Source organism: Calypte anna, chromosome 1 (genome assembly GCF_003957555.1).
Source record: "Calypte anna isolate BGI_N300 chromosome 1, bCalAnn1_v1.p, whole genome shotgun sequence".
NCBI classification, from domain to species: Eukaryota; Metazoa; Chordata; class Aves; order Apodiformes; family Trochilidae; genus Calypte; species Calypte anna.
In genome coordinates, this window is record NC_044244.1 from 128,812,486 (window position 1) to 129,100,843 (window position 288,358).

A 288,358-nucleotide genomic window follows, 5' to 3' on the forward strand; every position below is an offset into this window, starting at 1 on the left:
TTAGAGAAGCATTCTTATTATCTGCTATGGCTGTAAACAGATTAAGTTTTAGATGATCTTTGGCCCTTCTAATTTTCTTTATGCATATCCTAAGGACATCTTGCAGTCCCCTTGAGTTGCATGCCACTTCTTCCCCAAGTCATAATTTTTCTATTTTTCTCCTGAGTCTCAGCCAAATCTCCTTGTTTAGACTGGCCAGTCTTCTTCCCCACCAGCTCATCTTTCAACACATAGTTACGGCCTGCTACTGCACTTAATACCATTTTTATCTTAATTGCTAGATCTAGGAGTCGTATGTAATTATATGGGGGCTTTTATAGGTTCTGTTGAACATCTAATTTACTTCAGGTTAAGTATATAGTAGAATGCAGAAATATACCACCTTCTGATGTACCTAGGTCTTTGTAACCTTTCCTCAAGTATCTATCTTAAGAGGCAAGTAAACAGGTGCTAATTGTTGGGGGGTTTTTGCTTTTTTTTTTTGTATAATATTACTCTCAAACTGTTTGTATTATTGTAAAAGTGATCTGTACATGTGGAATAGAGACAAGCTAGATTTTTTTGTTCTGTAATAATATTACAGACACGCACCCTGTCTGTGGGTTAGTGGTAGGCATGGGAATACAGATTTTACCCTCAAGATCATAGAATCATAGAGAGTTAGGGGCTGGAAGGAACCTCAAAAGATCATTGAGTCCAACCCCCCTTCCAGAGCAGGGTCACCTATAGCAGGTCACACAGGAACACATCCAGGTGGGATTTGAATATCTCCAGGTAAGGAGACTCCACAGACTCCCTGGGCAGCTTGTGCCAGTGCCCTGTCACTCTCACACTGACAAAATTCTTCCTTATATTTATATGGAACTTCCAATGCTCCAGTTTATAACCATTACCCCTTGTCCTGTTGCTAGTCACCCCTAAGAAAAGCTTGACTCCATCCTCCTGGCACTTGACCTTTATATATTTATAAACATTAATGCAGTCATCACCCATTCTCCTCCAAGCTGAGCAGACACCCAGCTCCCTGAGCCTTTCTCCATAAGGGAGATGTTCCACTCCCTTCACCATCTTGGTTGCTCTGCACTGGCCTTGTTCAAGCAGCTCCCTGTCCTTCTGGAACTGAGGGGCCCAGAACTGGACACAATATTCCAGCTGTGGCCTCACCAGGGCAGAGTAGAGGGGCAGGAGAACTTTTCTCAACCTACTAACCACCCCCCTTTCCCTTCTAATGAACCCAAAGATAAAAAGAAAGGGCAATGGAGATGCCTAAATGTAGATAGCTAGGGCCATTTTAGATGTTATCCAAGACAAGCCTAGATCTGGTGGGCAAGACATGGGACTGTCAGGATCCAGGTCAGGATCTGGCAGATAGCCCAGAGCATCTTAACCATTGCTGTATAAGTAGACCCCTGAATTCACCTCTTGATGAATTTTTGCTTGTGGTTTAGAGACAGCAATCTTCTTGTTTCATCTCAATAGTGAGAGCTGAAGGTGATTTGAAAAAAAATATGTATACATTATATTTCTACTTCCTATCTCCTGAGCCTTTGACAGAAGCTAGTTGTAAACAGGCATAAATAAATTTTAAATATTCCAGTTGGCAACACCTGACACTCAGATAGTTGTATCCTTTTAAACAATCTCCATCGGGCTATCATTTGAAAGGGATGTTTACCATGGCCTGATAAAAACTTTGATTTATTAATTGCTCTAAACAAGATTTACAAGGAAATTGGATATCATTAAGAAGCAGGTGTTTTTACCATGTCTGACCTAAATCATAATGGCTTCAGAGTGCTAATGATCATTTTTGCTTGTCTTAAGCATATTGCTTGTGAATGACTTCATCAGGTGAAATTGCTTTAAAATAGACACTGGTGATAACAAGCTGCAAGTTGTTAGGATGTTTGCTGAGCACAAAACCATAGAAGGAGTTTAATATAATTTCTGAATTATAATAAATAAACAAATAAAGGAGATAAAGCTATACAACACACAATTTACTTTTTCAGTATGTATTTTATAGGGACAAAATACATTAGTAGTAGGCATGAGACTACCTTTGAATATCAGGCTACTTTATAGTCCAATGCCTGGAAAAATTAATATCTGATAATCTCATCTGACATCCCAGATACTGACACACCTATGGTAGTCATGGAACACTCGCCACATTTCACCAGCACCAAATTCTATGCCTTTACTTTAAAAGTGCAAATGCAGTGTGGGTCATTTTAGAAATTACTGCAATTATTCCATGAATAATTCCATGTACCTCAATAGACAGTAAAAATCCCATAAAAATGTACAAGGTGGTTTGAAACATGATTATTAAATGTGACATTCATTGTGAAGGAATATTTGCAAGTACATTTCAACAGTCTTGAAAATACCTTCTCATATCAAATTTTGTTATTCTCCATTTAACACAGTTTAGATTTCACCCCATCCTTTTAAAATCAGTATTAGAGGCCATGGAACAAAAAATTGAACAAAAACAATCAGTATCCTGAGCATGCAGTTTATCTGTTTTAACGTGAGCTTTAGTTCTTTCTATTCTATTTCTTCCACAAGGTTGTCTGAACTCCTTCTCTATATTTAGTGTGTATACTACCAGACAGATACTCTCAAATTACAAAAAATCTGTAGAAACTGTAATTTTCTAAACATTGAGTCACTGCTGCTCTTATGAGAGTGGTGGAACTGGAGACCACCAGAGGATTTCAGTACAGAAAATGGATGTCCCTGGAGAGATACCCTTCTGCAGCATTATTATTTCTTCATTTAATTCTGAATTTTTGAATGTAAATGCAGTTATACACAAAGCATAGCATGTTCTTGAATTAAGACTTTGAGGCCATAACATGCCCATAAATTACTGTGTTCATATATTATAAATGCTGTGTTCATATATTATAGATTTTATATTCATACTGCTGTGTGGGTTAAGTCTGTAGCTTCCCTTTCAACTGCAAATTTTTCAGGATTTCCTCTATAAGCCAGAATCTAAATTAAATTAAACCAAAACAGTTTCTTTAATTTAAACTGTTCTTTATTCTATTATCTAATCAAAATAAATGCACGTTCATGTTGCGATGCTACTGGCAAAAATTTTGCCAGGAAAATTTATGGATCCCTCTGTTATCTATAACAGGTCAGAACCTCATGTCACTGCTATCACTAACATGCTTTCCATTAATTCCTGCTGAAAACCTGTGCCAGAAACAAAATTAGATGTTACTCATCTAGAATAATATGCTCAAAATTCAAGTTAATTGATTTTATATTTATACCCACAAATCATAGTAGTTTACAATAACTGAATTAATAGTTTTATTTTTCCAACCTTGGCCTAATGAAAGTCTAAATGGTATTATGCTACATGCTGCTTGAGCAGACCTACCTAATATTGCTGTTAGTTCAATAGATGAGTGAAGATTCCCATAGACACCTCCAGGCTAAATCCAAAACTCTTTAAAAATCGGAAGAAATCTTCATCTTGACTCCAAAATGGGTTAGCTGATACATTGTCTAAAGGATTTAAAAATTCATGATCAGCTAAACACCACTGTCTAAACCTCTTAGTTATATTTTTATAATATATTTTTCACCACCTTACCCTCAACCACAGATTTACATGATTATGATTTCTCTCTCTCCTGAGGTATGTCGCTCATTGTTTACTAGTATTGTCATTTCTTAATAAACACAAAATAATACTTTCAAACAGTTTTGGGTTTTTTTCATACCTATGTCCCTTCTGACAATATGTGTGTCATAAAAGTCAAAAGGAAAGGTGTTCAGCCAACAGTCACATCCAAACTCACCTCTGTAGACAGAGCCACTGTCTACATTTCTATTTATAGTAGCTGGTAGGAGGCAGCGCTTCATACTCACTGCTTACCCTATCTTTTTGGCAAGGCCCCTTTTATTGTTCAGCTGTGGAAATTTCAATGTAATTTCCTAAAGAACATTCTGGCTTTGTGAAGCCTTATTTATGTTACAAGGAGATCATACATTGTTAGCCTAAGATCAAAAATACACTTTGATCTTTTTTTTTTTTTATTGTTCAGAACTATATACGGCCAGTGATTTAATCTAAAATAGTGTATCACTGAAGAAATTTTTTAAGCAATTGCATTTTAAATGTGCGTGGTTTTAGATTCCATATTATATAATTCCATATTATTTCCCATACTACTGAAAAATAATAATTCATATTCTGAATATGTTCTAAACGATGGGAAATACGAATATTATTATGTCAGGGTAGGCCGATTTACACATGCTAATTTTGTTACTATTGTTAGAAATATTTTCAGAAGTAAAAGAAGCAATTGATGATCTTTAGTGACAAAACATTTTCAGTATAAAAGGTAGAAATACCTGTTTGGACAAACTTCCATGAAGGAGAGTGTAAAACCCTCTATACAACACATCAATTGTTACCAGCCAACGCAGTCACTGATGTATTGGTCTCTTATTCACATGCTCTTGAGGCAAAGCATCAGAAAGTTTTCAGACAAACTGGGCAGAGTGTAAAGTAATCTGTTTCAATAATAGATATTTTGACTATCTGTAAATTCTTATACTCTACCAGTCCTGTATCATTCACAAAAATACGTGCTAGCAATTAATGAAATTATTTTGTCTATCTGCTGTGGGATACCAATGCAGAATGACATGAGCAATGTAATTACATGACAGTGAATATAATTCTGTTTTGCTGAAGTTTTTCTAAAGAGGCATTCAGTTATTAGACCATGCAGGTAATAACAGTGTATTTTTGTTAAAAATGGGGTTATGATTGTGACTGCTCTGCAACAGGTAGTCTTTCTCCTATGTTAGGGATTATTTTTCTGCTCAGGGATTTTCGCTGACAAATGTAATGCAGGGGACAGTTTTTACAAAGACAGTATGTCAATGTAATAAAATAGTTTTATATTAGTAGATTTGTAAGGAAAAATGTTCTTAAGGATGAAAAATAGTCTGTCTTAAATTAAATTGGCATTTGAACAAAGTATTATTAAGAAACAGGCCACGAACATACACATTATTTTGTGTATGCTGTGTTTTAAACACAAATAGTATACTAAATTGAACAGAATAAGTAGCACACCAAGTATTAGTGTATGACTTTATGTGAGCAAAATCATCACCTTAGTCATACAGTGCAAACCTAAGTATTGTATAGTTCAACTAAATAAATTCATCATTTATCAAAAGCTGCTTATTACCAGAGAAAATCACTTTCCAAAGATCCAAATCTTGGGATTTCTAGATAGAGAAGATGTATTTTCTATCTGAAAAGAATGAAATGGTTTCTTAAGTCAAAACCAAAAATAAAATCAGAGCTCAGATATTCAATTCCTTAATGAAAGGAAGTAACAAAATATTGTCATCTGTCTTCAGTCTGTCTTCTCATGATGTGTACAGGGCACCCAGAGAGACACAGATCAGAGTGCCTTGCTTTCTAAACCCCTTAGAAAGGATCTCAGGTGAAGCTGAATCCAACCTTATAGTGTCAGACTTGGCCTTCCCAGGGAGAGTGACTGAAATGTTAAGGTCTGAGGGAATGCTTGACTGTCAGATACCCCTTGATTGGGTTAAGGTGAAATGACACTCAAGGTCTGTATTTGAACATAAGATTTAATTAGAATTATGGAAGGAATAACTCATAAAAGCTGTTACTTTGATTATTATACATGTTCAGGTTGTATAATAATAAAGGCTGATCATTTTGATCACAAAATTCAAAATACATGTATGTTCAAGAAGTGCAACCTGGAAAAAAGTTGTGGTAGCACTGATCAATTCATGATTTTAGGAAAGAGAAAGCAAGAGAATAGGAGAAGAAAAGTAAGAGAGATATATAACAAAAAATCACCAGTCCTGGATCTATTATTGGGCCAGCCAGTGGGGAAGGGTTGGTGTCGATGAAATTCCCAAACCCCACCAATACAGCCCCTCATTTTATAGGTTTGTTTCACTTAGTAAGCATGGTTGAGATATATCAGATTGAATATCTGGAGCAGACCTCTGCTCACTTCCTCCTCAGTCCTTGTCTCTATCATTACCTCCATACGCAGACTGTAGGCCATAGGCAAACCCTTATCAGTGTCTCCATCCTCTCCAGAAGTCCCTTTGGAATACTAAAAAGTGTCTGTTCAAGGGCTTGCAATGGTCCCTGAGGATCAGTTCCATGACTTATGATTGTCTTATTATATTTAATATATTTTTTCTTTTTTTTTCTTTTTCTTATCTGTATATCATGACAATTTAGTATCACTATAGACTGTTTTTTTTCATTGCTGAAGGTACATTAATTGACAGCTTACTGTTTCTGTCACAATCAAGGTGTAAATGTAAAAAGCACTTAGTTGTAGGGCTGTTTGTTTGGTTTTGATTTTTTAATTTACTGGGCAGGATTTTTTCTTTTACTGGGTCATGGGGTATTAAGAATACTGCGAAGAACTTTCATTTCAGGGATGCAAGACTGTCAGGTAAAAGAGTATTCAGTATCTTTTTGATCAAAAGCCAGATTTCTGTCTCCTGAGCCAACTTTTCCATCTGCCTGCACCTGGAATTAATTCAGAATCCTTTGTTTATGAAAGCACAAGCTGTTGCTATTGGAAGGGTAGCATTGTCACATATGAATGATTACCACTTCAGTGAAGATTCAAGTGGGAGGAAATGGTGGACTGGAATTGCAAAATTTCTTTACATTATCATTTTTTTTTTTAAATAAATTAAAATAAATCTTGATAAGCTGTGGATGTAGAAGAGTAAATGATACAGGACAATATAAAGGCTGCATGTAAGATTTTCCTTCTCATGAGGAAATAACTAAAAATTGGAAAGGCACTAGCAGTGAAGCAATACATTCCTTCTAATATCATTGTAAACAGTGATATTCAAACTTTTACAGTATTATGTTAAATACAATTTCATGAATACTTTGCAAACAGGGATTTACCTCTTGGATGCATATCAAAATTAGGTTTGGATTTTCAGAGTGAAGAAGTTAGATTAATATCTTGTGTACAACAGACAGCATTGGATTGCTTTTGATATCATGTTCCTGACATTTACAACACTTAAATCTCAGTGTCTCTACCTATAGATTTGATTACCTCATAGGCATTTACCTGTATTCAGATCTTTTTTTCAAAATGCCTTGATTTTCACACCTTTTGTGAAGACTGCAAAATCTATAACTTGGCTCCATAAGAAGGAAGGCTGACTGAATACAGTGGGGGAGTTTCAGAAAGGCTGGAGGCACTTTCTTTTTTGTTTATCACATATGTTCAGAAATCTTGAAGGGTCTTTTAAAGATTCTTCTGTAACTTAGCATTAGACAGCAACATTTTTTACATAGACACAATTGCTTTAATCTAACTGCCTATTTGCCACAACTTTAACTTATTACATCCCAGTTCTGTGACAGTCCTTGAAGCTGCCTCCATCCTGTTTGCCATATGACTCATTCTCAACCAGCTTAGGCTCAGAGAGTTATGAAAAACAGGAGACAGAGATGCTTTATGAATAATGTTATTTTTGGGGCTTCATGGTGTTACCTATGGCACTTTAAAAATGCTTGCTTTTTTTAAAAGGGCCTTCTGTGCTTAGACCCAGAGAGCATTTGATGGTTTCAGTAGCTCCTAATATCAGTTCTCTGCAATACATTAGGAAGTTATTACCCTCCAAGGAATATCTTATGAAAAGTACTGGCAAGGAATTAGAGCAAAAAATAGGTCCTGGTAAGACTCTGAAATAAGGAGCTTCAGCTCTGACAACAGTATACTCACGAAGGCCAGAAAGAGAGCAGGTTAGAAAATGCAAGCAACATCATTCAGTTTTGCAAAGGGACTCTAGGTTAAACAGCTCTCTGGCCTTAATAAAAAAACAGAGATAAAGTTCCTCTGACTGGATTGCAGTTGACTAAATGTCTAGGGTGGAAGCTCAACCCTACTGGGACATCAGAAATTGTAGGTGGGGTCCTCCAAATTGTGCCTATCCTTATCTACAAGTGATCATTGCATTTTATTCACCTTAGCTATCTGCCTTACAGAGGAATGATTTTTCTGTGGGAGATTCCTTTTCCTTGTCTACACATGGAGGGAGCTTACATCAGTAGCTCATTCTAAAGAGTTCGCAGATGAAGTTGAGCTAAATCAAGCAGGTAAAGCAGTTCCTTGTTTTCCAGTGTCCTTATTTTTGCCCCCTTCCCAATGTAAGTATAGAGATTATCACAGAATCACAGAATCAGCCAGGTTGGAAAGTACTTCTGACATCATCAAGTCCAACCCTTGATCCACTACTGCTGTGGTTCCCAGACCATAGCACTGAGTGCCACATCAGTCTCTTCTTAAAGACCTCCAGGGATGGAGAATCCACCACCTCCCTGGGTAGCCCATTCCTGTGCCTGATCACTCTCTCTGTAAAGAGTTTCTTCCTAATATCCAACCTAAACCTCCCCTGACAGAGCTTAAGACATGCCCTCTTGTCTTACTGATGGCTTCCTGGGAGAACAGACCGACCCCCCCCCCCTGGCTACCCCCTCCTTTCAGGGAGTTGTAGAGAGTGATGAGGTCTCCCCTGAGCCTCCTCCTCTCCAGGCTGAACACCCCCAGCTCCCTCAGCCATTCCAAGCAAATAATTTGTGGGCATTTGAACATTAAAAAACATGTTAATTCATTAACAAGTAATTTAATTTATATATATTTCTCTCAAATATGTATTGAAAATATTTTAAATAACATTTTGTTGAAAGGTAGTTCAAATATAATTATAATAGAAAAATGAGTTTGAAATATTTCAAACTTAATTAAATTAAATCATTTATATGTAACTAGATTGAATGTTTAAAATGGTTTTTTTTGGTCCTCATTTGGTGAGAACACTTTTGAGAACTATCCTTTAGTTTAGTCTTTATCCTTTATTCCTCTAAATGTTTGTGTTTATTTAGTATTTTACAGGCTATTATTTATTTATTATTTTATTCTTACTCCTGAAAGACTGGACTTGTAACTTAAGCAGAATAAGTGTCAATACATAACTGTTTCCCCAAAACAGAAGGAATATAAAATTTATAGTTAATACGGTGTTTACATGTATTTGGTGGAGACAGCTGTTTTCCCCCATATTCCTCAAATAAGATAGTTTTATTTGCTTATTTTATTTTGAAATAACAAACTTTATGCTTCCTTTTTCCTGTGTTGGTAGGTGATATTTCAACATTTCTATACCCCATGTTTCATCGTTCCCATGTCTTATTGCATCCCTCCAACTCAGTGGAAATGGTGTTGACTCTAATATGACTAAGGAAACTCTTCACTGTCCATCATGATGTACAATCCATTATGATTCTTTAGGAAATAAATTATGATGATTAAAAAATCAGAAATGAGACATGTTTACAAGTTTGTCCATCTTGAAAGATTCAGAAAATCGCTAAAGCACTTTGTGTTCTAGAATTCTTCATCATTTGCTTGGTTTGGATGCTTAGTTGGTTGCTTTTGGGGGCTGTTCTTTTGTTTTCTTGTTGTTTTGGTTTTTGGTTTTTTTTTGACAAAAGTGAACACTTAACCACTTGCATTTTAGATAATTACTGACAATGTGAGTGGACAGCTTTAAGAGCTTTGTATACCAAAAAAATTCAAACATTGGCTGTAAATATAAATAAATAAGCTCTTTTGGTCCGATTCCCATGGGTTGGAAATGACAGTATTCCTGTTCAAGATGTGGAGCTACTTGCTGTACACAACATGGTTGTAACTACATTATTGTGTCTATCAAGACATACATACTAAAGGGCAAGTGGCACTATATAGAATATCTGCAATTTTTATTCATGTAGAGTAGGACTAAATTTTAGACATGTTTTAAATAAGAATGTTGGTTTTAAACATTTTTCTCATGAAGTATGAAAATTTTCTGTGTCAGTTCTTTATTGCTTTCAGGGATTTAACCGAACTGGAACTGAAAAAAATTATCTGAAAGATGTTTTCTGTGTTCTGTTCTTTATTTTTTAGGTTATTTCTTGATTAAAGCCAGCTTGTGTATACTTTTTATATTATTAAACATTTTTGCTTATGAAAAAAAGGGATAAAATTAATTTTAAAATATTTTTCAAAGTGTCTACTTTCCAGATTACTGAACCATGTGCTGATATTTCTTTTTGGTTTACCAGCATAATTTTTAGTTGCATGAGATTTTATAACTCCACATAAATTACTGATGTTCATGCAGTGTAAACAGCAGATGGGTGAAACAATTAAGAGGCAAAACAAAAGAACTGAAGGATGGAACAGAAAAAAGTTTCTTTTCATAAGCCAAACGTGCATACAGACACACACACACACAGATGTTTTAACGAAACACATTTACCTACTTAATATTATTATCACTCAAGGATTCAAGTGAATTAAAATCAGTATGGATTGGAAGTACAGATTTCTGAGAGTATAAATACACAAATAATGAATAAAATTTCTTTTTGATTCTCTAAGAATATGGATCCAGCTGTCTTAATTTGCACAAATAGTAAATCTCTGGGCATAAATAAGCGTTCTGAAAATAAGCGAACAAATATTATAAAAAACTGAAACAAGGTAGTGTAAAAATAACTGGGAACCTGGGAAACTGAAAAGGAACAATTTGAGAAATATGCTAAGAAATGAGATTAGTAGAATTCTTAATTCATGCTTTATACAGCATACTACCTAATGGAATATCAGTTATATTTATTCTCTCCTTTTGGGGAAAAGAACAAAATCAATTTCTATGCTAAGAAAAAGAAACTATGAAAAAAAAAATGAGTCACATAATTTTTAATAACCAAACTTAATGAGCATAGTCTCAGCTCACTTTTTGACCTTGGAGAATGAATAACCAAAGATTCTTATATTTAACACTGGTGTATTACTTAATTTTATTATATTCTTCAGTAGGATCTAGCACAGGTACTTTCTGTTTATATCTCACCACAAAAAGCCTCCTCTTCCCTCTTATGTGACCATCCAGGTGGTACTACTGGATGTTTTCCTCTCCAGAAGATAAGGGAAAAGACGCTGACAGTGACAACTGGATATTTTCATTCAAATTCTTAGCAATTATTTTTTTCCAGCCAGTCAAACTGACTGCCAGCTCCAGTGGTGTGGAACAGAAGCAGATTTACATGTGGAAGTAAGCTGGAAGGCATTAGGACCTTCTCAGTGGTCTCTGGGAGTATTAGTATTTAAAGTAGTATTTCAAATTTTATTTTGCTGGCCAGGGATAATCTTAGGGTGATGCAGCTACAATGGCAGACACCACTCAGTCACATAGTGTATATTCTTTTTCTTTCAGCAAGGTGAGTAATAAAAGTAAAATAAAATAAAAAAAAGACAGAGAGATTTTGGTTCAAAGGTTGCTGTTCTACCACATCTACCATATACTCAATACAAACAAAAATGCACACACTTCCACCTTTTGAGGTCCCCAGCCCTTCAATGTAGATCAGATGGGCAACACAATCCCAAGGGAAGAATATTGACTTTCAATGACTTGATGTGCCAAGTCCCAGATGATGCCCAGCCCTGGTGTGCAGCAGCTACATTGCAGGCTCCACACCTTGTTCCTCTCTGAAAGGATGCTCCTCATGAAGAGCTGTTGCATTCACTCTCTGCTGCCTCCTGAGGTGGTGAATATAAACCACTCAAGGCTTCATTAGCCCCATCACTCCAGGCTAATCTTTTTTAGTTTTTACTGTTTCTAAAGCTAATAAGAAGTTGTTACTGGCATTGTTATTACCTTCTGTCCTCCAAATATGTTTCAAATATGGCAAATTGCTAAGAATTAATCTGTACTTCTTTATTCCCTGCAAGTGCCTAGATCACTTTTGGGTAACTCCATTATCTATATTTTATTTGTTTTTCCCAGAAGTTCCTGTTTTACCTGTAAGAGAGTTTTTAAAAATTATTTTAAACTATACACACGATAAATGCATCTGTTTTCTTAACTAAGTGTTGTCACACACTAACATACGTCAGTGACACAGTATTAGTAACAGGTGTCATTAGCAACAGTGTTTTTTTTAAATGATGTAGAAGCCATTGGAGGAAAGCCTTCTATGAAATAACAACTAGAATTTTGTGTAAATATCTCTAAATAAACACATATTTAGTTACACCTTTTTAGTGTAGGTACTAGAATTTAGATGTGAGAGTAGTACATCTTATTAAAGCAATATCTGATCCAAGGACTGCCAAATGTAACAGATTTTTAAAAAACAGCATTTTTTTAAAAAAAAGACAGATACATTAACATATATGTTTAGACAGCTCATCGGAAGGAAATAAATGAGATAAAAATAGATATACCTTTATGTTTACAAGACTAAATAAATTTAAAGTAATGAGCATATGCAAACAGCAACATGTGTACTCATGTGTCTGTCTACAGTTAGAGACTGTAAGACAATGAAATAACACCTGAAGCAGCTATAAATGGACTATCTTAGATCTCAGTTTCTTAGTATAAATAAAGCAGGATGGGTGTCAGCACAGGACACTTGGCTCTTTTTTGTTTAAGAATTATGTGGTACTGAGCCTGTGTTCTGTACAGAACCAAATTCATTGAATAGCTCAGTGTTCATTCATCTAGGATACTAGTGAAGAAATAAAAAAAAGAAAAAAAAAAGGGTGAAAAAATCAAAATATAAACTTCTTCCAATCATTAAATCATCTACATTTCAGGCATGTAGTTCTGTGTGGAATATGGTAGATGTGTACAAGAACACAGAGACAGAGCCATATATATTAATTCTACTTCAATTACATTTGAGGCTAAGTTACAATTAATGCAATCATGCTTTCAGTAATCCTTTTCAGAAAGATTCTGACAGGGTGCAATTTACATGCACTTACATTTATTGCCATGAAAGACAAGAAGATGCAATTTGTGCTTGTCCACAACGTCTTAAATGCATCATTTTTTTCCCTCATCTGTTTTGTTTTTTTTTTTTTAAATTTAAATATATATATCTAATTTATTGTGGAGCTAGTGGAGCAGTCAGTTTCTTTCCCCTTTGCCTGGAGGGAATTTGCAACCTCTATCTAATCAAATGGTGTGTGCACACATTTTGAACTGTAGGCAAAATTGAGCTCATTGGCCTCATTTCAAATACGTGAAGATAGAGCAGAGATGATGAAGGAAGTCATTAGCTGTCCTGGTTTGTAAACTGCCTGTTACTTATGTATGTAAATATGCATTGTAGAACATGAAATGAGGCTTTTAATTGTTTTTTGTTAGCTTTTAATTATTTTTTCAATTTCATTCAGCCAGTGCAAGTCAATATGCACAAAAAAAGTAAATTGGTTGTGGGAAAAACACTTTTTAACTGTGAAATTTCATACTGAAAAGCTCTCCCTAGGATTCAGCTTTTAATAGAGGAAACAGCTATGATTTATGTACAAATATTTTGGCAATTGGAATGCTAATAGATGCATTACAAAGGTAAGAAATGAAAATTTATTGGGCTTTTTACTACTCATTTTCTATCATTTAATGCAAAACCATCATTTGTGAAAATAGAATAAAATTAAGTATGTTTCCAAAATACTTTCAAAAAATTGGACTGCATTTAAGGTAAGAATTTAGCAATAAATAGAGGATAAATCCAATTAAAGCCATAAAAATCTAGAAATCAATTGTAGTCCTTTATAATAAAAAGAATTTCTGCCAGTTTGCAAGGTGTTCTCTAAAATGCATATCCTGAGCATACTAAAGAGTATATTTTATTCACATATTCACATAGTGCTCACATTGTCAAGTTCTATTGTTGGATTAAGTGCTACCTAAATATCAAGGGGCTTTGTGGGCTCCTTAGTGTTACATTGATTTTGTCTCTACTACAGTTTTTTTTCTGTTTATGTCAATATGAATTGCAGAAGGCCTTACTTCAGAAAACAAAATATCCCAAGAGTTGCCCATTGGAGAGAATTCTCCCTTTGAACTGTTATAAATGAGCAAAATCATATTAGGACAGTAGCATGTACAGCAGCAGAAAATCTTGTTCGATCATTTCCTTGCTCTTCCCCCTAAGGGGTAAAGTAAATTATAAAGAACATTGGTATAAAAAGATGTTTTAGAAATTTTAGGAATACAGTTAACAACAATCAAATGTAATTTTAAATAGCAGATGCTGTATATCTCATTACATCATAATTATAACCCATTTTTCTTTTAAAAGTTAAATGTTTAATATAATTGAACTTAATAATTATTTATATGCTAATTATAATTTTGTATGACATACAGGCTTTATAGGTTATATAGAGAGAAGAGAGTTTGCCAAGGGCTGCACTTTGCTTTTTGTTTTTCTTTTTCTTTGTGGTTTGTTTTCTTGTTGTTTAAATGATGACTTTTCACACTTCTACTGTTCAGATTCTCTCCCCATCCCACTGGGCTGATACTGAGAAAGCACCCATGTGGTGCCTAGCTGCTGATTTGGCTTAAACCACAAGACCTACAAGGAACTTTTAAATTAAAGCATTATCAGAAGAAAGTGATGAAATAAATTTTGGAATTTTTAAAAAAAGAAAACTCCTTCCCTCAGGCAAAAAAATTGTAGTAATCAGCATATGAATTTCCTGCTACCATTTGTGTTAGATTATGGTTTCCTTGAGACACATTGTTTGAAAGATTGCATATCTCTCATATCAAAACCTTTTTTACAGTAATTTACCTCCAGTTTGCTGACTCAAATGCATCCCAAGATGATACTGATTAGGAACTGCAACCATCTGACACCTTTTCAACATCACATGTGAAACAAGGTAAGACTAATCATCAATATCTCTGTCAATGGATCACATTCTCTTTACATTCTGATACACATCATGAACTGAAAAAATGTTCACCTTGCCTTCCTTATTGAAATTTTTAGGATTTTCAATCTGATTTTTACATGGAAGGACAACAGCCTACCTCATCCTAGAGCTTAGAATTCTCCTTCAATGAAAAAAACCTGAAAGCTGAATAAGAAAATGTCAATTAGTATGGAATAATTTTGGTTCAGTACAATTTGGAGGTTTATGATTAAAAGTACTTTTTGATTCCCCAGACCTTCTAAAGAAATGCCAATTATGAAGAATTAATGCTTGGTTTCATGCAGAAAATAAATTCATTTTTACATTTCTATTAGAATATTGTATTTCTCAAATTGATAGCACATTTTCATGCCATTACACTTCTCCATTTGTCTATATAACAACTTTTTGCACATGCTAAGAGGCAGATATCATTATATAACATGGTATAAGTACCATAAGGTCTTCACTGTAGAGAGGATGGATACAATTACATGGCTAAATACACAGACATTATAGTTACTTCATTCAACTGTTTTGTTCCAAGGCTGACCACATACACACACACGTAAGTTATATTGTCAAACATTTTTCCCCATCTGTTCTAAACATCTATTTTTAGGCAAATGCACTGAACCCTCAGCATCTGAATCCAAATATGATTAGTGGAGATTTCAACCAGTAGAGTTGAAGGAAATTAGAGAGGAATGCTGGCCAGTGGTTTGAGCCAGCACAGGTGCCATCCACAAGCCATCTGTTGTGATAGGTGCAAGGGAGGGTGAGTTTTGCAATGTTGTGATGGCATGTGCAGTGGGTAGCACTCATCTGCAATGGGACTTCTGTGTATGAGAGTAAGTCTTATTGTTAATTATGGTCTTCTTTAGTATTATTATTTTATAAATTTTAATAATAAGATAGAATTTTATTTACGCAAAGGCTCATTAATTTTTTAACATAGGTTTACCATTCTATATCTATACTAGCTGGAATTATCACAAACATTGTGATAAAATTAAAGCTGCAATGTATGGGTAGAAGGTGTTAATGGACTTCAGAGCCACAAATGAACCCTTATGTTCCAGTGTCATGGCTGCTTCTGTGACAAACTGGTGGGGTGCAAGGTTATCCCTGCAGTAGGGTTTGCCTCACTTTGTGGTCTCTTAAATGTTTCATAGTTTTTAACTATGTAGAGATTTTGACACACAAATCATAGAATCATAGAATCAAAGAATTGGCTGGGTTGGAAGGGACCTCAGAGATCATCGAGTCCAACCCTTGAACCACCGTTGCGGTTGCTAGACTATGACACTGAGTGCCACATCCAGTCTCTTTTTAAATATCTCCAGGGACAGAGAATCCACCACTTCACTGGGCAGCCCATTCCAATGCCTGATCACCCTCTCCATAAAGAAATTCTTTCTAATATCTAACCTAAACTTCCCCTGGCACAACTTAAGACCATGCCCTCTTGTCTTGTTGAAAGTCATCTGGGAAAAGAGACCAACCCCCACCTGGCTACCCCCTCCTTTCAGGTAGCTGTAGAGAGCGATGAGGTCTCCCCTGAGCCTCCTCTTCTTTAGGCTGAACAACCCCAGCTCCCTCAGCCTCTCCTCATAGGGTCTGTACTCGAGTCAGCTTTTCAGATGAATCCCTAACATTAACTCAGGACAGTGAGGATTTTGTTTAAAAAAAAAAAAATCAAACAAAACAACAAAACAACATAAGCATCTAGCATGACTTGGGATTCTACAAGATATCTGGAATATCCTGTGGGCCTCATAGGTATGATGCAGGACTTCAAGGTGACTTGCACAACTACAGAATGGCAGCTGAAGAAGCAGTAGGAGTTTCACAGATTCATAGAAATGTTGGTTTAAAGAGACCTCTGGAGGTCATCAAGCCCAACAGTGACCATAAAGCTCAGCTATTGCCTAAACTTGATCAGACAAGGCTTCTCTGGATACTCTATCATAGTAATTTTTTTCCACTTTCATGTCGAGTTTGAACCTCTTAAGACAGTTTGTCACTGCTATCTCTCTCATTGTGTCTGGAAGACAGCACTTTCTCATGCAGGAAGGACTCAACAGTCACCTGAAGCCATTGCTCATCCTTCATGCTATGAGCTCCATACTGAATCCTAACTTCTTTTCCACACCTTTACCATGCTAGCCTCATCTAAGGGCAGTGGATAATAAATCTTCCCTTTGCAGGTGCTCTGTTAAGATCCTTCCAAATTTCTGTTCATCAATTCTCATGAAATGAACACACATACCTTCCTGCACTTTATTTCATCTAGCTCCTGGAATACTATCAAATCCAGCCTCTCACACCTCAGGTTACATTGTCTAACTGGCCTCTTTTTGTCCATCCTAACCATAGACATTCAATAAGTGTAAAATAAATAAAAAGCCAAATCTGGCTTTTGGGCAGTCTGCACCTGCCTTCTGTAAGTTTCCTTGCAAGTCATGGGTCCCTTGCCTTCCTACTGATTTTTCATACTCTATTCACTTCCCTTGGGAATGCTAGATATTTTGAGTCATAGTAGCCATGTGACTAGCAGCAGGCCAGAGCCACAGATCTCCCTACACAGGCTGTAATGAAGGCTGACTTGCATACTTCATGGATGCACATTTATGTAAGATAGGTGTGTAGCCACACATCTTTATGAACTGAATTCTGTCTTAAATGCAACCATCATACACATGAGAAGTGTTTGCCTTTTTAGACATAGAACTTGGCATGATTAAAAAATATGTAGATTTTTACTTCAGCAGTTTTTAATTTTAAAATGACATTTGCTAATTTATATGACAAAAATAGTTTTGTTTTATAGATTTTTTCTTTTAAGTTTCCTATTTCTTTAGGAAAAAGAAAAAAGATTTTTTTCAGGAAAACAACACCATGCAGTTTTGTAGTTTTAATTCTGGCCATATCATCTAATATCCATGTCCATCTATCTTCCTAGGACTGAAGACAGTTTTGTCTTCTAGCAGTTGGTAGTATATCTTCTTTCTAAGCTATATTGTCTTCAAATGCCTGAAAAGAAGAAATAACAAATTAACAAAGCAGTAATGCTTAAAATAGCCATAAACAGACAATTATGAGTGATAATGAAGATAAATAAGTCCCTTTCTTATAAGTAGTTGTTGAATTTGCTCAACAAAGAAGTAAACCTATAGAGGAAGACAGTTACAGTTCTCCAGACCGCTGTCCTTACAGTCTGTTCACATCCATGAGCATTTTAAACAGTTAATTTGCAAATGATTTCTGCAATGATTCTTTAAAGCTTCAGTGAGAAAAGAAGAATACTGGTATTCTTGTTTTGTGAGGGAGAGCTGGTTCTATCTACTGATAATGTTTATTGAGAAATTTATTTTTTAAAGTATTGGGCTAGAGCACGTGATGTCCTTACACTATGAATCAATGTCTTTGGTCATTTCTGGACAGATGTTTGCAGTTTTTTATATATGTCTTTGTCTAATTAAAAGCCATTATTGTTAATTTATTTATATGGAACTGGACACACCCTCCAGAACTGACTAATTGCTTTTTTGTACTTATTCCCCTTGGAACAATGAGTGTATTCAGTGTACAAGATTCGTGTACTTGTGACTATATCTCCTGTCTCCCAACTTGTTTTACTGCAACAAGGTAAAAAATCCCTTTTGCTATATTGGGTTCAGTTTTCATGCTTGAGGGATTTGGCTTCTCCAACAGAAGCTATATGTCTTTGACCTTCTTCAGGTGGAAGAGTCAGATGTTTTGCCCTTGAGAATGATTTTCAGTATAACAAAAGCTTTTTATACTAGCTGGCAACAGAAGTAGACCTTTAGCAGAAAGCACTCAAACCGTATATTAGTTGATGCAAAGGCAAGAAGGAAAACTACCACAATGAGCACACAATAAACAAAGATTCAGGTGCCATGGCTGAGTTTTTTGAATAGAAGAATGATAATGAAAATAGTTTTCAAAATTATATATAATATGAGAAATAAAAATAGAATAAAAAGACATTCTCAAATCAACACCAGAGAAATACACTCAGTAAAGAAAAATGTAGAGGCAGTAGAAAAGAGAATTTCCTGTACAAAAATACTGAAAACAATACATTTGAAAAACACAGTTTGAAAAATAGATGCATTCCAAGTCAAACATGTTTACTTACAAATAAGTGAAAAGATGGCTCATTTCTTCTAATTTCAAAGCAATTTACAATTAATCTTACAAAAAGAAGTACTTAGAGGGCCAAGGGAACTACAGATTAGATATTTTCGCTGTTTACTAATTAGCATTTTCTATATAAATGGAAGTTTGATGAACAAAAAGGACAGAATACCTTATTAAATATTCAACCTTTATAACCTCTTAGTTACAGATGTTTTTGAATGCAGTCCCTGGCTCATATCTAATCTGTAAGAGGCAGACCATATGACATTGGTTTCTTTTTTCTTTTCTGCCTTTACATTCAGTTGAGTCCCTGATGAAAAACTAATGAAGAAAAATGGGTATTCAAAGGAAAGAAGTTCACTAAAGTAGCTGACAAATGAAAACAAAATACTATTAACACCAGCAATGATTGGAAAAACCTCATGAGAAATGAGTTATGCTCATCCTTAGAGATAAGTGATAACAGTAATAAAGTGCCTTACTAAAGTAGATTAGAAACAGTGTGAATATATTCCACATAAGATTACAAATAATGAAAATGAGCAGCATTGTTATCTATGATAAGAGTATTCAAAAATATTAGGGGAATGCTTGTTTTGATAGAGAATTTGATTCCAAGAAAACCATGATTGCTATTTACTTTTTAACTTCTTTAAAGACGAGCAAATAATTGAACTGATAGTGTCAAAATGGATGACTGAAAGCATTGATCCTACAGAGGTGTCTTTCCAGTGTCCTAGGTGATGTCAGTGAGTTTTAGGATTGTGTTAGAACAGAAATGAGGTCTCTATATTGGGATTCAGCATAATTTATATTAAGTCTGTGCTGCTACTCTAGTCTTCCCGGTGATTCTTATTTCTTAGCATAAAATTATTTTCCTAAGATGATTTTCATGTTTCTACAGTTAAGTTCTATGTCACTCTGTTAGAGTTTTTTTCTTACTTCTGGTTTGTTTCTTTTGTGGGTTCATTTTTTGCTTTATTTTGGTTTGGAGTTTCTTTTTAGTCTGGTTTTATGTTTTTAAAATACTTTTAATGCAGTTGGTTATATCAGTACAATAATTGTTGTACAAGGTGAACTTATAATGCCTTTTTCATTATTGTATTTGACAGTAGGCTATAGCTTCTTTCATTAAATTGCTGTAGTTCTGGTATTGCAAAGAAATGACAGTGGTGAAACATGTACAGAAAAAACCCACTTCATTCACTTGAATGAAGATTGAAATGCTTAGATAATAGGTAGCTAAACTTCAGGATTATTACAAAAGGGAAACGAAAAGTCCCAGTTCTGATCCTTGAGGGACTCCACTAGAAACAGGCTTCCAATGAGACTTCATCCCACTGAATACCTCATCCTTCTCCGTATTCCACTTGAGCAAGTCTTCTGTTTCCTTCTGAAGAGGGTCACATTTTCCCTATGGGCAGGTTTCACAGTTTTGCTTTTCAATTTTTGCTTCTTCTCAGTGTCCTATCTGGAATACAGTGACATTTTATGAGAAACTATGCCAACATGGATGGAAACACCAGGCTGTATGGAGCTGAAAGGAAGGGGATGCTGACATCTTGTTGCTGTTACCTTCTCACAAAGTTATACTTTTCTGTGAAGGAGAAAGTGAAGTCCAATAATTAATTTCACTCTGTCTCTGCTCCAAGATCATATATACACTACATAATTAGAGCTCATAAATTTTCCTGTATTTTGATAAAGATATACACCTCTAATTGGGAACAATACCTGTCACTGAGATTTTGCTAGCACAGCATTACAGTGTTCAACTTCTGCCTGAACCCTGCAAAATACAAGGTGACAAAATGTTTCAGAGATGTAAAAACATCCCAGACAGTTGTGAATTCTCTAAGATGAACCATACATCATTCTATCTGTGCTTTTGTATAACCTTTTTGATTAAAGGAAAATATCCTAGCATTCAAAGATCATCTTCTTTTTGCAGCTAAAATACAATACTTTGGATGATTTGTCACAATAACAACAGAAGCTAGGTACAGTTATTTTCTTTTGTTGTTGTTGTTTATGTTTTCTGACATTCTAAATGTCATGTCAAGAATAAATAACTGCTGACAAGATTTGCACATAGAATTACTGATGCACCACACGCCCCTCAGACAGTGACAAAGCATACACAGTTATCTCTGCTTAGGAGCATTTTTAGCATATGGAGTAAGATAAGTTTTTGTGTAAAAATTAATTTATGCTGGTATCAATGAATTAAATATCTTATTTGTTTAGTTATTTCAAGGAAGGAAAAATATATATTGTCATGCTCTTTCAATCTGCTGACCTGCTATGCTCCATCATAAGGTGGTTTCTTTAAATGTATACTAAAAGTAGTAAATCACAGCCTTAATGGGACTTATACATTAATAAACACAAAATTCCACATAGTGGAAATCAGAGAGTGTGTGCACGTGTTTTCCTTTGCCCATTCTGTTAGCCTCCATCTGAGACTGGGAGGACATTCTCTCATTTCCCTTTAAGAAAAATCCTTTGTTCCAAAATTCAAAATTGTTAGTAGTAATGTGAAAAATAAGCATCTCCGTTTTCTTGGAGGCTGGTGTTCATGACAGGCACAGTCAGTATGATCTTGGTGAAATTAAAATCTTCTGGTTTTTCAAATATATTCTAATTGACTACAAACTATCCACTGTTTCACCAGAGAAACTGATTTACAGTAAAATTACTTAAATTGACTAAGTAATGCTAATATTCTTTTGGGTTCCAGTCTATTTGGGATGGAAATTAAATTCATGTAAATAATACCAGAAAAGAAATTAAGAAATTAAGAATAAAGAAATTAATAAATTCTATATCAAAAATTCAACAGTAAGAAGAAAACATCACTCTTTTGTTATTTCAGGTGCATTCGTGTGGGTGTAGCTTCCAAAGCACTAATTCTCTTCCTGAGATCAGCCTGGCTGCTAGTTCAGATAGTTCACAGAAGCTATTCCTCCCTCTAATTTGTGACTGGTAGAAGAAGAAGCCCTTTTCAAACATCAGCACACAGAAATTTAAACACTTCATATCTTTGACTGTTCCTCAGTCTCTATACACACTATCTACCCGATATTACTATTAGCTTAGATGATGTTAGGTAAACAAGCCCAGGGAAGCATTACTAAAAACACATTAAGTAGGAGTCTGGGTATTTGAGGCACTCCTTCCCTCATGATAATTTTTCTTTATCCTTTGCATATTTGACTGTTCGGTAGGAAATTAAGGAGGATGGTGGTGAGAGAGAAAGATTTTTGATAATTCACAGAGGCTTATCAGGGATGGTGAAAGAAGATTTTGCAGGAAAATGTATTTGAGAAATTTTGGAAGACTGAACAGTGGAAATGAGTATGTTATCTGGGTCTATGAGAAAAAAACTTGCTATAAATGAAGTAAAACCAATGTTCCCTGCGCTTACTTTATCCTTGGAGCTGGTGATGGAGTGGCTGTCTTGAGCACCTGGCATCCATCTGGGGTCAACACCACATTATTGTTAGTTAGTCTTTACTTTTGAAATATTTTTGAATGTTTTCCAGATTTATGGGAATTACAGGATGTTCTAAAGTGTTGTTACCACTAGAATCAGTATTAGAATCTTCCTGCTTCTGGTTAGAAATTATCTTACTTGTATCCATTATTATCTCTCCACCCCTAGCCCTGTTAAAAAATGCTGAATCCAGGAGTGCTGTTAACAGTAGCATCCTTCTTTCTTTCCTAGTGGATATGTAGGTTACTGCTACTGTTACTGCACTTGCTGGCATGTATGCTGTACCTATCTTGAATTTTTCTGCCATTTGTTGTTTTTTCCTTCTGTTAATATTTATTTTTCTTTTACTTCTCTCATGATTTAATTCATTCCTGAGATACATGCTGATTCATTTATAAGCTCCCTCACCAATCACATATATGGAAATTTCAGTGATTTTTTTCAAATACAAATCTTTTTTTTGACATTTTATTCTTGACTCTTATTTTTTTCCTTGATTATTCACATTTTTATTTTATATATATTTCAGTATCACTATTAATATGAAGCATTCATAAACATGAACAGCTTTTCATAATTACTGATTTTTTCTTGGCTTCTTTACTTGGCACTTTACTCAAATATTGCTGAATGAAACACACATTCCAAGTTAAAATTACATTTAAAAAGATAAAATCTGAATATTTAACTTTTTTCTTCATAACTCAGAAGTTAGGGCTATAAATATAAATTTTTATTTTATAACATCTGTCAGCGTTTGAATGTCAGAATAACTGATTGCAATTCAGGTCATATTTGCTAAATTGATACTTTTAGATTTACTTTAATGGAAGCATTCAGACACTTCAGGATACTTAACTTATTGAAAGGTGTAGGAAGAGCGTTACTCCTTTTAATAATTACCCTTTATTCTGTTTTGGATTTTATCAAGGAGATTATTTAGAGTGGAAGATGGAGAAGGTCTTAACTTTAAAAGTCCAAAACCTCTTTTTTTTTCAACAACATTAATTCACCATTAACCTATTTCCTGGTCACTTCAATGGGACACTGAATCATAGAATCATAGAATTGACTGCGTTGGAAGGGAACTCTGAGATCATCAAGTCCAACCCTTGATCCACTACCGCTGTGGTTCCCAGACCATGGCACTGAGTGCCACATCCAGTCTCTTTTTAAATATCTCCAGGGACGGAGAATCCACTACTTCCCTGGGCAGCCCATTCCAATGCTTGATCACTCTCTCGGTAAAGAAATTCTTTCTAATATCCAACCTAAACTTCCCCTGGCACAGCTTAAGACCATGCCCTCTTGTCTTGTTGAAAGTCATCTGGCAAAAGAGACCAACCCCTGCCTGGCTACCCCCTCCTTTCAGGTAGCTGTAGAGAGCGATGAGGTCTCCCCTGAGCCTCCTCTTCTTTAGGCTGAACAACCCCAGCTTTCTCAGCCTCTCCTCATAGGGTCTGTACTCGAGTCCCTTCACCAGCCTGGTTGCCCTCCTTTGGACCTGCTCCAGGACCTCGATATCCTTCCTGTACTGAGGGACCCAGAACTGGGCACAGTACTTGAGGTGTGGCCTCACCAGCGCTGAGTACAGGGGCAGAATCACTTCCTTGGACCTGCTGGCAATGCTGTTCCTGACACAGGCCAGAATGCGAACCCAAACTGATCTGTGGGGTACATATTCCCAGTTGTCATTTACATTCAGAATATATTGCCAAAGCCTGAATGTGTGGTTAAGGATTATTTAGAATTTTCTAGACATTATAGAAACTAAATCTATTGGAATAAAAGAAGTTAGCACAGGCCAATAGGGCAGTGAAAAGTACTTTTTAATCATATTGTCCTATTAAGAAGCACAGACAACCAGAAATCTCTCTTTACTGTAGGCAATAAAATAATGTTTAAGTTGATTAAATATTAGAGTGCTATATACGTACTTTAGTTTAGGTTGTAACCTATATAGAAGACATTGATATAGTATTTATCATTTTACATTATTTTACTTATAAATTATTTTGTTTTTCAAATGTACACTGAAATGTTTTAAAAAGTCTCTAGATAATTGCAACCCACTGCCTGCTAAAAGTAATTTAGCACTTTCTTAAACTGATTTAATTTGTTAAAAAGCATGGTCCAACCCACAATTATTTTTAATATATTTTCTTATAATTTACAATTAAAAAGCTCTTAATTTAAGTCTTATCTGATCTTAAAAAAAAATAAATGCTAATAATCAAATCCTCTTGTCAATGCATCTATGATTTATGCAAGCAGAATAACTCCAGTTAAGTATTAACTGAGGTTTTTTTAGCATGCTAAAAATATCATGGGTCCTCTTGAAGTCAGTTTTCCAAGTACCTTACCTCTTATAAAGGGAAGATTACTCTGTTACTTCTTATATGATAAAATTAAATTCAATTTACTTGAGGAGGAGATTCTCTTTGTTATTCTAGAGAACACAGAAAATATAAAATAAATATTTTATACCTGTAAATAGAATCTAACCTCTTGTAGCATTTAAAATGTGTCCTGTAAAAAATAACAAGGTGTTCATTATGCATTTCAAACAACCCATTGAAACTTTCTCAGTATAAGTGAGGGAGATATACATAGTAAATTCCTTAGAAAGATGTTATTAGAGAAACTTTCAAATATTGTTTTTCTTTCATGACTTACTGCATTATCATTATACTTACTGAAGAAAGCAAATAAAGAAAAGGAAGTATGAAGTAGAATATTAAAAAATTAAAACCTCATAATTGAAAATATTTTCTTTCTGTAAAAATTTTCAACTGTAAAATTTCTAATTCATTGAATTCTGAATTTTTCATTAGAAGTAATCTGATTTGAATAGAACTATATAAATGTAAATGGAATAGTTATATTCAGAATAAATTGACCCTCCCTTGACAACGCATAATTTGCTAACTATATAGAAACTTTCAGGATGTCACAGGATCAGTTGATTTGGCTCAGAAGCAGTACAGAGCAGTTATTAAGGAATTATTAGGTGCAGATTCCATAAGCTAGCTCAGTAACCTCAGCAAATGTGGAAAGTAATATCACCTTGAAGACTCATGTTCATTAAGATTCTTTCAAAAGTAACTATGTAATTTTGAATACAACATAATAATCGTGTATTTTTAAACAGGATAGAAATACCTTTAAGTCTTTGAGTAGTTCATGAAATCACTGCCTACTTGCATTGAAGTTAAATTTTGTGTCACATCAGGAGAGGTGAACCATGAAACCTACTTTTTTTCTTCCAAGATTTCAGATGAAAGATTGGAATCTTCTTGATTTTTGATGGGTTTTTGTTTGCATTTACAATATCATTATAAATGTAGTAGAGACAGTCAGAAAATTTATGTTAGTGCATTGATTGTTATTTCTTTGATGGACAAGGTAAAGAAGAAAGTTGTATTTCTTATTCAAAGCAACCTTTACCTTGTTTTCACTTGTAAAATTTAGAACCTAGGAATTTTTAAAAAATCTCTTCTATAGTGTCGACTTCTGTTTTAACAGAGTAGAAAAATCATTCATAGTATCTCAGGTTCTCCTTATTAGACAATAACCTACAAGAGCTCATAACTATTTGCCTGTTAATGGGTTTCCAATTACTGCAGGGACTCAATCTCTAATTACAAGAGAGCAAGACCTATAGAAAGTAGAGCAGCAGGAAGAAAGTAAAGGTTTTTTCCATTTTCCATGACTAAGAACATGGCTATTTTGCCTTTACTTTCATTCAATTTTTATTTCTATTGTACCTTTAGTACCCAGTAACTCAAGGAAGAATTTATATAACATTAAACTTAAACATAAATAGAATACTAATCTAATGCATTCATATACTTGCAGGCAGGGTACCAAAAATGAAATGTTGAGAAAAAATACATAACAAAATATAAAAAGAATGAAAATTCAAGGTAATTTATGGAATGCTTGTGAAATTTTAAATGTTGGGCATTTTCTATTGCTAAGAACATAAGGGTTATCCATCTAAAAATCTGTTCCAAAATCTTAACTAAAAATTAACTCTAGGTAATTTGAGGGTCATTGATTTTAGCACAGAGTACAACCCTGGTTTTTCCCCCTTATTTTTTGAAGAAAAAAAAAACCCAAAACTGTATTTTTGAGTCTCATTTTCTGCAGCATCTGTCATACATATATTTGAAATTAATTTCCTTACAGAATTCAAATAATTCAAATAGAACTTTCATAGTTCACATAGGAAATATTAGTCAATGTGGGCTGGGAGACATAACGCTAATATCCTTGGTATGCAAAATATGGTTATTTATGTTGCTGTTTATGTAACAACAACATATGCTTGTTCCTACAAAAAGAAGTCTGTTTTAGAACAGCTGAATTTTTCCAAGACACTTTGTTTATGGCTGTGTGAATGTTTACATGGAGGTCATCATGATCACCATCCCATGATACCAAGAATTAGAACTATATATATTACTTTGATTTGTCTGTTGTAGATTTATCTCACTTCCTTTACTGTGTGAAGTTATGAAAAGCAGTGCTTGTTATTTTGTTGCCAATACACCACTATTGACAAAAGGAGCAGCACTTTATATGTAGGAACAAGAATACACTGTAAGGCTAATTAAATTTTTTACAGTTGAGCACATACACATTTTTTATTAATGAAGCTTCAGTAATATTCATTATCCAAATTATGTAAATACTGGGGTGTTTAGATGAATAAAGACATTACTGAACAACTTCAGTGCTGTAAGGATTCACAAAGAAGTGGTAAGAATTCTACGTGGATAAGTATTTATTCTCAAGATCCAAGATGTCATGAAATGAGGGCTGACTACCAGTTAGCCACAGTTAGCTACATGAGGATTTTCCCTGACTAAGGAATAGCTTTAGTAGTCCTTTCTTACAGTGTAAAGAAGTTATTCCTGCTATTGTAAAGTGTTATAGTAAGGGAGAGAAAATTTTATTATTGGTTTTATCTAAAAAATGACCAAACTGTACTCTTACGCATTTGTGAACAGTAGCAATATAAGGATACTTGAATCTAAAATGGACAGTTGGTTTGGGATGCAACAGATTTAATTTTAATCTCAGTAGCTTGTATGGTGCTACATTTTGTATGTTAGACCAAAGCAGTACTGGTAATAGGGATGTTTTAGCTGCTGATGAGCGTCACTTGCACCATGTCAAATCCTTTTCTGATTCTCAAACCACCCCACCAGAGGGGAGACTGGGGGTGCACCAGGAGTTGAGAGGGAGCTGAGGGAAGAAGGAGGAAAAGATGTCCAGAATTATGGCATTTGCCTTCCTAAGTCACCATTACATGTCACAGAGCCCAGATTTCCTGGAGGTGGCTGAACATCTGCCTGCTGATGGGTAGTAGTGAATGAGTTCTTTGTTCTGCTTTGCTTATTCACGTGGCTTTTGCTTTACCTATTAAAGCATCTTTATCTCAACCCTTGAGTTTTCTCACATTTACTCTTCTGATTCTCTCTCCATCCCACTAGGTTGGAGTGAGTGAGTAACTGGGTGGGGACTGGTTGCCAGCTTGCATTAAGCCATGACACTGACCATGTGGGCTTTGAGAAAGATACTGTTACACCAAGTGATGAGGAAGTGCTAACAAAGTATGACATGAAAGTTAATTTCGAGCAGCCAACGAAACTATGAGGTACCAGGTTTAGACCAAGTGAAAACAAACCAAATCCTTTTCTCAAAGGCAAATTCCTTGATCTTTTTGAGAACTATATTATAAAGAGAAATATAAAGTGTTAGCTGCTGAATGTAATGACATTCTTACTGGTTCAGAAAGCTCTAACTAGGACAAAACTGTTATATATGAGCTTGGCCTCATTTTAATCTCTGACAGTCAGATCCTGGCAAGCAGCCTCCCAAAAAAGCCCTTTGACTGAATTTTTGAAACTTCTGGTCAGTGACATAAATATCTACGTTCTGCATTTAAACACTTTTCCTCTGGGAAAATGGAAGAATGATATTTCTTTCAAATATATATGAAGTATGTGAAGGAAAACCCTGACTCTGGAAGTATGAGTTGCAGATTGACTATTTAATTTTGCCTTAAAATTAGCCGTGACATTAGACAGAGATTATAAACCAAAGAGACCTCATCCTGAAGAAAGAGATTATGCAGATGGAAAAGAGTCAGAAGTGAACAGGTCCCTAAACTCCCAGTGCAGGGGAAGAGTGGGAGTGGGGAGCAGTTTATACCTTCTTGCATTTTATAGGTTTGCATGTGTTATCTGGTGTGTGTTCAAACTCATTCACTTTTTTCCTCTAATCATTTACACTGAGATCTGAATATAGAAGTTGCACATGAGAACTTATCTGCTGTTCATAGAAAAATTTTTCCTTACTGTTGCAAACCGCAATAATTATCCTTAAATGTGAGACAATGTAGAGGTGCATTTTCTTAACTAGCACTTAGAGCAAGGCAAAATATCCCTTAGATATATAGTAATAAAAGTAATTTTTTTCTTTATCGAGTATTCCTGCAGCAGTGACACATCGGCACAAGTCCCAGTCTTTCTTCTGTTTTGGCTTGAGCAAAAACATTGAGGTCAGACTAAAAATCATTCATAAAGAATTTAATAATAGTAGCCATAACAATAAAAGCAACAACAACAACAATAATAGTAATAATAATAATAGTAATAATAATAATAATACTTTCCTCTTAAAACAAAACAATGCACTCTATAAAAAACATTACTTATGGATCACATAGTGTTGATACTGGTCAGGTTATTACTGTTCTTGATGCGATAGATTTGTGAAAATTTTGTCAGAAACATCTGTACAGGATCAACTGTGCAGTCTAAATACTGAAATGCAGAATCTTTTTGTTTGAAAAACATACAAATCTGCAGACAATTGCTGTGAACACTTCATTTTGTTTAAAAACTGTAATCTCATTCCTTCTCTGAACATTCACACCTCTCTCCATTCTTCTCTTACTAATAATATGAATATATTAAGATGACTGTAATGTTGGTGGCTTTTTTAAAGACAGAATATCAAAATAGGCAGTTCATCTACCTTCTTTGAAAAATGGTGGCTGATTGTCTTCAAATTCTTCTTCATTTTTTTCTTCCTCATGGATTATCAGTAACACAGAGTGACACCCTTTATGAACATTCATTTCTAATGGGCTAAGTCCCCGAATCTTCACAAAAGACAAATGAGGCATTTTCTTTATTTAGTTCATTGCTCGCAGTTGGGCTCTAACAGACTGTAACATATTCCTTTGTTTCTTCTTTTCTTTGCTTTAATTCATTTTTACAGAAGGTTAAGCCAAATGAAAAAAATAATTAAAAAATATAAATAAGTCCAAAGCTATATTCCTACTTTTACACAAAATCTATCCTATTACATCATCCTGATTAAAGTCTTGCTGGGTAACTCATAACTCATTTGCACCACACTGTACTGGATACTGTCTTGCTTATATTAATGGCCTACAGCTTCACCATCTCCCTTTATGAGCTTCTCGCCCTCTAAAAACACTCCTTTCACAGCTAGCTGGCATTGCTCTCACTGGAATCTATAAAAAAAATACTTTTCCAATTGCATCATTTATCTACTGTTGTAAATTTACACAGTGCTTTCAAGGGAGACATAATCTTCCATCTTCGTTTCTTATAGGCAAGGGTTTGGTCTGCACTTATAAGATTTTACTTCTGTAACTCTGTTGGCTAGTGTAATTTTTTCAGCCATTACAGCTGCAGTAATAAAAATTCTTCTATGGTAACATTTATCCTAGTAAAACTATACTTGAAACAGAATTTGTCTAAACACACAGATTCAAACCCTTGGATGCCTAACTGTTATCAAAATGAATGAACTAGTTATCCCAATACTTTAAAGGGCAGGACTTATGTACCAATACATTTGCACTGGCTAGTCCTAAACGTTAGGGAATTTTTGAAGGCTGGAAAGATGTAAGAAAAAGCATCTTGAACCTGAAATCTAAGATCATGAAAGCCAAGTAGGAGAAGAAGATGTGAACTCACATATAAAATAGCTATAGAAAACTCGCTTTCAGTCTTGTATGATTTATTGCCATCTCCTTTTCCAACATAGAGTTTCTGCACTGAAAGTTAGTCTCCAAAGTCTATTTTGTCCCCAACTTCAATTTGCCCACTACACTTCAAATGCTTTAGCAATATTGCTGTTTACTGAACTGGAGTTGCCTCATTCAGGAAACTAAATGTTCAGTCACTGACATTTCCCCTTCATAGCCCTGTCCCTAACATACATGCCAAAATGTAGCAAAATTGTGCTGAACCTCCACATTGGAAAAGCAGCATTTAACAATTTGACCTTTTACACTTATAGCTGTGATTATTAGTCATTTATTTGCATCTCTACTGTTTGACATGTTCATATTACTCCCTTTTCTATCATCTTTTAAAGATAGATCACTGCTGTTGTGGGGACTGCTGAAAACAAGTGCAGGTAAAGTTGGTGAGGGGAGCACTAATTGCACTTTTTTTTCTGTGTGTGTTTTACTACACATTCCTAATCATGGATATGTAAATTGCTCTGTAAATTGCCTATATCCCAACTCCCAGAGCTCTGTAGGATTTGATCATGAACATGGCACCTTTGCCAGCCCTGTGACAGCCATTGCAGGGATAAAACTACATTGCAGAAGACGACATTTGTGACAATTTAGCTTCTTCTTTAAAACAGAAGAAAATTGGACAGGACATGATTATGGCTTAGGAAAATATATTCTTCCCTCAGAAATTCTCCAATCATAAATATGAAAGATTAAAATCTAAGATAACTATATTATATAGCACATTATATTATTATTATTATTATTATTATCTCATGCTACTCCTCTAGCTACTTCATACAAAATATAAGAAGAGCAACACTAAATTATTTCCAGCAATTAGATAAGAACAAATAGTTATTAGCTATTCTCTGTTATATGATATTTTGTCATATACCAAAGTGTAGCATTATTCATAATATGTATATTTGATATCCTGAATCATTTTTTTCGCTCCTCTGAGAAAAGAAGTGTAGTTGACATATTTGAAATTTAAAAGCTTTTTTTCAGCAAAGATGTCATTTTGTATGTGGACATGCTCTAGGAAGCATATTGTGTCCTTCTCAAAACAGTTTTAAACAGCAGCTGAGACTGGCTTGTAGAAAGAATGGGCAGACTGTTCACAGGGTAAAATACACTTGGCATATATAATCCTTTCTTTTTACTTGTAAATCACCTCTGAGCAGCGTTTGATTTTTTTCCATATTCAGAATTGCTCAACTATATCTTGGCTCACTGACTGCTCTCATAAAATCTTTGACTATAGTTGTCTTTTAGATAAGGTTTATGATGTAATATCTACCCGGATAAGATGGCATTGTTTCTTTTCCTTCAGTGGACAGCCATAGACAATTTGAAAAACAAAACAAAACAGAAAAATGCTTCATCGGAATAAGGAAGAAGAGATCTAGATTCACCAGAATCATGGAATCACAGAGCCATAGTATGACTGAGGTTGGGAGGGACCACAGCAGCTCATCTGGTCCAACCCCTTGCTCCCACAGGACCACCTAGAGCCATTTGCCAAATTACAAAGTGTTAAAAAATGAAAGTGTTACCTTTTTAGCTAATAGTCTATGTTGAAATTTCTTTCTTTCCCTTAGTAATAATTACTTGAAGTAGGGTTCTCTGAATCAAAATACTGACAAATTTACCGTATTTTATTATTATATTCTTAGATTATTTTTTCCTTTATACTTGTTAATTCATTTTTTCTGAAACAAAACTATATTTTAGTGGAAAGGACAAATGTTTTTCTTTAAATGTTATAAGTGTTTCAATATAAAACGTCTACTTACAAGATTTCCATCATGATTTAAACTAAAGCTGATGAGGGTGGGGAACCTTAATCCACCCCACTTTTACCAATTTGATTCAAGTGCCAAGTGCTGGCAATAGATTTCTGGAGCCTGGATAAGAATCATGAGTCAGCAGGGGAGTATCTGAAGTGCAGCACAAAGGATTACCAGTCAGAGCTTCATTGTGGGCCCAGCTCAAATGACTCTATACAAACACATGTAGCATGGAGAAGAAGAAAGAAGAGTTAGAGATCTGTGCTTGCCTGCAGGCCTGTGGTTTTATTGAAATCACAGAGACATGTTGGGATGGCTCCTACGACTGTCAGAGTGGTTCCTCAGAATGTTTATCAATATGGTGATAGGCACTTTATATATATAAATAAATAAAAATAGAATTAATAAAAAATAAAAATAATAAAAATAATAAAAAATAAAAATATAAAATTAAAAATAAATATAAATAATATAGATATCCTATGACTGCAGTGTTTGAATGGAAACACACTGGCTCTTCAGGAAGGAGAGGCAGGGGAGGAGAAGGGGGGTCTTCATCAGTACAAGGTCCCAACTTGTATCTGTTTCTTAGTCACAGAAGGTTTTAATTTTTTATCTTTCATGAGTAAACTCACTCCCAGTTCCTTCTTCTCCATGTTTAATGTAGATGCAGTAGATGCATAAGTGACATGAGATCATTCTTTTTTCAGGTCTCCAAAATAAAATAAACCATAGGTAGAAAAGCATTTAGGAAAAAAAAAAACCAACCAAAAATAAAAACAACAAACCAAACAAAAAAACACAAACCCCCACCAACCTGCAAACATAAAAAAACCCAAAACCAGACCCTGAAGCATTCTTAGTTGTTTCAATGTTATTCTTTTCCAAGCCCCCCCCCCAAAAATGTGTACTTATAGTAATATATATATGTAATATAAGTAATATATATAAAGTAAATATATAAAATTATATATATAAAGTAAATATAAATAATATATATATGTTCTTTTTACTACTGGTGAAGTCTTATTCCAGTTAATAAATGAGAAATAAGTTATCAGTATCCCATATTCTCTTAGGTCCTGCCCACATTGCTCAGTACAGATCCAGAGCAAGCTGGCAGAGGAAAAAGAAGAGTGATGGGTATGGAAGCAGTTGACATGCAAAGCAAGTAGCTAGAGGTAAGCCAGGCAGCTAATCAAACATGTTTAAAGCCTGTATTTTATCTGATTGAGTCAACATTCATAGAAAAGAGTTTGGCAGGTGAAAATTAGGGAGAATAGCTAGCTGTCCAAAGAAAATTGCTTTTTCAATTCTCTGTAAATTGTTGTGCTCTAGAACAGTATTAGAAGCAAACATTCAAGGTGAATATAAAAGAGGTTTCAGGTTTTATAAAGAGCAAAAAAGTGAGTAGAAAAAAAGAGTCTTCGTACACCACTATTGTATACTACTGAATACCAGATATCTCATGAAAACCAGTTCAGGAATAAGATATATAATATACACTGATTATATCAATTGTTCAGGTCTAAGAAATGTAATTTATAGGTGCTTTCTTTAAAATAATTTTCTTGTTGTATTTACTATATGGCTAGTTGTAACCTTATTTACACAGTCCATGTATTTAAGTATTCATTGTCAGCCTTTACAGCACAAAGGTGTTTCCATAAAGTTTGTAAGGTAATATATACCTGACAACATTATTATACGTTGTCTTCAGCTGCATAAATCAGCAAGGATTCAGTAAGAAAATGGAGCTCTAAGAGTCTATATCAGCTGTCACTCTGAAGTAATGATGTACTGAGTCTGGGAATACTCTTCGAGCAAGGGTTTGAGACATGTTTTTCTTCCCATTCCTTCAATGCTCCTCTCTTCCATGCTCTTTTTTGCTATTTTATTTTGGGTTTTTTGTTTTGATTTGTTTTGTTTTGTTTCGTTTTTTTGTGGTTTGTTTTTGTGTTATTTATTTTGTGTTGTTTTGGTTTGGTTTATTTTATTTATTTTATTTTATTTTTATTATTTTTAATTTTGTTATTGTATTTCTAAAATTCTTATTTTATTATTCTATTATTCTAAATATTCTAATTGAGGACAATGAAATTTTAAAGCATCAATTGTATCTGCTGAATCTTCACAACTCCATGGGACCTGATGGAATTCATCCCACAATACTGATGGGGCCAATGGATGTCATGGCAGCACCCATCTCAATCACTTAACACAAAGGTCTTGGGAGTCATGGGAGATCTTTGCTAACTGGAAGTTAACCAGTGCTATTCCAGTTCACAAAAAGGGCTTGAGGGAAGACCTAGGGAACTACAGACCTGTTAGTCTAAACTGAGCTCCTGGAAAAATTATGGGAAGTCCTGTTTAATTATTTTTGTCCATCTCTGACACTTCATGCATTGAAAGCTACATATTTGGTAAGCATCGTAATGTCATTTAAATTTTTTATTTAAGTAACTGACATATCAAAATATAGCTGTTATCTGTACATAGCCACCCCATCCTTGTGCATTCCTATAAAAACGTGATTAAAAACAGAGGCCAAATTTATTGCTACTGTAGTTTAATAAGTTTGTACAATAGTGATTGCCTGCTAAAGCACTCAGAGAAATATCACCCCTGCTGCATCCCTGCTTAGATGCACCAGGATGAGATTCAGCACCATTCATTCCTTCGCACTGGGTACACTCTGAACACAGAGTTATAAAACCCTGGTATGTGGCATAAGGGTTGAAGTGTTCCTTCACCAAAATCACTTAGGGATTTCTAGCCTGTAATGAAATCCCTACCTAGCAATCTGTCAGAAAAGGGACCTCCAGAAAAAAAACCAAGAAAGAGCTTTTATTTTTTCTTTTCAGTGTCAAAATCTGAAGCCAGAGACAAGAGTAATCAGAATAGTTCATTTACACAGTACACCATTTGAATACTACATTTGCCTAAGCAGCTGCTCTACAGAAGGGAAATTTCTGAGTTTTAAGTTTTTCTTTTTTTCTCCTTTTTTTTTTTTCTCTTCTTATTGGAGAGAAGTGGTTGCGCTCACACTGAATAGCAAGTAAAGGTCAGTAGAGCGATACAGATTTCTGGTTTTCAACACATTTGGCTGCAACAAAGGGCCAAGACAAAAAAATAGTCCTCTGGCTCATGTTTCAGCTCTGCTTTTCCCAATATTACACAGGATTTTCTCTCTTGGACTCCATTAAAAGGTCATTTCTGGAACACATTGCTCCTTTGCACACATGCCAGAGAAAAGAGCTCTTTAAGACTGGATTTTCAAGCAGCTCTACCTGTTTTGATTTGAATCCAAATTTTAAAAATAATTTAATCTCTAACTATTTTCTCCCACGTTCACTTTAGGGATTTTCTGAGGTTTGATTTGATTTGCATTGGCATTTTCTGTTGGTTTGTTGGTTTTGATAGTTTGATGTTGACTACACCCTACACATTAACATACACAAACCTCCTACATGTTTTTCTTTTTTTTATCTCTGCATGTTGACTCTCCTTCTATGTTTTTACTCTCTCTGTTTTCAACAATAAGACATTTTTTTCTTTGTGTTTCTTTACCTGCCTTTTTTCCTATTCCAGTATCCCATATTTTTTGCCAATATACAAAAAGCACATGTCCACATACACAAAACAGATCAAGGATCTTACTGCAGTACTTGACTGAATATCAGTTAATTGGAAAGGCTTTTCATCTGGAGTATAGTGTTAGACAAATAAAAATAATAATAAATATATGTACTTCATTACTTCCAGAAAACTCAGTGCAGGTAAGTATACATACTAGTGTCCCTCATCCTTTTATACCTCAAAGCCAAAAATTGTCAAAGGATTTTACTTCACATATAGTCCAGAAATATTTAGTGAGTAATCCTGCAAATGCCTTTATTGAGGGATAGTGAATGATGTCTAAGATCTTGTCTTGGATGTCTCTGTCAAAAGACTCAGAGTTTATCCTGTGTCTGCTTGCAAAGCAGCATTATACTCAAGATAAAAGGTGTAGAAGTGCAATTAGTGAGGTGAATGACACCTTGTACTAGCCATATGGAAGGGTGAATTCATCCTACCAGAAAACATCAAATGGAAAGAAAAAATGGTAATTAAAGGCCATGATGAAACTATTCAGCCTCACCAAGAGTTAAGATTTTTTTCTTATTATGTTTTTAAAACCTTGCCTTTATTGTATGTTAACAGAGAAATAAGAGATCAGCACCTAAACTATTAAACACAGAATTACAGAATTGTTTATTTTTCTCTGATATTCTAAGAATTCAAGGAATGCTTACTCAGGTTTTACAGGAGGTCTAGATGATTAGACAATTAGATGATTTAGATAATTAGCAATTAAGGCAGTGAATTCCTGAACTCAGGAAAGTTTTGGTTTATTATTGTGATATATTGAGGGTTTCTAGAACTGAAACAGATGGTGCAATATAAAAGTACATGTATACTTAATGCTATCATTAAGATTAAAATTAACACTAAGGTCCAGGCTCTTCATTGTGTTATCATTTTGTCCAGACAATACTGAATAGTTTTATGATAGTTTTAAGATGAAATACTGGGATATTTTTAGGTTTGTCTTATTCTTAATTTTGTTGATTGTACCTCAAAATAGATCTCTGACATAAATAAGATTTCAAAGTTTCCATACCCTCCAGAATGACCTTTAGTAAGCCCAGATATATTTCACCGGTTAGGACACAGAAGTTGAAAAATGTTTTATTAATATTACCATTAAAGTCCCCATAGAAGAGCCTGAGGCTTCCACAAGCCTCATTTTCATCTTGAGCTTTCCCACCTCTCACTTGCTACATTGAAAACATCCTCAAAGTCATTGTCCTTCTGAATCTATTGAGTGTGGGAAGTAAAAAAACCAACAAAACCAAACCAAAACAAAAAACCCAAACCGAACCAAACAAAAAAAACACCAAAATAAACCAACTCACAGCATGTTACTTTCACAACTTTGAGTTCTGCATTTGTAGATGCTTAAATTCAAACTCGTAAGCTCCATTGCAATTATCAATCAGGACACTCAAACCTTGGTGACCTGCTCAGCATGGTAGCACAGCTCCAAGACAAAGTGATGGAGCTCAGGGAAGAGGTGAGCAGGCTAAGAAACATCAGGGAGAGTAAGAAGGAAATTGATTACCTTCTTCAAATGATCTCCCCTAAGTTGGAGCAGGAAATAACTCTCAGGGGAATAGAGGATCCCATATCCTCTCATAAGCAAGCCCCTGAGCCCTCACACAGTAACCCACAGGGGGAGGGTCAATGGGAACAAGCCAGTGCTCGACGAAAAAGAAAATGGAACATGTGTGTTTCCCTAACAAGTACACCACCTGTAGTGCCCTTGCAGGAAGACTTCTTGTTATCCTTAATGGAAGCAGCAAGATTGAGTTCAAATCATGCCTTCATCTCTGTAATTTTCTTTCTACATGACCTAACTATATTCCTAAACTCTTCCTGAGTAGCCAGCCTTTTTTTCCATAATCTGTCACCTCTTTTTAACCCGAATTTCCTTCAGTATCTCCCTGTTCAGCCAGACCAGTCATCTTCCCCTCCAGCTTGCCTTTCAGCTCACAGGGACACTCTGCTCCTGTGCATTCAGGACTTGCTCCTTGAAGTACGCCCATCCCTCCTGGACCCCTTTGTTTTCAAGGGCTGTTTCCCAGGGTATACTCTGAATCAGTCTTTTAAAAAAGCCAAAATCTGCCCTCCAGAAGCCCAGCATAGAGATTTTATTGCTGGTCCTCCTTGCATCCCTGAGTATTGAAAAATCTCTTATTTCATGTTCCTCAGACAGCCTCCAACCATTACATCTCCCACCAGTCTCTCTCTGTGAACAGAAGGTCTGGCAGGGACCCATCCCTGGTGGGTTCATTTACTAGCTGGAGTAGGAAATTATCCTCCATATGCTACAGGAATCTCCTAGTTGCCTGTGTCCAGTTCTGGGCCCCTCAGTTCAGGAAGGAGATTGAGGTACTGGAATAGGTCCAGGAAAGAGCAAGGAGGCTGTGAAGGGATCCAGCACAATTCCTGTGAGGAAGGGCTGAGGGAGCTGGGGGTGTTCAGCCTGGAGAAGAGGAGGCTCAGGGGAGACCTCATCACTCTCTACAACTCCCTGAAAGGAGGTTGTAGCCAGGGGGGGTAGGTCTCTTTTCCTGGGCAACTCCCAGTAAAACAAGTGGGCATGGACTTAAGCTCTGTTAGGGGAGGTTTAGGTTGCATATTAGGAAAAAATTATTTACAGAGAGGGTGATCAGGCATTAGAATGAGCTGCCCAGGGAGGTGGTGAATTCTCCATCCCTGGAGGTTTTTAAGAGGAGACTGATATGGCACTCAGTGCCATGGTCTAGTAACCACGGGGGTAATGGACCAGGGGTTGGACTTGATCTCAGATGTACTTTCCAACCTGGTTGATTCTGTGATACTGTAATATGTTCTTGGAGTCTACACTTCTCTTCATTGATTATAAAGGGAGAACAGGGTTACTGTTTCAGATAAAAACCTCTGTAGGTTAAAACAAGTTTATCATGTAAAAAGACCTTTATCAGTGGCTACAAGATTTGGTGAAGCTATCTAAAAGATGTGACCACTTTTCCTGTGATTTCAGAAGGCTGGAGTCCACTGCGTCTGCTTTGAGAGTATTTAAGTGGAGTTTTATGGGTTGCTCCTCTGTTGTCTGTTTTTTAAAACAGAGAAAATAAATATCTGATCAGAACTTGGAAAAGACAATGCATTGCTTTAAGGAATCTAAAACCAGAGACCACAGCTGGAAACTACCTCATATTTCTTCAGTTTTTCTTATTAAGTAACTTTTGTTTAACTGAAATATGTCTTTTATAACTTCAAAAACACATTTTGGGAATTCATTTTTTCAAGTATTTTTTTTTACAACTTAGATCATATATCTAGGAGTGTCTTGCTCCATAAGTTTTCCTTGACCCTTCCTTTGTGTTAATAAAATATTTCAAATACAAATCAAAGCCTTCACTTAGAACAAACAGCAGTTAGGCTGATTCCTGCCCATAATCTACATGAGAAATATAACTTGTGTTTTTTATGGTTTTGTTTTGTTGCTTTTGTTTGTTTGTTTTAATTTTTCAAATAACTGTGCACTGAATTCACATTACTGTTCTTTCCGAGGTTTGATTACACAATTATCCCACTTGCATTAACCCAGGAAATTAATTCAGTCTTAAGAAATCAAAGGATGAGTATTTCTTAGATGAGATGACACAGTGCAGGAAGGAGGTATTTTATTTTCACTTTATGATGGAATTGACCAATTGTGAAAGAAGACTCTGTGTGTTAAATACACACAGCTCGTAACAAGAACACAAACTGGGATTTTTATTGAGCTAGGAACACAGGAACTTTTTATTTGACAGGAACACAGTACTGAACAAGGAAAAAGAATTTATGCCCACAACTATGCATAGTTTGAGAAGTCTTATAAAGAAGCAATATTCTACATTAAACATTAATTTTATTTTTTAAAGTGGTTACAATGTTCATTTAATTGAAACACAGTAACAGAATTAGACTTGACTTTTTTAGCGTAATTTGATAGCAGATGGGAAATCACACAAATGAAACAAAGGAACAATAAAGAAAAGTAGTCAAATATTTTCCATTTCTGCTGAAACTGGAATTTATTTCTTAAGAGTTCCAGATGGTGTCAAAAAACAAAAGAGAAACCTCGATCCATAACAAAACAAACAAACCAACCAGACAAACAAAAACCTAAACAAACAAACAAAAACAGAAAAAAAAGGTTAAATTCAAACAAAACCAAAAAACCCTAGATTTTCTTATTTTGTTTCATTTTAGATGTTTTGCTATTGTTCAGAAAGGCATTAATTGACCTCCTTATTTAATTAAAGCGGTTTGTCTTCTTTTTGTTCATTTGTTCTCAAAAGGAATAATTTGCAAAGACCTGTACTTTATTAAGACACTTATGAGGTGAAATGAAACTTATTATGATTTGCCTTACTTAATTACAGCATGTTCTGTAAATTGCACATAAATGTACCAGCAGGAGTGTTGTACAGACGGTTTTCTCTTCAGCAAAACCTTTTTCTGTCAGTAAGCCAGTGTTCAAAATACACAACATAATACTTTGATGACTTCTCTCTATGAAATATATACTTAGTTGTTCACAGAATGTATATATTTAAAAAAAAAAAAAAGTGATTTCAGAGGAACTGCTTGAGATTGTTACAAGGTTAAGTGCAACTTTCAGAAAAAAAAAAAGCCCAAGGAAACTCAGGGTAAAAGAGAATATACAACAAACATGCAAATGACTAAGAGAAGTAATTTTCAGGACGTTATTGAAAGTACCAGTGGGATTTTGTAAGAAAGAAATACTTCAGGTTCTCATCTACACTGAATTGCTGGAGTGTGCTGTAGGTAATTTGATATTGATTCTGTCAATGGATATATCACCTATTGTCCATTTCCATGCAACATGAAATATATAAAGTCTGAATTAATCTTGGGGCTATGTCTAAGTAGTTACATTTTAATTACATATTGCTTGTCATTAATAAAATTAATCCCACTAAAAATTGAGGAGTATACCAAATTTATAATGTATAAGTGACTCTAACATTAATATCAGTAAGTGAATTTTGCTTACTGCTGTTTTTCAGATGTAGATATCTTTGTAATGCTTTCTGATTAAAAAACGTTTGATCTCATTTGTTAACAACCATCTGTAGAAAAACATCAATAGTAGTTGCTAAGATCAATTTGAGCTTGATTGTTTTTCAGGAAAAATTATTAGAAGATAAATGTCTAAACTCCAGTAACTATAATTTTTAGAGTTGTTAATGTATCCTTATAAATCTTTCATTATGTTCCAACCATTACAGTGAAACTGTGCTCAACATGATGACATTATCCATTTTTGTCTTCCATAAATGTGATTCTTCTCTGATTTGGTTCAAGCAAATAAAGTAAAAGATCAAAGCTAAACAAAGTTCTTAGAAGAAACGTATAAGGCTCTGCAGAAGCTAATTATTCAGTTAAATTATACTCATGTATTGAACATTTTGCTGGTATCAGCACAGGCTGTTTTTTTTGTCTTGTATGCATCTTCCCAACTTTCTACAGATGAAGAACTGAGCATAGAGAGTAGAAGGTTGCCACTTATGTGTATTTGTTTGCAAATATTACACTGAATACAAAACTGAAGATAGCCAACTTTGCTTAAAGAAACAAGTGTTCTTTACTTATATGGTGCTAAAAGGACTGAAGTTGTTTCCTTGATAGTTGTCACTGCTTGAATCAGTTGTGGTTTTGCTTTCTTAGCATTTTACAACTCTAAGATATTTAAAGGTCCACAGGAACAATGATTCTGCATGGCTGAATTCTTTTGTCTGAGGATCGTAATCAACATTACTAAAAGTAAAGTAAAATAAAATAAAAGTTATGTGTTATACACTTTTCTTCTTTTTCTCAATGAATTTCTGGTACATTTCTGAGTTAAGGAGCCAGCTGGTTTGAAGATGGAGTATTAACAAAACTTTTCTATTCCCTCAAGACCTGTGCTTCAAATTTTGCTTGAAGTAGTTAAAAATGAAGCAATAGTCAAGTAAAGCCCCTTAATTACTTTGATATGTCACCTGAACATTGGCTGATCAGATTATTTGAGCCAGAAATAATCTTCAGATGACAGGCATTTTCACTAATATTCCCATGTACAATATCTTTGTTTTCTCCCTGTCTTTCTGGAAGCAACAATAGCACAAATTTAATTATGAAAAAATTTGAACATTAGTGATTTGAACAGTCCTGAATGACGAAATTGCACTCTTGCTTTCTCTGTCTAGAGAAAAACCAGCTAACTTTGCAGTCTGCTCAAGGACTAACATTTAGTTAGAAAACTAACAGTTTTGTCCAGATGGTAGTTGTTGTGAAGCCAATAAAAAAGGCAGTAAATTTTATATAACCTGGGAACATTCTTTAGACATTTTCAGCAGTAAATTATTAGATATTTTCTCATTTCTAATTTTTTTTTTTTTATGATTGTCATATTAATAATAGAAGAATTCAGGATTTAATAAGCATTACTATAAAACATGCTATCAGAATTTCCACTTTTTTTTTGTTTTGGTTGGTTGGTTTTTTAGATTGAAAAATCAGAATCTCAACAGTTCCTACAATTAGTACAATTAGTAGTTTAATAATACCATTAGCCCTACTTCAAAGAAATTAAAAAAGATGGGATTGATGATGTATCAAACAATCAGATTATATTTTGTAGTAATATTACTACCACTAAAACCCTGCAGGAAGTACTTAATACAATATTTTATTTTATATGAATAACCTGGAAAATTCCCAGATGATAAGCAAGTATTTTGTTACTGGCTCAGTAGCAGTACAAGAAGTCCTGGTGAAAAATACATGTTTTTATGGATACCCTCTCATTTTCCCTTTGGGTTTGTCATAATGGTGTCAATAACTGTGAGAAAGAGTGAGTTGATCTATTTAAAGAAAAAAACAGTAAGTTTTTTTACAGAGTCTTTGTAAACATCCCAGGTGGATGTCAGGTAAGAAAAAGAAAACCCAAACAAAATAAACAAAAAATCCTCAAGCCAAAGCACAACTAAAATAACAAATTATCAGTTACTTGTCACCCTATGCCGATCTTCCATTATTTCCCAACAGCTTGGTCTTTTACCACAGAAGTGCACACGCAGACAGTGAAAATATGTTATAACATTGCAACAAAGAACTGGTCCACAATGACTCTAGTGGAAAACTCCAACTCCTGAATAAGTTTTCAGCTAGCTTTTGCATCTGTCATGAGAAGAAAAGTATGAAACTGGCATGCCTATTTAAACATCAAAAATTGTTGTGGTTTAGGCCCAGTGGGCAACAAAGGACCGACCATGTGGCTGTTCCTTCACTCCCCCCACAATAGGATGGGAGATGAAGATCTATTGAAAATGACTTATGGAGAGATCACTCACCAGTTATGGTCATGGACAAACCAGACTCTACTTAGGGGAAAAAAAATCAAAATTTAATTTAGCACCAATCAAATCATAAAAGGATAATAAGAAACAAAACTAGATCTCAAAAACACCTCTCCATGCCTTTCCCTTCTTCCCGGGCAAAACTTTGCTACCAATTTCTCTTCTTCATCCCCTCCTGGGATGGTTGAGATGCAGGGGGTCAGGGAATGGAGGTTCATCACACAGTATCTCTGCCAGTCCCTCTTCCTCAGGGGAAAGACTCTTCTGTCCTGCTCCAGTGTGTGTTCCCTCCCACAGGAGGGATTCCTTCATGAACTCTTTTAACATAAATCCATTCCATAAAGTGCAGTCTCTCAGGAAGAGTGCTCCAGTGCTGGCTGTTGAGAATCAGGGCCTTCTTAGGGAACAACCACCTCTCCTGGCGTGGGGTTTCTCCATGGCTGCAGGATGATATCTGCTCCACTGTGGTCCACTATAGGACACAGTGAGACAGCCTGACATCTTGCCCTGGGGCTGCTGTGGAATCTCTGCCCTGGTAAAAACCTTAAGCATCAGTACAGTCTTGGGGGGCTGCTCAGAGAAAAATGGCCTGGGGGTTGTTAATCCACAGTCTGCTCCTTATGAGGCAGCAATGTGCCCAGGATGACAAGAAGGTCCACAGCATCCTGGCTTGTACCAGAAAGCATGTGACCAGCAGGACTACTGAAGTGATTGTCCCCTCTGTACTGGGCATTGGTGAGGCCACTCCTCAAGTGCTGGGCTCTGTTCTGGGCCCCTCACTACAAGAGGGACATAAGGGTGCTGGAGTATGTCCAAAGAAGGGCAACAAAGCCCAGAGGACAAATTTTCTGAGGAGCATCTGAGGGAACTGGGGCTGTTATGTGGAGAAAAGGAGGCTGAGGGGAGATCTTATTGCTCCCTATAAGTACTTGAAAGAAGGATGTAGAGAGGTAGAGGTGGACATCTCACATGTCTTGCCTTAATTAACAGGATAGTGATTTTCTGGTAGCTGTTCTTGCTTCAGCTCCACAAATAGTACTTTATAGTTCCTGTTCCCTTATAGCCATGGAAAGATTGGTTTTGTTATGAATTATGCACTTTTGAAAGTGCATCCTCAGAGAAAATGAGCAATCTACTAAAAGGTATCAGCACAGCAAAAAGTGTCATGGAGCTGATTTTCTTGGAGATTTTAAGGATGCTGATAGGGACTAAGTAATGTATTTTATATAATTATGTAAAATATTGTGTACTTAAAAACATTGTAGAGACAAATTAAGTCTTTTATAATGCATTTTTATAGACAAAAATTGGCCCTTTGAAGAAGAGTTTTCTGACTTGGTGAGGTAAATAAATAAGTATATCAATAAAATAATTAATAAATTAAAAAATTGTATCTTGAAAACTTAATAAACTGCTGACCATGTTTGAATATTTCATTTTTTTTCTCATTTACATTGCAGGTCTTGTGAACTGAATGTTAATGTACTTTCAGCATATTGCTTTGCAGAAAATGTTATGTAATTTGTATTCAAATAATTCTGTGTAGTAATGGGTTACTAGTAGTAATGGGTTCTTCTAGAAGGGACAAATGCCTTGAGATTCAGTAAGATATTCAACATATATTCTTATATGTCTTTTTTGCTTTTTCTAAAGTAATTTAAATTTAAAAAGGTAAAATAAATTCCATGTATAATCAATAACAAGGTTGTGGTCAGAAAATAAATGATACTGTGTTAAAGTAAAACCAATGCACTCCATCACAATAATTTACATATATTATTGATCATTTGAGTACACTTCATTTGGTATTCTATGAGATAGCTTTGAACAGAACAGAACAGGATGAAATGTCCTCTTCATTGTCATAATTTCATTCTTTTTAGAGAGGTCTAATAGAACAGAGATCTTAAATATTGAAATCGGAACAGCTTTTTCCTTCTGTCACTGTTAGATGATTAAATATATAACAATTAAAAATGTTGTGTGACACTATGTAACATCAGTATATAAATGTCACTGTTTCCCTCTACTCAAGCCTAGTGAGAAATATTTTCAGTGCTTTGTCTTGTGCTGGAGACAATAATAACATATAGAATTGAGTCCAGCAAAAGACCACAAAAATGGTAATGAGTATGGAGCATCTCTCTTAGGACGAGCGACTTAGAAACCTATGATAGCTCAAATTGGAGAGGAGATGGCTAAAAAGAGATCTTACTGATGTGTTTAAGTGCCTAAAGAAGATCACAGAATTACAGACAGTTAGGGTTTGGAAGGGAGCTGAAAGTTAGTCCTGTGGAAGTTCAGGGCTTTAGTTCTACTTACAGCCCTTCTTCCTTGTAAAATACTGTGGTCCACCATGTCATGGTCACTGTCACCAAGGCTGTTTACAACCTTAACATCCCCAACAAAACCTTCTCTATTCATTAATAGAAGGGCTGGCAGTGCACTTGTCCTCGATGGTTCTTCAACTAGCTGCATCAGAAATTTATCATTGATGCACAGCAAGAGCCTTTTGGACTAGATATGCCTTGCTGTGTGGGCTTTTCCACTGCTCTAGCTGACTAGCTGGAACTAGAGGGCCCCAGAGGGGACTTCCAAATGTTATGTCTTCCATAGTTTATGGTCCTGTGACTTTATGAACACCAACTTTGCATACAGATGTAGCAAAAACTGACAAATAAGGGAAAAATCAATATGGCATGTCTGTTTACCTGGAAAGACAATAGGATGGAGAAAAGGAGGTAAGCAAGCAGGGGGGGCAAGGATGAGTGGGCAAGGGGGGCTTCAGTTTGAGTGTCTTGTTTTTCCAGGCTGTCTGGAATCACCAACATAGCTCTGGACAGGTAATTGTGCCTGGGAACAGACAGAACCTAAACCCACGATTGCTGGTGCCTTGCAGGATAGAGGCTGGCTTGAGAACTTGTCAGAGAGTTTTTTTAAACAGAATTCTGGTAAGAAATGAGGAAAGAAGTGCTTATATTCTAGCATGGAGGAACAGATATACTCTTCATATTTCAGTCCCATGCAGTAATATCTTTATGGAAATGTTCTTTTATTTTAGGAGTTTGGTTCTGTATTATCTACAAACACTTATCCAAACAAGAAAAGCAAATCAGGACAGTGGAAGAATCAGGGATTCTGTTGGAATGTCCCACTCTACTTCTGGTGAGAGAGAGGATTCACCTGCAGCAGAGGCATTGTACAGAAGTGTGGTAGAAGAAGATGAATATGAATAAAATTTCCTCGCATGATATCCTGGGGATGAAAGCATCTGGAGTTTGTTTTTTGTTTTATGTTGGGTTTTTTTGTTTTAACCTTCTACCTAAGAAGCATCAAAACCAAGGTGAGCAGTGAATCCACCCTGAAGGTGTGTTACTTAGGATTTCAGGCTTTTTCCTTTTCTTTTAGAAGAGTTCAGTCAACACTAAGTATATAACAAAACCTTCTGTAGAGTGGTTAGAAAATTACTACTTTTGTATATTCAAAGTCAGATTAAAAATTTCCCAATGTTTATAGAATTACTGATCACTTAAATCTCCATTGTTTCAAAGACAGCTGCGATCTGGTGACTTCATATTTTAATATTGAAAAAACTTCTAGTCCATTGGGCACAATGCTGAACTATAATTATTGAGTGAGTCATAGGGTATATTAGGATGAACTCTACGGCTCTCTGAGTTCATTGCACATGTCATTTTTGCTTTTGTGATTTCCTATATTTGTGGAGTTAGGAAAATTATTCAGCTAAGCAGAGTATTTTTTCTAAGAGCTTGAATGAAGTCCTCAGTTGTTTAGACTCAATTTAGGTGACTGGAAACTTTTTTTAGTATAATCAACTATGGAGGTGAGATGGCTGCATATAAAGCAATCTTCTGTGTGTGCCTGCTTCTACCTGTGTGGTTTATTGAAGAGAAATGAAAGGAACTAAAAGGAGTGGCTAAAAGTGCCTCTTGGTGATGGCAGATGTGAATTTTAATCAAGGAGAAATGCTCTTGAAAATTAGGATATTAAATAGATCAAACTAGGAAAAAAGCCACGGGAAAGTTAAGTATTTTTTCATGCAAATGGATAGGCCAAATTTAAACCATCAGTCTTCATTGTAATTGTGCAGACAAGGGTTACAGCTTCTCTAATTATACAGAGAAGCTAGCTATGTGACTCAGTTCTTTATTGTTTAGATGGAAACAACAGTTCTATAGAGGAAACCCACTAACTCTGGAACACATTTGTGTTCAAGGCTCCTTTGGTATCATATAACTTCAATTACCATTATTAAATATATGAAATAATATACATATACACTTTCAAATATAGGTAATAATATACACCTGCATAACACTTGAATAACTGTAAGTGTATTTATAACTATTAGAACAGTTTAATCTTAAGTACATAGAGCAGAAATGTCTTTTTTTGCTAAAGAGTAGAGGAAGAGAATAAATGCACTTTGCCTCGACTGTGATTTGTACAGAAAATTGTGGCTTTTATAAAAAGGTTCTCATATTTCCAGACTTTCCAAGTTGGTCACCTGATCTCAGTAGAAGGCTACCAAATTAGAAAGAGGATCAACTTTAAAACTCCATCTTGAGACTACAGATTTTCAATTTAATGAGAGAAAAGACTAATTCTTGAAAAGTCTGTCCATATCAATGCCTTTTCTCTTTGCTCAGCTAAGGCAAACTGACCTCAGGGCCTTCACTGGGTTGTGTACAGCTTAGGCAGTCAGCCAAAACCTGGGAATGGGTCACATGTTTTTAAAGGACAACATGGTAACTGACATTTACTTAAGAAACTTGTTTAGTTTAGGTTTTGCATATGGCTAATATGACTAGATCCCAGAGATTAATGAAGACCTGAATAACTCCTACTTTATATTCATTCTCCTGAAAGAGATGAAACAATTAATCTGAGGCTACATGTACTGAGACCTTGTGAAATGTCCTAGTATACTTCAGCCATGTAGATTATAAGTAATTACTAGATAACAATCATAGCAAGACTCAATTATGCATAATCAGACATATCAAGCTATTTTTGAACTCTCTTATTACCTGACAGAATTTTTCTTTCAATAGCGCTTTATGTTCCCTAAAACCGGAGACTAATTCTTATGACTGTCAAATGCCTCCCTGAGGCTTCCTAGAGCAATAGGGTAAGTTTTGCACTTTATCAGCTTCAAAGAAACAATGACTGTGTACAGGACTGGTAGATGTTTTTTTACATTGATGCAGTATAAAGAATTTGGCTGTACCTTTTGTTTTAATGAATGCATCTGTTCTTTTTTTTGGCCTATAAATTTCAAAATCATTCTGATGTCGAATTCAGATGCAAGCTGTGTTCTAAAGTGACAGTGGTGACAAGTTTATGCAATTTAATAGTAGATTTCATTCTTTGTAACTACTCCCGAGAAAATAATAGCTGCTATAGTGACATGTCATGTACTGTTTAGGTATTTTGTTGCTAACCCTGCTAAAACCTTACAATTACAATTTTAAAGATGTTTGTATTTTGTCTTTCAACATATTGAAAATATTTCATCCAAGAGATCGTTTTTCATCATTTAGTTAAAAAAAAAAACAAACTTGGTAATGTTTGCTAAAGGACATTCTTAATGGAAAAGAATAAATATCTTTTTTCTTAAAAATGAAAATTTTACATCACATTCACCCAACTGCTTTTGTCCCACAAGTTTAGATTCTGCCAACAAGATAGCACTTCTCTGTTTTTGACATCCTTCTTCAGTTTCAACTATAATTTAAATTAAGAAAAATGAAATTTCCAACTATGTGTGAAATATCTGGTTTAAGTGAATTGTTTTTCATCTAGTAAGAACTTCATGCCAGATGCAAAGTTAACATTCAATATTTCAAGTCAGAATTCAGATGTCTTTTTTTTCCATCCTGATAACCTCACCCCTACAAATCTCCAGATGATCCAACTCCTTTGGTGGCTGCCAATCCATTGTTGAACACAGCACTGAAATGTTTTACTGTAATCATATTGATACTTCTGAAGCATCAGAACCCTGTGACTTACACAATTTTCAAACTCTTCATACTTTTCACAGAGCAGCTCTTCAGGGATCTGCTTTGTAGGGTACCACAGGAAAAAGCCCTGGAGGGGTGAGGAGCCCAAGAAATCTGGTCAGTATTCAAGGATCTCCTCCCAGGAGCAACCCATCACAATAAAGAGAAATGCAGACAGCAATGCCAGGAGGCTTGCATGGATGAACAGGGAGCTCCTGGACACACTTAGATGTATAAGAAAGTCAACAGAAGAAAGGACAGGTAGCATGGGAGGAGTACAAAGAAGTTGTCTGAGCAGCCTGGCATCAGGTTAAGAAAACTAAAGCTGAGAAAGAATTAATTCTGTCCAGGGACATCAAAAGTAACAAGAAAGTTTTCTTCAGGTATATCAGTGACAGGAAGACTAAGGATGTGGCCTCTTCAGAATGAAACAGCAGACAGGGTCACATAAGGCATGGAAAAGGCTGATGTACTCAATGACATTTTCACCTCAGTCTTCACCAGGAAAGTCTCTGAACATACCACTGAAGTTGTAGAAGGCAAAGGGATGGAATGTGAGAAGGCAGATCTGCCCATTGTAAGAGACAAGAGCAGGTTTGAGACCATCTAAAGAATCTGAAAACCACAAGTCCATAGCACCTGATGAAATCCATTCACAGCTCCTGAGGCAACTGACAGATGAAGTTGCAAAGTCACTTTCCATCATATTTGAAAATGCACAACAGGCTGTTGAAGTTCCCACGGGAAAAGGGAAAACAAAACCACCATTTTCAAAAAGGAAGGAAAAGGAAAGAAAAGGAAGAACCAGACATTTACAGGCCAGCCAATCTCACCTCTATGCCTGGCAAGATCATGGAGGAGATCCTCCTGAAGGCTCTACTAAGACACATGGATTATCAAGAAGTGGTGGGTGGCAGCCAGCATGGCTTCACCAAATTCAAATCATGATTGACAAATCTGGTAGCTTTTTACAATGGGGTTGGAGCATCGGTGGACAAGGGGAGAGCAACTGAACTTATGCTAACTGTCTGACACTGTCATACACAGCATTCTGGTCTTCAAATTACAGCAATATGGGATTTGATAGATGGACCACTCAGCGGATAAGGACTTGGTTGACTGGTCCCACTCAAAGAGTAGTGGTCAATGGTTTGAAGTCCAAACAGAGACTAGTGACTGGTGGCATTCTTCAAGGGACAGTACTCAGACCAGTGCTATTTAATGTCTTTGGTGGTGACATGGACAGTGGAATTGAGTGCACCCTCAGCAAGTTTACTAATGACACCAAGGTGTGTGGTGGGGTCAGCACACTGAATGGAAGGGATGCCATCCAGAGGGACCTTGACAGGCCTTGAAAGGCCCATGCCAACTTCATGTTCAACAAGTCTAAGTGCAAGGTACTTCACCTAAGTTCAGGGCAATCTTTAGAACAATTTCAGGCTGGGAAGAGAATGGATTGACAGCAGTTCTGAGGAAAAGGACTTGGGGTGTTGGTTGATGAAAAGATTGACAAGAGCCAGTGCTTGCAACCCAGAAAGCCAACCTTTTCCTGGGCTGCACCACAAGAGGTGCAACCAGTAGATAGAGGGAGGTGATTCTCCCCCACTACTCCCCTCTATTGAGACCCTGCTTTGAGTACTGTGTCCAGTTCTGGGGCCCCTGACACAAGAAGGACATAGAGCAAGTCCAGAGGGCCATAAATATGATCAGAGGTCTGGAGCATCATTCCTATGTAGGTAGTCTGAGAGAGTTAGGGTTGTTCAGTCTGGAGAACAGAAGTCTCTGAGGAGACCTTTTAGCAGCCTTTCAACAAAGCTGGGGAGGGACTTTTTCAGTGGCCTGTAGTGATACAATAAGAGTACTGGTTTTAATCTAAAAGAGGGCAGAATTAAGTTAGACATGAGGAAAAAATTCTTTAGCATGGGGAAGGTGAGACACTGGAACAGGCTGCCCAGGGAAGCTGTGGCTGCCTCCTCCCTGGCAATGTTCAAGGCCAGGTTGGATGAGGCCTTGAGCAACCTGGTCTGGTGGGAGGTGTCCCTGCCCATGGCAGGGGGATTGGAACTAGGTGATCTTTAACATTACTTCTAACCCAAACAATTCTATACTTCTATGAAATATATAAGAGGATCTAAGACTCCTAAATTGTATGGGAAATTACTTACTAGTGGTCTCATTCCTAATACTTACAATTAAAGGAATTGTTCGGCTGCAATCACTCCATGCACGTTTTCCAGTCATAAAATAAGAGTGGTAATTTCTCTTCATTTCACATATTCAAATATTCATATCAGTACAGCAAGGATTTAGGAAACATTTGAAGAATTCACTAGGACTGTTCAAAATACTGATTGTACATTTCAGACAACAAATCTCCCCAAAAGTCCTACTTTTCTTTTTAAGTTTAATTAGATATATTTGATAGATATTATATATTGGAAATGTTCTACCATATTCTGAAAATATTGAAACAGACTTTTGGTGTATTTTACCTTTTTCCATTTGTTTTCAAGAAAAAAAAATTGATTAATTTGTTGCTTTGTATTAAAAATAAAAGATTGAATGAAAAATTAGACCAAAGTTTTCACTGATATATATACTAGCACTGTAAGATAGAAAAGCCTCAGATGGAATTAGCATTTTTTATATAAAAAAGGTTTTACGTGGACAATAGATTTCCAAATATTTCTAAAACTATTAATAAAGTAAAATAATAAAAAATTATAATGTTACAACTATTTATTGAATTTTGTGATATTTATTCACTGTAAATGTAAGGAAACTGAAAAAAAAAACCCAAACAAACCAAACCCATCTTCTACCTTCCTTAACTAAGTGTATTTACGGGTTCATCATATATTTCATATAGGTTCTAAGTGTGTTTGTGTCTCTGTCTATTTGTCCAATTAAACAAGTGTTAAAAGTGGATGTCTCAGTCACTCTTCCATAGAATTATGTGAAAACAGTGAGCTTTACCTCATTTATGTTTTATAATTTTTCTAGCCCCTAATTTGTTTAGTGTATTTTATTAAGGCCATATGTTTATTATTGCATTTTTCCTGCTCTGAATTTACATAAAACCCACTTGCATTTTAAGAAAACCTTTTTTAGCTCATTTTGATTTGTTTCTATATCATTTTTTACTTACAACTCTCTGACATTTCAGTAATTACTCTGCACAAATGAAAATCAGATGCCAGTGTATTTTGAATGCTCACTAGAAGAGGAACACATAGAGTAAATATGTTAGCAACTGAACTAAGAGTTTTTTTCAGATAAGAAATAGAGCTGTTTATATACCAAAAAAAAAAATTTATGGTATTCTGTAGCACACAATAGTTATCTTATATAGATTTCCAATAAAGTTGTAGAATGTACCCAGATGTTTAAGGTGTTGGAAAGTCCATAGGAAGAATAGATCACAGAGAAAGACTTCTGCAGAGTAGATTCTTTTTATTTATTTTTAAAACAACCAAAGCATTCCTTCAATATGTTAATTTTAGGGAAAAGTATTTTCCAAGTATATCTCAGATTGCAAGGCAAGGGAAGTAATTTTTTTACTGTGCTTTGCAAGGATAAATAAACATTGGAACAACTCATATTTTATGCTGTCATAAAAAATGAGGTTAACTTCATATGGAGCTCATTATGCTGGGACAAAGGGATTCTATCTAGTTATTTTCTCAGTAAATTCAATGAGATTCTTGAAGGTGTTTATTTTTAAGCTAACTGGGTCCAAGAATTTCTGTAAACTAAAAATAAGTCTCTGCAGGGTAGCCCTCACTTTTCCAACTTCTAAACCCAGTTCTCTTGTCTTTGTGCTGAAAAACACAATTAGAATTCCTTTGCAGTAAAATACTTCTCAATATGCCTGACAGAGAAAGAATCATACTCCATCTATTTTGGTCACAAAACCATAAATAAATAAGTAGGCCCTGTATTTGCATATGTTTGTAGATATTCAATTTGACTTTTAGATACCTTGGTTGTGATGTTCAATATTAACAGCTACTTGTTTCAAAGATCAAGCTTTGATCTGCAGAAAATACCACCTTATGGAAAATAATTTCTTGAAGCATTTTGTAAACAAGGTGTCAAATAAACTTACAGACCACCTATTAAACGGAATTTACTTACTGTCCAATCCTGAAAGAATACATTTTTGAGGGAAGTGGCAAAGATGATATGAGCATGACAAATCTGCAAAATCCTTGGAACAGAAGCAATGACTCTCTGGTTCCTAGCAAACTGTGGGAAAAAGGTTGAGCCATTATGATAAATAATCACTGTTGTTGATGTGGTGACTGCTAGAATAAAGAGGGGCCAGAAAATCACAAAGAGGCAGTGCAATGTGGCCATGGAAAAGCACGAGAGGATATGTGGGTGTGGAGGGCTGGGTATAAACATAACCTATGGGCTCATTAAATTTGTCTCAGTGCATAAGCCTCTGAGTTCTTGCCTCAATACACCACACATTTTCTCCTATTCAAAAGCAATATCCTATAGTTTATTACACTAGGAAGTGTGGTTGTAAATGCTATGTAATGAAAAGGATCACAACTCTCACCACACCTCTTTTTTCTTCCTAGACTACTCATAAAAAAGAAAGAAAAAAAAACCAAACCCAAACAAACTTCCATAGTTATTTTCTGGTTTTCAATGAGAAGTAATGGTTAAATAGTGCAAGCCCACTTGGCTCCTTTTCTCTGTTTTAGAAAGAAATTCCCTTCTGAGGATTAAGAGAAGTCTTAGTTCTTCTGAGGACTGAGAATGGCATCATGGGAGACTGCTGTTTCTCACTATAGACCCTTTAGGGAAAATTAAAGCCACACAATAATATAGCAAGGCTTCTTCTTCTTTCACAGCCCTAAAATAAAAGTATTTAAGTAATATATTTTTTTTTGTTATTGAAGTAACATGCCTTTTAGTTACACACTCCATATATGAGCAATTAACATAATTTTTTCTCAAACAAGTCAGAAAGCAAGTCATTAGCTTCTTTTTTTCTTTAAGGTATGAATTGTGCAGCAGTGTTACAATGTTCTATTTAAAAAGATTCCTGCAAGGTTGTCTTTCCTTAAGGACAGTGTTAAAAAACTTCGTGGTCCACTTAAATTTTTAAGGCTGTAATGGGAAGTGGTGTTCCACTTGCCTAAGTGGACTTTTATTATTATTATTATTATTATTTATTATTATTATTATTATTATTAAATATTTTGTTTATTAGCTCTTTTTCTTTCCCTTCCTTCACACAAGGCAGAGAAGAATGTTCAGAAAAATGAGTAAATGCTTTTATATAAGAAACTTCATGGGTTTTGCATTTTCCTGGCTCAGTTTCATGCCCTTGAATACCTTGGAAAATGAATTGATGAATATACTTAAATGGCTAACTCCACATTAGGCCTGTCAGGTCCTGAAAGAATCATTTACAGTGTATAAACTGATATGACTAGAGACATTTTCCAATTCACCTTGGGTATGTCCTCTTATGTAGATACATGAATAGCCAACAGTGCTTTTATGTAGATGATATATGACTTACATATAAAACTATGCCAGCTATGTATCTTCTACCTACCATAAATGAAGCATTAAGGAAGTCTTCGAGGTGCTGCCTTTTCTTTTTATTTAAACTTTCATAAAAATATTGTACTGACACCTGAAAATGCAGTCACACTCTAAATGCAAACTTGCATTCATCACAGAAGTTTTATCAGCTTGAGGTGATTTTACGAATTAGTATTTTTCTTTGACCATATTTCAGAGTTTTGTTAGTGCTTCTATGATTAAATGTTAATGAAGAATTGCATCTGGAACAAAATCAGTAGCAGTTATTGTATAATGCAATTTTTATCCAAAACTGGACTGGTTTGCAGGAATATTACATTACGAGGCTGTGATGACAGAATTTCTCCCCATTTTAAGAATTGATTTCTTGACAGAATTCTGCTTCTTTTTGAAATGCTGAATGTGTGTGAATAAAATGCAATTCAATATAAATGAATATGTTGTTTCATCTTTCACATAAAATGCTAATTAATCAGTTGTGAAAAATTGTTGCACAATATGTTAACAGTTCTGAAAATTTCTTCACAGCCTTTGTCTCTATGAAGACAAGAAATCACCTCAAAAATCTATCTTAAACTGATTTCTAAAACCATGGGAGTATGGTAATGTTATCGTGGAAGATTTTTCTTTTAAGACAAAGCCCTCAAAGCCTTTTAGTGTTAATCTTGGCTCTCTAGAAGTTCCCTGCAGTAGACTAGAGTTACTTAAATGGGGAAAAACTGCATTAGCAAAGCAATTAGAGGAAAGTCATCTCTCATGAGAAGAAGCAGCATGCATCATGAAGTACGGTGTCTCTGCGAAGGCTTTTGATGTATGTACAATGAGTGGAACACCATATGCTTCGGAACCTGTCCACTTTGTGGTCAATTAAAGGAGAGAGTTCGTTACATCAGCAGAAATAAGTGAATGAAAACCTAACACATTGTGAAAGGAATCTTCCATGGAGGATTTTCCTGGAAAAGGAAAAATGTTATATATTTCATAAAGTAACACACTGCAAAGACTGATTTTAGCTGTTGTTGAGTGTCCGCATTGGGCGGCAGAAGAAAAGTTTGAGATACACAAAAAAATTAGTTATCAGACTTCTGCTACTCGCTATCAGGTTCATAGAGTTAAAATAGGTTAAGATCATCATCCTAAATTACAGAATCACAGAGTCACAGAAAGTTAGGTATTGGAAGGGACCTCAAAAGATTATCAAGTGCAAGCCCTCTGGCAGAACAGGGTCACCTAAAGGAGGTCATGTAGGAAAGTGTCAGGAAGATTTTGAATGTATCCAGAGACGGAGACTCCACAACCTCCCTATGTCCTCTGTTCCAGTGCTCTCTCACCCTCACAGTAAAAAAAAAATTCCTTGTGTTTATATGGAACCTCCTATGCTCAAGTTTATATCCGTTGCCTCTTGTCCTATCATTGGGCATAACTGAGAAGAGCCTGGCACCATCTCTCCTTTTACGTATTTATCAAATCAATGAGGTCACCCCGCATTCTCCTCTTTGCCAAGAGACGCAGTTCTCAGCCTTTCCTCATAAGGCTATTGTTTCACTCCCTTAAACATCTTGGAGGTTCTGCTCTGGACTCTTTTAAGAAGTTTCCAGTCCTTCTGGAAGTGAGGAGCCCAGAACTGCACACAATATTCTAGATGTGGACTCACCAGGGCAGAGTAGAGGGGAGGAGAACCTCTCTTGACCTACTTTCTACCCCTCTTCTAATGCATCCCAGGATGCCATTGGCCTTCTTGACCACAAAGACACATTGTTGGTTCATGGTCATCCTTCCATCCACCAGCACCCCCAGGTCCCTTTCCCCTTCAGTGGTCTCCAAGAACTCAGTACCCAATCTCTACTGGTTTCTGGCCTTGTTCCTACTCAAATGTAAGACTCTACACTTGCCCTTGTAATTCATTAAATTTTTACCAGCCCAACTCTCCAGTCTCTCTAGGTCCCTCTGAATGGCAGCACAGCCTTCTGGGCTATCAGCCAGTCCTCCCAGTTTTATGTCATCAGCAAATCTGCTGAGAATACACTGTGTCCCATCATCAAGGTCATTGATGAAGATGTTGAGCAGGACTGGACCCAGCACTGATCCCTGGGGGACTCCACTAGTTACAGGTCTCCAGTTGGACTCTGAACCATTGATCTCCACTCTTGGGGAGATCATGTGTAACCAGTTCTTAATCCATCTCACTGGGGCTTCTTCTGTCCCACATTTCCTGAGCTTGCTCATGAGGATGTTTTGGAAGACTGTATTAAAAGCCTTGCTAAGGTCAAGGTAGACAACATCCACTGGTCTTCTTGCATCTAGCCATTCAGTTACAACATCATAGAAGGCTATCAGATTAGTCAAGCATTATTTCACCTTTGTAAATCCATGTTGACTACTCTTGATAATCCTCTCTTCCAATTAAGAATAACACAATTTATATTGTTAAAATAAGGCATATATACAGACTTCCCCTACATGGTATTGTTGAAACTTTCCATCACTTTGTCGCTATTGGAGTGGATCTGCAGTCTAACATAAGATTTTGGATAAATAATAGGTAATATTCACCTCAGTAATCAAAAAATTCATTTTTCAAATTCTAAGGGAGCTACTTACATTCAGAGCATAGTAGTTTCCTAACAACTTGATAATTCTCCTTATGAAAACACGTTAGCAGTTCAGTAAATGATCCTACTCTAAGTCAGACTCTTAGGATGAGCTTCTTGGGGATGAATAGGTATCCTCTTCACTCAGCGCTAATAAAGAGTTGATTTGCTTTTCTTTTTCTCTTCTACTGTTTTGATTTCAAGGATATAAAATAAACCAGAAAATATTGCTTTTCATTGAAAAGACACACCTTGAAAAAAGTTTATCTGCTTTATTTTTTTCTTACAGAAAATTCAGTGTTTTTCTCATGTTTTAACAGAGGTTGTTTGAGCAAATAATAGGATTTCACATTGCTTTAACTTATTTCTATTTTATATCATTTTGTCATATATTAAAATCACAGAATCATGGAATGGCTTGGGTTGGAAGAGATGTTAAAAATAATTTATTTCCAACCTGCCTGCATGGGAAAGGGTACTCCTCATTGAGTATGGTTGCTGAAAGCCCCATCTGTCCTGCCTTCGAACACTCCCAGGGAGGAGACAGCCACAGCTTCCAGGGCCAGTCTGTTTCAGAGCCTTATCACCTTCACAAGAAAGACTTTTCCTAATGTCTAACCTAAATCTCCCCTCTTCAATTTTTAAACCATTGCCCTTGTCTTCTCACTACACACCTGTGCAAAAAGCCCTAACCCAGCTTTCTCGTAGGCCTCCTTCTGGTATTGAAAAGCCACTATAAAGTCACCTCAGAACCTCCTCTTCTCCAGGCCAAACAACTCCAACTTCCTCAGCCTCTCTTCATAGAAAGGTACTCCAGCCTTCTGTTCACTTTTCTGGCTCTCCTTGGGACATGCTCAAGGAGCTCTTGTGTCCTTCTTATGTTAGAGACTCCAGAACTGGACACAGTACTCCAGGTGGGGTCTCACAGGAGGAGAGCAGAGAGGCAAAACCACCTCCCTAGACCAGTGAAAACAGACTAGAAGGAAAATGTCCAGTCAGAAAATATACTCCTGGCACAAGCAGGAAAACTCAGTGTGATTTAAAGGTTACCTGAACTTCAAACTGGTGATTACAGAAAAACATGAACATGTAAGATCACAAAAAAAACCCCAAACAAAACAAATTATTTGAATTTTGCACTGCAGTGTTCTGGATGCTGAATGACTTTTAAGCATAGCTGACATGCAAGAATCCCCCCAGAATAGGGTCACGTGCTGGAATTGTATGAGAAGGTCAATGATTCCACTCTCTGCAACATGCAAGGCCAGTGATACACATTGGGACAAACTATCCAGCTTGATTTACATGGACTTTGTCAAACTCAGTACGACACACACACAATTTTAAACTATCCATGGTGGTAACGGGTAAGATCTCAGACTATTAAACTGCAAAGCTGTTGCAATGCCCTTGGTGATTTTTAGTTTTATAAATTATTCCCAATACTCAAATGGTTTATTGAACTGAAACTTCCACTTGTGTGATTGATATGAGAGCACTTAGACAAAAAAGAGGGAAGTTTCATGTTTGTTTGGCTTTTTGTGTTGGTTTTCTTTTTAGAAACTGATTCAACATACCTTTATTCCTTTTTGGTTTTATTTTTTCTTCTTTTTTCTGTTCAGTCATTTGCATTTCTTTTGCTGCAAATACTTAAATATGATAATTTTATTGTTCCTAGTCCGAAAACGTTTGACCTGCTTGAAAAATGAAAATTAATGTATAGCTTCCTGAGAAACATACATATTTTTTTTTCTGATAATACTGAATCCCTGTAATGGAGAGTTTGAGAGACTTTTGTTCAGTATCTTCTCTATTTTATCTTTCCTGAAATTGGAATAAGAACAGTACCAATTTCATCTACCAATTTCTTTAGCATCAGATGTTTATCGTGAAGCAGTCTTTGACTGTGCTCAAGATCAGTCACATCCAATAATCACCTTTTATCAAACATATTGATTTTAGCACATTTCACATGGACCTTGATTTCCCAAGTGATGTTCAAGACACTGCAAGATTTCAAATCAACAGCAAACATGCTGCAGCAGCATGTGAATGGAAAGCTATCTCCCTTGCCAGAGACTCATGAATACTTCAGAGAACAAAAAGTGCGGATTGTTACTATTTTTTTCCTAGAAAATCTCAAGCATAATTCTTTTAATAAAATGTCAGTTTGAAAAATAATTTTTTCTCATTCCACAGTGGCATAGGAAAATATAAACTGAATTTCCAAAGAGGTGGATAAGCCAGTTGCAATGCACTGGACAATAATGAAGAACCTTCATTTTTAATTCATCAGATACCTTCATCCAAGCAAATCTTCTTTTAGTAAATTCCATAAATATGATGATTCCTATTCAGTGAAGGAGTAATTCATATTTTAATATTAATTCATACAGTTCTTACTCATCAGCAATGTTAGAATACATTTACCAGAGATTTCCCCTGAAAAGAAAGATAAGGTTGCTGTATAACTGCAGACACTTGAGTTACTTTTCTGGAGTCTGCACCCTCTCAGTCAGCTGTGTGTTTTCAGAGAGAAGAAAAAAGAAAGGGGGATATGTTCTCCATGTTTTGCTTTATGCAAAGATTGCCTGCAATGTTGTTCAACGAGTATCATTAGAATTTTCCTTTGCAATATTTATTTGGAATTATAATCCAGTCTGTGTAATGACAGAGGGCTTTCCCACAAGAATTGGCTGTGTCTGCACTCACAAGCACATACAATTAGGCAGTTTGCGAAGCAAGGTACACCAGGTACTTTTATTTTATCTCTCAGTGGAAAAATCCACACCGAAGTGTTTTACTTCAAATGAAATATGAATGATGGAAGCCTATACTAAACTTGAAATATTAATGAAGAATTTTAATATTTCAGGTTCTTCAGCAACCTAATATTATCCTAGATTGTTCTAGACAACCTAACACTATACTAGATTATTCTAGTCTTTCTTACTCCCACTCCACTCCTGTTATTTATTTATTTATTTTAAATATAAGAAAAATTAATTAAATAAAAAATTTGCCTCCATTAAATATTTCAAGTAAAAAAAAATTATAAAGGAGCCATTAAAAAAATGAATTGTTATCAAAACTTCTCCATATATTTAAATTCGATTTAAATTCTAAAACAGGATTTCCTTGATTAGATTCATAGCCCAAAGTTTAGCCAAAGAACATCCCTATGGTCTGATATTGTGTACTCCACTTTGTTCTTAGTTTTTACCTACAAAACTCTAAATCTGCCAAAGAATCTGTTACATAAAATATATAGGGATTTTTTCATTTATGAAAGTATCTTTAAATATTTATTCTTAATTTTATTTGCCAAGATTGTTTGATGAAAGTAATACAAATATAAATAGATATCCAAGCTGACTAGGAAGAAAGAAAATAGACCTAGCAGTGCTGAAGATCCGGGTAATAAAATGTAGATGAAGTTCAAGACAAAAAATGTAAACGTAAAGCACTTAAGATAAAATATTCTTAATTTTATGCATATTGTATAATTTCTATCCCATCAACTATTACTTGTGAATGAATATTCATATATGTCTATATATTTATATATATATATATATTTATATATATAGACATATATGAATATGTCTATATAAATCACTAGTCACAAATGAGTATTCTCATACCTTATACTGAAGGCATTAAAGAAAGTCCTTTGATAAATACCTTAGCTTATCAACTAAACTTTCAAAACAGGAGAAGGTTAAAGATATTGAAGTAATACTGAGATATTGCATACCATAACCTCAGTTTTAATACTTTGGTTCACATCCCCTTGGTCAGGGCCAGGTATATAGAGAAAAAGAGCTACTTTAATTAAAGGTAGTTCCACTGTAAGGGAATGACTAAACTGAACAGCATTCTCCAGCATTCAGAGGGAGAGAAAATATGATAAATGCAAGATCATGAGTATCCAGAACAACCTGAGTGCTCACAATCATTCAATTTCTCCTGAAATACAACAACAAAGTATTCTTCCAAGACACTGTCATGCTGCAGATTCAAGAGAGGAACTCATTCACACAACACGGAGTTAAACTCTGCATTGCATGCCAAAGTCATTAAAGAGTTCTGGAATCCATTTTTGGTGTTGAAAGAGTTGTTTACTGCACAGTATGAGTTATCAGTCTGCCTAGAGATATTGGATAGAAGTATCAATATAAATACAAATACTGTTGCCTCAAGATGTCCCAGAGCTGGACTTGCCATGAGTTTGGTAACATCCCCCCCTAAAAATTGGTTCAGGGTGTTTTGCCTCTATATTCTTTCTTAGGCCTTAGCAATGTTGTTGAAATGACATTGTTTGGCTAGATTTATCTTCTGTCTTATTCAGTACAGCCATTCTTACATCTCATGGAAATTAGAATCAAGCTTACTTAACTTCTTTGTTTTGCATTTGACAGGAAAAAAATTAGCTGCACTTCTGCATTCTACCTAGTTTTACAACTGTGTTTTCTTCAGATGTTGCTTAAGGGAAAAATATGAAAAAAAGATAAAGAATATAATTTTCCTAATAGGACTTCCATTAAAATCTTCTGCTATAAACTGTAAAAAGCAGTTTATGTAACATACTAGATCTATGTGTTAAGCTTTTGGGTTTGTATGTCTGCACAGAGTACCTGAACAAGTACAGAGGTAGAAATGGTAATTTGATCCTTAAATTTTAAGGAGGTTTGTCTATCTTATAGTAATTGAGCTAGAGTAGAAAAAACAACTTGGTAGATTGTTCTGAGCTGCAAACATCCTATCTGCTCTATTGGGAAACCAAGGCATTTCCTTAAGCTTTTGAAAGGTTTATTTTTTCTCACAGAGATATTAAAAAAAAAAAAAAAAAAGAGAAATACAGGTATACCCTATAATCCACCACCAACATATGTTGAGATTTCATGAAATTCACAGTACCCCTAGAGCTTTCTCATTTTTTCATTTTTTAGTAATATTTTCAAATTTTTCTTAGTTTTAAATGTAATGAATAAATTTAATGTTTTAAATATATTGTAGCATAAAAATAAGCATAAGTAGCAATTCTATGCAATTCTAATTTATGCACAGCTTGATATACTGAGTTTTAGCATTTTTGTTTTATTATCTCTCTGCTGAAGAGTAATGTATGTCTTGAGACCAATAGGAAAGTTTCTGGAGGATGTCATTTGGGTACAAGTCTAGAAGTAATTTGCTTTATTCTCACACATATAATGTACAGAATGGATAGGAAAGAATAAAAACATATAAGTTTTTCAAAACTCTTCTCAAATATGCCCCTCAATTACATAATACACTTGATAAACATGTCACTAAATGTTTGATGCTCTTGTAGGTTCAAAATGACCTGAACAACAACAGATCTCTAAGGACACCACTGAGACCCCTCAGGGATTTTCTGCACCCTGATTCATGGTCCATGACCCCCATTCTGAGGCTGCCAGTTGCTGCCCCAGAAATATTGTAGGAGTGCTTGGTTCCAGCTCCATCTCCTTTTGCCCATGGCTTGCCCCAGGCCTTGGTTCATCACTTGACATTCCTGGGGCAGTCAATGACCCTGTTGTCACCACCTAGCTCTGCCTGCTCTTGTTTCTAGTTTTCAGGCATGATATTAATTTTATTTTTCTAAGGCATATTAGACAAGGCTTTTATAAGTTTACCCCTTATGAGTTTCATACACAATTCATTAATGTTTCAGACTACATTGCTTTATATATCCAGTCTGAAAGAAATGAAAAAAAGGTACAAATAGCCTCATTTGCTTAAGGAAATGAGAGTCAGTTTCAGGAAGGGAAATCGAAGGGAAAAATGTTGTGTGATCAAGTCTGAATAATTGAAATCACATTGCAGAGCTCTACAAACTTAGAAGGGTATCTTAGTTTCAGGGTAAGCAGGTCAAACAAAAATAGAAGTGAAAAAATGATAATTCAAGTTGTACTTGCTGGCGGACTGTAGAGAGCATCAGATATGTCTCTTAAACTGCAATACTGTAAGCATTTGTGCCCAAGATCACAATAACATTGTAAAGCTGTAGCTTAGGTATATGTATTATCCAAAAATACAGAAGCATAAGAGTGTGAAATAACCATAAGATTAATATGATGTGAGGAATAGATACAATGAGACTCCAATTGTAAAGCTGATTTTAGGTCTAGGGAAACAATTCAGAAAGCACACTAAAACCTGAAAAGAGCTTTGAAAAGACTTATAAGAATGACTTTTACCTTTAGAAAACTCAATCTTTAGAAGTTCAGTGTGTGAAATTTATGCAAGAAAAGAATATAATATATCTCTATTATGTGTTTTAAGTATCTAGAGAAGGGAAAAAAAAAAAAAAAAAGACATCATAGAACTCTAATCTGAATGCCTACCAGTGAAAAGTGGTGAAAAGTCAAACTATGTAAAGCCAGCCAGACCATTTATACCTCACACCATCTTTTTCTTTTCACCGTGACAGAACTTGCCTAAGGACGTGTCAGGATTCAAGTCAAGAACAGGTATTTCCTTATTACCTTAGATACCTTGTTGCAGGAGTTACAAGCCCAGATCCTGTGGAATGTTTGCAGAGCTGAAGGTAAGTAGCTGAAAATGGCAGTGGCTTTCATACTGCAAATGCCAAGTTTATAAACCTTTTGTGGTTGATATTCCAAATAACTTAGACAACAAGATGTTTAATGTTGCTGAGAAATTAAGAGAAAAAAAAATTAATGTATGAAAGCATTATCTCAACAAAGATATGCAATCACTTTTATAAATGTCATTTCCTATAAACAATTACAAGCATTTTCTCTAATTCTAGGTGTCTTTTTCTTCAATTCTCTTTGTAAAATATGGTAAAAAATCATAGCATAGTCAAATAGTTGATTAACCAAGTAGCTGCAAACTTAGGGTATATGATGATTAAATAGTTCATTATGATTAAATATGGAACTTAAAATCTATAAATATATAAATGTCTGTCAGAACTGATTGGTCTATTTGTCGGCATTTAGTGCAAGGCAAAACAATATAGTACATTACCAAAAAAAATGAACAGTAAAAAAAAAATAAAGATATTAATGTACAGGATAAACCAGTTCACTTAAAATGGATGCATCAGAAAGGCATTATTAGTTTTGAAATCTACATTTAGAAGTGTTCTTTCTTAAACAGATGATTTAAAAAATGTTACAATGACTTAGGCCTCTGAATGCTACGGGATTTTGTGGAGTTTGTGCTTGGTTTGAGAAATAGAAGGCTGTCCTCAGAGACATGATCTCCAGATACAAATTTTACAAGTCCCAGATTTTTCAATCTTTCCTCACAGGAAGGATGCTCCACTTTTTAAAAAAAAAAAAATTTTTTTTTGGTTTTTTGTGGGTTTTTTGACCTTCTAATTTTGAAAATGTTTTTTTGTTTATTAAGAAAATAAAATGAATGCAATTAAATCTGGTTTAGCTTTATATTTAACGATTTTTTTTTTTTTTCAGAATGCTTGTATAATTTTAAAATTCATTTTTATAAGTTACATTCATTGCTACTTTTATTAAATATAATTGATTTTGATATACACTCAATGGTTAGAATACTTTGTAGAAAGAAAATTATTTCATTGCTTTGTCCAATACATATTTTCTTTTTCTTTTAGATATCTTTTGCTGACATTACTGGGATTTCTAGGAAGGGAACTTTATCCTACAGGCAAGAAAAAATGTAGGAATCACTTCAAAGTCATGGCAGAGTTTTTGTAAGGTATGGTACTGGACAGCTTTGAAATCACATGAAGAAACAGATCTTTAATCCCATAAGGAATCAAAGGAACCACACTGGAAAAATCTAGTGTGTTGGGATGGTATTTAAAGTTGAGCAGAAGCTTTGATAACTAAAAATTTTTCATTTTGTGGAGAAAGCAATAGCTCCTATGAAGTGAAAATGTTCCTTTTCAAATAGTCACATAAGATATAATGAGTTAAGTAATGCAAAGAATAAGCATGATAATAAACAAGACTTGCTTTCTCTATATATTACAACATAATTTTAAGACATTCTTTCTTGAAAATGCATCTTAGCTTATTGTATGAAGAAAAATCAGAAGCACTGTCATTGCAATTAACCTTTTCTCTGAAATGGAGTAAATACACATAATGTCTCTAGATGTGAGCATGAAAAAAAATATATGTAAAGTCTACATTGTGTATTAATGCATTCATAAATGTCTCAGAGATCTGAATTAATGTTTCTGCTCATGAATGAGATGGGATCAAGCATACACACAAGATAGATGACTTAGAAATAATGCAAACAAATTTTTAACATCATTCTGTTGGGTTTTTTTTAATTGACTGGTATTTGCTGGACTTAAAAAGTATTTAATAACATAGTTTAAAGATTGCTGGCTGCTGTTTAAAATTTCTAAGTTAAAGGGTTGAAGGTTATATTTCATTAAGTTTTAATGTTCTTTTTCTTTATTCTTTATTTCTTTTTTTACAGAGTCTTTAACTCATAAGTTTGCTTATGTACCATGTCAAATCTTGTTTATATAAGATACAGAACTCCAAAGAGATAATTAGAAAGGAAAAATAACTATAACGTGCATATTCAGCTGCAGAATGAGAATGTTTTCATCAACTCCGAAATTCAGTCACCTGAAATGTTACTTATGTATATCAGTGGCCATATGGTTTTTATGCAATGACATAATTAATTGATAAAGCCAGTGTGGTGCTGTGCATGGGTAATGGCTGCTGCATTTCCTATTTAGAGTCCTCGATAGTAAGTTATTGGAAAATTATTTAAATTGAAATGTTATTAAAGAACATCACAAGTCTAAAAAACTGCCAGATAGACTTTTAATTATTAGTACAGGAAAACTTTCCCACTTGAATTGCATTAACTCATTAGTATGTTCATTAAATAACTCCATCATACTGATTTATCTCATGCAAAAATGTGTTCAATAAAGTTCTGGAATTCATTCTTTGGAGTCAAGTGCTATAGATATAGCAATTTTAATTTTAATTTAATGAAAATTTTACTTATTATTTTTAACACAAAATTGCTTGTTTTTCTTTATTTTACCTGTACATAGGTCATATCTCTAGGACAGAGATACATATCTTTCATCTCCTACATGATTTCCAGATAATTTTATCATTTCAGACCTAGCAGAGATGCAAGCATATTGAAGAAAGGAAAGGAAGGATCTTTGAATTTTTATAGGCTAAGGAGAAAAAAACCAAACCAGTAAAAGCAAAGAACAGATAAAATCAGTTTCTCAGCTTTTCCTGGTAATTGTGAGGCTTCATTGGCTTCTTGTCCCTGGGTCCAGACAGTAGTGAGGCTAAGCATGGGATTTCAGGAAATGATATGCACATTGGAAATACTGTTTCCAGTAAATGTGTGCACACATATTCATACATGTGTACAAACCTGCACACGTGCACACTCAGCTGCATGGATGAGCACAGCTGGAGAGCACAGCCTTCATACAAACATCAGCAGCACTGACAGCCTGACCTAGTTCCTTCCTTTGCAGATGATCAGGATTGAAGTACCTGGCAGGCCAAGTCATAATTATACATTATGTGGATTCTCCAGCTCTGGACACCTGGTATTCTTAGCAGCTACCCCTGGATCCCAGACTGTCCAGTTGCTGGCACCAGGCACATGTGGGCCCCTGAGGCTGCAGGTCTGCCTCAGCTGCTGTATGGACCAGATCTTGTCAAAGATATGCGAAGTCAAACACCTCTCTGTTTAGATGTGCAGTCTCTCCAGCAGCTCTGGTAGCAGCTCTGTCCTGTGATCTCTGTGGTATCTGAGTTGCAGAGCCTTAATCTCTCCATCACTTTGTCTCTAGACATATTTGCTTGTTGTATTTTACATACAGAAATTACTAGGCTTTTGCAGTTTCTTTGAATCTACCTACTCTGAATTTTCTATTTTCTAAAATACCATAACTGTTCCAAGCATTTGAGTGGGCTTAGTAATCAGTAAACCAGGAGAAATTAAACTGAAATCAAATGTGGTCCAAGATATTAATTTTTAAAAAAGTGTTTACAAGAAGCCTAAGGAATCAGTAATAAATATTCACAGAATGCCATGGAAAGTATGTTGTACAGTAATTGCAAGTCTAGGTCATGATATAAAGAAATTTGAATTAGTAGGAACATATCTACCACGTAACAAACTTTAAAAACTAATTAATTGTTTCCACTATGCCATTTCTGACTGGAGAGTAAACACGCAATAACATTTTAAAGTATTTGGTGGTTTTCTGATCAGTCATGGAATTTGATATGGCATTCTGTAATTTGAGTTAGAACATGTGTCTATATCCACAATGGCACATCCTGTTTTACAATTTACAATTCACCTTTGGGAAAGTCAGCTTAATACAGAAAATGTCCGACAGTGGAATAAAAGTAATAAGATGGTTTGTCTTCTTTTAGGAAACATAAAGAAAATATAACAAATCATATTTTCTGGAATATCATTAGAAACATTCCAAATGTAACATACAGGAAATAAAATAAGGGAAAGGAATTAGAGGAAAGCATTTTGTTCAATTTTTCTTATTCAAACATGTGAATTACCTTTGTGACATGAAGAATGAGCTAATTCCTTGAAATAAGTGGAAGCTTAGAAAACTAATCCAAAGGAAATAAGAAAATACAAATAGTGCTGTTGGTAAAAGAGGTGCAAACGTTCAAACCATCTCCTAAATTAAATGTGTTATAATGTGTTTATATAAGCAAGCTAAAGACAGAATGCACATGAAAACTGCAGAACAAATAAGTTTTACCTCCAGACTTTCATGGGTTTAAACCTCATGTGAAATTAAGCAGTTTAAGCATTAGAATCAAGCTGAAAGTTGGAAAGTAATGATCTTCACTTTCAAAAGATTAAAAAACTTCAACCTAAAGTGTTAAAAAATATTTATCTCTTTTTATCTTTCTCCTTCTGCCCTTCTTTTCATTTCTTCTGAAGAAGGTCTATTTAATGAAGCACCAAGGCTTCCTGATTTGACATCTGAGTTAGTTCACAGCCAGCTTGGTCAAGCTGCATTAAGGAACACAGACAAGAGAGTCACATTCGATTTCAACCACAAAATTAAGATAAATGGCTTGGTGCATTGGAGAAGAAGCTCCTATGGGATGTGAATACAAAAAGCTCTGGTGGTAAGCATAGCTATGACACACGGTCATTATAAAAAATGATGGAAAATAGGTCTTCACAGTAGCTTTCTTAAGGACACATAAGACAAACTTATGATATCAGACAAACTGGAAATTGAGTTCTAAGGAAAGTAAGTTGTCTAAAGATATCCTTTTCAGATAAGACTCCAAATCATAATACTGCTCCAGCATGTAAGTGATTACTAAATCAAGAACGACTAAAAGTGATAAAATTGGGAAAATATTTGCTATTGATCTTGGTTTTACCACAGGCTTGCAAGAAATCTGATCATATAATGGACCCTGCAACAGCTGCCATGTATAGAAACACAGGTTCTTTGAGGCAGTCAAAGTACAAATATATTAATACTGTCTGTCCTGGTTTGGGCCAGGATAAAGGTGGTTTTCTGTTTCTGTACTTTTGCTTTTAGCTAAGTCCCTTGTAAGTAGTTGCATTTGCTGAAATTAACAGCAAGTTTCTCATGCAGTGTGTGTGCTTTTAGGACTGATAACACTTGATGTTTATAGTTACTGCTAGAGACTGGTATGCAGAGCCAAGGACACAGAGGCCCCACCTGAGCCCTCCTTTAGGGAGGAACGGACAAGATAGATGCCAGAATTGACCAAACAGAGTATTCCATCCCATATACGTCACACTCAGTATAAATTTGAGGCATCACGTGGGCCGAGCCAGATCTTTTCCTGCTTCCCTTCCTTCACTCGGCATCCTGGAAGGATCCCGTCCGTTCGTCTGCCTGTGGTCCTAATCCGTGCCAGCCCATATCTGTGTGTTCCTGCCTCCGGTTCCCGACTGCTGCCGACTCCAGGAGTCCAGCCTGGACTTTCCCAGGGCTGCCCTACAGCCTCGGTGGTGACGTGAGAGTTATTGGGGGAAAGGGGGGAGGAATGTGGTTTCCATTTTCCTGTATATTTGTATATATTTAGTAATTTTTTCCCTATTTACCATTACTGTTTCATTAAAGTTGTGTAGTTTAGTTTCCAACTCATAAGTCTCTCTCCCTTATTCTCTCTCCTTTCTTCATTGAGGGGAGAGAGAGATTAAAGAGAGCGTCTGTTATTCGGTTTAATTGCCGGGTCAGTGTTAAACCGTGACACTGTCTTTATAACTCTCTGTTGGAAATTGCAAGGTGACAGTAGGAAGATAAACGGAATTCACCGTCCTATTTGAATCTACATAGTTTTGATTTTTTTGTTTTGGTTTGTTGTGGTTGGTTTGTTTGATTGTTTTAAGAATAGGCCTTGAAATTTAATATTCTTTAAGAACTGCTATGCAACATGAATTATAGTTGTGTGTATAAAAATGCCCTATGCAGCTCAGCTTGTAGGATATCAAGCTGTTGGAAACTGTTTTATTTGTTAATACTTCTAATTCCTACTTATTAGTCATGGACAGCCTTCTGTAATATCTAAATTATTCCTCCTTTATAAATAAAAATATTTTTCTTTTACATGAGCTTAACCCATGTCAGAGTATATGCAGTACTACTTAGCCAGTTCTTGTGTTTATATTACAATTGATTTGCCATTTAAATAGATGATTTAAATAAATTACTTGCTTTAAAAAGGAATATATGCATAGGAGAATACTCTCTTTTTGCCTTTTCTGCTATATAAGCTCTTTGTAGCTAGAAAATTTATCACTGCAGTGACTTTCATCAGGAAAAAGGAAGTGAGTTAGCATCTGGCAAAAAAAGATAAAATTTAACCTTCATTCCAATCAGCTGTACTTCTACTGCTTTATTTCAAATCCTGTGTTCCTCTGCAATATTGACCTCTTTAGACCCTGAGATTTCTGTGTCTAATGCTGAGTTTTCCTGGATAAAGAACAATGTCTTAAAATCCTAACTATAACCTCTGTTCAGTTAAATCAGTTGAAGATAGAATCACAAACCACTAGAGTTAACTTTGGTGACTTAACATGTCCTGTTGTAAATTTTATTTCTACATCCCAGCACTTGCAATGGAGAGACGAACATCTGAAATTTCATTTTTTCATGCTCTTAACTGCATAATCTGACTTTCATCTTAAATCACAATTAATTTTCAGCATTCTTGCCTAAAATCTGGCAGTAAAGTGGTGTACCATGTTCAACAGCTGACCAAATATCTCTAATTTGCAGATATTCAAATTATTGTTTGGCAGCATCTCTCACGGATTAGTAACGTTCGTTAAACATGACAGTATTGCTTCTGTAATCTGCAACTGACACACTGTAACAAAGAACTAATATTTCCTTTAATCATTGGACATGTCCAGAGAATAAGCCTGCAAAAGTTCACTTTTTAAGCATGTATCAGTATCTCATCCAGTCCAATTTAGAGTTGGTTTAAAGTTGCTGTCAGACCAATGTTTTTACTAATTCCTGTATTAACTATATTTGTCTCTTAGGAATATATAATACCAGGTCTAAATAAAAAGCTAAAGTTTCTAAAGACAGGTTTAGATCCATTTAAATTATCCTTAATTATGAATTATGAAATTCTATCCCTCTTCTATCTCTGATTCTATACTAAAATTTTCCTGGTCTTGGATATCAAAAGCTGTTTTTAATGTGTTTCTTAGTTTCACAATTCTATAATATTTCAACTTGAGATCTATGTAACTTAAGTACTTACTTGTAATTTTTCCCATATATCTATAATCTTAGCATACATTTGGTATGCATTTTCAAGGCTGACATTTGAATAAAATATTTAACATATAAATATTTAACATATAAATGCTTAAAAATCTGGAGGCTTTTGCCCTAATTTAAGTGATTCTAATCTTTTGTCTTGAATTCCTTTTTATACATTTTTTTTTTCTTTCTTTGTTATAATCTAAGTTTCCAGGGTGTTTTTTTTTCTCTTGCAATAAGCACAGGCTGCACAGATTCCAACACCAATTGCAGCACCAAAGCCTCATGTGCATTGTGACAGAAAGATTACTCATCTGCTTGAGATCTCCACACTACTGAAACCAAAAGCTATCTTTCACCATCAGTGTATAATCAGCTCACTTTCTCATATATTATTACAGTGTAAAAATTAATTAAAACTTCTTGTATATGAAAATTATGGAGAAACTTAAAGTACCATGGAGGGAATGAAGTTTGCATTCTTGTTCTTAATGCTCATATGAAATATTTAAGTAGTTTAAGTCCTTGGTTAGAAAATTTAAAAAAAAAAAGAAAAAAGGAAAAAAAGAGTATCATATTACCCCCTAAATTCTTTATGTGTTTGCCTCTTTAAGACTGTTTTTGCCTCTTTAAGACTGTGTCTGGTTATCCTACCTCGGAAATCACAGAATCACAGAATGTTTTAGGTTGGAAGAGACCTCCAAGATCATCCAGTCCAACTTTTGACTAACACTGTCTGCTAACTACTAAACCATTTTCTTAAGGACCAGGTCCAAACGCCTTTTAAATGTCTCCACGGATGATGACTCCACCACTGTACTGGGCAGGCTATTCCAATGCCTGACAACCCTCTCAGTGAAAAAATCCTTCCGAACATCCAGCCTAAACCTCCGCTGGAGCAGCTTTCATCCATTCCCTCTGATCCTGTCACAGTTCACTAAGGAGAAGAGGCTGCTTCCCTCCTTGCTCCAACCTCCCTTGAGGTAGCTGAAGAGAGTGATGAGGTCTCTTCTCAGCCTTCTCTTCTCCAGACTAAACAGCCCCAACTTCTTCAACTGCTCCTGACAGGACTTGTGCTACAAACCCTTAATGAGCTTTATTTGCCTTATCTGGAAACACTCCAGCACTTCTATGTCCCTCTTATAGTGAGGTGCCAGGAACTGAACCAATAGAATTAATCAATGGAATCACAAAAATCAAAAATTAAAAAAAAAAGATGAGCAAAATATAATGACTTATGTATGCATAGAGATTAAAACTCTTCACAAAGTAACAAATATAGCTGAGAGATATTAAGAAATATGAGAAGTGAAGGGAGAATGAAATTCACTATTTCTCAAAATAAAATATCATCAAGTACTAAAGGAAACTTGCCTTAAGTTTATCTGTAAGTACGCTACTTCAGCATAAGTAATAGCATTATGTAAGAATTTTGAAGCACTGTGGTGGCATATCCAGAATTTTACAGAAATGAACACTTATTACCAAAGGAGGAGAGCAAGATGGATGTAGTTGCATGCGAAAGGCATCCAAGAAACAAAAGTTGCCAGACAGACGAAAAGATAAACACAAACTTGTTCACTTTGACCTCAGTAACTAACATCCTCCAAGGACCACAGCCCTCAGCATCAATGGTAGTCACTAGACTGTGATTCATGAGTTTTCTCTCACTGCCCCTTCCAGTGCTCTAACCTATCTCACTGTGGGGGGGAGTAAGGGAGCATCTGGGTGGGTCTGAGTTACCCACTGGGGTAAAACAGCAGCAGTCCTCCATTTACTCTCTGGAAGTCTTTATAATATTAGCCAGTAACACAGATAATACTTAAAACATACTTTATTTTCTCTATGCTGATCTGAAAATCAATATGTTTGAATATGCAAGCATTATTATGTAGTAATGAGATAAGACATAGTTTTATATCCTGTTAAATTGAATGAAGCATGTAGCTACTTAGTGGTTGTGCAAAAGAGTTCAGAGAAGTTCCTTTGAATGTGTTGGTAAGAGCATGTTGAAAGCCCTATATTTCAGTTTATTGACCCTTTCTAATGTCAACACTCTTATGTGTATTTTTACAAAAAACCTCATAGCAGTGTTTTTGTATCAATTTTTGAGGTTCAGCTGAAGGAATGCTATTGCAAAGCAACTATTTTTTCCTTTTCCAAAGGATACAACCGGTCAGCCACCATTTTACAAAATTGACTTTTACTCTTTGGAGAAATTTTGGCTGTCTGACAATGCAAATAATCAAAAAATAACCTTACTCTGATGCCAAACCATGAACACACACATATCCTGCACTGCCCTGAAATACCTGACAGCTATAAGGAGTGATGAAAAAACTGAACTTGTCCTGCAGCTACAGATGTCTTACTACAAGCCAGTGTGGCATATAACATGGAAGAGCAACTTCATGGTTTTCTTTCGCAGGGTAAGAGAGAAGGAGGTGTTGCCCTCTCTATCACTGACCATTTGGAATTGATGGAGCTCCACCTGGGGAAGGACAATGAACAGATCCAGTGTTTATAGTTTAAGATTAAAGGGAGGAAATGAGAAGGTGATGTTACAGTAGGGATCTGCTAAAGACCATCTGACCATTGTAGCCTCCCAGTATCTCAAGGGGGTCTACAGAAAAGCTGGTGAGGGACTTTTTAGGATGTCAGGAAGTGATAGGACTCAGGGGAATGGCTTCAGACTAGAGGAGGGTAGATTTAGATTAGATATTAGGAAGAATTTATTAACCATGAGGACAGGGAGACACTGGAACAGGTTGCCTGGAGAGGTCGTGCAATCCCCATCCCTGGAAGGTTTTAAGGCCAGGCTGGCAGGGGCTCTAAGCAACCTGATCTAGTAGGAGGTGTCCCAAGGGCAGGAGGGTTTCAGTTAGATGATCTTAAATTTCCCTTCCAACCGTGAAAATTCTGCGATTCATAAAGTTTTTTTCTTTAATATCTGTTACAATTTCATAAATATATAGATATATTCACAAATATTGATTTATACTCTTGTATATGTATTATATAAATATCATAGAATCATAGAATTGGCTGGGTTGGAAGGGACCTCAGAGATCATCGAGTCCAACCCTTGAACCACTGTTGCGGTTGCTAGACCATGGCACTGAGTACCACATCCAGTCTTTTTTAAATATCTCCAGGGACGGAGAATCCACCACTTCCCTGGGCAGCCCATTCCAATGACGGATCACTCTTTCCGTAAAGAAATTCTTTCTAATATCTAACCTAAACTTCCCCTGGCACAACTTAAGTCCATGCCCTCTTGTCTTGTTGAAAGTTGTTTGGTAAAAGAGCCCAACCCCCACCTGGCTACACCCTCCTTTCAGGTAGTTGTAGAGAGCGATGAGGTCTCCCCTGAGCCGCCTCTTCTTTAGGCTGAACAACCCCAGTTCTCTCAGCCTCTCCTCGTAGGGTCTATGCTCGAGTCCCTTCACCAGCCTGGTTGCCCTCCTTTGGACCTGCTCCAGAACCTCGATATCCTTCCTGAACTGGGGGGCCCAGAACTGGACACAGTACTCAAGGTGTGGCCTCACGAGGGCTGAGTACAGGGGCAGAATCACTTCCTTGGACCTGCTGGCAATGCTGTTCCGGATACAGGCCAGGATGCCATTGGCTTTCTTGGCCACCTGGGCACACTGCTGGCTCATGTTCAGCTTCTTGTCGATCCAGACTCCCAGGTCCTTTTCTGCCTGGCTGCTCTCCAGCCACTCTGTCCCCAGCCTGTATCTCTGCATGGGGTTGTTGTGACCAAAGTGCAGGACCCGGCACTTGGCCGTGTTAAACCTCATCCCATTGGAATCAGCCCAACTCTCCAGTCTGTCCAGGTCCCTCTGCAGAGCCCTCCTGCCTTCTAGTTGATCAACACTCCCCCCCAGCTTAGTGTCGTCTGCGAATTTGCTGATGATGGACTCAATCCCCTCATCTAAATCATCAATGAAGATGTTGAACAGAACTGGGCCCAACACTGATCCCTGGGGGACACCACTAGTGACCGGCCGCCAACTGGATGCAGCCCCGTTCAGCACCACTCTCTGGGCCCGGCCCTCCAGCCAGTTCCTAACCCAGCACAGGGTGCTCCTGTCCAAGCTGCGGGCTGACAGTTTTTTCAGGAGGATGCTGTGGGAGACGGTGTCAAAGGCTTTGCTGAAGTCTAGGTAGACCACATCCACAGCCCTCCCCTCATCCACCAGTCGGGTCACCTGATCATAAAAGGAGATCAGGTTGGTCAGGCATGACCTGCCCTTCCTAAAACCGTGCTGGCTGGGTCTGATCCCTTGCCCATCCTGCAGGTGCTGTGTGATTGCACTGAGGATGATCTGTTCCATGACCCTGCCAGGCACTGAGGTCAGGCTGACGGGCCTGTAGTTTCCTGGGTCCTCTTTCCGGCCCTTTTTGTGGATTGGCGTGACATTCGCCAATTTCCAATCATCTGGGATGTCCCCAGTGAGCCAGGACTGTTGGTAGATGATAGCGAGAGGCTTGGCGAGCTCTTCTGCCAGCTCCTTCATTACCCTTGGGTGGATCCCATCTGGTCCCATAGACTTGTGGGGATCCAAGCATCGCAGTAGGTCACAGACTGTGTCCTTCAGGATTACAGGGGGGCTGTTTAGATCCATGTCACTTTCTATGAGCTCCAGAAGCCATCCGTCTTCAGGGTAACCTGTCTTTCCGCTGAAAACTGAGGTAAAGAAGGTGTTAAATACCTCAGCCTTTTCTTCATCTTTAACAACTATATTCCCACTCGTGTCCAGTAAAGAATGGATATTTTCCCTGCCCCTTCTTTTGCTGCTAATGTATCTGTAGAAGGACTTTTTGTTATCCTTCACAGAGGTGGCGAGATTCCGTTCGCATTGTGCTTTTGTGTCTCTGATTTTCTTTCGACATGACTTAACAATATTCCTAAATATTCCTATATATACTTACTCTCTCCATTTGGTCAGAATTTTATGTTGGAAAGAGTTTCATTTACTGCTTTCTTCATTTACGCATCCTTGTCTGAGCTAAACTCATGTTTTAGTTCTGATGAGTAACACAAGCTTCTATAAAAGCAGGCATTTCCAATTAATTGAACTTATAGCCCATAAAGGTGAATTCCTTGTAGAATTGCTCCCTACCCCTACACCTCCCCTACACCACCTTTAAAGGAGTCTCCTTCTTGTTGAAATTCTCTGATTGAAGATTTCATCTTCTTTATGCTTTCCCTCTCTTACCTGCTGCCCCTTTCCCTCTTCTCTCTTTTTTGTTTTTACATATCTGCTGCTTCAGCACAACATGGACAATGTGAAAATTTACCCAAAATTACATTTCATATTGTAATTTCACATATAATCTTGGTAAAAGAGATAATTTTAAGCTTTTGAACACATTTCTGTGTATGCTGAAGGGTCTCTGATGGATTTAACAACTTGTAATCACACAGCATACAACATAATAACAATCCAGCACATAGAAGTATAAAGTCTTTATTGGAAATGAACAACGACTCACACCCTTCAGTTACGCTCATTGTTTCTTCTTTAAGGACAAATGTTCTATAAGCAGAAACTGGTAACTGTATAAAATGTATTTATTTCTGGAGATTATGAAAGATTACATTTTGTGATGTACTTCAATTGCATTATCATATTTGTTTCCGTTGGAGATTGCCTCCTTCTTCCATCCTATAATTTAGTTCAATTTCCTAGCAAAGTGCACTGAGGAAACAATCATTCTTTGGGTTTAAAATTATTTATCATATAATGATAAAGACTGAAACATTTTTGAAGCATCAGATTTCTAAATCTCAGAATGCAACACAGTGTTGTTTGTGTTGTTCAGGCATCCAGAATTCAACATTGTGAAGTTTGTATTTGTCCTGGTTTGAAAGGACCAGGATAGAAAAACCCCACCTGGGACACCACCAGCAGCTGCCAGCCTGTTGATGTTACAGCTATAATGAAGAGCATCTGAGCCCATGGGAGGGTAGTATGGGTCATGTGACCTAAATGAACCAATCACAGTATTCCTTACCATGGTGCTCAGTATAAAATGGCTCCCAAGAGGCCCTCCTGTTGTTGCTTGGTTCTCATTGCTGCTGCTGCTCTTCCCTGTTTCCTCACCAGAAAAGGACAATATTTACTAAGACAGGTCACTTTTTACCTGCTCGAAGTTTTTCATCTTTAAAATCTCTCTTCTTCCCTCTGGGAGGGAAGTGAGAATAACAGAGCATCTGTCACCACAAAGCCACTGTCCAAACAGTGACAGTGTTGTTGAGATATTTTTCTAAAAATAAATCTGTCCCTAAAGCCAGAGATTGCTTTTGATCAGTTTTATTTACTGATTACTTATTGCTGGGTTTTATTAGTTTTTCTTTCTTCAAGTTATTGGTCTGCATGAAGAACTAGAATCTCAGAGGAAAAAGATTGTGATATTTAAATTCTTGGGTACACCAGAGTTTCTAATAACATTTGTCAAAGAAAATATTAATCATGTATAGTGAAAGAAAGGATAAAAAAAGTGATACTCACAATTTTAATTTGTAATGTCCTGCTTTCATAAACACATAGTGGCTTATTCTGACATATTATCACGGTTTAACACTGGCCCGGCAATTAAACCGAATAACAAACACTCTCTATTAATGTCTCTCTCCTCCTTGATAAAGAAAGGAGAGAGAATAAGGGAGAGAGACTTATGGGTTGGAAACTAAACTACACAACTTTAATGAACAGGAATGATAAATAGGAAAAATTACTAAATATATACAAATATACAGGAAAATGGATACCACATTCCTCCCTCCTTTCCCCCAATAACTCTCACGTCACCACCGAGGCTGCAGGGCAGCCCTGGGAAAGTCCAGGCTGGACTCCTGGAGTCGGCAGCAGTCGGGAACCGGAGGCAAGAACACACAGATATGGGCTGGCACGGATCAGGACCACAGGCAGACAAACGGACGGGATCCTTCCAGGATGCCGGGTGAAGGAAGGGAAGAAGGGAAATCAGGAAATCCAGAAGTCTGGAAATCTGGAAATCCGGAAAAGATCTGGCTCAGCCCTCGTGATGCCTCAAATTTATACTGTGTGACGTATATGGGATGGAATACTCTGTTTGGTCAATTCTGGCATCTATCTTGTCCGTTCCTCCCCAAAGGAGGGCTCAGGTGGGACCTCTTTATCCTCCTGGACAATAAAATGTTTTCCTCAGAGCTGAGCAGTGTCCTTGGCTCTGCATACCAGTCTCTAGCAGTAACTATAAACATCAAGTGTTATCAATCCTAGAAGCACACACACTGTCTGAGAAACTTGCTGTTAATTTCAGCAAGTGCAACTACTTACAAGAGATTTGGCTAAAAGCAAAAGTACAAGACAGAAAATCACCTTTATCCTGGCCCAAACCAGGACACATATGGAAAAGCAAAGTTTCCTAACATATCCTATCCATCAGGGTCTCATGACCATAGGACACATAATTCTGTTTATGTAAATGATCCTCTAAAATATCTGAATTTTGAAGACCACAATAGCTAGGGAAGATTATTAGTTTTGACACTGATTAACTATATTGGGTTTGCATGTTAAGATTTTGGTAGAAGCAGTGGCACAGGGGTAGCTTCTATGAGAAGATGCCAGAAGCTTCCCCTGCATCAAACAGAGCCAGTGCCAGCTATGACCAAGACAGACCCATAACTATCCAAGACTGATCTCATTGACAGCTGTGGTAGAACCTCTGTGATAATGCATTTAAGAAGGAAAAAAAAACCCCACAAACCTACTGTGCTATGGCAGCCAGGAGAGAGGAGTGAGAATATGTGAGGGAAACAACCCTTCAGACACCAAAGTCATTGAAGAAAGAGGGTGAGAAGAAGCTTCAGGTACCAGAGCAGGGATTCCTCTGGAGCCTGTGGTGAAGTCCATGGTGAGGCAGTTTGTCCCCCTGCAGCCCATATGGATCTATAAAGTATCTATTATCTATGCAATGCTTCCAATTTTAAAGAGAGAAACAAGTGCATGAAAGGAATACCCCACTATGTACAATTTAAAGTCAAATATATAACATTGTCCATCCCCATTTACTTCCCCCCAAAAAATAACCTTCCCCTTTGTTCTTCATGTTTTTTTGTGAACAGTGACCTTGTCTGAGCTAAACATTGGTACAGTGTATTAGTTATTGTTAACAGAGCAAAAAGATTTTGCTTGAATATAACATTACAGCACTTTTTTGTATGGTTGTGAAAGTCTAATTAAACTGCTACAGACAAAGTTGCTTGCATATCAGTTTCTGTAATTCATATTATGGTTATAATTGACAAGAGCATAACCACTCATTGAAGCTGTTTTCCCTATAATGTTAATTCAGAGTACACTTCCTTCCCACCCCCTTTCCTTCCAAAGAAAAGTTATTTTTCCTTTGTTTCATATACTGCATGAATTTCTGCTACGAAGAGTAATGACAGGTTTGTAATGTCACTTAGAGATGGGAGGCTACAAAGTCAAGTGGAATCTTGTGAACACAAATCTCATGACATGCTGGCCACACTTCAAAGTCCTGTCTCTCTTGAATCCTGACAGGAAGATTAATGATTTAAAGCTCGGTCATGGCATTCATTTATTACAAAGCCCTTATGCACGCACACATACGTGCCCATTTCACTTACACCCAGGAATGTCAAATTGTGCTTTTCTGTTCCAGCTTTCTAATTTGTTTCTTAACAAATTTCTATAAAGTGCACAATTTTTTACCTTTTTTGTATTAATACAAATTGTGGGAAACAGAAATTTTATACAGTCTTTCCCTTTTTAAATTCTTCTGCTGCTTTACCTAGCAAATTTTTATGTATAATATTGAAACAACATTGGTTACAGGAAAACTATTTCTTATATGCATAACCATGTTTTAAACTTCGTCAAATTTCTTACCTTTGTAATTAATTGTGTATGTCATATAAACATTTATAAAATATAAAGGGATTTAAATAAAAATAACAATTTTCTTATAATGGTTCTGTATCAATAAGGGAGAGACAGAGCTGTTGTATTTTTCAAATTAATTTGTTTCCATCTCTATTTTCTCTGGCTATTTTTCCATTCCTGTTTTACTGAAAGGTTATACTTCCAAAATAGTGGCACAATAAAAACTTGGGATCAAACAAAGTCCAGGATGCTTTGGGTGAACAAATGATCCTGAAAGCACATTTTTCTGTCTGGACCTCAAGATCATATTGCTGTTTTTCTTGAAAAATCTCCCCCATACAGGAAGGATATTTGTGATACTGTTTGTAGGTTTTATATTCAAGCAATAGAAATGTTTTAATTTTTATCCACTCCACTGCAGTCTTTAAATATTAATTAGAAGTAAGTGTAAATAACCAGTAGCTCCTAAACTGATATCAGGAAAATATTTTGAATCTCTAAAATGTACTAACTTTATCTGTAATTACGTCAGCATGCATAGATTTGCCTCTTACTTTATCAAGAATATTTAGGAAATCTTTTTTTTTTTTAAAAAAAATAAAATGGAGTGAAGGAAGAAACAGAAGTATTTCACTATTTTCATAAGTACTGAAGATTTGAAAGACTGGACTTTAAAGTTCAAGTTGTCTATAAACTTGCAGAAATCTCAGGCATACTTCAAGGTCACTGAGAAATCATCACGGACTGAGGGAAACCTCAAGAGTTGAGGTGATGGTCAACACCATCTCTACATCCTAAATCTCATTTTCCCACAGAAAACTGCTAACAGGGAATTTCCCTCAGCATAGTATGTGTGTTATTAGGAAGATGTACTAGCATTACCAGTTTCTATTAAAAATGTATGCTACTCATGCTTTTAAATAGTTTTCTTTGATACTCTCTTTATATTAAGTTTTTTGCAGCAGTCTCCAGCCAACACTCTGAGACTGTGATTTTATCTGCATTTAGATTATATAAATAATCAAAAGATTATGTCAGCAATTCAGACAAAATTAATAAAATTGAGTTCTGCTAAAAAAACTTGTTTATATTGAATAAATTATATCTTAAAATTGTGCTTTCTTTTTTTCCCCTGAATAATTATCTTTCCCCCAGGTGCTCTCGTAATAGGTAAAAAAAAAAAAGTGCTTGAACTGTATATCTAAAAAAAAAAAAAAAATAGACATTTTTTTTGTTTCTACTCATAGATACTTTTTCAGATACCTCTCTTTTCTGTTTATACTTTGATTCTTCCCTACACACCTGCCCCATTTTGTCTTTTCTTTAAAGCTTTTGAGTGTTTGACTGTTAGGTTGTTAATGGCTGTTCAGATTTGTCTTTTGGCAGTATGTCAATAAGTTACCTTAATAAAAATGCTCTACAGAAATCCCACTTTACCAATTTTCTCTGTCTATCAGCTGTTTCTATTGGCAAAGCTAAGAAAACTACCCTTTCTGACAGCCACTGTAGCTTTCGGTCGTTTCATGGTTTTGACTAGTAACTCTCTGTCCTTCATTCCTGAGAGTCAACAATTGGAGAAGAAAAATAAGGATCAGCTTTATATATATATATATATATATATATATATATGTATGTATGTATATATATATATATATATAGTTTTATATTTAACTTTTTGAAAATTCTTCCAGGACTGCAATGAACAGTCAGTATTTCATTTCATCCTCTCAAGAAGTAGAAGCAAAAATTATCACTGGTCATTTTCTACAGTTCTAGCAAGTTTAGTAGTGATATGTATAAACAGTATTTATTATATGCCTTATTATTACCCAGCTGAATAACTAACATAACTTACCTAGTCACTTTTCTACAGTGTAAAGCCTTGGCCTCAAGTAAATAAATGCTTTTTTTTGTTTGTTTGTTTGTTTGTTTGTTTTTGTTACTGTGTTTTTGTTGATTTGCTTGCTTGTTTTTTTTAATATTTGCTGCAGTTCCAAGTTGAACACATGTTTTGACATCTGCAAGCCAGAAAGTTCATATTGAATTTCTGGCCTCCTGACTTTCCTGCAACCTTGACTAAAATGAATTAAAATAGCACTTTCCACCTTAGTCTCTTGGTTGCAAGTTTTCAGCTATTTTTTTCTAGAAATACTTCATGTGTCTGATAGCTGTGTAACATGTATCAAGATAACTGTATTATCTTTGTTAAAGTGTTCACAATTTTTACCTCCCATACTTTTTTTCTTCACGAATCTTTAGCCACACAGACAGTGTGTCTATAAAAAAAAAATACACAAAGCACACAGTACAACTCCGGTTGATGTGAAAGATACATAAACTTCAGCAAGCCTTACACACTTCTGCTGGTGAAGCAACACTTCTTACTGAAGAAGGTTCAACCACTGAGAATCCTGGGATCTACACTTGGCTGCAGAGCTCTCAGCTGCCACCAGCTCCATTGATGTAGATGCTGATGAACTGATCCAACAGTGCCTGAGTGAAAACTTCTTAAAGGTTTTATGTCTTTCCATACTGGTGGTTCTTTCCTCTTGAATCCCTGAACTATTAATGACACCGTCTCAACAAGGTCTCTCTGCAACTTTACAGTTTTTAGCTTTTCTGTCTAAGCCAAGTTTACACAATTGTGTATATCAGATCCCCTCCTATGTATGCAGACAACTGAACTGCTGGGATAGAACGAGAAGGTAGCAGAAAGGTTTTGGGCATGTAATATTCCACTAGCACCCAGGCCTACTTAAAATGTCCTTGGGGAGCTACACAAACTTAGTTCACCTTTCGTGGTGGTAATCCACCCATCTTCCATAACATAGCAAGCAAATAGAGAATTATAGACAAAACTATTAAATAAAAATATTCAAGAACTCTTCTGCTTTTTCATAAATAATATAAATATTTCCATTTAGTATGTAAAATTAAGCAATTTTCTCTATGATTAAAAGTACACATATCTCTGGTACCTAGTGCTATCCTCTATTTCATTGATAAGTGGTTTACTGTGATAGGTGTTTTTAAGGTTTACTTTTAGCTCACATTGTGAAACAGAGCTATCTCATGTAGACTTCTAATCACTTATTATGAATTCGTAGAGAAATAATTTGAAAACAAGCCTCTAAGAGTTTTCTCCTCATTTAGAATTCATTTAATACAGCAGATTTTCAAACTGTTTCTTCTGCATTTATACTGTTGATTGCAGTAATAATAAAAGTAATTGCCTGTAATCCAGTAAAGTATAATTATACCTATCTTGATTTGGACAAAGATGTGGATGTTTCAGAATTAGATAGCATGAAATACTGAATTAATAATTCATAAGAAAATGTGATAATTAGAACATTTTGTAGACTTACTTTGAACAAATATTCCGGCTGTGTTACTGGCACATTGTGAGGGATTCATCTTATCTTACTTTAACTGTCTTCTAAATAATGAGTCTAAGTTGGTGCCATAAAAGTGTTTTCAACAACACAAAAGATAAGGGAAAATACTTCTCAGGTCTCTTTCAGCCTGATTAGGGCAGCATCAATTACTATCTGAAAAATCTAGACTGTAAAAGTGTTCTGTCAATACCTGGCAGGAGACATTAAATAATATTTTCCAGAACATTTGGAATGTTCTTTAAGAACTCAGAAGTACTACTTGACTAATCTACACAGATCATAAGATTTTTTTGATTCATCAGTTCTGACTTTGATAAGCACTAATTATCATGATCATAATTAAAAGTAAATAAAAGTATCATCAATTTTAGCCCATGTTTGTATCTGGTGGCTGATATCAGTGATAATAGTTTAGAAGAAGTAGGAGACATTTCTTCAAAGTAAAAATGTTCTATAAGGGACAAACAGTATAAGATAATTAGCTGCATAACTTGCAAAATTCAGTTGTTTAAGCACATTCTAATTTTAATACTCTCCTTTTTTTGCCCTGTCTAGGTTTGCTTACATATTTTTAATTCTAAAGGAAAACATTTTGTAGGGGTTTTAATTTTATTTTCTTACTAAAGTAGAATGCCACTGAATTTTAATTCAACTAATTTTAAAACTTGTCATCCATAGACTTCCTACTGAATTAGTTAAAGATATTAAAAAGATAGCAGAGGATATGTAAATATGCAAAGACCACGGAAATGTAATAAACATAATATTAAGCGCAGATAAAGCAGGAACAGCATAAGCAGGTTAGTTGATTTCAGTGGTTTGTCTGGAAGTTTTGCTTTTGAATATATATAGATTGTTTGTTTTCCCCATGGATTTAAGACTAAAATCTGTCATGCACCCTCACAATACATTTGAAATTACTTTTTTTTAATTTTTAATTTTCATGCTTTGCTTCACTTAAAATTATTGCAGTTCAAATAAAAATATATTGTGTTTTAAATATATAAAAATAAATAATAATAATAAATAAAGAAATAAAAGTTTTTTCTCGTTTTATAGTTACATGCAGGTAATCATAAGTTCATTCTGTTTTTATATTTTTCTGGTTTCCTTTGCATGCATGTTCTGCTGTTTAGAAAGTCTGAGCAAAAATAGATCCATAAATTTTCAGTGCATGGAGATTTAAGAAAATATGCTATTACCATTACAGAGCAGAAGAGGGAGGGAAGAAGCCAGCAACCTTTTTATGAACAGACCTAGAGCTGAAATGGATGAGAACTGCAAGCTGAAATTTGGCATGGAAATAGCTCTCATTTAAAAGAAGTACTTTTGCTTTCAGAGAAAATTGGTTTTGACTTTAGCAAGGTATGAGCTTTTGAATATTGAATACTGACTAGAGTAATAAGGTTTTAAGCCTCTCTTTCACTGTCTCTCTTTTCCTTCCCTCAGTTCCTGAAGTTTTCTTTCCATGTGACTACTGAAAGTATATAAAATCTTTACAGTTAATAGTGAAGCATCACATATTGTTGGAGCTTTGTAGTATCTCCTGTTATTTTCATAGATATGAAACTGTTGAAAGTTTTTGACTTTTCTGGTGATATTGTTGGTTTTTTTGTTAAAGGACTTCTAAATTATGCTCTTTTAACTGCATTCTCTTTTATCTAGAAATCACTTTCCTTTATCTGAAGAGGCTTTTCAATTCAAAAACATGTCAATTCTATACAATATATATCTAATTTGCAGGAGTGTGAGCATTCACAAAATTAAAATTGATATCAGTATTATATGGTTGTGACTGCAAGACTTCTTTCCACAAGAGGCTTTTATTTTTCTCCTGTAATCACACAATCTCACAAGAGATTGGATTCCCATTATCCTTCTGAATCAATATAGCTATTGCAGCAAACTCTAGAAGCCTAGGTTAACTCTCAGTCATTAAGGGTAAAGCACAGCTGTTAAGTGATTTCATAACTGATAACAGTCTTGCCATGCTATGTTGAGATAGGTTGGATTCAAATTACAGTTTCAGATGGCTGAAAAGTGTCCTTTCCACTTCATTCTTTATTCTATCAGGACTTCTCTATCTGAATCAGGTTGGAGAAGATAGTATTTACTTTAAGGTTCTCTTGAATGAAAAATTTCATACTAAAAGTTTGAACGTCTTTCCATCTTAACCCAAGATTATCTGGTATTGACTGAACCTATAATTTTCTTCCAAACAGATTTACTAGTAGTCAAGAACTTTCAGAACTTTCACCCTCATTGATTACTTATTTTGAAAGCTTCTAGCATAGCTTTTTGGGAATGCAGCATTATTCTAGCTATAGCAGCAATAGCTACTAAGCTATGGATATTTTATAGATTTCATAGAGTATTTTCTCCTTTTCTTATCTTGTTAATCTTTCTTTAAATAAACACATACCTTAATTGATTTTAACTGGTTTAGGTTAATATGCAGAAATACTCAGGTGAAGACTTTTGAATAGATTGAAACTAAATTACGTGGACTATATCACAGTTCAGAAATTAGTCTCAGAATTTCTGTCAGTACAGGAGATTTTTAAAAATGAAATTATATCAAGTCAAACTGGCACTTTTACTTTTGCCACTTGAAATCCTTAAAAAACTTAAATCCACCTTGGTTACAAGGATATTTTTTCTAAGGATCAAATGCAAGAAAAAAAATCAGTCTGAACTTCAGAAGACTTACAGATAAGCAGATGACTTGGGATCATTTAAATTTTCTCCCAGACTTGCCTTTCTACAGTGCTTGTTCAAGATGTGTTCACTGAGCTGCAAGATGGTTAGTGCATCTGTTAAATGGTTAGAGACCTTTTCTCTTACAGGCATATGTACGGATAGTCAAGAGTAAATGGTAGGTAAAGAACCCTCCTGTCACTGGTTTAGTCCAGTAGGCTAAAGATTTGGTTTCCTCAATTCAGCATCATCACAATTTAATGATGGCAATTAAATTAATAACAGATATTCTCTATTAACCCCTTAGAGGTTGGAAATTAAACTACACAGCTTTAATCAAACGCTAGTCATGAAAAGAAAAATAATGCAATATATGCAAAACATATATCACTTCCTTCCTCCCCCCTCTGCCCTTGTATAATGCTCACATCACCAGTGAGGCTGCATGGCAGGCCCACGATGGGCTTCTAAAGACAGCAGCAGATTGGGACTGGATTCAGGAGTGCAGGGATCAGGACATGCATCAGGAATGCACAGATCCGGATCCAAGGCAGACAAATGAACAGTCATCTGAGGAAGCCAGCCATGGATGAAGAGGGCTTGGCCCTCATGATCCCTCAAATTTATGCTCAGTATGATACATAAGGGATGGAATATTTTATTTAGTCAGTTTTGGTCACCTGTCTGCTCTGCTTCACCTGTCTGCTCTGCTTCACCTGTCTGCTCTGATTCTCCCTAAAGAAAGGTTGCAGCTGTGACTCCTTTACGCCCTTTCTCTTTCTGGAGTATAAGATGCTTTTCAGAACCAAGCAATGGCATACTATTCTCTAGCCATAACTATAAACATTGAGCATTATCAGTCCTAGAAGCAGATGGTGACTGAGAAGCTTGGTGTTAATTTCAGCAAGTGAAGATACTTAGAAAAGGGTAAACCGAAAAGGGTAAACCAAAAATTGTAACAGCTAGAAAGAAAATTAGTTCTATTCTGGCTCAAACCAAGACAAGTATAGGCAGAAAAAAGCAGATCCACACCTGCTTGTATCCTCATCTGATTCATCATGGTAAGAAAGTTATGCTTCTTTAGGAAATACAGGCTCTTCTCCTTGTTATGAAGTACAAAGGTTTACACAAGGTTTGGCAAGAACCCTGACCACCTTTTAGAATTAATGTTATTTGACATTAGAGTCTGAAAAACGTCCTCTTGGCAAACAGGACAATTGACATTACAGCTTCCCTCTCTACTTGTCTTTTAACACATGCTTTTTATTGTTCTTTCTAACTGTAACAATCTGTTCAGGACTAGATCTTCAAAAGCATGAAGGTGCTTAGTTTGTTTTGTAGGGTAAGAAAACTAAATGTTCATGAAGGACCTGATCAGATGTCTGTTTCTTTTCTCTTACTCCTACTTTATATTTCATGCTGTCACTGTAAAGCCATAAATAAATGGTAAAATTGCTATGTTTTTGGTACAGAAAAATGAAGTTAGTTTTTTACTTTTTATATTAGCATAATAGCTTCTATTCTGACCTAAAGAAATGAAGGCTAAATATTTAAGCAAGCTGGTAGAAAAAGATAATATCTTTTATAAGACTATCATATCTAGAAAGAAAAAAAATTACTGTGTTATAGCAGTTAATGGGCATATTTTGGTTCTGAAAAATAAACTATAAATTATAACATAAATTATAATAGTGCTGTGCACTTTTATTAGTCGTTACTTTCACAAAATTTCCTAGTTAAATACCACATCTTTCATAAACATCAAAGATCTGGTGTTGACTTGCTCACAGACTTCTGGAAAAACTGTAATAATTTTAATATATTTTCGTTTTTGCTAAGAGCATACTCTCCAAAGTACAGACAAGAAGGCTGTGAAAATAACTGATAGATTTGTGCTGCTAATGCATTAACTTATAGTTGAGTACAGAAAAAAATCATTCTGGATACTGCCTTATTTAGAGATTTTAAAATATTCTTACCACTATCTAGCAGTAAAAACTATTCCTGTGTCTCAGTCTTCCTATTTAGGTCTGGCTAAAGCCAGATTTCTTTCTATTTGAGCCCAAACCACACATAGAATACCACAGAATAGGAGTATTTGTCTCAAAACAGCCACCCTGACAAAATGGGGCATTGTGTTTGGGGGGGGGTCCACATTCAAGAAACCACCCGAACTCAGCTCTCACCTGGGTACACCCACATTTGGGTAACCACCCTGCTAAATGGGACCCTGTTCTTGACAGGAGAGGCCCTCATTTCAGTGGTCATCCTGGTAAGCTGAGTCCTATATTCACAAGAGTAGCTATCTCAATCAGCTGAACACTGTCCTTGCAATGGGATTCCCTCTTTGATGCCCCCCATGACAGGCAGGACACTGTCCCTACTCGATAAGGGACAGGGGCAGGCAACCTGCACCCTGTGGATGCAGAGTGACATCTTGTGTGTGCCCCAGGTAAAGACACTGGAGAGGGCACATGCACAGAAATAAGGGTTATTGCTGTGTCATCCCATCTGGAGGGGCCCAAGTGAACACCTGGCTGTGCAAGATATGCCAGAGTTTTCCCTGAAAATATGGGGGTCAGATGGCATAAAAGAGACACACTCAAAATGTTAGATGTGCTCACATCATCCAAGGACCACAACTGTCTTCCAAGATCACCTCTGGATCCAACAACGGTGATGTTTCCTACCTTTCCTTTATCTCACTTTCTCTCTCTGTTTTTAACATTATCTTGGCACATAAGGGTAACATGGTTACTAACTTCGTTAAGTTTTACAGCCCGTTGCTTCATTTAAGTTCAGCTAGTTGTAGCCTGTTGTTTTGACAATTTCCTTAAATTTTGCTAAACTGTAATTAATTGCTTCGAAAGTACAATTATTTCTAATCCTGCTAGTTGTAATCTGACATGCTTTATAATCTTACTCATTTTTAAGTAAAGTTGTGTTTTGTACAAACTTCCTGGCTAATAATCTTACTCCCAGAGTACCATGCAGAACATTTCTAAAATTTCTTTTTAACAACTTATTCAGCAAGATTAAGTAAAAGAGGAGGATTGTGCCTGGCCTCACCTAGGTTCCTCTCTAAAGGAGTCTAGAAAGCAAGTGTTTCAGTCTGAATCTCCCTGGGTCGACCCCAAATTCTGGGGAGCATTACCCGTGCACACTATGGGAGGTAACACCGTACCCATACTGTGGGATGTGATGTTTGGTTTGTCCCTCACCTCTGGGCAGCCACCCTCATTTTGTGAGATGTGACAGTGCTACACCCACCTTGTGGATCATGACACCACATATAACAGTATAAGCCATCTGGTCCTTCATTTTAGCACAAATGATGCAAATCAAAGGCTGTTGTCACTACATTTACAGCCAAGAAAGATTGGGCATTTTTATTCATTTCTGTGGTATCTGAGGAGTTAAAACATACTCCCTCATGATAAAGACTTGTGCTTAGTAATTTCTGTTCTGTAGGAAATACTATCCTTCAAGAGAATTTGCCAACCATGAGTCTGGAATGATATATTTTCAGTCTCTTCCACTGATGTATTTCATCTTACTTTAAAGCATAAATAGACTTAAAAAGAAAAAATGAAAAAAAAAAAAAGGAAAAAATCAGAATCTCCTACTTTTTATGAAATTATCCTAGATAGTAACACTTTCTTTGTGAATGACACTACAAGTATTTTAGACAAAGGGGAGTAGCTTGGTCTTATGGAATTTACAGATTTCAATTCCATACGTAATTAGCATGAAGGATGGTATTCAGGGCAAAAAAAGGTTTTGTATCGCTTGTGGGCAGCAGAGTAGAGCTGGGTCATTGGTCTCCCCCAGAAAGTTGTAAGAAGGTGCCTCTTGGTGTGAATAGAATTCTTTGATAAGTTCTCTGTGTCTTCTGTTGCCTTGTGAAATTGTATCAGCTGGGCTTTCCTTACAACCTTCTGTAGTATTGGAAGAAAAGAGGGGCAAGACTTTATGAAAGAAATATAAAATAGGTGGCATAGAAAAAAGTGAAGATATGATGTCTGAAAGAGGGAAAAAACCTTAAAAGTTGAGAGTATTCTATACTTTGAAGTATAAAGTTTTGGCATGATCAAAAGCTCACTGTACATAATGGAAAGATTTCTATTGATTTCATTGGCCTTTGAATATAGTACAGTCTAAAGGAAAACAAACTTTCCTCCTTTTTCCTATCCTTTCCTTAGTTGTGTTCTTTTCAGAACCAGTCATAATAAATAGAAAACATAAGAATGAAGTTAGAAATCATGGGTTTTATTTAAAATAATGAGCAAAACTCATTAATCTATTTTAAAACTTAAAGGTGCAACTTTTCATCAGGGACTTTCATAGGATTTTAGATGTTTTGAGTACTATTTCAGATATCTGAATATTGATAATTTAGCATAGTTTGGTTTGGGGTTTTTTTTCTGAGAAAATAATAGAACAACTTTTTGATTTTTCTACCGTTGCTTTTCAAAACAATAAAACATTTCTTTTTATATATATTTTTTTCTTCCCTTTAAGGCACTTCTAGTAAGATAGAGAGTACAGTCATTCACTTTTCCAGTGAAGCTAAATGCTTTAGCTTAATTTTAATGACAAAGGGTCTCAATCTCAGATAACCATCCTCATTTATTTCTCAGACAATTTCAATTTATTTGGAGAAACTTGCTGAATGAGAACTTAAAAAAAAAAAACCTAACAGACAGTCATTGTAATTTTTGTAAATCTGTAGTGCCTTGTTATCTTTTTTAAGTTTTTAATATAATTTTAGTTCAAATAGCTTTTTATAGAAATAATAGAGGTCTCTAAGACTTCAGAATTACTTGGTGTCACAGCTGAGCCATCAAATAACTTTGGTCATATTAGTTCAAATGCAAATGAGACTCTTTTGCTGTACATTCCCATTACTCCTATTCACACAGATTTAAAAATCTTTTTGAGTTGCACAGTGCTAAAAACTAAGTTTTTGAAACAAAAAACCCTCAAGTATAAGTATTCATTATTTTATGAACTGATATTATGTTTGTGTTCTCTTTTGGGCTTTTCAATTTTTATTTTTTTTTTCTTTTTAACCTTTGTTTTCTTGCTTGCTTGTTTATTAGTTTTTAGTTCTCTGTCAGTTGAAACAATCGCATTACCACAAATAATCTATAGGTGGCAATATTCCAAAGCAATCCAACTTAATCCCTTTCTTGTGTATCTCAGGAAATACTTGGGGAAACCAGCACAGTTGAAGGATTACTTCATAAACACATTTAGGATGAGGGAAAGACAGATTATAGTTCCACCCCAGTAGTACTTCCTTTTGTAGCATACCTGCTACAGATCCCACTTGCGTGGTCCTTGACTTCATCATTATGATTGCATCAATATTTGAATAAGTCCTTAGGTTTGTCCAGTTTTTAAAGTGAATAATTATTGCCAGTACTGATATTTAGACAAGGATCTAGAGCTAATTCTGTTTTTTAATCTTTAATTTTGGACAGGTGCATCTGATTATGCCCCTAGAACTACTTGGTTGCATGCAAGGGGATACTTGAACATCTGTGCACTTACTGAAGATGAGTACAGCTTCCATGTGTTACTTGTTCCTATTGTTTTTAGGAACAAGTTTTCCTATTGCATAAGCCATATTTTTTTAATCTAAAAAAAATCAACAAACTTTGTTCTTGCTCTTTTAGTAAAGATTATACAAGTGTAGAAAAAAAAATCTGAGATAAGACAAGGGATTTAACCTGCACATTATGGTGAAAGAACAGTCAAAAAATTGGGCATCTACAGTTCATCTGAGGAAAAAATAATCTTCAGTTTAAATTTAGCAAGTCTTAGTTCAAGAGCATGTAGTTCTGTGAAACTCTCCTTTTACCCTAGGCATGCCTAAAATACTTGATAAAATGGGGCTAATAAATCCTAGATACAAGGGAATTTGTAGCTTTATCTAGAAGAAAGCAATTTCTCAGTTTTAGTGAGATAATGATCCACATTTTTGAATTTTGTTGCCAATGACAAAATCCTTAATATACCAGAATCCCTGATACCAAGAAAAATACTGCACCTGGCCTTCTTTTCTGTTTCATGTGGATTGCTTACCTTTCATTCCTTTTCCATTTTGTCTCTTTTAAAAATTACTCAAATTCTGAAGGCATTACAAAGTCGAAATAATAGATATGCATATTTCAGTCTGCAAGTTTTCCACTGCTTCAAGTTTGAAAATGATTGCTTTTTCATAAGTTTTTTTCATAACTAAATCGAATGTTAGAAATGGTCTTCCCTTCCCTTCTTTATCTTATATCCTATGGAAAAAAGATCCTGTAATCAAGATTCTCTCAGATGATTACTTTCTTCTACTGCCCTCAATACTTTATTACCTCATTGGCTGTTTCAATTAGATATGAGAGGTTGAAAGTATGTCCATGAGCTTGTTTCTCAAGATATTTTGTAAAATATCTTTTGTATCTGTATGTAGTGGGAGAGGAGAGGGCAGAAACTGATTCAGGAGAATTAAAATACTAGTCCTGACCTCATACCTTGGTAAGAAGCAGATAATTTGCATGGCAAGAAAGATGTTTTACACTTCTCAGTGATGGAAAAAAAAATCTTCAGCCAGATCTTATATTTATTCTAGAGCAGGGAGTGAAAGGGAAAGTAAAATAAAAATGTGTAACAAGCATTACTTGGCACTTCAGATGCATGAAGCATCAAACAAGGAAGCTGTCAGACCATGTCAGGTCTAAAAAATTGAACTGCAGTTAGCTGCATGACAAGAATCAATCAGGAGACTAAGAACCAGCTTGTTAGCCTGACTGGTGGTTTTATTCTTTGTAAAATCTATCACTTACTTTGTTTTGCCTTTGTTTTTTGTTGGTTTGGGGTTTTTTTCATTTGTTTTTTTTATGTTTTTTATGGTGGTGAGGGTTTTTTTGCATTTTTTCTGTGTGTCTCTTCATGGCAGTTGCACAGTTAGATGTCTCTTATGTCTTAGTCCTAATTTTTTTAACCTCAACCTTGCAACCTTCATCCTTATTTTCTGACACTTGCCTCTGCTCTTTGTTTATACTCTAGTTGTATGACACCCTCTTAATTCTTGTTCCAGGAATGGGGACAGTTATTCCAACAATGTTGTTTTTTACTTTCAGTTCAGTGAGCTGAGTAAGATTTTTCTTCTAAGATCTTGCAACTTTTCCCACAAGTTTGGATTACTCTTGGCTTGACATTACCCTTGTTTACAGATTTGATTTTCCTCCATAAAGCAGAGCTCTCATGTAATCAGTTTTTGAGGTCTATTGTTTACCAGGCTAGCTATTTTTTCTCTGGTAAAAGAGCAATTCCTTTCATTGCATTGTACTAACACCCTCTAGTCTCAGAAATGCTATGTTTATGTCTTTTTAGTAGGATAGCCATTCTGCAATACATCAGTGGCGAAGACACATGTTACAGAGAATATAAGCTTTGCCAATACAGACGGTGCAAGTGACAGATCTAGACATGGTACAAAAACCCCTGGGGTTTCTGATGCCACAGCTAATTTCCTTTCCATTTTTTATTTCCTTCCCTTGTAGCTTTCCTTTCTGTCCTTTTCACTGTTTTCACTAATTTGACCCAGATACCTACAAACTTATATTATCCTCTAGTTTTAGTCATTGTATTAGTAAAAAAATGTTTTGCTAATGAAGAATTTTAAGTGATACTTATTTGAATGTTGTCCCATCAAGTGACTCACAGCTAAATTGATTATTTTAGAAAGTTTAATGAATTACAATATTTACAGATAGAAAACCAGACTTGAATATGCATTGTCAAAACCAAATAAACACCTCACATTTACATTTGTAGTATACATTCACTTGACAACTTCAGACATGAATGCTGAATTTTGAATATGTTGGCTAATTTCTCTTCTTATGCAAAAAAATATTTTTTGTTTATTTTCTTTCTTTAGTGAAATAACAGCAGCTGAACTGATATTTAGTTCTTTTCATTAACCACACTTTGACTTTTAGCTGTCTGGTTTTGTCCCTTGTAGGCAGAATTATGAGGTCTTGATATAGCAGCTACAGAGTTTCAGACTGTAAAAATTCTGCATTGTCCTCAGTTGAGATGATCAGCTACTTGTCATTATTTGTGATTTGATAAATAGGCTAAGAATTACATGGCAGCAAGATATGAGTTAATCAGTGTCTCCTTTTTGCAATCAGGGCAAACCAAAATACAGAGAACGTTACTGCTCTCTGCATCTTTCCTGCACCCTCCAAGAGGAAGACAATAAGGGAATAAGGAAGAGAAACTTCAAATTTGAAAGTTAAAACTACAACAGGTTTTAATACATCAAGGAAGAGATAGTAACACATGGGTTAGTAATGAATATACATATATATATATATAAAAACTTACTGGATTTCAATGGTTGTTCACGGAAGTATCCAAAAGTCCCTCTTGGCAGAGCCAAGTCAAGATAAAGAAGTCAGGGCTCTTACCAGCAACTGGATATAGAATGTGGGAGCTGAAGACAAAAAAGTATGAGCCTCTCTCTCAGTGGAAGGCAGGAAGGAAGAGACAGACTTTTATGCCCTCCTGGCTTTTATAGGGTGTGGTAGAAAATGAGAGGGAATACTGAGCCCTCTCTGTTCTGTCCTCTAGTTCGAAACAGAATCCTCCCTCTAGGTCTTCATATTGATAGCATAAAATTATCCTGTGATCCCTCAAACCATAACAATCAGATAAGAGAAACTTAAATCTCAGTGTGCTACCCCATTCCATGTAGAAGACAGGAATTTGTTCAGTCTGCCTCTAGTAATCAGGCTAAAGATATCCAAAGGTAATAAGGTGTCAAAGACTACTCTTCTAAACTTTTATCCATCCAAAACACTGAGGAAGGTTAGAAAAATGTTGCAATACTATATAAGTGCCTGATTAGCTGCAATTACATGGTGCTGACATACTAGTGTAAAATTATGAAATTAATACCCTAAACCTTTGACTCTAAGTGAGGACCACTTCACCCATCTGAAAAGCTGCCATATTAAGGTACAATAGTTATTTAGTTTTATTCTCTTTTTATATGATAGAAATAAAGTCCTTCAGAAAGTAATTACTCCTATCCTAAAATAGGTTCCTGATCATTGCAATGAAGACCGTCTTCGGTGTCAGTGGAGGCAACCTAACCAAGGTGAGACCTTTGTATTTTAGATAAATGATGCTAGATGAAATTAAATGAATCCTCAGATACCGTATTCATACTTTTAATCTTCTTTTAGTGTTGCTAATGTAATGTTACTAGCACAAGTCAAATACATACTAAAAACCACAGGAATCTATTCCACCTCCTTAAAAAATATAAAAAAGTTAAATATTATCCAGTATTACTCTGAAGTTTAAAACAATTCTTCTGACTATCCCAATATATATTTTTGATTTATACTTTCAAAGATTGTGGTTTTTATAATTTTTTTTGTAATGTTCATCACAAGAAACTTAATGCAATAGCTTTTTCTCTTCTTCTAAGCCATTATACATCAGTAAAATAAGATTTATTTTATACTTTTTCAATACACGAAGATTTGCTTTGCTATGAAGTTTTATCACATTTAATTGCAGATATACCTGGCTAGACAGTGGTGTTGCACTTCCATATGTTATTGCCTATTATTAGGGCTAAATAGTGGTATTTAACATGTTTCAGCTGTGAAATATGTCAGATCTGCAAGATAGGCATCTGGAAAAGTTCTCAAATTTCAATACATAATCAACTGTATGGTGATCAGTTCAAGTATTTTGTGCCAAGAACAGCAGCAAATCCTCATACTGAAGTGAAAAAAACATGAGTTCTAGACACTTTGGGAAACTGAAGAATTCAACATATCATGTTAAGAACTGATCTGAAGCTTTCAAGATTCTTTAGAGGCTGTGAATCATACTGATAGTTAGACCACCAGAGTCATAAAAAGAGGAACAGAGAAGGCTTTTTAATAGCTACAGTTCTAAAGAACCAAATATGACAGAACATAAAATGATAAATAATCACTAGAAAAGCTTGTCTTGAAAAATAGATCTTTTGATCATAAAAATAGTATCCCAGAAAAAATACCTGTTCCTATCAGTGATTATTGTGGAACAGGCAGATTTATCAAAAAAGCATCTGGAGACAGAAATCATTGTGAAGGGATATAACCTTAAATAGCTACAAAAATTATTAGAGGATATTTGTATACATTGGTCTAGCACTCCAGAGCTATATCAAGCCATTGAGCCAACTCTGTTACCTGCTAGCAAATTGACAAGTAATAGAATTAAAGTCTGGGAACAGAGGAAAAATGCCTTTCATCAGATACTGGCTATTAGAACTAGTGCTTTTATCTTCTCTGCAGAAGAACTTAAGGTCCAACCAATTACTGGGAAAAATAAATAAATGCATGAATTCCAGACTTCTTATATTGTTGCAAAACCAAGGCATTTACAGGAAGCAAGATAACCTAATATATCTTCTGTTTGAGTAAGTCTATAATCAGTTAGTAAAACTAAGCTACATCAGGCCTATGAAAATATCTGTGATCAGTTACAATTGGACTGAAGTCCATTCAGTGGGGATTTATTGGCCAAGGCATGTGGTTATGATGAAAGATTAGAAAGCATCTCCTGGATACAATTTTATAGGGTTTCCATTTGTTAGTGCCCTTCCTGAAAGCAAAAATGAAGCACAATACCTAAGAGGAGTGCTAGTGGCATCTTAATATGAATTTCCTGCTCTGAAAAATAATATCTGTCACAGAAAGAGGAGTGTTAAATTACAGTCACCAATGACCTCTACAGTTATAAGACAGACAGCAAGCAAACACAGGATATTCTAATTTTTAGTGAGGAAGCCTGGACTAAAATGCAACATTTGTTGTAGTTCTATATGATAGTGTAGTCTAACTGAACGAGTAAGACTTAGCACATAAGCTAAAGCTTAGAAAAGCGGGAGCAGATTCTCAGGGAAAAGGGACAATTTTAATTTAAAATCTTTGTATTATCTAAAAGAAGGATATTCCATCTAGAATATTTGCAGAAATAACAGATATACAGAAAATAAATTCTATGGTTTGTATTTATCGATGTACTTCAGAACTTAATATCTATTCTCTAGATAATTGCTTTAATCTTTTAAAGACTCCTGAGTTCTAAATAGCTTTATACATGGTTAATAATTATAATTTATTTATACTTCAGTACACTACTGACCCACTTAAGAGAACTTTCTAATAAACGACATTAAAACATTTGTGAGATTTTCTGCCAGAACTAATAAAGAGAAATAAAGAAATTCTGTTTTACATAAACAAAAAGCAGAAAAACAATAAAAAGTACAGCTATATATTTTTTAAAATTCATATAAATTATACCACCTTGGGAAAAAAATTTTGAAGAAAAGTATGACTGCTTCATGTATCTACTGAATAGGAAGAATTTTTTTCAAAATTTAAGAAGATGATAAGAAGCATTGAATAAATTATAATGCTGTTATACTGATGACATCTCATGTTTCCTAGGCAGAAATGAAGTACGAAAAAATGGAGGGGCATGGAACATGATTAATGATCTGAAAATATTCTTTGGAGTGGAGAATGAAAACAGTTTACTAATTTTATTTACAAAAGCAAACATAGGAGATGAATAAAAAAATAAAAATTTATACAAATTAAAAAGTAAAAAGAAAAGGAAAAATGCCAGGCACTGTTATCTGCTAATTTCTACTTAAAAGGAAAGTCAGAAATTATACTTAAGAGATGGGAAAGGATTTTGATTAGATTAACTAGATTTAAAGTGCCTTTTTATTCTCTTGTAGGTTGTAAATTGATGTGTTTGATTCTTACTTGTATATTCAATCATTGTATTTCATTTGACATTTCCATATTACTTTATATCACAGTTCTTTTCTCTTTGGATCAATCTCAAATCTTTAAGAGGCAGTAGTGAAACATGAATTAGGTTTATATTTCATTACACATGTATATTGTATAGTTCTGTGTGTATCCAAAATGAGGCATTAATAACAATAAGAAGAGGTAGAGAAATACATACAATAAAAGCAAAAATATTGGTTGAAAACAGGCCTTGTTAAGAGACAGTGGTAAGCAGGGGTAACAAACAAGCATTTACCAAACAGACATATTTTCTGCTGTTGCTGGAGAAGATCATCAAAACCAGTATGGATTACTCTAAAATTGAACTAAGTAGCGAAGGGGAAAACTTAAAACCCTACCACATTATTCTTTGGCAAAGGGCACAGTTGTTTCTTAAAAATCACACACGTATGAATTCTTAATTACTGCAAAATAATTGAAGAATTAGAAAATACCTCTTGAGATGGTTCTTTAGAAGACATCTGGCCCATCTACTTGCTCAAAGAAAGATAAGCATAGATGAGGATGCTCACAGCTCTGCCCATGTAAGTTGTTACCTCAAAAGATGGAGGTCGCACAACTTCTCCAGCAGCCTCTCATGGTGTTTGAAAACCCTCATGTTAAAAAGATCTCCAGATATAATCAGAATTTCTCATATGACAACTTGGGTGTCTATTGCCTCTTATCCCATCACAAACCAGTGCATCTTATCCTCCAGCTTTGTATTGTCAAAGCCTTTATTGCACCAATAGGACTTAATTGACTTGAACAACTTTCCCTGGGACCCCATCCATGACTTCTCTGGATAAGTCTTTTTAAATTCAGGCCTGGGATTGCCTTCATCTGTTTTCCTCTATTGTTTGAACTGGTCGGGAATCACATGTATTCAATGGTGCTGTATCTTCTTTCACTATGGTGAAATTCTTCAATATGATGGTGGTGAGGCACTGGCCCAGGTTGTCCAGAGGAGCTGTGGCCGCACCATCCCTGGAGGTGTTGAAAGTCAGGCTGGATCGGCCACTGAGCAGCCTGGTCTAGTGGGAGTGCTCCTGCCCATGGCAGGGGGTTGGAACCAGGTGATCTTTAGGGTCATTTCCAAACTGTTTTGTAACTGTGACTCTGTAACTTGTAAATTCACAAAGTCTGTGAATTTGGCTTGTAACTGCCTGGTGATCACTGAGCTGCCAGTAAGACCCATCCTGCTTAGCTTGTCTGCCTGGTATGCTGTGGCACAGCATACTGCTGGAGATGACATTGCCTTCCATGAGCTCTTCCTGTTCTTGGCTTCCAACTCACCTTTAAAGAACAGCATCACTCTTGCTACCAGTTGGCATGCCTCTTTCAATGGAGCCAGTGTCTGCCCTCTGCAGCACTCTAGCCATGTGGACTATCTCACCAAATCTCTGTGATCTCACTGGTATCATAGCGCTGCACCATGCATAAACTTCTAATTCCTTTTCTGTTTCCTGTGCTGATTACCTCATGCAGTGATGCTTAAGGACAATCCCAATTGTTCTTCTTTCACATAGAATTCACAATTCACAAGGCATTTCTTGAACATGCCCCCATACCTTCTTTTTTTTTTAGTCACCATCCCTTATGAAGTATCATTAAACCCCCTGCTGTTCAAGTAGGAAACTTGGTGTAAGGGAGAGTCTCTCCTTGCTTTTTCAGATTAACTCCTGCTTTCCAGCAGTCCTTATTTCTTAGGGGAGGTCCCCTAGTTGTAAAAAGCTAAAGATCTGGCTTCAGCAAAAGCTTTAAAGCCATGTGTTGGCCCAGTAGAATGTGCCTGCATCTTTATCATATCATATAATGCTTTCAGTAGTAACACACCTTAGGGATCATCTAGCTCCCACCCCCCTGCCATGGGCGTGGACAACTTCCAATAGACTAGGTTGCTTGAAGCCACATGCAACTTGACCTTGAACACTTCCAGGGATGAGGTATTCACAGCTTTCCTGGTCAACCTGTTCCAGATCTCACCACTCTCACATAAAACAATTTCTTTCTTATGTCTCACCTAAATCTACTCTCTTCTACTTTGAATCCATTACCCCTTGTCCTGTCACTATGCACTCATATAAAAAGTCCATCCCAGCTTTCTTGTACATCACCTTCAGGTTCTGGAAGGCTACTATAAGGTCTTCCTGGAGCCTTCTGTTCTCCAGGCTGAACAACTACAACTCTCTCAGCCAAACCTCATAGGATAGGTGCTCTAGCAGCGTTGTGCAGATGTCACTGGCACACATTGAGCTTCTAACCAGCCAACATCCTAAAGACCTTTCACTCAAAGCTGTTTTCAATCCAATCTGCTCATATTTTGTATTTGTGCTTGGAATGGCACTGACCCATGTGTAGGACCTCACATTTGGCCTTGTTGAACTTCATGAGACCGGCATGTGCCCACCTCTCAAGCCTGTCTAGGTCCTTCTGAATGTCTTTCCTTACCTCCAGTGTGTTGACCACACCACACAGTTTGGTGTAATCAGAAAACCTGTTGAGGGTGCACTCAATTCCATTGTCCCCTTCACCAGCAAAGATACTAAACAACTGTGGTCACAGCACCAACCCCTGAACAACCCCACTCATCACTGGTCCCCACTTGCATAACAAGACATTGACCACGATTCTTTGAGTGTGACCACCCAACTAATACCTTATCCAATGAGTGGTCCACCCATCAAATCCAGATGAAACCAGGATGTTGTGTAGGACAGTGTCAAACGCTTTGCACAAGGATTCCCTTATTCACCAGTGCTGTAACTCATTGTAGAAGGCTGTTAATTTTGTCAGGCAGGATTTGCCCTGGGTAAAGCCGTGCTGGCTGTCAACAGTCATATCCTTGACTTCCATTTGCCTTTTCAGAGTTTCCAGGAGGATCTGCTCCATTATATTGCTGGGCACATGGGTGTCTTCACTTTCACTTTTCCACATTTGCTGCTGTGGCAAAAGACCTTAAGAGGTTCTTAACTCCTAGTACAAAAGACCTTTGTGTGTAATTGGTGTTGAAGACATGCTTATGCCTGTGAGGACATAATTATTACTAGCAGTAAAAATGCCATCTGGAAGTTTCCTTTGAGACAGCCCATAAATGACATTATAAAGGTATTGACAATAATATCTTAAGAAAAAAAAAAACTGAAAAAAAATCCCTGCAGAAACTATTCTGTGATGTTATGAGCAATTTATTTTCTCTTCCCTGAGTCACAGCATCCCCCTCAGACCACCAGTTATCAGGTAGCTCCTGCCTAGAAATAAATGAATATGCATGAGATGAACAAGAAGCATCAGTAAAAGGAAACAGCATTAAGGAAATATATCTTTTGCTTTCAGTACTTCAAATGACTACTACATGGGTTAGTTTTACATTGTGAATATTACAGACATTATTAATATTTCACTGCCTTTTCTTGATTCAGAATTAACACCAAACAAATTAGTATTATGCAAAGAAGATAAAGACAATTTTAATGTTTGGTTTATACTCTCCAAGATAAAGCACATTTTCATATTTAAGCAGAGAAACTAGAATGAACCAGTCCACTGAGGCTTCATGCAGAGAGCATGATCGGTTAGATTGGGCATGATGCTTCAATGTTGTTTGCATTTAAAGAAAGGAAATGTGTCACGTCAAAGTTAAGGCCAAAATGCTTTTCATATTAATTTTTAAAAGGCTCATAAAAAAAAAAAACAAAAAACACCTTTACATCTCACAAGAATTAATGTGTTTCTGATCTAAAAATTAAATAATTAATAGATTTCCATAACCTATATATAAAGTAACATGCTCTACAGATAAATTTTCAACATATTTCAGTTTTGTGCTGGAGATCTTCATGTTGGACTAAATGATCTCTGAGAGTCCTTTTTTCTGTCTTACTTCCATTTTATTTCTGTGCCCTATAGAGTGGCAATCCTATATGAATTTACACTGGTATTTGAAGAATTAGAAGTACATTAAATTTAAAATGATGCTAGAATATACTTATATGCCAGTATACAAGTAACTACTTGTCCTGGTTTGAGCCTAGGTAGAGCTAATTTTCTGTCTTTTAATTTTGCTTTCATCTAAGTCTCTTATAAGTAGCTGCATTTGCTGAAATTAACAGCAAGTTTCTCAGTCAGTGTCTGCTTCTAGGACTGATAACACTTGATGTTTATAGTTATTGCTAGAGACTGGTGTGCAGAACCAAGGACACTGCTCAGTTCTGAGGAACATCTTGTGCTCCAGAAAGAGAAAAGGAGTAAAAGGGACACACCTGAAACCCTTCTTTAGGGAGGAATGGACAAGATAAATGACCAAAACTGAACAGATTATTACATCCCATACATGTCATTCTCGTTATAAATTTGAGGGATCACAAAGATCAAACCCCTTCTCACTTCCTTCAGCTTTCACCCTTCTTCACCTGTCCGTGTTTGGTTCAGCATCCTGGGACAATTCCATCCATTCCTCTGCCTGTGGTCCTGATCCGTGCCAGCCTGAATCTGTGTGTTCCTGCCTCCAACTCCCGACTGCTGCTGACCCCAGGAGTCCAGCCTGGACTGTCCCAGGGCTGCCCTGCAGCCTCGGTGGTGATGTGAAAGTTATTGGGGGAGAAGGGGGAAAGGAAAGTGGTATCATTTTCCTGTATATTTGTATATATTCAATAATTTTTCGTTTTTATTGTTACTATTTCATTAAAGCTGTGTAGTTTAGTTTCCAACCCATAAGCCTCTCTCCCTTATTTTCTCTCCTTTCTTTATCAGTGAGGGGAGGTGGATTAATAGAAAGCATCTGTAATTCGGTTAATTGCCAGCACAGTGATAAATCGTGACACTACTTTTATCAAAAAAAGAAAGTACATGCTTTTTTAAATATTTTGTCATGTTCAACAAAGACAGAAGACTAGACTCTGAAAATTGGAAGCTTCTGAAAGTATTTCACCTGGAGCATTCTTTACAACCTCATATCTTTACCATGAGGGTGATGGAAAAATGGATCAGGTTGCCCAGGGAGGTTGATATAGGCTTCATCCCTGTAGATATTCACGGTGAGGCTTGACAAGGCTCTGAGCAACCTGTCCTAGTTGAGGATGTCCCTGCTTATTGCAGGAGGGTTGGACTAGATGACTTTTAGAGGTCCCTTCCAACTCAAATTATTCTATGTTTCTATGATCTAACTTGATTTATCTAAGTAACTTGTGCCAACTAAAGGATTGTAAAAAATACGGGGTTGCCTCCATAGCAATGGTAATTTACATGTGTAAGTTCAATTTACTTAATGGGGCAGCATGTCCATTTTCTATGCTTAGTCTATCTACACTACAGCTGCTGGCCCACATTGTCACACTTGAATTACTGAAACTTGACAAAAGCACGGCGAAGGAAATCACGCTGCAAAAATTCTTGCAACATACAGAGAGTAGTAAGTTTTGTTACAGTCTCCAATATATTATTACCGTGAGAAGCAGTAACATTCATTTTACAGATCAATTTGACTCAACTCTGAAGGATCCCTTAAACTAAATGATAAAGCTGAAACATACAGCAAAGTCAAACCCTCAGTTACAATGCTTCACAGTTATTTTACAAAGAGGCCAGTGAGAGAATCCATGGTAAGAATTGTAGTCATCATGATTTATTTGGCTTAGTTTCCTATAAGTATAGTATAGAAACTAAACCTTAGTTTTCAGAGTATAAGGTAAAAGTAACAGCTTGCAAGTATTAAAGATTTTGTGCTGGTTTTTTTGTCTGTGAGAGACAGTGCTGAGCCTAGTTTCTATGCCAACATATGGTTGAATTGCACACTGTATGCTAGATGATTTATTGGCTTATATTTTTCTGAGAGATGGGTCATACAAAGTTGAGTCCAACTATATTCTATGGTGAGGAATTCTCTAGTACCTCCTCAACCTTAAGTTTTAGAAATAAATGTTAAATTTTCAGGCAGAAGAACTCTTTTGTATGTTGAAGGATTTAAACCAAATACAAATTTGCATACATTACAAAGTATGTTGCTGACTTATGTATGTAATTTATGTAGGTATAATTACATTGTAATTGATACCTACAAAGTTTGATGGAGCTGCTAATCCTGGAAACCATTTCCAGGCATGTGAATGACAAGAAAATCACCATCACCAGTAAGCCCAAACTAATCAAGGGGAAGTCACACTTGACCAACTTAATAAACTTCTAGGATGATATGACTAGCTTGTTAGATGAGAGCAGAGCAGTGGATATAGATAGTCTACCTATACTTCAGTAAGGTCTTTGGCATTGTGCCTCATATAATTCTCAATGAGAAACTGTTGAAATATGTGCCAGACAAGCAGATAGTGAGATGAGAGGGTAGCTACCTGAATGGCCAGGCCCAGAGGGTGTTGATCAGTTGCACAAAGTCCAGTAGGAAGCCAGTGAGTAGTGATGTACCCCAGGTTTAAATAATGGATGCTGTCGTTCTTAACATCTTCATTAAAATGGGGGCACCATATCATTAGTTAAAATCCTCCAAGCGCTGCCATCTGTCTGATTTTTGATCTTCATTGCAGTCCTTTATAAACCCCAAATCAGTAATATGAATGTAAGGATACCATGGAATACAAACTCCTTGTGATTTTGCACCGTTAGCAAAAATACTATTAACTCCTATAAGACTATCTGTATTGTTAGGTACTGTTCATTATGAACAACAAATAGAGATTAGAAACTTCCAATTCTAGTGGAGTTAGGCAGTGTTATACAGATATTCACAAAAATGTAGGAGTAAAAAACACAGGGGAAGAAGGCAAAAGTTGTGTTCCCATCTATCTTCATGATTTTCTATCACATGCCTCACTTAGTAATTTAGATGACTGAAGTCATGGAAGGCTCATCTTGCTCCAACCTGAACTTGCTCAAAATCATGATAACAGCATTTGCTTTCTTCCAACAGTGAGAACGAGCTATGTATATCAACCATGTATTTCATTGCACTGCATCTATGCTAGGGCTCAAACAAGAAATAAAAATATTCCCTGCTGTCTTTCTGTATTTGTAAGATCTGGATCAGGCTGTCATCTGTATATCTTTGTACTACTTCAGTAATATAAATCATTGTACCAACTAATAAAGGAATCCCTCAAGGACGCAATATCATACTTTTTCTTTGGCTGAATGGTTTTGGCATTGTTCCAGTGAAACAGAAGGAAATGGATCCCCTAACACCTGAACTGTGTCAGATGGCAATACATAGAACAGCAGTCTCAGCCTACACAGATAAACCCACTGTTAAGCAATCTCAAGATTACAGTATGGTTCTGTATCATCATCTGTGTTCTGATTGCTCTTAAACTATGGCAAAGGATGTGGAAATTTTCCGTGCACAGAAAGAAAAAATGAGCTCTAAATACAGCCTTTTCTCCTTTTGTTGAATATGTAGTTGCCTTTGATACTGATGGCAATAGCATGCATGAAGAGACTGTTCCCATACCTGTGAAAAATTTAGCTAGGCTTTGTGAATAGGCATTGTGAATGTGAAAGAGAACTAGAAAACTGAAACTAAGAACAAAACATGGAATTGACAAAAGCTTTATATCTGACTTCATAGTTAAATGGATTTCTATTTAGAGGTTTGATGTCTTCCTCCTCTCCTCTCCTCTCCTCTCCTCTCCTCTCCTCTCCTCTCCTCTCCTCTCCTCTCCTCTCCTCTCCTCTCCTCTCCTCTCCTCTCCTCTCCTCTCCTCTCCTCTCCTCTCCTCTCCTCTCCTCTCCTCTCCTCTCCTCCTCTCCTCTCCTCTCCTCTCCTCTCCTCTCCTCTCCTCTCCTCTCCTCTCCTCTGCCTCTCCTCTCCCTCTCATCTTCCTCTCCCTCTCCTCTCCCTCTCATCTTCCTCTCCCTCTCCTCTCCCTCTTCACCTCCAAAAGTTCCCTTTGAAACTGATAAAGACTGTGCTGCAGAATATAATATTGTGATAGAGATATTCATTCTGCTCAGAGCAAGCAATCATTTCTCCATGGTGCAGCATAACAGCCTGCATGTTTTTATGATTCAGTTCCAGTAACACTATATCCCTGTTAGCATGATTAATCAGCCCAAACAGAATACAGCTTGGATTTAACTATCCTGCTGCTTGCTGCAGAGCTGAATCAGCCAGGGCCAGTTAAGGAAGTCTGGACTTCCCTCTGTTGCACAGTATGGGCATGACCTGTGACTCTTTGATATGATGATATAGTATTATTTCCAAGACACTCTCTAATTACCTTTCACACACACCATTTATTTGATCACAGTGGAGGGCAGTGCAATGTAGGAATTGCTTAGAAACTTTGCAGTGTAATTATTTTTGTATTTTAAAGAATAAAACCCTCATAGACATTATTTTGAGGACATAGCCCTTGATATTTTTTTTATTTAATTAAAACATTTCAAAAGACAGTACAAGATTCTCAATATATAATTTGAAACAGTTGAAAGAAAGGCTGCTGTCTCCTGCCTAGGCATAATACATTTCAGATTGGTCCAGATCACTAAGTGAGATCTCATTTTTTATATGTTCTTTATCTTAACACCCTCTCCAGGAGATGATAAGCAGACCTATGGGGTCTTTTGTCACTGTATAACATCTGAGAGTAATTGTTTTTAAATGTAATGTTTAAATATTACATTAATCTAGGCTTAACATAAAAAAAAAAGGCTATGGTTTTGTTCTTGCTCTGTTTTGTTCTGGGTTTCTTTTAGGGTAAATCAGTAAGGAATAAACATGAAACAGTTCAGAAAAAACCTGACTTGAATTTTACACTTTCCTCAGTGCAAACACAGAGAAGTTTCTGTAAATAAGGTTAATTATGAATACAAGTCATAATAAATGCTAAATTAAAAATGTGTATTTGTAGCAGGATGCTTTGCCTCAGTGGAGAAAAAGACTTTACATTCACTTCATTTTGTGTGCTCTTAGCAGCATTCTCTGCATCAGAGGAAGAAAAGAGACTCTACATTTACCCTACTCTGTGTGCTCTCTGGTGAAAAGAACTACGAGGTATGCTCATAAGGTCACACTGAGCTTTGATGTTGGAAAATGCTCTGGACCAATTGGGTATAGACAGGGAGAAAAAGCAGAAAATTGATAAAGGGACAGTGTTCTTATGATGTAACATTTTGTTAAGCTAGAAGAATCCCTGATCAAGGAGGTATGGTTCAGCAAGAAGTGACTGATAGTCAATCACTTCATTCTATTAAAAGAAACCAGTTCCACTCTTGATCAGGCAGGATTCTTATTCACTTCCATCATGAGATGTGTTTGGTTATTCTTCCCTCAGGAGTAAAGCCACTCAGAGTGTTATACCTCAGAGGCTGAGTGAATGGGGGCTACCCACAGTTTTCATGTCAGGTAAATATCATCACTCTGCATTCAGTAATTCAGCTAGTTTTAAAATATTGCTGTAGTTATTGGTCTAAAACCAATAAATGTAAATGAAAAAGTAGTTCCAATAGCACTTACATTGTGTAGTGGATATTTTGATATATGTCCTTTCAAGTCTAAAGTTCTGTTTCTTCAATATTTTGTGAAATATTTTAGCATTTATGCAAGACTTGGTTTAGCACAAAGAAAAATTACTTTAAAGACATAAATATCTGAACGTCTTTCAAACCAAGTATGGAAAAGAGTAGGTTTGAACAAAATAATGTTTGAAAATCTGACTCTAACACAAGGCTATTAGAGGATTTCTGATTTTCAGTGGTTGTAATCAAAGTTATCTAAAAGTTTTCAGCAACTGTATTACAAGGACATACACTGCTATAAGTTTCTCTAATAAAAGACCTGGAGATATTTGAATATTTATAAGTCATTTACAAACACTGTCTCAATTTAAATAGAGTAATTTCATTACAAACATTGTTAACATTTTAGTTTGTCCTATGTTCCCATACACCGAGTTCTATTCTGTTCTGATGAAACAAATAGGGCATCAAAATAACCATCAAAAATGAAATTCAATGCTTCTATGAAATGAAAGAAATAATTATTCATTCCAGATTTGAGAAACTTCATTTCTGTTTCCCTTTACTTCCAGCTGCTCCAGCAGTTGGTGATCACACCTGTGTAAAACTTCACATTATCTTCACCATTTCCTTCAGCCTTTAGGTCACATTGGCTAACAAGTTCCAGAGTAAGTTATGGCAGTACAGAACTGCTGTTTGAAGTCATTGCTTATAACTCGTCAAGGCAAATATATCTTTTTTTTACATCTTTTAAAGTAAAGATACCCATTTTTCCTTCACATCTTTTCAGGAAGAAAAGTGGTTTTATTTTTTTATGATGAATAATTATTTTTTATTCTGGTAGCTTTTTATTTTAACTCTCTCACACTATAATAATGTACTAGGTGATGCATAAGTTCAGTATCAATATTGAAAAGGACTTTAGAAGACCTTAACTTTATCCTTTCCTATTGTATTCGGTGTAGATGTCAAGGTGCTGGCAGTGGGTAGGCAAAAGGGTGGACTCTGTGATAAGAGGCCATGGGCATCCTGTCAGAAACAGCTGGTTCCAGCTGACTCCATCAGACCCAGCATAGGGCATAGCCAAGCCCTTCAGCCAAGATGCTGCCACTTAAGGGGAAATATGGTGACGAAAGGGTAATAAAAAATAGGCATTAAAAAAAAAAAACAAACAAGAAAAAAATAAAACCAACCAACCAAACAAATAGCCAAAACACCAAACCAAAACATCAGATGGGTAGAGAAGAAGTTGAAAAGATAGCTAGGAAACAGCAGAGGTCACATTAATGTTAGTGCAGGAGGGTGAAGGAGGTGTTCCAGATGCAGGAGCAGGCATTTTCCTGCAGCCAATGGAGGACCATGCCAGGGCATCAACACTGCAGCCCATGGAGGACCCCACTACAGAGAAGATTGGTTTTGCCTGAAGGAACTGTGGCCCACAGAGAGTCCATGCTCAAGCAGGTTTATCCTGAATGACCGTAGGACAAGGATAGAACCTACACTGGAGCAGGTAAAAAGTGTCAGGAGGAAGCAGCAGCAGAGACAAAGTGCTATGACCTTACTGAAGCTCCCTGTTCTCTCTGCCATGTGCTGAGCAAGGTGGTGTGTAGAGGAGTTAGGAATAAAAGAGTGAAGTTGAACCTGGGAAAAGGGAAGGGGGGGGGAGGTGTTTTAATTTTTTGTCCTCATTCCTCACCATCTTATTCCGTTTCTAATCGACAATACGTTAAATTGTTTTTCCCCATTATTATATTGTTATTCCCCATTTTGCCCATAATTGCAAATTATGGGTGTTCTCCTTGTCTCTGTCTTGATCCACAAGCTTTCTCATTTTATTTTCTCTCTTTCGTTTATTGAAGGCAGGGAATGACTGGATGGGAGTTTGGCCCTTAGCCAAAGTCAACCCATCACATTTATTCATATGACGAGAAATACAACAGCACCAATTATGTGCGATTCAATCTCACTCACTGGGCACAGGTAGCTTTGTACACATTTTGTACTGCTAGTCATTTACAGAGAGAATACAGTAACTGTGGAAGGATCTGACTGTATCTCATCTTACAGTGTTCTACTAATCATTGTCGTCAATTAAACCCAAGAGTAGTATTTATTTACTTATTCAGTTATTTATTGTTTTCTAAAACTAATTTGCACAAGTATAGCCAGATTGAGAGCAAAGTAACTGCAAATAAAATGCTTACAACTTCCAAGCTTCAGACAGATTGTTTAGTGCAGTTTTGTAAAACTTAGCTCTCAGAAGGAAAGACTTCAGGAACTGACTGACTGACAAAGAATTCAGTCAATTCTATGATTCTATGATTTAACATGTAATAAAATCTAAAAATGATCAATATTAAGTTTTCAGTTTTATTTAGAATCAGTATTCATTTTTTATAACAAACACAACAAAAGCTTGTGATTTTCTGAGTAACAAGATTAATGTTGTTAATATTTATACATGTGCTTAACCTGGAATGAGAAAAATAACTTTTTAAAGATTATGAGGTAGATGTATTCGCTTTAGTGAGCCAAATCAAGTTCATTCTTGTGTAGCAAGAGATCTGTGTAAAGCAAATTAGACTGGTTTCATTTTTAAGTGCAAGAAACCATAGGGGTCAAGTGCAATTACTGAATGCAACTAAATCATGAAAACACAATGCAACTTTAAATGAAAGTGAAGCTGGTCCAAAGAAAATGCAGAGAAAACATTTGAATTTCTACACATGGGAAATTAGTGAAGACAGATTTCTCAGAATATTACTTTTTAAACAAATGTTAAATAATTAAAAATTAGACATAGCAAGAAAAAAAAGATATTAAATTATGTTCATTTACTTACCTCACTTACTACCGTGATCTATGATATGGTTCAGTTTGGTATTCTCTTATGCAATATAGAGAAACACCAACTATAGGAAATTATGGAAGGGTTAGTGCAGAACTTCTTAAAATGTTCCTAGAGAGTGTTTACAAAGGTCCACATTCTGAACTGGAAGGCTGTGTTCAGTGGGTACCTTTTAGCTATTTTGGAGCTCTTACTCTTTGATGTTCTCATTAATAACCTAATGAAGCATAGAGTATTCTTTTTCAAAGCTGGAGAAAATAGCCTGGAAAAGGAGTAAGAGAATGGAGAAAGCTAGGAATAAAAGTACTTCAGAAAATAGTATCACTAAATTAATTTGCCCAACTAAGTGAAAAGTCTAAATAAATATTGTAAATCCTACTAAGAATTTATGTAGAGTCTGAAATTGTAGTGGATAGCAAAAATGTCTCATAGAGAAAAGACTAGCTAAGCATCACATAAGGCCTTGTGCCTATACAGAAGTGCAAGCTGAATATCAGTTACCAAAACCAACATTACTTAAAATAAATAAAAGAAGAAGGAAGAAATAATAAAAAAGATTAAGACTGTCAAAGTAATCTGTTCTCAAAAAAAAAAAAAAAAAAAAATAGACCAAAACTGGAGTACTTACCTAGTCTTCTGAGCAACACTTCAACAAGGATACTGCTCAGTTAAAAAAATCAGAAAAAAAGACCTGCTAAAGGGAAAATGTTGGCATCACTTAGCTTTGAAAATAGAAGTCCGATAAGATAAATTAATGTCTCCAAATATGATTAAACTTGCCAGGAAAAAAAAAAAAGTAACAATTTGTTGGTTATGTTCTTTTAAAAGAGAAAAAACAATGATCCTAAACACTGAAAAGGTGGCTGTGGTTAGAATTATACGATACTTTTGTTAACAAGGCTTCACTACCTGTATTGCAGGTCTTTACATAAATTTACACATTGTTGATAAATCTTCAAGATATGGAAATGAGCAAGCTTCTGATGTGATTACATATTTTTCTATAGTAGTTTATCTCATTTGTAGGAACTAGTTTATTCATTTTCAAATCAAAATCCCAATCCCTGAAGCCCTTTCTGACCTTCCTCCATCTCTAACTCCTTTCTCCTGATTTTTTGGAAAAGCAAGGAAAGGTGAAAAGTAGAGAGAAGGTATACTGAAAGGCAGATGGATGAGAAGGAAGGGAAAGAATGCAATATACTTTCAAAGTAACCTATCTGGAATTAACTTGTGAATACATAGTACTGCCATATCTAAAACTAGAATATATAGAAGAGTTTGCTCATGAAAATAGGAGCTCATCACAAAGGTCAAAGCATATTTAAACCTAAAGCACATATACTCCTCTTGACTTTAGTAATGACATTTTGCTTAAATGAATGGGATAGATGTCTTAAAATTATAATTCAATTATGATGGATTTTTAAATTATATTTCAAAATTTATGGGGCTTTGTATTCTAATCCCCAAGTATGTTTTTTAAATGTTTCAAGCAAAATACTGCCATCACACACGGTCTAGATACACATATGTTGCATTTCGATGTAATGCATAATTTTGGATTCGGAAGAACAAAGTCCAACTACCAAAGGTTGGATGCAAGCATAAATTTTTATTTGATAAATGGCACAGGCAAAGTGATATAATCACGTGAAGCTATGGCAAATATGCTGTGAGATAAAAGAGAGAGAGGAGAGAGAAAAGAATGAGGAGGAGAGAGGTAGAAAAAGAGAGACAGAAAGAGAAGGATATCACCACCCACAGATCCAGCAGCATCCAGTGATCTTTCTTCTTTGGGTTGACAATCCTGTTCCATATGGGGCACAGATCCAGCACAGGGTGGCATGTTGGTAGTAGGCAACAACAAATGAACACTACAGTTTTCTTCATATACACTGGGTTTCCACTGCTCTTAAGGCTGATTCATACTCCAGGAACTTCACCTCTCAGGAGGGTCCTCTTACCCCACTCAAAAGGCAGTTGTTGCCTGCCCCTCAGTCATTAGAAGTCGTTCACGCTTGTTGGCCATTGATGGCTCCACCAACATTTTCAGTCAATGTGGGTCTGTGAACTGAAATTCCATGTGACACATTGTCATTTGAGGCAAAAAACCTTTTAAAATTCCCCTGAATGGAACCCCACAGCATACTTACAGTTTAACAAAGACAGGTGTATTTCATTTATGGTCATTTAGATTTACAGTAACAGAATGTTGGAAGATCATTTTACTGTGTTCCTAAACCTTATAATTACACTAAATAAGACACAAAATGAAGGTAAGTTTCTGTAAATTGCTTTGAGTATTATGCTGTCAAGTGTAATATAATCACATAAAAATTTTTAATCAAATAAAATAAATATGTGTATGTTTGCATACTGCTTTTGTATATTTCAATCCTGTCTCTATGTATGATCAGAATACCTGATCTATGTATTCTCCTTGCTTATTTTTCTACATTATTAATTGATTTTTTGTTTGATCCTTTCTCTTTAAGCAGCTCATGAAAGAACTACTACAAATTCGCTCTAATTGTGTGCCTCGTAAGAAAAAAATACCTTGTTTTTAAAAAATTTTGTAGTCAATATTATGGAACTTTTTCTGTATGCATCATTCCTTAATATGTTCTTATCATGAAAATGTATCTTCTGTCATGATATATTTTCTTAAAAAAATTACTCTCTTTTGGGTTTCTGTGTTGCCACTTTAACACATTCGTTAGAATGAGCAAATTACTTTTTTGCTGGTGGCAAATGACATAAACTGGATTTCTACCAGTTTTTTTTTTTTTATTTTTAAAAATTTTATATTTTTAGGAGGAACATCAGTATGTTCCTGATCCAGTTTAGAGAGACAGATGCAACAGCATGTTGCGGATGTTAAAAATGAGTGTAAGGACTATGCCTTTCCTAGAATTGCAGTAATGTGGACCAAGACTGAAGCCAAATTTTAGAATCCTAGAACATACAACTTCTCCACAGACTACATCTTGTTCTTTGCTTTCATATTTTCAGACCAAGAACATAAACAAAATTCATTTTATATCTATTTTTCTCCAGAGAACATCAGCACAGGTATATGAATTAAGGTAATTCATTTAAATAAATAAATACTTCACATCAGTTTGTTTTCCCAAAATTGTTTTATGCCAAATACACTCTGATGGTATATTAACTCATAGAACACGACCTGTCAATCTAAATTTAAGATAAATTCCATTATCATTCAGGGCCCCTGTTCAGATCAGTGTGACATTCTAAGTTTTACCTTTAAATCTAAACGGTCTCAGAGTTTTATACAAGTCAAATTTGTATCTATCTCATAGCTGGAGTTTCTTTAACAAATCTGAACAAATTGAAATTGCATGCAAGTTTCTTTGTCTGTTGCACAGATCAGTAATTTTCCACCACCTAAAAGGAGACAAATAACAGTTTCTGAGGAAATAGAAGATACTTTATTTTGCATCTAGATGTTTTCAATTCCATTTTAAATAAAAGCTAAATCCTAAGAAAATATGTTGATTTCAGACCACTTTACAAAGCCTAAGAGTGTTTTCTATGTTGTGTCCCTGAAGAGGAAAATTTTAAATTTGATTAAACATAAAATGGACCTCAACAAAAATTTTATTCAAGGAGCTAGTATACTTATGAGGGTTTGCGAGTCATTGGACCAGGTGTTTATATTTATCAGATAAGTGATGAATGCTCTATGTTAAGAAAAATATGACAGGACTCTTATCAAAGACTGGGACTTTAAAACAGGTGAAAAAGTGGCAGGAGTCACTTTAACTCCACTGACCTGAGGATTACAGCCTATCAAGCAAAAAGTGTAGAGATGCTAAAGACAGGTGTGTGAAAGAAAGCAGGAAATAATATGGTTTGATTTCAAATTTTCATTCTGTATGAATGTGGCCCTAAGACTTCATAGCATCATTCTTTTTCCCAATGCTACAAGAAAAAAAAAAAGAAACAAAGGAAGCATAAAATCCTTTATATTACTGCAATTTTAACTTTTTGTCATCACACTGTAAAATGTAACTCTTTTTCACTCTCAGTCCCAAAATACTGTGAGTGAGTAATTTCTGTTGTGACCATTGTGGCCCTATTATATTACATAATGTAATAGCAGAGAATAGTCTTTTCATTTCTGTTTCTAAAATTGTTTTAATTCAAGGTTAAACCCCGGAGATTACAAAAACAAGAAAGAATAAATGTGTGCTTTTCCATGGTTTCTGAGGCCTTGTTTCAGTATTGGTAGCAGTTATTGCTCAGTGTATGTTTTCTTTTCTTTTTTTTATGTCACACTTTTCATAAACAAACTATATCATTAGCAGTCAAAACTCTAAAGACTTGGAGATTACATTTATTAAAGGGGAAGGGGGTAGAGACTTTGCTGGACCCTGCTGCTTTTGTTTTAAAATCTCACCTGTTGTTTTGAAGCTACAGTTGCACAAATGCACTACACTCTGTGCTCCCTGGACAAACAAATTGAAAGGACACGTTGTCATAGAAACATCATCAGGGCAAGCCTGTGATACCCTTAAAAGAAAGCAATGGTTGCAAAATCAGCAATGCTTGAATCACAAAAGCCTCCCTTCACTTGAAAAAGTGCAAGTGTTTAAGGATCAGTCAGTGAGCTGCTCATCAGAGATTCATACTGTAGCAAATAGGTCCCTTCAGACTCTCTTACAAATCTTTCAAGCACAGGCCAATGTTTATTTGAAAGTACTTAAAGGTCTAGACTGAAAAGAAAGGTATTGAGTCTGCATGGTGTAGTCAGTTAATCAGCAGGGAAAAGAAAGCTCAGAGTCCAAGTTGTGACTGAAAACATTACAAATGGGGCATAAAAGCAGAGAAAAATAAGTGAGTAATGAAATGGAACAGGAGAACAGAATTGAATATACTTACAAGAAATACTCAAAGAAGAAAATGAAGCAAAACTGCTGGCCAAATATTTAATAGTATTCCCACTTCAGAAGATATTGGGTAGTAATGATGGAGATGATGTCTTTTCCATACAAGTATGTCCTAAGTATCCTAAGTATACAATATGAATAAGGAATCTGGTAAAATTAATTCTAGCACAGCAGACCAACTAAGGGAAATAGGAGGGGAAAGAGGAAGGGTAAAATGTGTATGAATTACTTTTTCTGTAGCTAATAGTCTTCAAAATAAACCATCATGATAATTATTAATTAGTTCTCATATCCTTTTCTAAGTACAAGCTGATCCACTCTCACCATAGACTATGTTAATGATAACAAAGACAGAAAAGGGATCAGTGCAATGTAGTATGCTAATGAATATCAAAAGAAACAATAAAATAGCAGAGTACATTTTATTTTAATTAACCCACGGACACTTAGATCTTGGATATACTGCTGAAAGCTGCACTTAATTTGTTTATAGGTCGGAATATATCCATAGAAGTTTCTTCCATGTTTGCATCTGACTAAATAATTTACTGAGTATAATTCTACTACCTTTAGGCTGTCTTCCATCAAACAAGTGTTCTGTGATGTCAGAATCTGTACAAATGTACCAAGCTCTGTACATACCAAGATGTGGGTACTCATGGTGGTAGTTTGACATTTTTAGATTTGAGGTACCCAGAGTTCACAGTACATTCAGAGTGAGTGAGTGAGATGTTGTAAATACTCTTTGCATGAAAATGTTTTGTCTGTGTTATTTTTGAGAGGGATTACTATTACTTACAAAGTAAGTACAAACTGTAGTGAAGATGAGGGTTTGCATTGACTAGATAACTAGATTGAGAACACATTTCCTTTTTGACAAATTTTGACTCAATATGTGTATCTTAATTCTTGATAGCCTTTTAATATTACCAGAATTGCAATTTAGAGGATGGAGGACAAGGGAAAGAGAAGATTTTAACTCTTTTTAGTGAATGTTATTTATAATCCCCAAATTTTGAAAAGATTCCATCTTGGAAACAAATTGTGAATATATCTGATATGTTTTTAAGCTCTCAGAATACCTTTAAAGGCTTCTGACTGTTGTAAAATGTTCTCTATTGACTTTGTTTCAGAATTTTAGATGTGTTTTTCCACTGCATCTGACAACCTATAAGGTGACAAGAAGCAGGGCAATCTAGCATGCGTCCCATGATGAAAGTACTGCAAAGCTCCAAACACCAAAGCTCGAAGTATATTCATCAAAACTATGTGAACTTTATAATCAATTATGGGAAATGTGTCAATGCTGTGATACTGATAATTATAATTCTATGGTGAATGTGTGTAACTTAAGCATATCAAGGTAATTGATACAAATTTCATTCCACTTGATTCTCCTAAAGACAAGTAGCAGTTCCTCCTACATAGGTGGATATCAGTACTCTAAGTCTATTTTGTCTTGCTTAGTATTTGACATGGGACCCAGGAGTAATTCTTATGCCTGTGTCTGAATTTTGAACTTTGATTGTCCCAGATGTCATCTGGGTAGAGAAATTTTTTTGTGAAGAATAGAAGGGACTGGTCACTTGGAAGAACAATAGGGATGTTGTTAGAATATGTAGGAAGACAACATGAAAGGCAACAGCCCTATTAGAGCTCAAACTGGTAAAGGAAGTAAAAGGTAACAAGAAGAGCTTCTTCAACAATATCAGTAGTAAGAGGACGAACAGGGAAAATCTGGGCCCATTGCTGAATAGGGCAGGAGCCCTCATAACAGAGGATGCAGAGAAAGAAGAATTGCTGAATACCATTTTTGCTTCAGTCCTTACTCCTAGGACCAGCACTTGTGAACTCCAGGCCCTGGACATAACAGAAAAAGCCTGAAGGAGGGAAGACTCACCACTGGTCAGTGAAGACTGGGTAAGAGATCAGTTATGCAAATTGAATGTACACAAGTTCATGGGCCCTGATGGGATGCACCCAAGAGTGTTGAGAGAGCTGTCTGGTGTTATTGCCCTACCACTCTATCATTTTCAAGAGATCATGGCAAACAGGAGAGGTGCCTGAGGACTGGAGAAAAGCCAATGTCACTCCAGTCTTCAAAAAGAAGGAAGATCCAGGCAATTACACACCAGTCAGCCTCAGCTCCATCCCTGGAAAAATAATGGAGTTGCTCATTCTGGAGGTCATCTCTAAGCACATGGAAAAGGTGAAGGTTATGAGGAGTAGTCAGCATGGATTTAACAAGGGCAATCATGCTTGACTAATCTGATAGCCTTCTATGATCTTCTGACTGAATGGCTAGATGCAGGAAGACCAGTGGATGTAGTTTACCTTGACCTTAGCAAGGTTTTTGATACAGTCTCTCATAACATCTTCATGAGCAAGCTCAGGAAATATAGGATAGAATCCACAGTGAGATGGATTAAGAACTGGCTACATAGAGCCCAAAGGGTGGTGATCAATGGTGCAGAGTCCAACTGGAAACCTGTAACCATGGATCAGTGCTGGGCCCACTCCTGTTCAACACTTTTATCAACGACCTTGATGATGAGACATCCGGTATGATTTGGACAGACTGGAGAGCTGGGCCAAGAGGAACTTAATGAGGTTCAACAAGAACAAGGTCAGAGTCCTGCACCTGGGAAGAAATAACAAAATACACTAGTATAGGTTAGGAGTTGGTATACCAGAGAGGAAACCCATGGAGAAGGACCTTGGAATCCTGGTCAACTACAATTTATCCATGAGACAGCAGTGTGTCCTTGTGGCCAAGAAAGCCAATGGTATCCTAGAGATAAGAAAAGTGTGTCCAGCAGATTGAAGGAGGTTCTTATCCTCCTCTAGTCTGCCCTAGAGGAGGAAAAGAACCTCACCTAGAGTATTGCATCCAGTGCTGGGGTCCCCTGGTCAACAGGGACAGGGATTTACTTGAGAAAGTACAAGGGAGGGCTATGCGGATGATTAAGGGACTGGAGCACCTGCCTTATAAGAAAGGTTGAGAGACCTGGGGCTTTTTAGTCTTTAGATGAGGAGACAGAGAGGAGATCTAACTAAGGTGGATAAACATATGAGGGCTGGGTGTCAAGAAAGAAGGAAAAACCCCTTCTCACTTGTGCCCTGTGGGGCAATGGATTCAAGATAGATGACAGGAGGTTTCATCTCAACATGAGGAGGAATTTCTCTACTGTAAGGGTTACAGATCCCTGGAAGGCTCCCCAGAGAGGTTGTGTAGTCTCCTCTGGAGATTTTTAAGATCTGTCTGGGTACATTTCTGAATGAACTTTTCTAGTTTTTGTCCTGCTTTGGCCGGGGGCTTGGACTCAATGATCTTCAGAGGTCCCTTCCAACCCCTGCTATTCTGTGATTCCGTGATACAGCCCTTCTTCTGTATCATTCTGTGTTCACAGTGTCTGATAATTTGGACAAGGGCAAGAACAAGCTTCCGAGTCAAGGAACAAGTCATTGTAATATTCAAAGTTTAACTATTACAATCTTTCTTAGACTGACGTGATTTTTAATGATTGAATTGAATCTTGAAAACTGTGGAATATTCAATGATGAAACGTTTTTGGTGTTAAATGCTGTAAATAATTCAGATAATATAGGTAGGGATTTCATGCAAATGCACTATGCATTAATAGTGTGCCCTAAGAAATTAATATCAATTACAGGATAGATCATTAGGCCTTATAGCATGAGTAATTATCCATTCTTTTGTAGTCACATTCATCGCAACAGGATAACAGACAGAATGAAGCAGTTTTCAGTGTAAATAATATTACCAGCATAAAAGCTTACACCAACCTGATGCAATTCCTACAGAAGTTGATGAGAATGAATATGACTTCAGTTAATGAAACCTGGTATTACAGACTCTAACTCAGAAACAGAAACTACTATGCTAAAAACTCAAGAAACATGCTCATGTTATTTGACACAGCAAAAATGTAAAAAAATATTAGCTACAGTATCTATTTTATAGACATAAACTAATTTACCAGAAGAAGTATTTATCCAGAAAAGGCATATACTTTTATGCCAATATTAAATCTTAAGAGACTTAGTCAGTTTCATGTCTTCGCGTTGCAAATTTTAAGGTTTCTTAGTGAAAGAATTCTAGGTTGCAATGAATTTATGACGGGAACTGTGAAGAGATATTAGAACTACAGAAAAACCTGTTGTAAAACTCTGTGGGTTTTTTCCTGTATTCTGTTACCTGCAGAAGCTGAAGCCATAGGTTTTAGCTTTTGAGAAAGAAAACAAAAAATGAAAGTAAAAAAAGGACACATGGCCAGAAACTTCTCTGGTCTATGATTTCAACTTCAGAGGAAGCATTCCTTTAACTTATGCCTTTGGTGAAGTCCCTAATTAGCTATAGTTTTAAAGTTTCAGCAAAAAAGAATTTAAAATCCAATAAAACAACTTAAACCATTAAAGCAGAATGCTAATAATGTGCTAAATTTTTAATACATAGTCTTAAATGAATGCATCTGTTTCCACTTCAGTTAAAATTAAATGTTTAAAATTAATTTGTTAAAATTACATAGAACTTTAAGACTCTCATCATCAAGAATTTGATTAATATTATTTATAGCACTGATAAGAAAGGATGCACTTGTGAATCCTGTGGATATCTCATTATTACAGTTTCTCATTAAAATGCTTTCATTTAAGATACAATTTTAAAAATGTTCTTAAAGCTTCAGTGTTGGATTATTTATGTGTTATTTTGCGCCATTATTTAATAGGTCAGCTTGATAACACTACTACTATTCCCTAACTATCTTCAGCTTCTGCTCAAGCAGACTATAAAGTTGTGTTGCCTATGCATGAGGTTCTTATCTGTAAAACTGAAGATTTATTTTAAGCATCAAATATTTATAGATATGCTAAGGAACTCGTTATGTAATTTCATCAGTATGGAAACTTCACATCATTTACTGAGATTAAAAAAAAGAGAAACAACTTTTATTACTGGGAAATGAAAAAAAATCAAATGCATGCTTTCATAACACAGTCCACATGTGGCACTGAAAAGAAAAGAAAGAATTTGTTGGAGGCTGGGCTCAGTAGATAGGTTATAATGTAGGTCTCATAGCTGTAGATTGCATAACAGTGACAGCCAGGTTGTAAGAGTGGATTACAAGACCAATCACAAGCAGTAGTGGTAAATGTCTCTTTAAAGACAATGCAGCAGCGTCTGAATAGGTAGTGGCCCCGTGCAAGGCTGCTTTCCATCATACTTAAAGTCATGGAAGTCTAGTAAAGTTCCCACTCAGTGGAAAGGGGAAACATAATTCCCATTTTCAAAAAGGGAAAAAAGGGAATCACAGGCCTGTCAGTCTCACCTTTGTGCCTGGTCAGATCATGTAGCTGATCCTCCTGGAAGCTCTGATAAAGCAAATGGAGAATGAGGATGTGGTTGGTGGAAACCAACATAGATTCACCAAGGGCAAATCATGCCTGATAGATTTGATTGTCGGGATGAGTGCAGTGGACAACACACAGATTAATATAATCAAAGAATTGCCGTTTATTGAGAGCAGTAGCCCTTTTATACACAGTCAGGTTGGTAACATAATATAAGCATATTGCTGATTGGTACAAGACATTTTTCATATGCCACAGTGCACTATGTGACTGCTTAAATACAACTGTTTATGTGCTGTCTATGTGATGCTTTCCCGTCCTGTTATTCTTCTTTTCTGTTGCCAACTCCCTTATCTTTTGCCAGTAGCTGATCCTTTAGTAACCTTGCAGCTGAGCCTCAAGGCCCTTAGCTCACTCTGGCTAAAGCTAAACAGTTGGTATTGCTCACGTCTGTTTTCTTCCAAAAACTCTCCCAATATTTGATGACCTTTTACCATGGGTTCAGAGCATCAGTAGACAAAGGAAAAACTACATTCATTTACATGGACTTGTGCAAGGCATTCAGCACTTTTCAGCAAGACATCCTGGTCTCAAAATTTGAAAAACGTGGATTCAATGGATGGACCAATCAGTAGATAGAGAAATGGCTGTCTGGTTGCTCTCAAAGAGTTGTGGTCAGCATCTAGATGTCCAATCAGAGACCAGTCACACGTGGTGTTACTCAGGGGTCAGTACTGGAATCAGTGCTGTTTAACATCTTTTTCAGTGATGTGGACAGTGGAATTGAGTGCAATGTTACTGGTAGTTAACTGTTTGCTTAAACCTACTTGATTCCCTTCAGGCTAAAGCAATTCTCCTGAACATCCCCTGAACAGTGTTTCAGTTTTAAAAATGCTAGAATGTCTTATTTATTTCCACACCTACTCTACTCTTACTAATCCATAAGATCTGGAGCATTATACAAAACTATGTAAGTTAACATTGCACCCAAACTGTATAAAAATGAAATCTAATGTAAGTTCTGTCCTACCTAATAAACTTCCAAGATTTTGTGCAGCATCAATGTTTTAATACATTGCTCTGACACCCAGTTAGGTCTTTGATTAGTTCAGTAATTCACTTAACAGTGGAATCTAAATACAACACAAATTTTAAAAATGAAGACAAAGAGAGAGCAAGGAAGAGCAGTCATCAATTATTTAGTCATCAGTTACTTCCCTCCATCTAGTACTGTATTGGCAGACATATTCCTCTGTCTTCCTCCTGGTCTGCTTTGCAGTTTTCATAGTAAAAGCAGGACTTTGGGACAAATCTGATAGTTTCACTCATTCCAGAGAATTCTCACCCCTGAGAAAACCCATGGAACAAAAGTCATCTGGTCCCACGATGTCCAAGACACAAAAAGAGAATTTTAGGCATTATCTTGAGGCAAAAAATTTACACTTCTAAGATAATATCCACAGTTCCACACTCCATGTATAAAGTCTACACATAGCCTTCTGTCATTAATATTCATAAAGCTACTTTCACAATGTCTACTGTAATGCTTCCACTACTTTTAACAACATCTGATTTGGGATTGCAACTCTGAAAAAAAAAACCAAAACAAAAGAAAAACATATCTGAAAACAAAACACAGACTTTCAATTACACTTCATGAAGTTTAGGAAACAAAATAAGGTCAATAATGACCATTTCTTAAAAAAAAGGAAAAACATTCTAAATTATTTGAATGATCAGTTACCAGACTATTTTTCTTAGTAATACAGAAGATGAAAGTTCATCCTACAAGATACTTCCCTTGAATTCAAGCTTCCCCAAAAGTGATGCATATGTTTAAAACTTTATGACTAATCCCATTTCCTGTATCAGATCACTATCTTGAGATAGATCAACAAAACACATCACAGGTGACCTATGTTATCACAGTAAAATTTCACTTAATATTGGAGTCTTTGGCCTTTTACAGTTTCCTTGAAGGTTTATACAATTTTGCATTGCTTAGCTTCAAAGCCGTAGGTCCTCCCTCTCTGACTCTACTGGAAAACAGCCAAAAGAAATGCCTTTGAAAAGTTTGTAGATCAACACTACTCTGTTCTATCCTGCTAGTTTGAATAGATATTAAAGCCATTCATTTAGAGTCTAAAACCTTTATAGAGTCTCCACAGTAAACTGGGCCATGCTTTTTGCAGCTGATACGTTTCTTAAACTGTATTATTTTCTTTCATATATTCATTTTCCAGTCCTTTCATTTCTTGGCAAAAGAACCCTATTAATTTGTTTCAAAGTTGTTCTGTTTTGAGAATCTAGAGTCCTTGCTGCTGCATTTAACCTGCAATGATTGCTATGTTTCTTCCTGGGGGGAAGGAAATGGTTGTTGGATCTGTGTTGCTTTTGGATCTAAACAAACTCTATGTGGGAGTTTAATCAAGAACTTAAGATTTTATGTTAGTAGTCTGATCATGGATAGCGTATAATGTTTACTACATACATTCTGTGTTGACATTTATGCTCCAAGTGAACTCCAGTAATAATAATTTGGTTTTGAATTATACCATAGGCTCTGTGAGTGTTGGATCATCTGAACTAAAAGAGTTCTCTGGTTTGCTTGAATACATAGACAACTGCTTCTGTTTCATAACCAAGAAATTATTGTTCTTGGATCCAGACTCCTGTGTAAATTCTGAAATGATTTAAAATGCAGTTCTATCAACATTTGGTATTTTTGAAAACATATTTTCCTATTGACTCATTCAATATAACATCCACTAGAATACCATTAGAAAACATTCATAAACACAGCCAAGTATACTGCAAATTTTATGCCAGGAAATGTTTGCCTACCTTTTACTTTTTTTGTTTGAGGGGTGGGTGGGTGTGTTCAAAGCCTCACTTCTTCTCACAAAGTCCAAATTTACCTGTCCACAGTAATACAAAGGTATGTGAGCAGTGATGCTCATTGATTGATTTACATTGATTTCTGCAAATCTTTTTCTCACTAATTCCACAGCATTCCTGAATCCATGTTTTCACACGTTTTCCCTTTGTTCTTCTTAGTCCTCCAATGATACTGTACTGGAGCTAACACAGCTTTAGTTCCTCGTGTAGTGAAATTTTGTCTTTAATCTTTCAAATGACCTGATTTTTCCAATGTACAAAGCAGTGACATTGTCAGCCTGCCTCTTGCTACTGCCCTCTATGTGTTTGGTCCATTCTTTTTTTTTTTTGCTTTTTACATGACATGGAAATGGGACAATTTATCTAGGATTTTGGATTCCCTTTAACTCTGTTGGGACAGGAACTCCAGTTGTCTACCTGCTGCTCAGAAAACCCAGACAAGCCTGAAGTACACAGGCAGATTCAGTGGATCTGATCAATCTAAAACATACTTGCATACACTGACCATCTGTTCCCTTGTTCCATTGTCAGATTTTCAGTGGCTATCTGTAGGCACTGTGGGCTACAGCTTTTTCCTGTAGAAACAGAAGGGTCACAGTACAGTGTACAGTGTACTCTTGGACTTACTGTAGGTGGATCAGCAAGCTATCCCCTGCTTTTGGGCTGTTCAAGAGACAAAATGATGCCTATCTGCCACAGGCTGCTCATTTTGTCAAAGTGCCTTTAATCTTTTCTACCTTTAATCTGTGAATCTCTACAACATTGTAAAAGTCTATAAAATATTATCTTTACACAAGGAGAGAACAGTGTTCCAGGAAAAACGAGTAGGATTTAGACAAAAATAAGATAAATCTGAAATTCTCATCCTTCAAATACGACCAGATGCTGTCTCTGTTGCAAGGCTTCAGAGTTTAATTATGTCTCTTTTAAAGTTGCTTGCTTTCTATCCTTGGGAATAGATAGAGCTTTGTCAGACCTCACAGGGCTGAGACCTAATCAGATCTTCCTGAACACAAAAAAGAGTCTAGAAATTAGACATATTTCCACTTACATTTCCTCAGCTGGAATTTTCACAGTATGTCCACTGACTTGAATATCTTACCAATATACTTATACACCTTCCAGATTCTTCTAAATAGCAGAAAAAGGGATATGTATAAAGTAAAACTGCAGTGTAAAGTATTACAGTAAGTACTATTGCAGTAACAGTAAGAATATTTGCCAAGTATTTGGCTGCAGCTGTTGTCTGCTCAATGTCATTTGGAAGGATCCCTCCTGCTTTATCACTCTCAATCTATAAAAATAGGCTATACTGAGGGTAGGTACACACTGCTCCTCTTGCTAAAACTCATTCCTCTTGGCAAAAAATATGTTGAGAATGTCAAAATAATCTACTGCTAATATTGCAATCCAAGTCAGGGGTTTGTTTTAGTTTTTGTTGGCTTTTTTTGTTCATTTTTCCTATCTTGAGAATCATGAATCCATATCAGTTCTTATAGATATCTGCATATATATAAGAATTCTCCCCCAACCCCCACCATCCCCCCAGGTGCCCATAGAGAACAGATATGAGGCCCTAGACCCAGAGAATCAAGAGGAGGACAGACAAGAGGACGATCTGTCCAGAAGGTCTCCCGTTCGCCCCCTGTCTAGCAGTCAGATTAAAACTTCACCCACAAAGAAAAGAAGAAGGGTAATCGTAGTTGGTGACTCCCTTCTGAGGGGAACTGAGGGCCCTATATGTCGACCTGACCCATCCCACAGAGAGGTCTGCTGCCTTCCTGGCGCCCGGGTGAGGGATATTACTAAGAGACTCCCTCAACTAATTCGACCCTCAGATTATTACCCACTGCTGGTAGTCCAGGCTGGCAGTGACGACATCAATGGAAGAAGTACCAGGGCGATTAAAAAGGACTTCAAGGCCCTGGGTCGATTAGTTGGTGGATCAGGAGCACAGGTGGTGTTCACCTCAGTTCCTGCGGTAGAGCAGATGAATGAGGAGAGGAGCAGGAAAACATATCTCATCAATAGGTGGCTAAGGGATTGGTGCCACCGGAAGAACTTTGGGTTTTTTGACTATGGGATGAATTTCAGCATACCAGGTGGACTGCAACTATCTAACAGGGGAAAAAGGACTCTAGCCCACAAGCTGGCGGGTCTAATAAGGAGGGCTTTAAGCTAGGTTCGAAGGGGGAAGGGGTTGAAACAAGGTTCTCCGGAAAGGAGCCCAAGGGTGGACAGCGCAAGTTAAGGGACAAACCAGCAGCCCAAATGAAGTGCATGTACACCAATGCACGCAGCATGGGCAACAAACAGGAGGAGCTGGAAGCCACCGTGCAGCAGGAAAGATATGATGTAGTCGCTATCACGGAAACGTGGGATGACTCCCATGACTGGAGTGCTGCAATGGGTGGCTACAGGCTCTTCAGAAAGGACAGACAGGGTAGGAGAGGTGGAGGGGTAGCCCTGTATGTTAGAGAGTCTCTTGACTCCATAGAAATTGAAGTAGGTGATAATAAGGTGGAGTGCCTGTGGGTCAGAATCAGGGGGAAGGCCAACAAGGCTGATACTGTGATGGGAGTCTGTTACAGACCACCCAACCAGGAGGATGAGGGTGATGAACTCTTCTACAAGCAGCTGGCACATGTTTCAAAATCGTCGTCCCTTATTCTCGTGGGTGACTTTAACCTGCTGGACATCTGCTGGGAATTCCACACAGCAGAGAGGAGGCAGTCTAGGAGATTCCTAGAGTGTATTGAGGATAATTTCCTGATGCAGCTGGTTAATGAGCCTACCAGGGGTGGAGCCCCACTTGACCTACTCTTTACAAACAGAGAGGGGCTGGTGAGGGATGTGGTGGTTGGTGGGTGTCTGGGACTTAGTGATCACAAAATAATAGAATTCTCAATAATCAGGGATACAAGGAGGGTTGTCAATAAAACCTCTACATTAGACTTCCGGAGGGCAGATTTTGGCCTGTTCAGAAGACTAGTCCAGAGCATACCCTGGGAAACAGCCCTTGAAAACAAAGAGGTCAGGGAGGGATGGACATTCTTCAAAGAGCAAGTTTTGAAAGCTCAGGAGCAGGCTGTCCCGGTGTGCCGAAAGGCGAGCCGGCGGGGAAGACGACCACTCTGGCTCAACAGAGAGACTTTGAAGGAAATTAGGATTAAGAAGAGGGCCTACCGGTTATGGAAAAAAGGGTTATCTACTCAAGAGGAATTCAGGAATACAGTTAAGTTATGTAGGAAAAAAATTAGAGACACAAAGGCACAACTTGAACTAAATCTCGCCACCCCTGTGAAGGATAACAAGAAGTCCTTCTACAGATACATCAGTGGCAAAAGGAGGGGCAAGGAAAACATTCATTCTTTAATGGACATGGATGGGAATGTAATTGTCAAAGATGAAGAAAAGGCTGAGGTATTTAACACCTTCTTTGCCTCAGTTTTTAACAGTAAAACGGGCTATCCTGAGGACAGCTGGCTTCTGGAGCCTATAGGAGACAAGAATCTAAACACGCCCCCTGCAATCCAGAAGGAAACTGTCAGTGATCTACTGAGCTGCTTGGATCCCCACAAGTCTATGGGACCAGATGAACTCCATCTAAGGGTGATGAGAGAGTTGGCAGAAGAGCTCACCAAGCCTCTCTCTATCATCTACCAGAAGTCCTGGCTCACTGGGGACATCCCTGATGACTGGAAGTTGGCCAATGTCACACCAATCCACAAGAAGGGCTGGAAGGAAGACCCGGGAAACTACAGGCCCATCAGCCTGACCGCAGTGCCTGGCAGGGTCATGGAACAGATCATCCTGGGGGCAATCACACAGCACCTGCAGGATAGACAGGGGATCAGACCCAGCCAGCATGGGTTTAGGAAGGGCAGGTCCTGCCTGACCAACCTGATCTCCTTTTATGATCAGGTGACCCGCCTGGTGGGTGAGGGGAAGGCTGTGGATGTGGTCTATCTGGACTTCAGCAAGGCCTTCGACACTGTCTCCCACAGCATCCTCCTGAGAAAGCTGGGTGCCCACAGCTTGGACAAGCGTACTCTGCACTGGGTTAAGAATTGGCTGGAGGGCTGGGCCCAGAGAGTGGTACTGAATGGGGCTGCTTCCAGTTGGCGGCCGGTCACCAGCGGTGTCCCCCAGGGATCAGTGCTGGGCCCAGTCCTGTTCAATATCTTCATTGATGACTTGGATGAGGGAATTGAGTCCATCATCAGCAAGTTTGCTGATGACACCAAGCTGGGGAGAAGTGTTGATCAGCTGGAAGGCAGGAGGATTCTGCAGAGGGACCTGGACAAACTGGAGAGATGGTCTGACTCCAATGGGATGAGCTTCAACAAGGCCAAGTGCCGGATCCTGCACTTTGGCCACAACAACCCCATAGGGAGCTCCAGGCTGGACACAGAGTGGTTGGAGAGCAGCCAGGCAGAAAGGGACCTGGGAGTCTGGATTGACAGGAAGCTGAACATGAGCCAGCAGTGTGCCCAGGTGGCCAAGAAGGCCAATGGCATCCTGGCATGTATCAGAAACAGCGTCACCAGCAGGTCCAAGGAGGTGATTCTGCCCCTATACTCAGCCCTGGTAAGGCCACACCTTGAGTACTGTGTTCAGTTCTGGGCCCCTCAGTTCAAGAAGGATATTGAGGTCCTCGAACAGGTCCAAAGGAGGGCAACCAAGATGGTGAAGGGACTCGAACACAGATCCTATGAGGAGAGGCTGAGGGAGCTGGGGCTGTTCAGCCTGAAGAAGAGGAGGCTCAGGGGAGACCTCATTGCTCTCTACAACTCCCTGAAAGGAGGATGGAGCCAGGCGGGGGTTGGTCTCTTTTCCCAGGCAACTCTCAGTAAGACAAGAGGGCATGGTCTTAAATTGTGCCGGGGGAAGTTCAGATTGGATATTAGAAAGAATTTTTTCACGGAAAGGGTGATCAGACGTTGGAACGGGCTGCCTGGGGAAGTGGTGGACTCTTCGTCCCTGGAGACATTTAAAAAGCGACTCGATATGGCACTCAGTGCCATAGTCTAGTGACTGTGGCGGTAGTTGAACAAGGGTTGGACTCGATGATCTCTGAGGTCCCTTCCAACCCAGCCTATTCTATGATTCTATGATTCTATGATTCTATATCACAAGCCAAGTGTTTTAATTACTATCTAAAAGAAGCATTTCCTCCTCCCGAAGTGCCAAGAGAACAGGAGTACACATAGATATCTAACTGCAAGAGACAACTTTAAACTAAGATCTCTGAGAAATCTTCCAGCTAGTTTTGAAACATATTTGAACTGCACTTGAAAGATGGTAGCTGTGTTTTGTATCCTCTTTTCTAACTTGTTTGTTTGTTTTCTTGTGCCTAAGTCTAAGGTTCAGCATCAATAAATATTAGAGTTTGACTGGAAGATTGATACAACATCATCATGAAATTTATTTTTGGTTTCCCAGATGTGTCTTAAGACTGAACTGAAAGAAATTTCATAGCTGTACATGCTGTAGTATTGTAGAACGATGTATTCTTGACAAGAAGGATACGGCTTTTGATTGCAAAGGAAAACATATTACGTAAGATTATATGTATATTTTTATATTTTAAAAGTGCCAGAGAAATCAGTATTTATCTCTCCCTGTCATTTCTCTGAAAAGCTCTGAATTGCTTATAAAACATAGTTAGACATGAAATAATGTATAATAGAATCATAGAATGGTTTTGATTGGAAGGGCTCTTGAAGATCACCAAGTTCCAACCTACTTGCATGGGCAGGGACACCTCCCACTAGACCAGGTTGCTCAGAGCCTCATCCAGCCAGGTCATAAACGCTTCCAGGGAGATGGCATCCACAGATTTCCTAGGCAACCTGTTCCAGGGTCTCACCACCTTCACAGTGAAAAATTTACACCCAATGTCCAGCCAAAATCGACCCTTTTCCAGTATACAGCAATATACATTTTTACATATATGTATAAAGACTCAATCATTTACAGCCCAACCCTTTAATCATTTTGTTATGTTAAAGGATTCAATACTGTAATGAAGCAAAGGATAATAATTTTACTCTCACTGTTCCCCATAATACGGTTACAGTAGGTTGCTTTCTACTTCATAAATGGATTGCAAGAATAAACTTTTTTTTTTCAATTTAGGAGACAGTAGTCTTACGTGATTATTTTAACCTTTATTTAAGAAAGGAAACTCCAAGCCTCAGAGAATCACCTGAAAAATTACTGTGTAACTTAAAAGTATATATTTCAAAAAAAGAAGTTTCATCTTCTACATAGATTTCCTGAGGAAAAAACAAACAAACAAACAAACAAAACTCAAAAAAACCCCAGCAAAACAAAAAACCTCTGAGAGTTTAAATCATAAGTTAAGAAGGTTAAGATAATAATTGTATTGATGTAATTATGGGTGTTTAAACTGCTGTCCTGGAAATCTGTGCTTCTTTGTTTGTCAAGATCCATAAGCTTAAGCCCTTTTTTGTCCCTAAGTTACTTTAAATTTAGATATAATTGTACAGATAATAATTCCTATTGCATCATTTATTTACTTGTTGATAGAAAAATACATTGTGAGCCCTGATATTTTGGAACTAATTTAAAAATTAGACAGCTGCCTGAGGTCTGGTATGTATTATTTTTCTTAGAATAATTTGGTTGAAAAAACCAAAAAAAAACAGCCAGCAGAATGATAGATAATAAGATCTTATTATAAGAGCAGAATGAAACATAATAGTTCTATTTGCATCACTTCAGCTCTCACTGGCTAAAAAAAGGAATATAACTTTAATCAATTAATTATAACAGGTACATTAGTAAATCAGATTTTTTGACCTTTCCATTTTGTAGTTCTCTAAAAAATATCAAAGAAACTTGTCATCTGGCACCAAGAGGAGTGATAATATATTACATAATGCAAGTGCTAATGGATTTTCATGAAGTACATGATGATTTAGTTATGTGACATAACATTAAAGAGTCAGTGTTAATATAGCTTATAGAGATGCAAATAGGAAAAGCCGAGTAGCCAACCTTGCCCCTATTCAGCTAGAATACTTAATTATTCAACAGAGAGAAACTTTATTTTAGAAACACAGATAACCTCACTATGACATCCAAAGATCTGAGATATTATAAATGGCTTCTCATTCAAGGGACAAAACACAAAACTACTTAAAATTTTACTTCAGACTCACCATGAGATGACCACAAGTAATTTTCTACATGACAGGCAGTTTACAGACATGGATGAAAGAAATTATCTCAAGATAAGTTAATATTCACATTTTATAGTGCAATAAAAACAATTTCAAAACAGATGTTCTGATTAAATCAAACAGGTATGAAATTTAAAAGTGATTTTTTTTTTGAAAGTTAGGTAATTTGTTTGGTAGTAGTGTGACAGTTACAGATTGAAGAATGGAATAAAATGAATAGTAGATTTTGTTTTCCCAAAAAAAATTTTTAGCACAAGTTTTCTAATAGTAATGTTGATGATATGGCCCTATAAGAAGCCACAAGGTACAACTCATTCCTCAGAAAAATAAAACTTGGAATACAAGCACATGGCTGAAGCAATTTCCACTCTAGCAAACTACTCAGGAAGAGCATATTTCAGTATCTGATGACAGTTCTTGTTCACTGCCCAAATTATTTTTTAATAAATTATGAGTTTGCCTTTTAGAGGCTTCTAGTCTTTCTAGAAACTTGACCTTAGTCTGGTTCTCACTACCACAGAAGCAAGAGTTACAACTGTTCCTCTTGCTGGCTTGGCTAGGTTATAATATGAATGACTAGAACATGTCATGGAGATGTTGCTCTGAAACATGAGACATAATTTTATCTGGGTCTCTCCTTAAACATTGTCATGTTTCTATATGAGGCATTAAATCCTGTGAGCTAGATATATGAGAGAGAGGGAGAGGAAAGTGTCTACAGACTTTTAGAACTTAGTCATTCTGGCTCAGGCTACGTGGTGTGCACAGCTGGTGATTTGGGGGTGTCTGCTTTGAGTGTATTCCTAGAAACCCCATGATCAGAATTAGCAAGCAGATTTAGGGCATGAAGATGACAATTTATATGACACTATTGAAAATCTGCTGGATATGTGTATGGTGTGAAATGATTTTCGCTAACACAGTTGATAAAAAAGAGGTAAAATTAGGGGAATCTGTAAATTCTCTTGGAACAATTTTTCATACTGAATGTTGGCAAACAGCAGCAAGTGAGTAGATGGTTTGAAAGGCAGACAAGAAAAAGACATAATTTATTTCAAAGCTTAAATTTCAAGCAAATGTGCAGGATAAAAGAATTGTGTCTAGAGCATTTTTGTGATTTCTGCTGATATTTTGAGAAATGGTAATTTAACTTATTTAGTAACATCAGTATAAATGATGATTGAGTATATTGAGTATAATAACAGTATAATTGAGGATTTATTTTTTGTTGTCTATAGCAATCAATTTTCATTAACACAGAATTACATTTTAAATATTTAACATTTCTGATTTATTTTTTACCTATACATGAGAATTTAGAAAATTACACTATTTTTGCATTTTGGCATTATTTTTCAAATGTAGGCAAAATTACTTAGTCTTTTCTGTGTTATAACAATGTGGTTCATACATCAGTATATTTTAAAATAATATAAATCGTAGAATCACAGAATGGTTTAAGTTGGAAGAGATGTTAATAATCATCTAGTTCCACTCCCTCTTCATGAGCAGGGACCCCTTCCACTAGACCAGGTTGCTTAAAGCCCCATCCAACCTGGCCTGGAACACAGCCAGGGAGGGGGTAACCACAACTCCCCTGGGAAAGATATTCCAATGTCTCATCACCCTCACAGGGAAGAATTTCTTCTTAATACCTAATCTAAATCTATCCTCTTCCAGTTTAAAACCATTCTCCCTTGTGCTATCACTACACGTTCTTGTAAGTCCCTCTCCAGCTTTCCTTTAGGCCCCCTTAGGTACTGGAGGGCTGCTAAAAGGTCTTCCCAGATCCTTCTCCTCTCCAGGCTGAGCATCCTCAACTTTCACAGCCTGTGCTCACAGGAGAAGTGTTCCAGCACTCCAGTCATCTTTGTGGCCCTCCTCAGTTCTCGCTCCAGCTCCCTGTCCTTCTGTTGGGGATTCCAGAACTGGACTCAGTACATCAGGTCAGGTTTCACAAGATTAGAGCAGAAGGGGAGATCTCACTTGATAGGCTTTGATCAAATCTGTAAGAAAATGTACTTATTTTACCTAGGAAGTATTTAATTCTGAATTTTCTTGGTCAGTTCTGTATAAACAAAGAAACAAATTCAGATTCTTGGATTGTAATTTTGGGATCTTTTAAAAATATTTTAGTACCTTTTACATTTTTGTCTGTTAGATACTTTTTTTTCTGAGTGTTTACATTGACGACAAAGTGCTAAACTACTGTACGATACCTATGTCACCCAAAATTTATGTGTCTAAATCCAAAGTGAATTTGAGAGAAGTAAATTTTTAAAAATTTATAGCCAAGTTTTAAATGTGATTTAATATTCCCCTTAATAAATAATTAATATTTAAATATTAATATTAATATTACAGTAATTTGGTATGTCTCCCTGAGACAAATGTGTGGCAGATACTTTTGATAGAGTGTTAAATGTCTGGCTTGGCTTTATAAAGTTAATTTTAATAGGTAAATAATATGGTAGCAAAATATTTATACCAGTCTCACATTTAATCACTTCCAACAAAATCAATATTTTCTCTATTTATTTAATAGGAGCTAGTGGAAATAAATAGTAAACCTCTAATGAAAAGCAGTGCCAGTTTGCTTACAGCTTTATTTAGATACCACCTTCAAGCTCACTGCACCATACATGATGTCAGGGATGTGAATATTTTCTTCAGAAACAAAATTCCAATCTCTCAACATTAATCTGTGCCCACAGTGTTGGCTAACAGCTTCCCACACCATCTGCCTACACTCCAAAAAAATTATTCTATTTAATAGCAAACTGTTACTTCCGAGCTTAATGCTTTTTTGTGCTTTCTGTGTCATAATAAGTGTGATAGGTTGTTAACAATGAGTGGAGGCTATTTCACGGACCTTAGAGATTAGATGGTAAAAGCTCTTTTAATAGAAACAAAGCAAGATATGTCAGTTATCTCCAGAGCACTCTGAAACGGTGATTTCAGAAATGATTAGAACACATTTTGCATCATTCTGGCTTCTTACATGTGCATGGTTTTTGTGTATAGACATAAATCTCTATGTAACAGAGAAAAAGTTCTGTGTATTTAACATGTCTGAAGGTTTGATATTTTGTAAAAAGATAATTTAAAAATCTCACTTATTTCTATGTACCATTTGTCTGTTCCTATCATATTAACTTGTATATTTGAGGGGGGGGCGTTACCCTAAGAGCTCTTGTTTCCAAAGAATCAGTAAATGCTTTTGCACAATGTATATTTGCAAACATCTCCACCTTACTCAGTGAAAAAGAACACAGAGGTTAGGGGTAGACACACAGGCCACTATAGTCTTTTAATTCTCAAAACTGTAAAGCTTTTACTTATTTTTTTTTCTGACAGCAAAGACAATACTGTGATAATGCAAAAAACCGTGGGTATTGATCATGTGATGATCTTTCCATTTCCTTCCTCCCATCTTCCCTTAACATCCTATAGATTTTGCTGTGTCTACATCTGTTCTTTTCCAGTGATATTTATTCTTTAGTCCATAATAGCCTTTATTTTCTGACAGTTAATCTCCCTCTTAAACCCTCTCTTCATACCTAGTTAGCTTTCTGCACTGTGTTAACAACTTAAGGATGGTACTTTATTAGTTTATAAATTAATCTGAGATTGCAGGCTCTTTGTGCTCAGCCATCTGATGGGACCAAATTGTGGCTATTAAGATAACTGCTTAGTGGTAGGTTTATAGAACACACTATGACTTTACTACTCATTATGCCTTTTGAATTCTGGGAGAATTATGGTACTTTCCATATTTTAAGACTTATAGATGCTATTGTTGTTTTTGTATGTAGTTTTGCAAACATTTGCTAACATATTCTAGGAGCTGCATGTATAATTCATAGCCAGTCCTAGGGACAGAGCACTTACTGCCATCCCATTATAGCCTGTTCACATAAGAGCATTTCACCTGTTCCAGTCTTCAGAGAAATCTCATGTTGTCATGATGCACAAGATGTCATATACAATAAACAACCTGAGGAGAGCAAGAAACCTCTATAAATATAAAGAATATTTAGTGGCAAGTAGTTAGTGTTGTTTAACAGGCTTGTTGACATTTTATTTACTGTCACTTTGGATAATTATTGATATTTATGCTTTAAAGTGTGCTAAAAAGTTTACATTAGTATCTTACTTGATAAATATGATTTTGGTAGCAAGTGGTTTCCCTTTTCCTATATTTGTGTGAACATTTTCAACGAACAGCTTTATTTTCCAGTACAGAATTTTCTGGTGTCACAACAGCAACACATGTGGGATTGACATTACTGTCTGTGAATCTACACACATATAACTGAGTCTGGGGAACATTAGTCTAGGGCTTGACACTGTCAAATTTTGTATTTAAGCTCTGTAACCTTGGGCAATATCTTTGTATGAGCCCACTGAAATAATTGCCCTTCTTAGAGGGGTGTTGGTGCTATTTATGAATTGTCCCTTAGCTCCTCTCTGCTCCATCAATGGATAATGCACAGACAAGTTCATGGATAGCTGCTTTATATAGATAATGCTTCTAACAAAATCTTGACATTGCAGTGGAATGACACATGGCAAATGTCAGTATATATGAATTATCTGGTGTCAGACTACTCCTTAAATGGAGAACATACTGTTTTCTCATTATCTGTAATACAGTTCAATATTTACCCATCAGTGTGATGAACCTTTTTTAGCGATAAAAATGCAAAACACTATCATCATGTGTCACTCTAATATCGTATTTCCAATGTTAGTAACAGGATTTTTACTGCATTTGCAAAGCCTCAGGAAAGAGTTCCTGTCAGGTTTCCTCTGTCTGAACTTTTCTAGACCTGCCTGCACTCTTGATTTAACTGTGACAGCAATTGCGCTATGTGAATAGGTCTGTGGCTCATTTGTTTTATTTTATTATATCATTATGTGGTGGTATAACCACAGTTAAACACAGGTAGTAGTAATAAGCAGTTATTCTATGTAGAATAAAACATTTGCTACTCTAACACATAATGTACACAAAAACATGCCTGGTAAAATAAAAGGGGTCTTAAAAAAAGTGTAAACACAACATGCAGCCTGGATACGTATCTGCATGGGAAGATCAAAGATAGGGCACAGGCTTGGATCTGGGGACCACAAACTGTGAAAAAATCACTAATTGTCAGCTAAGGAAAAGTAGACCTAGAGGTGGGCAGGCTTTTGGGCAGCAAAGGAAATTAAGGAATAGTTTATAATGTATATAAAGTGCATCTTGTATGATGTTGTTGGATGCAACAAGGAGATGCAGATGAGTGAAGAATTAATATAAATATTGTTTTAAAAATACACACAAGAAGGTCCCCAGACTGTCTTCTGTAGTGAGGAAAAAGAAACCATCAGTATTAACATCATATTCCTTTCATATTGCTCCCAGTGAAGGACTCCAGACACTGAGAACCCCCTGAAACACACTACAGGCCCACCCCCCACCCTCTCCACTAGAATGAAACCTGAGGAGAAAATGGAGAATGGAAAGGATGAACATAAAAACAGGAAAGGGGATAGAAAGAATTCTGTGTTCCTTTTAAAATTGTGTTACTAGTATAACCGAGAATTTTCGATTATAGAATTATTCTGACTGTGTTATTATTCTTCCTTACTTTTTCTGTAGAAAATAGGTCTAGAGTAATAATGATTCTTAAACTAACCTGTTAAGATTGTAACTGTTCTGAAAATAAATTTGGCTTTGCATACATACACATAGATGGAAAAGAAATATAAAAGCACACACATACTTTATCTATTCATATCTATCTATCTATATATATATATACATGTGCATATAAAGTATGTTGTTTCTGCCTTGAAAAAAAATTGAGTATAGTAACAAAAGTTCACAGCAGGATTGTACATACAATGTACATGTACATACATGTGTCTTAGGGAGGGTATTTTGATCAGTTTTTCTTTTGATGCACACATGACAGTACACATCACTTACATTTCTACCTCTATATCCAGGGAATTTTCTTGAAAAGTAAACCTACTCTTTAATGTACCAGCAGTAAAAGGAAAGGTTCACAGCAATTTAATGTAGCACTTAGATTTGGTTCAAAATCCTCCATCTCTCTCCTATTTCCATATATTAATTGCATGCTTACAGTATCTGTGTCCCATGTGCATGCATAGTTTAGCATAATTTTTTTTTTTACCTCTCCCATAGAAGATATAATATCTCTGAGATACATTTTTTTTTTTTTTTTAGGATATTCTGCCTCCAGGGCTTTTTTTTTTCATTCATCAAACATCATATCCGATGGTATGAGGATTACAAGATAAGTATATACCACTTTTGATAAAAGTTGTTTAGGAAAAGAAAATATGAGCAGTATCATGACTCTTCAACATGTATAGTGGCCATGTATTATTCTTTTATATATATATATATATATTTTCTGTGTAACACCATGTATTGAGTGTGAAAATGAGATTATGAACTGGCACTGGAACAAGATACAAGAAAAATATTTACCAGCCATATTTTTGTTCCAAGAATCTGTAACAGAAATCAATAATTTCAACAGATTGTGAATGATAAATTTAACTTGCTATCATGAATTTTCCTTTTTTTTCCCTCTTTATTTAAAAGATAGGTGGTGTTCAATTGACACCTATTGAGTTGATTTCTAGAATAGAAGCACGACGCATATAATAAAACCAGATATTAACAGTTTAAATCCATGTAAATACCATGCTTACTGATTTTAAAAGTGCTACAGGCTAGTAAAATATAGAACAATTTTCTAATTATTGCTTTCTGAAAGAGAACTGACTCCCACAGTGTTTATAGCTGAACTTTGAGCAAAAGTGTTAAGGTGATAATAACACAAGACTGGTGAATTCTGTTCTTCTTGATGTACTAGACAGTATCTACTTATTGTTAAAAGAACATGCATGCTGTCTTTGTTCCATTTATTCTTTATTATCCAAATGCTAGGCTAATTATAAAATTCTTCAGCGGTTTATAAAAGCTTAAATCTCAGTTGCATAATTTCTCCAGGTATTTTTTACATCCCTGATACCAGTAGTTGCAAATTTGATCTAGGTATATGACATTACTGAATTGCAAAGTTCAAGAACGAAAAAGCTTCAAAAGACTTGAAGATCCAAGATGTGCATTTTTGGTACACAAGTAGTGTATTTTTCTTCTGTCCATTCTAGAACAAGTTTACCCTTATTTCACTTAGGAAATAGAGCACATCATACAACCTTTTGCTTACTTCAGGATAAAGATACTAAGAAAAACTATTACCATGAAATAGCCAATATTTAATCATTTATTATCTCAGGATAGTTTTCTCATGTCCCTAATCTCACTTAGCAGTTATACATATCTAAGTCACATCTTTGTACATACCATTCTAATGTGAATAATGTTCTGCAGCCTTTGGGCCATATTTGGGAACTCTTGTACTTCATTCTCCAAACAAACCCATTGGTTTCACTTTAAAGGCTCTCAAAGACTTCAATGAGCTGTGAAATTAAGCTCTACCCTTGTACTCTTCTCTAATCTGAATTTCATCATGGGCATTTGTACAGCTGTTTTGCTGTATGAATGTTTGCGGAAGAGCTTTTAATTCACCTGAATCCCTGATATTCACACATGAATGACCACATTCATAATCCCACCATATAAACATGAAATTACCAACAGAGTTTGACAAAGCAAAGTTGAATGAAGGTTGTGCAAAATAGAATCCTTGTGATTAAACTGAGTCTGGGGGCTTTCTAAGTTCCTACTTTTTACTGGCTTTGTTTTGCTTTGTTTTGTTTTTTAATCTAGGTGAGAATCTTTTTGTCCTACATACAGTAGATTGACAAGGCAATTGTCCTTACAAGTACCCAGTATTAATTGTGGATATTAGTGAAATCAGTAAAGCTGTGTTAGTGTACAGTAGTTTAAAACTTCCCTTCAGGTGGTGGACAGTATCAATATTTGAAGAGATCAAACCTAAAGACTAGAAAACATAGAAAGAAATAATAGATTCAGGTGCTGAAGTAATGCCTCACTTTAAGACATCTTTATGATTTTCAGGGATCCTGGTTCTGATTTTCAGAGATTCTCAGTAACAGTGTTGTGTTCAAGACCATGGCCTGGTATTTCAGCACTTTGTGATACTCACCAAACCAGCTGAATAACCTGCTGGGTCTTACTCAAAACATATGCAGGAATAATATATTTCAAGAAATATTGGAATCAAACCTCGTAACACTACCCATGGAAACATTTGGGAGAAAGAATAGAAAAGAGGACTGTGTTGTGTTAATGACACATCAAAACACAGGGAATGGGAAAACTGGATAATAGTGCAGCCACTCTTCTCTTAGCATTCTCCAACATCCATTCCTTGCAACTATTCTATACAAAGCCTCCGTGCACTTTGTAGACAGGGAGGATGCTAGTAAACTGGATTAGAGCCAAAAAGGTAGTCTTAGAATGTAAATAAACAGCAGTACACCTGAGATGACCCAGTATGATAAGATAATAAATCCTTTCAGTCTGTTTTATGTGTATTAGAAACCCTTTGAGCAATTACAGCTAATGAGAAAATAATTATGGATCACAACTGGTCTGTCAGGAAGATGAACAGAGAGGAAAAGAAGTACCTAAAATAAATACATTCTTCACTCATCTTGGAGTTCTTTTCGAATGACCTGCCTTGTTAAAATCAGTTGTTCTTAATGATGATGAACAAAATAAAGTCTTAAATACAAGAATTTTGCCTGAAAACCTCATTAAAATAGGTTTCAGAAAAAAAGAAATACCAAGTTTTGGCTGTTCCAGATCTAGAATATTCTTTTTAACTTTTTTAGATTTTTGATTGAATAGAGTTTAGGCTAAAGCATGAAGACTGATGAGAAAGCTGCATAAGTTTCTTTCCGAGAATTTTTGCCTCATTTGAGCCAGAGTCTCCCAGCCACAAACCATAAAGCATTTCAGAATAGTCATTAGAGTTGATATTAATCCTGACAGAATTGGATGATTCTCACAACCATACTTAACAGAGCATTTTCATATGGGCATTTGATGATCTTCTAGTATCTTCATAGTCTTTAGTAAATTTTGAAGCACAGGGCTTAACTAGATATTAAGCTTTTTTGTTCATTTAAGTTTATGGACAAATTATGGGTGAGGACATTTAATCTGGTATAAAACAATACATTGGAGATCTTTGAGCTGAATATTCAATTTAGTGGCATTATCAGGAAGTGATATTGGCAATTAATATTTTTCCTTATTGTGATGTTAAAAAATACCTTTTTATAATTTGAAACATCAGCTTGTTATAAACTAATGAAACAGGGTCTGAAATTATGAAAAAGGGACATTTTTTGCACATTTCAGTTCCTGCAGTCTGAGAAGCCAAACTGTCATCACAGCTCTTCACTGCCTTTCCTTCCTGAATGAATATTTGAAGGGGTGGCCCTTGAAAGTGGTTTCCATCTCCCTGTTGATACAATAATATTATAAGATAAATATGAACGCATGTTTTTTAATAAATATTACATTTAATTAAATGCTTTCAGAACACTAGGAGATATTACATCCATGTCATTTGTCCTGAAATACTGGCTGGCTTTTCATAGTACCATGTGTTGCTACAGTAGGTATTAGCAACACTACCAGCTTGACACCAGCACTACACAACTGGCTCATCCTAATGTAATTGAATAAGATGTCTTTTGTTATTAAACCAAGAATTTTATGTTGCCAAGGTGGAAAATATGTCCCAGAGGTTGTTCTCCCTTATGCCATCTGCAGTTATTTTTAGGGAGCTTTAATTTTTTAAAGTCTTTTACTAATTTCAGTGTTGCCAGCACAAACCTGCTTTCTAGTTGTATTGCCAAATTATCCCTTGAAGGCAAGTGCTGTAAATAATTTCTCAGTTCTGTTCCTCTACACATGCCAAGGTCATTATCTGGCTTTCCCAGAATCCCTCTGTTCTGACTTTGATTGTGAACAGTAACTAAGAAACAGTTATGAAATGCAATCAAGGGCTGTGGCAGTCTTATCAATGGCTGAAGGTGGTCCCTGAGCACTAGGATGAAGCCAGTGGCTCAGCTGCTCTTGCTCCCTTAATACTTCATTTATCTTTCGAGTTGGTCAACCAACAGAGCGGCAACAAGAGCAAACATAAAACAGGTGCTATGAAGCAGACATGACAGCCAGAGAGAAAAGAGGGGTCCAGAAAACCAGCTGGCTGGAGCTGATTATAGAATCTCAGCGTTTAACTGACAATAATTTGTTCCTGTGTTCTTATACGTAGCATATTTACCCCTTACATTGTCAAAAGCCTGACATAATTTAAAAAAAAAATGTAAATTAAATTCCATAACAAGTTTTTGTTTAGTTGAGGCATGAGTTTAAGGATTTAAAAATGGTAGTATCACAGGCTGCTCATATGTGAAAGTCACAGGTATATATACGTGTTAAAAAAAAAAAAAAAAAAAAAAAAAAAAAAAAAAAAAAGATCAAGGTTGATGTGCAAATACAGACATCTGGCTATACATTAAAAAGTAATCTTAAGTATCCATGTACAGTTCAAGTCCATAAGTTTATGAACCACATAAAGAGATATAACTTCAGTTATTCAAATTCACATAGTAAATATATGGCAGAATCCTTAGCAGATTCCAGCTTTGAGTCCCGTATCCTGGCATCACTTTACCCCTCTGACAATAAATAATACTGTGTTTTCTAACTCAAGGCATTTGGTCTCTACAGATAGACAAACTGAAAAATAAAATACTTTGCAACCTACGGACAGCTCAGGGTGAAATCTGTTCCACTGGTCTCCCTTCAAGGAGAGGAAGAAAATCTTAAAAAAGAAAGAAAAAACAATTAGGAAGAGGAGGGAAAGAGAGAGAGAAGGAAAGAAAAATAAAAGAGAGATGTCATGTTTCCAAGTTTGAAAACTTCAGTGCTGAAAAGAAATGCATGACACTATTCTACTTTTTCAGTGAATAAATTATGTATGTAGTATTTTAGTCATAGGATATTTTAAATTCAAATGCTACTTCTCTGATATTAAATAGAGTCAGTCAATATTACTAGGAGATGGAACTTGAGTGAGCATATTGTTAAATTTTTAAGGTAGATCTCACAGGTTTTTGTCTGCTCTAGTAAGTATACTTCTAAAAAACTTCTGGGTAGTGCAGTCTCGCTGTACTTTCTGGTACTTTCCAGCTTTCCACTTCTGAATAATTATTTTGTTTAACACCATCTTCTTTTAAGAGATGGGAGAGTATAATAGTATGAAAGCAAATTTTCTGCATCTGCTCACTTGAATGCTAGAGATTAGTCCTTTCATATTTTTTGGGGGGGGGGAAGTAAACAAGTAGAACTATTACTTGAAAAACAAAGGAATTACATTACATAAAATAAGTATTTGGTATAGTAACATTATATTAAGTTCTAATCATTATAATTTTGAGAATTTCATTCTAGAAAAATAACAAAACCAACAAAAAAGCCCCCAACAAGTAATTACTTAACTTTGTTTTTTGTTTTTGTTTTATATATATATATATCAATGCAAAGCAAAAAATGAATATCACCTGCACACTTTTTAATTTGCATTCACCTATGACTCAAACTGAAACAACAAAGAAAATACTTCTGTATTAAGTTCTGGCTTTATTTTACAGGTGAGCATATTTCATTTCATAATTTTAACCATTTAGAAAATTAGTTCTTTGTTAGTTAAAGTATCCCATTTTCCACATGATATTTTTACACATTATAAAGCTATATATTATATTTATCCCTTGGGTATCCATGTAGGGATATGCTCATCACAATACATCAGGATTTTTGTTCATTTGTTTATTTCTTTTCTTTTTCTTCAGGTAATGTCATCTTTAAATGAAACATATAATTTTGTATCACTTGAATTAATAAATTCACCAAATATTTCTCTGTATAAACAAGGAGTGGTTCAGATAAAATGTGGGTAGAAATATTATTTTTAATTGATTTTGAAAAGTAGATTCAGAAATAAGGTAACCTTTCTTGCTTCACTATAACTCTACGTTCTACCTCAACTAACATTCCCTCATGACTTCTTGTTGTTCTACCCCTTCTTTACCTATTCAGACATTCTCTCATCACATGCTAAACAAAACCCAAAAGGCAAAAAAACTGAAGAGCAAATAAACAAACAACCACACACACCTCTGATAGTTAGTTCTACTGATGCATTTAAGGAAAACTGTGGTTGACTTAATCTTGTATTCTGCATACGATGCGTTTTGATTTGATTCATCACTAGGCTTTCGTTGCCCTTGTACCCCTTCTACTTCGTAAATATTGATAAAATCACATCACAAAAGTTTGCAAAGAGAAATGAAGAATTTTTTATATTGGTCAGTTAGAAATCTCCAAATTCTTATTATGACTATCATTCAAAGATTTGCTAGTGTACTTGTGAAAGATAGAATTGTTAATAAAATTGTATTCCTAATATAAAGCACCTGCTGCTTACAACCTACACCATCTCTAACTCCCCAGACTTGATGTAAGTTATACTGACACAAAGTCCTCTAGAGTCACATGGTCTATTATGTTGTCTTTGGTGAAACAAAACCATGCCACCTCTTGGCTGAGACAGGAGCATCCTGTGTTAAAAGAGATTTATCTGGCATCGTTATATAATGGAAAATACAAATAAAGTTCAGATTCCTTTCTCAGCTTAAAACAGTGGGGAGAGTTTACCCTACTTTAAATTAGATACCTAATTTTTAGACATCTAAATTCAGATAAATTCAGATAAATTTTACTCTTCATGTTCTGGAATAAGAAGAGGTGTTAGTTTTCAGTATAATCACAGTGCACATGTGTATGGCAAATTTTAAATACATTCGAATTAATTGGATGAATTTACAGAGTTCTGAGCTGGCATTAACCTTGTAAAGAAAAATATAATTTTGGCATCTCATATTGAAAGTCTGAATTTAAGTGAGTCAGGTTTTTTTGGTTCTGGTGGTTTTTTGCCTCCAATGAGGTGATCAACAGGTTATGTCTTTGTCTTTTAGAAAAGACATTTTTCTTTTTTTTGAGACATGTTTAGACATTGAAACTGATGATGAAAGGAAAAAAAAGCTAATATATTAAAGAAGGTGAGGGTTAATAATGGGGTACTGAAAGTTCATGAATATAGGATTCTGTCAGAACTTTTCCCTCCTGGTCTTGTCTCATTGTATTTTCTTCTCTCTTTTCTGCTTCCTCATATATAACTCTTGAGTTTTCTGTACAAACTCTTTGTAATTTTTAAAAAAATGTTTTTTGTAAAAATTCACTTTATCACTGATAAACCCAGAATGTGAGTCTGACATGTTTCATATGCTTCTCTTAGTAGGAAAGGACTCAAACCAGTGCTCTGAAAACCATTTTATCTCTCCCATTACTTCTTCAGAACTTTAGGATTCAAATTTATATTTGTTCCTTCTTTCACTTTCAAAGCAACTCAGTGTCTATCATTTGTATCTTTTTCAAGAAATCCAAAAAGAGCCTTTTTCAAAACATTTTTTTTCTTTAATTGATATATGACTCTTCTCAGCAAGCTTAAAGCAAAGACTCTAGTTAATGAGTAACTCAAATAATTTGTATTCAATAATTACAGCATTGTTTCACATGCACATTTGAATAGCCTAAAAAATATCAGACAATGAAGTTAAATACAGTTCAATGAAGGCTTGGCTATAGTCTTGAGAAATACAGTAATTTAAAAGTCATATCATACACTGTTACGATCCGAGTTATTATTTATATTTTGATTGCGAGGAAAATTCAGCCACTGACTCAGAGACAACTCTTGAATTGACAAATAACCAGACTGCTGGATTTAAAATTAGTTACAAAAGTTTATTTCGAAACAGGGAAAGCCGGTGTTACTAGCAATAAGACCTTTTGTATAAAGTAACCACCTTAATCGATGGTCGTTAAGAGTAACAAAGGAGAAACAAAAGAGAGAAAATATCACTGTCCGCGCAGGGCCAGGCCTCGGGCTGGAGAGTTGATCCTGGTTCTTCGGGCTGAGGCTGCTTGTGGTTTTCGCTGTTGCATCGCTGCTCTGTCTTTCCGTAGCTGGAAATCGGGGTGGCGAGCCGAGGAGACGTCAGGCCGAAGAAGCGCTCACCTTTCCCGTCTTTTCCTAGGGTTATTTATCCCCCAAAAAGAAAGGGGGGGTCACTTCATTCAAGGTGGCCCTGATACATACATATCTCCAGGCTTCCTGGGATGAGTCATTTCTTATCTTTGTGTCCTGGAACCCTGCTAGATTTGGGCAACCAGGTGTCTGTCAGGCATTCCTTGAGATAAACATATGGTAATTTACCAGCCGGGTGAAGGAAAAAAACTGGTCCGAGAGACATATTTTATATTTTCAGTTCCACATGTATACCACATACACCAAAGATTTTTATAAAACCACAGAAATAACACTTGGGTGCGAGAGGACCTATTCACATTTCAATTGAATGATTCCACCTATTTCACAGGTAATTTTCCGGTGTCTATAATTAGTTTTGGAGCATATATTTTGTCCTCTTCTTCTGGTGCAAGAATAAGGGGCCTAACAAGTGGCAGATGTAGACTGCAGTCTTTGAAAAAGTCTTAAGTGATTACCTTTTTCTATAATTTTTTTCAACATACAGAGGTCAATAAACTGTTATGCTTTCCTTTCTGCAGAAACACTTGCCTCCTACTGGGACAACTGCAGATTTATCTCGGCAGCCTCAATATCAGAGGGATATGAAGAGAACCTGGCCAAAATATGTATATTGCTACAGAATTTTCCAATACCAAATGATAACAAATATATCATTGCTGGTGGAAGTTAAATTCATTATTATTATAATGAACATATTTCTTCAGTCTGGACTTTAAACTGCTTCCATCTGCTATCCAGGCAATGCATTTGACTGTTCCTTCTTTCCTTGGTCTCCTACACTACAGAAATGTTGAAAAGATAGTAAGGAATAGCTATTTTCAAAGGAATACCTTAGAAAATTCATAAAAACATTCACTGTAAACAAATTGCTACCGTATCCAGACATTGCAGTGAGTGATTAAATAAAACATCTCTTACTGTCAAACAGCTAATCTAAAGTCTTGAGTTTGATCTAAAAAAGTTATAACAGTTCGACTCGATCTTAGGGAACTTTCTCACCCAAATGATTTGCTGATTCTGTGATAATGAGGAAACCATTTTCTTAAGTTCCACTTCAGATATTTACTGAACCATTAAAGAGAGTATATTTTGCAAGCTTTAAGTAGAAAAGTGAATTTATTTACCACATCTCAGGAGCAGGTCACTTGCCTGCATTATATCCCATTTTCTTTTTGCCTTCATCAGTGTAATAGGTAGCAGTTTCATGCTACGAGGCCCCTCCTCAAAATCATGCCATAACAGGATTGATTGTCATGAAGGTAAGTTTAACATGATAAAAACATCCATGTGAAAGTGCTCCAACACTTGACCAGTGATGTTTTGTAACAATTTGTTACAGGATACAAAATTTTTGCATAAATTCTTTTTCTAAGGAAGATGAGACAGGTTTCTTTAGTGTTTTGGCATCCTTCCTAACTCTCAGAAAGGAATTCAGACTGGCCATTTTTCTACTTTCCAGTGTATAGCAGCTACACAGTCTGATCTTAGTATTATCTAGAAAATGAATACTATCTGTCTATATATAGAGAACATATTTCTCTCTTAAACCCCCAGTGGTGCTGCATGTCTGCATTTCACTGGCGAGACAGAACATCAAAGAATGATATTACTAAAGAAACCTGTGGTAAGGATGACCTCTCACTCCCTGAGGAAAGAGCAGTCTCTGGGTAAGGGAAAGTAATACAAGCAAATGAAAGATAAGAGTGGCTTACCAGCCATATAATCAGAACATGTTGACTGAAAGGTTGCTTTTATTTTTTTTCTCTTTCAGAAACTGACAGGAGCTGATGCTTTCTTCCATTCTTTACTATTTGGTGGCGCTTAGCCATAGTGAAATTATGGCAGAGGATGAGGATTTATTTTCAATTCCAATTCAAAATTTGTGCTTCAAATGTAAAAATCAAGTATTCAGAAGAAACTCAGTTAAAAATGAGACTGTTTTGTTCAGTTGCTGCAAAAGGAAAATTCTGTGTCGTGTAAAACACAGTTCTATACTGTTCCTCTGTAAAGTCCCAAAGGGTCTTTCTTCTGCACTCAAAGTAAAGAAGGGTGCACCTCCCTTCCTGCAACCATTTTTGCTTATTCAGCCCATAGGTTTGAACATAAATGCAGACACTGAAGGAGGCAAATTACTGATAATAAAGCTCTGTTATTTCAAAAGTAATAATTTCTCATAATGAAATAAGAAATTATAGGATTTTTTAGAATTTTATAGCATGTCAAGAAGATCTTAATCAAGAAGATTTTGTAGATTTACATGTGTATATATATGTCAGGCAAGTTACAAAATAAGCTTTTTACATATATATATATATATATGCAAAATCATATATATGCATGATATTGTACCTCACTTTCTTTGAAAATTTCCAGAGTTGTGTTTAATGATTAATAAATACAAATCAAGACACAATATTAACCCATTCCTGGCTAGATCCCCAAATTGCATATGGTCCTGTCCATTTTTAAATTATTTTAAAGAAATTTTAAAGAAATATTCATATTTGTTTCTTCAATTGATGCAGATTTTGTTGTCTTTAATTCTCTGTGCAATACTTCCATAAGCCAGGCTGAAAAAGGAAACTGACTGAGAAAAGAGTATGTATTGATAAAGCTGATTTTTTCTCATCATTGCACATCAGATATTCCAATGGCGAGTGAACACATTAAATGCCTTTCTTCTGTTACCACATACAAAAACCTTAATATATCTGAGATACACAAAAATATATCACATCACTTGGAAAGCTGAAAGTTTGAAGAGATCTGAGAGAGATTTTCAGATTCACTCTGACAGTAGCCCTGAAAGAACATCAATGCTCTCACACTGTATTGTAATGATCTGTTTGGGTGGATTGCATCTACAGATTCTGGAGCATTAAATGATAATGATTTCATTAACTTGCCATAGAAAAGGACATGCATAGGTTACTAATGATTTGGTATTTCAACTGTTTCTTGAAGATAAAGAACATGAGCTGCTTTGTCCCGTAACTGGAATGATAACAGGTTAAGCATATGGATCATTAGAAAGGGAAGATCTGCAATGGTTGTATCAAAATTGGTATTCAGTGAAAGAGATAGGAACTATGGGCAAAAAATATTATCTGATTGTGTATGCAAAGAGTGTACAAACTGCATTTGCACTGGCAGGCAGATTAAGAATTAAGTCACCCTTAATTCTGAAATCTCTAATTTTTAAACTCTGCCATTCTTTCAACATAACTCTTCAATACATTGTGTAATGCATAATATACATATTCAGAAAAGGCAGTTCTGACAGTAGAATGCACCTTATCTGCTAGTTATTTCTTTTCTCAGAGAACTAATAAAACCCAAAGGCTTTTCATATTTTGCAACAGAAGTGAATTGACTCTCTTCTAAGTCTTAATTCTTTTTGTAATTTTAAAAAGTTATCTGTGCCAGCTTATTTTACTTTGACTTGCATTCATATGCTACATTCTTATTTTTAATTGTCTGAGAGGAAATGGAAATCAAATGCATAAAAAGCTTCAGTTAATCTCTGTCTATTCTGCAATCACAGATATGGTAAAAAGTGATGCTTTCAAAGGATCTTTTCTATTACAGAAGCACCTTTTTCTATTACCAAGATAATCTGTAGTATCAGAAAAAAACTGTATTGGAATACTAAAAAAAAAAATCAAACAAACAAAAGCAAACATCAACCCAAAACCAAGAGCAACAAAGCCCCCCCAAGAACTGGCATTTAATTTTTATTCTACCATAACATTTTAACATACCATCTTACTTCATCAAGCAGATGGCATAGTGTTTAGTTCTCAGTTGTTTGGAATGCTGATGGACACATAATTTTTGGCACAGTTTGTGTTGCACTTTTCAAAAAGTAACATTTTACACTTACTGACAGAAACTACACAATTCAATCATGCAATGATGAGCACAGAATGATCCATTATGTTAAGCTAGAGTTTCACTAATTTCAGTTAGTAGCTTCAGTTTTCTAGTAATCTGACAGATTTCAGATAAAGAAGCATTAATAGTTTCATGTATTTGTTCTACCTTAATTTATGAATCATAGACTCATCATGGTTGGAAAGGACCATCAAGATAATTGACTCCAACCGTCAGTCCTACACCATACTGACCACTAAATTATCTCCCAAAGCATATTTTCAATACTTCCAGGGATAGTGACTCCACCATCTCTCTGGGCAAACTATTTCAGTGCTTCTCCACTTTTTTGGTGAACCTTCCCATCACAATTCAAACCCATTACCTCTTGTCCTAAACTTTGCCTATTTAAAACCAAATATCTGTGATGCAGTTAGTTGCTTTTTATTTTATTATTTTTTGGTTGGTTGGTTTTGTGTTTTTGTTTTGTTTTGATTTAGTTTTGTTTGTTTCTTGGTTTTTTAGTTTGGTTTTGTTTGTTATGGATGGGTTGGGGTTTTTTTGGCTTTGTGGGTTTTTTGTATGTTTATTTTTTGTTTTAATATGTAAACAGTGTATTGTTCAGGCATTTTAAGGAACTTGATTAAAGGAATCTTGGATAGTTATATACATATCAACAAGAACATATTGCAGCCTCAGAGAAAGTGCTTTTCTGCATTTTTAACCAGTGTGATTTTACAACCTGCAAGAAACCTGTTCTGTTTTTTATTAACCCAAGTTTTGAGACATTGTGTCCCATTATTTCTGCTTCTGCTAGCTGTGTCCATGAGACCTTGGACTTGAATCTTTCATTATAAAAAGGGAACTACCATATTGCTCAAAGTAGAGGATAAACCTACTTCCACTTGAAAAAAACCCTCAGTGACAAAAAAGATTCTACTTTCCACAAAATACATATTGCCTGGGCCAACAATTCAGTATAAAACAAATTTCAATAGCTTGTTCAGCAAAAGTCATAGCTAAAGTCCATTTAAGAAATGATTTGCTGATTTCACATACAAGAGAAAGCAGTGTTTAAACAGTGAACCATAAAATACAAAATTGCACTAAACAAAATAAAAAGAAGAGAGAGAAAATAAGATTATGTTACGGCTTCAACGTGTCTTATTATCCAAGAGTTCATTGACTCAAGAAGAGATTATGAAGGACAAAACAAAACCCAAATCTTTCTAAATGAAAGAATTTTTGAAAGGAGTTACAACTCCAATTTATTGCAAGTGCACTCTGAATATTCTTATTCAACCAGTTCAATCTGACAATGTGCTTATTAAATAGCAAACTAGACATCTTTTTTAAGCTATGTTCATTTAACTGCATAATAAGTCTGTGTTCAACACATAGTAAAATAAATTGTCTCTACAGAAAACAATAGGCTGAATTTCGACCCTTCAAAATATGGCTTTTAGACCTTTATGAAGACAATTTCTGGAGTTCTTAAACTCCTCATCTTTCCTAACTCAAGAATTTTATTGTGCAGATATGACTGTATTGTTTATTAAAAATCAATCAATAAATGATAATGCAAAACCCCCTTAAACAAAAAACCTATGGTACTCATTTAGAAGGTGATCTAGTGAACACAGTGAAAAAACCCACTGGTAAATATTACTGTTCTCAGCCACCTGAACAGTATTTTTTTAAAGTTATTCAAGAGGTTAATACTAAGTAGGCTAGAATAGAGCAGATCAGTGAGCAGAAGCAAAAGAGACGCAAAACATTTTGAAATGCTTGATGAAACAGAACTGTTTACACCAAAATTAAAAATTAGAGGAAAAAGAATATGTATATATATATATATATAAACTGCTACAGAGGACTCCAACTGTGTTCTAAAACCCAAGTAACTGCTGGAGACCTTATGCAGCTTAAACTCGTACTGATTTCAAGAAGAGTACACACAGCTGCAAATGATAAATTAGAGCTTTAAGGTTAGTTAGCTATTCTTTCAGAAATACAAATTACTAAATAAAATTTAGTATGATTTTGCTATTGATTTTGGTTTTACCATTTTTTAATGTAAAATAAACTTCCATGGTACCTTTACAGTTACCCGCAAAATTGCTTAGGAATATAACTAAAAAGGTTGCAGACTTCTTTACTTTATCCTTTAGTTACAATTTTGAAAGGACTGCATTGAAAAGCTACAGAGAATGTATTGGAATCTGAGATAGGAGAACAATACATTCAGGTATTGAGAGTGTCCAATAAAAAGTTGTTACAAGTTAAATGAAAGAAATTCAAAGGAATTCTTTCATATCTTTGTTAAATTATCAAGATTAATGTATCAATGTCTGTAGGAGACAACAGGAAACTGAAACTTTTAGAGCTCCTTTTTTTTTTTGACTCATACTTATTCAGAATCCCAAAATAGTACTGACTTTTTTTTTTTTTACTAAACACTCTCCAGTGTGATTCAGTGAAGTGCTCCATTTCAGCATGCTCTTAACTTAGAGGGTATGAACAATCTATACAAGTCAATGAGACTAAAGATGTTTCAAAGTAATAACCATTAATGATCCATTTTCCATAACATAAGAGATTCAAATGTAGAGTCAATTTTTTGACCATGAAGAGAAATTAAGATGTTGCTTTGGCTGGTAATCCAATATGCAAACATTGTGCCTGGCCTCTGTATACACCTGGTCTCATACAAAAATTTTTTTGGTTATTCAGCAATAAATAACAGCATATCTGAAAACATCACCAAATCATTAAGTTTTCTTGAATATCTGTCATTGGTATGTGTATACAATCTGCTTCCCTTCAGTATTTGTTGAATGGTCAAACTCTTCACAGATCTAATTATGTATTAAATCCAGGTAGAAGCCGGTACATTCTGCATAGCAGTTGATGTAGCTGAAGAGTTAGTGCCTTTCCTCTCTCACTAGTAGCTGTTTTGTGGGTATTTTGAGTCCTCTGAAAACAGTTGTTCTCAATTGTTATTGGTAATACAATTGCATTCACAAAACAATGCACATTCACTTCCTTATTATGTAACAGTTTTAGTATGGCAAATTTGGGTTACATTTGGACTAATTATATTTCCTCTTTTAAATCTAGATTTATTTAAGGAACCCATGTTTAGCAAAAAAACCCAGAATTATTTCATTTGAGATTACTTTTTTCTGACTTAAAAGAACAATGGCAATTTTACGTCTATAGTTTCATACAAATGTAATAAGGTAATATGCACAGAATAGTAGGAAAATCTGAGTATACTGTAAAATTTATATGTAGCAGTGAGTACAATGAATGCTACAGTTGTGTAATTCAGAGCTCATTATATTAGTTGTATACTGATGAACACTGGATGTTCTTAAATCCAAACACATTTGTATACATTTCTCTTCAGAAAGTATATATGGGTAAATCACAGGAAGCATGTTAAAAGTGTTAAAAGCTAAGTACAAGGAGATTAGAATTTTTCATATATATATGGTTTCTATAGGCTTGTATATGCATACACACTTATAAGTGTTCATTTTTGAAAATTTCCCCAAGTTTTAGTCTAATTTGCATTTAGAACAAGAAAGAATTTTAAATTAAACAACAGAAAGAAGAAGGAGCTATATTCTCAGAAAAATATAGATTCTTCAGCTGGAAACAGATTCGTTTCTCCAATTTTTCTCATAATTTTGTGGGTGCTGCAACATATTTTCAGTGAAAGTTTCCATTGTCAACGGAAATATCAAAAGGAAAGTCAGTGATTTCACAAGATTGTTTATTAAAGTGCAATAATTATGAAGAAACATTCCCCAGTAAGTGTAAATCCATCAATCATTTATTAAACTTATTGGTAAGTTCCAATCTTCTTCGCAGGAAGAACAGATCAAAATATTCTGAGTCTAAAGTCAAAGTGCCCATCACTGGAAAAGTTAAAAACTGAAAAAATTATGAAGATTTATGATCAGTTAAATCTTTCAGAAAAAGAGAACAGGTAAAAACTAATTCTTGGTAGGTCAGCAATAAAATTTACAAGAAGTTTTAAGTGAATATGGTTTTTTGTTTCCTTTGTTTAAGTGCAAGTTATTTAACCATATTTGAAACAAGGAACAGCAGTTCATGTAAATATCATTGACATCAATGGATTTTGCCTACTTAGATTCTCACTGGAACTACTCATATTTTCCCAATTCAAACTTGTGAATACAAGAGAAAAGTCAGAACACTTTTCCTGGCATTAAGCTGGAACATGTGTCTTTTAATGGTACTGTGAGGTTGAAAGTGATTGTCTTCATTGATTTTTTCCCCATTTTTATAAACCATAATTTAGCCCCTAAAGTGCATTTCACTTTTAATAGCTTCATATTCTTCAGTTTTGACATGTCAAATGCTGGCATTATGACATTTTGGATATTCATCTATCTTATTTCAGTGATCTTCTATGTGTGTGGGAAACATAAGTGTCTTCTCTGAATACTTACATTTATTTTCAGGAAGGGTTGCTCAGCCTATTCCTGTTTAATCATTGCTCAAAATGTCATCAGGAAAACCATATTCTGAAGCACTTATAGTCAATCGAACATGCCACATCTCTTCTGGACACTCAGTGTAGTGCAGACTGAAAAATAATTATGAGAACTAGAGATACATTTTGGGTAGTAAATATTGTCATATTTATAACTGGGTTGTGTAATTTGACTGGTACAGTCATTCTAGTCTGGCAAATATATTTTGATTTTGGCTTTATTAGAACAAAACAAAACAAAGCAACCACCAAAAAGCCCAAAAGAACAAAAAAAACAAAAAACAAGGGAGAGAGTAGGATGAAAATGGCAGTATTTTATACAGCCTGATGCAAAATTGGTGAAATGCTATTATGTTTCATAGGCATAAAATAATTAAACAATGGTAAGGGAAGAAACATGAAGTTAAAAGGTAAAAAAAAAAAAATATTCAGTGGTGTGTAACTGAAGTATTTTCGTCCATTAGAGACAAAATTATCTTCACTACTTATGTGGATTACTTTCACCGTTTCTGCATCAAGATTAATAATTTTGAAAACAAAGAGGTGTAGAATGTGAAAAAAAGAAATAATTTCACATTCAAATCTAATCATACTCATTTAGGGTTGCAAACCTATGTTCTCATTATGACTTCAGTCATGCTGTGGTTCTCATAGATACAGAAAACTTGTCAGAATAATTTCTTTTTTTCTCAGCTTCAAAGCTTGAATTTAATTACAATTTCCCACTATTGTTAGCCAGAATAAATTCTTCACTCTTTCTTTGTCATAATTATTAGGTAAACATAGGGCTGGAGAACGAACAATCTCAAACTATGTTGTGATCCTCCATCCTTCTCTTTTAGCATTAGATTTCTTCTTGATTCTGCTTTGAACGATTTGTGCTATCTCTAAAGGTTAAGTCATAAATAGTTCATGATGTTCAAATGCAGTATTTCATAATAACATACATGACAGTTTTCACAAAGTGATTAGTGTCTAAAAAACAAAGAAAAGTCTTTCTATCTGTCTAAAGTAGCCCAAGATCCAGGAATTAAAAATAGCTATGAAAGGTTCAGACCCACTATATACAAATTTCAAAATACTGTATAGTGGATGAGGAGAAGTTTGGGGGTTGTTTGGGTTTTGGTTTTTTGGTGTGTTTTGGGGTTTTTTTGGGTTTTGCAGTTTTTTTGTTTGCTTGTTTGTTCTTTTTTTTTTCTTTGTTCGCTTGCTTTCCTTTTGGGGGTTGAGCACAGGGTCTTTTTTACTACTTTTGAAATTTCTTCTTTCATGCAAAATAGGCAATGGTAAAACAGATGGAAACTGGTTCCTCAGACACAAAAGTTTTTGTCCTATATATTCATACCTCTCTTAAAGAACTTCAAGCCTACAAGAAGGCCAAATACAACTATCATTGCATTGTAATTTCAAAATAGCTCAATTTTTTCCAGCTACAATAGAATCTCTTTGGTGCAGACTAACCTGTAGGTCATTTTTATTGAAATGCAAAATGGATGGATGGCTTCTCAAGACTCCAATAAGGAAAATTAATTTTAAATAAAGCATCTGAATTTTGGTTATCTTAATAGTGTTACAATGATGTGTGTGATAACTGTTAGAGGCAATTTTGCATAATAAATGTTATTACTTCTAAAGACACAGAAACTTCAACTACCTTGTTCTGTGATAAAAATGAGATTAATACAAATAGACATGAATTATATAAATACATTTTAAACACTTCTACGCTTCTGAGACTTTAGAAAAGCAATTTTTTCCATTAGCAGAAGAAGCATAAGCAGATGACTGTTTTGCCTGCTTTTTTACCTATTGCCATTCCCTCATAACAAGGGTATTACTAATTGTCCCTTCTACTCTCTGCTGTCACCAGTGATTCTTTACATCAAAGAAAAGACAACAGATGATACAACTTGACCAGTTACATGCATCTGGATGGCAACAAAAAATAACAAATGTAAATTGCATTTCCTTAATTTTCTTTCCTTAGAAAAAGCACTAATCTGGGTGTCTCTTCCAGTCTGCCACAAATTTTCATTAAGATTATATGGAATTACTTGCCTTTGAAATGTCATTGCATCTTATAATTACATTTTGATTTGCCTACAGTCTATTGCAAGATAAAAAGGGGGATCTATAAACAAAATGGGTAGACATACAATGGTAATGGGGTACACACACTATTCCTACAAACCTTGCTAGAACTACATCTTAATTTTAAAATGAATACATAAAAATTTATAAATGAAGGTTGTGATAAAATTGTCTTCTTAATTTCAGTCTGTCAGGAAATAACTACTTACTATGCAGATCAGTTCCAGCTGAAGTCAGACTATTTCACAGTTTTGCCAGTGATGCAACATAGCCCTTGGCAAAACGTCTTAAAACTTATGTCAGGCAGGTTTCCAAGCCTGTGTGGGTTTTGGCCTGCTCTTCCACTTGCTCGTTTGGCATGAGAGACTTGAAGGACTGCTCTCAGGTCCCAACACAAGAATCTGTCTTAGCTGAAGCAACACAATTGCATAAAAACCATGAAACTGTTTCCATTCTCCCGTTTTGTTTTTTTTTCCCCCCCATTTCTTTTTTTCTCCTTTCAAATTGCAAAGCACCAGCATTCTCTGTGCAAATTGTTATTAATTGTTATTACACCTTCACTGAAACACCTCCTGATCTATATTATTTCAGAGACTGACCTTGGATCTGGTCCATTTCCTATGTTCCAATTTTTTTCTTGATGAACCAAGAGGACTGAATGGTTCAGTCTGATAAGGGAAAAAGAGAGGTAAAAAGATATCCTCATGTAACAATTGGTAACAATTGACATAAGAGGAATGCCAAAAGACAGCAATTACACTGATACATCCCAAAGGATTACTCTAGAGAGAAGAAACTAATGTAACAACAGAAGAGGTCATATTCATTCTGGCAGTCCATAGTCAGTGATTGACACCAACAAGTTATATTGGTTTTTAGCTTAGAAGTAATACAGTTTTCTTAAGATAATAAGTAAATATTTGCATTTTTATTTAGGAGAAAGTAAAAACAGACATTTCTTGTTTGGGGAAAACAATGGGAAACATACATATACAAATATGTGTCTATTTATAAGAATGAATATTTATATCTGAGAACTGTTGAAATCACCCAGTGTACTTTCAATAAAATGAGTCCTCTATGGATCATTATGAAAATTCAGCATGAAAGGTTCATTATCTGGAAAATCTGAGCATTCTCAAACCTATTTCTATTTCTTTGAGAAGACAGTTTCCATTCCATCCAGCACTGATACCAATGAACAAACACCAATTCCTCACCCTCCCAGTCACCACCACACCACCTCCCAAATATAAACAATATGGCTGGAGTAGCAGTCCTAAAACTCAATATAAATAAATGAAATACAAGTTCTTCATGACAACAACTCATTTCTTCATATTCAGTGCTATTCCTTTTATTTCAAAGTGTACCCATGCTGCTCATAGCAATCAGTGCCAGAATGAATTCTTATCAAATAAATATTATTGCACAAAAAGAGGATATTTGCTTAAAACAAAGCCTGCCCTATCACTGATTAAGACTTCTAGATCAAGGATGAGTTGCATACACTCATATAGTGCTGATGATTTCTATCAGGGAAGTGTCAAAATCACTCCCTCTCTAGCTAATAACCTTTTGTGAATTTCTTGTAAACTGTTTGTCCAAAATTGCAAGGATGATAAATAGTTGATGATTTTTCACTCTGTTTCTGAAAGAAATTAAAACAAACTTTTGTTTTGCAGTGAAAATCTCATTTTGCCTCATAGATCCTTGTTACCCTGCACGTGTCCTGTTCTCAAGAGCATTTTTTCATATAGAAAAGTGCAAGAATATAAAATTTCATAGGGGAAAAAAGAAAACAAAACACTTTTTCAGACTTAGAAGAAGCCTGAGCTCAGTTGTGGAGGGAATTCTTTTCAGCATTACTGCTTCATAAAATATGTTGACTTCAGAGCTGCAATCTCTTCCAAAGAGAATACTTCACAGGATATTTTCAGTTCCTGTGCTCCCCAATGCCAGTGGCAGAATGTGTTATGTTTGTTCTCAACACTCACACAGGGAAGTGAAGAAAAAGAGAAATAGACAGCTAGTAACATCTGCTGTAACTACAATTCGCTCTCTAACAAAAGAGATACAGTGAATGGGGAATGGAGAACCAGCAAACATAAAATGATTTGTAAATAGAACCCAAGCAGGAATAACAGCAGAACAAAGGCTGAAACTTCTGGGCAATGGTTGCTCAAAATATCAAGATCATACTTGCTGGGGAAAAAAATAGGTTTAGGGATCAAATTAGTCTACAGCAAGGCAGTACTTACATGACCAAGATGAGAGCAGAAATATACCAGTATCCACTTAAGCTGTTTCATGGTTATTTTTGTTTGTTTTTTCTTTTAAAGACATCCTTGGTGTCTAAATATAGAAGACTATGTCAGAACAACTCCCTTTGTCTTTGTGCTCAACAGGAATCTACCAAGTATTGATCTGGCCTCTTTTAGACTACTTCAGAGCAGGGTGACTGGAGCTTTCAAAGTACTTTATTTTCTTCATTATCTAGAAAAAAAAATCCAGTGTATGCAGCTCTGATATCAGCATGCATATTCAGTGAGATGAATTTCCTACCCCAAACAACACGCATTCAGCTTTCTTATTCTGATAATTCCCTTTCCCAAATTAATGTAACAAACAGGACTCCAGTAAAGGTAATTTTAATACAGAGAAATACAGGGTTGCCTTAAAGAGTTATATCAATATTTTCATCTTATTGGCCTACAGCCCTTAGAGCAGGTATCTGACATTAACACTGATGAGGTTTTTCTTTCTCCTAAATTTTTAAGATTTAGGAGAAATTGTGGTAACGTGAATCAGTTAAGATCTTTCTAAGGAGATAAAACAGTGAAAACTGTTATTTAGGGAATGTCTAGAATGCTGCAGCAAGCTTCCCACTGAACAAACTTTCCATGACATTTGGGGTTTTCTTCTGATGGGTAGAGCAGTAAGATTTTGATCTTTTTCTTTTTTCCCAGAAACATCTTAATTTCCTGTTAAACAAGAACTGTTGGAGACAGATGAACTAAGCAGATATCTTGTGTAAATGTCTATAAGAAATGTGAATTTTCTTCTTTTTTAGCTTTAGCTTTAAGAAAGTGGATTTTTAATATTAACTTTTGGAAGTTCAAAATATCTCATTTTAAAATCAGTCAAACCTGAAAAACTTCATACAGAAAATAAAATTATTTTTTCAGAGAGTAATACCTTCTATGATGCAGTCATGGTTATAAAAGCATTACAGCTACTATCATCCTAACAATCTAACTTAGGAAATTTCATAGTGATCTTTTTTTCCTGTCAATATTTTGACACTGGTTTTTCATTGTGTCTCTGCCAAATTCCAGATTTTTTGGTCTTTATGGGCTGCAGCAGCTAAAAGAAATCTAGGAGGTGTTAGGAACTGAGAATGACTGGATGGGTTGTTTAGAGGGTCTCCTCTGGAAAAGATTACACTCATGAGGGAAAAACTGCATAAGCACCAGATGAAGAGTAGCTTATACATTCAGTAAGAATAACTATTTTAAGCAATGATAATCATCAAACTGCTGAAGGAAAAGTGGTCAAATATGTATCTCATTAAAAAAACTTGATTAGGACTGGACCCAGAGCTCAGTGAAGGTAATGAGCTAATTACATATAGCAAAGACATTTGGTTCTGACCAAAGACATACAACTATATGAGAAAATTAGGTTTATGATGGCTACAAATAGCCTTTGCTTTATGCCAAATATCCTCTTTTTATGCAATAATATTTATTTGATAAGAATTTTTTTGTCATCTAAAAGTGCAACTAGTTCTACTATCACATTGTATGAGTATCAACAGTTCTTTCCAATAATTTAAAAATCTAGTACATGTAAAAAATATATAAAAATTAAAGTACACATTTTTTCTATGCAGAGCCTGTCTCAACTTGGGACCAAGAGACTGAAGTTTATTCCAGCACTGATTGCTATGAGCAGCATGGGTACACTTTGAAATAAAAGGAATAGCATTGAATATGAAGATAATGAACAGTCTGTTGTCCTTAGAAAACATCAAAATGTCAAAATGATGAGGTACCATCTCATTAGTGTTTTTGAATGATTATTTCATTCTGAAAAGTAATTGATTATAAAAAAACAACCAACCAAAAAACTAAAAACAAACAAATGAAATGAAACAAAAAGCAAACTTCTGAATTTCTGCATCTAGAAAGACAGCATCTAAAACAAATCTAAAAGAAGCATACTGACAAAGACTGTGAAACATGGAATTTTACAGTTGTAAGGAGAATGAGTTAAACTTGCATCCCTGCATTTTGTCCCATAATTTGCACTACCAGGGAGGGATTTTCTGATTCTTCATGCATTTTGACTGTGATAAGACAAAAGATGTCATTGTTTGTGCGCCATACTTAAGCTCAACAAGTTGCCTAGAAGAAGTGTTTTAAAAAGTCCATACCTTATTATAAACATATGCAATATAAATGAAAAAGAATAGTAAGACTGTAAATGCAGATGCTTGTTTTCTTCCAAATAAAGAGCACTCTCGAATGTAATAGAAAAAAATTGCCTATTTCAGTTAGCAGGGTTTTTTACTGTTTGGTACCCCAGTGCCACTTTATATCCTGGGGAGAAATAATAATGTTTTAGAAGTTAATTATTTGTGGATATAACTAATAAATTACAGGTTTTGATCCTGCTGATAGACTTTTTTTCTACATATCACATACACTGAAGTTTGAAAGTACTTTTATTCCAAAGGTCTTATGATCTGAATATGAAACAAGGCCCAACTTATAATGAAAGGCAGCTACATGGGGTAACTCACTAGGAAAAGTCCTCCACATACACATCTGAACTTCTGTACTTATCTTAATTCTCTGTATTTGTTTAATTTGTTTCTGTGTTTGTAAACTGCACATAAATAAGCTGATTAACCTCTATTGGGCCCTTTAAGAAAACAGAACATTTTGAGAGAGTGTTACAGGAAAATGAAATGTATTGTCTATTTCTTCCTCATTCTGCATTTTTGTTACAATAAAACAAATTAAAAACACATTTTCACAAAAAAAAAGTGTCACTTTTACAAGACCTTTTTGTTTTATTTCTTTTTCTGCTGTTGGCCACTGAAGCACATGTAACAAAGTATAAATATGCTGTTTGATTAATATTTTATAAATGGACAACATAATAAATTTTTAATATAGTCTAAACTTTTATCAGGCAGTTGTCTAATAGACCTCCTGACATTTCATATAATGGCATAGAGGTCCTAATGGGTACACAGACAGAAATGTGATGAATACTTCAGAAAACTAATCTGGGTGAGCAAATAGTTTACATTGAGATATCAAGGAAATTGCAACATTCATATGTAAGTTCTGTTCTCTAAGTTTACTACAGATGTCATTCATTGCATGGAGGATTGTATTGAAATGGATATTAAATAAGTGTATTATTCACAAGTATTACTGTTTCTTCAAGCTACTAAGTTTAGCCCAAATGACTACCCATAATACCTCTTCTCCTAATCACTTCCTGTGTGCCTATATGTGAAAAGTATTTTACAAGAAAAGGAGATATTTCATGGATTTCTTAAGAAATACATTGGCATTTAACTTTTACTGTTCAGATTTTCAAAGCACTTGTTTTGATTTACATGAGGGGACAGGAAAAAATGTTACCTTTCTATGGAATAGAAAAAACCTACATGAGAATAATGTTTCAGTATGTTATGATACCTCAACATGACAGTTCAGCTTTTAAATATTTTCAAAGCTTTGGAAAGATCTGTGTATTATTAGCAAAGACAATTTAATAGTCTTCAGTCATATGAAACTCTTCTACCCTCAGTTCCATGTTTAAAGCAACAAAACTGCAATCAAAGGAAAACTTTTGAAAATGCGATTGCTAAGTCAGTGTAATCGGAATCCAAATCTGGATTTAGTTTTTTTGTTTACTGCTAATCCAACCTTTATCACTCAGATTTTCTGATGAACAGATTTTCCAAGGTATTTGATTTTATTTTTCTGTATCCATGCTCTGTGGACGATGAAACGTGAACTTTAAACTTTCTGCAAATAATAGTTCAGAATACATTTATGCCAAGCAGTTCTATTGTGCGCTTAAAATTCCATCACATCATTGATACCTCTTTTGTTGGTTGTATCCCAAAGGAAGTTTTAAGAACAAAATCAGTTTTGAGTTGAGTGAGGATAAGAACAGTCATCTTTCAAGGGCAAAGACATTTATCTGCACCGGTCTATAGTTTCAAAATATACTTTTCAGCAAAGCCCTGAGCTTAAGTGTGTTTGAAGGATAAACATCGCTTTTTCTAATGAATATGAAAAATATACTGATGGTAGCAAATGTTAAGGAAACTGTGAAAGTATACAAGGTTTTTTTGTATGTGTGTTTTAAAAAACACTTTATTGTTCTCACCCTGAAAACTGAGTGGTGCAAGGGAAGCAGTATGCTAATGTACTTAAGCTTTTTCCTTTTTGTAAGTCTTTGTGAGGCTGGAATCTAAGTTCAAAGAGAATAAAATACAACAGTTACAATTTAGGAGTAATTAAAGCTCTTACTAGCACTCCATATAATTAAAACCATTCACAAGGTAAATAAATAAATTTATTGCAGTTTTGGCTTTGGGTATTTTGGTAATAAGTTAACTAGTATTAATATTACAGTTTAAGGTGATACCTGTTCTCTCTCATTTCTTCAGAAATTTGGATTTAGACAAGGACAAGCAGACAACTAATGCTATCGGAGCAGTAGTAAGGAAATTAATCCTTTTGCTTGAGAGTAGTTTTTGTTAAAAATCTGCTATACCTTCATCCCTGATATATTTAGAAATAAAAATTACAAATGCATCTAAACCAGACACTGTGTCAAAAATATTTGGTAAAAATGAGAGACAAGTCCAAGAAAATATGTAGAACAATTCCAGTTCAGAACACTTGAGAACTCAGGTCACAAAAGATAATTCAGCCATGCAGTTATTTAAGAGAGCAGAGCTGTAGTTAAAATGTCATTAAAAAGAAGGTCTCAATAGTGTGTTAACCTTCTCAGTGAGGTATAAAGAACTTGGCTTAGAAAGGAGCTACATTTCTGCTTGGCTACATATATTTTATAACTCATTTATATCTATCTCAAAATTATCTAGCTCCACAATAACAGTGATCAGAATCCAGCAACTTCTGCAGGTCAGACCCTGTGCTGTAAACAGATGGATAGCAGCAACTGTTTTCTGCAGACACATTTTATTATCCATAAACATATAGCAACAACCCTGTTCAAAAATATCCTATACTTATTGAGAGGTAGACCCAAGAGCAGTGGTGATGGACACGATCAGACCTTGGAGAAATTATTTTTGCTGGACTTGGATAATTGGGAAAAAATGTATCTGTAATGTATGACCTGTAGGGGCTGTGATTTACATCTCTTTACTGAGTGTCATTGTGTGAATGCATGAATCCATGATACTGGTAAACAGATAACCCAAAAAAAAAACCCTTAAAGTTTATAGCTGTTCAGAAATAAGAAACTCAGTTAACAAAGTTATCTCAGAAGCAAAATGACATATTATTAGAAAGGATGAATTTTCAGAGTATTAATTTTGTGAGCTTACTGCAGTTATTTAAGATCTAGAAGCCTAGACTTAGCCTCTATTTTAAAGACTGGGTAAGTAAGATTTGTCATTTCCTAAAACAGCAACAAAACTAACTTTTCAAGTTCTGGCTTTGGGATTGCAAAAAAGTTACTGGTTAATTTTTAGGTTTTGTTTAAAAATTCTAAAGGGACTACATATTTTGGTAACATGATCTGAAATGAATAGGGAAAGAAAAAAATAAAAATGATGAAGATGTTAACTATTACTAAAAAAGTATTCATTCAAATAAAGTCATATCATGTTATCCATATATTCTCTTAGGCCATCAGCTTAGGAAAGTGTCATGGTTTTAAATTCTGTAATGTGTTTCCCCTGTCTTTATGACCTTTTCTATTTATGGAATTGGAGAAAAACAAGACAGCAAGGTTTTATTTCAATAGAGATGTTAAATAAGAATCCCTGGTACAAATTCTCAAAATAAAAGCGTAAAAGAGTTAACCTCAAAATATTTTCAGTTAATTTAATGCATTTATTTATTGACTCATATGTATAAGCATATTACAAAGAAAAGAAAAAAAGAAAAAAAAAAAGAGGAAAAAAAAAAAAAGAGGAAAAAAAAAAAAAAGAGGAAAAAAAAGAAGGAAAAATTGTATGAATAAATTTGTGTGAAATTAATTGTGAAATATCTATTGGTCCAGCAGAGGGCAACAAAGATGGTTGGTGGATTGGAGCATCTCTGTTATGAGGGAAGGCTGAGAGAGCTGAGACTCTGGAGAGTCTGGAGAAGACACGGCTGAGGGGAGACCTTACCTATTCCTGCAAGTACCTAAAGGGTGCTTTGGATGAAGCCAAACTCTTCTCAGTAGTTCCCAGTGACAGGACAAAGGGCAACAGACATAAACTAAAACATAAGAAGTTCCATTTAAATATGTGAAAAAACTTTACTATGAACTAGAACAGGCTGCCCAAGGAGTTTGTGAAGTGCCCTTCTATGGGAGATATTCAAAGTCCACCTGGATGCAGTTCTGGGCAATATGCTCTAGGTGATCCTGCTTTAGTGGGAGAGTTGGGCTAGATGATGTCTAGAGATCCCTTCCAACTCTGATAATTCTGTGATTCTATGATATGCTTAATTCCAAATGCAGAAATCTATATTAAAAGGGTTAGGGAAAAAAAATTTTAGAAAAAATTGTTTTATTCTGCAGTGTTGGTATCTTTAACAACAAACAAGTGAATAAAATAAGAAATATCACATCTGAAATGGCCACTTGCTTGTCCTTTTGTTTACAAAGACTAGCAATTAGAAATTAACATCATAGTAAAACAAACAAAGGAGTTGGAATGGATCTGCAGACCATCTAGCTCAACCCCCCTGCTAAACCAGATTCACCCAGAGAAAGTTGGAAAGGGTCATCTTCAGACAGGTTTTTAATATCTCCAGAGAAGTATATCTCGCAACACTCCAGGCAGACTTTTCCAGAGCTTTTCCACACTCAAAATGGAGAAGTTTTTCCTCATGTTCAGATGGAACTTCATGTGTTCCAAAGTGTGCCCAGTGACGCTTGTCCTGTCACTGGACACTTCTGAACAGAGTCTGGGCCCACACTTTTGACACACAAATTTTAGATACTTATGAGCATTGATAAGATCCCCCATCTGTCTTCTCTTCTTCAGGCTTAAGGGAACCAGGCCTCTCAGCCTTTCCTTATAAGAGAGATTCTCCTGCCCCGTATCCATCTCTGTAGCCCTCCACCAAACTCTCTCCAGTAGTTCCTTGTATTTCCTGTGCTGGGGAACCCAGAACTGGACACAGTATCGCAGATGTGGCCTTACTAGAGCAGAGTAGAGAGAGAATGACCTCCTTCAACCTGCTGGCCACACTCTTCTTAGTGAAACCCAAGGTGCCATTGGCTTTCTTGGCCACAAGGTCACATTGCATATTTGTGTATGATCAGCAGAGGACTGATTTGACTACCAGGTCATATGCAGAGCTGCTTTCCAGCAGGCCAACATATAACCTGTACCAGCATATGGGTTTGGTTGTGCATAGGTACAGGACTGTTCTCTTGCCTTTGGTGAACTTCAATAGTTTCCTCTCTGCTCTCCTTACTTGTCCAGGTGTCACTAAATGGCACAACTTTCTGGTGTATTAACAACTGCCCCTGGTTTTGTATCATCAGTGAACTTACAAAGGTTACACTCTGTCCCATCATACAGGTCACTGATGAGTACTTTAAACAAGACAGAACCCAGAACCAGAATTTATCCCTGATGAACACCACTAACTATTGTAATTCAGCCAGTTCCTGATCCAGCTCACTGTACTCTCCTCTAATCCACACTTCCTAAGCTAACCTATGAGGATTTTATGGAAGTCAGAGTCAAAAACCTTGCTGAAGTCAAGGTAGACAGCATCCATGGCTCTCTCCTCATCTACTCATCCAGTCATGCCAACATAGAAGGCTATCAGGTTAGAAAAGTGTGATTTTCACTTGGTGAATCCATGTGGACTACTTCAATTCCATGCTGACCAGTACTAAACTTCTATTCCTCCACATGTTTAGTGGTGGCACCCATAATGAAAGCTTTATAGGAATGTGAATGTGTCAATCATTAAATAGCCCATATCTGGAAATTGAAATAAAAATAAATATGGAGTGTCAAGGTTCACTTCTACTAAATCCACAAAAATTTGTTTGCAAAAAGCCTTAGATGTGAGAACACATTGGTTTATGCTTGCCTTGTTATTACAGTCTCCTCCAGGCTATTAGATTTTGTTGGAAGGAAAACTCATCAGTGCATTAAGAGACTTTTGAAAACCCAGTGTTGAAAATGGCTTTGTATTACTTTTTAACATAGTTTAAGAAGAAATTAGACACCACTTAGGTCCATATTAGATTTAATAGTCAAAATGGTTAGCTTTTTTTTGAGCTTCTGATTGTAGATAATACCCAGCCAATTTGCTTGCACTGTTTCCCTACTTTTTTGATGCCATTAAGACTGCTGGAAAACACTTTCAGACAAATGTGACTAAACATACTGCATCAAACTTTTTTTTTTTATATGTACCTCTACTACATCTTTTTAATTAAGAAAAAATGTAAGTGTTCTGGTAGGGTTAGTGGTAGGTAAAGATGTAAAAACTACACAAATGTTAAACTAACCCTCAAAGAAAGCACTAGAAAAACAGGAAATTAAGCAGGAATTATAACTGAAAAGAAATGTAAATGTATTTGTGAAAAAAGAGAAATATTTTTTAGCATTAATTTAATTTATTAGCTAATTGCACAGAGGAGAAAAAGATACCAGCAATCCACTAAAATAACATTAAAAAAATTGTTCATGTTTTTTTCAAACTATTTCCATTTTAAAATTTTACTATATAGCTTATACTTTTAGAACTATAAAAGAAGTTAGTTGTTTTAATTCTGCCATTTTCTTCCAGTTAGATAGTAGATTACAATTTACAAAACAATGCAGTCTCTAAATTTTAAAGATACCCCATTTCTTTTACCAGGTTTTCATCTGAAGCATGTTGTATTGCAGAAACCTCCTGGAGTCTAAACTTTGTTTTGTAAGTATTAGATTTCCCAGAATGAAAAATCATACTTTTTCAGCCAACTTTAGACATTAAGTGCAATGGCACCATAATGCTGCATTGCAAGCTAGGTTAATCAGCAATATCTATTCTCAGAGAGTATTCAGCAGGAAGACTCAATTCCTTTTTAAGAATTGCAATTTGGATTCAGATCACATCTCAATGAGCTTCGAACCTCAGCATCTTTCTAGTTTCAGAGAAGTGTCTTTCCAGAATAATAAATACAAATCTGTAAAAAAGGATCTCTATATTTGAAGCCTTAATACCTGGGAATTTCCCCATGTGTCATTTTTTCCTTTTCAGTAAAATAAGAAGTTTATTTTCTTGAGTATATTTCCCAGAAGAAAAAAAAAAACAAAAAGACATTAAATAATTACTTTAACATCGACTGCATGTACAATTGTCTGAACAAGGATATTGACTTCACATTTTGATCATTGCATCATTTATCTTTGGTGTAATGAATCATATACACCTGTAAAAAACAATGGATTTTTGTCTGTTTTTATTGATTGCTTAAACTAAGACCAGATTAACAGACAGAATTTTTACTCATTGTAACAAGTGAAATTTATGCAACATAGAACTATACTTATCTTACCATGGACATCATGTCCATTCCTTTCATTTGATGCTTAGCCATTACCCAGACAGGAGCACTGGATATATCCTGTAAAAGGAACAACACTCCACAGTGGGACTTTTCTTAATTACATGTAGCGGGAGGAGCCATTCTTGCTCCTGAAGCTCAATGAGCTGCTGGTCTCTTCCAGGACTCCAGCCACCACACAGCTCTTCCAGGGTAGAAGTGTAGCGGGAAGAGCCTTTCTTGCTCCAGAGGCTCGATGAGCTGCTGGCCTCTCCATGCCTCACACCAGAGTGAGCTGTGGTGCCTTCTGTGGGTGTGGGTCCCACCTTTATTGGCCCCCTGGTCTTGCTCATGCCCAATAGGGGCCTGTCCTAATCAGGCACAGGTGGACTCACACCCACTCTTTAGCAACTCGAGGCACGTGGTTTATCTTGTTTCTCTACGATTACACAGCCATATAACCACATTATAGCAGAACACACTGCCCAGTATTAGTTTTTCTTTCAGGATGGTAGATATCTTGAAAAACTTGCCTGAGCTCCCACGTACATCTCAAATGACAGCAGGGTTCAGTAGAGTTATGGAGTGTGGACTGGAACCATATCGAACTCATTTTCTAGCTCACATTTGGGTATCTTGCAAGATCCCTGATCTCTAATCAGAGTGTGATGATGATGCATAAATACAGGGAGTGTTCCAGAAGAGTGGTAAATTAAATGAGCTTTGGCAGGTGTAATACATGACCCACAGCACCCACACATTTTTCATTAAGAGTAGAAGGAGGCTACGTATGTGATTACATTTAGAAAAGGGAATTCCATCCTTCTAATTTCTCTACTCACTACATAAGGGTCACCCACTAAAGACAGACCAAGTTGTTCCTGGCCCTGCCAGGGTCTTTAAGGTCCCTTCCAACTCAAACCATTCTATGATTCTAAGTTCATATATTTGTGTCTGAATCCAGACCTGAATCTCACCCTGCAATTGCCAACATTTGTCTTGTAGATAAAGTCTTTTTCTTAGATAGAACAATTGCTTCTTTGATTTGGACACTTTTCAGTGCCTTCAAATTCAGTCCGAAATTAACTTTTCAGAGAAGATGACCCTGTCTAAAACATTGTAAGTTTTTCAAGTCCTATTCAGATTCTATAATAAATCTTTCAGGGATGTCTGTATCACATTTCAGTCAGACTTTTCTAGTCATTTTTCGTTCTTGGAGGTTTGATTGGAAACCTGCTGAAATCAAGTGGTACAGTCTTTTAACTTCATCAGCTTTTGAATAAGGCTCTTACTGCCTTTCAATAAATATTATAAATAATCTCATTTATATTAAAATTAATAAAGTATCTTTTGCTTTTAAAATGGACTTTGTAGCCTTCATTTGATTAATTAACAATCACTTCATGCTGGTTAGAAAACAGAAAATCAATGGATTTACTTATTCAATAATTAAAATTGAATTGGGCAGGCAAATATTATTTTTAAATGGTTCTTAACATGATTTAGCATTAACTTGCATAAAACATCAGCACTATTTAAAATATTTGTATTCTTTACTTGTAAATCTTTAATAGTGAATTTCATTTCACAATGGCATACAAAATCCATTTTTATCATATCTCTAAGCTGTTAAAACATGAACAAAGAAGGTAGCATGTAATATAGCATTGTGGTTATTATGATGCAAGAGCATTATGCTATATATGATTTTCATATAATGCAGATATGTCGGGGAATATTCTTGATTCTTTAGAAAAAAAGAAGTACTTTTTGGAATATATAAACAGACTGGTCATTCTCAAGAGGGAAGAAAATGAGTTTCCCTCTCCTTGGGAGCATTTTCTTTCCTCTCCCAGGAACACCATCTAAAAAATTAGTTTAATTAGAGGAGACAGGAAAGCTAGGCATGACTGTGCACAGGGGCTGAACAGCCCCCCCTCACACCCTGCCCTTCCTTCTCATGTGGTGCCTCATATGACCCAAGGAGATGCTCCTCTCCTGCTGGTGGATCCAGGTAAGTCTGACTCCTAGAGCACCCCCCAGGGCATAGCTGGGGCTTCCCCTGCCCTTGTGAGGGTGCGTAAGGACCAGCCTTTTGTCACCATTGCCTAACAGAAAAGTTTTGTGTCCCTGCTATATACAAACTAGCAGAGGATAATTTAATCACACCACTACTTACTGGAACAATTTTTGTATTTTTCTACAAGAAAAACCTTCTTAAATAAAGGGACCTGAATTATTTAGCAAGGCAAGAGAAAGAGAGCTGTGGAGGAAATTCTTAACTGCACAGCTAGTCATAAGAGCGCTGATCTGTTACTTGCAGGCATAGTAAATATGCAGGAAAATGGGCTAATACGATTTATTATGCAAATAGAGACAAATGTGGAAGTCTGTTTCCTAACTCTGGAGCAGCAACATTCTCATTTTTGTGTTTTCTAAGTCTTCTTAGCTTTCTTATGTCTTCTACTTGTCTTTCAGCCTTCATCCACTTCTTCCTCTTCCTTTTCCAGTTCAGCATGTACTTCTCTGTTACTTGAAAAGGAAAAGATGATTATGATTATGATTGTGTAGAGGAAATTTTCCTAGTGCCTCCTCCCATCTAAACCACTAGGTAAAAGGTATCTATTAAGTTCATATTGCTTTCTAAAGATTAAAGGGACTTCTGGTCACAAGAACTGCTCTGTACATTTCTTCTATTCAGTGGAATTTTAATTTAGGATTCACTTGTGTTATAGGCAAATGATTACTCAATCAACAAAATAACAACAGGGTAGCATCAGTACCTCACAACAAACCCTCAGAACATTCTCACTAGTTTTGCAGCTTCACTCATTAAATTTTAATTTGTGGTGGCTTCATGCTATGTATCATTTTTTAAAATGTAGTTTGGACACATTACAAAAACCCTCTTTTTAATAGTGTATTCTGAAATATAAATTCATTTAAAAAGAAAAAAAAAACGTGATAGGCTGATACTGGAAGAAGCATTTCTGCAGTCCATCCTTTAACAAGCCTTTAACCTTGACAAAGATCCATTGAGATAAACCTCTAGAGAAATTTGTATCATATGAAGCATCTTTAGCCTTAGGTTAATGGGATAAATAATTGAAGCAAGTACGCTGGATAATGAAGTGAATTTTAAGATTTTAATATAATAAGCAGATCTAACCAATTGTCAAGTCTTTCTACAGGCTTTGTCTGTCCTGGGATTTGCTATTTTTAGCACAAAATGTAGTCAGGAATGCAAATTACTGAAGTAAGACAACAGGGTAGAGCTGAAATAGACCACAGTGTATATCTCATGTAGTTATAGAAAATGAATGCCTGAAATCTACAACTACTCTTTTTACACCTGTACCTACCAGAGTGAATTGCATAAACAGCACCTGTTCCAGCCTACTGTCTAACAGCTCCTAATTAGCTCACCTGTATAATTCAGAATTTTACAGTTTGCCATTTACTAACATGAAGCTTCAGATAACGCTGAACAAAATGAAACAAAGCAAAAACAAACACAAAAACGCCCCACAAAAATAACCTAAACAAAAAATCAATAACATACTGTACCTGTTTTCCTGATTATCAGTAAAAGAAAATCTTCTCTTTCTCACTTGGTCATGGTGAGATGGCAATTGCCCATAATTTGAAGTGTGTGAATATAAGGAGCTTCATAGAGTAAAGAGCCTCTAAAAACCCCTACAAATCTAAACCCCAAAGTTTCAATCTTCATGTTTTTATTTATTTTACTTGCTACATCAGTGTTTCAGAACAAACGTCTATACATACATTAAATACTAAAACTGCATTTTTTGGCAATATACAACAACAAAACATAATTTCTTCATGTTGACCAGAGGAGATCTATAGCACAGAGTTTATGAAAAAGAACGATAAAAATACAGATATTTCTAAAGGTCTGAGCAGCAGAAGGACCTCATTGAGAATTGCAGATAGATTCATAGCCTTCCAATGACAGCTTTTAAAATGAGCTTTTGCTTTTCATTATAACCATGGAACTTGTAGAAAGTAAAAGGCTGGTTTGTGCCCTCTGTATCGTTAGGGAATCAGAGTAGGACATGCTCCAAATTTATAGATAGAAATGAATCCATCTTACGGGTTGCTCTGGTGAAGCTGTACAGATATCATGGATCCAGAAAGAAAATGGATTTCTGTAAGTATTCTTTTTTTTTTTGGTTAATGTATTCACTTACAAACAAGATCATCTGAATTGCAGTCTCTTTTTGCTAAGGTGCTTTCCGTTTGTGGTTTTTATTTGTTTCTTGGTCAGTTGGGTTTGATTTTTTGTGTTGTTTGTTATTTTGTTTGGTTTTTTGTTTCTGCTTTGTGGGGGGTTTTTTTGTATATTTGTTTTATTTTTATATTATTTTGTTAGGAAAAAATACTAGGCTATACTACACATAATAGCTAGCTCAGAAGACTAAGCAGTGCATTGTTTTATTAACAGCACTTCTTCATTGCTTCCTTCTGACTCTCTCAGTCTTCAAATTCTTTCCTACAGAAATTATTTATAGCTAGATTATATCTTCATACTCTGTGAAAGCAGGGCGGATTCTGAATATGAGTAGTAATTTATACTCTTTGTTAATAGATTCAGTCCCCTTGAAAGAGATCAGAAATGCATCTCCTGGGAGAAAAAGTATATCCCAGCTGATGAAGGTCCTCAAAGCTGAATAACTTGCATAATTTCTCAGGAGAAAAGAGTGAAATTTTCTTATAACATGAATGATTAACTGGGAATGTAAGAGGACACCCAATCAAATATGGTAAGTGTGCCTCCAGGGCACAAAAGATGCTACAGAAATATTTAACTTACTTTACTTCTTCCATACCACCTTAAGCATATCAGCCCCAAGTCCTTTTCCTCAGGGCTGCTCTCTATCCATTCTCCCACCAGCCTGTATTTGTGCTTGGGGTTGCACCAACCCAGCTGCAGGACTTGCCTACATTGAACTTTATTATGTTGATGTAAGGGTTAATATAAAATGCCTGCTAGTAATTGTCTAGGGGTCACATTGACCTGATAGAAGCTAACAAAGAATGCTTGTTTAATAAAAGCTAGGAAATTGTTTAGGCAGTCATCACCTTATAAGGGAAATATATGTGCTAAATTGATAACTATAGAAACTTGAGATAAGAAACAGAACACGTTGTTGTCTTGGCTGAAGACTGAAGGAGTGTGTATGACCAGAGAAGAAGAGGTGAAAAGTTTACCCAGAGAAAGACCTTTGCTTCATTTTACTTCAGCCCCAAGACCCCCACGGCCACCACCAGGAGACACCAGGAGCATGAGAGGGAGGAGATTATGAAAATGACCTCTTCGGACTAATTTTAATACAAAGCAGGAGTAGGTGATGCCTTTGTATAGGTGTATTGCGAAACCTAGTGAAGATGTAGAACTTCAGTGTATATAACAAAAGCCTCATTGCAAGATCGGTGCATACAGATTTTGGAGGAATTATCCCCTCGTGTGCCCAGTGCTGAATAAACATACCCCTCTCTAGAACTTTCCAAGTTGTAGAGTCATTTTCTGCAAGTCAAATTTGGCAACCTAAAGGGGACATTTCTGCAGGATCACCTGGGAAATGGACAACATTGGCGTGCGTCCCAAGGTTTCTTGGAGGGACTCTGTTCCTCGACGCTCACTGTGGGGGTGGACAAGAACTGTGGGTAAGGTGTGTTTATTGGATTTTAAAGTATAGAGACCTGTAAGTCATTTAGGATGCTTCTGCTGGTCAAGGCAGAGCACCAGAGATGTCTTGAGGGTGGCAGCCTTCATTGAGTCAATAGGGGGCCTCTGTAACTTTGTAACTTTGTAACTCTGTGTTTATATGTGTTATATATGTGTGCGTGTGTGTATGTGTGTGTGAATGACACAAAACCTAGTTGCAATGTGAGTATCCTTTTATCCCGGCATGAGCCTACCTCTGCAGTTTGTCAAGGTCCCTCTGTATAGCCTGCCTTCCCTCTACGGTGTCAGCCATACCACACACCTTGGTATGTGCCCAGAGGTTTTGTGTCACAGCCACTCACACATGTATTTCACACTTAGCAGCATCTTCAGGTGTCTCTACGTGTCTGTATATAAACACCTGAGTTAAACTTGTATTTTAGGATGGAATGACCACCTCTGTAAAGATGATCAGTGAATAACTTAAAGTTCATTTCTAAGTGGCTAAATTTTGGGGCAATTAACTTTACCATGAATAACTTGGCATGCTAGATAAGCATTCAGTAATAATGTGATGGAATAATTGGTTGTATAAAAATTTTATTACCTCCACCTGTAATATGTCAGTATTTTCATCAGGATTTAGCTTTGTGTTAAGATAAAAAGGGAGGATTGAAAAGGGTTTCAAGTTTTGGCCTTAATCTTCTCCATAATTTGAACTTCGATGGACATAAATGGTTTGCTGAATGGCTATCTATTTGAAGAATAAAACTAATAATTTTGCTATCAAAGCCCTAGTAAGGATAAACTGAAATCACATTTCTAGCATTATTTCATGTTACCACCTGAAATGCATTTATATATGTCTCTGTGTGTATATATATATATATACACACATATATGTGTATGTACTGAAAAATTCTGGTTTTTATTTGTAATCCATATTTAGTTTTCCACTTTTTTGTTAGGATCAGGTGAATTAACATTTCCAATTTTATCTTGTGCTTTAGTTCCCACATGAAAACTCTGAATGAAAAATCACCAGTTTTACTTCATTTCCTGTCGAGTTCTTTTGGTTTACTACACACAGAAAACCATTAATCAACCCAGATATACTCCTAAAGACACCCTCATGCATTGCATTCCAGGCTTACAATGTTCATAAGACTTGGAACCAAACCTCTCATCTTAACTTTCTCCCTTTCCTTTGGCACAAGCTTAAACAAAAGCCATAATGCAGAAGGTTAAAAAAGAAATCAAATAACTAGTGAAGTCATAAATGTGACAGAACCATCCAAGACTACCTTTTACTACTTTTCTAAACAGCTTTTGGGGAAAACTGCTGAAGTCCTTCAGGAGATGACAGTAAAAATAAGGGTGGGATACCTCCAAAAGGAAGGTAACGGGAGGGGTTTTTTTATATTTTTTTAATTAATTTTTCTTTTCCTTGACAGAAGTCAGATAATTTTTCCTTCATGACACAAATAAAAGGAAAAAAAAATGAACATGTTTCTATTAATAGCTAATCTTTAACCAGAAGTTTAGAATTGCCTGCTAACTGTTTCAAAGGGAGAACAATACACGTAAATATCTAGACCCCTTGGCATTTGAAGAACATGGGGTAAGATTCAGCCCCATGGTGGACTAAATATTATAATTAAATATTATAATCAAACGACACCTGGAATTCTTTCAGCATCATCATGTTATGGAATTTTCATTTGCAAAACTAAAGAAGAATGAAATCACTAACATAATTTTGGGAAATAAACGATTTGGATGGCAGGCTTCTGAAGTGTTGTTATCTTGCAGTTTCATCTTCTGAGACAAGAAATTTAGTTCTATTTTACTTCTGGCTTCCATAAAGACTCAAGTATTATGAAAAAGCTGTTAGTAGATGGAGAGGGAGGGAAGTAAAGTAGAAGCTGGGTGTGCTGTAGTAAATACAGTCACCCTATTCATCTGTTCATGCACACATGTCCATGATCTCTTTGTCCAGTTCTCACTGTTCCCAAATTACTTTCCATTTCTAACTCAAAGCCTGAACAATGGGGTGAGACTAGGCAAGGCATGAAGAACAGAAATTCATGATTTAGAAGAGTTCTAATAAAAAAGCCAAGTGATATCAGTGCTTTAATTTTTAATTCACTGCTTTGGAAAAGGGAGAGTAACAATTCTTTCATCTGTGGTGGTATACCATAGGTATTTAAATACTACCTGGGCTTCTATCTTTCAAGCAGTATTTTTCCTTCTGCCAATATGTTACGCTACAGCCAAATTGTGACAGGTATAGAAAGAAAAGTGGATTTCACAAATGAATTAAAAACCTTGTGGTTTTTAAAAAAGTTTCTATTCAGCTTCATAAAAACTCAGTGCAAACACCAAGTGGCTTCTCTGACTCATTGGTAATTTTGTCTGTTATAACTGTAATGTCATTAGTTACTTATGAATCAAGTCATTTATATAAAGGACAAGGATCATTTTCTGTAGCAACAACTTAGATTTAACACAACAAAAGAAGTAAATTAAATTAGTGTTTGCATGTAATTACAGAATACATTGAAAAAAAATCAGTACTGTACATGCATACACAGTGACCTGAACCACTGAGTGCATCAAATAAAGTTGAATTATAAAACAAACCACTAGACCAGTATCAAGAAGTTGTTCACATGTGTTGTTAGGAATAAGAAGGCTGTGAAGGCCAGTGGCATCCTGGGGTGCATCAGGAAAAGTGTGTCAAGCAGGTTGAGGGAGGTGAACCTCCCCCTCTACCTTGCCCAGGTGAGACCCCTTCCTGGAAAATTGCATCCATTTCTGGGCTCCCTGGCTCATGAATAACAAGAAACTATTGGAGGGAGTCCAGTAGAGAGCCACTAAGATGATTAGGGGACTGGAACATCTACTATACAAGGAAAGGGGAGGTGGGTCTGTTCATGCTATAGAAGTGAGGGGATCATACTTAATCAGTGCTGAGAAATATCTAAAAGGTGGGTGTCAGGAGGATGGGACCAGACTTCTTCAGTGATGCCCAGTGACAGGACAAGTTCTGAATTTTTCAAATGGGACCAAGGTATCCAAAGCAAATCCCTGGATTATTTTCCTGACTAAACCAGATAAACCAGGTTGATATTTGTCTGCAGAAGTGACAATTTACGATGACATGACTCCTCTTGGTTCTGGTGTTAGGAGATCTCCTTTACCTCTCTCTGGAGATTATATGTATCTTTTTTGAGAAAACATTTTTTAGAACTCTGTTACCATTACCATAATTTTTCATTATGTAGTGAAGACCAGAGCAGGAAGGTTCAGTGGAGCACTTGCTGACACAGCAGGAAGCACTGCCCACCTTTCTCCTTCTCAGATGGCTGGCACCAAGCATCAGGCTTTAAAGGTCTAGAGCAGCAGAAGCATAAAACTGCCTTTTCTACATCTGTTCACAGGAACCATTCACAGAAGTTGCAAAAAGTGCTTAAGGTCACAGAAGAGATTAAGTTCACAGAACATTCATGGTGTTTATCTGTGTCTTTGCCAGGTTGCTCCTCTCTATTCTCCTCTTTCCCTCTCTCAGCCCCTCCTATTTTATTCCCTCTCCCTTTTGACTTTTTTTTTCTTTTTTTGGGGCAGATTGTTTTGTTTTGTTTTTCATTTCCATCCCCCCCCTTTTTTCGTCCCTTCTTTCATAGTAAAATTAGCCATTTAATAAGATTAATAAATAAAATATCTTTACCAAGTATATATATTTTCTCTGTGTTAAGTGCAAAAAATATACAGAATAACATATTTCTATTTCTAAAATAATTATCTGTTATAAAAAATCACCATTCTGAATTATACCCTTCTATTAAATTTATTTATCTAGTATTTTCTTTTCTCTTTAGAGATACCAGCAAAGAGAATATCAGCATCTGTTTCTAAAGAAATATTTATCCTCCATGTTCTTCAAAGTCCTGTTACACATAGACCTAGATAGGTATAAATTTTATTCATACCACCAAACCACACCTTTTTTCTTTCTCTCCCTCTCTTCATTTTAATGGAATTCTTAAAGGAATACTTAAAGGAGACAAGTATCTGTAATTATGTACTTGGCCTATTTTCCTATTTTACATAAAGTGGTGTAGTGGCATGACTGACAAAGGAAAGAATAAACATTGTTAGAACCCCTTGGCTAGAACTCTGACTTAGAAAAAAGTTTACTTATATAAATATAAGATAGAAATTTTGTGAAAAAAAAAGTATTCATTCTCTCTTACTGACCAAAAAAATCTTAAAAAAATAATGGGTTCTCTTTGAAACAAACAAAAAAATCTATTGAAATTATATGATACAAAATGAGCTCCATGAACTACAAAGTCTAGCTTTTTTTTAGAGAGTGGATATTATGGGACAACAGGAAGATGTCTGACCAAATGGATTAGGAAGCATAAGGCTTTGTATTTTTTACAATTACATTACACCTTTTTTTCTTTATGTGTGCATCTCCCTGAGACTCTCTAAGGATTTTTTTGTTGTTGCTTTTTCTTCTGAGTGATTCATATACAGACAAAATGGAGTGAAAAAAGGAAAAGATCAGTGTACCATTTACATTGTCAATAGTGGAAAAACCCCCTACTTTGTATACTGAATATATCTTAACTTAAAATGTTCAGAAACCTGATCACTATTTTTTCCTAGAAGAAGCATTTTCCCAGTTGCAGGAAAAAGGTTGAACTTTTATTTTTTTATTTATCCATTCATTCTTTAATGAGGGGTTATCATTGGGGCAATACCAAAAATTTTCTGAAATGACAAACAAAAATCACAAAAAACTTTGATAAACTTTTTATGTGTTTGGTAGCATTTAGTAACCCTAAACATTGGTTTGGTTGGGGTGCAAAGACTTCCATCTGTACGTTTAGCCAAATTATTTGCAAGACAGAATTTTTATTAATGGTGGAAATGAGATACTATATCTAACTGAGAGTCCAAACACATCAGTTGCAAGTTCCACACCATTTCTTCTGGTTCTTTTGGATTCCCACATTAGTTCTTGTTCTGCTTGAAGAATCAAGCAGCAAAAGCACCTGAAAAAAATGTTCATGTCTGTAAGATGAAAAACAATACAGCTAAAGCTGTCTATTAGTACCAACATGATAGAGAAAGGAGGTAGGCTTAGTGCCAAGGAACAGTTAAATAGACTGAAGTCAATACTGAGCTAAAGCAAACTGATGCCATAATGGAAATCTGTTTATTATTCACTTTTTTTCCTCTGAAGAATTCAGCTCTTAAGCCTACTTATGCTGCAAGAGATCTTCTGTATATGGATTGTTTTAAATGACAGCTTAGTTCCCCAAAAGTCAATTATTTTAAATTTAATTGGTTCTTGTATAAAAGGCCTCTTAAAAAGAAAAATACATGTAAGTTAAAAAATAGAAAGGAAAAAATCTAGTAAGTGATAAAACAATCAGAACTGTCGAGGGAAATTTCTCATATTTTTCTTCTTTTTCTTTGCATCAAGATTGCAAATAAAGAGACAGAGTATTTTGAAGTGGAATCAAGGTAGTAGTTTATATCTACTTTGCCAAACTCTTTCTCAACAAAGACAAATCTTCCATGTAGGCAGCTAAATATCTTGACTATGAGACTATAACTCTCCAAACTCTCCATAGAGATATTAACAAGCCTTAACTCTTTTACTCTTTTTTTTTTTCTAGTTTTTATCATCCACTTATTCTTTTTCCTTTTGTGTTTAGCATTATCTTTTGAAAAAGAGGGGAGAAAGAAATGGCAATTTTTATTATTACCCTAGACCTCTCCAAACTTCATATGAGAATGAAAACTTTGTAAAAACTGACTCCTAATCAAATTTGTTATTGCTTGGATTTTGAAACTTCATTGTCTTTTTTTTTTTCTTTTTTTAAAAGCATTCATGCACAGGAACTGTGCTATTATATATCGAAAATGCTATTGTATTACATGAAGTTACAACCATTCAGCTTCCTCAAATTGCTCCCTGTCTGCCTTCAGTTGCAAGACTACGGCAATAATCACATGCCATTATTTCAGTAACATCTTTCCCTCATTCTGTTGCAGTTCAAAATGTTTCACCAGTTCTATGATTTATCTTTCTTATGTCTACCTAAAAGTTATGAAAAGAGACTTTTCTTTCAAAACTTTTTTTTTTTTTTTACTTTTTTATTTTGGATTGTGGGGTTCTTTTGTTTTTGTTTGGGGTGGGGTTTTTTTGCTTTTGTTTGGGTTCTTTGTTTGCTTGTTTGTTTTTCCTCTTCATCCTTATCTTCCCCTAATTAAATAATTGTTTTGGCATTTATTTTGCAGTCAGGCATTACTAAAGAATATCCCAGTCTTCTTCTCTGGTATCTTATTTTGAAACTTTTCCAGTTGATCCTAAAAGAAGAAATTGATGTCAGTGAAATGGATGTTTTTCTTCAAAAAGAAATAACTTAAATTCTATGCACACACACACGCAATCAAAAATTCCAGTAAGATATTCAGTTTTGAAGCATAAAATTCCCTGAAAATACTCTGCACATTCTGTCTGGAATTGTTTGTTCCAGCAGCAAATGAATTCGACTGTACTATTTTATGTAGTCCAAACCAAACCTCAGCTGTGATATCCTTGGTATGATCAGTTTTTATCTGAGACATTGGTATTCTGATAAGCTAAACAGGGAGCATGAGGTAGATCTTAGAAGATATGCTACTAACATAATGCAAAGTTACCTTCATGTCCCTGAGGATACAGACTACAGGCAAGAAATCTCTACTGACAGACCAACAACAAAACGGGGATAAATGTCAATACTTCACCACAGCTTTTGCACTGATCAGTTTGTGTCCACACTGCTTAGTAAAATTTTTTATAGTATGTTTATCTTTACAAAATCTAGGTAGAATGGTCCTAAGAAGAGCCAGTTAGAGAGAGACAGCATTGATTTGACTTTTATGAGCTTGCACATTCACATCTAGGATTTTTTAGATACAGAATTAGTTTGTACTGGTGTAACGTAATGTTATATCCAAAATCTTTCAATGGTCAAAATGTGAATGCATTCTAAACAAAGAGCTAAGAATTTAAGAATTTATCACTACAAAAATACAATGGGCTATTACTATTGTCTATCCAATTATAAACATAGAATCATAGAATCATAGAATTGGCTGGGTTGGAAGGGACCTCAGAGATCATCAAGTCCAACCCTTGAACCACCTTTGTAGTTGCTAGACCATGGCACTGAGTGCCACATCCAGTCTCTTTTTAAATATCTCCAGGGATGGAGAATCCACTACTTCCCTGGGCAGCCCATTCCAATGCCGGATCACTCTTTCCGTAAAGAAATTCTCTCTAATATCTAACCTAAACTTCCCCTGGCACAACTTAAGACCATGCCCTCTTGTCTTGTTGAAAGTCATCTGGCAAAAGAGACCAACCCCCACCTGGCTGCAACCTCCTTTTAGGGAGTTGTAGAGAGTGATGAGGTCTCCCCTGAGCCACCTCTTCTTTAGGCTGAACAACCCCAGCTCCCTCATGCTAACATGCTAACTCTCAAATTCAAACTTATCTAATTGATGCTGAAATCTCAGTAGTAATACCATTAAAATCGTCACACAAAAATTCTCTGCTGCCTACCCTGTCCTCTTGTGTTAAGCTCTTGCTAAATGGCTACAGTTCTCCTTGAAAAGTGCACAGAGTGGCTGACAGCTTACCCCTGGTCATTGGCATCCTGCCCTTTGCCAAGAGCCATATGAGGTTGACTGTGGGAATTTCTTCCTCCTTCATTTTAAGATTGATTGGGTTATTTCATACATTTTCTAATGTGCTACTTGATGTGCTTTTTTTGCTGACTCTAAATTCTACATATACTATGGTTTCTGACTATTACCCTTAAAATCAGTTTTATTTAACTCATAAGGTTGCCTTCCCTTAACAAGGAGTAATTGACCTTCTTGGTTCATTATCTACAGCCTGGGTCCTCTGCTGTCATCCTGTGTATGTACTCTTCTACAGCACACTTTTATTCAAGGACCATAGCTAGTCAAATCTGCACTGAACAGCTGTGATATTTTTGTGATCTGCGGCTTACAGGACGTACAATCATAAAGCAGCACAAAGCTAAACTAAAGCTAAAAGGAATTTAGGACATTGTAATCTGACTAAATTAGTGTCAGAGCTAAAACAATCTAAAATCAGCTCAGGCCAAGACCTGTTCAGGCAACTGAGCCAAGTCCTACAGTGTCAGGTTGATACAAAGCCTGCGGCCTTTCTGTTGTAGTAGTAGTAACAGCAAAATCATAATTGGGCTACAAAGGAGACAAAGAACCAACCTCCAAGCCACAATAAAACATCTGTCCTGTTTCTACATCAAAATAGACCTTCATTCGTTTAATACTACCCATAATGATCTTACTGAAAGGGAGATGGACAATTTGACCAGTCTCACTGTCATTAAAATCCAGGTCTTGCTACAATTATAGCTGTTGGTAAAGCACAGAAAAATGATTCAGTAGTGCTTTCTGGAAAATACTGGATTGCACTTAAAAGTACTCCTTTTTCCATATTGTGTACAACCTGTTGTTTTTCAAGCAACAACAAAATACACACAATACTTTATTACTCAGTTGCTGAGTTTTTTTTTTAATTTTGGATACCATTATGAAAATGTTAAAAATGTTGAACTGTAAGACTCTGGAACTATGGATGGCATGGGCTTTAATGCATTTACTTTTGTCTCAAAATATATTTCTCTCAATGTGACCATTGGTTGCAGTGTGCAGCTGGAAAACTGAGGAAAGTGGTAAATTATTTGCACTCTTTAAAGAGGATTTTAATGCACTATTCCAGAATTCAAGGCAGTAAATGGTACTTCTGTGCTACATTGTTTTAGATTTCTTTTTTTTTCATTTAAGAGGATTTCTGTTACACTAGGGGAAAATATCATATGAAGGCCATACTTTTTTATTACCAATTGGTTTTTTTTTATTATTTTGCATTAACAGTTGTGGAGTTTTTTTTTTTTGTATTACCAGTTTTCATATAAGTTTACTTAAATATCTTAGCAGTTTAAGAATAGCTGTAAATTCAGATAGATTTTCAAACGAAATTCATGTTTTAGATAGATACTGCAATACAGTTTAGTAAATGCAGCAAAAATTTGTAACTGAAGGGTCCTAAACCTGAAACCTGAGGAAGAGAAGCAGCTCTACTGTCGGCTGTAGTGGTGAAGAGATGTTTCATTTGCCAATAAAAACAGACGTCTTAGTCAATATTAAATCCTGTGAATTGACCTGACTTGTTAAATGAGAAAGTAACTTAAATGTGAGAAGTGAATTGAAAAAGGTCAGTGACAGTTCTCATTATCTACTAGGGGAAAGGTATTTAACACTGTGTATTTGAGACTGATTTATTTTTTTTTCCCCTGGCAATTAGTTCTTAGCCTTTATTGATTTCATCATTGTGTCATTCATATATTAATGCAGTGCTTATAAAAATAATGATGTGGAAACATTTATTGTCAATGTAACATCAAGAAATTATCCTTTTGTATTATGTGAACCAATGACAAAAAAAAAAAAAAAAAAAAAAAAAGAAAGCATTTCGAATGAAACCACTACTGCAGACCTAAGATGCTTGCTTCATAATCAAATCAATTCATCTTAGTGTCTCGAGCAAATTAAAAATGTTTGAAACACAGAATTTATTTATATATATATATATATATACACCTATATACATACGTATATAGGTATATATATACATATATGTATATACATGTAAACAACAGTTCACATATAGACTTTCATTGAATGTTTCTGTACTTTAAGTGGTGGAGGAGAGGGAAATCAAAAGCAAAAAGAAATAACATATCAAAATACAAATAATCAGGAACATTAACCAGTAAGTAATTATCTTCATCCTTTAATATATAAACCACAGGCTAAATATTTTAGCACAGCATCCAACAGCAATGTAAATTTCAAAATGTTTTTAACAAAGAAGAACTCCAGTTTAAACTGAAGCTCATAATTCAACTGTACAATGTTAGTGCCTTTGAAATGTGAGACAGAATGCTGGTTATCCTAACATTTGATATTAATATAACCCCTTAAGTTTGTTTGTTTGTTTGTTTGTTTTAAATGTAAAGTATAGTTTTATTTGCAAATGTTGCAACAAAGCTTGTGTCTCCTTAATGATGCCAGTGTCAAACCTCTGGTCAAGACATTTGAAATGGTTTTTCACTTACAAGTTCTGGTTTTGGAAGGAGATTTTTTTATTATTATTATTTTATATTGGATTGTAAAAAAACCCCAAACCTGTAGCATTTACTAGCAATTTGTCTCCAGAAACACAATAAAAACTTTTGAAATCACATCACCCATAGTTATTTTTTTCTTTGAAGTTGTTAGAAGTTCTGAGGCAGGAAAGCTGTATAAACATGAAAATTGAGGAGAAAAAACAATTATTTATTTGTACTTTATACATCTGGAATAAATATCCAAATATTTAAATATGTATATAAATATATAATAAAACTTTCATGTCAAGCACAGTCACAAACCCTCACTGCATTATGAGGTACTTAACTAGGAAAATAATTGTGTCTGTAACTGGCACTAATGACACCTAGAATGGGGCTGTTCATGTTCATGTTACTGAATGCATTTCTTTTTTTACCTTTGCCTGTTAAACCAGGCTGCTCTCCTCTAAACCATGTGTCAGAAATTTGTGAGATAAATACTGACATCTGTGGTTCTCTTTTGCCTGCAAGAAAACTTTAGCAAGGATTTTTCTTACATTTTCATAATGTAAAATATGGTGTTCTTCTTTATAAATACCACCATAGTCATCAGATGCTCTCTGTGTGCTGCAAAATGTAGCTGCTGACACAAAGCAAGCTGTACATGTTTGTGTGCAAGAAATCTGTTGGCTGACTTCAGAACAGGAGTGGTTATAGCTATATACTGTCCACTTGTATGCCTGATGAGTGGTGCTGAGGGGCTGACATCCTAGTACTTCAGGAAAGTCCTTGTTTTGCTTTTACTCACGGACAGCTTTTCTTGTACCCCAGTCTTGAGTGACTGCTTGCAGCTATCTGTGCCACTGGGATACTAACTTGCAGAAAACGACTCTACAACTTGGAAAGTTCTAGAGAAGGATATCTTTATTCGGTGCTGGGCACACAAGGGGACAAGTCCTCCAAAATCTGTGTGCACCAATCTCACAATGGGGCTTTTGTTATATACACTGAAGTTTTACATCATTAGGTTTCACAATACACCTATACATAGGTATCACCTACTCCTACTTTTTATCAAAATTAGTCCCAAGAGGTAATTTTCATAATCTCCTCCCTCCTGCACTTGTGTAGTGTCCCTGGTGGTGGTCATGGGGGCCGTGGGGATGAAGTAAAATGAAGCAAAGGTCTTCCTCTGGGTATACCTTTCAACTCTTCTTCTCCAGGCATGCACACTCCTTCAGTCTTCAGCCAAGACAACGTGTTCTGTTTCTTATCTCAGGTTTCTATAGTTAACAGTTTAGCACATGTATTTCCCTTATAAGGTGACGACTACCTAAACAATTTTTTAGCTTCTGTTAAACAAGCATTCTATGTCAGCTTCTATCAGGTCAATGTGGCTCCTAGACAGTTACTAGCAGGCATTTTATATTAACCCTTACATCAATACACACTGAAATTTAGTTTCATCTGCAACAATTTTGATTCTGCCACCTTTGCTATCCACATAGCTTAAAAATGCAGTACTAAAAAATGGACATGGTTAGACACTTCTTCACATAACAGAGAGGGTGATATTCTCACCCCTCACAATTTCTGTGTTTGTGTGTGTGTTTCTGTGTGGTGGGGGTTATGTGTGTGTAGTTAAAACATGGTCATAGAATTCCAATAGACTCTTAATATGTATATCCTTGTGCAATTATCATTTCCAAATGCATTAGGAAAAGTCTAGGCCGTATAGTATAGTGGATATTAGATGTTTAAGGAAAGGTTGGATGTGGCACCAAGTGCCATGATCTAGTCTGTGTGACAGTGTTAGGTCATAGCCTGGACTTGATGATCTCAGAGGTCTTTTCCAGCCTCAGCAATTCCGTGATTAAATTATTTTTACTCTTTGTATCTTTTAAATTTCTTTTCCATTTTGCCATTCCAACAGCTTAAGCTGAGTTTGATTAATTAATTGTCACAAACAGAGAGCAATGAAAGCATCATGAATTAGCATTGAATTCTAAATTAAACTACTTTTTAACAAATTCATATGGATATAAAAAATACAGCACTTTTCTTTCTGTGATGACAGGCAACTACTGAAGATAATACTCATCTTCAGACATACCAGTGAAGACCCTTGTTAGCTTATTTAAACAGTTTGAAAGACAAAGACTTCAAAGAAAGTTTGAAGACAAAATAGTTATTTGAATAGATTATATTGTTTATTAAAGTTACTGAAAAGTACATAAAATTTATAAGCCTTCGTGGTACAATTTATGTAAATAATAACCTTTTGGTTTGTTTTTTTTTTTAATTTCTTTGCAATAGAAGTCCTAGCAGAAGAAATAAATGTAATATCAAATGAAAGTGCATGCATATCGATTCAGGTAATCAGAGAACAAGAAGTCTGGTAAAATATCACATCAAAGAACAAATAAACACAAGTTACTGAACACATTACTTCTGTACAAAATCACACTGGTTTCCAGCATGTTTCTATGGGTCGGAATTCTTAAAATCAAACATCTATTAAATGAAGACCTTCTTGATAAAAACACTGTACATAGTTTTAAGTAAGACAGTGGAATTATGAATAAATGCATTTCATGATACATTCTAGTGTTGTCAATAGTGCTAAATGATACATGTGAACATTCCTACTAAAACATAATTCAGCTACTTCTCAATGTGGAGAAAAGGTGGAATCAGATAGGGACTTTAATTTAGAAGGAATGATTTAAATAAAATGTAGTTTATGGACAAAAAACCTCAAAGAAATACAAATGAGAAAACAGGTTTCAACATTAGACATAAGAAGAGACAAAAGTTACTGACAAAAATTTAGACCTTTTTTCTTTATTCCATTGCAGTCAAGTTGTCTTTTAGGAAGACACAAGATATTGCTCTCTCTTGAATCTAAATCCTGTGGTTGGTGAATACAGTGGCAAGCTGTCATCCATAACAATAAGAAACTGAACATCAAGGTGTTGCTATTACCACCTCTTGAGTCCCATTAAAGATAAAATCTAAAATCTAAACAGCCCCCCTGTAATATTGAAGGACACAGTCAGTGACCTCTTGAGCTGCTTGGACCCCCACAAGTCTATGGGACCGGATGGGATCCACCCAAGAGTGATGAGGGAGCTGGCAGAAGAGCTTGCCAAGCCTCTCTCTATCATCTACCAGAAGTCCTGGCTCACGGGGGACATCCCAGACGATTGGAAGTTGGCGAATGTCACGCCAATCCACAAAAAGGGCCGGAAGGAGGACCCGGGAAACTACAGGCCCGTCAGCCTGACCTCAGTGCCTGGCAGGGTTATGGAACAGATCATCCTCAGTGCAATCACACAGCACCTGCAGGATGGGCAAGGGATCAGACCCAGCCAGCACGGGTTTAGGAAGGGCAGGTCCTGTCTGACCAACCTGATCTCCTTTTATGATCAGGTGACCCGTCTGGTGGATGAGGGGAAGGCGGTGGATGTGGTCTACCTGGATTTCAGCAAAGCCTTTGACACCGTCCCCCATAGCATTCTCCTGAAAAAGCTGTCAGCCCACAGCTTGGACAGGAGCACCCTGTGCTGGGTTAAGAACTGGCTGGAGGGCCGGGCCCAGAGAGTGGTGGTGAACGGGGCTGCATCCAGTTGGCGGCCGGTCACTAGTGGTGTCCCCCAGGGATCAGTGTTGGGCCCGGTTCTGTTCAATATCTTTATCGACGACTTAGACGAAGGGATTGAGTCCATCATCAGCAAATTCGCAGATGACACCAAGCTGGGAGGAAGTGTGGACCAACTTGAAGGCAGGAGGGCTCTGCAGAGGGACCTGGACAGACTAGAGAGCTGGGCCGATTCCAATGGGATGAGGTTCAACAAGGCCAAGTGCCGGGTCCTGCACTTTGGCCACAACAACCCCATGCAGCGCTACAGGCTGGGCACAGAGTGGCTGGAGAGCAGCCAGGCAGAAAGGGACCTGGGAGTCTGCATCGACAAGAAACTGAACATGAGCCAGCAGTGTGCCCAGGTGGCCAAGAAGGCCAATGGCATCCTGGCCTGTATCAAAAACAGCGTCACCAGCAGGTCCAGGGAGGTGATTCTGCCCCTGTACTCAGCACTGGTTAGGCCACACCTCGAGTACTGTGTCCAGTTCTGGGCCCCTCAGTTTAAGAAGGATGTAGAGGTCCTGGAACAGGTCCAAAGGAGGGCAACCAGGCTGGTGAAGGGACTCGAGCACAGGCCCTATGAGGAGAGGCTGAGAGAGCTGGGGCTGTTCAGCCTGAAGAAGAGGAGGCTCAGGGGAGACCTCATTGCTGTCTACAACTACCTGAAAGGAGGCCGTAGCGAGGTGGGAACTGGACTCTTTTCACAGACGACCTTCAACAAGACAAGAGGACACAGTCTTAAGTTGTACCAGGGGAGGTTTAGGTTAGATATTAGAAAGAATTTCTTCACGGAGAGGGTGATCAGGCATTGGAATGGACTGCCCAGTGAGGTGGTAGATTCTCCGTCCCTGGAGACATTTAAAAAAAGACTGGATGTGGCACTCAGTGCCATGGTCTAGCAACTGCTCCGGTGGGTCAAGGGTTGGACTAGATGATCTCTGAGGTCCCTTCCAACCCGGCTAATTCTATGATTCTATGATTCTATAAGTAGGATCAGCAAGACAGGTAATTACAGAGTCTTGGTTCATTCTAGAAGGAGCTCTTGCACTTAAGGAAACTATGGAACAGCTGCAAAGTATCTCTATTAAGGCCTGTCCTTTGCCAAAACAGGTACTTGCAGAACCTGCTGTCATCATGTTCCCTGATGATGATTATTGACATTACACAACTGTTTGGTTACAGAAGTTGTGATATTCAAATGAGGTGATGGCTGAAACATGCAATCAAAACATATGCTTAATATATCAAGAAACAAGGAAATGTAATGGTTTTATGTAGCTCAATCTGAATCTCAGATATTGCGCTATTTTTAAAAAAAAAAGTAGAACAAGGATTTTTAATAAGAGAGTCTCCAAGTTGATAAATTCCTCACCTAAAGCCTACTTCTCCAAGTAATCCTATGGATGGCTCTGAGTGAAATGATAGGGATTGCCTGATTTAATTCAAAAGACACACTGTGCTGACCTTCCTGGTACCAGCTAGAAAGAAAATATTTGCAAAGACAATTAAATTAATGTTTAAATGCCAAACATTCCCTAAAAAGTGCTAGAATAATTATAGCTACTGGAAATGATATTGCTGAAACAAACATGTTGTACTACAGTGCATCTAAATTATAAACATAAACAAATTTTAACATATTCATGTTACTTCCTCTGGTTTGCAGGATTCCAAATAAATATCTGCAAAGCTTTAAATCCTTGAAATTCCTTGAAAAAGGCAATTATTGGCAAGGAAACAGGATTTTCAGAGTAGCTTCTATCCTGATTCTGAATGCATTGATCCAGAGGCAAAACTCTGATATTACCTCATGGCTTCCTGATTATCCACTGTCCTCATGTCTTTACCACATTGCTGATTTTAACTCAGAGTTTACTGTATCTTTGCTAGGGGTAGATTTTTCTTAAGCTTATGTAAAACATCAACCAGAGTGGTAAGTATTTACTTTCTGGATTACAGAGTTAACCAACTAAATCCAAGAGGCACATGAAAGGCAACCGGGAAAAATAAGCTTATTGTAGACTGACTTAAAATTTGGGATTCAGAAGTCTGCTTCTTCAGTTTATGAGTTTGCAGACTGAGGAGTGTTGAAAACCACTTATCTAGCAAAACAGTATTGCATTTAATGATTGATTCATAGTCTGCAAGACTGGGAAGCATCATATGAACAGACTCTGTGAAGGATAGCTGTCAACTATATATATCAGTTTTGTTGTAAATGGGATGCCCAACTACACTGAGTCATAGATGAATTATGCTATGACCTTTTCAGAATGGAAGCTGTTGTTCTTCTAACTCTGCCCTTTAACAGTGCACTCATAGCCACTAAAGCTTATTCCTGCCTGTGCCCCTTCTCCCCTGCCCTCCTTTACCACCATCTCACCACTTGCCCTTCAGAGACCTTATTTATCAGGATGCCCCTCCTCAGTCGGTTCTACTGCAAGGGGCCCCCAGGCACCTATCTCTGTCAACGAGATCAGGTTGTGTATATATATATATATATGTATATATATATATATATGTATATATTTGTATACATTTCTAATTTTGTTCTCTATCAATGTCGTATACATGTGGAACTGAAAATATAAAAAATGTCTCTCGGACCAGTTTTTTTCCTTTGGCTGGTAAATTACCATATGTTTATCTCAAGGAATGCCTGACAGACACCTGGTCGCCCAAACCTAGCAGGATTCCAGGACACAAAGATAAGAAATGACTCATCCCAGGAAGCCTGGAGATATGTATGTATCAGGGCCACCTTGAATGAAGTGACCCCCCCTTTCTTTTGGGGGATAAATAACCCTAGGAAAAGACGGGAAAGGTGAGCGCTTCTTCGGCCTGACGTCTCCTCGGCTCGCCACCCCGATTTCCAGCTACGAAAAGGCATCGCAGCGACGCAACAGCGAAAACCACAAGCAGCGCCCAGCCCGAAGAACCAGGATCAACTCTCCAGCCCGAGGCCTGGCCCTGCGCGGACGGTGACATTTTCTCTCTTTTGTTTCTCCTTTGTTACTCTTAACGACCATCGATTAAGGTGGTTACTTTATACAAAAGGTCTTATTGCTAGTATAACCGGCTTTCCCTGTTTCGAAATAAACTTTTGTAACTAATTTTAAATCCAGCAGTCTAGTTATTTGTCAATTCAAGCGTCGTCTCTGAGTCAGTGGCTGAATTTTCCTCGCAATCAAAATATAAATAATAACTCGGATCGTAACAATCCCTCATGTTATTGCCTTTCTCCTGTTTTAGTAAATCTGTTTCCATATTTTTTTAATTTCCAACTTTATGTCTCTCATCCTTGTTCCCCTTCTATGTTCCCTTGGGAGGGTTGGCGGGGCTGTAGGAAGGAATGAGAACAATTCTGTCCTCTGATTTTTGGTCCACCCAAACTGCTAAGCCATGGCACAAGTCAACAAGACAGGCCACTGCTACCCCTTCAAATTTAGCAACCTTGAACCTTGGTTGTATTCTACCATTTTAAAAAGACTGACACACACATGCACTAGAAGGATTTTATTATTTTACAATCCTCAGAAAACAAGTAATTCTGAATTATGGATTCCTGCAATGGGATTTTTCTTGTTTTTTTTGTACTAACAGTACTACCCTTAGCAGAAAGTGTTGTATTTGTTTGTATTTTGATTCAGTTTCCTGAGCAGTTTGCTTCTACAAATTATCTGTATTTGCTGGGTCAGATAAGTGTGAATTTTAGTACCAATAAGAATACAAGATTAGAACAGTATAGAGGTAGGTTTAAACTATGACAGAACCGCTGTCTGATAAAGAAATTAGGTAGCATATGTCAGGATAAATCTTTTTTATATAAATAGTCATACATCAGAGCTACATTGTTACACAGAACTACTAACGAGTTATAGCTCTTAATGCTCTTAGTCTTTCTCTTTAGAACATAAAGTGCCCATTTACAGACCTCGGAGCCATTTTGGTGATTTCATTGCACATGGCAACTCAGAGACCTTTTCTCTCTCGTGCGTGCAAGGTTACTTTTATTTGGCATTTAACTCCCTTCATATCAAAGCAAGCAGAAAGGAAGCTCCAGCTATTCTTTGGCCATGGCCACAGGGTGAAAAGTAACTATGGTCACTGTAACACACTTGATCTACTCTCCACCTTTATGTCATTTGGGACCATTTGAAGATGGTGCAGACTGAAAGTGCAATACTGGGTTTAATGAGGGGTTGGTTGCTGTTATCTTTAGTAAGCAGTTGCCAGAGCTGCCGAAAACAATCAAAAATTATTACAGCTCTGCTGCACACTAGCTGAATCTGCCATATGGCAGTACTGTGGAAACGGTCCAGATGTACTAAGGAGTTATTTCTTTTTTTAGCTCCCTCCTTACCCTAATAAAACATGTTTATTTGTTGTTTTCACTGCTTTTGTTGGTATATAAATATAGTGGAAAAATCTAATGTGTTTTATAAATTATGTCTGCTATAAAGCAAAGGCTCTGTTAGTAACTGAAGCAGTGTGAAATCTTAACTTTTACTTTCCATTGCATTTTCTGACTAATCTCTTATGAGCCTGAGGTATCTCCAACACTATACTATGGCATAATTCTTACTTAACTTCTCTAAGTATGTTATTTTTTTATATCCTTGTCTTAAAACCACTGGCATACTTCTCCCTCAGTGTCTTAGAATCATGTGCTTTTAATGTGAAGACACTCCAGGAGGTGAAAAGTTTTCTTCCTTTACCGCTTAGCTCTATTGAGCGTGATATTACGCCCGTTGGGTTCTTCTGCAGTTGTTCTGTTCCATCAGATAGTCAGACAAGCTTTTTAAACATGCAAGTGATGCCTCCAGCTGTTTGTCCACATACAGGAAAGCTTTTGGTAGTTGTCTGGAAACTGCAATTTGGAATCAATGCAAAGCCCAACTGCAGACACCACAAATCTTTCCCTAGGTTCTTTCTGTTGCTTTTATTCAAAGTGATTGCTGTTAAATGTTAATTTCCACCTATTTTCATTTCATTAAAACGTACTAGAAATAAACACAGATTTTAAATAATAATTTTCCCTTATGAAACAGAATGCTTCATTCATATACTTCAAATATTTTGTACAGTGTTCACACAGTTTCTCATACAGATCCTAAAGCTGCGTTTGCAACTGTGTTTGCTTATCTTTGTTGCTGACAAAAACTGAAAATTCACACAGATGATGAACTGTAACTGGATAGCTACCTAAAAAAAGGCAGATTAGAACTGCATGACTGTTTTGAATACAGAAAGGGGGAATTCATGCCATTTTGATTTGATCTGCTGTGCTACAAGTCTAGTTACCCTTGTTGAAGGTAATGGAAGGAAACAGAATGAAATTCAGAGGATTTCCCTCAAAAAGTGACTTATTTTTTTCCAGTAAGTGTTTTATACCGTGGTGGTTTTTTGGTTGGTTGGTTGAGGTTTTTTACAATAAACAATTCTGTAAAAATATAAAAAGAATTTGGGCTTAAAATATTTCTAAAAATTAGGAATGAAAATTCATTTCTTGGATTACCCATTAGAAGCTATTACTGAGAATATAAAAACAAAAACAAAAAACAAAAACAAAAACCAGCTGGCTTTTATAGACAGACTTTTATAGATTCTGTCTCTTTCTGGGTTTATTTTAGGTTGTTGAGGTTTTTTGTTTGTTAAGGAAACTTTGATCTTCAACTGAACTTAATACCATTTAAATACAGTTCTTTTCATATTCCTATCCTTGTTCCTTTTATAAGCAGCTCAGTCAGTTTTCCAAAACCTTACTTGTATACACCGCTTTAAACTTGAAGTCAGTGAAGATGTTCATTTAAAGGAGAAAAACAGAACAAGTGCCAACTTCTTGGCTTTTATCTTTTTATTTCTTTGATTTTTCTACTAAAATGGACAGTGAGTGTGTTATTTTTCTGTGTTTCTCCATGTAAAGCTTTCAGATGGAGTTTTATAATCCAGAGAAGGCTATTTGTTATAATTCTGATGTCAGTGATACATGGAAACTGGGAAAGTAACACAATTCTTGACATTCTCAGATCTAGAACAGAATTTTTATTTGAGACCAATGTGTCCTGAACTTTTGAAAAGTTAGCTTGTCAGTGTGTGCTGAAACACAGTGCTGCAAAATGTTCCATTCTTTTTCCTTTTGAAACTGATGTTGCTTGAGAGGGAAAAAAAAAAAGTTCTTTTAGTTGCTATGTCAAATATTCTTTTAATGTAGACATATACTAACTATCCTTTTTTTTTCACTTTCTGTGGACAGTTAGATTTGACATTTAATTCAGAATTTAAAACCTGAAATATTATAGTTTTAACAAAGTCAGGGTAGAACAACATTACAGATTCAAATTTTGATATAAATCTGGTAACATATCTCAAAATAAGATTAATTCAAATAAAAATTGTGGTGGCTCAGTATTATGCATTATTACATAGGTGATCTGACCCATAATACATTTTAAGTCAGTAAAAATCTTCTAACTGAACTTGCCATTTCACCTGTAGAGTTTAAAGTACCTTCCACAAAAAAAAAGGTGTTACTCATTATAATTGCTTTAAAAAATGGAGAAATTGATAAAGAGAAGCACCTCATTCAGACTCACAAAGCAATTTTCAAAAAGAACTGAAAACCCAATTTTTACTTGTATAGTGATAATGCAATATTAGAAGCAGTAAGGAAAGTATTGAATAACACTTAAAGCACTACATAATACTGACACACTGGATAGCTCTGCCATGTTGTCTTTGAATCTGTATTCAGATAAATTGTTTTACATGTGAATCTCTTGGACATTACCATGATTCCTCCTGGAATTCTGTTACATGTTCGTAAAATAAATGAATGAAAACTAATCCATCTTTATAATAACAGTCTTATTTCTACATTTTAATCAAAGAAAATCCACACAAAATAAGTTTTGTGTGCAGTGTGATCCTGCATTCATAAATAATATGTAAATTATGTAGGTACTTACTGTCAATACTTTAAAACAGCTTACAAAAATCTATACTGCAATTTTATTATTTATTACTTCTCTTCCAACAAAAATTTTTCATGTTTATATTCATAACCATATACCATCTATACTGATTCTTTCTAACTTATATCTTAGACTTTCATTCAGCTGAATTCATCTTGCTGTAGATTTTAGATAATTACTGATTTTTATAAGACCAAGAGTTAGTGAAAGTAAAAAGCAGAAATTTAATTTACTACAGAGGGGACTCTGACCAAATTTTGCATAAACTTCACCATATTGTCATGTGTAGATTTGGAATCCAGGTCATAAATTATGAAAAACCTTACCTTTCTCTCTAGTGGGAGATTCAATTAATGTGTAAGTATTGAATCTAACGTTCCACAACTTTAAGTGGATAACTAATGAAGGTAGCTTAACCCAGTATATTCTGGAAAATAATTATATAAAGGGGTGAAAATGGTTTCTAAGGATTCAGTTTTCTTCAGCACACAGTCATCAACACTGGAAGAGGACTCAGTTAGCTCAGTTGAGCCAGCAAACTGGATATATATATATTTGAGGTTTATTTAACTATTCATAAAGGAAGAATACAAAAATCCATACACTGAAGATAAAGAGGTATTGTGGCCATAGACTCCTTCAAAGCCCAAATAAGCTGATAATCACTGAAGGTCCAACTTTATTACCTGTGACTTCATGAGACTCTAAGTCCATTTTGTTCTGCTATAGATAAGCAAAACTATGAATAAGAGATATTTCATTAGGTCTTACATATTTCTGTAGGGGATTCTGGAGGTCTGATGTTGTTCCTTGGGTCTTGTTGCAGTTACTTGATGAAATTATGTCAAGTCTTTTTTTTCCTAAGTGATATGCAAAATCAGTTTTTATGTTAACTCAGGGCAGTTAAGTACTTCCATTTTGGACTGTAAAACTTCATTTTACATCCTTTTCTACCTGTAGAGAATTTTCCAAAATGTCCTAATGGAGCTTACAGTAAGACATTCTTTGTTACAAGATCAGCTATTCATTAGTTCAACACCTATAACCTTACTTTGGACCTACATACTTTTTGTGTCCTCTAATACTATCTAAAAAACAGTGCTTCGAAATTATTGAATTAAAACATTTATGTCACATGATAAGTGCATGTATGTTTTTTAATATAAGTTTATGTTACTGAGTGTGTGCAAGTCCAAGACTTGGACTTATAATACCTCAGGGGCATATGTATATCAAGAAAATATTTCTGGTCTTTTGCACAAAATTTGTATCCTTTTTTTTTTTTTTCACATTCTTATAAATTTCCAGACAGATCAATGCTCTCTACTGTACTGAAATTCATTTTAATATGGCTGTCTGCTCTATCAGAATACACAGATATTTCATTTTGAGCTTTAACTTTTACTGCTTCATAGCAACAAAGCAGAAGAAAATTAAGCATTTCAGTGTACAAAGTGAAGATCATCTTAACTGAATAAAAGCAGAAGCATTTCTGCAAACTGTATTTTGCAAGTTGACCAAGTTATCTCTTTTTCCTTGTAGGCAGTCTCAGGAAACCTTCACTATTAACCAGCAGCTGATCTCTCCCTTTCAGGAGGTGCAAGAAGTTTTGATTTAAATGGAAAGCCAAGAAGGAGTATTATGAGCAATTACATTGGCACTGTCATAGCATGTAAGAACCTTACATTGTGTAGAATACTATAGGGCCACCTTACTTTTCCTTTCCAGCAAACCTTTATCTGTCTCCATATCTAAACTAAAAGAACCACAGCAATTCCCTAGTACAAAAGACTGAAGTGCTGCTTTAAAGAACATTTCCTTTGCTGAGTAGATGTACTTTACGAGCTTTCTTTTCAATTTCTATTTTTTATTTCTTTTCTTTTCTATTTATGGAGTAGAGTTGTATGCTGAATTTATAAAATTGGCAGTAACTACATACTCGGACTTGCAGAAATTCAGTAACTGATAATTACTATGCTAATCTTCTACTCAAGCAGGAAAAATTTCTTGCTGTCTGGTTGGTAGTGTGAGTTGGGAGCATTGATGAAGGAGTCGGTAATCTTGAGCATTTATATTCTATTGAGAATTACATTTAGGATTTAAGGAGCCAGCATGTTATTAATGTAGTCTGTAACTTATATGTGCAGTGGTCGCTGGGTCAGGACACTTGATTCACATATAGTTTACCTCTCCCAGAGATAAATGATGAGAGTCAGTGATCCACATAGCAATTAACCCAAGTATGGATGTGCCCATGTTGTGCAGCTCACATTCTTTAGCTGCAGGATGAACACAGCCAGATGAAGGTGACAGAGTATCCTGCAGGCAGCTCACATGAAGGACTGATGATTATGTCACCTGCGTGGCCTTACCTTTATCTAGCAGTGCAGCAACAAGTTCTTATAAAAGCATACTTTAGGAACAGAGGTTTTTTTGCTTGTGAGGAAATTAGACAGTAGCTCAATGGCAAAAAGGGAGAGCTGCTCACTGTGGTCAAGATCTGCTCTGCTCTGCACAGCTCGTCAGGGGAAAATCCAGACAGGTTCTGTCTGATGCTGCAAGAATGTAGGTGCCCATAGGGACAAAAAGTTTGCTCACTAAGTATAATCCTACTCTTATTCTGTCTTATTAAAACAGTCATTTTATTAAGATATATATTGTCAGACCTTTCTTACTTAGATCTAGAAATAGCCCTGCACCAACTCACTTTCAACTTACACCCCACCACCACCCCCAGTGCAGAACAGTGTTGTCTTTGAAAACAAAAGGAAGAAATCAGAAGACACAGCTATGCAGTTTAGGCTTTTGAATACTAGGAATAAATTAAAAAATACCTGTAATATCTATAGAGAAAGAAAGGTAACTGTACAAAATACCAGCTAACTATAACTTGCTGCCTCTCAGAACATGGCTCTATGCAATGTGCACTAACTTATCCATTCTCCAGATATAAGTCCACAACAAAGTTTGCAGAAAATATTCTCTTACTCTTCTTCCAGATGACAATGGCCAAATTTGAAGTTTACAGTTAAAAAAAGCCAATCCTAATGTTATTAATTATTGTTCTGGAAAAATAAAGCAAAAAAATAAATTCTGAATTATTCACTAAAAAAGATGAAATCACCAAATACTCGAACATTTCTGGGCAAGAAATTTTTGTGGTTAGGAGAATGAGTTCTAGATTCTCTAAAACTATATTATGGTCTGCACGTAAATATGGTCTTAGCTTGCACTAGAGGAATTAAAATATAAAGTAAGAAATAGTAATATGTTAAGATCCAATTATGTTTTTCGTTCTGACCCTAAGTTAAATATAAGTCAAGTAAATTTTAAAAGACAGTCCATGCTAGAGATAGAATCAGGGTTCAAAGAAGCACAGGTGAGACTCCACATAGAAATAGTAACATCTTGAAAATCTCAGAATCTCTTTTATGCTATAAGATGGTATATCTCCAATAAATCTTACTACATTAAAAAGCTTTTCAAACAGTTATTTCAATGAAAGAAATTATAGTAATAATTTCATCATTATGTTCTACTGACATATAATGCAATGTCTGTTATTTGCTGCTTATCTGTATAGGTGCTGAGATTCTGAGTATGGAATAACATTAAAAAAAATTTTTAAACATTTTTTTTTCAATCTAAATATGGAACATGTCCACATGGTGTTATGATTTTGGGGTTGCTATATGAATTTTTCACTGTCATTCATTGTTCCATTTACTCATCATTTTCTGGCTGTCATTTCAGTACAACAGGATCACTGTGTTTTCTAAGCATAAACATTGTTGGATTTTAGCCCTCTGTGATCATCCACAAAAGGAAGAGAGTATTTGTTCTTCATAATTCCTAAATCTGCAAAGTAACATTTTTTTCTTCTATATTTCCAAGAGCACTCCTCAGCTTGCTGACCTCTTCCTTAACCAGCTATAATCAACCATTTTTGACCTTTGTACATAAAAAAAGTTGTACACCTATACAGAGGAAGGAAGTGGAAGAAGATTAAAGTCAAAGCCAACTCTGCTCTGCTAGCACAGGAGAGCTTTACCTATGTCTACAGGCAAAAATCTGCTCAGGTTTTCAGTTCTTGGAAATTTTCAAATTTATTCTTAATGTTTATGGTTTTGAACACATATTAGAAAAACAATTCATGTAATAATATATAAAGAAGTTAATGAAAATTCTTCAGCACAGTTTGCAAAGAAAAGAAGAGAGGGAAAGTGGTTATATAATTCTTATAACTGCAGAAGTAGTCCTGTAACAGCAAGAGCAGGAGGCATTTATATTTTAAATCTCACTGGTGTTCACTGAATCTACTAGTAGTAAGTCTACTCCGCTTATCAAAATATAGTTCAGCTTTGAAAACATACCAATGCAAGGGAAGAAAACAAAGAGACAAATAGTTAATTAAAGTATATTTTTTTCTTTATCAACTATGTGTTGGTGTACCTATTAACAGCTACATATAATCTGTGCACATAGTATATGTACATTGGGGAATGTTTTGAGGATAGTTCTGCGGGATCTGTGACTGCTGTTTGCTCAATGTTGGGTAAAGTATATTTCAATTCAGACATTAATGAATAGTCTCTAGTTTCTTTCTTATTCTAAATCAATAAGAACTTTGTGGTTGTAGGGAAAAATGAAACAGTTCAGATATTAATTCTGAATTAAGATTGATGCTTAATATCAATACCACAAATCTGCATTTCCTTGGATATAGTAATATTAATATTAAATTCAACTTTTTTTCTTACTTTTTAGTTAGGGTTTAATTTGTTTTTATTCTTTCTGCACAGAGTCTCTGGTTACTTGTCATGACCTTTTCATTATGAAATTTAAACTGTGTTTTTAACAGTGCAAGTGACATTTCTGCCAGCTACCTCAGAAAAAGTGAAGTTTGCCCTTCTGCCTAATGTTCAGAGTATGTTTAGAAATAACAGCAGAGATGTATTTGAATGTATTGATAACAAGTGCAGTCAAAAATTACATCAAACTTCTAGACAGAGCTCAGGAAGAGGAGGTATCTGAGCAGAGGTTCCCCTGCAGCCTGTGGTGGGATGCTGGGCTGTCCCCTGGGAGCCCATGGAGGAGCACAGTGGAGAAGATGTGGATCTAGAGCCATGGAAGACCCTTTGTCAGGGGAGGTGACTGTGTCTGAAGACATCGGTGGGTCTGTATTCATCCCAGGCTGGAGTAGTCTGTGCCTGAGGGACTGCACCTGCGGGAGGGACTCATGTCCCAGAGGTTAATGATAGACCCCCTCCCGTGAGAGGGACCCCATACTAGAGGAGGGGAAGAATGTGAGGAGGAGGAGGAGCAGAAACAACATGTACTGACCCTAATCCCCATTCCCCAGCCCCCACTGGTGGGGAGGAGGTAGAGTTAATGGGGGCAAAGTAGTTTGGGCTTGGGAGGAAGGCAGTGGTGGGGTGGGAAAAGATGTTTTTAAGACCCAGTTTTGTTTCTCATTGTCCTGCTTTGATTTCATTGATTGCAAACAAAACTGATTTTTATTTTCCCCAAGTTGAATATGGTTTGTCCATGACTGTAATTGCTAAGTGAACTCTACGTGTCCTTGTCTTGACCTATGAGATTTTCATTATATTTTCTCTTTTCTATTCCACTGGGGACGAGAAGTGAGCAAGTAACTGTGTAGTGCTTTGTTTCAAGCTGGGCCTAAATTGCAACACCATGTGAAAATACTGGACAAGATCTTATCTAAACTAAGAACAGACTTTCATAAAATGTGCAAGAAAAGATTTAGAAAATATTGAAACTTCTATCAAAAAGACTTTAATAGCTAAGTTAAGAAAATCATTAAATCATAGTCTTTGTAACACAACATTCTATAACAGTCTGAGAAAATTATTTTGAACATGAGCTTTCCAGGTAATACATAAATATATTCAATTGCAAAAACAAAACAAAACAAAATACCTTGCATTAATAGCTGTGAAGAGATAGGAAAATGTAGATATAGTATCACTGACTTCATCTAAGGAAAAGGATACAACCATCAAATTTAATGTTAGCTAAAGAGACAGCAAAGCAAATGTTGTATTTTAGTGGGAAGGAAGCCTCTTTTCAACATTTTTACGAGTCAAAGGATATTGACTCAAAAGGGTTAGACTTACTCCAGGGGTGCAAACATGTCTATATTACACAACTGTGCAGTATGCTCTTCTAGCAGCCATGGGGCCGATTGTGTATTCATGCAGCTATCCTGATGCCATAAACAACAGTTTCTCAGCAGAATTCCTCTGTCCCATTTCAAAGGGTAATTTTAACTTTGGGGTTTTAAGACCCTTTTTTACTACTTTATTTTCTGCTCTGCCTATTGATTTTTCTAACCTTTTGACAGAAGTTTTACTTGCCTTTTCTTGCTGCATAATTCTTTTAAATTACATTCAGACCGGAAGACATATTCTGATCTCCATTATACAAAACTATAGTAATCCACTGAAGTTAATAGAAATGTATTAGATTCACAATGATGGAGCAAAAATAGACCCATTAGCTCTTAGCGGTCCAGCTTTTAAGCCAGGGAAGAGCACAATGGGTCAAGTTCATTTCCAGTGGAACTACAATAATGTCTGCAGAGTTCTAACAGAAGAAATCAGGATTTAAAAAAAAAAAAAAGTTGGCTTTTTTTTTTTTTCTTCTCTGAAACATCAATCTTGCAGTCTAAGCGTTTTGAAAGCATGATGGTAATTATTGTCATGACTTTGCCAGTAACTCTTAAGACACTTCCTGACTGTTGGGCATGTGCCCATAATTTTGTACCCCAAGCTTTGATCACCTTTCACAATAGTGCAAGCAACCTAGTGAGTACTTTATTTTGCCCTCTTCCCCACCAGGTTTTTTGTACTTATACAGACTAATGGTGTGAAAGCCCACCCTTAAGCACAGGGAGGAGTCACTTAGGATTAGCCCTTGCATATAAAACTTGGAAAATACTCTGAATATTAAATTTTAGACATGCTTGTAGATATTTTTGGAATTATGTTCCTTCTATTTATGGTCCAAAATTTTCAGCTACTATATTTAAAAATATAACCAGAGTAGATTAATAAAATAGACAACTAGATATCTGGCTATATAGGAGAGAGACTTGCACCTTAAAAGATAAAATTTTCCTTTCAACAATTAAAGTTGGAAATACTGGGGAGGGGAAATTTGCTCAAAGACTGTCGAATCCAACCTCCACCCTCAGAGGTCAGGTCCATCTTTTACTGGGCCAATTGACCAAAGCCCTGTCTAACCCAACCTTTAACTTTTACAGGAATGGGACATCTGCAGCCTCCCAGGCAACTTGTTCCAGTGTCCCATCATCCTAATTGTAAAAAACTCTTCCTTAAATCCAAGCTAAATCTACCCTCTTTCAGATGCCCCATATCATGTCACTACAGGTCTTGATAAAAAGGCTCTCTCTGTCTGTCTTGTAAGCCTTCATGTGCCTTTAAACATTTTAAATTAGTTAGTAGAAAATACATTTCACAAAAATTCCCATTGTTAGTAATAATAAACTTGAGTATCTAGTAATTTGATGATTTTTGATGTAGATCTCACAACAGAGGACATACAGTACCCTCTGGAAAGTGTAGTAAGAAGCAGATATGATTTGTTCTTCAATTATTGCTTTTTATTGTCAAAAATCAAAGTGTTTGGGAGAGCATCTGAAAGCTTCTGGTCTAATTTCCTTACAAAGCTATAGTATGAGCTCGTGATTGAAAAAAAAAACCAAAGTAAACAAGCAAACTAACAAAAATGAAAAAAACCACAGCTATCTGCAATATTTCACCTGTATAGAATCATAAAATCATTTGGGTTGGAAAAGACCTTTAAGGTCATCAAGTCTAGCCATTAACCTAACACTGCCATGTTCAGCACTGAACCGTGTCCCTAAACACCACATCTACATTTCTTAAATACTTCCAGGAATGATGATTCAGCCACATCTTTAGGCAGCCTGTTAGTCTTTAATAACCTTTTCAGTGAAGGCCTTTTTTCCATTATCCAATCTAAACCTCCCCTGATTAAATTTGAGACCATTTCTTCTTATTAAGTCACTAGTTACTGGGGAGGATAGGCCAACACTTACCTCGCTACAACCTCCTTTTAAGTGGTTGTAGAGTCAGAAAGTTTCTCTTCAGGTTCCTTTTATCTGGGCTAAACCACTACAGTTCCCTCAGCAGTTCTTCATTAGACTTATTTGCCAAGCAACTTATTCTTATACAACTTACTCTTACATGACTTATTCTTCAACAGCTTTTTTCCTCTTCTCTGGACATGCTTCAGCAACTCCATGTCCTTATTGTAGTGATGGACTCAAAACTAAACACAGTATTTAAGGTGAAGCCTCACCAGTGCCAGGTACAGAGGGACAATCTCTTCTCTAGTCCTGCAAAGTTCTTGTTACAAGCCAAGGTGCTGTTGGATTTATTGGATACCTGGGCACACTGCTGGCTCATACTCAGCCTACTGTTGCTCAACATCCCCATGTCCTTCTCCTCTGGGTATCTTTCCAGCCACTTGTAGCCAAGCCTGTAGAACTGCATGAGGTTTTTGTGACCTGAGTGCAGGATCCAACACTTGGGCTTGTTGAATCTCATACAATTGGACGAGACACGAGCAGAGACAAGTGAAAGCCGGTGGTGTGCATTCTGATGTAGAGAGGCTTATGCTCTTTCTTGATAAAGCATGTTAAATCGAAAACACAATTTCCATAGGGATGTTTACTAGTACACCTTTCAAAAGCACTATCCTATCAGAGAGATTTTGAGATCTCTGCCAAAATTCAATGTATGAAATTAAACAACCAACCTATGCAAGCAGTATAAATAAAGCAGTAATCTACCATTTACCCATGATTAACAAATGGGCCCAGTAAACTATTAAAAAACTGGAATGCTGACAGGTTTGGTATGGAGAGAATCAATGATAGTAATCATATTTGGGCGTTGTTTTGCTATGAGAAAATGGACAGACTTTTAGAATCTATTTTTCAGGGCTTTTCTGTCCAGATACCTGTATATAACAGAAGGGTGATCATCTGTTATGTTCAATATTTGAGCTTTATATTTTCCAAACTCTAATTTAGTTTCCAAACCTGAAACTTCTCATTGAACTGGAACAGCAAAACAATTGCTTCAGGCTAAATTAGATTTGTTAACTCTTCTCAATAGAACAAGAATACAAATTATTTCTCAGAAATGGGTGCAGACTCCAGCAGATGCCATAGAATGATTTAAAAATAATGTTGCCAAATTGATTAATGTTTGTTTACACACGAAATGTTAAAGGTAAATTTCAATAGCTAAATTGCTATATTACTGCTTTTTCCTAAATATATAGAGGCGTTCACATTTGATAAATAAAATGCTCCCTTTTGTAACATTTCTATTGATTTTTTCCAGCTTCTAGCCAGCACTGTTTCTTTTCTTTTCATCCTGTCATTTCAACACCTGTATGATAACTTGTTTTAAAACTGCAAGGCCAGCTTCCAAAGTGTTCTGAAATAACGAATTATACAATTTAGGAGTGTATTTTGGAGGAAAACTTAAGCAGTCAATAGGGAGTTGAATCAGTCACCAGACCACAAGCAGCCAATCGGGCTGATATGAGCTGCTGCTGGTTAACTTGGCTTAGTTTAGGCTAAACTGCCTTGCAAATGCAGTGTTTTGTTTCATGCTGTCTGACATTTTGACCTGCGTTAATAAACCCACTTAGGGAGCAGGCTTGCTGGAATGTGGGAATGAGATTCCTGAAAGCAAAATGATGTGGGCTGAATTGCCAGGCTGAAATAACACTTTCATATCTGGCAGCCTTTTCTCTGTTGTCCTATTGACTGTCTACACTAATAAATCTATGGGTGCACTTGTGTACCTAAACTGCAGTGGTATCATCCTGACAACTTGTTTTATTCCCATTTATCATAATCAAGTGTCATTCTTTGTAATTGCCCAAGGCAAGTTCACATAGTTGAGCTCAAAATGTGATTGTTCAGCAGATGTGTCTCATGTTCTGTGTGCCTCATTCTGAGGTTTTAGATTTTAATGAATCACAGAGCTTTGAGAGAGTCCAGCATCATCTGGAGAGTACTCTAATGCACAAACATCTGTGAGGACAAATGGAGGGAAAGGGTAAACTCAATGCTGATCCAGCAGCACAGAACAGAGGCTGAGCTGAGTTATGCCCATGATAGGAAAGGTAAAATTAAGAACAGATATACCCTTGTGTAGTCTGAAGGCCTGAATACCATTTTTGGCAGAGATGTGATCACTGAACTATACCCTATAAAAATCATTCAACATTTCTTTCAGATAATTTCGTATTGGTGTAGAAAGCCCACAGCACATTTCAAGAACAGACGTGCTTTAAAAGTTAATCTAAGTTATTCTTATCAGAATGCTGTATCTCAAAGTTGAGGAAATGAATAGATTTACAAAAGAGTTTTTCTATTCTGTTTGGTTTGTCTATACAAGAGATATAATTTTGTCATAGATGGACATTAAATAATTATCCTTAATATGTGCAAGTTAATATATTGTAAAAATGTACATATATACTGAATTAACAACATATGTATATGTTTTTGAAAAGAGATATGGTAAAAACAAGTTTTAAAATCCTTAGGAGGGCATTTTATGTTTTGTGAAGTTTCATTGTACTCAAAATGCCAATTTATCAGATGAATTCTCATTTACTTCCACTAGGTATATTTTTGACTCAGGTTTCCAACCCAGACACTGGAATCAGTTTCAAATGTCAAGTGAAAATGAGATAATACCTTTCCTGAGAAGGAATTTGAATTTGAGCATTTGAAGTTACATTTCTTATAAGAAAAAGTGATTTTTTATTTTGAACTTTTGATCATTAAAAAAAATTGTTAGTAGAATCTTTAGTAGCTGCATTCTGGTCCAATAATTTCTTTGCTCATTTACCTAAATAAAAGAATCCAGTGAGGACATATCTATTTGAAAAAAAACACTATGAAAATAATTAATCTTTTTCCAAAGTTTCCATCACCAGCTTAGCTCTTGGAGGTTGTGATGCTTTGTGGCTTCTTCAGGGTTCACAAGATTTCTTTAAGTTCTTGTATCTAAGAAGAGTTCCTGGTAGCCTTGGGCACCAGATTTCACTGATCTACCAAGCCACAGAAAAAGCTGTGTAACAGGAAGAAGAGATCAGTTACCACACTCACAAGGGCCCAAATAATTCTGTTTTAAAATATACAGACAACTTTTTTTCTATGTGGAAATTTGGAAAACTCTTTCCAAAGGAAATAGGTTTCTTATTGATGATTTTTCTTTCTTTGTTGTTGAATGTTGACATTACCAAAAGTCCAGAACTCTAGAAACAGTCCATGTCTATCCAGTTCATCCTACTTAACATGTGTTCCAGGTATCTTTCATTTCTGCTATATTTCTAATATATCTTAGTCTTCTAAAAAACCGCAAACCCCTCTACTTTAATAATATAAGGATTCAATAAAAATTACTCAGGTGGTTTTCAAAAGAAAATGGTCCAGTTTACAGAAGGGAAAATGGGAAGCAATATTTCTTATTAAAAAAAAAAACCAAAAAAAACCCCAAAAAAACCAACCAAAACGTAATATTCCAGCTACGAAATATTATGCAAGATGAAACCTAATTGGATCACTGGTTATAAGGATAATTAATCTCTATTACAACAATTCCTGAAACTGTTGAATTATTTTCCCTTGCAGCTTTATAGTCCATCTACAACAAAATGTCCCTTTCATTATTATAAAACATAACAAAACAAAAAAATCCTTTTGGAACTCTTGGTTTTTGGTTTTTATAAAAGAAGAGAATCACATTTTTTCACATTTCTTTCAACTGCAATTCATTTAGGGTTTCCAATGCTCACAGGATTCAATCTGGTATTTAATTATGCTCATATAACCTTTATTATCCTCATGCTGATGAGGTGGATCTCTTTTTTAACTGCAAAGATGACAATGGAGCTTTTCACTCTCTTAAACTGTGAAGTTCTCATTAAGGGCATAAGGTGTTTGAAGTAAAAATTCTTCTCTTTATTACTGAAATTTGTCTTAGAAAGAGGTCATCCTACAGAGTAGATGAGAAGCAGAAAATTTTAGATCTCATGTTAAATAATACATGCACAACTCTAAGAAATTAATGTAATGGAACAAGCTTCTAGAAAGTTTATAATTGCTCAAGATAGACTACTGATTTGTGATAAGGGCATTAAACTCATCTGTTTCTTCTGATCCTATTTAGTCTCTTTCTCATATAGCAATTATAAAACCTGAAAGGCATCTGACTAGCTCACCCAGCAATTACTATTAGAACATGGATGTATTTCTTACTGTTACATAAAATTTGGAGATGTGTAGAGGTCCAAGAATACCTGCAGCTGATGGCAAGTATTGAACTTAGTCTAGGTTACTTCTGAGGACTGCCTTCCTCCTCCTCTCCTTTACACCAACACAATCCTCAGACAAACAAACAAACAAACCAAACACCAAACCAAACCAAACAAAAAACACATAACAACCCCAACAACTTAAAGAGATAGAATAGAAAAAGGGAAACATTCTGCAGTGTCCAGATGGGAACACCTGTGCTATGATGCCCACAGATAAGTATGATTCTATGACAATATGAAATGTCTTCTGAGCATCATCTAGAGACTGCTGTGAGTGGGTGCAGATGTTGCACAATAACTGGCTAATAAGGTTTGCTCTTAAGTGTTCTGTGATCTTGCCTTTAATATTGCAAACTGTAGATAAAGAATACCTATCTTGCTTGAGCCCCATTAAAATATAATTTAAAGCTCTATTTTAAAATAAAATTCTACCATGTAAGTGGTTGAGTGCTTCTATTAAAAGGAACTCTGAAATATGAAAACATGGAAGAACTTTACAGCTAAGAACCTTTTCTCACTTGTGTTAATTTCTTACTATTATTTATTTTGATATGTATTATTTCTTACTCTTCATACTTTCTTAGAATTTTCACAAATTTTCCCCCGTGCTTCTGATTTAATTTAATTAATTCCACAGAAACATGGGTAACTAATTTGAAAGGCATTTTTGGAAGTCAAGGCTGTGGCAGCTTCAAACTTAGTTTCAGCTACAGAGACAGACGAGGTTATTCTGTACCTTGTCTTGGTGTGAAAACCCATCTGGGCAGCCCATTCCAGTATTTAGCCAGCCTCATGGTGAAGATTTATTTCCTTATATTCAAACAGAATTTCCATTGCTGCAATTTTTTTTCCTCCAAATCTTTTGCTGTACATCTCCAAGAATGTTTTGCCTCTATGCTCTTTATGACCACCTGTTATGCAGTCAAAGAAAACAAGTAGATTTCCCTTTAACCCATGCTTCTTCAAGCAGAATAAACCCAGCTCTTCACATATAATATGTGCTCCACTGCCCCAGACAAAACTATAAATGCCATGTTTGTAAGGAGTATTTGTGAAAAGCTCTGTAAAATTTATATGAAGTTTTTCATGCCTTTATATGGAACTGTGTCTTCCAAATCTGGCTTGTTCTTTGATTTGTTATTTCTGCTTGACATACTTTAGATTTGGATTTTTTACAGAAATATAGTGGTACTTTTTAATTTCCTAGAAATTACACATAAGTTGAATTCTTAAACACTGTGATTTAAGTATTTTCCAGGTCTGCTTCACATGTCTGTGTGTCTTTCTTGTTTGTTTGTTCTAATCCAGCTAAGAGTTTAGTGGACTGCTTTTTCTGCTTACAGCTGCTGTTAATTTGATACTTTTCTACCATGCCCCCTTTAGTGAGATTTTCATTTCACAGCCAGTTTTTGTCATAAGGTTACAAAATCTGCTTGTTGCTGAAATGGACATTAAGACACTGGGTTAATTAGAAATTCTGTATCGCAGTCTTTTTTGTGGGTTCTGACCATATTTATCTAAGCTTAATATAGTATTTTATGAAATCTTCCTGCTTACCTGGAACTGTGTGACTAACCAACCATGTGGCATCTTTTTTAACACCTAAAATTTCAGAAAATACTTTGATTAGTGGAGCTGCAAAATAGGAACTTCCATCTCAATCAATGCTTTATGAATGGCCACATCCTTGAGTTGTTCCAGTGGATTGCGGTAACCAGATAGCCTGTATTCCTCTGTGATCATTTTAACAGATCTACAATCCATTTCTGTTTATTATTGCAAACTGCATGGAGAACATAACCTAAATATCTTGCTACAAAAGACTCCAGTGTGTCCCTTCATGCGGCTGCAGAAACAGCCCTTCAGTTGACTGTATGCAAATATCTCTGTATATTTTGGTGAATTATGCATCAGGAGCTGTCTGTCTAGAGGAGGTTCTGCAACAGTCTTCATCAAGATGTTTAAGCATATAAATACTGTCTCAAATAGGGCTGTAGCAAGTGGTCACAGTGACCATGAAATAATAGAGTTTTCAATACTCAGGGATGCAAGGAGGACTAACAATAAAATCATTACACTGGACTTCCAGAGGGCCAATTTTGGCCTTTTCAGAAGACTGATTCAGAGTGTACTCTGGGAAACAGCCCTTGAAAGAAAAGGTGCCCAGGAGGGATGGGTGTACTTCAAGGAACAAGTCCTGAATGCACAGGAGCAGAGTGTCCTTGTGTGCCAAAAGGCAAGCCAGAGGGGAAGACAACCAGTCTGGCTGAACAGGGAGATACTGAAGGAAATTGGGTAAAAAAGAGAGCTTACAGACTATGGAAAAAAAGGCTGGCTACTCAGAAAAGTTTAGGAATATATTTATGTCATGTAGAAAGAAAATTAGAGAAATGAAGGCACAAATTGAACTCAATCTTGCCATTTCCATGAAGGATAACACGAAGTCTGTCTACAGATGCATCAATGGTAAAAGAAGGGGCAGGGAAATGCTCCATTCTTTGTTGGACATGGGGGAAACATGGTTTCCAAAGATGAGGAAAAGGATGAGGTGCCATAGTCTAGCAACCGCAACGGTGGTTCAAGGGTTGGACTCGACGATCTCTGAGGTCCCTTCCAACCCAGCCGATTCTATGATTCTATGATTCTATGATTTAACACATTCTTTACCTCAGTTTTCAACAGTAAGACAGGTTGTCATGAGGACAGCTGCTTCTGGGGCTTGTAGAGAGAAATAAGAAGCTGAATAGACACCCTGTAATCCTGGAGGAAAGTTTGTGATCTGCTGAGCCACGTGGATCCTCACAAGTCTATGGGACCAGAGGGGATTCAACCCAGGGTGATGAGGGAGCTGGCGAGAGCTCACCAATCATCTCTCCATCATTTACCAACAGTCCCGGGTCATTGGGGAGGTTTATGGAGCAGAGCATCCTGGGGACAATCACACAGCACGTACAGGATGGACAGGGGATCAGACCCAGCCAGCACAGGGTTAGGAAAGGGCAGGTACTGTCTGACCAACCTGATCTCCTTTTATCATCAGGTGACCCACCTGGTGAATGAGGGGAAGGCTGTGGATGGAGTCTGCCTGGACTTTAGCAAGACCTTTGACACCGTCTCCCACAGCATTCTCCTGACAAAGCTGTCAGCCCAGGGCTCAGCCAGGAGCACTCTGTGCTGGGGTAGGAACTTCTGGAGGCCCTCAAAGAGTGGTGCTGAATGATGCTGATCCAACTGGCAGCTGCTGACCAGTGGTGTCCTCCAGGGACCAGTGTTGGGCCCAGTTCTATTTAATATCTTCATTGATGATTTAGATGAGGTGATTGAGTCCACAATTAGTAAATTTGCAGATGATACTAAGTTGAGGGGGAGTGTGGATCAGCTGGAAGGCAGGAGGGCTCTGCAGAGGGACCTGGACAGACTGGAGAGTTGGGCTGATTCCAACGGGATGAAGTTCAACAAGGCCAAGTGCCGGGTCCTGCACTTTGGCCACAACAACCCCATGGGGAGCTCCAGGCTGGGCACAGAGTGGTTGGAGAGCAGCCAGACAGAGAGGGACCTGGGAGTCTGGATTGACAGGAAGCTGAACATGAGCCAGCAGTGTGCCCAGGTGGCCAAAAAGGCCAATGGCATCCTGGCCTGTAACAGGAACAGCGTGGCCAGCAGGTCCAGGGAAGGGATTCTTCCCCTGTACTCAGTGCTGCTGAGGCCACACCTTGAGTACTGTGTCCAGTTCTGGGCCCTTCAGTTCAGGAAGGAGATTGAGGTGCTGGAGCAGGTCCAGAGAAGAGCAAGGAGGCTGTGAAGGGATCCATCACAAGTCCTGTGAGGAAGGTCTGAGGAAGCTGGGGCTGTTCAGTCTGGAGAAGAGGAGGCTCAGGGGAGACCTCATCACTCTCTACAACTCCCTGAAAGGAGGGTGTAGTCAGGTGGGGGTCGATCGTTTCTACCAGGCGGCCATCAGTAAGACAAGAGGGCATGGATTTAAGCTCTGCCAGGGGAGGTTCAGGTTGGATATTAGGAAAAAATTCTTTATAGAGAAGGTGATCAGGCATTGGAACGGGCTGCCCAGGGAGGGTGGAGGTGGAGGGTGGTGAATTCTCTGTCCCTGAGGTTTTTAAGAAGGGACTGGTGTGGCACTCAGTGCCATGGTCTGGTAACTACAGAAGTAGTGGATCAAGGGTTGGACTTGATGATCTCAGAGATCAAGGTCGTTGATGAAGATGTTAAACAGGACTGGACCCAGCACCGATTCTTGAGGGACTCCAATAGTCACAAGTCTCCAGTTGGACTCTGCACCACTGATCACCACTCTTGGGGCTCTATTGTGTAGCCGGTTCTTAATTCATCTCACTGCGGATTCTTCTATCCCACATTTTCTTAGTTTGATCACAAGGATGTTATGGGAGACTGTGTCAAAAGCCTTGCTGAGGTCATGGTAGACTACAGCCACTGGTCTCCCTGCATCTAGACACTCAGTTAAAGCATCATAGAAGTCTATCAGATTAGTCAAGCATCATTGCCCCTTGCTAAATCCATGCTGACTACTCTTGATAACCTTCTTCTCTTCCATGTGCTTAGAGATGACCTCCAGAATGAGCCACTCCATTATTTTTCCAGAGACGGAGGTGAGGCTGACTGGTCTGTAATTTCCAGGATCTTCCTTCTTGTTCTTTTTGAAGACTGGAGTGACAGTGGTTTTCCTCCAGTCCTCAGGCACCTCTCCTTTTGCCATGATCTCTTGAAAATGATAGAGAGCGGTAGGGCAATAACATCAGCCATCTCTCTCAACACTCTTGGGTGCATCCCATCAGGGCCCATGAATCTGTGCATATTCAGTTTACATAACTGATTTCTTACCCGGTCTTCACTGACCAGTGGTGAGTCTTCCCTCCTTCAGGCTTTTTTTGTTATGTCCAGAGCCTGGAGTTCACAAGGGCTGGTCCTAGGATTAGAGACAGGCCCACATATTCCCTATTCTTCCTCTTACTACTGATAAATTTGAAGCAGCTCTTCTTGTTATCTTTTACTTCCTTTACTAGGATTGTCAAAACTTATTTTCTTTAAGTTTTGATGTGCTTCCACGTTCATTCCTTGAGCATTACCACCACTTCTTCTCTTTAAGGACAGGGCTACTTGTGTCCAAAGATGACAAATGCTTTTAGCTTTTCATTATGGGATCACCCTTTTCTTCCTTGTGCTGGTAGTTAGAGAGATCTTAGAAAACTCATCCTGAACTGAGAAAATATCTAGGAGTTTCTCTTAGTCTTCTGTTTCTAATTCTTTATTAATGAATCAATTATTAGCTTTTTTAGGAAGTCGGGGTTGTGTTTCAAACTTTACTTGTATTTCTGTGCTTATCCTAGTTGCTGCAAATTTCCATTTTTCACCCCCTCACTTAGTCACCTCACCAATCACTACATTCCAATTGTAAATATCTTTCATTTTTTTATTCAAAACTAAGACCAGATCTAAGGTACTAATGTCTTTTCTCACATGTTGACAGTAGAGAGTCATAGACAGTGTCAGTGAATAGTGTTCAACTCTTTCTGCTTGCTGTCCATACAGTTTGTGTACTAAAATCTTCACTTCTTCTATTGTAATTCCATTATATAGGATAGGGTCCACTGATCTTGTGGGCTTTGAATGTGTCTGAATTCAACATTCTGTGTTGAATGTTTTTCCATTCATTGTTCACGTTGCTGAGGAACGTGGGGTTACACTGCAGTTCAGTTCTTTCCAGTTACATACTCCCAGTGTCCCATGGACAACACTAGGGCTGAACATCTCTTCCACATAGTGTAAAAGTTTGCTCCAGGCAACTAACTTTTTGAACCACAGGTTCTGACCTGTAACGTTTCCCTTTCCATTTGCATCAGTTTTACAAATAATTCTGATCAACCATGGAGCTTTCAGTGACCCGTTTATAAGAGTGCAATTAAGTTACTTGGGTTTTACTGTTCCTAACACTATGAATAGGCTATAGAAAAACCTCCTGGGGTTCCAATTCTACAGGGTTCTTCCTCTGACTCTATTTTTCTCAGTCTAACACAGTTACTTTGTATGCTTGTCAAATTTTGTGAAAATCAAATTCAGGAGCAGAGGGATTTGGGGGCAAAGTGCCTCCAGGAACTAGTAAGGCCATCTTATACCTCTAAAAAATATCATTTTAAGACAGATGGAGAAGCTTGAGAAAGCATGTTGTAATACAGATTTCTCTATTGATTTTTTTCCCCCAGCTACAAAAATAACTCAGCTAACTCTGTTTTAAATTCTGTATCTACACCCTGGACTTTTTCTTCATAAAATCCATTATAAATCTCATTATTATAACTGTCAAAAGATTGCTTTTACATTTTTTGTAGAAGTTTGTCTTCCAAGATGCTGATTTAAATGTTAACAGCTCTTTCTTCAAGTGACTGTTCCCTGGCTTTAAAATGCAGCAGATCTTGCACAGAGATTAAAAAAAAAAAAATGCTATAAGAAATTAAGAAATTGTACTACTTTGTCACATTGATAAAGCTTGAATAAAAATAATGACATTAAATCTAAAATATTTGCTGTTGTTCAAGCTTAGGTGGATACTTTCCTGAAGTTGTCTCTTTTTTAGATTGGGAAATTGAGCTACTGTGTAAAAAATCTATTTCTTGACTAGAGTGTAATTATGTAGTGGAGTAGCTTTGGCTACAATCAAACTCCTATCCAAAAGCTCCTTCACTTATAAAATAGGAAAAAAATGAATTAGAAAAACTCACGAGTCTAAATAACACAAGGAATTTTCTTAAAAGATATTTTTGAGAGCAAAATGGAGTCTTAGTTTTGACCCATGGGGTTGTTGTGACCCAAGTGAAAGACCAAAAGCTTGACCTGCAAACTTATTGAGGGTGCATTCCAACCCCTCATCCAGATCATTTATAAAGATATTAAACAGAACTGTCACCAAAACTCGGGAACACTACTTTTGATCAGCCAACAAACAGATTGTACTCCCTTCAATACAGCTCTGTGGGCCTGGCCACCCAGTTTTTTACAAAGCAAAGAGTACACTTCTCTAACCAGTTCCCTAGACAAAAACCTGAGCACGCCTAAAGAGCCAGCAAGGTTTAAATTAGGTCCCCGCATCCATCTGTCAACTGTAAAGGGAAACTAAGGGAAATTAAGGACCTTAAGAAGGTGGCACCAGTGCACTATGTTAGGCAGAGTCTGCCTATTCCTTGAAAACAGAGAGAACATGTGGTACTTGTAAGTGTTCTTCATTGACTTCAGACAGGTGTTTATTGCAGTATCTGGGGGCTAACATCTTTTTAACATCATGGTGGCCAGACCACAGAGAAAGGAAATGAAGCACATCAAGTATTGTTAACCACAATGTTTTCAGTACTCCTTACTTTGGACTCTTGGTTTTTATAACCTTCTTAGGCATGCTAAACATTAGTCCTGTCCTCATGAAGGTGAATCTCTGGTTAAGCAGAAAAGTAAGACAGCAGAGAAAATTATATGAGTTTGAAAACTTCGGGGCTTTCTTGGGAGGAAAGGATAATTTTAAATATATTTACATTTCTATAGGGGTAAAGGCTGTACTCCTTTAGGAACTGTATGTTTCGTACAATAAGAGTCTGAATTACTGAAACTGTTCAACCTGGACAGAGTAGGTTGAGGGGGATTCCTAACCATGTGTATAAATATGTTATGGAGCGTAGAAAAGAAATGGTAGCCAGGCTTTTTCAGTGTTGCCCAATGACAAGACAAGAAGGCACAAATTTAAAAACCAGAATGTTTCCTCTGAATTGAAGAAAACACTTCTTCAAGGGTGAATAGACACTGAATTTTCTTGAATGATTATATGAAATCGAGTTGGGTTGGGGTTTTTTGTTGTTGTTGTTTTCTTCATTTTGGGGTTTTGAGGGGTTTTGTTTGTTTTTGTTTTTGTTTTTTTGTATACTGAAAACTTTATTTGTGGTTTCAGTTCTTAATAGGTATTAGGATTTAGGTTACATTGTCTGAGTGCAGGCTTTCACTAATTTTTTAGACATACTAGTCTTTTAGATGAAAGTTAGAATGACCACCTGTTATAAAAGACCTGTCAGCACCTACCTTTCCAAGGTTTGCAATAGAAATTAAGATGAATTCAGGTTATCTTCCATATAAAACCAATCACTATTGCTTGGAGACTAGCTTCTGTACAGAAAACTGTCCAGAAGATGTTTTTATGAATAGAAGAAATTAAGTAAACAAGGAAATTCCAGGGTAAAAAGAGAAGTAATTTAGTAACTAACACAGTCAGGCAATTTTGGCAAGTAGAACATCTGGTTCATGAGTTTACCTGTGAATATTTGACATCTGACTTTAAATGTAAATAGACTTCAATTGCAGCAAGCAAGCATTTTATCCATATATTTTTACCCCCCGGAGCGAAATGATGAAAATACAAACACTGTTGACAAGTCATAGTGTCGACTCAATTTTCAATACTGCACATTGTCAATATCTCAAAACAAAAGTTGTCATTTCTGCAGTACTGTTTTACAGCTAAAAAACTGAAATATAGTTTGATTCTGTGGATTGTCTGTTGCAGAGTTTTTCTTCAGAAGTAATTAAGAAAGCTTTTTTTCACTTTTTTTTTTTTCTTCTTGATAAAAAAAGAACCTTTTTCTAAATCTTCAGTGAAAGAATAGAAAGGAGGGCAAGAAGTCAGAGTTGGTTGAAGAAGGGTGCAATTTGAAAACTATTTTGTTGATGATATCTATGAGAAATATTCAGAGCAAAATATTTTTCCTGTTGCAAATAGATCAATACCAGTTTTCCTAAACCCTCTTCTATCTAATTTAAATTACTGGTCTAATTTGCCTGAAATGTATGTCCTCTTTTCTGATAGTAAGGAGGCAAACACAGACTCTAGAATAAAGCATGAGGAAATAAGGATTTTTTATTATTATTCTTTAAATTACAAAGATAACAAACCCCTCCCTACCCTTCCTGTCCTTTCTAAAGAGTCTGCACCCATCTATTCCCATGCTCTAGTAACAGAAGTCATCCCAGCTCATCTCAGTGATGACAGTAACGTTATAGCCCTGCAGAAATGCACAGGTCTGCAACTCCTCTTGCTTGTTTCCCATGCATTTCCCTTAGTAAATTCTCTTTCTTGGATGTAACTGGAATTCAATAAACATTAGATGTGTTTTTATTTTGATGAAACTAACTACTGAATGAAAAAAATCAATATAGACAGCCAAGCAACAAGAAAATGAGCATTTGTCATACTGACTATTTGATTTTAAATTAAAGCATTAATTTTTAGAAGTTCTGTTGAAATATAGAAAACAGATTGCAGGAAATTAGTTTCTGGAAAATGAAATGTCTGAAGCTTCATAAATATTTTTACACATTTGCCTGCAGTTTTTATCAATTGCACTCCTTCTATGTTAAAGTGGACAGCAATGGACAGAAGGCTAAGGAACAGTCTATCATAAATAAAAGTGTTATCTCTCAGAAGCACTACAGAATGTACTGAACCAAATGTATTTGGTTTGGGAAATCTGTATTATTTGTCAGCAACACACTTTTAAACCAAAAGTCTTTTAAATAAAGAAAAAAGAAGTTTTGTAAGCAAAGACTGCATCTTTAATCTAAGAGCAGAGTATTTTCACAAGTTTCCTTTAAGGTTTTTTCTCCAGTTTGTACAAAACAAAGTACTCTGAACAAACAATATTAGAATGAGTTCCTAATAGATATATACTATTTTTCATTTATATCAGTGGCAAGTGCACATGCCTATTCAATAGAAAAAGTAGGCTCAAAAACCATGTTGCCTTCTCAGGAGTTGGAGTGACTTACCATAAATGGCAATTTAGCCCATCGTCTTCTAAAAAAGAAATTATGTCCCCTTCATCACTCTAAAAAAATTTAAAATATGCCTTGTTTTTGCAAATAAATAGACTTTTCATGCTGGTAAAGTTAGCATTTTGTTCAACATTTGTTAAAAAAATAATTGTTTTGATATTTGTAGAACATAGATAAATAACCTTCAAGCTCCGGGTCATTTCAAATACTGAGTACCCTGGTCTCACTGAGTAAATATATTTCTTGCTTACAGATAGCAGAGTCTGGACATTTGTTATAGAGAGGTATCTACTTCAGGGAATGTTGGTTTACACCATTAGGTGTCCCTGTGTCTTTCTATCATTTGCTAAGATGATTGTACTTTTGGATATTGTGATTCATAATATTATTTTCAATTAAATTAAATTAAATTGAGATCTGATATTTCCAGAGAAAAATGGAGAAAAACAATCCCAAACACATCAATGCCAGTTTTACATATCTTCATTTGCAATTTGTAGATATACAAGAGTGTTTTGGCATCTAGAAAATTATATTAAACATTCAAAGATGCATAAAGCTTTGAATAAATCTCTGTGGTAAGACATTCACTCAGAAAACCAGTCTTCACTGACTGTCCTGGTTTGGGCCAGGATAAAGGTGGTTTTCTGTTTCTGTACTTTTGCTTTTAGCTAAGTCCCTTGTAAGTAGTTGCATTTGCTGAAATTAACAGCAAGTTTCTCAGACAGTGTATGTGCTTCTAGGACTGATAACACTTGATGTTTATAGTTACTGCTAGAGACTGGTATGCAGGGCCAAGGACACTGCTTTCCTCTGCTCTGAGGAAAATATTTTACCGTCCAGGAGGACACAGAGGCCCCACCTGAGCCCTCCTTTAGGGAGGAACGGACAAGATAGATGCCAGAATTGACCAAACAGAGTATTCCATCCCATATACGTCACACTCAGTATAAATTTGAGGCATCACGTGGGCCGAGCCAGATCTTTTCCTGCTTCCCTTCCTTCACCCGGCATCCTGGAAGGATCCTGTCCATTCGTCTGCCTGTGGTCCTGATCCGTGCCAGCCCATATCTGTGTGTTCCTGCCTCCAGTTCCCGACTGCTGCCGACTCCAGGAGTCCAGCCTGGACTTTCCCAGGGCTGCCCTACAGCCTCGGTGGTGACGTGAGAGTTATTGGGGGAAAGGGGGGAGGAATGTGGTTTCCATTTTCCTGTATATTTGTATATATTTAGTAATTTTACCTATTTATCACTACTGTTTTATTAAAGTTGTGTAGTTTAGTTTCCAACCCATAAGTCTCTCTCCCTTATTCTCTCTCCTTTCTTCATTGAGGGGAGAGAGAGATTAAAGAGAGCGTCTGTTATTCGGTTTAATTGCCGGGTCAGTGTTAAACCGTGACAGATTTATTGGCGCCCAACATGGGGCTCGAGCTACTTGGCTCGAGTCCAGTTTAAATTTTGACTAAATTGCCTGAACAGTTTGAATTCCAACTCCAGTGAAAGAATGGCTTTCCTGAGCTGGAATCAGACCTTGTTCTTTGGAAATTTCACAGGGTTGGAGATTAAACCAATCGTGCCGTACCTTTGGTATTTAGGGTATGTGATGTGTATTTTTGCAGCTGGAATTGCTGTTACTTTGTGGTTTGTCTTTCGTAAGAGCTGCTTAAGAACCATCATTGCAATATTGTCCTCAATACTGGTGTATATCATGGTGCATGGTGCAGTAGTGTTTCATACAGAGATAAAAAACTTGGTTGGTAATTACACTCCCAGTTTTAACTTGGGAAATTATACCATTCCATCGTATTTTGGGCTGACTCCACCAGATTTTGGTGGCAATAGCATTTCATTTCTCAATCTTCTGGTGGGTGTTGTTAATTTCTCTCATATATTGGTGAGGAGTAACACAAAAACCACAGTAATGAGATTGAGTATGCCTTTTCGGAGGCCGAGAGTTGCTGTTCGGAGAGTGAGAGCTGCTCCTCGTACAGAGAGCACCCCCACTCCTGCCTCCCCAGCCGCTTCTCGCCCCCCCTCACGCAAGGGCACAACTCAGATAAGGCCGGCCAGCATCGCCAGTGTTTCTGCTTCAGCTCCAGTTGCTGTGTCTACTCCCACAGACACTGCTGCTGCTCAGAAAACAAGCCCTGCTGCTGCCACTGCTGCAGATGCCTCAGCCTCTCCCCCTCAGCCCACACAGTTACTTGTTAACCCTGTAACTAGGAAAAAAGGAAAACAAGGGAAATCAGAAATTAACCCTTCCAAGTCTGAACAAGATGACCAGGTGATAGAGGAAACAGAGGAAACAGGGGATACTGCCTCTCCTCGTACAGCATTCCCTAGAGCAGAGTCAGATGAGGACTCAGACTCAGAATCTGCTCAGCCCTATTCCATGAGAGACTTGCGTACTCTGAGAAAAGATTTCAGCCGTTTTACAGGTGAACCACTCCTCTCTTGGTTATTCCGATTCTGGAATGATGGGGCTGCTACCATAACATTAACTCAGAAGGAAGCTAGGCAGTTGGGCCCTGTAGCCAAAGATGCAGCTATTGATCGGGCATTTGGGGAAAAGGCTGGAACTACTAGCCTGTGGAAACGACTCTTGTCAGCTGTCAGGGAGAGATATCCCTATAAAGAGGCAATAGATTGCCCACGAGTCAAAGCAGCCACACTTGGAAAAGCTATCAGGTATCTGGAAGAATTGGCTGTACGAGAAGTGATCTATAATGATGATGACATTGAAGACCCTTATCACGTACCATGTCCTAAACCTATGTTGCAAAGGTTTGTGCATGCTGCACCATCACCTTTTAACCATACTCTATCAGTACTGCTATGGGTTCCTGCAGAAGTGGATACAACTGTGGGTGAAGTGATTAAAACTGCACGAGAGTGTGAAGAGGCTGTCACAGCCCCTCATCGGGCCTGGGTCTCAGCTATCAAGAGAGCATCTGAGAAACTGCATTCACCCCTTTTTCCTCAGACAGACGGAGGACGCCCCATTGCCACCATTAAGAGGAGACGCCCTCCTATGAGACAGAATCGAGAGAAACAGAAATCAGCAAGAGGGACCCTATGGGTAATCCTATGTGAGTGTGGGGAGGACATGAAAAAGTGGGACAAAAAACCTACTGCTGCCCTACAGGACCGAGTGATTGAGTTGATAAGTAAGCCAAAGGCAAAAGGAGGTCCTTCTAAAAAGATGGCTGCTCAAGTCTCCAGTGTAGAGTTACCCAATCCAAAAATGCTGGTGACTCAAGATCCATGCACATCAGGTGTGAGTACTGGGGATGCAAACTCCAGTAATGCACATACTGACAATGCTGTATGTGCTCAAGCTTAGAGGTGCCCTGCCTCCAGCCAGGTGGAGGAGAGGGACAACCGAATCTATTGGATTGTGTGGATTCGATGGCCTGGCACATTAGAGCCACAAAAGTATAAAGCCTTGGTGGACACTGGTGCACAGTGCACCCTAATGCCATCGAATCAGAAAGGCACAGACTCCGTCACTATTTCTGGAGTGACGGGGGGATCTAAAGAACTGACTATTGTGAAGGCTGATGTGAGCCTCACTGGAATAAAGTGGCATAAACACCCAATAGTGACTGGTCCAGATGCTCCGTGCATCCTTGGCATAGACTACCTCAAGGGAGGTGATTTCGAGGACCCGAAAGGGTACCGCTGGTCCTTCGGTACTGCAGCTATTAAGACTGAGAATGCAGAATGGCTGCATACTTTGTTTGGCCTTTCAGATAAATCCTTTGTAGTGGGATTGCTGAGGACTACAAACCAGCGTCTGCCAACTGCTACTTCAGTAGTGCATCGTAGACAATATCGTGTCAACAGAGATGCTGTGGTCCCCATTCACAAGCTGATCCGGCAACTAGAGAGCCAAGGAGTGATCAGCAAGACTCATTCACCCTTCAACAGTCCTGTATGGCCAGTGAAAAAGCCAAATGGAGAGTGGAGGCTGACAGTGGACTATCGTGCCCTGAATGAGGTTACACCACCACTAAGTGCTGCTGTGCCGGACATACTAGAACTTCAGTATGAGCTGGAGTCAAAGGCAGCCAAGTGGTATGCTACTATTGACATTGCTAATGCATTTTTTGCTATTCCTATAGCACCAGAATGCAGAGCACAGTTTGCCTTCACCTGGAGAGGTGTCCAGTACACTTGGAATCGACTGCCCCAGGGGTGGAAACACAGTCCTACCATCTGCCATGGACTGATCCATGATACCTTGGAAAAGGGTGGAGCTCCAGAACATCTACAATACATCGATGACATCATTGTATGGGGTGACTCAGCAAAGGAAGTCTACGAGAAAGGTAAGAAGATAATTGAAATCCTCCTAGAGGCTGGTTTTGCTATTAAAAGGAGCAAGGTCAAGGGACCTGCACAAGAGATACAGTTTCTGGGAGTTAAGTGGCAAGATGGACGTCGCCACATCCCAATGGACGTGATTAACAAAATAACTGCTATGGCCCCACCAACTACCAAAAAGGAAACTCAGTCCTTTTTAGGAACTGTTGGTTTCTGGAGAATGCATATTCCTCTTTATAATCAGATTGTGAAACCTCTCTATGAGGTTACTCGGAAGAAGAAAGACTTTAAGTGGGGCTCAGAACAACAAGCTGCTTTTGAGAATATTAAACAGGAGATTGTGCAGGCAATGGCCCTTGGACCAATTCGAACAGGGCCAGACATCAAAAATATTCTTTACACCGGAGATGGAGGTGATGGTCCTTCATGGAGCCTCTGGCAGAAAGCTCCAGGAGAGACTCGAGGCCGACCTCTAGGATTTTGGGGTCGAAACTACAAAGGCTCCGAAGCCAACTACACAGCTGCTGAAAAAGAGATATTGGCCGCATACGAAGGAGTTAGAGCTGCTTCAGAAGTGATTGGTACTGAAGCACAGCTCCTCCTAGTGCCACGATTACCTGTACTAGGTTTTATGTACACAGGTAGAGAATCTTCCCATCATGCTACCGATGCTACCTGGAGTAAATGGATTGCTTTACTCTCACAGAGAGCTAGGATAGGAAGACTTAATCGTCCAGGAATTGTAGAAGCAATAACACATTGGCCAGAAGGCAAACACTTTGGAATGCCACCAGGAAAAGTGGTAAAACGGGCTGAAGAAGCCCCACCATACGACCAGCTACCAGAGAATGAAAAACAATATGCTCTTTTCACTGATGGATCCTGTCGTTTGGTAGGAGGCCATCGAAGGTGGAAAGCTGCTGTATGGAATCCTATACGACTAGTTGCAAAAACAGATGAAGGAGATGGTGAATCAAGTCAATTTGCAGAAGTAAAAGCCATCCAATTGGCTTTGGACATTGCTGAACAAGAAAAGTGGCCGAGACTTTATCTCTATACTGACTCATGGATGGTAGCAAATGCCTTATGGGGTTGGTTAAAGCAGTGGAAGCAAAACAACTGGCAACGTAGAGATAAACCTATCTGGGCTGCTGAACTCTGGAAAGATATTGCTATTAGGTTAGAGAAACTTGATGTAAAAGTGCGTCACGTAGATGCCCACGTACCTTCATATCGAGCTACTGAGGAACATCGAAACAACCAACGAGCAGATGAGGCTGCTCAAGTGTTCCAAATAGATCTGGACTGGGACCATAAAGGTGAACTGTTTTTGGCCAAATGGGCCCACAATGCTTCAGGTCATCAAGGCAGGGATGGAACATATCGATGGGCTCGTGACCGAGGGGTGGATTTATCTTTGGACTCTATTTCGCAGGTTATCCACGATTGTGACATATGTGCTGCAATTAAGCAAGCTAAAAGGTTGAAACCTCTATGGTATGAAGGGAGATGGTCAAAATATAGGTATGGGGAGGCCTGGCAAGTCGACTACATCACACTGCCTCAAACTCGCCAGGGTAAGCGCTATGTGCTTACAATGGTGGAGGCAAGTACAGGATGGCTGGAAACATATCCTGTGCCTCATGCCACAGCCCGGAACACTATCCTGGGCCTAGAGAAACAAGTCTTGTGGAGACATGGTACACCAGAGAGAATTGAGTCAGATAATGGAACTCATTTCAAAAATAATCTCATAAATAATTGGGCCAAAGAACATGGTATTGAGTGGATATACCATATTCCCTATCATGCACCAGCCTCAGGTAAAATTGAAAGGTACAATGGACTGTTAAAAACTACCTTAAAAGCAATGGGTGGTGGAACTTTCAAAAATTGGGACAAGCACTTAGCAAAAGCCACCTGGTTAGTTAATACCAGGGGTTCCATCAATCGAGCTGGTCCTGCTCAGTCAGATCTTCTACACACAGTAGATGGGGACAAAGTGCCTGTGGTGCATGAGAAGAATCTGCTAGGGAAAACAGTTTGGATTTATCCTGCCTCGGGCAAAGGTAAACCCATTCGTGGGGTTGCTTTCGCTCAAGGGCCTGGACACACTTGGTGGGTGATGATGAAAGATGGAGAAGTACAATGTGTACCACAAGGGAATCTAACACTAGGTGAGAATTCCTAATTTCTGCTTGTCTAGCTTAATCAGTAATGCATAGACTCTTTGGGAGTCATGAACTTGTATCCCACCATAACCACTGTTATGTGAACTGTTGCATAAACTAACAGTGTTCTATGAGTGTTTTTCAGGATGATTTTGTGGTGATGAAACCAGAACTAGGTTCATCGGCTGGCATCCAGTAACTTCCTTGAAATTACCATCTGCAACCTGCAACTTGTGGACCATGGACATGAACTGTGAAGACTGGTCCTTCTTTTGAGAATCTGCTACAATACATGAACATCTGCAATTGTAGACTGAATTACTTAGTGAATTTTAGCACTGAGAGATAGTAATAATTTGTGTATAGATGTGTTTAAGGATAAGAGTTAGTAATGATTGGAGCATGACGCAAATGGTATGGAATAAGGGGTGGAATGTCCTGGTTTGGGCCAGGATAAAGGTGGTTTTCTGTTTCTGTACTTTTGCTTTTAGCTAAGTCCCTTGTAAGTAGTTGCATTTGCTGAAATTAACAGCAAGTTTCTCAGACAGTGTATGTGCTTCTAGGACTGATAACACTTGATGTTTATAGTTACTGCTAGAGACTGGTATGCAGGGCCAAGGACACTGCTTTCCTCTGCTCTGAGGAAAATATTTTACCGTCCAGGAGGACACAGAGGCCCCACCTGAGCCCTCCTTTAGGGAGGAACGGACAAGATAGATGCCAGAATTGACCAAACAGAGTATTCCATCCCATATACGTCACACTCAGTATAAATTTGAGGCATCACGTGGGCCGAGCCAGATCTTTTCCTGCTTCCCTTCCTTCACCCGGCATCCTGGAAGGATCCTGTCCATTCGTCTGCCTGTGGTCCTGATCCGTGCCAGCCCATATCTGTGTGTTCCTGCCTCCAGTTCCCGACTGCTGCCGACTCCAGGAGTCCAGCCTGGACTTTCCCAGGGCTGCCCTACAGCCTCGGTGGTGACGTGAGAGTTATTGGGGGAAAGGGGGGAGGAATGTGGTTTCCATTTTCCTGTATATTTGTATATATTTAGTAATTTTACCTATTTATCACTACTGTTTTATTAAAGTTGTGTAGTTTAGTTTCCAACCCATAAGTCTCTCTCCCTTATTCTCTCTCCTTTCTTCATTGAGGGGAGAGAGAGATTAAAGAGAGCGTCTGTTATTCGGTTTAATTGCCGGGTCAGTGTTAAACCGTGACACTGACACATACAGGCATCAAACAATTCCATTATAAGATCTGTGAGAAAAAAAATTCTGTCAGAAATATTCATTATAGAGCCATCTCAACCTGCATTGTAAGGACAAGCCCTATAATATTACAGTGACATGGGGTTTGTGAATAAACTCACTTCTGACCAAGTGCCTGAAACAGCTACATGATCACATGTAGCTTTGCCAGTTCTGGTCCTATGATTTATTTATATGAATGCTCCTCTCATACCTCTGAGACAATGAGAAATAATGGGAATAAACTGTAGTAATGGAAGTAACCAGAGAAATTAAATACATGAAGGGTCTTACGTTAGCCTCTATTGAAAAAAAAATTAATTATTATAAGTGGTTTTCTTTTTTATATTTGGAATTTTTTTAATAGTTATTATTTGAAGATTTTTTCTTTCCTAGCCTATTATTTCTTGCAATACCTCTTTTTTTTCCTGAAGTTTTTGTTGTTGTTGTTTGTTTGTTTTTTATGTGGATAGTTTCTTGCATGAGAGATACATTTCTGAATTTAAAAGATCTTGGCTCCAGCAAAAGTGTGTGCAGTGATACAGCACAAGTAATTTATTTTCCAGGCTGGCAAACCACTTTAGATTGATTTCCAGAAGCATCATGATTGTGGTACTTCATCCTACCAATTTATTACCATAAGTTCATCCTTCAGGCTGTTGGGTAATTCATCAGAAGGTAAACATCAGAAATTTGAATGCATCTGTGCTGAGATTTGCAACACCAAATTCCCATTGTGAATGAGCATATAAGTGTAGTAAACATGGTACACTTGGAACCATGAGTTCCACACACAAACCAGATATTCTGATTGCATATCATGAACCTGTAGTGTTCTTGAAGGCAATAACAAAGCATTACATGACCATGTTCCTTAAAGGAAAACTTGCTTACTACAGTATGAAGTAGTTGCCACTGAGCAAAAATTAAAGACCTGAATTTCATATCTAAAAAAGTCTACCACACAGAAGTTCCTAGTGTGACCAATGTGTACAGTGTTTGAAGATTATGGATCAAGGTGAATATTCCTTACACTTAGTTCTGTCTCAAATCTATGAGTGTTTGTGTGAATGAGTCAGAAGCCAAGGAGTGACGGGAATTTCTCCTTGTGTATTAGTCCTGCCACCTTGAACTTTAAAGTAGATTGAACAAATAATTTGGAACACTTTATAAATTGAATCTTTCTACTGGAAACTGCATACTGTGCAACAGATGCTTGTTCAAATGCTACCTGATTGTTCTCTTCAGGGAATAATTTCAAGATTAATTCTATTCATTTTCTTTGGCAATTCAGCAATGACTCATCTTCCCTTTGTCTCATCTATATTACTTATGATTCCTCTCTATAGTAAAAAAGAACAATTTGGTTGATATTCTCCTTTGTAAGAGGAGAATATCTGTATCTCTTATTCAGCAAATAAAAAAATATTGAGAAAAGTAATTGCTTTATCTTGGGAAGCAGTAGCTCTTTAATAGCACTATTCTAACTTCACAAGAGACCAAGTGAATGTCAAAAACTTCACTTTGCTGTCAAATTCAGTTTCCTCATCACTTCCTAAGATCCTAGGAAAATGTCAAGTAAATCCAACACAATTAGATGTATCCTTGACTGAAAGGCCATGCTATTCTCCCTGAAGAAGTTATTAAAAGAACATTTTAGAGGCATTTTGCTCAGTACCTGTGGAGAATAGCTAGCGTGTACTTCACATTTTCTTAAAAACAGAAATGAAAAAAAGAAGAAAGAAAAAGAGAGAACTACTCTTGGATAATAAGAACCTGGAGCCTGATCCCAGCCGCATACAATATGATGTGGATTCAGTAGCACAAGTATGCTTCTTTCATTTCTAACCCATATTTTTGCAAATTATTTGTGGTTAGCAGATTAGATACCCTCAATTCAGCTGCTAAAAAAACGAAAAATAGAAGGAAAGTATTTTCCAACTAAATCTTCTTTTTAAAAAACAGGTAGTAATCAAATTTCCCTGTTCAGCCTTTTTTAAAATTTTTGTAATGTCATCATACATATTGGATATATTTCTGTGTGGGTTTTCCAAATAATTTTGTGATTTAGGCTAAGATTTAGGTTGTAATATGCTTTGACATTGCAATAAGAATTATTTTTTTTTTTTAATTTGAGTTATAGGTGTGCTAAGCATTCCACTTAATCAAATTACTCTGAGTGGCGTTGGGCAAGTGATTTGATATTGTGAGTCATAATATTATTGTTAATAAAAGAGATGTAAATTGAGATCTGATACTTTCAGGGAAAATGGAGAAAACAATACCAAAATCCAACAATTACAACACCCTATTAAAAAACATTTAAAGAGTTAAGAGGGAGTTTTATGGACCGTAAGTAGCCTTATAACTTATGGGCTGTATTTAATTTTTGGGCAGAGAACTGCTAATCTAAGCCTCCCCTGCCACATCTTCAGACCATTTCCTCTGGTCCTGTCATTATTCACTTGGGAGAAGAGGCCAGTTCCCACCTCCCTGAAACCTCCTTTCAGGTAGTTGTAGAGGGCAATGAGGTCTTACCTCAGCATCCTCCAAACTAAACATGCCCAGCTGAGGTCTGGGAAATACTAACTGCTTTTAAATTAGGTTGAATTAGGGTGTTAGTTTATATTGAAATTAAGCTATCTTTTTGGGTTTTCTACCTTTTTTTTTTTTTTCTTTGCTCCATTGTTCAGCTTGAGCAATTAAGTATGTCCATTTAACATGAATCTTTTACAAATCCTTGAAAACTTTGTATGTTCTAAATACAATCTTTTCAGTAAAAATCCATTTCTCTTGGTATGTTCCTCTCTGATCTCGAAAAAGTCTAATTCTGAAACTAATCATGAATATCAGACCATTATCCATGGAAGAAATCAAAGATTATCAGAAAAGAACTGTGCTTAAAATGTTTTCATAGAAGCAAAGTTCACTTGTCAGATCCAGACCATGACCCAGAGCTGTTTCAGTCACTGATGATGAACAGTCTGTTGAAAAGAAAATAATTTCTAGAAAAGGCAACAAATTAAAGGAAATTATAAAGACAATCCAAAAGTGAGAAAAAAGTCTATCTCAGCATCCATGGAAAATAAAGAAGATGGAAGACTTCAACGGTCCTATTGGTTTTCACGGATTTTGGAGCTGAGACAGCTCTGCAGCAGCAATGATTCAGCTTACTGCTGTGTACAATAGCATGTGTCATGACATCAAAAGGCCAGCCACAGTTATGTCTGAAATCTTAGACTGTTTTCTGAGGATGTTCTAGAAACTAGCAAGTTGACTAGTTCACCAGACGACAAATTAATTGGACCAAATCCTGTGGGACTATCTATGCCATAGTTGATCATACAGTTGAAGTTGCTGAGCTACCTAGACAGCAGGTCTATTAGGGCAGCACTCTATAGAACCATGTACAAATATTAATCTAAGTCCCTAGAAACTACTGAGACAGACAAATTCATCAATCTGTTTTTGCATCGATTAAATTTTTATTATATATATTTTTGTTTTGGCACTTTTAATGGCACTTGTTTTAGATATTTTTTGCAGTACCTCATGTTTGGGCTCAAGACTAGTAGTGGATAGTCTAGATGCATTAATGATAATTATGATCTAATAATAATTTAAAACATAATGAAAATGGTATCACATTCTTATTGTAATAGTTCTTTTACCTTTTATATGGATATCAAAATTTCACAACTAAAATTGTTAGCATACTCCTTTATTAATCACAGACAAGGAAAATTAATCCTTCATTCATAAAATATGTAGCAGACTTGACCATTTCTCTAATGGCAACTCATTATCTGTGTGAGGATATCTTGAGTTTAAAATTTGAATTATAAGAAATTAAAATAAAAGGCAATGCTATTAGAGAAAGTCTGACCTAATTTATGTAAATTGAACCAGCAGTTTCTGGGGAATGGACTCAAAGCAATATAATAGGCAGTAGAAAACTCATTAGGTCTTTGGGAAAATTTCAGAAGAAACATCTGATATTCAGTGTCTTGAAGAGGATGACTTCAATTGGAAAAAAAAGCAGGCTGTCTGGGGAGGATTGGAGTGAGTGGGGAGTTTTGTTTGTGTTTAAATACAGTTATTTATTAAATAAGCATAAAATGCTTAGATTTCAGTATGTCATGTTCATTGACTCCCAGTCAGGAAAAAAAAGTCTGACAGGATGATACTGACATGCTTCAAGGACCTGGGCTAGCCCTGCTCAGTCCTGGGTTACTTTTATGTATCTCTAGCTATTCTAGTCTTACAACTATTTTATCTACAGTTAAAAAATAATAAGAGAAAACCCCTCTTGGCACTAAGACATCCCTATTTTTTAAGTTATTAGGGAATAAGACTACAAAATGTAAAACTGGAAACTTGTTTGACCTTTCTTCTGTATTCTGCTAAAACATGGAGTAGAAATTGGAGTTTTTGACTGTAATTTCATATATATGAAAGGTAATACATCTGCATAAAAAAAGGAAAAAAGGGGCATATGGCAAACTTTCCAAAAATATCTAATGTAATAAAAAACTTGTAAGTACAGTCTAAAACATATTTAAATTGAACAGGATACTTATGGCTGATTATTCTGAACTACACAAAACAAACTAAAAAATCTACTATGGGTGTAGTTAGAAAACTCCAAGTTGGTAAAAAATATGGTTTCCATCCCATCCATACAAAGAGGCAATATAGTGGATTCAGAAATAACGTACCAGACTCTAACTGCCACTTTCAGATTTGTATTAAAACAATAACAAAAATATTTAAGAAAAAGGAAGCAGCTTCATCAGATGATACTCAGAAGCATTTACAACATTCATTTGCAAGTTCATTGACTTCTGAGGTAGTAAGCCTTCACTTAAATCCAAATACAGTGGAGTAAGACTCAAACCAATACATGTGAGTGCTGTAACAAGTGAACTGTCTGGAAAAAGGGTAAAAGAAGAACCATAATCTCAAATTTCTGTGAAGGAGAGAACTGACTAAGACATCTACATCTTGGACAGTATATACCAACACCAGCACAATAACTCAACATAACATTTGACTGCTTTTCCTAGGTCATTTAATAATCAGACACTGCAACATTGGCTCAGTTTTGTTTTGTGACTATATTAGTCTTTGAAGATGTTAATCACCTTACACTGGTCTTAAATTTGTCAAAAATATTAGCTGGTTCAAAATATAAGTTCTAGAAAGTCTCATGACTTGACAGAAATAAGAAAACCTATAGGCAGAATATATCATTGACTATAACGTGCACCACAAATTTACCACTTGATTGCTGTGATTTGAAGTACTCTTCATTTCTGTTATCTTCTGTTCTCTTCTCAACATACAAAAGTGTAGTGACAATGATGGCAGTGACTAATCCTACACAGTGTATCTGGTGTGATTACCGGGTTGCCATTTGGAGGCGGTATTTGGCTTTGATCTTTTTTTTTTTTTTTTTTTTTTACTTTCTGTGATGGCATCTACTTGCTGAAAAGATTATGAGTTTATCAGATCATTGAAGTATACATTTAACTTCACAGAATGGAACTCATTTCCTGCTGACTTTAGTCAGGAGAACTATTTTCTTTAGTCAGAATGAAAATCAATGGGCTTATGCAGCACTACAAATCAATTTCTTCCATTCGATGCAAGTGCTTTTATGTGTGTAAAAGTGCTTGCTTGTGTGTAAAGAGACTTCTTACTCCTCAGTAACTTACAATTAATCTAGAAACAATACGATAAATTTAAAATTTTTAAACTTATTTATTTATTTTTAAATCTGCTGGGTAATCTTTAAAAATAAAACTGCTGAAAACAGGGAATACATCCTTCTGAGGCTTCAGAATTTTATAATTCTGCTTAGATACTAATCAAGATTAAAGAATCTAAGCAGAAGAAAATTCTTATTGCCAAAAAAACCCCCAATTTTTAAAATTACCTATTTTACACATTATGTTTAGGATGCATTAAAGCAAACTATTTTGACATGTTAACATAGAAAATGTTGATACAATGAATACATTCTCCTTAATTATTTTAAAATTGTTGATCTACTATGTTGCTACAGAAGATTTGAAAAGCTTTCAAGTAGCTTCACTTACCCCTGAAGAGGTATTCCTAAATATATGTGTAGTAATATCATTTAGTATCTTTAATAGAGATACAATAAGTGAGATTGTCAGATACAGCTGAGTGACATGATTATGAATGGTGTACAACTATCAAGATTAAATAATAGTTATATTAAAAACTGTTTTGCTTCACTTTCCTGTCATTCACTGTATAACTAAAAGGAGTAATAATAGAAATCGTGGTTAAGTAATAAATGCAAACAATAAGAAACTAGCTATAGTATACACCATATTATAATGATAATTTTATTTTCTTTTTTAAAAAGTAAAACTACTTTATGTTGGATATATTTTTTCTGATTTATTTCAGAACTTGCACAGGCCAGGAACAAAATTAATGTGTTCTAAAAGAATGTGTAAATTATCAAGGTCTGAATCATAGATTTCTACAAATGTAGGAGACATATTGAAGGTAGGATCTAGCAAGAAACAATTGACTGGATAAAATGGATTTTATTAAATGAGGATATTTTGCTCCAGGAAAGCCTGAATTCAGTTCAATGCACTTTAATAATTCAAAGTGAAACACCTTACATCCTTGCATGTGCAAGGATTGACACTTGGACTCAATAGTTCAGTAAAAAATAATATCTCATAGACTGTAGAAAAGTTTTGGAATCTGCAGACATGACTGTGAGAAATTCTTGTGATTTAAGGTATAAAAGGTCAAGAAAAGCAGTGCAAATACAGAGAGATAACACACAGATCAGAATGATTCTATCATTCTATGATTCTATGTGGGCATGGAAAGGACCAGGATACACTGATGAAGGCAGTAAGAGGGCTGATGTGCCGCAGGCAAAGGTTCTCTCCAAAAGCAGCACCTACTCCTGGTACAGCATGACTGTGCTGGAGGGATAATGGGGCCACTCATTCCTAGCCCTATGGGACCACCCAGTGCTTCTCACAGAGATGGGGCTGGCAGAGGTGTTGTCCCTGCCTGAGGGAGCTGGGTCTGACAACTGGGTAAGGAGCTGCAGCAAGAGAAGAGCAAATGTCACAGCATCAAGGGAGATGTAAATTAGACTGACAGGTTCTTCTCTGAGGCCTTCCAAGAGGAGAGCTTGAACCTCCAGGAGAGACAAGAAAAGACTGTGTTCACTGGGTGGCAAATTAAAACTCCTGTGGTGGCAAATGCTGGGAGATCATGACTTCAAGAACCAAGAGAACCCTACACTGACAGATCTGCAACTACAGAATATGCCTTGGTAGCAGATGAAGTGCAGAAAGCAGTGTTTGGGGAGGCACCTGAGCTGGCTGTGCTGTGAGGCCAATGGCAGCAGTGGGAGGAATTGGCACCTGGTGACAGTGGTAGATTCCTTTCTTTGGGAAGGTCCCCATCTGCTGCTGGTGTTGAGGAGGTTTGCTGATTGCTGAGAACTTGGCTCTATGACTTGTTCAGACCTCAAACTGTTGACCCCGTTACTTTCCCATGCAGGCATAAGGGTGGATTCACTTTGGATGGCTGCCAGGTGCCCACAAATCTGTTCTCAAAATTCCGCATCTCAACAAGACAGGGGAAGAAAGTAAGAGGAAAAGATAAAGACACGGAGATTGTTCACAGGAAAAACACTAAACTTTGGGAAAATTAATTTAGTTCATTGCCAAATAAAAAAAATCTGTGAGTTTTTAAGCTGGGCCTCCTTGAGTTGTAGTGTGTCGCCTCCTGTAACTTTCAGTTGTGACTTTCCAAGAAAATATCTGGGTACCGCTTGTAATCTTAAGTAGCAGTCATCTCAGGACACTCTGGTGCTCTTCTTCTTGTAGATGTAAATATGATTAAGCAAAAAGAAACAACATCTTTGTGTGATGCTCTATCTTTGACAGAAGATGGCACTGAAAACTTGTTTGAATTATTAGCCGGGTGAGGCTATCCAGGGATGGAGTGTGTGAAAAACAATTAGTTTAATATGAGAGAAGTAGTGAACTGGGTAACTACACTACTAAGTGATGTGAAGGTGAAATCTGGGCAAGGTGAAGGACTTATGCAGTTCTGGGAGCTAGTCTTGTAGCTGCATTTGATGATAGGTACAGATGGCATGATGGTTTAGATTGGGTTATTGAATCCGAGTGGTCTTTGATATCTGCTTTGCAAATGCAAGTTGAATAGCTTAGGGAGCAGAATGTGATGTTAAAAGATGCTTTGAGAGATGAGAGAGTGAAACATCCAGAAAAACAGAATTGAGCTGTGTTGGAGTTGGTGATTCAGTGGATTTATCCCCAAAAGGAACTTTAAGAAGCATGACATTGAGTATCAGACCATTAGTTAAAACTGAATATGTCTTCAAAGATGAGGAAGATGCTCATCTCCAAATAACTACCCAGGAAGTGCCCTTTCCTGACACAGATCTGATAAAACTCCAGAAGGAATTCAGACACAACCCTAAGGAGTTGGAGTATGTTTGGAGAGTGTCTTTGAGCAGAGTCAATTGGATTTTGCTGATGGAAAGGGAGACAGAAGGGTTCTGGGGGTCAGGAGTATTTGTAACTACTAGGAATCCTGAATGAGCTTCCTGATCCTTAACCCAAAAAGCAGCCTATTGGGTAGGTGTACTAAATCCCTTAACAAGAGCAGATCCTCTTGCAGCCACAGGAACAGTCCCTCAGCTAGTTGAGAGTGTGCAAAAAGCAGGTTGCTAGCAGATGATGTATGTTCAGGAACTTGTGCCCACGCATCAGTTTCCTATGTTGATGCTAGTGGAGCCAGAGAGGATGATCCCTTTAATATGGGGATTCCCTGAATCTTTGAAGGCTAGAGGTATACAGCTGCAGGAGAAAATATAATCTTTGCCTCAAGGAGAAAGGCTAATAGGGTCCATGGCAAATGTCCTAAAACTTGGGTGGAGGGATTGTCCTAAAGGCTGGACTTGAGGATAAGTGGCTCAGGAGCTTATCAGCTCTGAGCAAAAATGTGGTCTTGTAATGCACAACCCCCCATCCAGGATGGAAAGTAAAAATGTTAGATTTACCAAACTGCAGTATGCAAGTCCACATCTGCTCCACCATGGTCCTTCACAGATGACTCCACCATGCTTTTCCATGGGCTGCAGGGGGACAGCCTTCCACCTCACTGCAGGATGCAGGAGAACAGGCACCTTCTCCCCCTCCTTCCTTGCCAACCTTGGTGTCTCTGCTATAGCACTGAGCTCCCTTATGATCTTGCTCTCACCTCCTCCTCTCTTCTGCCCTGAGGTTTTATCATCGCTCTTTTCCCCTTCTTGAATATGTTTATCACAGAGATGCATGCATTGTCACTGATGGGCTCAACATTGGCCAGCAGTGGGGCCAGACTTTTTGGAGCTGGGGGACCTTTCAGCAGCTTCTTATAGGAGCCAGCCCTGGGGCCCCTCCTCCACTACCGAAAACTGCGCCACATCAACCCAGGACATCTATTGTTGGACAGAAGGTCACAGTCCAAAAATAGCAAAGATGAGTAAAAGCGAGTAAAATAGTGGATAATGCTTTTTTTTATTATTTTATTGGGCCAATAGGAAAATGTTACTTTACAGAATAAAGTACAAAAAACAGACTCAAACACGTCACTCTGTTATGTAAAAGGGCAAATCCAGCTTTTATTGATTATAACTGAAAAACTTTAAGTACAGTCTGAAACCTTCTTTTTCCATGTGTGAGGTTCCATCCAGTGGAATTTTGAATTTTCTTTGCCTCAAATGACAAGGTGGCAAACAGAATATCAAGAGCGTAGACTCATTAACTGAAAATGTCTGTGACCATTCATGCGCAGGTAGAGTCAGCAGACTCGATCATTTGGCAGTGACTGCTAATGACCAAGGGCAGGCCAGGAACTGGTGGGGTGAGGGAACCTTCCTGAAATTCCTGGAACCCAAATGAGTCTTGAGAAGTGGTGGGAAAACCAGCGTATATAAGGAACACTGTGGTGTTCATTTGTGGTTGCCTACCACCAACACGCCACCCTGCACTGGACTTTTGCCCCGTCTGGAACTGGATCATCATCCCGAATAATATATCACTTTGCTTGTGTTATTTGTCAAGTAAAACTTTGCACTTGCACCTGACTCTTGGTGGTTGCACTGTGTTTTCGCAGATCCAAAATTAGAATTTACTTTGAACCATAACACCATGGGAACAGAAAGATATTAAAAATCAATCTGAACTGCAATTTCATTACTATAATTGTTTTTGTATTGTGACTCATTCATTACATTACAAAACTGCAAAAAAACCTAGCACAATCCTAAGCTTTGAAAGAACATCCTTAAGTTCTTTTTTCTCCCACTCTTGTCATTGTTGTATCTTAATTTAAAACCCAGTGATATAAAAGGGGGAGGAGATAAAGCAGCAAATACTTTTTCCTTTACCTGTCACCTCTTATTCGATTTTGCATGAATAATCCATTTTAAAGTCTTATTGTCTTCATCTCTCCCTTCCAAGTGATTAGAAGAAGTTTCAGTCTTCCTTAGAAATGTGCTAGGTTAAGCAAATGGACCCAGCTAGTCAGTGAAGCATGACAACCATTCAGTAGATTAGCTCCCACAGACATGTGAGAATAAAGGAATGTTAACTAAGACGAATTTAAATGGAGCATCAGATATCAGCTTTTAGCACATGAATCTCACACATTGTGTTGCAAATGTTTGGGGGGGGTTTATGACATATAACATCAGAACTGATCAATAACAGCAGCTGTTCAATCTTTTGTCAAGTATTTAAAAGTAATATTTTCATGTCAAATACTTGGTAACATAGATTGAAAACTGAGGACAGTAACAGTAAGCTCCTAGGAAAATGTGGTTGTTAAGGATGTCCGAGTCAGTCCCAACTCCCAGTAGTCATAGACACTATAAAAAAAATAGATTAATTTAGAGGACCTCATACCATTATCCACAAAACATTTTCCCTTCACTACAGCAAACCAGTTTTACAAGGTATGCTGGAAATATAACTTGTGCACAGAAGAAAGCAGTGTATCCACCACTGCTAATGTCCAGCTCTGCTGATATAGGAAATTAAAGTCTTTCATATAGCATATGAAATGTATGCTTCATAAATAATAGAGAAGGATATCTATCTGTACTATCTGAATTATTTTATTTATGTAGCTTCCTGATATCGTTTCTCTCTGCTACCCAGAAGGAAGGAATAATCTTGAATAAAATAGTCAAGAATAAAACTTATCTTCCATATTAGTCTCAGCTTTTGTTTTTTTTTTTTTAACAAAACTTTCCACTGATATTTGAAGCTTGAGGGGAAGAAGGCCCTCAAAGCACATAATATTAAATTCTTCTAGTCTTGTTCAAAGATTTTTTGTCTTTTTTTTTTTTTTTACCCCAGAAAAATTCATGCACCATATCTCAATAATAGCTGAACATAAGTATACTTCACTGTAATGAGAGCATAACCATATGCCTCTCACAGACAAACACTGAAAGTATCCAAATAAGGTTTGTTACAATAAAATCTGAAAGCTGACACAGAATGTATGGTAACCATTCTTTACTCCATAAAATATTCCTTCTGAGGCAAGGTTTAGTTAACATACTTATGTGACCAAATCAGCTGCAAGACTTGTCTCCAGCTACTGAATTTCCAGAGTTCAGAACTTATTAATGAGTTTTTCTATGACTGATATATTTTTCATGAATTTTTAAAATCTTTGTATACAAAGTAGCGAACAACTCAAGAATATGGTACTAAAATATACCTTGAAAGTATGCTGTTTAATGGCAAACTCAAGCATTCCTTAAGAAATGAAAAGTTTAAAGGAAATCTGTGCCAGGCAAAGATACAAACTGAAACATTTAATGGGTGCTATCACATAGGTAAAAAAACTTCCTGACTAGACCATATTTTAGAGATTAAAGAAAGCAAATCTTCTAAAAATATCTAGAAGAATGATGTAAATGATAAATCATTTAATAAATTGAGACAAACATATGAACATACGTTTGTCTTGGGTTACTCCAGTGGTATTTTGGAAGTTCGAGGGGGCACAGGGGTCATTCCTGTGAGAAGCTGCTGGAAGATCCCTGGTTCCAGTCCCTGCCCCACCTCTGGCCAAGGCTGAGCAGATACGGGAAGCTGGATGCTCCCCTGCAAGTAACATATTCAAGAAAGGTGAATAAAACTGAAAAAAATGTGAAAAATAAACCTGCAGAGGAGAGGAGGAGGTGAGAGAGCAATGCCAGATCAAAGACATCAGTTTCAGTGAAGAAGGAGGGGGAAAGGTCCCCGAGCAGAGATTTCCCCACAGCCCATGATGAGATGGCAGCTGTGCCCCTGCAGCTCCTGAAGAGGCATGATGGAGCAGTTAGTCCTTGTTGGGGTAAATATGGATTTGTAGCCCCTGAAGTATTACAGATGGGCAGATGTGAAGAAGCAGCCTGTGCAGGATTGCTGAGAGGGGCAGACATGGATCTGCAGTTGTGGAAGACCCTGTGCCAGAGGAGGTGGCTGCTTTCCTGAATCGGTCCATGACTCTGTGGGTAGCCCAGGCTGGAACAGTCTGTGCCTGAGGGACTGCACATGGTGGGAGGGAGGCACTCATGTCAGAGCAGGTAATGATAGACTCCCTTCTGTGAGAGGGACCCCATGCTGGAGCAGGGGAAGGCTGTGATGAGTCCTCCCCCTGAGGAGGAAGGAGCGACAGAAACACCGTGTGGGGAACTGACCCTAAACCCCCCTTCCCCTCCCCTGTGCCCTGAGGGGGAGGCAGCAGGGAAGAGATCCGGGAACAGGGAGAAGGAAGGGGTATGGAGGGGAAGGTATTAAGATCTGGCCATGTTTTCTCTTTCTCCTTGTAGATTTAATTCGTATTTCTTAGAATTGAACCTGTCTGTTTCTTGCCTGTTACTGTAATTGGGGAATGAAAACCTTCCTGTCCTTGTCTCGATTAATGAGCCTTTTAGGTGAATTCTCTCCTCCCTGTCCCACAGTAGGGGTTGGGTGTGAGCAGAGTCCTCCTTGGTACTGTCCAGGCCTCAACCATGACAACATTGCAATACAGAAATACTTCAGAGCTTCAGGACATGCAAGAGTAAGAATATTTTTTTTTTTGGTTGAAATTATGCAGCACGTAAAAATACTCAGCATAAATTAATCAGAATTTGGATTGTTAATTAAATATTTTGAGCTATCTGCAGAGGTGTTATGTGATTTTGTGATACTTAGAGATTGGCCTGTAATGCAAATTTAACAACTTCAATTGGCATGCATGCATCAATGAAATTATTTACTGAAGGCAAAACCCAAGCCGTGACAATACTCTTTGTATCAACCTATACTACATATGTTAATTAGACCAGTATTGAATACAGCTATCAACCCAAAATAGAGAAGAATTTTGTTGCAGACAGTAAAGCTCCCTTCTTCGGAAAGAATTAGGCATTGAAGATACCCAAATTCATAAATAAATCTTATGGGGACCTCACCTGTAGGCATCATTCTCCAGTCTCCTGTGCAAGCACAATTTCATAGTAACTATCCATATGGAATAACGGGTGCACGAAAAACATTTGAAATAAATTTGACCATTTTAATGTTATAGAGCTTCCATTGTACATACACTGTGCATCTAGCAGAATGCTTCAGATATTGTACCGTGAAATACTTGCATTAAATAAGTTGTCAGATGCATAGCTAACAGAAATCTGTCTCTGCTTTGCTGATGAGACAGAAAATGAATATAGCACCTAGCTGTCTGATATTTAGACAATATTTTGTTCTACTGAAATAAGCCAAGGTATGTACCTCTCTAGAGTTTCTTTTTTTGCAACTATACGTTTTTTATTGCTAAAATTTTAAGAGTGCTCCAATGGAAGGTGTTTAAAATTCTTGTTGACAAGAACAAAGCTGTTGCAAGGAAAAAGAACTGTTTACTTCACATTTTGTGGTAAAAATCTAGTCTGTTTACAGAAAATGTCTCAAGTGAATGTACAATAAAGAAAATGAGAACTCACATCAGTGAATAACTTATACTGCCTCTACTTTGCTATATCCTCATGTTGTCATATCTACAATCTTTTTCAGTATAACAGTAAAAAATAAATAAAGAATTATATATATTCAGCATCTTGGGGTATAATGGCAGGGGACATGAATAAAAGATCTCCTATGTTAGTGGAACCAGGTCTCTAATAACTTTCTCAAGTATTGATGGGGGTGACTTTAAAAAAAAAAAAAAAGTCTCTATGTCTTGCAGAATAATCTGTTCCACAACTGTGTAATTTTAAGGATAGGAAAACATCCTTTAAGTTGCCACCTATTTTTTTTTTTTTTTTGCATTTATTGTCCTATCCAATCAAATAACTTTCAACTGCTTTATCTTAGCTTAAATAGCTCTTTGCTTTCCCTCATGAATACTAACTTCTCTGTCTCCTCCCTTGGTGAATTTAAGTAGCAATTGCATTCAGTGACAGCTTTCTTTGTTAAACTGTACATGATATATTCCTTTTCTTTCCATTTACCTGTTCATTGTAGCAACATTCTCTCTAACTACTTTAGTCTGAATTCAGGTTTCTCATTAAACAGAATTATAAATCTTACTCCAGGTAAGATCTCACCAGTGCCTGTTATTTCTCATGTAATTACCTGTCTTGAGAGATTGTACAAAAGTTTTCACTTTTTCACAGCTTCACCATGAATTAATAATCCAATTCCTTCCCTTTCTGAAGAATTCTTAAGTTATGAGACCTGAACTTGTAGTGGAAATTCGTATTTGTTCCGAAGTATATCATTCTCTGAATAAATATAAAAAGTGGAAGGAGTAATGTTAATTATTCAGAATATGTTCTGTATGTCCTGGAGATTTTGGCATGAAAAAAGGTGCTACATGTGCTGTGAAAATTGTAGAGAGAGGTTTAGGGAGAAGGCAGCCAAACTGTGTCTGTTTTTGCTTGTGTTTCCATTGGGCAGTAGTGTCACTGACTATCTGAAATCCACTACTGCACTTTGTCCACAGGAAACTAACAGATTTATTCCAAAAGGGAGAGAGGAATACCATGGACCAGGACCTAGGAATGAAAGGTAAGGTATGATATGGTGCAAACCTAGTCTAAAAAACTCAAGAGTTTGTCCTCTACACTTTAAATATGCTGAGCCATAAGCAATAAGTTTCATTCACAATGAATAAAAATTATTTCTAACTTTTTCTTTTATCTTCTTTCAGACTTGTCTTTTGGAACTCATTACTTTCTTTGTAAAAGCTAAACTCTCTTCTCTTTCCTCCCTCCTCTTCTATACCTTCTTCATTCAGTTCATCCACAATGATATTTCAAAACTCCTAAATTTTTGCTATAGCTTATTTTTTTCTGTCATTCTTTACATATGAAGGTACAGTCTGAGTTAATAATTAAAAGAAAAAAACAACTTTTTATTTATTCTGTCATGTATTTTTAAATCTATACAAAATGCAGCTTTTTAGAATGTGAGATTCATTTTTCTACCAGAAGCAGGGCTAGCAGTCTGTTTTGTAAAATTCTTGGAGTTTACAGTAAATTCTAATTTGGTTTACAATAATCTGTAGGTGGTTATATTTCTTGAAAATGTGTGATATCTTTAGCCAGATATCATCAAAATTTGCTGATTAGCTAAATTTTTCAGTAGAGTAATGTGTAAATCCCCCCCAAAATAAATACTACAATGAAAAGTCATGGGTTTGGCATATGTTTGTGCATCATTACCTGCTTTATCTATTCTTAACGTAAAAGAATGGTATGGTTTATGGATGGTAGTTTTCAATAGAGATATATTACAACTAATGCATCACATCAGTTCTTAAATAAATTTACCACATAAATCAGTGTGAAGATCGGATGCAAAACTATTTGCATGCTAAGGGACCCTAGGGTCCTTTGGTGATGAACAAGTCACCATTCATAGATTTTTAGTAAGCACCTGGCTTGTAATTTTTGAATACAAGGTGCTGGGGAAAAGAAAAAGACAAAAAAACAGACAAACAAAAAACCAAAGCCAAACCAAACAAGTGAAACAAAGCCAAAAAAAAGCCCCCCCAAAATGCCCAAAAAACAACACAACTTACTCCTTTTAATTCACAAGGTAAAGCATCATTGGTAAGGAACCACAGTAACATATATGAAGTGCATGAAATAAAATATCATCTGTTATCTGTCTTGCCAGTTAACCCCCATTCTGCAGTCATTATTTTTTAAATTTTTTTAACCTGTTCTTTAAAATAGATCTTTTTTTTTCATAAAACTAATACCAAAATATTATACCAGATGTTATTACCAATCAAAAATATTTGCTCCTATGAAAGACTCAATTCAAAGCTATCAATTCATAATGCACTGCCTTTACTGGTGCCACAATTTTCTATCTCTATCTATATCCTCCTGCCTCTACATATCACACTTACATTGATAAGCACAGTGTTACATGAATATTTTTAAAGTCTTGCTTTCATGGTTTTTTTGGGTTTTTTTAGATTCTTTTAGAACCATTGGACCAGATGATTGTACCATCTACAAAAGCACAGACAATGCTTTCTTGTTTTGAGGAGCTTTGAATTTCATTGTCACTTTTGAGAAGCAATAACCTTTGAATAAAACAGAAACATGTTTTTCCTTATTTGTGCTTTGCAAGTACTGTTGACATACCCTTGGCAATCAATGAGGAATGAAAATTTCTATCTTTCTGTCATTAACCCACTTAAAGTATTATCAGTTTCAGCTGGCAATAGTGAGGTTTAAATCAAACCATAATTACAGGCTGTAAGAATAAATGTGACTATCTTCTTAATCTGTAAGATCAAGGGCTATGTTCATAGATTCTTAACCTGTCTTTTTGCTTTCATACTTCTTCATCGCCACCTTCAATTTCCTTTGCATCCTTAATAATTCATAGAATATTTTCTACTTCAATATTGACTAATTGGCACTTCCGATAGACTTAACCTTTCAAGGTGGTTTTGTTTTTTTTTTAATATCTTCCAGAGTTATTCCAATTTGTTTATTTTTGGTCACTGGCTTTCTTAATTCACTCAAAGTTAATGCCCTGAAATTTAATACCCTGGTATTCTTGTATTAAATAGTCCTACTAATTATTATAATGTATAGTAGGAAAGCAAGTGGTGGTAAATGTATTCAAATTTCCTTTTAAATTTCAGTCCTTTTTTCTGTTGCAAAGAAATGGCCTGCCATGTACTTTCAGTTATATTTTTCAACAGCTGTCTTTTGGTGATATTCAAGACTACAGCAGTTTCTTCTTTTAAGCAGAAAATGAGCTATTTAGTTTTCAAAAATCTTAGCTGCACAATATCTACATGCTACTGGTCTGTGTCATGTCTGATAACAGAACAGCTTCTTTCATTTTCATCTTCTTTCAGTGAGGTCACTGGGACAATATGGAATAAACTTTTGTAATTATGTTTCCTTTATTGTTCTTTAATTTCTATTATGGCTTCAAAATTGAAGTACAAGTTATTAAAGCAATGCAACTGATAAAATTATTTTAATTTGGTAACATCAGAGATATGGAAAAGAATATTACAAAATATTATTATAGAATGTAGCATTGATTCATTCCTTTTTATATTGATAGGAGACAAAACAAATAAATATGCTCTCTCTACAGTTTAAATGTTGTCTGACACCATTTGAATATTTAATGTTTGAGAAAGACACAATATTTTCCCCCAAAATGCTGGCTTGTAAAATACATGATCATTTAGCTAAGACAGCTGAAAAAAAAGTGAAATATCTGTATCTTGAATGCTAATATTGCTGTTTGGGACAGGTTTCGAACTGTCCATTGATGATGAGCTAACTCACAGCTCACAGTATAATGTTTAACAACTGTCATACATAATCCAAATTTGCTTTTGAATAAGATTAATAAGTAGAGTCTTACAGCAAATAAATTTCTAGGAATTCCTTTTTAGTGTAAGGGAAGCTGAAAGATGTTAATGGATCTTGGATAAAAAGAGGCCAACAAAATAGCTGGTACAGAATGTCTGAAGTAATTTCCACCATCCACTTTGCTTTTCATTTTTGACCCTGAGTGGTATGTCTACTCTCCCTTCAGAGATGATAAAGCAGAATTTACAGGTTCCCTTGTAATAAAAGACAGATTAAAAATATGTTTCACATACCTTTTCTGGCAATGGCTTAGCATTGCTTGCTTTCATATTCCAAGTTTTCTACCTGGATGACAAACCCTCCTGCAGATCCTTCCAGGTCCAATGTGTTGTAGACGTGTCAAGCTTAAAATTACAGCCCCTACAGCTGCACAGGTCAGGGCTAGACTTGTCACAGAAAGAATCCCTGAGACTGAGAGGTCAATTGAATATCCTGGTGCCACCATGGTTTTGGTATTTTGATGCAGTGGCAACAGTGTTATTCTTAGAGATTCCTATGTAATCTTTTGCACTATCTCTGACATACAACTGAACTATTTTAGCCCTATGGAAAATAATTGCAAGAGAGAGAAAGAGAGGAAAGAAAAAAGATATGAAGAAGATATGAAAAGAAGAAGGAAGAGACAAAGAGGGTGACGAAGACAAGATAGGAAAACAGGCAGACAAATAGGAAAAGTTTTTTACCAGTGCAGTTATCTGAATTGATTCACTGAGGATTAGAAGAACATGATACACAACACAAAATGAGATATGAAAACTAAGAAGACAGTGAAGAACAGCAATATCATAGGACTGCCTTCTCTAGGAGCCTGTATTTGTTAGAGCAAAATGCTTGATTTATGCCATGAAGAGCTAGACTATGAGACATGCTCACCCAGAGCTTCTTCCAAGTGTATAGAGAATAGAAATCTCCAGTTCTAATTTTTTGGAAAAAAAAAACCAACAACAAGAACAAACAGCCACATTGTAGGAGTGCAAATTATTGATTAGTCATAGAATTAGAGTTTGTAGTAGATTTGCTCTTCAGAGAGCTAAGAATTCTAAATAACATGCTCTTGTTGAATCAGTAGCACTACGTATCTGGCAAATTTCTCTTACTTCTGTTGCCTATGAAGAGGTGGCTGTCTCTCTGGTTTATGAGATAGTCATTATTATAATACAATGTTTTTGGACATACACTTGTTTCGTAGCTGTCTTTGTTATTATTTCAGACACTTTGTATCTTATGTTTTTTCTCAAGTCTAACAAGGCTCCCACAACATAATTTTCCAGAAAACTTCCCATACCTGTTAACCCTTCCTGGAGTTAGAAATAAGGATGTTCTAAGGAGCAGGCTGTCCCTGTGAGCCAAAAGGCAAGCCGGAGGGGAAGACAACCAGTCTGGCTGAACAGAAAGATATTGAAATAAATTTGGGTTAAAAAGAGAGCTTACAGACTATGGAAAAAAAGGCTGGCTACTCAGAAAAGATAAGGAATATATTTAGGCCATGTAGAAAGAAAATTAGAGAGATGAAAGCACAATTTGAACTCAATTTTGCCGCTTCCATTAAGGATAACAAGAAGTCTTTCTACAAATACATGAACGGTAAAAGGAGGGGCAGGGAAAACCTCCATTCTTTGTTGGACATGGGTGGAACATAGTTACCAAAGATGTGGAAAAGGTTGAGATATTTAACACCTTTTTTACCTTAGTTTTCAATAGTAAGACATGAGGACAGCTGGCTTCTAGGGCTTCAGAGAGAAATGAGCAGAAGAGGTGAGAGAAAAATGAGAGAAGATGAGCATCTCCTCTGTAATCCTGGAGGGAACAGTTTGTGACCTGCTGAGCCACTTGAATCCTCACAAGTCTATGGGACCAGATGGGATCCACCCAAGGGTGATGAGAGAGCTGGCAGAAGAGCTCGCCAAGTAGCTCTCCATCATTTACCAACAGTCCTGGCTCAGAAGGGGGTCCCAGATGATTGGAAGCTGGCGAATGTCACACCAATCCACAAAAAGGGACAGAAGGAGGACCCAGGAAACTCCAGGCCTTTCAATCTGACCTCAGTGCCTGGCAGGGTCATGGAACAGATCATCCTCAGTGCAATCACACAGCACCTACAGGATGGACAAGGGATTAGACCCAGCCAGCACGGGTTTAGGAAGGGCAGGTCCTGTCTGACCAACCTGATCTCCTTTTATCATCAGGTGACCCACCTGGTGAATGAGGGGAAGGCTGTGGATGTGGTCTACCTGGACTTCAGCAAGGCCTTTGGCACCATCTCCCATAACATTCTCCTGGAAAATCTATCAGCCCAGGACTCAGACAGGAGCAATCTGCACTGGGTTAGGAACTTCTGGAGGCCCCCAGAGAGTGGTGCTGATCCAATTGCTGGCTGCTCACCACTGGTGTCCCCCAGGTATCAGTCCTGGGCCCGGTTCTGTTTAATATCTTCATTGATTATTTAGATGAGGGGATTGAATTCACAGTTAGAATATTAGCAGATGACACCCAGGTGGGGGGGGAGTGTCATAAATCTCATGAAAGAACTCCTAGTAACATTTTTTTTTTTAGCTTATAAGAAGGTACCTGAGGAAGTGAGAAAGTATATTTACCTTTTGTTGTTGAAGTTTTTCACCTTTTGAGCATTCACTGTGAAAACAAACCAAAATCATTTCAAAAGAAATAGATATTTCTGGACAGTGACACATCCCTACTGGAAGTAAAGCCCAACACCATACAAATTCTGCCTTTCAGATATTTTTTCTCTCTTCTGGCTATGAAGAGTTTGTATAGGAGTGTTCACCTTAACTGCAATAATTTATTAATTTTTAATTTATTTTTTTTCCCCCTAAAGTCTTTCTCAATGCTAGACAAAAACATTATCTATACAGAATGGAAATACAAATACCCCCACGTTCAAAGAAGTCTGCTGACTGACATATTGCATACACAAACTTACATAACATTTCTGGGAAGTACAGAGTCATTGCTTGGTTTCTTTTTAGACATGCTGTTCTGCTACTTTACACACCAATTTGAAACAAAAACCCAATTATTTAAATTAAAGAATATATATCAAAATAGCATAACTATGCAAATAAGTCAATTTTCAGATGCCTATAACACCTGCTTGCATTTTTCCTTATTTACAGGTCTCCTTTTCCTTATCATAAACTTATATTCATTGGGAAATATATAAAATATTTAAATCCTATTATCTTTCATTCTATTTGGGTAATAATATTGTTGGTCTAAAAAAAAGTCGGAGGAATTTAAGCTATAAATGCTTGCTTTCTAAAGGTGAACTTTTCTATCTCCTTCCCCTGACCACAGAATGGGTAATGCCAGTGCAAGCAAAATGTTTCACATAAAAGGCAGACACAAAACATCAGATGCACACTGTTTTAGGAAACAGGGTAACTAGATAAAATGACTACCTATGGACGTGTTTATAGTGTTCTAGTTGGGTGAGATATTAAAGTAACTGTCTATTATACTCTTAACAGCTATAATCTCATTGAGTGCTATTCACCAAATGGTTCTTGCCCCTCTAATAGCACTGGGCAGGATCCTGTGGCTCAGCTCAATTAAAACTACTCTGACAGGGCAAGACCATTTTGGCAGACAGAACTATTGCTCTTTTGTATAAAAGAGCCCTGGGAACACAATAAGCAATCTCTGCACCATAATGGATGAAAGAGAGCTAATGTTCAGTGATGCAGTGCAGATTTACTAAGCTAATGTAAGTTGACTGTGCTTTGACATACCATACACAGCTTCCTAGAAATGGTTTCACATTTTAATACTATGCTGTCTAGGTGTCAGTTGCTTCAGTCCTGTAGTGCTAAAATGTCAACTAATAGATATAGAGACAAAATGCTAGCTATAGATGGACATGTAAAAATGGCTTTGAAATAATAAAAAAATCAAACGAGAGAATGCAATATTATTTCTGCTACTTTCTGGTTAGCCTCTGAAGTTGGGGGTTTTGTGGGGTTTTTTTGTTTTTGCTTTTGCAAGGGGGTGTTTTTATTTTATTTAATTTAATGTAGCTTTGCTTGCTAACATGTAATTTTCATGTTAAAGTCATTATCACTCTATATATGCAACTTGTTATTTGTATAATATGTATATACAAAAAAGGGTGTCTATATCTACATCCATATCAGTATCTATATCATCTCTGTCTGTCTCTTATATCTTTAGCTATTTTGCATACATATATTTGTAATGTTCATCTGTGATTTATGTGTGCCTTCTTAATAAACTGTAGTCAATTTTGCTACCATTCATTTTTTGACTCCAAGGCCAAAGCAGTAAACCCACAAATACTGTCAGCGATCTTCTTACAGAGAAGTGAAACTAAGGCCACAAAGCTAGCTATACTGTTCATAATACAGCCTTCATAGTTTTCCTAAATGAAAATATAGTTCTGATTAAAAACAAGTGTATTAAAAATTCAGTGGTTACAGGTGGGACACATAAGGACCAAAGCTTTCAAACAGAACTCTGAAATGGCAAAAAAATAACACCCAGAGAAAAATTTCATTTTCTTTCTTGAAAGTTCAATTTGTTGTATGTAGATACAGTTTTATACAAGTTTAAGTATTATATCTTTTCATCAGCATGCACAGTTTTTTATTGCTGTTTACTCAAGGTATAATTATATAAATATCTGACGAATGCCATTTACATATACAAAAAGTTTGTTTCTATTTTCCATTTCCAATTTATTAGTGATAATTTCTGCATTTTCATTCAGTAAACTTGAAAACAACCAAGTAGTTTCACAAACATCAGAACTGGTAGAAATCAGAATCAGTTGCATTTTAGCTAAATTGTTTGCAACCTATGAATTAGTCATCCACTAGTTCTGGTGATTAAGTATGTCACCCAGTATTTCTTAATAGGATTCATGTGATAAGTTAAGTGATTTCCCCAGCTCCCACTAGAGTTTGTGACTGAAAAAAAAATTAAAAAAGACTTAGTTCTGTTTATAAAACAATACCACTAATTACTTATTCACTTCACATTAGAAAGGCTATGCTGTGATCCAGAGCCCAGCAAAATCAATAGAAACAAAGCCATGAACCTAAGAAGGCTTTAGCTAAGGTTGTGAATGAGGCATATCTTGTGGGAACACAGGTATCTGTAGCATGAAATGAAGAAACAACAGAAGGAGAGAGCTGAGGTGGTCATGTAGGAGGTCAGGTCTTCTCATAAAATGGCTCTGCTTCATTGTGCAACCAGTAAAGATATTGAGCAAGGCACTGATGGGGCTTAAAGCAACATTTGTACTAACAACCATTATAACTTTTACTGAGGTTTGGTTGGAGCAAAGAAACATAGACAAGGCTTTTGCCATCCCCAGAATAATGGCCTGTTGCATCAAGTAACATTTTTCCAGTGGATTAAGACCCTCTGTCTTATGTTTTCACTGAAAATCTTCCAGCTGGATCCTGGTGATTTTATAAGCAGTTCCACGAAGAAGATCTCAAAATCAGCTTAACATTCATTCTCATATTGAATTGAAGAAACATTTTCCTCTTTTGATAATGTTGATGTCCAAACTGTCTTGCTGTCTTATGCTTGCTGTGATAATTGGTACTGTCCAAAGTGACACTAATAAGCACTGGTAACACAGTGGTTGTGTTGCTAAGTATACACACATGCACACCTGACAATACATAATAGCATTTCACAACACAAATTATTCCACAGAAGCTAGCAGAATCAACACTATTTTTAAATATCCTAAAATATCCTGAACCAAAACACTTGTGTTTTCTTATGAGATGGTAAATTTCTAACCTGTTCTCCTTATACCACAATGAGATCTGTGGGCTACTTTTAAGAGGTGCAAAAGGCAACTAAGGAAAAAAAGGTGGTTTTAAGTAGAGACATGTAGCCTCCACAATGTTCACTCTCTGAAAATGTCTGAACTCTGTGCCAAAGAGAAAATATAATGAGTCACAACCCATACACATTAGTATGATAAAATACTGTAAAATCTAACACACAGGATTCACAGAATGATTTACAGTTGTTCTGTTTTGGTATTTTTAACTTGGTTTTAATAAGCATACAGATATAGGACATAAAAAAAAATCTACCAAGCTATCTTAAAATAGAATATAAAAGTAAACAGCAAGTGAAGGGGAGTTTTTATCTCTCCCTGAGAAAAATGGTTGTAATGCTTTCTAAGTTCAGAAGATGACTTCTGGTGCTTAAACTTTGCTTTTAGAACAACTGTAAAAACCCTTGAGTATCCATCTACCTAGCATCAATCATTTACTGTATTCAAATTGTGTCCTTGAAATCCTTCATCACATCTGTTAACTATTTGTGATCATGGGTACCTCTAAAATATCATTGAACACAAAGGTAATGCTTAATATAAGAAGAATTTATTTTGATATTTAACAAAAGAGAAAATCCTTTCATTTCAATCAAGTGGATCACAAGATTATTATGGAATCATGGAACAGTCTGAGTTGAAGGGACCTTGAGATCATGTAGCCCAGTCCTCTAACATGGGCAGGGACACCTCTAACTAAACCAGGTTGCTCAAAGCCCCATCCAGCCTTCTGCCTTCAATATTTCAAAGGAAGTGATACCCACACTTTGTCTAAGCAACCTGTTACAGTGTCTCACATGCTCATTATAAAAACATGTCATCCTTTTGTCTAATCTAAACCTACCTTATTTCAGTTTAAAGCTATTGCTCCTAATCTTCTTACTACAGGTCCTGGCAAACTCTTTTTTATAATCCCCCAGAAATGTTCTGGGTGGGGGTCACCAGGCCATAGCAGCCTGATAGCCATGCTTCTTTTTAAATAGTTTAGGATACTGTTGTCTTTTTAGGCTGCAAATATATATTACTGGCTCATATCCTATTTATCATCCAATAATATCTTCAAGTCCTCTGGAGGGCCACTCTTTATCAATTCATCCTCCAGTCTGTATTGATATGGGGTAATTTCCCTCACTCAGGTGCAGGATCTTTTACTTGACCTTCTTGAACTTCATAAGGTTCACGCAGACACATTCCTCAAGATTTCTGTAACGAAGAAAACAGATGAGTTTTAAATTGGAGGTTAAAGCCTTCTGGACACTTGAAACATTTGTGATTTAGAAAAACTGATAAAATTAACTATTTCAATGCATATCTCATGCATGTTTTCATGTAGCAAGAGTTCAATATGGAATTTTTTTACATATTGTCTTTTTTGGGTACATTTCTATGTTGCTGATTTTTCATGTTACAGATAAATGACTTTGTATGTATTTTAAACTTATTCTGGCCTCAGCCAAGTGGGATTTAAGATGAACAGAAAAAACATCATTTCTTAGCTTCTTGACAAATCTGTAACCCCTGAGAAATCTTAACAAATATTTCATTTCCTAGCACATTTTCCACTGTATCAAGAGAGCTTGGAGGGATTCACTGCCTCGTGAAGAGGACACAGAGAAAGATCTGGTATTATAGGTTCAGAAGACAAAGTTGTTTCTTCCAGTGGTCATTACAATGTTGGTGGCTCTATGACAAGAAGCATGACAGCATTTGGACTTCAGTTGTGAGCATCTACTCTAAATATGTTAAAGTAGACTTCAATTTCTCTTGTCAAATAGTAGTAAAAGCCACCTAGTATATGAGCACTCCCGGAGCAGCTGGTAGTTCTATTTACTGTAAGTCTAATAGCAAGACCTTAGTTTTTCAACCTACAGATGAATTTTAGAATCTATTGAATGGAAACTGTTTTACTCGGCATCTAGGGCTAGCATAGTGGTGTTGCTATTAGAAATAATTATGCATTATTTTCCATGCAGTTATGTGAATCAGAAGTTGGAGTTCCATTTGTTTTACAGAACCTGTCAAAAAGATAAAGGTCTTGTAGAGATCATGTAACACCTAAAAGTTATGAGAACCAGAACTTAGATGTAATACATGACCACAACAAAATGAATAATTTTTGTGTTTTTTAAAGGATAAGGAAATTTGTAATCTTCTTAGAAGTTACAGTGAGGTTCAGATCTTCTCTAGATATCTCTGTATGAGTATCTCCAACAGAAGTCTGAAGCATATATCTGAACAACCATTGTAGCTAATACAAACCATTCAATATAGCTGGTAAAATCTGGGGTACTTTTTGTAAAAAGGCTTCTCCAATCAGCTAAATTATCCTCTATATTTTGTTTGAGACAGCAGGTCTGGAGAACTCTTCATTCTTGGTAACTAGAATCAACTCAGAAAAGAACCTGTTTGTCATTGAGTGTCAGAGCATTATGTCTGTCGATAGGTCCTAATGGCCTTAACCTCAAGGCAAAATACTATCTTATCCAAGTTGACTACAGTAAGATAGGCAATTAGGAAGAAAATTAAGTTAAGGTGACCAGTGCTGGACTGAATCAAACACTTAGAATCCAGTTTCATTAAAAAAAAAAAAAAAAAAATCTCCAGAAAACACCTAAAACTGATGTTGAAATTATGTGCGATAAATATCTTTCTTGCTGTGACAAATACTCTGTATTCACCAGCTGTGAAATCTGAATCTAGACTTGCAATGAAATTTTGGGTACTGCGAGTTATCACACCTATACTTAATGCCTTGGGAAAGCTTTGACTCTCCCAGTTTGTCTTGTGTCTTGGATTTTCCAGAACTGTGGATATGGATATGTACCATAGAATTTTCAAATGGCATGAGGTGACTCTTTCTCCCCTCCCACCCCCACAAAAATTAATCCCAACATCATTATCCCAACATCATTACCTAGATTAATCTACAGATTTCTTTGAAACTAATACAAAGTCAAATGAATCCTGGTTTATTTTCACAGTGCATGAATAGCCCTTGGAATAGATCAGGATAAGACTTAAAAAAAGGTCTTGGAAAGAGAGATTGCTACTGCATATTGATATTATTCAAAAAGATTTTGTCATTCCGTCATATGTTTCAACAGAAGGATTATTTCTTTACATTTATGTTCTTCTGCAAACCTTCTGTATCTGGGTTTGCACTCACAGGTGCTCAGTAGAGATTTTGATTAGCTTCTATCCGTTTTGCAGTCCCAAAATCCATTTATTTGCCATCTGAATATTCTAGAGATGTAGGACAAAAAAGGCCTTTCTTGCCTCCACAAACAGCTACAATAAAACCCAAAAAACCCCCCTATGATTCAGCCAGTGTTGCCATTGATCACCAAAAACATCTGTTTACTCTGATGCCATAGGGGTGAGAAACTGCTTTAGATTTTTGTTACTATCTTGGCCTGAAATATACTAAAGTCAAGAAGGAAATTGAATTCTTAATTAAACGAAATGTTCCTAATTAATAACCATTCTTCTCTCGACACCTACAATTAACTTGACTTCCCTCTTAATTTCCTGGATTATAAACTGAAGCAATTTGCTATAAACCATCATTTCAGGGATTCAAAATATTAGTTTATGCGAAGTTATGCATGTAATTTTAATTTCAGTTCCATTATGTACACAATGCTCAAAGACATCCTACAAAACCACCATATTCTAACTTATTTCAAATGAGCAAGGAGTGGAGGAATAATCTTTATACTCCATTGACTAATATCTGCTACACTCATCCTAGGGTGACATTAAAATATAAATTAAAATTATTACATTCTAATGTATCTTTACATTTTATGAAATAGAGATCTTAACTACAAATAAAGTCTCAAATAAATGAAGTAGAAATTGCAATATGTTCAAACATCAGTTAAGTATAATTTCATCATAATTTAATTTTTCTCTTTTGGAAGTAAACTAATTAATTTCTCTTTATGACTTTTCCAAAAAACAAAAACAAACCCAAAAAGAAACCCCAAACAAACAAACCAACCAAACAAGAAAACCACAATAACATATTGAAGTAGAAATGCTCTTCATAATATCTTTTGAACAAAAATAATCCAAAAATAACTTTTTTTTAACATTTTAGGCAATATTTTTTGATTGAAATGTTCATGTTTGATTTTTTGTTGAAGGTTTACATGCTGTGTTTTGTGTTCCAGTTTTATCCATACAAATCCAAAAATACTTAACTTTTTTCTAATATTCTTTAAAGAAAGTACAGGGACTAGCCTTCATCATGCTTCTGGCTGTGTCCCTCAGGATAGTGGAACTGTGGATGAACCAGAAAACTTTCATAATGCATTAAGAAAACAAAAGCACTTGTATATCTTTATCAGCATCAAATAAGGGTGCATTTACCTTCACAGCCAAGATTTTAATGCCCTGAAGAGAGTATTGCTCCTAAAAATAAATGTAACTTCACATCAACACAATTCAAGTTACTCAACTTGAATTTTTAGCCCTGGGCTTGCAGAGGATAAAAGTCTCAAGTGAGCACATTGCTTTGTGCTTTAAAAATAAAATTCAAGCATTGTTTTAGATGTGCATATTGTTGACCTTTCTCAAAATTCAGACTGCTAATTTCCCATTTCCAAAATATAAAGTAGGAAATGTTTCAAGTTGCAGAATCTTTATATCTGCCTACTGATCTTTATTTAAAAAACAAATAACCCTCCCATATCATTTATCTAAAATAATACAACAGTATTTAATTTGTTTCACAAACATAAAACCTCATTAGCACAATGCTTCTCAAGTACAGTGAACAAGAGGGAAAAATGAGGAAAAAACAGTGTGTGCAACCATGATATAAATGGAGGATGTGATAGAGTTTTAAGGGAGCTACAGCCCTCTTACCCTGTTGACATTTCACAGGAGACTTTTTTTTATTTGTGGATGTGTTCCTCATCTTAAAGCAGCCATAAGTCTTATAGGCATCATCTCTGAATGATCCCCAAGCAGCCTCAATAGAGGCAGCAGTTACCAGAATATGCCATAGGGTGATCTCTTCAGCCTCCAGGGAGCTTTGTGAGGTAGTAGTATATTTTGCTCACTAGTATGAGAAAGAATCTCAGCTGTGGACTAAACATTGTTTCAAAATTGGTATGATTTGTGTTTGTCCATCGCATTGGTTTTACTGAAAATCTAAATCAGTTTTCACTCAGCTCCTACATTTTAGATGACAAAAGTTAGACAACATGAATCCTACCCAAACTGATTAACTGGTAAACTCCAAGTGTCCTCAATCTATGACTTGTGCCTCATATGTCTTATACATAGGTGAAGCTATTTGTACAAGGTCTAGGTGTAACTTAATTCTCCCATTACTCAAAACCTTGTGGTACCAATGTATCTTAGTTTTGGACAGGCTTTATTGTAATTTGTCTGTATTTATAAGTGGATAAGAAAACTGTCTGAATATTTAGAGACCTATGCTTAACACAAAACCTGCTTAAAATTTAAATTTTTTGTTTGACAATTGAAACCAAAGCAGTAAAACACATTATGCATGGAACAAGAAAAATTTTAGGGAAAGAGACATAAATTTATTGACAACAACCCAGTTACAGCAGAATCTCAACATCTTCCTCCCTCCACTTAAAAAAAAAAAAAAAAAAAAAAGTCACATGCCCCCAAGATCTTTAAAATTCCCAGCAATGAAAAATAAAAATACACCCACATTTCTTCCTAGGGTTTTTTCTTGTCAATTTTCATATTGATATTTCTTCATATTTTTCTATAAACTTAGAAAACACAGTGAAGCCTGTTAAAACTTGTAGCTATGCCATTTCATTAAATATTAAAAAAATGCACTCGTTTTTGAGAACAGATACGGTTGGCATTAGTGGTAACAGCTAACTTAATATGGTGAACTGCCATCAGTTCAATATATTAAGGATCTCATCTAAATCCTAAAAGATTCTACAAAGTGTAAAAAGTTTCACAAAGTGAATACAGCAGGGGATTGATAAGAAAATTTCATAAATATTACTGTGGTTTTCTTGTATAGTATTAACAAAACTAATAGTCATACCTTTCACACTTCATTTTCCTGTATGCAACACATGGTGCTCCTGGAATAACCATTCAGTTGTACTTTCTAATACAACCTGAAGCCAGCACAATTGAAGCTATGATTTCATGAGGTCTTAAACTATGCATCATTAAGCCTGTTCATCACTTTGGCACGGGACCTCCAGAAAAAAAGTAATGATATAAAGAGCATGCTATTATGGTTCTGTGAGCTGTCATCTTCTCACTTAGGAAAGTGCTGGCCCAGCCTTTGATTATTGTATGGAAATGCCAAAAGGATTGTCATCTAAAGAATACAGAAGACTCTAGACATACATTCTGATGGGCTATTAACCTTTGTGTCTTTATCAAATTCTGGGAAGTTATTTGTGCTGGTTATTCTTTCTTAACTTTTAAGGATTTCAAAGGATGTGTACAGACCTGTTTTTATATAATTATACTACACAACTATTATGTAAGTACATTGCAGAGGGACTATACATATGGGAGTAGATCTGCTCCTGTTACTTGCATTCAAATATACTAGGCTGTTCTGAAACATGTATGAAAATAGAATTGCCCCATTGCATTTCAAACATAAGATAAAAATAGATAATCAAAGAGGCAAACACCCACTCAAACTTTTCTCACCTGTTATCTATTAGATTCCATCCAATGTGTTTATTATTTAGCATTGGTTTATACTTAAAACTTCCTTCATAATGCTAAGCCTGTTCTTTTGTTTCTATTTTCAGAATATTTTTCTATTTTCAGTGACTTTCCAGTTGTTATATTTTATGTTGTGTAGTTGCTGCTGTCTGTTTTAATCTTCTGTCCAGTTTGATTATCTACTTTTTATCAATACATGTTTTTATTTTGCTTTATATTATAATGATCTGGTCTACGTATTTTGCCAAAAGGAGAACCCTCTCACTTGTAGTAATTTTATGAGTATGATGCTACCTTTCTCTTAGTTCTCATATGCATATGAATAATAGTGTTTCCATATTTGGCTTTGTAATCTTCAACTCCAAAAGGGTGTTTACATATTATTCACCTTTGGAGGAGTCACAGAATATTCTCTGTAGATATCTCTATAGCTATAAAATATCTCTAGGAAATTGAGATATGAAATACCTCTATAAAATTGATCTCTATCTATACGATTTCTCTATTAAATGCATCTATAGATAGAGACTATAAGGTTATTGCATTCTTTATACTTATTGGTCATACCATCTCCTTTAAACTGTTTTGTATGTTTCAGCATAACCTGGTTTAAGATACTCATCCACTCTGAAGTAGATAGCAGAAGCTACACCATGATTTGTTGAAACTAGTTTGAGTGAAATAAAATTTCCCACATGATTTCTAAATTCTCTAAAGTCAAGAAAAACAAGAAAAAAAATAGCAAGTTAATTTGTTATATTCTTAGAATTATGAACAGTAAATAAAAGCAATATGTGCATTCAAATCTTGAATTTCTGTTTTTATTCAATACTTGTAGCAAGACGAACCTCTTTTAGGGAATGGCGCTTCAAGGTCCAACCAGATGCTCCAGCAGAGATTCGCGAGCAATGCTCTAAGCCTATGGCTCTCAGAGTTGACTAGCCCAGATTGGTACCGTTGCTCCAAGAGCAACTGGCCTCTCTGCTGGCTAGCCCAGGACTGAGCTGAGCCTGTGTGTCAGGCCTCACCTTTATTGGCCCCCTGGTGCTGCTCATGCGCAGTGGGGACCCACCCTAATCAGGCACAGGTGGGCTTAACACAAGCTCATGCTCACTCCCCGGCAATTAGTGGCACCTGGTTGCCTCATTTCACTACAATACTGATTGTAGTTCGTAAGGATCTTCCCATGCAGATGAATGAGATTTGTTCTTCAATGTATATTGCATAGTATAAACTTAGCACCTATTCCAGAGGGATATTGTTTTGTTTCTTGGTTTGCTCATAGGAAACATAAAAACTTTTGCATGGCTTGCCAGTAGCCCAATAGCCTGGACGCTTTTGGTACAAAGGTTTTTTATATATATAATATATATATATACACATAATATGTATACATAATATGTATATATATATTATATATATGTATATTGTGTGTATAAAGACAGAAATTAATATGAGAAAATCTTCTCTCAGAACCATTTATTAGAGGGCACAAAAAAGAACTAACAAGGAAAATTCCTTGGTCTTACTAATGCAGTGCAGTGAAAAAATGTCTTGATTAAGGGCCATAGATCACAGCCACATGGACACTTTGCAAACAGAATAAGAAATGACTAAATATCAGCAAAATCTAAATGTCAGTTTCTTTAATGCTTCATACCTACACCTGTTCCTAGATCCAGAAAATCCTCGTGCTAAGACTTAAAGGGGAACAGATATTTCATGCAAAGGACTAAAGAGAGCTGCTACTTCAGGAGGAAAAAAAAAAACAACAGAAAACATAAGCCTTTTGTGAGTTTGAGGCTTATTTGATGATGTGTGGACTTAAACTTTGAACTAACATGTAAATAACCTAAGAAATAAAAACACCTGAAGCATCACATGTAAATTTTGTTTGATTTATTTCAGATAGACTGTGACAGTAGCAGCAATATTTCTTTGAGGAAATGCCAAAGGTACATATGCCACAGGTACAAACAAGAGAGACATAAAAAATAAAATTATTGCAAGCATATATAAATTAAGAAAAGTATTTATGTTTCCATGGATATAACACTCTGTCAGTAACACATCATGTCAACTTATTCATGTTTGTCATCCAGAATAAAATAAATCTGCTTCTTCTTCCTTCCATCATTCATCATTTTTGACAGGTAACATTTCAAACAAGTGTGTCAGTCGAGGATGGAATATGCATCCTGTTACTTTACTGGTAGTCTAAATAATACAATGTTTGCAAGCACAATACTTGTCGATATCAGTATTTGGATATGCATAAAAAACTGAACCTAGGTGATGGATAAATAATGTTAACTGTGTGAGCTCTTCACTTATATTCTACTCAAGAGTATGTTTTTCTTTATTTTCTTCAAACTACCTTATTTGCTGTTCACCATTTAATTCCAGCTTTGAAGATTTGTTTCCTACATGGAAACTTTGGATTCATAGGCAATTAGCAGAGAATAAATTGTTTTACTCTCCAAGCTTTGTTATGAGAAAAAAGAAAACATTTTTACATAAAAAACCAAGAACTTATTCTTAGAAAAATTGATATCTTTACAATCTAATCCAAGTTATTATTAGTCGAGTTTTAACTTTTGCAGAAAGAACACATTATAAAATTTTAATAGTAACAACAATTAAAACTTTTAAAGACACATTTTTAACTAACTTTGTGCTTTTTTCCTGATGCTATCCTCTTCTTCCCCCTGATTCCCTGAGCCCAAAGGTCAGTAGCTTCTTCTGGCTAAGAGTGATGTGGGAGTGTTATGGCAGGTTGCCATGCCCTTTATTATTGTCCCAGGCCTATATTTCTCTGTACCAAATTTTTATGTTAGAATTGTAAATCCATGATGACATCATACAAATTTAAACAAAAGTAAATAAATGACACAGAAATTAAAAAAATTGTTGCAAATTAATTACAAAGCTTATGGCCTGCAATGAGCAAAACCAGTACCATATTACAGGCCTGAATACAGAATTTAGTGTATAATGAAACAGATCATTGGTTGTTCATGACTTATATCCTGGACATTAAGCCTGAAGAAACATAACCTTGTAATATAATTCCATGCTGTCCCTTTTGCTGTAAGTTTAGTAGACTTTTCAAAACTTTGTCTTCTTGCAATGACCTTAAGATCCACACTTCCATTTTTGCAGATGGAGACCTAGGTTTGGCACTGGAAGTCCAAGATGCTGTAAGGCACCAGCTGGGCTCACTGAGAAGTCAGCACACTGCAAGGTCCTCAGATGGAGAGCAGCTAAGATGGTTCTTACTCGATAATGCTTGATGCAGAACTGAGTATTTAACACAAATGGCAATATTGCTGCTTTAATGTAGCAAATCAAATGGGCTTTAAAATTTACTTCTCCATGTTTGTAGAATACCAGGAAAAACAACAGAATAGGTGTCTGGTTCACATCACAGTTTTATAAGGAATGTATAACTCTGTGCTGCTGCTAACCTGTGCATCTTCCTGCTTTAAGCCTTGAATTGTTTGCCTTCTGCCTACACAGATGCTGTGCTCATAGTGATGTTCATCAAGTTAAACAATAGTTAAGGAGATCAACATGTGCACTGTGATAAAAATTAATATTTTTTAAAAATTCCTTTTCATTGTATTAGTTTTCAGCTGCCAGTGTTTCTTGGCCAATGGGAATATATGGTTGCATGTGTAATAGTACCACTCAGATCTGACTACAAGATCAGTAGCTGAAATATTGTTTAAGTAGACAAAGAGGATTTACATCAAATTTGTAATGTTATACTTTGTTCCCAAGAGCAATGTAATGTTTCACAACAACCTTAATAAGTTTATGACAGTCAAATAAAAAGGACGGATTTTCTTGTACCTGTGTATATTGCACTAAGTAAAGTGAGTGGCGCCTGGAAAAAAAGAATTGAAAGTCATTTACTCTGTAATGTGTTTAATTGATACTGCTGACTTGACAGTGAGGTGTTAATTTTGTCAACCAAGCAGATCTTTCAGTGTTAAGTATTGTCCTAATACAATACTCTGTGTCTGCACCTCCTAATGAAATTACTTAAGACAATTGCTGCTTCCAAGAAAATCAATCTTGATAACACAAATCTTGCCAAAGAGTGGAAGGAGGACATCATGAAATTTGGACATTTTTTTCCCCCTCAATTTCAATCATGTAGTCCTATAAGGAAATATTACTTGCTTGAAGTGTTCAGTCATAATACCTAATTTGTATTCTATTTATATTTTCAGGTGCCACCATCTTGGCTTTTCTGATCAGTAAGGACAGAGGTTTTAGACAAATCAATGATATTTTGGTACCACTATCATTCTTTTACCTTAAAGCCTAAAGTGAGATATAAAAAAAAAAATGTGCTGAAGTCAGTGCCCATTTCCACTCATAATGAAAATTAATTAATTACTTCCTATTCATGACAAAATGATACTTTCTTTCCCTTCCTTATTTAGTTCTTGCTTTAATTGGAGGTACAAGAAATTATGAAAACAGCTAGGGCATGTCCCTACAAACTAAAGTACCTGCTATGTCATATTTAATACTGAGCTGAACTCAATCCAGAAACATTTGATGAGTGTGCCTACCAGATCAAACCATCTAGATTCTAAAGTACTGTTTAAATATCAGTGCAGTCAAGTCAGAATAGCTACAAAGCATCAGGGAGGGTCAACAGATCTTGAAATAGTAGTACTTATGTAGTAGCTACCAACAATAAAAATAAAAATAAAAATAAGAATAAAAATAAAAATAAAAATAAAAATAATAATAATAATAATAATAATAATGCATCTTATAAAAAGAAAACATGTTATTTCTTTCTCTCTAAAAATTTTAGTTTAAATACATGCATACTCACTGAAACTTTTTCTCTTTTAAGGAGTTTTGCTAATAATTTCAGAAAATTATTACTCACACAGGAACGTGGGTCACTTATCAAGAATTCTTGTCCTTCTGCTGATAATTTATTAGGATAGTTTTAGCGACATATTTTAAGAGAGTGAAAAGTCAATTTTCTTCAGTTCCCCGTAGGTTCAACTACAGGAAAATGTTTTTCACTTACCTGATTTCCAGAATTAAAAAAAGTTTTTGTTAAATCTCACCTGTCCTAAATTATCAAGTTCAAATGCATGTTGAAATAAATTATACTATTCAATAAATATAAGATCCTTCTAGCATTCCAACTTCAGTGAATGTCTGTTCTCCAGTGATACATTAATTGAGATTTATTAGTAATGTCTATAATATATTCAGTTTCAGGAAATCTGTAGAGTAGCTGTTATTCAAATATTAAATACCTTTACTCTTAAGCTCAAAAGTAATGTTCTAGATACACATCTTAAGAAAAAATATACTTATATTGTTAGAAGAGTGGCAGTCTAATCATATTTACCAGAGGAATTAATACAATAGAACACAAATATTTCAGTGTTATGAAGACACATTCAAAATTTACATTAGAAAATTGCAGATTTGTTCTCTGAAACTGGCTCTTATAAAATAGTAGAGCACAGTAAAGAAATAATCAGTGAAAGATCATATACCATACGGTGCAAAGTAATAATGACATGATTATTTTCACATCAAACTCATCTGGGAAATGCAAATTTCTATCTGATTTAGATGGAAAAAAATCTTTCCTCAAAATGTATTTAGGAGTGCTTGAACAACCTTTCCCTCCAAGGAACATCTCGGCAATATTTCTCCAGAAGCATTCCATTTATAACCCTAAAATAAAACAAAAGCGAAGCCAACCAATATAATCATTTTTCATACACTTCAGCAATAAGACATTTTTAATATCAACTTAATTGTGTTGTACTTTTCAATACTCATCATGCTGACTGGATAATCAAATTCTTCAATAAAATTATTGTATTTGCAGATACAGAATTTTAATTCTAAATATTTTTAATTTTCTTAAAAAATAAACCCTGACCCTTTAAGTACAAATATCTACCTTGTATTCAAACAATTACAATTTATATATAGAATACAAGCATTGTAGTCTTAATTTATGTAGCAATGAGTATTCATCTCTCTCTCTAAAGAATGATTTTTACACCTGGTTCCCACAGATCTGCTTTGATTCTGCTTTTATTGATTAGAATGAATTACTTGCTCTACAGAGATCTTTTTCAGTCTATAGTATTTTATGTTCCTATAATTTTATGTTATGTGTAGGGAGAGAGATAAATTGTATCTAACACAAGTTTCACTGCAAGTAATGTGCATGAGTACTTGTGTGTGCATGTGTATTTATATATGTAGAAACTTTATAAAGATATGTTGAAAAGCCAAATGGCTCACTAATTAGTAATGTTGTAGTTGAATTTTTTTAAGGTAAATATAGTTGTTGAGTCATGGAATTGCATAAATAATTATTTGATTTAGATATCTAAAAATTATTGAGTCTAATCTTCTGTTCAAAGAAAAACTAACTTTGAAGAACTAGTTGCTCAAGGCCTTATTCATACCAGTTTTAAAATATTTAAAGATGGAGATTTTACAACTTTTGGGGGCAATAAGGGTCTCTATTCAACAATTCTTATAATGATTTTTTTTTGTTTTTTCTTATGGACAATCAGAATTTTTCTTCTTGCAGCCTTATTGTAATCTTTAGCTCTTGTACTTTCATAATAGACCTCCGAGAAAAGTTTAGATTTCAGTGAACCAATTCTATTTAGTTCAACATTACAATTAGATCCAAACTTAATTTTCTCCTCTCAAGGTTATACAAAGTTCAGCAGTATCTCAGTATGCCCTTGTAAAACATACATTCCAACTTTCAGATATCAGTGTTGCCCTTGACAGAAATCTCCTCAATTTTTCAAAATTACCTGGGGGAGGGAGTATGAAGCAGCCACAATAGTCTATTTTTGGCTTCATGTACCCTCAGTAAGGAGGAATGATTTCTTCCCTTGACCTGTTGCTTTTGCTCTTGTTCATGCAGTATTCAGTCCACCCTCTTTTCCACAGGGGTACACTACTGACGGACGCTACAGATGTCCAGCAGGACTACATGAACTTATATCAAATGAGATAAAGCTGGCAGCTATAAATTCTTCTACTTGCACAGAAGGAAAAGAAGTCCTAATATTTGGTTGCATTTAAGAAAAGGAGCATTGTTCATTTAGAAGAATTTTAAAGAACATTTCCAGGTGCAATTTATGCAAAACCTGACATTCCAAACCCTAAGAAATTTTCCTTCAATGGATGAGTGTGATGAAGACACAAAAGATCAGTGTGTTAACCTTGACTAACAGATACATGCCCACCCAGCTGCTCTTTCACTCTCTATCCTCAACAGAACAGGTAGATAAATAAAATGAGAAAGCTCGTGTTGAGATTAAGACAGGAGAAGCTGCACCTGTTACAAGTTAACCTAACTATTGTCACAACCCAAATACATTTGACTTGTGGAAGTTTTATCTCATTTGTTGTCAATTAAAAGAGTCGGGTGCCATGAAACAAAGACAAAAAATATTAAACCAGTATTTTCCCCTCACCTTTTCCAGCCTCAACCTCATCCCTTCATTCTTGATTCCTCTGTCACCTCCCTCTACCAGTGGCACAGGGGAATGAAGAATGGAATGGAAGTGGAAGTCAATCCATTACACCTTCTCTTTGCTGGTCCTTTCTTCTCATACTTTTTCCCTGCTGCACCATGGGCTTTCTCTACAGTCTGCAGTTCCTTCAGGAAATAATCCAGCTGCTCTGGAGCGCAATCTTTCACAGACTGCACTGTGGCTATCTGCTCCACTCTGGTCCTCTCCACAGGCTGCAGAGAAATCTCTGCACCAGTTTCTGGACCACCTCCTTCATTCCTTATCTGAATTTGTTTGCAAGTTTTTCTCTCATGAATTTTTTTTCTCACTGTTCTTTCTGCTGGGCACTATTTTCTACATCTGTGAAATTCGCTTTGAATGTTCTGTCCTACGGTGTGTCCACTGGGGAGTCAGATGGAACTGGCTATGTCTGACACTGGGCAGCCCTATGCCTCTTCTCACAGTGGCCAACAAACAGCCTACTGATACCAAAACCTCGTCACACAAACCAAATACTGCAATTTATATCAATCTTACAAAATTTGTAAAGAACCTAACAGGATAATATTCTTGCTCTGTATCAAACAACAAAAAAATATTGTCATTCATTACTAGCACTTGCCTCTAGCCCTTGTGCTCAGTCTTCTCTCAGTCTCCACCTGGGCTGCAAGGGAAATTGCAGCAAAATGTACTATAGGTTTTCTCCTTTCCATTTCACAGATCTGCTTTATTGAGCTTAGCTTTTCTGGGAAAATGTCTCACAGTGACTGATTCAAGGACAAACTCAATCTATGAAACACTGGGCACACACAAAAATCTCTTCTGGTTGATAGAAAAACAAAAATGTCTTGGTGTAATTTTAGATGTCAAATTCATCACTTTACTGATGACAACAGGATAGCTACAAAAAATGCCATTACATTCCTCCTGCTTCTTTGCCTAGGAGCTAATAAATAGAATATTTGTATTCACATGCAATTGGAAAGATGACTTTGAAGCAGAGCTTCCTACAAAGACTGAAATTTCTGTACTTAGACTGTAAGAGTAGCTGAAGTTGCTCCAAAATTGTAGATAAATTTGCTGATAACCCAGATGTTTCTGAAAATATACTCACATAAATTTCATGTTGTCATAAAATTTTATGTTGTTTCTGAAATTATTTTTTAAAAAAAAGAATTTAAGAAGGTGCTTATATAGGGGTTTTATGAATATATTGACAAGATATATACATTGTGCTCAGGTCAAAAATTGCAGTTTAATGTTTATGGAATCATAGAATGGTTTGGGTTTGAAGAGACATTTAAAGGTGTTCTAGTTCAACCTCCCTGCAGGGAGCAGGGACATCTTCAACAACAGCAAGATTGTTGCTCATACCCTATCCAGCCTAACCTTAAGCTTTCAAGATGCTTGTAGCTATTCCTCAGAGACAGTTCTTTACACTCTATACATCTCCTTCCAACAACAACATCTCCACCCAACTGTTTTTTTAATTTATAAAGCCTGGGATCTAAATCCACCCACTCTTTCCTTGTCTGATGTTTCAAAGCACAGTCTAAAAATAAACACTGAAGATTCAACTTTTGTTCAACTCTTTGCATTATTTAGGTGGACTAGCATTGTACTACTCTATTTCACAGTCTCTTGTTAGTTTACTTTCACTAATTCTTCTATTGTAACATGGAACAGCACATTTCTAAGATCGTGTAATATTGGTTGATCAGTTCATAGTTTCTGAGTTCACTGTTCAAGCACTAAAAGCCAGCCCCCAATGAATTTAAACGTTGTGTTAATGTCTCAGAAAGCTGAGAGTTAGTGACAATATGCCTACCTATGGCTACAGAAAGCACCAAGAATTACTGGTTTCTCAGAAGAGCTATCCAAAAGATTTTTTAGGTGCCCATTCTGTCCTTCTGCACCTCAGCTCCTTCATCTTGTTGCCTTGATAATCACTGACTCTTTGAACCCAACAGTTCACTGGCACAGTAGCAGATGAAAGACTGGAAATACAGTCCATGCAAATACTGTTTTCTTTGTAATTCACACTAAGAGTATTTGCTTTCAGCATATGGAATGGATTTGCCAAGCATTTAATTTCCTAATTTGTAAACAGAAATCTGAGCTACAAATGTACATAGAGACTGTGCTACAGCTCAGCTAACCATCTAAAGTTAAGTGGCTGCTGAGAGCTGGAAATGTAGCTTCCCAAGAGAAAGAGACAACTCCCAGAAGGTAACTCATCCCTCTTTGTTTATATGCCTGAGACAGGGGGGATGAATTGCCTGTGGCAGTATCTATCCCTCTCCATTAACTAAATGTGTAGGGAGAAGTGCCTTAGACAAGTAGATTTGACTAGATACCCATTTTTCAGGCAGCTAGCTCTTCACTTGGAGTGCCCATCTCTCCTATGTCAAAGGGCAGTGTTTACCTCTTAATTGAGTATGTAGAAATAAAAGTATCCCTTTAATCATGCAGAAATGAAAAAAAAAAAATAATCCCAGATTCACACCACATTAATTCCCACATAGGGTTTTAGCACCTTGTCAGAAAGCAATTCTCAGCCTCCAAGACCTTTAAACATTTCTCTGATGCAAATCCATTGCCCAGACCTATATGCTTTGCTTTCTACAACTTCAAAAAATGTAACAGAAGGAGTTTCATATCCTCTCCTTCTGTCTCTTCAGCTCATGACTGAACTGCATTAATGACAAAAAAAAAAATTATCATCCATATAGAAGAATTATTAATCAGGCAAAGTAAAGATTTTTAATTACAAAATGGAAAAAAGCAAAAAGAAAAAGAACAGAAAATATAAACAAGTTGGGAAACAGAACATATTCGTACACATGTTCAGTGCAGATCAAATAACTTGTTATTATTTTGCAAGTTTTCTTGCACCTTTAAAAGTAAGGAAAATACAAACCAGTGTTTGTCAAACTATATCCTTAGAGAATGAAAGTACTGCCAAGAAAAAAATACAGGACTGCTTGTATCAAAGTTTATTTCAGGTACCCACTAACCTGTCAGAGCTTAGAGGTCAGTATGTTTTGCCTAAAATAAAATACATTTCTTTTTTAGTTTATCAGCCTGTCAGAGTTCAAGGATCATCTGGATGTCTGGATTATTCTCTAAGACATATGGTTTAATTTAGGTAGTCCTGTGAGGTACAGGGAGTTGGACTTGATGGTTCTTATGGCTTATTTCCAAATTGAGATATTCTATGAATGTGATTACAATTCTCAGAGATAAAATGTGATCCTTCCACTTTCCAGTGGAATAGCAACAAGTACTTCACAATTACTTTGTACAAGGGCTTCTTTCAATAAAGCATACTATACAATTTAGAAAGAGACTCTGCACATATGTGAAAGAAAGACAAGGACAAGGAGACTTGATAATGTTATGTGTTTCTTGGACAACAAAGTACTTGTATGATATAATAATAAAGGACTCCTTGTAAAGCTTTCAAAGATTCTGTCTCAGGCTGACTCAAAAACAAATTACGAACTTTATGTATTACGAAAGTAACTGAATATTTGCCACCATGAGGTAGGTGTTAAAGGTTTGGTAATGTGGAGGTGCTTATGGATGTGGTCAACATTCTCATAGTGGAGAAAGAAAATCCAATATCATTAAGTTCTTTGAACAAAATTGTATTGAAAGAGAAATAATGTCCACAGCATGGTAAGGTTTTAATGAAGCACAGAAGCCTGTAACATCTGCAAAATTATTGTTCTTACTGCAGCTCAGTGTATAAACTCTTAAATTATTTGTGGGTTTACTGGAGAGGGGCCTGGCAGTGACACATTGGTACTAACTGGTCAGCTTGGAGAGGCATGCTTTAAACTTGGATGGAGGTTTTCAAAATGACAATGATCACCCAGCTATCACCACTGCAACTGATTTGAGATTAAGCCAGACCAACCAGAGCAGTGTTAAATGTGCCTCAGCTGTGTCCTTAAATGAGAAGCAAAAGGTCAGCCTCCTGAAGCGTATATATTCAAACACATGCAGTCTGGGAAGTAAACAGAAGGAACTGGTTTGCCCACTATTAAGTAGAAGAAGTGAACTAGTTGCCATTAATGCTGAAAAGGCAGAGGTTCTCAACACCTTCATCACCTCTGTCTTTAAGTGTGCTGTTAGGTCCCAGGCCATAGGAACAAATACCCAAGCTGAAGCAGTGACCTGCCACCAGTGAAGGAAGAGTTGGTGGATCAACTATTATAGGAGCTTGACCTGTACACATCGATGGGTCCAGATGCCATCCACCCTGTTGAGAGAGATGTCCACTGTAATTGTAAAGACACTCTCCATAATCTTTGAGAAGTTGTGGAGATTAGTAGACATCCCTCAAGGCTGGAGGAAGGCTAATATCACCCTCATCTTTAAGAAGGGGTCGAAGGATGACCCAGTCAATTACAGACCCATTAGCCTCACTCACTTCAGTCATGAAGTGAGTGTTCCAGGGACTATCACCAGTCAATTAAAACATGTGATCAGGAAAAGCCAACATGGATTTATCAGGGGCAAATTGTGCCTAATAAACTTGATTACCTTCTATGACAAAGTAATCTGCTTGGCTGACGCAGGATGAGCAGCGGACATTTTCTTCCTGGACTTTTCCAAGACCTTTGATATGGTGCCCCACAGCCTCCTCCTGGAGAAAATGACTTGGCATAACCTGGACAAGTGGTCTTTGTAGTGGCTGGGAACTATCTGACAGACCATACCCAGAAAGTGGCAGTAAATAGTTCATCCTCCAACTGGCAACAGGTCACAGGTGGAGTCCCCCAGGGATTGATACTGGGTCTGATTCTGGCAAACATCTTTATAAGCATATAAAGATGTTGGGATCAAGAGAACTCTGATAAAGTTCTCTGATGACACCAAGATGAAGGGAGAGGTTGACATAGCAGAAAGTGCCACCCTCCAAGATGACTTAGACAGACTGGATAAGTGGGCTAATAGGAACCTTATGAAGTTCAATGTAGAGAAGTGCAAAGGGCTGCACCTGGAAACACATAACTCAAGTGTGCAGCTCAGACTGGGATGCACTTGGCTAGAGAGCCGCCTTGTGGAATGGGACCTGGGGGCCCTGCTGGACAAAAGGCTCAACATGAGTAAACAGTGTGCTGCAGCAACAAAGAAAGCCAACAGGATGCTGGATTGCATCAACAAGGGGATCACCAGCAGAGACAAAGAAGTCATCATCCCACTCTACTCGGAGCTTGTCAGGTCACTCCTAGAGTATTGTTTCCAGCTTTGGTCCTCACTGTACAAAAGGGATATGGATAGCCTGGAGAGGGTCCAAGGAAGAGCCATGAGGAAACTGGGTCTGTTCAGAGACCTTGAGAAGAGAAGACTTAGGGAAGACATTATTACAATGTCCCAGTATTTAAAAGGTTTCTACAAAGAAGATGGAGACTTCCTATTTACAAGGAGTCACATGCACAAGGGGCAATGGGCACAAGTTGCTCCTGAAGGATTTCATTTGAACACAAGAGGAAAAATTTTCTCTGTGGAGATGGTCGAACACTGGAATGGTCTCTGAGGGGAAGTGGTGGATTCTCCCACTTTGGAAAGTTTTAAGTCACAGCTCGACGGGGTGCTGAGACATATATAAACAATAATATTAGAAGAGCTGGACCAGATGATCCCTGATGTCCCTTCCAACCTGTCATTCTGTGACTTTTTGATTCTAGTGCATTAAACTGTAACATGACATGGATTGGATGATAATTTTTAAAGGTCTATGCTTTAGCTTTCATGGTCAAATGATCCTACTTTTACATCTAATGCATACAACACCAATACTGCCAATTAGACCAGCTACAATTACTTTTCCTGACATTGCAGTGATGATTACAGTGTGCTGAACAGAAAACAGCTGTAAACTATTTCCTAAGTTCCTTTAAAACATGTAGTATGTATTGCCAGCAATTTTGACAGTAAAACATACATGCTAAAGGCAGAAGAATATGCAGTATTTATGAAAAGGCAGTACCTGTTTCTGTGGCTTGGGAGACCCCTGTTGGACATCCCTATCTTCTACAGCAAAATCTAGCAGAGTCCTCACTGCCACAGAGCAGAACTTGGTTTCTCTAAACTGAGGAATGGCTGTGCAGTCAGTGGTGCAGAATCATGACTACATGCATGTGCCAAGGGACAGGGACAGGGAAGTAAAGACAGAAGAGACTGGACACCAAGGTGTGTCTGTAGAGAACGAATGCCTTCTATAAAATGATACAGGAACTTCTATCTTCTTGGGTGTAATGAAATAATCCCAATAATCTTCAACTACAGGGATCTAAGAAAATTCAGTACTCAAGCTTTTATTTGTGGGAACAGAAAAAAATAAGAGACCACACCAGCCTCAAACATCTCAGTTTTCCCTGCTCAGCTTTCTAACTCCAAATATTCTTTACCTTGCTCCTTATGCTCTAGGTTCAAGGTTCAAGGTGCTCCTTTCCCTGACTAGCTCAGTCCTGGATTTACAACCATAATGAATCTATATTTTAAATCCTAATGTATTGTAGTTCTGATGTGAACCTTTTCAAAATTTCAAATGTTTCTCGAGCAAATTCTTTCATCAATCCTGTAAGAATGCCTCGTTAGCACCTATTGAGGCCTAAAAACTGGTCAGACCACCTCCCCGGCGCCTACCGAAAACAATAGGGAAATTAACAAATAGATAAGGAAAAGTCGGTTCCGGGAAACCCGTGAATTTCTTCAATTTATGCAAACGAAGACCCCCTCCTTCCTCTCCCCATTTTATTTTAAAAACCCAACAAAAAAGAACGAGGCTGAGGGCAAGCGTTCGGCAAGCATAGAGCAAGCATTCGGCGAGCCAGTAAGCGACGGACAAGCCACCAGAACAGCTAACTTCAGAAGCAGCCAGGAGCCAAGGAGCAACCAGCCCTGAAGGCAAAGCCGAGAACAGCTCTGTCGCGGCCCGGACTCGGTAACCCAATCTCCTTTCTTTACTTGTTCTCTTGTTCCCTGAAAATAAATCCCAATAACTTGTTAAAATCACTAAGTATTATTATTTTCTTTTGTAATTCTGCGCGTCTCTGAAGCAGTGGCTGGTTTTCCTCAAACAAAATATTAAAATAATAGGTCGGATCGTGACAAGTTCATAAGTTGAGAATCTGAAAGTAATTAAGTAAGAGGTATATCCCCCCTGACTCCAGGAAAAGTTTACTCAGTAAACACCTGTTGTAAAAATATGTCCAGAAATAAGGAAAAAGTTTCCTATGGAATTCTCTGCCAATTTAATCTTTCTGTAGCATCCTATAGGGGTACATTCATGTATACTAATACTCTCCTCAGAAAGCACAATCAGAAGTACAAGATTAATAACATTTTGAAATTTTTTTCTCTTATTCCATACAGATCTTTGGTGATCAGTTTCAGATACCATAGTAAATGACAACAGACCCAACTTGTTGAAACCTCCCCATTCTTCTTTATTCATCTAGTGTGATCTAAAATCTCTGGATCCAGAAGATCTTTGTTACTGAGAATAAATGACTGAAATTTTGTACAAGTTAACCTTTATTCTCTTTGCTGACATGACATAAAGAAGTGGAGTTCCTCTATTTCAGAGATCATGGGAGGGACCCTGTAAGGTCTCCTGGCCAGACTTCCTTTCAGATGCAGGGCCACATCAGGAGGCAGAACATGATTCTCAGGTTTTGGTACAGCTGAGGACTAAAACCCACCAAAAGATGGAAAAGATGCAACCTCTCAGATCAGCATGTTCCACTGCTGAATATACTCAAAAAAATAGGAAATAAAGAACTTTAGTTTTGTTTGTTTGTTTGTTTGTTTGTTTTTTCCCTGATACCTCTTAAAACACATCTTATAATTTGAGAAAAATTTAGAACTGAAGGATTTTTCAATGGTTTATCATTAAGTGTTTCAGGCAAACTTACAGGTGAAAAGCCTGGGAAAGGACAGACGTAATATCAGGATCTAAGGTGTTTTAATTCCACTTGAAAAAGAGAACACTAAAAATCTGAAATGAACGAAACAAAAATAAATCTACAGATATTGTACAAAAGCTGAATATTTTTTTGTCCTAAAGATTGAAACAAAGGCATAAAGGACATTTTAATATTCCCAACTTTTGGATTTTGGTATGTGTCCCAGTCTGGTCTGGTGCCTCAAAACCTCTCACAGGATGATTGTACTGTGAAAGAAGTAAGAAAATACAGCTACAATGTGTTTGAAATTAAATATTTACTTTAATTTTGGAACCAAGTGGAGTACTCATTTCTCAGAACACTATTTGAAGATGATTAGACAATGAATAGCATCTCCTGTCTTTAAAATGTTTTTATTTACAAATATATATAAGCTTAAAATGAATCTAGGCAGCTAGTTAGCTTATGCAAATTTGAATTAATTTCTCAACAATCTAATACTTACTCATATGCTAATTTGATAAAATATTTTTGTCTTATGTGTAAATATTGAATTATGATATATTAGTTAATCTTGATTAGCATAATTTCCCTTACATTATCAGTTAGAAACAAATATGTTATCAGTGTTATTTTTTTTGTCATGCAATCTTTGTTGAATAGTTATAGTAAAAATGTACTTTAATTATCAGCTTTTCTTTTCAGACTATTACATTCCATTGTATTCATATTACTTGATTTAAATTAGGCTTGAATTCAGAGGTTTTTTTCATTTTGGCTTTAATTTTGTTTAAATCTTGTTTTATTGAGGCTGAAGTACAACTATGGAAAAGGAAATATGAATATGGGAATTATTTTTCTTTACCTAATGCAACTAAAAGCTACTCTAAGCCAAATATTACTTGTGATTTTCTTCACAAAAGTCACAAGCATATCCTTACAAAATTAATTTTCTTTAAAAATGACAGAAGCGTAATATCAAAGGCAAATATGGAATATAATTATAAAGTCCTTATAAAGGTTTCTTCTTAAAATATTTGTTATTTCATAATAAAGTATAATTAATATATCTACACATATGGTGCATTATTTTTATATATGTACTACATAATATACATAAACATGTCTATTACTGTCAGCAGTTTGTTGCAATACTTCTGTGACAGTGTTCTGTGATTAATATATTTAAAAGAATGCCAGAGTGAGAAAATGTACAGTGAGAGTATCCCCAGTATAGCCTCTTATTCTCCACAAACTTGTAGTTTAGGCACTTCACCATAAGACCCCTGGAGTTTTTCACCAGGACTTTGTCTAATTGATTCCTACCCTTACCTACAAATTTGGCAACAGAAATATTACGTGCTACTGAATTACATAATTTAATGATAAATTTTGTAAAAAACAGCTTCCTTTTCTCTGTATTATGACTTCTTCCTTGTAATTCAGTATGATTCTACTTACTTTTCACCACTGAACAAGATTTATGTGGATATCTATGAGTACTTCTTTTCCTCCTTTTTGCTGTTGTCTCTACTACTGAAGTTCTTAATTTTAGTATTGAAAGCAATTTAATCCATTTTTTTTTCAGTTAATACTGAAAATTTTCACCCCTTTAAATCCTTTAGATCTTCTAAATCAATAAAATACGAAGATGGGAACTTCTTTTTTCAGTTTATAAGATTATTTTTTAAAAATTTCAGATGAAACTTTGGTCTGAGACACTTATTTTGATTTGTCTTCCATAAAGAATGGCAACACTGTGAGAACTTTCTTGACATCTCAACACTTGTGCAAAGAATTTATTTAGCCTGCAGCTTTACCATCCCAGAGGCCTCCTTTTGTATGCTGATCATTGGTTCTGCAGGAATGCTTTGCCATATTTACTGTTTCTGTACTGTTTTATTACTGGATTAAATACTTTCAAAAACTTTTTTTTTTTTTAATTTTTTAAATACCTTTTTTTGTGTCTGTCTTCTGTCTTGTCAGAGTTTCCTGATTTCTATCTTGTCGAGGATATTTTGAAGAGTGTTTTCTGATAGATATATATTAAATATATTTTTTTAACATAGTGCTCTGAAACAACTTTGTACCACTTAAAGGTATTATGGACTTCTATCTTCTCTCTAAAAGACACAAAAACCCCCACCCTCCAAACATACCAAAAGAGTGCACTATTTTGTTTTCATATACTATATTGAATTTGAAGTTAAGCATTACTGGGAGAGGTACTTTTTTAAGGCAGCTTTTCTTGGACATGTGATTAGATAATCATTATTATTATAGCGTGCAAAATTCATTTTTGAACCACGCATTGGTTCAAAATGCCATGCATTTCTTATAAATAAATAAATACTTTTGTTTCCTTTTATTTTTGTATTTTTGATATTGTCGCTCCAGAAGTCATTGTGATTAAACATCTGTTTTTTTATTATGTTGTTATTACCAGCTACCAAAAGTTTTCTGAGAGGTAGTGATTTCTGCCCTCATTACACAGAATCTGCAGTAGCTCTTAGTTGGTCACAGTGCCCGTGTTTGACACAATCCATATCATAGTTTCAGAACACGTATTATAATTTCTTGATATTTTATTGTGCTCAGCATTTCATTCATCATACAATTGTACTTCTTCACTAGTGTATCTACTTTGCCTTTCCTGTCCAGCATTTATCATGTCATATGTGTATTTATGGAACATGCCACAAATTACCTTCCCATGCAATGCCTTCCTTCCATTAGAAGGAAGATTCTGAAATCTCCATTAGTTCCATTTCATTGTTAGAAAAGCAAGTTGTTAACTCCTGTGGTATCTCAGGTGATTACCAGGGTTTTTTCCTTCACACAGTTTTAGTATATCTAAACCAGGATTTGAACCTCTGAATATGCTCTCATCTATTTCTCACAAGAATTTTATCCTTTCAGAAATCTTTTCTTGTGTCTTAAGAACTCCTAATGTCTATGTCTTCACTAAATGATTCCTTAGAACTTGGTTTACCACCTGCATTTGTCTGCTTCTCCTCTAGTTTTCTTTCAGAGCTCTTAACCACAAACTTACTGAGGGCTTTCTACCTACTTTATCACAAAACAGTTTTGCAAGCTTCTACTGGCCTTCAGAAAGCACTATAAATGTGAAACATCTACTATTAATTGACATGCTGTAGTATAACCATATGAAATATGAAGAGCAAAAATATTTTCTCCCCTCCCCATCACTGAGAACTCACTCGTGGAAAAGATACTATTTTATCTACTGCTTTTAAAATGACTCTAGGATGACTGCTTCAGAGGCAAATATTTGCACTGTATATCTGTACCTAAAATTAGTTGAGACATTTTCCTCATTTCTGAAACAGCTTTTTTGAGAAAAACACCTTGTCTTTAGATCCATGAAACGGATGTGTTGCCATATATTTCCTCAAGAAATTTCATAAACTATTCCACTTATACTTTAATTCACAGATTTCTGACTTCAAGTTGCTTGTGTCCAATATATCCTTCTGAGGGCATCCTATTAGAGCAGAATAATTTGTATTTTGATTATTTTTTTATTCCAAGTTTTCATACTAATAAATTTACATTATCATTATAGTCAACATTTTTCTTTATATTTCTGTGAACACTATATAAATATCCAATAAAATTCCACAGTAAGCAAAACCAGAAAGAAATTAATCTGAATAATGTCTTCCACTTCTGTATATACTTTCAGTTTTACCGAGTTGCTCGTAGAAACATCTTTCCAATTAGGAACAGGTAGATATGATATTATATAATGTGTTTCTCTAGGAAAAAAATCCTTTTAATGAGCTGGCCTGTCTCCTACTAACTTTGTTTTGGTCTTTACTAGTCCTGTCATCATCAAGAGATGAATAATAGCAGTCATGAATATTCTACTATTTTAGCAGTTAAAACTGATATAAAATAATGTATCAATAAGCATGCAATACATTCATATTTTAAAAGAATTTTAAAGACTTGTGACAGCTGGAACTCACACAATAATGAACAATGTTAAATTCTAGAACTGATGGTCTAGAATCAGTTTCAAAAGTGAAATTCAAAAGTGTTTTATAAGATGCTTTCTCCTTAACAATATTTCAACTTATCAGGCTTAATGCTTTTTTCCCATAATTTGTACTTAATAAAAGCCAATTGCTTTTGCTGTGAGAAAAAGGTAATCTGAGGATGGTCTTCACCCAGAATGTCCTTTAAATTAAAGAGCAATCATCCTACAGCCTATAAATTAACTTTCATATGAGAGACTATTAAAAAGACTATTAACTATTAAAAAGAAGTGACAGCTCTTACCTCAGTTTCTGGAGACTTACTTTGCATAACACTCCATAATTTCCAGGGAAATAAACTATTATTGCTCTAGTAACAGTCTTGTCTTAGAAATAATTAGCATTCCCTGAACATTTGCTCTAATTTTTTTTTTTTTTTTAAACAGAAGAGTTAAATAAGAATGTGTTTCACTGTTTTTATGGCAACAATCTTTGTATATTTCCAGGCTAGCCACATTGAAATGTTCCCTAATACTTTTTTTTTTACTGGTTGAGATATTTCAAATTATATTTTCTCAATAACAAAATCCTAAACACTAGATTCATTGTAAATTATGGAAATATAATTAAATGTCCCATTTACATTCTTGATATACATTTCTGTTGATTAAAATTGCACCATGATAGTCCAAACGCAGTAAGACAAGCCATATATAATGATATTTTAAAAAATCTGCAATTTTCTTTATTGAGATTAAATGAAAAGAGAGAAAATATGCATGTTTAGTTTGTCCCTGAGCCTGCTAAGACTTACTCTTGTTTCTGACCATGTAGCAGTAGTTCCATTGTCTTAAATACGCCTGATGTGAGTATAGCATTAAAAAAACATTAAATAAATATATAAGTTTTGGCAGAATGAATAACTAGAAAATAGCTTCCTTGAGATAAAAAGTCCCTGTTTTTCCTTTTGAATTTATTTAAAAATGCCTGCTAAATATTAGAAATAAACAATTAATCCTTCCCTCTCTCCGTAACCTGGATATAATTGAGTTGGGGAATGAAGAAAGAAAAAAATAACCTTATATACCAAGCAGAAGGCAAAGAGAAAGGTGATTAAGTGAAGACCATAACAGGTACAATAGCTTCCCAGGCAACATAACATCACAGCACTTGCATCTTGTGTTCTTTATGTAGTAGTTTATCTGAATCTGAGTAAATTTCCTTTTGCTGTAATAACTTCTTCCAGTCTATAAGCAGCAATTATTCAGGAGATAAGAGGTTTGTGGTTTTGGAGGATGAAGATGGGCAGGAGCCAGATGAGGGGTAGGAAGGAGGAGAAATTTGATGGTAAGTGTTATTGAAAGGGTTATCTAGATTGAAAGTAGCCTTGAGTTCCCTTCATAGTCAAAGGAAGGATGTAGTTATTGTTCATGATTTGCAATCAAAAGTCCAGCCTAAATTCTCCCATGATATGGGTGCTGAGTGGGATAAATCTTCAGCAGAAAGAGGAAAAAAAGAAATGAACACAATATTGCTGAAGGAATAAAAGCCTGATGGCCATTGAATGATCACAGCTGTTTCCTAATCTGCAGGAGATTCTGATTTCAAACCTGTTTTTTCTCTGTTCAAAGTAATAGCTTAGTTTATCATAAGCATTTGGCTGCACAGGGGACACTGTACATACTATTAAGTGCTAATATTGTAAGAAAATTACCTTTAACTTGAAGTGGTATTGCTTGATGTCAATATGAATATGAATGCACATACACACTGCTCACCTTTGTGCATGCGCTCTATTTTCTAAGAGCATTTTAGTGCCTTTACAAGCTGTAGAAAGTGTAAGTAGAACCAGCAAATTGCTCAGTGATCTGTTTTAGTAAGAGGACTTACAGAGCATAAGATAACTTTGGCTGAAAGTCAGAAAGTGACTGTCAAAAAGCTTTTCTTCTCTTTCTTTTTTTTTTTTTTTTCCTAGCTACTTTCTACATGAGGGCACAAAATACCTTCACTGTAAGTTATTAGTTATGGCCTACCTGGAAATAATCTGCTAGCTTTCAGGACATTTCTATTAGATGTTACACCTTCATATTAAAATGAATCTTAAAAGACCTCTTGCAAATACCTAGTAAAAAATAACTGTAGTCCAGTGTCTACAGCATGTGGCAAAAAAAAAAAAAAAAAAAAATTCCATAAATTTATGGAATATTTCTCTACGATGCTTGAAACTCTTAAAAATTATTGATGCTCTTAATTACTTGTGAATTTTTTAATGATAAATGTTCAGTTAAAATAGAAGTTCCTGGTGAGCAATAATTATCAGAGAATGTCAAGAATATAATAAAGTATATTATATGAAAACATGTAAGTATATACATACAGAAATTAATGTTTAACTTTCACAGTTAGCAAGAAAGGCCCTGAAAATGTGCCTATTGTCAACCTGTAGTCTCAAAACCTAAGAGATTAGTATAACTGTTTCTATTTTGCTCATCATAAATTTAAGGACAACTGCAGACTGGCAGGCACTATCATACGGCTTGGAGAATACAAAGAAAGATTTTTCTACTATGGAAAACAGGCATGAAGGGAACAGTTGCACCAATGACTCCTGGGCTACCCTGGACACGTGGTTTTGCTCAGGTCTGTGTTAGTCCCTTGCAGTGTCCTCAGCAGCTCAGTTCTTCACATCTTTGGCACAGGGAGAGCTGGAAGGTTATGGCTTTAATTTATCAGGTCCTGACACCCAGAAAAGCTACTTGTTTACCTGTGTCTAAAGGTGACCCCAGAGAGGTGGATTACATCCAATAAATACTGTGTGCCTTTATGAAAATAAGAAGTTTAGACAACTGAAGACACTTTAATTCTACACTAATATTAAAGCCAAAATCAGACAGCATTATCTGTGCCTCAGAATCTGTTTGAGATGCTTTGTGTGTCTGCAGGTGACAATGGCCTTTCCTCCCTGCAGAATAATTGCAGACACATCTTTGGTTCTCACCTTGGCAGATGTATCACAAAGAGAAAAGTGTTTATGTATACAATTCCTGCTGGCCAAATGAAGGAGCAAAACACTTAATATTACCAGTTTTAAATTACAAGGTCTATCTATGCCAAGGCTTTTATTTTATAAACTACCACCTTTATTCTCACTCACATTTGTTTGAAAACATTAAGTAATTTCAGTAGTGAAGCTGCTTTTGTGCACCACAAAGACTTAAGCAGTGACTTATCATTAGTAAATCTGAACCTAGCAATTACATTTTATAATTTGACAGTAGTAACCACAGGGTTTTTCTATTACAGTAGTAATTAAAGAAGGCATCTGTCAGTTCTTTCGCAAATACACCTCTACTCCAGGATTAAAAGATATTAAAGTTTATAAAGATATTAAACAGTACAGGTCCCATAGTTCATTCTGTCTAGAAATAAATAGCCTGTCAAATTTGAAATAGCTATTTCCATCTTCATCGTTTTCCACAGTTTCTGGTTTTCCTTTTGTAACTAATAAAAATAAAAAATCTTTTTAAAAAAAAAACTTTTGAAATTTTTTTAATTTAATTTTTAAATGAAGTTTTCTCCAGCAATAAGTTTTTCTTTTATCATAAGGATAAAAATTTTCCTGAACAAAGTATTTTTTTTTTCCTGAATGTCACCATTTGAAAATGTTTTCTTTTACCTACAGAACTTCTAAACGAAAATATACTTCTCATACAAAATGTAGTCTTTTGACTGAACAGTTAGGTGGACTAAGAGATGACTGTGTAACAGAACTCAGAGGGCTGTGATGAATGGAGCAGTGTCAAGTTGGAGGCCTGTAACCATCAGTGTCCCCCAGAGGTCAATACTCAGACCGATCCTCATCAATGACCTGGATGAGGGGCATAGTGTGTCCTCATAAAGTTTGCTGATGATACAAAGGTAGGAGGGATGTCTGACATTCAGAAGGGTTTATTGCCATCCAGTGTGACCTGGGCAGACTGAAGAGCTGGGCAGAGAAGAAACCAATGAGGTTCAACAAGGGCAAGTGTTGAGTCCTGCACCTGGGGAGGAAGAATGCAGTGTAGCAATATAGGTTAGCATGGACCTGCTGGAAAGCAGCTTGGAGGAGAAGGATCTGAGATAGCAATCTATCCATGAGCCAGCCATGTGCCCTTGTTGCCCAGAAGGCCAATGGAATCCCAGGTTGCATAAAGAGTGTGGCCAGCAGTAGGTCAAGGGTGGGCATCCTCCCCCTCTACTCTGCCCTCGTGAGGCCACAGCTGGAATACTGCATTCAGTTCTGGGCTCCCCAGTTCAAGACAGACAGGAAACTACTGGAGAGAGTCCAGTGGAGGGCAACAAAGCTGACTGGGGATTGGAGCATCTCTCTTATGAGGGAAGGCTGAGAGAGCTGGGACTCTTTAGCCTGGAGAAGGGAAGGCTGAGGGGAAATCTTGTCAATGTCTACAAGTAGCTAAGGGGTGGGTTCAAGGAAGATGGAACCAGACCCTTCTCAGTCTACAAGTATCTAAAAGGTGGGTGCAAGGAGGATGGATGAGGGGCAATAGGCACAAACTGGGACATAGGAAGTTCCATTTAAATATGAGAAAAACTTCTTTTCTATCAAGGTAACAAGGCACTGGAACAGGCTGACCAGGGAGATCCCCTTGTAGAGTCCCCTTCCCTGGAGATATTGAGGACCATCTTGGATGCAGTCCTGTGCAATGTGCCTAGGTAATCCTGCTTTAGTGAGAGAGTTGGACTAGGTGATTTCTAGAGGTCCCTTCCAACTCTGACAGTTCTGTGATTCTGTGTGGTTAAGAGCTCTGTATTTAATTTTTTAAATTATTTTAACATATTAGTCAAATAACATGCCCATGAGACTGAATTGAGGTTTACCTGTATCTTGACGAATATGACCTTTATATAATATAATCAAGTGGCTAAAAACCCAATTTCTGTGTGTCCTTTACTGACAATAGATTTGGCCACATACTGAAACTCAGTTTGTTTTTTTTTATTTGATTTTTTTTTAAATTAAAAAAAAGAGTGTGTTAATAGGAAATATCAGCAACAGCATCAGGCAAAGATGTGTTATTATTGACAAACCTCAATCATTGTGTAATTACTTTCCTCAAAAGTATTAGACTTTTGACTAGAATAAAAAGGAATTAATCTTAATCAACAGAAAAATTGAGTTCTGCACAGGAAAAATCCTCCAGGTACTGTTGAGAATGGAACATTATGCCAAAATTAAACTGTATAGAACTTAACTGCATGCTGCCTTAAATCATCTTTTCCCGACATCAGTATTCATTTTAATAGGTTTAATACTTTCAGTTGTAGAAAAAGTAATTACACTAAGAGAGAAATAAAGAATTCTTTTTGTTGTTGTTTTCTTTTGGGTTTTTGGCCTGTGTTTAATTTTTGGGAAAGAAAAACATGGTAATATTACAGATGTATTTTCTCAAGGTTTCCATTTAAGACTTTGTTTGGAATTTTTGGGGTTGTTTTTTTTGGTTTTGTTTTTTTTCTCCTTCAAAAATGTGATGGATTTCAACATATTGAAAGTCAAATATCTTCCAAAAGGTCATAATGTTGAGATGATGACTTGTATATAGAATAAGTGAAGTATAAGTTTCAGAATCACCTGTAGAACTTTAGGAATAAATCATAGAACCATAGAATAATTTGGATTGGAAGGGACCTCTAAAGGTCATCTAGTCCAAGCTCCCTGCAGTGAGCAAACACATCTTCAATTAAATCAGATTGCTCAGAGCCTTGTCTCAACTACCTCCGTGGGCAAGCTGTTCCATTTTTCCACCACTTTCATGGTAAAGAATTTTTTTCTAGCATCCAATCTAAATATACTTTTGTATAATTTAAAACTATTGCCCCTCATCCTACCACTACAGGCCCTGGCAAACAGTCCATCTATGGACTTACCGTGGGCCCCCTGCAAGTCCTAAAAGGTCACTATTATGTCTCCTTAGAGCTTTCTTTTCTGCAGGCTGAACAACCCCAGCTTCCTCAGCCTGTCTTTGTCGGAGAGGTGTTCCAGCCCTCTGATGTTTTTCATAGCCCTCCTCTGGACCTGATTGGGCTCCTCTGGAGCCCATATTTAGGGCTCCAGAGCTGGATGCAATACTCCAGGTGAGGTATTACCAGAGTAAAGTGGCAGAATCACCTCTCTCTATCTCCTGACCAGGTTTCTTTTGCCGCAGCCCAAGATGCAATTGGCCCTCTGGGCTGCAAGCATGCATTGTTGGCTCATGTCCAGATTTTCATCCACCAACACCCCCAAGTTCTTTTCTGCAGGGATGCTTTCTAAAAGCTCATCCCCAAGCCTGTATTGATAATGAAGATTGTTCTGACCCAGGTGCAGGACCCTATACTTGGTGTTGTTGAACTTCATGAGGTTCATCTGGGTCCACTTCTCTAGTTTGTCCAGACCAGGCCCTTCTGGATGAAAAACCATCCCTCAGGCTTATCGACAGCACCACTCAGCTCAGTGTCATCCACAAATTTGCTGGTGGTGCACTAAATCCCACTGTCTATATTGCTGATAAATATATTAAACAGTACAGGTCCCAGTATGAAACTCTGAGGAAAACCACTTGTCACTCATCTCCATCGAGCCATTGACCACTCTCTGGATTCAACCATCCAGTCAATTCCTTATCCATTGATATCCTTACCCATCAAATGCTTATCTCTCCAGCTTGGTGAGTAGGATACTGGGGGGGACATTGTCAAAGGCCTTGCAGAATTCAGATAGATGAAAACCACTTCCCTTTCCTTTTATAAAATGTAACCATAAGCCCCTACTAAGAGTGTCTAAGCCCCCTGTGAGGTTCCATTCAGGAGAACTGTCTTTGCCTCAAATGACAATTGGCAAGTGGAATGTTGGACACTGGGCTCCTGATAAACACAAAGACTGGAATATCAGACAAGGGGTCTCAGCCAGATAATCTGTCAGTGAGCTGTCTCCTGCAGAGACTGGCTAACCACTGGGGCTGGATAAGGGCCACCCTAGACAATAGCATCGGGAGTGCTTACAGTGAAAGGGGAGATATGTTGAAGCAACATTCCTGAGTTTTGGAAGCTACAAGGGGCAAGAAGGAAACTTCAGGAGCCACAGAAACTTGAGGACTATATAAGTAAGGCCAATGTGTTCATCCTTTGCTGCTACGACCTGACTACCACTACAGGAAGGATCATTCCAACACTGTGGGATCCTCAGGTGGTGATACTTCTTTCTCTCTCTTTCTCTCTCTCTCTCTCTCTCCCTCTCTCTCTCTCTTTCTGTCTTTCGCTTTCCCTTTCCCTTTCCTTTTCTTTTCTTTCTCTCACAACAGTATTGCCACATCTTTACCAGGTCACATCTGGACAGTTTTTATGAAAATCATATTTTCCTCTAGCTGAAACAATAACCCCTTGGTGTGGGGCAGGAACACATCCCTCAGTGTTGGACACTGTGTAGCAGGCTGAGCCCACAATGGAGTTGTCACACTTGTAGGGGCCAAGCCTCCATCTGTGTCCCATCAGGTTGAGTAGTCAGATCGAGGTCCCAGTTCTCTGAGAGCCTAGAGGGGTGGGGGTAACCACTGGTGTGCGTGTGTGTGAAGAAGCATGCAAGTATGTGTGAGTTAAACTAGAAATCTTTGGACAGAAATCAGTATGCAGCTCTAAAAAACATCATTCTGCATAATTCCAGCATGGTAAGAGTGTGCTGCTGGACTTGTTGCTGCTCCTCCTAAACTCCACCTTAGCAAACTGCTGCATTAGAGATTCACAAACTGTCAGACACAGCTCTTTGCAGCCTCCTCTGCAACATCAAGCATTAAAAAAATCCACAGTGCTCTAATGAATAGTAAACAAAATATTTTGCTTATAAGATGTAATTCAGATGCTTTAAAGAAGTAAGACTGCTACCTTATTAAACAGAAGGCTGTAAAATTTGAATCTGATTGAAATAGTAATTGGAACCTACTGATTTAATTATTGGTCCTGTGGTTGAGAGTTATAGATATACTAATTATAATCATATTTTCCTGCTTGCAACATGCCATTCTTTCTTGAACCTGGGACTACTCTTAATGTCTTGAAGAGCTGCCAGCTTAGCACATCTGTGTAATTGCACTTTTAAAAAGGAGGCAAACATTTCATAGGCTACATGGTAAACACATCAATAAACATTTCTAAAGACCTAGAACAGAATTACAATCTTTGAGTAAAAAGCTGAACATACTTAAATAGCAATTTAAAAAATGGATAATATTTAGACAAGTGGAAATAATAGAAAACGTTTGGTTTGTTTCTTTTTTAATTTTTATTTATTATTATTTTATTTAAGTGTAACTTCTAGCATCAGATCTGACGATTTCACAAACTTCACACTCAAACTAGAGCTAGTACACAGCCCATAAGATCATCTGTAAATATTTTGTTGTAGATACTTCTGGAAATTTGACAATCATAAAAGCTAGAGCAAGGCTTTGCTGCTTACAAAGCAAAGTTGAATTAAATATGGGTGGTTTTTGAGATTCACCAGCCAATGCAAATGTTGTACCAAATTACACAAGCCAGTTTTAATTATCTCCTGAATCTTGAATGGTTTGATGTATTTTTAGTAAAAAAACCACTTAAACATAAATTGAACAAAGAGAATGAACCTTTTGTAATCTGTAATACAAAGAACTCGAAACACTGAACAATGAAAATGAAGAATACATTGTGAATCCTATATAATAGTCAATAGATCATCAGAAAAAAAATGCTATTCTTTCAAAGTATTTCCTTGTCAAGGTAAATCCTGAGGATCTTTGCTTGCATTATTGCACTTTTAATCCAATAACAAGATACAGAGCTTTATTTATTCACTGTAGCAAGTCAGCTGCATCAAAGACACTACAATACTGAGCATAATTAGCTAAGCAGCAAGAAGCAAATTAGGTGAGTAAACCACCTCTTTGGGAAAAGGTATGAGATGCATGTTCAGAAGACTTTGAGGAGGGATTTTTAATTTTTTTCCCTTAAACATAAAATCTAAAGTGTCTAATTGCATTTCTGTTCCAAAGGAAACTTAAGGAGAAGTTTTCACAAAAGTGAAATAATATGAAAAATCTTTCAGCACTTTATTATGAATAGTTTCCCAATGAATATAGAACATAAACATGGTTAATGGTAATGCAAAGCATTCATAGATTTTGATATTCATATATATATTCACATATATATATATACATGAATGTATCAAAATTTTTTATTCATTTTTACTTATATACATGGGTATATCCTGGTTATCTACAAGAGGAAACCATTTTCCAAGTTCATATACAGCAGTCCTTTACAAATACTAACTAGTGTTGGAAAAAAAGCCCAAAACAAACAGATATTTTTAATCAGTCATCACTGGAAAAATAAATTATCATCATGGCTTTTAGGATTCAAAAATTCATATGTAATTATGAAAAGCAATCCAACTTACAATATTTTTATACACTATTCAACAGCATGAGTTTCATTAATTTTTCCTGAAATCAGAATGTGATGACCACTTCAGATTAACATAGCAGAGCTCATACATGAGAAATTACTATGGAAGAGTTAATAAAGTGTTCAGTGGTAGACAAATAATGGCTACAACGGCCAATATGCTATCAAAGTATCAGTTCACTCTCCACATTCTGATCTATAGTAACTATGTCACCCATCTTCTACCACTAATGTATTTTAAATCACATTATATATATGAACTGTCTGCACATGGACAGCTATTAAGAAGAACCTGACTTCTTGTCTCTCGGTATGTATGCAATTTTTTACTGTACCTTGGGCACAGGCGACAGATGATATGTTGCACGTTGTCATATCTTGTCAGAAGTTACCGTATCAGTCTTTTCCCATTGCAGAAAGTGGTTCACACAATTTATCCATTATTAAAAGGCACCTGACATATCCAGAGCTGTCCGAAAGGACAATCAACCATACTTAAAGCACATTTGATGCTTGAAATGGTTGGACACCCAAACATTCAACCTAAACAAGAGAACAGGTGAATCTAGAATAATCTACCTAATATACTTTTGGCTTTTCTTAGGGAAGAGAAGCTGATGAAAAACACACCCCACACAGAGCTTTGACTTTGCTGAACCAGCCAACTAGAATTTTCCATAGGACAAAGAGGCAAAATCAAGTGTGAGCCAAAGACAAGCAGCCTCTCAGAAGGATCTTATAGCTGAAGCAGAGCTCTGATGAAGATATGCACCTGAAACATGGAGATGGAGCAATCCCTCCTCAGCTCTGCTGTGCCTAGTTTGCCCAAGTGCACATTCTTATAATTTTTAGTTGTATGAAAGCAATGCCTGCATTGCTTACAGGTGTCTAAATGCAACAGTGAGCATGAACACGACCATCAGAGCAGCTCATCCTAACATCATCTATAATTTAAGAGCCAAGTTAAAAAACAAACCATAAAGCAACATCTATTGGTTTTGGTTTTTTTTTCTTCAGCCAAAAGAGCTGATCTAAAGTAAAAATAGTTTCCCCTATATTAAATCTATTCTTAAAAATCTATACCATATGATGGTATTTGAAAAGCTTAATGTGAAAGCCCTCCACTATTGCACTATGAAGTTCTTTGTGTAACTGTATTTCTGATCTGCTCTGTAGACTTCTCACCCTAAAACACAAAGCTGAAATTATGCTGTCATTTACTGGTTTTGTGCAGGAGGAGTCAATTTTTCATTTGGTAATGTAATCTGACAGTTTGAAGAGAACACTGAAAAAGGAACAATGTGTATTCAGCTCTTCAGGCGGTCAGAACCAGTGGAAAAGCAGATACATTTTCTCACTTTTCCAAATGTCAAACCCTTTCCCAAGTAATGTATTGTAGTCTTCCATAGTCACCAGAATCTCTTCTGCTGACTTTCCATGGCACCACATCTTTCTCAGAGAGGTAACTCTAGCCATGTTATACGTATAGCTGCACCAGAAGTAAGGCTGAGAAAATAAGACATATTTTCATCTGTCGCCAAAAAGACTCTCCTTCTGTTTCCTAAAGGAAAACTTGTATATTTATCTACTCCTACAACTATCTTTCTTCCATAATCAGGGCTTGTTTTCAGACTCGACTTAATCCTATATACAGGGCTTTTTCCATAGGGACATATAATCCACTTTAAAGGTTTCTGGTTAGGTCCAGTAAAGTATATAAACTTTTATAGGATTTCAGTCCATAAGAGTTAATAACTTGACTACAAATAACAGTCCATACTTATGAATAACATTGGTTTTCCATGCTTTGGAATTCCCTGAACATGCAGTCCATGAGTTTATTTGTGGTTTATTTCTCTTAAAATAGCTATATTCTAAAGGTGAAAGGTCTTTTCTCAAGAACTTATTTTATCTTGCTGCTGTGGGAGGACTCTGGATGGAGTGGAGCTAAGCTCCCACCCAGCCTCTCTGTCACTTGCCCATAGCAGAGGGCAAACCAGAAGGAGAGCGTGAAGGTAAAAAAAACCACTAAAACACTCAAGATAATGGCAGATTAGTAATGAAAGGAGAAAACAAAACCAAGAATGAAGAAACAAATTAACAAAAACAAAACTACACAAAACCCAACAAAAACCAGCAGATGGATGCCCAGTCATTTGCCGAGCACTGGCTGCTCTGGAAGAGCTTGTCCTTCTCTCATCAAATTGTAAAAATTTGATCCTGCTTTGCAAGATTTTTTGGGAATATCTGTTTGGCCAGCCAAATGTCCCAGCTGTCTCTTCTCCCAGCCTTTTTCTTATTCTCAGCCTACTTTCTGGGGGAGGAGTAGGAGAATCAAAGAAAGTCTTGATGCTGTGCAAGCACTGCTCAGCAATAGCTAAAGCATCCCTGTGTTAACAACATTGTTTTGGTAAGAAATTTAACTTCCTCCCAGCCAAATCTCATACATATACATAATAAAAGAAAAGAGAGAATTCAAAACATACTGACCCATCCCATTGATATAAAAAAAGAAGTCTTGCTCAGAAATGGAGTTGCAATTTAGTGGAGTCATAACTCAATCTGAATTTCCACAAATATTTCTGAAAATGTAAAACATCAGCTAACAGATAAAGGGAATTGTGAATATCAAGTGAAGGTATATATATTCTGAAGAATATCATTGTACATGTATTTCCATACATGTACACATTTGTGCTTGCTCTATGCCTTATTTGGAGTCCAAATGTATTTATCCTTATATTAATGTAGATTATAAATGTAGAATGCAAAGAAACCATATTACTTCCTTAAATTTAAATGTAAAAATCAGCCTAAATTTATTATTTCTGTAAGACACCTTGGACCCTAAATTGTAGGTTATGTTGAAATTCAGAAGATACAGCAAAACTTCAGAAACTGCATTCTGTGTTTCCAACTGGACTACCTTTTTTTTTTTATTTTCAAAAGATCTTATCCAAACTGTAGTGAGGAAGTACATAAAATTCAGTAATCCATTTCTCTCTTCTCATAATAAAGTGATATACCTCATTTTCTGCAGACTTCAATCACAAAAAAGGTATTTATTATTATATGAAGAAGTGGGAGTGTGACTGAGGTCTTGTGCCTTTCTGGTTTATTCTATATCATTTCAGAAGTATTTTGATGTTTAGGTATGAACACGTATCCAACAGGAGCATGGTGAAAACAGTAAAAGCAATTGTTTATGAAAGTCTGAGTCTTGCTCTCACCTCACAAACACTGAGTAATGACCTCATTCTAATGTGCAAGAGCAGCAGAAATCCAGGTAGACTGCAAATAAAAACAACCACCTGCTATTGTAGGGGTTTTGGTGCAATTCACTTTCTAACAACTACATGTTCTATTTGAATATAGGAGCAAAATATTAAAAAAAAAAAAAAAAAAGATTACAATGTGTTATCAGTCCAATTCAACTAGTAGCTTGGCAACTTGTAATTCTTAGGGAAGAAATTACTGAATATAGCACTGATATTGTTTTGGAGGGTTAATGTCATGACATCTTTCCTAATTTTGATTTCAGGCAGGCAGAAAGCTTATCATTTAAGAGACTTCTGACAAGTAACTAAATTCAATATGCAAGATTTCTGTATTTTCAAGAATTATTATTTTATTTTTTCGCAACTTAAACATCAAAATCTTTTGTCTGCTGATGAACTCTTTCTCTTTCATTCTCCTTTTAACCTTTCTTCTGCAAAAGGTCACTTAATGAAGAACAGAAAATTGTGCAATTCATTTCAAACTCGTATGTTTTTCATAAATGTTTTGTATCAGCCTTTCTCTGAGTCTTGTCATATTCTGTATCTCCATTTCTACATTTTTTAAAATGGAGGTAACAATCCTTCTCTTATTGTAAAGAAGCATGAGAATTACTCATGTGCACAATAAATATCTGCAATTGCTTTCCTCTCAGTTTCCTAAGAACATGTCTAACTCACCTCATCCTCAGCAGTTTTATTTAGTTGTTTCTCCTCAGTAGGGTCTCAGAAGGATTTCTTTTTCTCATAGTTTTATTTTTCTTACATTTTCTGTCCACATTCTCAAACAAAAAACTACAACCATGAAACCAAGATATTTCTCTGATTTTCATATCAAAAATGTGAGGTTTCACCTGATAATTATTTTCACAGTTATACGTGTAGATTTTTTTCTGTAGCACTTTTTGCCTATGTCAAAACAACAGCTTCAAATAGTGATTTTTTAGATGGCAATTTAAACATTTTCCAGCTTGACCTTTTAATAAAGGCTGATTAATACGTATTTTATTTTGAATATACAATTCTAAAAGGTATAGGGAGAAAGAGTTAGACAACAGTGTTTTAACAAAGGAATAATAGCACAGTAAAAATTATGCAAGAAAAGTTTGTATTAGTACTAAGTACTAATTAGTACTAATTAGTACTAATTAGTACTTAGTACTAATTAGTACTTAGTACTAAGATTACATTTTACATTGGAGAAAAATGCTAAATTGGTACTTCTAGACAAAATTAAATCAAACATTTGAATGGCCTGATCTTGATAGATAAAAGGAAAAAAGCCAGAGAAGAAAAATAAAAATGAGAATAGACAATATAGAGGTAAACCTAAGACAGTAATCTCGATTAAAGAAAAGAAGACATAATACAAATGAAAAAAAAATATAAGGGAAGTTTTCCCATGAAGTTTAATGATTAACAAAAGTACTATACAACAAAAAATACTCCAAGACCTCATACTTTTAAAATTGCTGTTTAAAAGGAAAAAAAAATTCTTAATGCTTTTCTTTTTATTAGTATTTATATCTAGTTATATGCCAGCAGATTTTAAATTCTAGGTAAAAAAAATTCTTTTTTGTTGAATGATTTTCCCTGGTATTTTTTGTCCAAAAATATATAGAGGAATTTTATTTTTTTTA